This window comes from Loxodonta africana, chromosome 16, assembly GCF_030014295.1.
Source record: "Loxodonta africana isolate mLoxAfr1 chromosome 16, mLoxAfr1.hap2, whole genome shotgun sequence".
Taxonomy (NCBI): Eukaryota; Metazoa; Chordata; class Mammalia; order Proboscidea; family Elephantidae; genus Loxodonta; species Loxodonta africana.
Window position 1 is genome coordinate 20,420,890 of NC_087357.1, and position 283,116 is coordinate 20,704,005.

The 283,116-nt window shown below is 44.9% G+C and overlaps 3 protein-coding genes across 4 annotated transcripts; 1 reads left to right on the forward strand and 2 right to left on the reverse strand.

Annotated features, from left to right (window-relative positions):
* The first annotated feature begins 36,812 nt into the window (after window positions 1-36,812).
* Window positions 36,813-163,421, forward strand: AFAP1L2 (actin filament associated protein 1 like 2). The gene is made up of 18 exons (XM_023546692.2): window positions 36,813-36,921; window positions 116,703-116,831; window positions 123,763-123,837; window positions 125,194-125,288; window positions 137,493-137,583; window positions 143,750-143,955; window positions 145,241-145,420; window positions 149,303-149,392; window positions 150,982-151,066; window positions 151,795-151,899; window positions 153,940-154,151; window positions 155,848-155,993; window positions 156,772-156,883; window positions 157,519-157,942; window positions 158,200-158,355; window positions 160,690-160,883; window positions 161,004-161,126; window positions 162,050-163,421. The coding sequence occupies exons 3-18, from the start codon at window positions 123,786-123,788 to the stop codon at window positions 162,074-162,076; spliced, it is 2,298 nt and encodes a 765-aa protein (XP_023402460.2). The 5' UTR covers window positions 36,813-36,921; window positions 116,703-116,831; window positions 123,763-123,785; the 3' UTR covers window positions 162,077-163,421.
* A 5,094-nt stretch (window positions 163,422-168,515) lies between these two features.
* VWA2 (von Willebrand factor A domain containing 2) lies at window positions 168,516-201,800 on the reverse strand. Its single transcript, XM_003408943.3, has 13 exons — window positions 201,749-201,800; window positions 197,133-197,207; window positions 195,972-196,105; window positions 188,921-189,030; window positions 181,452-181,646; window positions 180,253-180,386; window positions 179,440-179,572; window positions 177,190-177,245; window positions 172,556-172,663; window positions 170,822-171,394; window positions 169,459-170,010; window positions 168,694-168,819; window positions 168,516-168,541 (listed from the first exon to the last, which is right to left on the reverse strand). The coding sequence occupies exons 1-13, from the start codon at window positions 201,798-201,800 to the stop codon at window positions 168,516-168,518; spliced, it is 2,274 nt and encodes a 757-aa protein (XP_003408991.2).
* A 17,823-nt stretch (window positions 201,801-219,623) lies between these two features.
* On the reverse strand, window positions 219,624-270,207 carry TDRD1 (tudor domain containing 1). 2 transcript variants are annotated; one of them, XM_064269280.1, is made up of 24 exons: window positions 268,843-270,207; window positions 264,850-264,908; window positions 260,845-260,989; window positions 259,800-259,905; window positions 258,527-258,590; window positions 257,600-257,704; window positions 257,216-257,395; window positions 256,556-256,699; window positions 255,814-255,985; window positions 254,249-254,320; window positions 239,447-239,614; window positions 239,217-239,324; window positions 237,902-238,072; window positions 236,229-236,471; window positions 235,209-235,346; window positions 232,999-233,109; window positions 231,939-232,109; window positions 229,959-230,234; window positions 229,332-229,451; window positions 227,872-227,988; window positions 224,396-224,563; window positions 222,952-223,179; window positions 222,300-222,346; window positions 219,624-219,894 (listed from the first exon to the last, which is right to left on the reverse strand). In XM_064269280.1, the coding sequence occupies exons 1-24, from the start codon at window positions 269,165-269,167 to the stop codon at window positions 219,835-219,837; spliced, it is 3,498 nt and encodes a 1,165-aa protein (XP_064125350.1). In that variant the 5' UTR covers window positions 269,168-270,207; the 3' UTR covers window positions 219,624-219,834. The 2 variants fall into 2 exon arrangements, with proteins under 2 accessions (XP_064125350.1, XP_064125351.1); XM_064269281.1 differs by lacking the exon at window positions 222,952-223,179.
* Between the last annotated feature and the right edge of the window lie 12,909 nt (window positions 270,208-283,116).

Here is a 283,116-nt window from a genome sequence, read left to right on the forward strand (position 1 = left end):
CTGCTGTCCATCAACTCTTTGGCCTTGTTCACTTGAATTTTCCACGGGCTCCATTTTGCCCTAAATCAAAGAAGGGCCTGAGTTCATGCCCTCTCTCTGAACCTGCCCTGATCTTCCCAACCCGCTCTGCCCTAGCAAATTCTTTGCATAACTATGGTTGAGGCTCATGTTTGGCACTTATTAAGTGCTGCCTAGTTTTTTTTTTTTTAGTAATGTTAGCTCTGTGTGTGTGTGTGTCTGCTCTTAAGTGAAACTGTAGCAAGATTTCTCTGTGCTGAGTGTCAGGCACCTTAGCCTGGCCTTAACCACAGCCCTCATGACAGCCACACAAGGCAGAGCGTTGTAGCTCCACTATGCTGTTAGCTGCTCTCGAGTCGGCCCCCAACTCATGGCGACCCCATGTACAACAGAACGAAACGCTGCCCAGTCCTGTGCCATCCCCATGATCGCTTGGGGATTAGACAGTTCTGCTCCATAAAGTTTTCACTGTCTGATTTTTGAAAGTAGATATCTAGGCCTTTCTTCCTAGTCTGTCTTAAGCTCTACTATACAGGTGAGAAACAGGCTAATTAAACATGCCTCAACCAGTGAGTACCAGAGCTGGGTTGCTCCAGGTTTGTCCCACTTCAAATCCCATGCTGTTTTCCTCCACATCCCACTGCCTGTGAACTCCAGAAGGCAAGGCTTATGTCTCCTACCTTCTAAATCTTCCAGAGTGTACTGCACAGTAGGTTCTTGGTGAGACTGGCCAACTCTCTTCACTCTGGCTATGAACCCCATCACCAGGGACGGATTATGCAAGAAGCAGGGTATGCATGGGCTTACCTTGTGCTTACTTGTGCTTACGCATCTGTAGTGCACAATTCCACCTGTTTTTTTACCACACCAAAGATACGGTAAAAGCCATGTGCAATTGTGCACTACAGATTAGTAAGTAAACACAGGTAAGCCCACGTGTACCTTGTTTACTGGTTAATCCACCCCTGCCCATCACTACCACCAAGACGCAGTTATGAACAACGGTTCTAGAGGTCCTCGCTAGCTTTGTGCCGCGGGGCCAGTTATTTAGCCTCTCTATGCCTCAACTTGTTCATCTGCAGAATGGGCAAAATAATAATACCCAAAAGAAGACCATTGCTAAATAACAATAACACATGGTGAGCACTTAGGCCAGTGCACAGCACACAGTAATTGCTTAAGAAACTTCAGCAATTGTCACTGAATTGTACATGCTAAAAAAAAATGTTGAAATGGCAAATATTTTGTTACATACATATTTACCTCCATTTTTTTTTTTTTTAATTAGCTGCTAATTCACCACTTGGAAGGATTGTTTTCTGAGCCTTGGTTTCCTTCTCTGTGAAGCAGGAATGAATACCTGCCCTGGCTGTGTCGCAGGGTGGTGAAGTCAAACGGAGTGAGGCAGAGCACTGGGACACAGGAAAGCATTGTGTTAACAGCCGGGAGTGGATAATGAGTGCTCCTGGTGCTTGGATGAGGTTCAGTGTTATTTTTAATAGTATAATCATTCAGGAATTTTGGGTTTTGTTCTGGAATTTTTTTTTCTCTAGCCTTCATATCAGTGTTATTGTTAGGTGCTTTCAAGTTGATTTTGACTGATAGCAAGCTCACGTGACAGAGTAGGACTGCCGCAGGGGGTTTTCAAGGATTGTGTCTCCTACCCTCTGATTATTCTGCTGTAATATATTTTTTTTTTTTTAATCTTTAGGGGAGCAGATCGCCAGGCCTTTCTCCCATGGAGCCACTGGGTAGGTTCGAACTGCCAGCTGTTCGGTTCGCAGCCCAGTGCTTAGCCATTGCACCATCAGGGCTCTTTCTTCATATCATATCCAGCATTAAAGCAAGCCCGCTTCTTTTATCTGCGTCAGTAACAGCACTTTCTTTCTCTATCCGATAATTGGCTAAGCCTGAGGTCCCCTGAAGACGTTCTAATTAAAAAAAAAAATCATCATAATGATGATAATGGAAAGTGTTACAGAGCAGTTTAGTGGTGTCAAACCGCCTGGGTTTAAGTCCCAGCTCCACTGATAATTAGCTGTGTAACTAGTGACAGTTTGCTGAACTTCTCTAAGCCTCAATTTCTATTACAATAGGGATAATAACCTCAAAGGGCTACCGTGAAAATTCATGTAGAATGGGACCCAGCATGATACAGAATGAACATTCAAACATTAGCTTTTATTAACTAAGTTGCTACCAGGTAATAAGGCCTTACTATTTGCAAGTCTTGGGCTCAGCCTGTTGCATGGCTTATTTCATATATTTCCTTACATGGCTTCTATTTTAGAGTCTAGGAAACAGACCCAGAGAAACCAAGTGTCTTATACAAGATCTGCCTACCACGTGGTGTGGCTGCAACTCAAACCCTGGTCACCCCGGTCCCAAGCCAAACTCTCCACACATTGCAGTAGGCTGTTCTATCAGCATGTGGACAAGTCTCAGAGAAGGGCCCAGGTGTCCCAGGGCACCGTGGCTGCCAGCATGGCCGGCTGCTCAGAACAGAACGTCTGGAGGTGCTGGTTGGGGCTCACCCTTCGTGAGGGGTTTAGAGCTGTTTGACCAGTGTTTCTGGGTGGGGAGGATTTCCCTAGCCTCGTCGAGGGATGCTTAGAAATACCACCTGGAGAAGAGCTGAAACTTTAGAACTAAAGCTGAAGGCTTTAGTTCTAGAAAGATCTTACCAACTGTACAATGCACTTCAAGCAACCAAAGGCTGAACTATTCATCCTTGCAGTATTTGGGGACATTTCCTCAGCTGGAGAAAGCCATCTGCTCCACTTAGCCCCACCTGCCCTGTGCTGGAAGGGGGTGCCTCTTCCGTCCCAGACCAAGCAGCCTTGCCCGGGTGTGTCGCGGCCCTACCCTGCTGGACGTGGCCCATTGTGAGCCGGAAACCCCTGGGAAGGGAGGGGACTTGGTGCTGGCAGTTCCTGAAAAAGCCCAGTGTGGTCAGGGAACAGTGCCCAAAGGTTCAGGGAATCTGGACCCCAGTCTGGAGGCCTGCTTCCACCCCCTCAATTCCCGTCTCCCCCAGGACTCTGAGAAGTGCCGCCTTGCACCCCTGCAGGGCTCTGGGGTAAGCTGTGGAGGGCTGGGGCTATGAAAAAAAGCAGTGTGTAATAGGTCCACACTTATTTTCCAGTCTCAACTGGCTAAAAATGCTCTCCAGGGCCGACCATTGTACCAAGCACAATAGCAGCCCCTGGAGAGGGCTTTCTGTGTTTACTTGTGCTGTCCCCCACTGCGGCCTCTTAACTCAGCCCTTCCGTCAGATACAAAGACACATTAGCTTGGGGAAAGCTCCCCTCCAAAGCAGAGGCCTTTTCTGCTTTGCCCTCAGCTTGTGAGGCCTCCAGAACATCCTGAAGGGGCCGGGGCGGGGCAGAGCCTCAGGCAGCTTCCAGCCCAGAGCTGGAGATTCAGACCTGAGGGGCCCTGAGTCCAGATGATGTGAAGATGATGTTTTGATGGTGGTGGCAGTGGCCAATATTTTTGGAGGGCCTCCTGAGTTCCAGACACTGGGCTGAGTACTAAGAAGATTATCTCATTCAATCTGAGGAGAGGCTCCAGGACTCGGAGAGGCCCCCAGGCAGGTGGGGTAGGCCAGCAAAGGCAGAACAACACTGTCCAAGTGAAATACAGTGCAGGCCACATAGAAAGCAGGGCTTTGAACCAGTTTTGTCCAGTTCGAACCCCTGCTGAGAATTTGTATTTCTCACAAATTGCCAGGCAATGCTGATTAGGGATGAATTCTGAGACCCACTAGTAAAGCAGTGGGTCTCAAAATTTATTAGATATAAGAATCACCTGGGATCTTGCTAAAATGTAGATTCTGATTTAGTATATCTGGGGTGGAAATACAAATTCTCAGCAGGCATTCAAACCCAAAGGAACGAGTTCAAAGCCCTGCTGTAAAGTCTGCTGAGCACAGGGGTTTTTTGGGAAATGAAGGAAGAGGGAATGGTACCCAGTGTGGGGTGAAGCCAAAGCAAGCAGCACAGTGCTCACAAGTGGAGACCAGTTTGGCTCTGGCAGGAATTTGGAGTGAGAGAGAACCACAAGAGTACAAACCTCTAGGAATCTCTAGAACTGTGTTGTCCAATATGGTCGCCACTAACCACATGTGGCTATTGAGTGCTCCGATGTGGCTAGTCCCAATTGAGATGTGTTAAATGTTAGTACGAAAAAAAGGATGACAAATATCTAATAATTTTATATTAATTGTGTGTCAAAATATTATTTTGGGTGTATTAGGTTAAATAAATATGTTATTAAAATTAATTACACCTATCCCTTTTACCCTTTTTTTTTTAATAATTTTTATTGAACTTTAACTGAACGTTTACAAATCAAGTCAGTCTGTCACATATAAGCTTATATATACCTTACTCCATACTCCCACTTACTACTCTCCCCCTAATGAGTCAGCCCTTCCAGTCTCTCCTTTCATGACAATTTTGCCAGTTTCCAACCCTCTCTACCCTCCCATCCCTTTTACCCTTTTAAGGTAGCTGTTAGAAAATATAGAATTACATATGTGGCTCGCCTTATATTTCTATTGGACAACAGTGCTCTGGAATCTTGGGAAGAGACTTGAACTTCTTACAGCATGAGGTACAAGGAGCTTAAACAACTTTATATTAAAGAAAAAGGTGACCACAGAAAGTTGGGGACAGAAGACATTGGCAGATTCAGTGTGAGAAGATACAACTTTACAAGAGCGGATGACCGATTTATTTAAGGTTTCATTAAAATGGAAAATGATTGCTACAAATAGCAAGTGCTCTTAAAGTATAATTCAATTTATTCAAAAATTCAACTTTCAGGAACACATTTATAAGCACGAAGCCCAGTATATGGTACAACTTTTCAACACAAATAACGTATAGTCGTTCCTTAGATTTAAACTAGAACAAGGGGGGAAAAAAGGCAAGAGAGCTTCTGCCTCACTGGGGACGTGTCTTCTAATAACTTGGTGTGTTGAACAGTTGGCTGCCTCAATCTGAGACTAAGACTTTGAGTTTTCAACTAGAAATGGAAAACACACACAGGGCTACAGTCGCTTCTGGACTGTTTTCATTTCATACCAAATAACCCCTTGAGACATGCTCATAAATCTCCTGATTTATGAGCAAAAAATAAAACAACATATAATGTCCGACTCCAAGTTAGCCAAACTGTACATAACCAGAAAGTATGTCTTCTCCAACAAACTTCCTAAGAAGACCTAATTCAGTGCCTCTGGGCTCTCTTTTATACGCGTAGATGCTTATGTGTATATAGAATTTGCCAACTTCAGAAGCAGGGTGATTTAAAGTATTATGCAGTCTAGTCTCTCAGTTTCATGGACGAGGACATCGAGCCGCAAAGAGACAGGTCACTTTCCTGAGATCACAGGGCTGTTTGACAGCAGTGGCAGGACGCAGCCACACAGCGTGGCAGCAGTCAGCACCCTGGGTGTGACCTCGGGCCCTGATGTTTCCTTGGGGTGCCTGAAGACTGGGGATTTATAGTACTTACTCACAGGAGTTTTCAGAAGGATTAAGTGATCTCTCTATGAAATGTGTATCACAGCATTTTGTAACTACTCAATGAGAGCTAAGCTGGTGCCCTGGCTTCCTCTTCTACCTTCTTACCCACCAAGTGTTTTTTCTCCTGGAAAGTTTACGCTCAGGGGAAACAGCAGCTGTGGACTCCGGAAAAGCCCCTTGTCCCTTCTTTGTTAATGTATTTGGAGGTCATGGTGCAGCCTGGGTCTCTGGGTAATACAAAAGGTTAACACGCCCAGCTGCTAACTGAAAAATCAGAGGTTCAAGTCCACCCAGAGGCACCTTGGAAGAAAGACCTAGTGATCTACTATTTATAAAAAATCAGCCATTGAAAACCCTATCAAGCGTAGTTTTTCTCTGACACACATGGGGTCATCAGCATGAGTCAGGGTCGACTCAATGGCAACTGTTGTTTTAGGCACCCTGGCATCTGCTTGAGAGCCTCTGTTCCTGTGGACAGAAGGCTTAGGATGGTAATGCTGAGTCTTTGTGATCTAAAACATGCAAAATTAAACAGGATTTTCAGGGAAGAGGGTGGTTACCATGTGACATATGCTGGCGTGGACTAAAACTACAAAGTAAGCGCATAGCCTCTTCCCTCTCCATCTCTCTTCCTGCTCCTCAACCCCATCCTGAGCCCTTGGCACATCTCAGTACAGAGCTACCCAGATGTGCCTTCAGCTCAGGTATTCTATTTCTCAAATCAGTACACAAAACCACTCTCTTCTGTCCCTTAGCCCCGCTCAGCCATGCCCTGGCTCGGGAATAACACGTCAGCATATGTCAAACCAAGATGCCAACAATTGTAAACCCAAAACGGGGGGCTTGTTAATGGAAATCAACCTCAAATTGGTAGCTTCTTGGATGGGGGAGGATTCTTCTGCTTGGAAGCTTCCCAAGTGTTCTTAATTCCTACTTCTCAACACACATACACACCCGCCACACATGCACAGAGACACATGCCCCACCACGCACACACACATTCACCATACCCATCACACACACACACATTCACCATACCCATCACACACACACACCACACCACACATACACACACCACAAAGCACCAAACCCGCATACACACAGACACACCCCAGGCTCATACTGCCAAACATACCACACTCCCCGCCCCCACCACCTCACAGGAACCAGTGACTTAGCATCCCAGTCTTACAAGCTTTCCAACCCTCCTGTAACTGGTGGTGGTGGGAAGAGGTTACTTTGTGCTGGGCCCCTCATTCATCGGAGGAAAAGGAATATGACAAAGTGAAAAACATAAACTGCCTTGTACTGCTCTCCCACGGTGTTGGTCCCTCCTCCCAGATCAGGAAGCTCAGGGAACACCCAGGGGCCTGTGCATCACTGAGCTGGGGGACTCCTTCTCCCAGTTTACCCCCTTGAGTCTAATCAAACCCCAAAGTAGAGGTAAATAATCCCAGGGCTCCTGAGCACGTTCACTTATCACCCCATGGCCCAGTGTGGAGTTAAGGGGAAGGAGCAGACCCCAAGGCAAGCACCGATTGTCACATGCCACTAAGCCAGGAGGCGGGGGCACCATACCTTTGCAGGTGAAGCATTTGATGTGGAAATGTCTGGTCTCCACCCGAAGCACTTCACCCTTGCACGGCTCGCCACACTTATGGCAGTGAATGACTGGCTTCTCTGATGGGTGGGGAGGGTCCTGAGGGTGGGGAACGGAAAAAAAAAAACACAAGATTCATGTGAGTAGAAAGTATTCTTACAAAAGGATTATATGGGGGTCGCTATAAATATCACCATAACCTGGTACCAAATGATCCACATATCCACTCAACAAGCACGAGCTGAGCATCGCCCAGGCCATAACCGTGGGGTACTCACACAGGCCCAGGGGGAAAACACTGGGCTTGCTCCTCTGTGAAGTCTTCCATCTCTCCCTCCTCCCAAACTCCTCTAGTACTTCATCAGGGTTCCATGTTGGGGCAATTCAATATATGGTCTTGTTTCATTATTTTTCGCTGTTGTTGTTAAGTGCCAAGGAGTCATTTCCAACTCATAGTGACCCTATGTGCAACAGAACGGAACACTGCCAGGTCCTGTGCCCTCCTCACAATCACTGCTATGTTTGAACCCATTGTTGCAGCCACTGTTGTGTCAACCCATCTTGTCAAGGGTCTTCCTCTTTTTCACTGACCAACTTTCTCAGCTGCTAAACAAAAGGCCAGGGGTTAGTGTCCACCCAGATGTGCTTCAGAAGAGAGATGAATGTTTTTTCTCCCCAGTTATACTTCTCCTTCCTTCCCCTGCTCCTCGGGACATAGCAGAATGCTCATGCACAAAGGACCTCAGTAAATGTTTAACTACTTATTTATTAAGAGTACGTGGTGGCTACTTTCTAGCCTGAATCAACTCAGTGGCAGCTGGGGGTGGTACTTCCTAGCCTTCTCTACCAGAGAGTCATTTCTGATCTTACTTTGGCAACTCCTTTAACCTGTTGGAGGCCAATTAAGATCCTTTACTGCACACGGTTCCTGATACACACTGCAGGCAGTAATTAAAAAAAAAAAAAAATAGTAACCATGTGGCTCTCTCTGAACCTCAGTTTCTTCTTCTATAAAATGAAAAGGATTGGACCAGAATATTTCTAAGGTCTCCTTAGCTGCTCAAATCATATGATTAGGCTTGTAGGACTTTTTCTCTTGGTGTCCTTAGTGTGGTCTTCAGAGAACATAAGTCATTGGGACTGCCCTGCCCTGAAAAAGGAGAGTAAGATTTAGAGCCACCGCTTTGCAAAGAGCCAAAGGAGGAGGCAGTGAAAAGGCATCTGTGGCCTTAAAGTAATCAAGTGTCTTCTTGTAGATTGCAGTTTCCCCAGCCAGAGAGCTCAGACAGGCGTTCTTTGCCATCAATTTCCTCTTCTGCTTTGGGCCCTTCAAAGGAAGAATCATGTGAGATATAAAAATGTATTTCATAAGTACCTACATGAGAGGGATATTGGATAAGAACAGTAAACCTAAAATTAATCAGCCAACACAAAGAACAAAGATAACTTGTTTTTTCTCATATGGTAGAACTGGGATGGATGGGGGAGATATGGGCATGTCTCGCTGAAGTGCGATTTAGAACACACCTTTCAGCAAGGCTCTCTCCGCACCGCAAGTATAATTGTTCGTTGTTTCTCTCAGACCACTGTAATGTTCTCATTTCGCCTGGAAGGAGTTTGAACAAGACAGTCCAAATAATCCATTACTAACTGCATTCTGAGAAAGAAGGCTCTTCTTGTGAGATTTTGACTTGGGGCAGGTGTAGTTTCAGGTTAAACACCTGACCCACATTCTCTGGCTGGACCTGAGAGTGTCCTGCAAAGTACTGACATTGTGGCTCACCTGCAGCTCCTTATCTACCTGCTGACATCTCTCTTGGAAACCTGTATTTACCACAGAGCTCGGTGAGGGAATGCCCATGTTTGGAACATCCTACTGACTGATGATTCGTATTTGCTCTTTACTGTTGTGTAATTTGCCCTCACCTCGAAACGATGGAACCAACCTCTGCCCACTACAAACCCTTCACCACAACCATCTGCACTTGCATGTGCAGCTTTTAAATTATTAAAAGACTTCGAGCCTCTTCTTATACTAAAACCAAACCGATTGCTGTAGAGTTGATTCTGACTCATATCAACACTAAAGTCAGAGTAGTCAGGGCAGAACTGCCCCATAGAGTTTCCAAGGAGCAGCTGGTGGATTCAAACTGCCAACCTTTTGGTTAGCAGCCGAGCTCTGAAACCACTGCACCACCAGTGCTCCCTCTTGCACTGAAGTAAGGCTAAATAAGAACAGTATGCATCTGTTCCGACTTACCTACGAATTCAACTTAAAGACACAGTTAGGAACATTAAAGACACGTGTTCGTAACCCGGGAACTGCCTGTGTTAATCTCACTGCATTAGAGAAGGCGTTACATCAAGATCTCTAAACAACCATTAGCTTTTAAAGTGATGTGTATCAAGGCCAAAAACTATTCACTTGGGCAATTAAAATTTTTTCCCTTGCCTGACAGAGACTGGAGAAACCCTGAGAGTATGGCCCCCGGACACCCATTCAGCTCACTAATGAGGTTACTCATGAGGTTCACCCTTCAGCCAAAGATTGAACAGGCCCATGGAACAAAACAAGACTAAAGGGGCACACCAGCCCTGGGGCAGGGACTGGAAGATAGGAGGGAACAGGAAAGCTGGTAATAGGGAACCCAGAGCTGAGAAGGGAGAGTGTTGACATGTCATGGGGTTGTTAACCAATGTCATAGAACAATGTGTGTACTAACTGATGAGAAACTAGTTTGTTCTGTAAACGTTCATCTAAAGTACAATAAAAACAAAAAAAAAATTTTTTTTTTTTTTTTTACTCAAATATTTGCTTCAACTGTTAGAGGAGAAAACATGAGTTTTTTGTTCTTGTTTTTTCATTTCTTTTTTTTTTTAAAGTTAATTCCTGCTTCCTATAAGAATGAGAGCCCTGGTGGTCCAGTGGTTAAAAGCTCGGCTGCTAACCAAAATGATGGTAGCTTGAATCCACCAGCCACTCCTTGGAAACCCTATGGGGCAGTTCTACTGTGTTCTATAGGGTCCCTGTGAGTCAGAATCAACTTGACGGCAATGGGTTTTTATAAGAATGGAGGAGCCCCTGGTGGTGTAAACAGTTAATGCACTTAGATGCTAACTAAAAGGTTGGAGGTTCAAGTCCACCCAGAAGCACCTCAAGAAAAGCCTTCGATCTATTTCCAAAAAATCAACCATTGAAAACCCTATGGAGCACAGTTCTACACTGACGTGCATTGGGTCACCATGGATTGGAATTAACTCCATGGCAACTGGATCCTGAATAAGGAAGAACAAAACAAAACCATTGCCATTGAGTTGATTCCAACTCATAGCAAACTTCCAGGACAGAGTAGAACTGCCCAACATGGTTTCCAAGGAGCAGCTGGTGGATTGGAACTGCTGACCTTTTGGTTAACAGCCAAGCTCTTAACCATGGCACCACCAGGACTCCAGGATAAGAATAAGAATAGAGGAGAGTAATACAGTAAAACCCGGAAATACAGGGCAGCCCTGTCAAGTTCTGTCTCTCACAGGTTTCACTGTACTTGCCGAGCATCTACTAAATGGCAGGCACTGTGCTAGGTGCTTACATGTAAGTGATTTCATTCCATCCTCACTACCCTTCTCTTTCTGTAAGGTGGGTAATATCATTCCCATTTGACGAATGAGGAAGCAGAGCCTCAGAAAAGTTGAGCCACCTGCCCAAGAAACAGCAAGTGTGAGTTCAAAGATTTGCCCAGGCTTTGCGCACTCCCAAAGCATATGTTCTTCCCATGCTATTTGAATAAATCAGGAAATTGTTTTAAGTCAGGCAATGATTTATATAGTCAGGCTCAGGTGCAGTTCTAAAAGCAGCGGCTGGGACTTGGTTTATAAAAGGAATGCACACAGTGGGTGCGCAGCCCTGGTGGCGCAGTGGTTAAGCGTTTAGCTGCTAACCAAAAGGTTGGCAGTTCGAATCTACCAGCTGCTCCTTGGAGACCCTACGGGGCAGTTCCGTTCTGTACTATAGGGTCGCTATGAGTTGGAATCGACTGGACAGCAATGGGTGGTAAGCAGGCCATGGCACCTGGTGCTAATCCTCAAGGGGGCGCTGCCTGTCACCCAGATCAGAACTGCCTTGCCAGATATGAACAATGCTGATTCCTCAGCCCCACTGAACTGGGCTGGGAGTCAGGGATCCTCAGGGGAGTCTTACGCATATTAAAGTTTAAGAACTATTTTTCTTTGGAATTCCGACAACGCATAAGCAAGCTGCAGAGAAGAGTTAGAGAGAAAAAAATAGCAAGCAAGACCATCCTCTTCAAAGACAATATTAGAATTTAGTGGCTCTCCTGACCATAAGGGAGAATGCACCTTGGGATAAGAAACTCGACCCCAAGGCCTGCAGTTTCTCTTGACGCTGGGATTTTTTATAGCTGAGTGAGCGAGCCATGCTGAGTCATGATGGGGGAAGGGAAATATCATTTCACTTCTTGGCTTTTCCTTTTGTCTCTGAACAAAGATGCCAGTGCAAATGCTGGCTCCAGCCATAAAGGTCAGAATTGGGATCAGCACCTGCACTTTGCAAGCTTTTCCCTTTGGAAATATACATTACACCGCAATGTCCTCCATGCCCAGAGGTGACCTTTTTTTCTTTTTTTCCACTGAGAGGTGAGCAGAGAGTATATCGTGTTTATTTGGCTTTTCATCATAGGAGAGCCTACGTAGACTCATAGCAGAACAATCCATTTGTGAAGGAAGGGCTTTTCTCACTAGAGATTGACAGAATCCAAACACCAACAGAGGTTCACAGCGGGTATTTCATCCCAGCTCAAATCAGTGTGGACAAAAGGATCTCTCCTTTGAAAAGATAAATAAAGAGGCTCTTTTTACCGCCTCGGACAGCTTGGCTATTACCAAATGTATGCTGCTGGCTCAATTCTACATTTTTGAAATATGTTGAATCAGTTGCAATCTAGACATGACATGAACTCTGTCTTCTGTTTGCCAACTGGCTTGGTTGCTAATTTTCACTTGATCGCTCCATCTTCCAGAACCTGGGTGGTCCCTGCTTATTCTAATGATGGGAGACTGAGGAGCAGAGAGCTTAGATTCCTTGCCCAAAATTACGAGCGAGTTATCGGCAGAGGTACACTTAGCACCTGGACTTCCCAGCTCTTCCCACTGCACCAAGTAGTCATCAAGTAGTCAGTGACTGACCTGGTACTAGGGCAGACATGGTTAAAATCTTTCATGGCTCACTGATTTTTTGGCTAAAATAAAAATTAAAAAAAAAAACCAGTGCCGTCGAGTCGATTCCAACTCATAGCGACCCTATATGATAGAGTAGAACTGCCCCATAGAGTTTCCAAGGAGTGCCTGACAGATTTGAACTCCCAACCCTTTGGTTAGCAGCCGTAGCACTTAACGGCTATGCCACCAGGGTTTCCAAAATAAGAATAGTCCAGCGAAAAACCAAAAACATGGTTTCATACTTTCAGTATGCAGAGTCAACAGTATATTTGCCTAGAAAGGTAAAGGTATTCTTCCACACTGCAAAATACTGAGTTAAGAGGGATGCAGGTGACTCAGATAAAGCACCCAAGACTGCCTGAGGGGCTTCACACTGTCTTGCAGAGTTAAGCAAAGTGGATCACCCTCATCTCTGAAACTCCATACACCTTCTTATCTTTCAGCATGGGGAAGGACTCTGTACCGTCCACTTAAATAACCAGGCTACCTGCCTCACAAGGGGCTGCCAGCCTATAGGAGAGGCAGGCCAGGTATTAACCCTGTTGTTACATTGTTACTGAAGTCCCTGAGTGGTGCAAAGGGCACTCAGCTACTAACCAAAAGGTTGGAGTTTCGAATCCACTCAGAGGCTCCTCAGAGAAAGGCTGGTGATCTACTTCAAAAATCAGCCATTGAAAAACATATGGGGCACAGTTCTGCTCTGACACACGTGGGATTGCCATGAGTCACAGTCAACTCAAGTGGCAAATGGTTTTGGTTTTACTGGTCACATTACTACTGTTCCACCTCAACTACAGGAAATTTCCATCAATTCCTTCATTGATCTATTTAACAAATCTTTATCGATACATATACCACTTGCATAGCACCATTTTAGGTGCTGGGGAAATACTGCAGAACAAGACAGACAAGGCTGTGGCCCGGGAGGAGCTTACATTCAGTGGGGCGGAAGAGAATAATTTCTGATGTGATATGTGCTATGAAGGAGAGAAATGGACAGTGTGATATTTAACAGAGTAACTACTCGGGTGAGCGGAAGGGAAGGACTCCATGAGGTGAGACATTTTCTCTGAGAGCTGAAGGAAACCAGGCCTTCCAAAGAGCTAAGAGAAAAGGCTGAGAAAGCAGAAAGTAAAATGGCTGTAAGGCTGGAAAGAGCTTAGTGGGCTCAAGAAACAGAAAGGTAGTGGTGTGGCTGGAGCAGGTGGAAGGGCGTGTGTCCACGTGTGTGCATGGAAATAATGCTGGAGACACGGGAAAGGGCCAGACTCTGTAGGACCTGATGGGCCATTAAAGAAATACTGAGTTTTAGTTCAAGTGCAATGGGTGGAACTGGAAGATCTTGACTAGAGAAAGGACAGGATCTGCTTTATGTTTAAGAAAGAACCAAACAAACTCTATAGAGAGACCAGGAGAAAGCCGGTGTGGCTCACCAAGGGAGGGATTCTCAACCTAGCTAGACACTATTATTATTCTCAACCTAGTTTTTTTTTTAGACGTTATTACTAGATATTATTACACTAAACATTATTATTATTCTCAACCTAGACATTATTATTACTAGGTATCATTACGCTAGACATTATTATGTTATTATTATTCTCAACCTAGACATTTCACACACGCACACACACACATATAAAGGAGCCCTGGTGGCACAGTGGTTAGGAGCTTTGCTGCTAACCAAAAGGTCAGCAGTTCGCACCTTCGAGCTACTCCTTGGAAACCGAATGGGGCAGTTCTACTCTGCCCTATAAGATCACTATGAGTTGGAATCAACTTGATGGCAACAGGTTTTTGGTTTATTTAATTAAAAAAAAATTGGCCATTGATTCCAATTTTCCAATCCATGGTAGCCTGTGTGTGCCAGAGTAGAACCATACTCCATAGGGTTTTCAGTAGCTGGTTTTTCAGAAGTGGATCTGTAGGCCTTTCTTCCAAGGTGCCCCTGGGTAGACTCAAACCTCCACCTTTTTGGTTAGCAGCTGAGTGAGTGTGTTAACAATTTCCACCACCTGGGGCTTCATATCAAGTAATGTTGTTGTGTACCATTGAGTCAGTTCAGACTCATTGCAACCCCATGTGACCGATTAGAACTGCCCACAGGGGCAGTGCAGACAATGACCTGCAGGGGGTAGGACTAGGAGAATGTAGCATGACATATCCGTTGTGGTTGAGTTGATTCTGACTCATAGTGACCCTATAGGATGAAGTAGAACTGCCCCACAGGGTTTCCAAGGCTGTTAGTCTTTATGGAAGCAGACTGCCACATTTTTCTCTCTTGGAGCAGCTGGTGGGTTCAAACTGCCGACCTTTTGGTGGCAGCCAAGCAGTTAACCACTGCTCCACCGGGACTCATTTAACATTATATAGGTAAGAGACAATGGCAGTGGGGCTCTGGGATTAACGTGCCAACCCTAAGTAAGTCCTGTCCTACTAGTACCACCTGCAACATTTTAGGATTCTAGTCCCTTGCATCGAGTCCACATGTGACATATGTTCTAATGCTTTTACAGCTCGATGGTCTCTCCACGTCTTAGTCATCTAGTGCTGCTATAGCAGAAATACCACGAGTGGATGGCTTCAACACACAGAGGTTTATGCTCTCACATTCTAGTAGGCTAGGAGTCCAAATTCAGGGCATCACCTCTAGGGGAAGACTTTCTGTCTGTCGGGTCTGGAGGAAGGTCCTTCTCCTCAATCTTCCCCCGGGAATAGGAGCTTCTCCCTGAAGGAATCCTGGGGCCAAAGGACATGATCTGTTCCTGGCCCTGCTTTCTTGGCAGTTTGAGGCCCCTAACTCTCTGCTTGCTTCTCTTTCCTTTTATCTCTTGTAAGATAAAAGGTGGTGCAGACCACACCCCAGGGAAACTTCCTTTACATTAGATCAGGGATGTGACCTTAGTAAGGGTGTTACAATCCCACCCTAATCCTCTTTAACGTAAAATTACAGTCACAGAATGGAGGCCAACCACACAATGCTGGAAATCATGGCCCAGCCAAATTGATACATACATATTTGGGTGGGAGGGGACACAATTCAATCCAGACAGTCCTTGTCATCAGTCTTCCCCCGGTCTAGGAGCTTCTCCCAGGGCAGGGACCCTCAGTCCAAACGACATGCTCTGGTCCTGGAGCTGCTTTCTTGGTGGTATGAGGTCCCCATGTCTCTCTGCTTACTTCTCTCTTTTATATCTCAAAAGAGATTGGCTCAAGACACAATTCAATCTTGTAGATTGAGTCCTGCCTCATTAACATAACTGCCTCCAATCCCATCTCATTAACATCATAAAGACAGGGTTTACAACACATAGGAAAATCAGGTCAGATGACAAAATGGTATACAATCACATAATGCTGGGAATCATAGCCTAGCCAATTTGATACACATATTTTTGGGGGACACAATTCACTCCATAACACCATGTCTGCTCAAGTTTTCTTTAACCATTTGCCAAAAGGACCATCTTTGTGGACACCAGCCATTCTCAGCAAGATGAGCCTAATCACACATAACAGTGCCAGGTTCTAGACTGGACAGAGGAAGACACAGAAAGAGTAGGTTCTTTTGTTCCTGCTGTTCTCTCAAAACATAAGCTTCTTAATGAAGAAGTTACAGATGTTGAAGTCAGTTTACATCCTTATCTGACAGGAGCAAGCATCAGCTGGCTTCTCCTGTTTTTAAGAAGAAAAAAAAATAGTATTACTCTCCTCCACCACCAAAAACCAAGGTTTTCCGAGAACAGAGGTAAATTGCTTGTATTTATTAATCATTATTTTAATCAAAATAGCTTCCGGGCTATGAGGCACTTTCATGTGCGTGACCTACAATCCTCACGAGCAGCCGAGCTGCTGGGAGAGGGCTGTTGCCCTCAGTGCACAGGTAAGAGGTTGCCTGACTTGTCGAGCTCACATGAGCAGCTGGGAGAGGAGCCAGTATATGGACCCAGGTCTGTCTACCTGCAAGGCCATGCTTCAGTCCCCAAGGAGTTCTGTTATGGATTGAATTGTGTGCACCCAAAATGTGTATCACCTTGACTAGGCCATGATTCCCAGCATTATGGGATTGCCCACCATTTTGTCATCTGATGTGATTTCCCTATGCCTTTTTTTTTTTTTTTATAAATCCTACCTCCATGATACTAATGAGGCAGGATTAGAGGCAGTTATACTAATGAGGCGGGACTCAATCTACAATATTAGATCGTGTCTTGAGCCAGTCTCTTTTGAGATATAAAAGAGAGAAGTGAGCAGAGAGACAGGGGGACCTTATGCCAGCAAGAAAGCAATGCGGGGAGCAGAGCGTATCCTTTGGATCCAGGGTCCCTCTGCTGAGAAGCTCCTAGACCAGGGAAAGGTTGATGGCAGGGACCTTCCTCCAGAGCCGAGGAAGAAAGAGGACTTTCCCCTGGAGCTGACACACTAAGGTTGGACTTCTAGCCTCCTAGACTGTGAGAGAATTAATTTCTCTTTGCTGAAGCCATCTACTTGTGGTATTTCTGTTGTAGCAGCAGTAGATAACTAAGACAAGTTCCCAGGCCCAAGTCCCAGGGCCCACCCTTAGAGATTCTGATCGAGTAGGTCTGGGGCGGGAGCTGAGAAGCTGCACTGTAAACAGAAATTAAAAGTTTCTAGGGAATTCTGATGGTCAATGGTCAACCAAGTTTGGGCACCCCTGCCCCATGCTGCATGGTCTCAGGTCAAGAGCAAAACTGGTCTGTGACTCCCCAAGCATCCATTGCCAGACCTTGTCATTCACTGTCCCACTTATTCGTGGAAGCAGAAGTTGGACCAAAGCCAGTTACCATGGAGCCAACACACCCCACGTGTGTCAGAGCAGAACTATGCTCCGTAGGGTTTTCAATGGTTGATTTTTCAGAAGTGAATCACCAGGCGTTTCTTCCAAGGTGCCCCCAGGTGGACTCCAACCTCCAACCAGCAGCAGAACGAGTTAGCCATTTGTACCATCCAGGGACTCAGAAGTGGGACAAAGCCTATGAAATCTGGCCTTAGCACAGCAGAGTGTCTGGCCCACTGAATACCCCCAGGAGATCAAAAGGGCAGGGAGAACCCAAAGATTCCATCAGGCTGCTGAAATGGCACCTCATTTGCAAGGAAACTAGGGAAATTGTCTTCATTTCAAAGAAAGCAGCACAAGACGACGAGAGAGGTCAGGTACACATTTGCCCAAAGGAACACAATCCGCTGGCATCTCCTCTCCCTTTCTTCACTCACAGCCTTGAGAAACTTCCGGATGTTGAAAAATGGCCTAGAAACCCTGTTATCGTACCAGACTTTTCTTTTTTTGCTCACTGTTTCTTCTGCTCATTTTTGCTGGGAAGGTGGGTGTAAAACACTCTGGTTTGAAGTTTTCTATTGAAACAGCCACTCCGGGGACATTTAATAACTGTCTTATCTGGCCTGGCTGGAGGGAGGATGCAAATACATACCCCAAAAGTTGTGATTACATGAAAGTGGTTGTTTTCATTTTTGAACCTTACATATGAAGCACTGGTGGCGAAAGAGTTTGGCTGTAAAACAAAAGGTCAGCAGTTCGAATCCACCAGCCACTCCTTGGAAACCCTATGGGGCAGTTCTACTCTATCCTATAGGGTCACTATGAGTTGGGATCAGCGCAATGGCAACGGGTTTGGGAATTTTTTGGTTTTACATATGAAAGCATCTGTAGTGAGTTGAGTCATGGCCCCCAAAAGATATGTTCATCCAGAACCTCAGAACATGACCTTATTTGGAGTAAAGGCCTTTGTAGACCTAATGATCTCAAAATGAGATCATCCTGGATTAGGGTGGGCCCTAAATCCAATAATGAGTGTCCTTATAAGAGACAGAATAGGAAAAGACACAGATATACAGGGAAGACGGCCATGTGAAGACGGAGGCAGAGGTTGGAATAATGCCTCCCCAAGCCAAGGAATGCCTGGGCCACCAGAAGCTGGAAGAGGCAAGAGAGAAGTCTCCCCTAGAACCTTCAGAAGGACTATAGCCCTGACGACGCTTTGATTTCAGACTTCTGACCTCCTGAGCTGTGAGAGAATAAATTTCTGTTGTTTTAAGCCACTGGGTTTGTGGTAACTTTTATGGCAGCCCCAGAGAATTAATATATCATCCTTACCAGTAAAAAAGATTTCCAGCTCCTCAGCAAGGCAAAACAGGTGGGAGTCTGAATCAGGTTCCTCCAGGGTGCAGAGCTTAGGGCCCCAGACTACACTAAAATGTCCCTGACCAGGTGTGGGGAAGGCCTACTTACAACATACCAGGCAGTGTCAGATAAGGATCTGGTTTTCTCCTTCTTGAAAAAGGAATGATAGACATTTGCCTGGTTATCAGTTGGCTTGCCTAGGAGGCCTCATAGACCCAATGGAGTTGGGATGTTTTTCAGCAGGTGAGGCCTAAAGCAGACACAGCCCACCTTGGAGAGGGAGCCCTCTGGGCAGATCCATATGGCCAAAGGTTTCCTCCGTCACCGAGGGGCTTTCCCAGCTCACTAGGGTGGAACCTGGTCCTGGGCTTGGTTAGAACTCTGAGCATGTAGCGATACCAATGCCTGCCATCTCCACCAGCACTCAGATGCAAAGGGATCTGCAAGCTCCTGCCCCTTTCTTGGGGTTCACAAGAAGCCCTGTGTGCTGGCTCCCATAAGGCTATAGCCACTAACCAACAGTGTGACCTGGTGTGTTAGCCATCTAAGAAATACAACAAGGGATAGCTTCAACAAAGAGAAATTTATTCTCATAGTCTAGTAGGCTAGAAGTCCAAACACAGGGTGTCAGCTCCAGGGGACGGCTTTCTCTGTAGCTCTGGAGGAGGTTCGTTATCATCAATATTCCCCTGGACTAGGAGCTTCTCTGCGTAGGAACCCTGGGTCCAAAGGGTGCACTCTGCTCCCGGCACTACTTTCTTGGTGGTGTGAGGTCCCCAACTCTCTGCTTGCTTCCCTTTCCTTTTATCTCTTGTAAGATAAAAAGTGGTACAGGTCACACGCCAGCGAAACTGCCTTTACATTGGATAGGGAATGTGACCTTTGCAAGGGTGTTAGAATCCCACCCTAATACTCTTTAACATAAAATTACAATCACAAAATGGAGGACAACAACACAATACTGGGGATCATGGGCTAACCAAGTTGACATATATTTTGGGGAGAAACAATTCAACCCATGACACCTGGGCAACTTACCTGTACCTCAGTTTCCTCATCTTCATAATGAGAATGGTATTACGCTTATGCAATAGAGTTGCTATGAGGATTCAATGAGTTGTCAGTAATACACTTAAAACTGTGTCAGGCATATACCAAAAAAATAAATAATAAAACCAAACCCGTTGAGTCTGACTCTTTGCAACCCTATAGGATAGAGAACTGCCCCGTAGGATTTCCAAGGAGAGGCTGGTGGATTCGAATGGCTGACCTTTTGGTTAGCAGCTGAACTCTTAACCACTGCACCACCAGGGCTCTGCCAGGCACATAGAAACAATAAAAGTCATCAAAATATTATCCTTGTTATTGCTATTAATATTATTATTGGTGTTGGGTGCTGTTGAGTAGATTCCAACTCATAGTGACCCCATGTGACAGATTAGAATTGCCCCATAGAGTTTCCTAGGCTGTAATCTTTTTGGGAGAAGATTGCCAGGTCTTTTCTTCCAAGGAGCCGTTGGTGGGTTCGAAACCACTGACCTTTCAGTTAGCAGCCAAGCACTTAACCACTGCACCACCAGGGCTATTATTATTATTAACCCATAACGATTGTCACTGAGTCGATTACAACTTATAGTGACCCTACAGGACAGAGTAGAACTGCCCCATAGGGTTTTCAAGGAGCACCTGGTGGATTCGAGCTGCTGACCTTTTGGTTAGCAGCTGTGGCTCTTAACCACTACACCACCAGGGTTTCCTTATTATTGTTAGACATTGGTTATTATCACTATGAGGGAAAAAGAGCTCATAACTAGAATCAGCCTATTGCCAGAATTTGATTCAATAGGTTTGGTGTGGGGCCCAGTAATTTCTGAGTGTGTGTGTGTGAGAGAGACAGAGTATGTGTATTTGAACAAAACTCTCAGGCGATTCTGGGACTGATGGCTCACAGGTTACAATTTTTAAAAACACTGCCCATACTAGGCTGTTTCTTAGGAGCATGCAATAAGTTTATTTGAATGATTAAGCATAGGAAGGGAGTATGTTTGCTTTAAAATTAAAAGTGAAATCCTGAAATCTTATTTCCTTTTTTCATAATTGGTAGCTTTTAATTGGCAACAACCCAAAATGCCAGTCATAAAGTTTATTCTGTTGATTCATTTCCTGCCCCCACAAGGTGCTAGGAGCAGTGGTTATAAGCTCAGCTGCTAACAAAAAGGTCAGCAGTTCGAATCCACCAGCCGTTCCTTGGAAACCCTGTGGGGCAGTTCTACTCTGTCCTATAGGGTCACTATGAGTCTGAACTGACTCGATAGCAATGGGTTTTTTGGTTCAGAAGGTACTTAAGTCCAAATCACTGAGCTTTATGTTCACTGATTCTCAATCTGTACAGTTAAGAAAAAAACAAAAACAGTATTTAAATGGATTTTTTTTTCTAGTCTGGGACAAAATGTTTGGTCGAAGCTTTGAGGTTCTTTGAGATCTTCCAGAGGTGAGAAAGGATTTGTCCTCCTTTGTTGACAGACATGTATCCTCACAGGTATGGGAGAGCCTGTCCACACCTAGCACACCTGAGATTTTCCTTCAATAAGTATAGCCCAGAAGCTTCTAGATCTGCAACTTTGTAGTCCACGGGTATTTCTTTTTCTTTGTTACTGACACAGGAGTGCCTCCGGTAAAACATTCTAGTAACAGGTCAGAAAGTCAGCTACCAGACGGACCATGTTTTTCCTTTCATCTTTGAATCTGTGACCCCTACCTATATGGGGAAAGTCCCCTTCCCTACTCCAGACTTAGCCAGAAGTAGATGTTACATGAAAACTTGTTCATGCTGGAGGAAAAAAAGTACAACTAGGGGTATGACTCTTACTTTTTCATATCTGATCTACTGTGGCTCTAGGTAGTTTTTAGGGCTCAGACAGCTTTTTTTTTTTTTTTTTAACTTTTATTGAGCTTCAAGTGAACGTTTACAAATCCAGTCAGTCTGTCACATATAAGTTTACATACATCTTATTCCGTACTCCCACTTGCTCTCCCCCTAATAAGTCAGCCCTTCCAGTCTCTCCTTTCGTGACAATTTTGCCAGCTTCCCACTCTCTCTATCCTCCCATCCCCCCTCCAGACAGGAGATGCCAACACAATCTCAAGATTCAGACAGCTTTTTGGGGTATCTAGATGACCACGTGATTTCTCTAAGCGTCGCCGCCTTCTAATTGAATGTGCCTCCAGATTTTAAAGCATGCTAGAACTTGGAGCCCTGGTGGTACAGTGGTTAAGTGTTCAGCTGCTTAAGTGGTTAAGCTTTTTGTTAAAAGGTTGGCCGTTCGAATCCACCAGCTGCTCCTTGGAAACCCTGTGGGGTAGTTCTACCTGTCCTATAGGGTCGCTATGAGTCAGAATCAACTCAACGGCAACGGTTCTTTTTTTTTTTTTTTTTTGTAACAGAGCACTTTGGTTAGTCTTAAACTCTGCATTCATGATTTCTGGGTGATGTGACAAACAGTGTTACAAGAAAATAGTGGTGATTCCTAGTGACCCCATGTGTGCAGAGTAGAACTGCTCCGTAGGGTTTTCAAGCCTGTGACCTTTCAGAGGCAAAATGCCAGGCCTGTCTTACAAGGCGCCCCTGGGTGGGTTCAAACTGCCAACGTTTTGACCAGTAGTCCAGTACTTCACCGTTTGTTTCACCCAGGAGCTCCTTATAAAAAGGGAAAGTAGGATAAAATAATCTCCTGGAAGTCTAGGCCCAGGGGAGGTGTTTAAGCATCTGGCATATAGTAGGTATACAGTCAGAGCTTTTAGAGTGACTAGAAATGACTTTTCTAGTTTTGTCAATTTTCCTACACTCTCAATGGAATAATCAGCCTGAAAACCATTCTAATGTTTCATTTTTTTTAATTTTAGTAATATCTATTGAGGACCTAAAATGAGAGATACAATGCTTGGTGTTGTGGAAAGATGAACATGGATAAAATACAGAGCTGAGAGCAGGGTGAGGCAAGTGAGGTGCCTACGGCCCCAAATTTAAAGAAGCACTCATTCTCAGGGTAGTGCAAAGGCCTGCTAAAACGCAATCCTTGCCCTCAAAGGGTTTCATGTCTGGAGAGCAAAAGACACAAGTAAAGAGTAGATTAGAATATACAACTATGGGTCTCTACTTGCCTGGAGCAAAAGAGAAAGAAGGAAGCCAAATACACAAGAAGAAACTAGTCTATAGGACCAATAGCCTACCTGAACCATGGCCTCATCATTCCTGAGACCAGAAAAACTAGATGTTGCCCAGCTACCACTACTGACTGTTCTGACCAGCGACACAGTAGATGGTTCAGAATAGAATGGGAGAGAAATATACAACAAACTCAAATTCTTACAAAGAAACCAGACTTACTGGACCAGTAGAGACTAGAGGAACCCTGAGACTTTTACCCTGAGATACCACATACACTTGGAAATGAAGCCACTCCCAGAGGTCATCCTTCAGCTAAATAACAGATTTGCTCATAAAATAAATAATATCACCCGTAAGTCCTGTGCTCCTTTAAAAAATTATCTATATGAGACCAAACAGTCAACATTTGCCCTAAAGCGAAGATGAGAAAGGCAAGCGGGGGGCGGGGGTGGGGGAAGCTAGATTAATGGGAACGGAACAACCAGAACAGAAATAATGAGAATGTTGACACATTGTGAAAAATGTAACCAATGCCACTGAACAGTATGTATATAAATTGCTAAATGGGAACCTAATTTGCTGTGTAAACTTGCACCAAAAACACAATAAAAAAAAAATATATATATATATATATTTGTTATTGTTGTTGTTTTTGTTGTTAGGTGCCACTGAGTCGGTTCTGACTCATAGTGACCCTATAGGACAGAGTAGAACTGCCCCATAGGGTTTCCAAGGAGTGACTGGTGGATTTGAACTGCCCACATTCTGGTTAGCAGCCAAGCTCTTAACCACTACACCACCAGGGCTCCATATATATATATGTAGAGAGAGAGTAAATTTGGGACCTGTTATGGATTGAATTTTGTCCCCCAAAAATACCTGTCAACTTAGCTGGGCCATGAGTCCCAGTATTGTGTGATTGTTCACCATTTTATGTGATTTCCCTATGTGTTGTAAATCCTATCACTATGATGAAATACGATGGATTAGTGGCAGTTATATTGATGAGGTCTATAAGATTAGATAGTGTCTTAAGCCAATCTCTTTGAGATATAAAAGAGAGAGGCAAGCAGAAAGACAGGGGGACCTCCTACCACCAAGAAAGCGGCACCGGGAGCAGAGCACGTCCTTTGGACCTGAGGTTCCTGTGCTAAGATGCTCCCAGACCAAGGGAAGACTGATGACAAGGACCTTCCTTCAGAGCAGACAGAGAGAAAAAGCCTTCCCCTGGAGCTGATGCCCTGAATTTGGACTTTTAGCCTACTGGTCTGTGAGAGAATAAACTTTTCTTTGTTAAAGCCGTCCACTTGTGGTATTTCTGTTATGGCAGCACTAGATGACTAAGACAGGGCCTAAAGCAGATGAAAAAAAATCACAAGATTAAGAAGAAATAAAATGGACCAAAGACCTGAATGTAAAACCTCAATCTATAAAATTTCTAGGAGGAAATATAGAAGAAAATTTTCATGACCTTGGGTTAGGCCAGGAGTTCTTAGATACAATGCCAAAAGCATGATCCACAAAATAAAAATAATTGATAAACTGGTCTTCATTAAAATTAAGAACTTTTGTTCTCTGAAAGACACTGTTAAGAGAATGAAATGACGAGCCACAGATTGGGAAAAAATATTTGCAAACCATTTGATGAAGACTAGAAATGAAAATACCCACGCAAAAACTTGTACAGGAAAGTTCACGCAGCATTAGGTGGAAACAGCCCAAATGTCCAGTTGATGAATGGATAAATGAAACGTGGTATATCCATGCAATGGAATAGAGGAACGAAGTACTGACACAGGCTACAACAATGAACCGTGAAAACAATATGCTAAGTGAAAGAAGCCAGACACAAAAGTCATATATTGTATGATTCCACTCATATGAAATGTCCAGAACAGGCAAGTCTATAGAGAAAATAAAGTAGTGCTTACCTAGGGCTGGGGGGAGGGGCAATAAGGTGGATTGCTAAAAGATACAGGCTTCTTTACAGGGTGATGAAAATGTTCTAAAATTGATTGTAGGTGATGGTTGAACTCTGTAAATATATTAAAGAACATTAAGCTGTATACTTTAAATAGGGAAATTGTATGGTATATGAATTATAGCTCACTAAAGCTGTTTCTTTTTTAAAGGAAGATAATCTGTAGAAAGTGTTCTTCAATGTTCTACTTAAAATATTGAAAACTAGAAATCATTTGAATATCACTCAGCAGAAGCATGGTAATGCAAATTATGATACATCAATAAGCAGAACTCAACACAGCATTTAAAAACATATCCAGGGCCAAAGACGAGCAACTAATTTGGAAAGATGTAAATAAAGTCTTATTTTTGTTAAAAAAAAAAAAAAAAGCAACAAACTATGCAGTGGAGAAAGATAGTTGGTTTGGAGAAGGAGACAGATGCAGCCACGTGCCCCCGGAGATGCAGAAGAATGGGCCAGGTTGGCAAAAGGTGGAGATCAAGGGCAAGGGCATTTCCAGAGTTTTGGTAGGAGAGTACAGAAGTATCTGTGCTGGCTTGTTTCCTGGTGGTGAGTGGGCATGAAGCCTGCGCAGGTGGGATGAGCCTTTATGGGCCAGGGTGACGGCCTTGAATTTGGTTCTGTGTGCCAGAAGGCAGGCATTGGTAGAAGAACAACTTTCCAAGCTCTTGGCTCTTTCCTCCGCTGTCTCCCTCACTGTTGCCGTGACTTGACCAGGCACTGAATACACTTGCTCCCGTTCCTTGAGCATTCACGCTGTGCTGGATATTATGCCAAATTCTTCTTGCGCTTCATCCTGTTGACTGCTTGCGATGTGTTTATGAAGTAGGTAGTGTTATTGTATGCCCATTGCCACACATCACAAAGAGCGGAGCCAAGATTCTAAGCCAGGCACTCTGACTTTACACTCCGAAGAAGACATCTGAATCAAGGCATGACCCAGGCTCAGGAAAACCTGTCTCACAGCTTCCCAAGGATGTTTCACTTTGATAGCCTTCACCCAACCAGAGGAGGCCCACCTGTTGGCTGGACACATGTTAGAGACTCACCACTTTGGTGTTCCCCAGTTGGGGCAGATGATTCTAGTTGTTTGAATTCAGTGACAGTATTTGTGTGAGAAACGAGCCCTGGTGGCACAAGAGTTAAGCACTTAGCTTCTGACTGAAAATTTGGCTGTTGGAACCCACCCAGCTGCTCCACGGGATAAAGACCTGACAATAAGCTTCCGTAAAGATTACTACTTAGAAAACCTTATGGGGCAGTTTTACTCCGTCACATGGGGTCACTATGAGTCAAAAATGATTCGAAGGGAAACACCAACAATAACACAACAGTTGTGTGAGGTAGAGTCTCTAGGTAGTGCAAACAGTTAATGATTTTGGCTGCTAACTGAAAAATTGGAGGTTCGAATCTGCCCAAAGGCACCTCAGAAGAAAGGTTTGGCAATCTACTTCTGAAAAATAAGCCCCTGAAAACCCTATGGAGCACATTTCTACTCTGACACACGTGGGGTCGCCATGAGTCGGATTTGACTCAACAACACCTGGCTTTTTTAAGTTCTGTGAAGTAGAATATGAATCTGCCAAAAGCCCTCAGGTAAATGGGGCATAGCGAACAGCCTGGCAATTTCATTCTTTGAGCAGTCCAAGCAGCAACACCTTTATGTGCCAACAGGTTATCTTTCTTCTGAGGAAGCTGCTCCTCAGACGCATTAATAAAAATAAATTTGTTCCTTGCAGTATAAAACAAGCAAACGAATCCATTGCCGTTAAGTTGATTCTGACTCAGCGACCATATAGGACAGAGTCAAACTGCCCCATAGGGTTTGCAAGGAGTGTTGGTGGGTTTGAACTGCCAACATTTTGGTTGGCAGCCGAATGTTTCACCGCTCCATCACCAGGGCTCCTTGCAGTGTACCAAAACTAAAAACCAAACCTGTTGCCATGGAGTCAATTCCAACTCATAGTGAGCCTATAGGACAGAGTAGAACTGCTCCATAGGGTTTCCAAGGAGCACCTGGTGGATTCAAACTGCCAAGCTTTTGGTTAGTAACTGAGCTCTTAACCACTGGGCTACCAGGGCTCCACTTGCAATATAAAACCTAGTGCCATCGAGTTGATTCCGACTCATAGCAATCCTATAGGACAGAGTAGAACTGCCCCATAGAGTTTCCAAGGAGCGCCTGGTGGATTTGAACTGCCAACCCTTGGGTTAGCAGCTGTAGCACTTAACCACTACGCCACCAGGGTTTCCCACTTGCAGTATAGGACCTGCCTGTTCTTGGCACTGAACCCTACACCTAGAACTCTGCTCTGGGACCTTCCATAAACGTTACTTGAATTACACTAAAAATTCTAATCAAGTGACAGGAGGGGGCCCCCAGACACTGGATGATTATAGTGGCCTGGTTTCAAATGTTCTGCTCTGCGAGAGGTTCCCCTCTAAAAGGATTCCCATTTACATTCTCTCAGTTGTTTCTGCCAGAAGAAACTGCCTACCTGAGGCTGTTTCCAAAAGGAAGTGAGGAAGCTGCATTATGATTTTACTTCTCCTCTCTCCTCTCTCTCTCTTTCCTCCTCCCCCTTCTTAGGTATTTTGATCATGAAAGAAAAACAAGTATAACCCTGTGATCCAGCAGAAGCGTTGAAGCAAGCTCATTGTAACCCCGTGTTCAAAACACTCGGAGATGGGTATGTGAGTCCAGATTGCATTCCTCCCCTTCAAGATTTTTTTTCAGGATTTACCAGTGTGGAATTTTCTAGACACTTTGTTGTGGGCCCTCATAGATGTCAAAATAATGTGCAGGCATCAGCAGAAAAAAGGAAAACACCATCTTCTCAACTTGGCTAGCTATGGGCAAGGGCGCCTTGTTTAATTTGCTCCTCAAAGTGTGGTCCTGGGCCAGCAGTATTGGCCTCACCTGGGAGCTTGTCAGAAATGCAGATGCAAGGGTTCAACCCAGGCCTGTTGAATCAGAATCTCCAGTTTAACAAGATCCCCAGGTGATTGCTATACACGTTAAAGTTTGAATAGCACTAGTTTAGTAGAGGAGTCCTGGTGGTGTAGTGGCGAAGAGCTTGGCTACTAACCAAAATGTCGGCAGTTTGAATCCACCAGCTGCTCCTTGGAAACCCTATGGGTCAGTTATACTCTACCCTATGTGGGTGACAACCTCTGGGGTGAGCATAATTTTTATTCCCATTTTGCTAACAGGGAAACGGAGGTAGAGAAAGGTTAATTGCTCAAGGCCACCCAGTTCAGAAGAAGTGGAGGGAAGATTCTAACCTAGACTCCAGTGTTTCTCAACCTTTTGTGTCATTATTGCCCCTGCCCCAGGAACCTCTTTAGACATTTTTCCCCCTAATTATCCCTCAATTAAATGGCAATATCAGAGATGTGCTTTATATCAGGTTGTGTACTGTATGTATCTCTATGCTTTATCTAAAGGGGCACTTTTAAAGAAAAAGGACATTCTGTGAGTGTCCAGGTCAGCAGATGGTAGGGTGGAAGCCACAAGCATCTCTGGGACAAGGTCACAAAGACACTTCCCCTAGGCCCTGTAGACCCCCTTCCGCTCCACTCTCGTTCCACAGGGTCTGCTTAAGTAGCAGCCCCTCAGTGCCCACCTTCTTTCTTTTAGATACTAATAAAATCTTGTTCTGTAAGATTGGGCCAGTCCCTAAAGTAATTTCTTCCCTCGTTTCCACTTCTCAAAATCAATGATTTTGTGGAAAAAGTGACTTTAAATTCCTCTCCATCTGTCCATCCAACCATTAGAAAAGGGGTCTAGAAAGAGAGTACACTTGGCAAGGAGGAATTAAGGTTGGCAGTGGAATTCAGGTTGCAAACCCAGCTGTCCTTGAGGGGGGAGAGCATCCTGGGTAATCCAGCTGGGCCCCATGTAATCACAAGGGTCTCTATAAGTGGGAGGCAGGAAAGGGAGACTCAGAGTGAGAAAACCTGGGCCAGCCACTACTGGTTTCAAGTTGGAGGAAGGGACCACACTTGCATCAAGTGTGTCTAGAAGCTTGAAAAGGCAAGGCAACATTCTTCCTCTAGGAGAATAGAGCCTCTAGAAGGAACACAGCCCTACCAACACCTAACTTTTAGCACAGCAAGACCCATTTTGGACTCCTGAACTACAGAACTATAAGATAATAAGCTTGTATTGCTTAAGCCAACAACAACGAGAACAGTACGTCAAGGAGATAGAAATAGCAACCAGACATGTAAACCAGTAGAGAGTGGTGTTACTGGAAACCAGTCATGAGAGAGTTAGAAGCAGCTCAACAAGGCTAACTGGAGTAGGGTGAAGAGACTGAGCTGTTCTACAAGTAGTGGCTCCCAAGCAGCCTTAAGAGGTCTTGGGGAGCAGAGCTCGCTGGTAGCTCAGCGCTGGGGGAAGGGCCTACTGCAGAGAAGCAGTGACCCAATGGGAGTGGCCTGCACTGAGCTCCCGCTCACGAGAATCTTAAAACAGCCTGTTTAGAGAAAAAAGACCTAAGACAGACAGCCTTTATTTTTGGCTCTTCAGTGACAAATGAATCATGGGCAAAAAGCGTTACAGGATTTCAAAAAGGTCTGGGCAGCTTTGTGGAGGCAGAGGAGCTCTGGACTGGGTCTGGACAGGACAAGCTGAGACTCTGCACAGAAGAGCATCCCAGAAGGGGAAGAGCCCTGCTCCACTGATAAGCATGAATGAATGATTCTTTTCTGAGGACGCCCTGTCTGGAGCTTCAAAGCAACCTGTGGGGCTGCTAGTTGTGGTTTGGCTGCATTTCTGCCTGAGCCTCGTCTGAGAAATGAAGATCTTAGCAATCGCGGGAAGAGTCAGCAAAAATATCAAGGACATGAATCTAAGATCAAGACCCTGGCTACTGCCCAGGAACCAGAATTCAGGCATATTTCCTTGCAGCTGTATGACTTACTCAGGATGACAGGGGTTAGGACTCCCCAGGGAGAAAGGGCACCCTGGGGTGGAGAAGAAATAAGATGGGGGGAGCAAGTGGAAGAGGGCACATGCAGGATTCTGGGTCTGGACTCAGGTACCCTTGACAGACACTGGCATCCTTCTGAGTTCCTGCATCCTTAACATCAGGCCACGTGGCTGGATTCACTGTTGATTTCAAGTTTCCAAACAGCTCCAAAATGTCGTACATCAATGGGTTGGAAATTGCAGTGGGAAATGGGCAGCACAGGACCTGGAGGTGGACCAGGGAAAGTGCTAGGCAAAGAGAAAAGGGAAATGGTGCAAACCCCCCCCCCCCCAAAAAACAGAAGGATGTATCTCTCTGCTAAACTGTAGATCCTCTGAATTCAGTGGGAAGATTACTAAAGAATTTGTCCTTAAGGTACCCCCTTGTCTTAGTCATCTAGTGCTGCTGAAACAGATATCACAAATGAATGACTTTAACAAAGAAGTTTATTTCCTCAGTAAAGTAGGCTGAAAGTCCAAGTTCAGGGTGTCAGCTCCAGGGGAAGTCTTTCTCTCTCTGTTGGCCTTCTCATCAATCTTCCCCTGGACTAGGTGCTTCTCCGCGCAGGGACCCCAGATCCAAAGGACGTGCTCTGCTCCCAGCACTGCTTTCTTGTTGGTATGAGGTCCCCCTATCTCTCTGCTTGCTTCTTTTATATCTCAAGAGATTGCCTTAAGACACAGTCCACTCTTGTAGGTTGAATCCTGCCTCACCAACACAACTGCCACCATCCTCCCTCATTAATATTATAGAAGCAGGATTTATAACATATAGGAAAATCACACAGTACCAGGAATCATGGCCCAGCCAAATTGATACACATTTGGGGGGGGGGCATAACTCAATTCATGACACCCCTACCCCAACTTACTGAAGTTCTCAAACTCAGTTGAGCGTTTGAGAATTTTACCTGTTAGCTAATAGCGGATGAGTAGGAGTGGATCTGTGAGGTAAGGAGGAAAGAGTGAAAGGTGTGGAGGGAGAGTGAGTCCTTCATCTCTTCTGGCCAGTAGGGGCGGCAGATCAGAACCTGGAGGGTGGGAGTCACTTACAAAAGCACCCAGTGTGTGTTCCTGGGTGGAAGAGGAAAGGGTGGGAGCTCAGCTGGCACCCGGAGAGCCACTAGAAGATGGTGCAACCATTGCTCACAGAGTTAGGAAACCCAGCAGCCCTGCGCATGTCTGGTCTGAGGGACCCAGGAGGGCTCAGGACACACAGGCCCCAGAAAGGGGGTACAGGGGAGTCTTAGGCTCTGGGCCATGTGTCCCCACCCCTCAGGGTGACGTGGGCAAGTACACTTATTCTGAGAATCACAGATTTCTGCTGTGGAATGAGGGGGTCAGAGTAGAAATGCCTGCATTAGTTTCCTCTGGCAACTGTAACAAATTACCACTTAAAAGAGCTTGCAGTTATTATCCTACAGAGCCCTAGGGCAGAAGCAGAGCTTCCAACCAGTTTGTTTCTGTTCGAACCCCTGTTGAGAATTTGCATTTCTAACAAGGTCCCCCTACCTGAAAAAAACGAACAAACAAAACCTACTGCCCTTGAGTAGATTCCAGCTCACAGGGACCCTACAGGACAGAGTAGAATTGCCCCATAGAGTTTCCAAGGAGTACCTGGCAGATTCAAATTGCCGAACTCTATGGTTTATGGTTGAGTCGGAATCAACTCAACGGCAGTGGGTTTGGTTTGGTTTTTTTGATGGTTGGCAGCCACAGCGGCCAGGGTTTCCAACAAGTTCCCAGCCACTGCTAATGCTGGCTAGGGACCAATTGTAAGAACCACTAATAGAGCAGTGGTTCTCAAAATTTATTATACCTAAGAATCACCTGGGGATCTTGTTAAAGTCTAGATTCTGATTCAGTACATCTGGGGTGGAAATGCAAATTCGCAGCAGGAGTTTGAACCAGAATGAATGGGTTCCGAGCCCTGGTCAGAAGTCCAAAATGAGCGTCTCACTAGGCTAAAATCAAGGTGTCAGCTGGCTGTGTTCCTTCTGGAGGCTCTGTTTCCTTGCCATTTCCAGCTTCAAGAGGCCCCTTTCTCCTTAAAAGCCAGGGGCATAGCAAGCATCCTTGAATCTGCTTCCTACTCTGACGCTCCTGTCTCCCTCTTGTAAGAACCTTGTGATTACATTGGGCCCACCTGGATAATCCAGGCTAGTCTCCCCAACCACACCCATGAAGCCTCTTTTTTCATGTGAATTCACATATCCTCAGGTTTTGAAAGATGAGGGCGTGGACATCTTTGAGGAGGCATTATTCTGCCAAGTACAAGGCCTAAATCCAATTCCAAAGCTGACGTTCTGGGCTCTTGGATTTATAATTATGTCTTTAGAGAGTCACCTTTCACTCTCCTTCATAAGAGTATTGCAAAGGAATTTAAAATAAATAAGTAGCCTTTCTACATAGGGCAAATCGTTATAGGGATATTGACCAGAATAGGCTAGGGGTGTTTTTCTAAACTGATAATTTCCTAAAGGTGCAGCTGAAATCAATTCTACTCACTGACGTTGGCCTGTAACACTCCAGGTGCCAGCCGCGCCTGGGAGGGAGCGGGGTGAGCCCACCTCGGGTCCAGAAGGAGTTGCTCATGTTTCTTTCTTTTCCCTGTGAAATCACCTGCTGTAGACACTGGGAGAAGGAGTGCCTCAGTCCTGTCGGGGTGGGACCTGGGCAGCACAGTACAGCAGCCACCGCAGGGCCATATCGTAGGTATCATTTTTATCACTTGCACTTATCCACTGAATACTATTTTCAAAATTCATCTCTACTGACACACTCCTGGTTAATTCACTTTAACTCTTACATAGTATTCTTTTGAACTTATTTTCCCACTTTGGGGCAGTACAATGTACTGGGTAGGGGCACAGACCCTGGAACCAGGCTGCCTGAGTTTGAATCCCAGCTCCACTCCGGGGAAGTACCCTCCTTGTTTTTCTCTCCTTGCCTATAAAATAGAGATAATAGCAATACCTAGGGCTCATGGCTATTGTGAGGATTGAATGAGTTAACACAGTAACCACCGTATTGCCACTGGTAGCCCTGAGTGGTGTAAACCTTAAGTGCCTGGCTGCGAATCAAAAGGTTGGTGGCTGGACTACACCCAGAATGCCTTGGAAGAAAGGCCTGGCGGTCTATTTGTAGAAATCGGCCACTGAAAACACTACGCGGAGCACAGTTCTACTCTGACACACATGGGATCGCGCCATGAGTCAGAATCAACTCAATGACAACTGCTTTGGATTTTTTACATTGCTTCTATTATTAAGGTTGTTTCTGGTCTTTTACTATCCTCTCTGGTGCTGTGGTAAGTCCTCATAGGTGTGTCTTCTTTGCACATGAAGCAGAATTGTTGGGTGTGTGCATCCCCCAACTTTCCCAGATGGCGTCAGCTCTCCAAGGTGGTTCTCCCAATTTATGCTCCCACAAGATTCTGTGAGAGCGTCCCATATCCTCACGATGGGTAGAATTATCAGGTCTTTTAAATTTTGGCCATCAGTTGTGTGTGTATGACACTGTCAGCCTTTTCCATCCCTCTGGCAGAGAAGTGTATTCAGAGTTCCTAGTGTGGTAACTATGAGTCGGAATAGAGAAGTGTATTCAGAGTTCCTAGTGTGGTAGCTATGAGTCAGAATCGACTTGATGGCACTGGGTTTAGTGTGTCCCCAGAAGGAGGGTGAGTGCCTTGCAGATGCTTTAGGAAAGAGCATCTATAAGACAAATCTCTCCTGCCAGAACTGACCTCAGTCACCTTAATTAGTGTCTGGTCTTTATTACGCAACACAATCTTTGTTTCCGGTGTCTTCCCAGAGATTTTCCCCACATGGAGTACAGGAAAGGAGAAGTAAGGGGACCTGCCATGGAGGTGAGTAGCTATGAAATTCGTGCTATTTGACTCACAGGGCAAAAGATACAGCCTTGGCCCCTTTGCCCATGTAGCCTTCCCTGCTGCTCTGCATCTCTGCCTACCGAGACTTACTCAGATCCAGGCCCTTCTTTATGAAACTCTTCCAACCAATTTGTTGTTGTTGAGTCTATTCCCATTCATGCTGACGGCTCCATAGCGTTTTCTTGTCTGTAATCTTAATGGAAGCTGCAATGTCGCTATATTCACAAGTTCTTAGGGAAAGACTATCTGTTGAGCACAGACCAGTCACTTCTAGTGGTGTGATCAACAGGCACTTATTACTCACAGGATAAACAGGGCAGGATGAGTAGAACATACACACCACCATCAGCCCAGGTTCCCCAAAGTCGGGCTCCCGTCCACTGGGTTAGATCACATCCAAGCATGCCCCGGTTCACGCTTTGGGAGGAAAATGCCTAAATTTCCCTCTTCTGGGATTAAATACTAAGTAGACAGCCATGTCTACCTACGTGACAAATAGCACGTACAAAGAACAGGTAGGAGAAAGGGCAATAAAAGGAGAATAATAAACGGTAGCTGTGGTGGCGCAGTGGTTAAACGTTCAGCTGCTAACCAAAAGGCAGGTAGTTCGAATCCACCAGGCGCTCCTTGGAAACCCTATGGGGCAGTTCTACTCTGTACTGTAGGGTCGCTATGAGTCCTCTTCAACTTGACAGCAATAGGTTTTGTTTGTTTGTTTAATAAAGAGTAAAAGGTAGTAAGAAAAGTAGAAGGCCCCCTGTAGGCAATGGACATTATTTACTGCCCCTGTTCAGACTATTCTAGATTTACTGCAGCTTGAGGACAGCCCTCCCTACTTTACTAAGATAGAGTTCTGAGTGTCTTCAGAGGGCAATCGTCTCCCCCTAAAGCACATACGTCATTTGGTGTCACTTGGTGTCACTTGGGGTCTATTATGTCCGTTAGCAGCTAGGGAGACGAGGGGGAGACTATACTATAGCACACGGGCGCATGCAGCAGAAGCAGAACACCAGGACCCTTCTTCCACAGTACTGCTGGGTGGGTTTGAACAGCCAAACTTTAGGTTAGCGGTCCAGCGTAAACCATTTGCACCAGCTAGGGACCGTATCCAACCAATTTAGTGCTTAACTGTCCCTGTGGGTTTTTTAGAGCAGGTTCGGGGGATCTCAACTTTGGCTGCACACGAGCGTCACCTGGGGCGCTTTTAAAACTTCCCAAGCCATAGACTCTGACGTAATTGGCCAGAAACAGGGGCTGGGCCTTGAGTTGTCTAAAAGCTGTCCAGGTGGACTTATTTGCAGCCAAGTGTGAGAACCACCTAGCCAAGTCCAATCTTCTCATAGTTCTACATTTGAGTAAACCAAGGTCCAGGGATCTCGAAACTGAAGTGTTCACTGAACACCCAGGTGAATGAGCCTCTCTATGAGGCCAAAGGATCTTAGTGGAGGCATCCTCTAGGGGTGCAAGAGCTGCATTTGCTAAGAAGGCTTTCCATAGCCACCCAGACAAAGCTAAGTAGTCATAGGAGCAAAGTCCGTCATTGAGAATTCATCCCTTCAAGGCTTGGCTCAAATGCCTTCCCTGAATTCCTTCCTCCTGCTTCATCCCACCCCACACCCAGCCAAACGTGCTATGCCCTTCAGCCATTATCTCTATTTAATCTATCTGAACCAGCAAAGACAAGGCTTGGGTTTTCCTTTTCACAAAACCCCAAGAGGGGAAAAAATGGCACATTCATGTAATCATCCAACAGGCATTATTGAGCACCTACTATGTACCAGGTGCTATATTAAACCATGGGGACAGAGAATTAAGACAATATGATGTAAGAGGTCTGTCATATGAGTGTGATCAGGCTGCCTGGGAGGGTGGGACTAATGCGAGGAGGGGGTGGAGGGTGGTGGGGGTTGGGAGTTTCTCAGAGGGGGTGGCTTTCGAGCTAGCTGTGGAAGAATGTTGTTGTTGTTAGCTCCTGTCCAGTCAGCCCCCGAATCATGGCAACCCTGTGCACAATGAACAAAAATGTGCCCGGTCCCACACCATCCCCATGATTGGATACAATGATTGGACTGTTGTGATCTATAAAGTTTTTGTTGGCTGATTTTTGGGAGTAGGTTGCCAGGCCTTTCTTCCTAGTCTGTCTTAGTCTGGAAGCTCCACTGAAACCCATTCAGCATCATGGCAACTCACAAGCCTCCACTGACAGACGGGTGGTGGCTGCACAAGAGGTACGTTGGCTGGGAATGGAACCTGGGTCTCCCATATGGAAGGTGACACTGAACCACCAGTGCTGAAGTGAAAGTTTACAAATCAAGTCAGTCTCTCATGCAAAAACTTATACACATCTTGCTATGTTCTCCTAGCTGCTCTCCCCCTAATGAGACAGCACACTCCTCCTCTCCACCTGGTATTCCCCGTGTCTATTCAACCAGCCCCTGTCCCCCTCTGCCTTCTCATCTCCCCTCCAGACAGGAGCTGCCCACATAGTCTCACGCGTCTACTTGGGCCAAGAAGCTCACTCCTCACCAGTATCATTTTCTGTCCCATAGTCCAGTCCAATCCCTATCTGAAGAGTTGGCTTCGGGAATGGTTCCAGTCTTGGGCTAACAGAGGGTCTGGGGACCATGACCTCCAGGGTCTCTCCAGTCTCATTCAGACCATTTAGTCTGATCTTTTTATGAGAAATTTGAGATCTGTATCCCACTGTTCTCCTGCTCATTAGGGAGTCACTGTTGTGTTCCCTGTCAGGGCAGTCATCGGTTATAGCCGGGCACCATCTAGCTCTTCGCAGGGATAGCTTTTGACAAAACATGATTTCTCTGGAAAGAGGATCTCTGTGGGAAGTTGGACAGAGATGCTGCTGCTTAAAGGGACTGGCTTGGGCCCTGCCCAGCTGTGACCCTGGGCAAGTTACTTGAAGTTTCCATGTGTGAAATGAGGGAAATATCTGCTGCCCGTGATGATTAACAGGCTAAAGTTTGTACAGCAACTGCCTTCTAGTGGGCACCCCTCTCACATTGCCTCAGCTGGAGAACCCCCCCTTGCAACTGAAGAAACATCTCTGCTGCTGACAGTTTAGGAATCTGTAGAGTGCCTGTCCCACCTTCACCCAGTGCACCTGGAGGGACCACTACGCCGCCCCTCCTCCCCCTCAGCTGAGCTCAGTGGGAAACACCCACTAACCAGGTTTCAGGGTGGGGTTATCCTGTTTGGTTTCAGGACTGTCTGCGACAGAATTTCTGATCCTGTGGCTCTGAGGTGAGGCCAATCTTAGCACCTTGACGTTTGAGAAAGAGCTGGAAACCAGAGCATCTGATCCCCAAAGGCCAGAAACTCAGGGAATTTGAATTTGAATGTGAGTGACCTCATTGTGAAAGCTGGAAAGCAACTAAAGACCAGGGAGGGATTCTAACAGCCAGGTTTGGGAGACAGGGAAAAGTAGGGTTTAGCTTTGGTGAGGCCTGAGATTCCTATTTGTGGTTCTAAATAGCATTGTTTCAGTTTTGTTCTTGGAAAGGATGCTGAATTCTCATTTTAAATTCACTCTGCATACATTGATGATTGATTTTTGTTTGTCTGGAGGCTCTGAGATTTGCTAAGTCTCGGTCGATAAACTAGAGAGATTTAGGGAAGAGGTAATTAAAGCGACTGAGACAGCGGCGGCGGGGGGGGGGGGGAGGACAGGGGGAGGTGGGACAGAGCTATCAAGCAGCCCCCAAGCCTGCAGGGAGGGGCTGCGGTTACTGGAAGAGCTTAAAGAGATGGCTACTGGAGGATTTGCTGGGGAAAAGCCATGCCCGGCTAGAGGCATGGGAAAGCCTGAATTCTTGCTAACTTTTGCTCTTAGCAACACCGGTCTCTGGCCCCACCCTCTTCCTCTTTTTGGCAATGATGGTTCTAGCAACCCCCCTGCAGAGTGGGGGCCGGACCCTGTCATTTCTCCTGCTGGCCCCAGCTGAACGGCAGGGCTGGGAACTAGTCACGGGTGACCAGTGAGCAGAGGCTTGCAGCTTGTTTTAAAACGATGAGCAGAGCAACTGGATTCTTCCTGAGAATTGAAAGGAAACCTGGGACCCACTGGTGCTAGTCTGCAGACACAAGGGGTGGCAGTACAGAATGGAGGGTGGGGGCAGTGCTGGGCCATTTGCAAGGTGAAACAGGGGAAGGAGGCAGAAAAAATGCAGCCCCCATCCATCCATTCTCCATTTCCGGCTTGCATGAGGCCCCCTGAATGCTATTTCCTGTCCTTTGATTACCTAAGATGGTGGCATTCTTGCCACTAAACTAAAAAACAAACCAGTTGCCGTCGAGTTGATTCCATCTCGTGGCAACCCCATGTGTTACAGAGTAGAACTGCGCTCCATAGGGTTTCCTTGGCTGTGATCTTTATGAAAGCAGATGACCAGGCCTTTCCTTCGTGGTGCCACTGGGTGGGTGTGAACCACCAACCGTTATTTAGCTTAGCAGATGAGTGCAAACCATTTGTGCCACCCAGGGACATACTCTTGCTACCACCTCCACTCTTTCTTCCCCAAGTTGGTAGAGTGAGTTTCTACTTCTTGAATCCTCACAAACCCCGCCTACCTAGGGAATGGTTGTGTGGATTAAATGACAATGCACAGGGAAGGGCTGCAGCGCTCAGACCTGGGCTCTAACTCCCTAACCGGCTGCGACTCAGGGGTGCTCATCTTTTTTGTTTATTGTCTGTCCCTGCCTCCCTCACCCAACAGCACCATGCAGGCAGGACCTGCCCCTGCTCTGTATGTAACACCTGGCCCATAACAGGACTTCAGGTAATATTGAAGATTGATTGGATGCATGCGTGGTGACACTGTTCACCTAGTCACCCAAGTTGCCGGAAACCGAGGGGTCATGCCCTGGGCTCTTGCCTCGTCCTCACACCCTGTGCCCTGTGCTCAGGCAGTGAGCCCTGGCATGGAACTTCCTGAACATTTCTGCCAACAGTCCTTTCCTCCCTGCGGTAGTTACCACTGCCCGGTGACCTCTCACCTGGCTGGTACAATGACCTCCTGCAGTCCCCCTTCCCCATCACTTCCAGGGATCCCCATCCACACCCTTCAGTGCCACCCCATCTCCTGCACTCATCTGTCTAGCCTCTTCTCCTTCACTCCCAGCTTCTCCCTTTTGGCTCCAGAAACACTGAACTGCTGGACTCTGAAATGACTCATCTCCCTGTCTTTGTTTCACTCACTCCACTTCTCCTGGCACCTCACCAACCTAACTCATCTTCTGAGACTAAGCTCAGCCACCACCTCTTTTGCAGCTTCTCCGAGCTGGTTCAGTGCACCCCCCGCCCCGGTTCCCAGAATCCTTTGTGCTTTGTCTTATTGGAGCACACCTGGTGGTGGTGTCCACTTGTCCACCTTTTCCACAAGATGGTAACAAACACCCTGGCTCTTCCTATGAGCTCCAAGAACGTTTTGTGAATGAACGTTTAGTAGACCTAGGTCTAATGTCAGCTCTGCTCTTTTCTAGCTTGTGTGACTTTGAGCAAGTTGTTTAACCTCTGAAGCCTCCATTTCTTCTACTGTGCCATAGGGTAATGATAATATCCACATTACAGGTTTACTTGAAAACTAAAAGGCAGTGCCTATCAGCCCTTCACAGGATGCCTGGCTTGTGGGGACAGCTCCATCCATGTTAACTGCTCTTACTACTAAGAAAACTATTTCTAAGCCTGCGGGGGCCTCCAACACCACAGCTAAATCTGTTGTTCCAGGGAAGAATTCAGAAGTCTTTTAGAAAACAACTCTCCTTAAATGTTCCTTCAGGGAACTTAGGGAGATTTGCTGAGAAAGCAGACACCTTGAAGAAGCCAGGACTGAGATTTTAAAGTGAAAACCTAAAAGTTTAAAACATGGATCTCTGGGGGGGGGGGGGGGGGGCAAACGGGGAGGACTTCAGTGTGTTGGGGGGACTTGAGGGACAGGTGGCAAAAGATAAAGGGCAGAAGTGTGGCGGTTGGTAGCCGGGTGGCAGGGCAAAAGTCAGCTAAGACAGCTCCCTCCAGGGCAGACAGGTGCTGGGCTGGCTGGTAGCGGGGTGCTCCCGCCTGGTCGAGGTGGCCCTAGAAATTCCAACCGTCTCGAGAGCCCGGAGCAACAACGTCGTGGAAGATTGGGCGCAGGCGAAGGGCAGCAGGTTGATGTTTGCACGAGAACTGAAGTGTGTGTGATTGGCAGCTGCTGGCCAGAAAGATGCCAAGAGGGTGGAAACCATCCCCAAAGCAGCAGCAGTCGGCACGGGGTGAGGGCTAGGTTGCTCCCCCCGCTTCGCCGCATGTCGCCCCTTGAGGAAGACCGAGGGCCCACGTTTGCAGACCTAGGGGTCACGCGGAAGGCGCTCCAGGCGGCTCTCCTCCTGCTCGGACCTCAGTGGGAACAGCTCCTGGAGGCCTGCTCGAGCCCGCCTCTCCGAGGAGCCTCCCCCAGGATTGGGGAACGTCGCATTCTAGCTCCCTCCCGCCGCCCCGGGGATCGGACGAGAGGAAACCGCCCGGCCGCGACGGCCCGGAGGCGCACGTTTTGGAGCCGACGGCCGGCCTGGCCGACCGCGGAATTCCCCGCGGGGGTGGCGCGCCCAGGCGGGGCCAGGGTCCGAGGGCCGGGGCGCGGCGCTGGGGGCCGGGCGGCCGCGCCAGGAGGTCCGGCCGCGAGCGTGACCTCACGGGGAGGGGCCAGCGCGTCGGGCCCGGGCTCGGAGCCTAGAGCGGGGAGTGCAGCGCGCAGCCGGAGCCCGAGGAACGCACGCCGCGGCCCGATGGAGCGCTACAAAGGTGAGGACGCGCAGTCGGGGCACAGGGTATGGGCGCGGCGCGGGGACTAGGGCTGGGGTGGCACCCGCGGGACTCAGGTGAGCGGAGCCTGCAGTCCCCGCCCAGCCCGGGCGGAACAGGGGCGGCCGCGGACCGGATGGTGGGGTCTTAGGTGCCCACCACGGCTCCTGCCAGCTGATCCTCCCGGGCGCCGCGGGTGGGGCCGTTCACCTGTTGGAGTAGAGAGGGTGCACCTGGAGACCCCCATCCTTGCCCTGGTGCCGGGGACCGAGAAAGCCCCAAGGCAGGAACCGTGCCGCGCCGCTGGGGGTAATGGGCGAGTCGTCGGGTGTTCTAGCACGGGCGTTAGCCGCGGTGGGGAGCTTCCTGGAGACCCCGGGAAGGAGCTCGCGCGGGCGATGAGCTTGGGCGGTGGGGCGGGTGCGCAGTTCTGCTCCGGGCTTGGCGGGGCCGCCCCAATCGTCTGGCGGCTGGGGAGCCGTTTCTCCAAGTCCTAAGAAGGGGAGAGAATGGGGGGTTGGGGGCCGAGCAGGGTGCCCGGCAGGTGGAGCGCGCGGAGGCGTCGCAGCCGCGGGTTTAGCCAGCGCGCAGCTGGGCTAGTTTGGGGTTTGGCTAGGTCCGGGATCGTGGCCAAACCCTGGTGGGCGGGTCGGCCGGCCGCGGATATACCGGGTGCCCAGCTTGCACCCGTGCTCCGAGTCCCGGGTGGAGTCTTGAAGCCTAGGGTTGCACATCCTTTGAAAAAGGTGCCCAGAGAGCTGCCCCTTAAAGGGGACGATGCGGGCGCCCCCACCCCCTTTCTTTTGGGAAAGCCTTTGTATTTCTTTTGCAGGATTTGTCTCTGGTAAACCTGCGAGAGGAAATACTGTTTCTGTACTTGCTTTCCCCTGGGAGACAGTAATAAAGTGGAACGCTCAGATTCCCAAGGAATGTCATTCCCGGTGCTTTCTCGTGTCTGAAACTGACATAAAAGGGACCTGCGGGACCGGCTTTAGCTCCCCTAAATTAGTCGTGTTTTGACTTTTTGAATCACTGCTGTTTCTCTTCTGGGTCACCAGTGGGGACCAAAGATGTAAATGCTAGGTACTGTTCGCATATAAGACAAGGGCCTTTGCCAAAAGCAAGAGAGCCAGCTGTGGGGACAGGGTTAAATTAGCTGGCCACCTTCAACTTCTTTCTGTGAACCCTCCCTGTAGTCTCTGTCACATTTGTAACTGGGTGTTTTTGTTGTCTCAAGTTCTGCTGGGATCACATCGGTTTTGTGCCTGAGCGACTGAATGCGTCCCTTTTGCAGTCTCAACTCTTAAAGAAGCCACAGCCCCTCTCCTTCTAAAATGGCAGCTTGCCACTCCCTCCCCTACCCTGGCCCCTCCGCCCTTTGGGAGGGACCCTCTCGGGAATTCAGGCCTCAAGTTGCATCTGACCGGAAGTGCTGGCCTCTGGGGTCCCAGCTAGCTCTGCCCTGAATTGTGAAGCTGCGGGGGACGTAGCTCAGGGGCTGAGGGTCTTGATCGTAAGCCACTTTCTAAAATCAGCATATTAATCTTTATGAGCTAAGGCAAAGATAACATTTGGGCTCTTCCTTCCAAATGCCCAGTTATTATCAGAAGGTTGTTTTAATAGCTTTTGACTTTGTCTCTTGACTTGAGAAAGTGTTCTTGGTTATCTTTTTCTCTTGGGAGCTTCAAATTCTCCCACCCTCAGAGGATCAGTGAGCTGGCTTTTTGCCAACTGAAGGAGCTGTAGTTTCCAGTTTCGGGTGTTTATGTTTTGGGTAACACATGTATCTGCCTCATCATTTTGCAGTAAATCAGACACCGGGATGAGTGGGTAGACTTGAGAATTATCTAGATTGCAGAGCACTGAGCCAACTCATCAGTGTTTGACTGGAGAGAGAAATCTCCCTTCATCTCAAATCTCCCTGGTGTCATGCTGCTAGTATTTGTATCATATCTTTCAGCCAAGGAGCTTGGAGATTTCACTCTCCCACTCCGCCCACGTAAAATTGGAGGTTCTCTTGAGATGCAGGTAAACAGTGCTTTGAACACTCCTGGAACTGAAGAGTTGGTCTGTGGAAAATTAAAGGCAATTAACTAGTGAAACTCTCCAAGTTAACCCGTGAAACACTGATTAAGTCAAGAGTCTTCCTCTTTTTTTTTTTTTTTAAAGTAAACCTGAATAATTACTCAGTGACTAGGTACTGGTGTTTTCACAACAAAGGTAGATGGAAAAGTAAGGTTTACTTGGGCTCTCAGAACATAGATAAAAGTTGTAAAGAAAAGAATTCTTATTCTTTGGGACACTTTCATTTGTTAAGTACCTTATTCTGTGTCCAAATTCCCAACTTTCAGCTCCCCCTACCAAATAGGTAGAATGCCCCATCAGTCTCCAGATTCTCAAAGGTTTTCTCTCATTTGCAACTCTTATAAAGCAGTTGATATAGGAGAAATTATCTGTTCATGTTCTCAGACCAAAAAAACCAAAACCAAACCCGTTGCCTTCGAGTCAATTCTGACTCATAGCGACCCTATAGGACAGAGGAGAACTGTCCCATAGAGTTTCCAAGGAGTGCCTGGCGGATTTGAACTGTTAACCTTTTGGTTAATAGCCATAGCACTTCGCCACTACTCTACCAGGGTTTCTCAGCCACCTTGTTATTGTACATGCTTCCAAACTAGTTTATCCTTTTTAGGTTTGGGGCTGATCTCCCATTGTACAGTAGGATGAAAAGAGATGTCTGAAGCGAAAGGGTTTTTGGACTATCACCCTGTGTATACGGCAGCCATCTCCAGACATTCTTCCCAGTCCCTTCCAAGCCATTCTGCTAGACAGCCATGGCTCTCTCAAGCAAACATAAGGGACATGTGGGCAGTCTCTTCCCAGAGAAATGGAACTTTTATGAGAGTTGTCCTAAAAAGTTATGGTAAAGTTACTATATCTTGTATGAAGATCTCTTTGGTGTTATCCTTATAAAAAGTCAGACTGCGTGTGTGTATCAAATCCTACAGGGTTTGTAGGCAAGGGTCTTGGAAAGGTTCCATCTTTGGGTGTTCACATTTTTATGACTTGGATAGGGCATCCTTGTATCACTGTGCATGAGCCCATTGGCAGAACTCACACCATGTGGTCCGAATCCTGGTTCCTACAGCTCTTGCGGCTGGTGAGTGTGTCCAGGGCCAAATGTAACTGACCTCCTCTCTGGAACGCACTTGGAATGTCCATGCTGAAGCTTCCTGAAGTTGCATCATATTTGGATCCAAATCACCATGGGTTGAGATACTCAGACTTTAGTTTGGATCACAGTAATTGGTTGCAATTCTTTTCCTGTGTTCTTGTGTGTCTAAGTCTGATTCCCTTTATCCTGAGAGAGGGCACTTAGCTCTCCACCTCCTCCTGTGAAGAGTCAAGCCAGAAAAAAGATTTGAGAGCTGATATGGGAATCCTGAAGTCTGTGGTCAAAGGAAGATCTGAAAAAGAACAACTAATTAAAAAGAGATGGACAAATTGATCATGTTCATTTCACTTTCAGGAATCATCCAGATTTGTCATTTTTCCATCCCTAGGAGTTCAGATTTTTAGGAGCTCAGATTTTTCTATGTTGAGCTTCTACCTAAGGCAGTGGTTCTCAACTTTAGCTGCATCTGGGAGGCATCTGGGACCTTTAAAAAAATATGGACACATAGGCCCCGCCTAAGACATTCTGATTTAGTTGGTATGGAGGTGAGCACTGGCCCTTGTAGTTTTAAGTCTCCAGGTGATTCTAATCTGCCAGAATTGAGACCCATTGACCCAAAGATATTTCCTTAAAAGAATGAAATGACAAAATGGAAAAGAGATGAGCAGTTGTATTACATACCTTCCTCACCTGGGCAGTTAAAGCAAGTGTGGAGTGAAAATGGTACCCACTTCATACGCAAATGATAGGCCTTAACCAAATCTTATAATACCTGCAGAAATCTGGTGTAATTCACCATAAGCGATTATAGGCTTTAAGAGGCTATGGGAACACTGCTTAAAAACATTCTCAAATGTGATGCTTTCGAATCCTAAACTTGGGGTTTATTCACTGCTGCACTTGACCCTGAAGCCCTCCTGACTCTGAAGCTCTTTGTGTGGGAGCCTCAGTGCTTTGGCAATGAAATGGTCTCGGATGAAAATGTTGAGAGGTCACCTTTGGTGCTGAAAGGCCAGGTCAGGGCGGGAGAATGGGAGAATTCTGCTTTGGGCACTTCCCCTCTTCTGAAGGGTGGGCAGTGCTGAGAACTGGGCTGGTTCCAAGCACAATTAAAGGGCCAGGAAGGGGGAAAGGAGCTTCAAAGCTTCGGAAGCTCTGCCGGTTTTCTTCCAAATCTCTTCAGTGATGGGAAATGTTTCTCTAAAGACTTCTGTCATTTAGAGAAGGGAGACTTTTCCCAAACCCAGGGAGGATGGTATCTTTTGTCCAGAGCCCAGGCTGACATGAAGGAGAACAGTCAGGGTGTAATGAAGAAAATAGTGACTCGGGAACCAATCTGCCTGTTCTATTCCCTTGGGTGAGTCACTAACCAGTCCAGGCCTCAGTGTCCCTGTATTAAGGTCCCAAAGCTTCTGTAACAAAGCACCAAAAACTAACTAGGTGACTTAAATCCCAGAAATGTATTCTTTCCCGGTTCTGGAAGCTTGAAGTCCACAATCAAGGTGTTGGCAGGGCCATGCTTTCTCTGAAGGCACTAAGAGGAGAATCCTTCCTTGCCTCTTCAGCTTCTGGTGGCCCCAGGCATTCCTTGGCTTGCAGCTGCATCACTCCAGTCTCTGCTTCTGTCTTCACGTGGTCATGTTCTCCCCGGTGTCTGTGTGTTCACAAGGCCTTTTTGTAAGGACAGTAGTCATTGGATTTAGGGCCCACCCTAATCCGGTAGCAGGGCACAGTTAGTGCACCACAGTAATCTAGAAAACACCCTCCAGGGTTCCTCCGTTGGACCTTCTGAGGACTCCTGAGTGCTAGTTGCTCTGTGGTCACTGAGGACTCTTTGGAGAGAGGATGTGTCTTGGGAGGAGAGGGAAGTGAGGGAGGGAATGTGGGTGGGTAGCCCAACAAAGGTCAGTTTAGGACTGTGATTTTTATAAATAAAACCAATTTCCTGTTGAGAGTTGAAGAGCGGCAGACTTAGTGGGAACGAGAATGCCGTAGGCCATGTGAGGAATTTGATTCTCAAGGACTTTTGTGTGAAAGCAGCTCCAAAGATTGTGAATTAAACCCAGAATGATCCTCTGAACCACAGTGGATTGTTCACTCCCATTCCAGAGGCAGGTCACCTGAGGCTTACAGAGATTAGACAGCGACTCAGAGTCAGAAACAGGATACAGTGTCACTGAGAACTGAGTTTCTAAGGGATCGAATTCTGTTCTCATACCACCAAGGATTTATTTATAAAGAAGTGTTCAGAGCCACTTTCAGACCCATCCGCTTGTCATCAGTATTCCTTTAGCCAGCAACGGCCTGGCCGCTCAGTGAAAATGTTCCTCCTCTTCTGTGAAGCCTTCCCTGACTTCTCCCATATTCCCTCAGTACTTTTTTGTATAGCCCCGTCCATGACTGGCACACAGTGTAGTTCTTGTTAGTTGCTGTTGAGTCGCTTTGATTCATGGTGACTCATGTGGTAGAGTAGAACTGCTCCATAGGGTTTTCTTGGCTGTAATCTTCATAGAAGCAGATCTCCAGGCCTATCTTCTGCAGTACCACTGGATGGGTTTGAACCACCAACCTTTAGGTTCATGCCCAGCCGAGCCCAGTGCCGTCAAGTCGATTCCGACTCATAGCGACCCTAGTCAAGTGCAAATTCATTGTTCCATCTAGGGCACATAGTAGGTACTCAACAAATATTTGTTGAATTAATATCACATTATGATTAAATGCTGAACTTCCCCTTCCAGCAGGGACTTTGTCTTTTTCCTCCAAGTGTCCTTCCCCAGCAACTGGTGACTTGAGACGTGCTTGGGGAGTGAGTGAATGAGTGAATTCCAGGCAAAAGGAGCACATGCTCTGGCCCCCCAGGGGCAGATCTGATTCACAAAAGGACATGCAGCAAAATCTCAAAGCCAAATTCTGGAAGTGGAGATGAAACCCTGCCCTGGCCACCCTGGGTGTCCCCGACTTGAGCCTTGTTTCTGTCTGTTGCAGCACAGAGCTGTTGCTGTCTGGTGGTACAGAGAAGGATCCTGCAGGTTTCTGCTTGTGAGTATGAGCCTGCCTGTGCCCTCTGCAGCAGCTCATCAGCCCCAGTGCTCCCAAGGGCGCAGACCTGGCTCGGCCCATGCTCTGGGTGGATGGGTGAGGAGCTCATGGAGCTGGATGCTGGCCTGGGTGCTCAGGGGCTCAGGGTTCTAATCTGGCCTTTGCCACTAACTTGCTGTGCGACCTTGGGCAAGTCAATTAATGTCTCTGGGCCTTGTTTCCTCATCTGCAAAAGTGAGGATAATGACTACTAACCTGCCTCACAGGCCTGCTGGTGGAATCTGGGCTTCTAACTGGCTCCTTTTTCGTTAGAACCCATGCTGAAAATTTGCATTTCTAACAAGTTCCCAGACAATGCTAATGCTACTGGTTAGGGACCAGTTCTGAGAACTATTAGTAGAGCAGTGGTTCTGAAAATGCATTATACATAAGAACCACCCAGGGATCTTGTTAAAGTGTAGATTCTGATTTGGTATATGTGGGGTGGAAATGTAAATTCTCAGCAGGGGTTCAGACCAGAATGAACTGGTTTGAAGCTCCTGGGTGGACTACCTTGTAAGGGCTACAGGTAAATACTTGGAGAAGGGGAGATGTCGAATTGAGTCAGAAAAGCAGGTGCCCTGAAACCTCTGTGATGTGGTCCTGACTCCACCAGGCCCTGCCTTCTCTGTGGGGGTCCTTGCAGTTGATTTGGGCACCACCTGTGGCCATCACCTGCTTTTTGAAGCTACTGGGAGCTCTAAGTCATGGATTCTCAGCCAATTCCCAGGGATCCAGCTTCTCAGAGACAATATCTATGTATTCACGTCTTATGCCATCTAGAAAGGAAATAGGTGAGCAGTTGGCTCATTCTTCAGCCTTATGTGTGAAGCCACCTCCTGGTCCTACCTGCCTTTTCTTTGATGTCTCAATACGTTTATATAGGCGAAGCCCTTTAAATCTAACAAGAACTTTGAGCTCTTTCCTAATTGTCTTTTTTTTTTTTAATGAACTCATTTCAAAGATTTTATTTAACTCCTTAGTTAAAGAGGGGACCAGCAAGATGCTACAACCAATTCTAAGAAGCATTCAAAGACTAGAGACATACAGGGAATAAGGCTTTCCGAAATGAATTCGCAAATAAATGCAAACAGGGTATATCTACAGGCAGTAATTGCATTCTGTCAAACACAGTCTGCTTTTCCATGGACAGGAATAATTTACATTGTTAATTTTCCACACCTGATGCAAAACAGTCAAAAGCCTGGAAGACAATGAAAGGTAGAGAGAACCTGAATGAATGGAGTTCTTTACTAATTTTATGTGGCTCTCACCTTCTCCCTGGTTAGTCTCAGAACAACAACAACAACAACAAAACCCATTACCATGTTGACTCTGACTCATAGTGACCCTATAGAACAGAGTAGAACTGCCCCATAGGGTTTCCAAGGAGTGGGTGGTGGATTCGAACTGCTGACCTTGTGGTTAGCAGCCGTAACTCTTGACCATGGTGCCATCAGGGCTCCACTCTCCAAATTCCCCTTGATGGGGGAGGAGAAAACAGGAGCTGGCATGACCCTGGAGGGTGTTGCCCTGGACTGGTACAAAATCAGAAGGAGCACGCGGCACGTTCATGTTGCTTCTCCCTGTGGCAGTTGTAAGTGGGAGGAAGGAGTAGGGCGGGAGCTGGCTCCAACAGAAGCCCGGTTCTGCAGTTTCCCTCCAGTGGACTTCAAAGGCCCCTGCAGGCCTGGCGAAGTCTGGGGAGTGGTACAGCCGCCCAGCCCTCACTGATTGCAGCTCAGCTTCCTGCTTCAGATTAAACCAGGGGAGGATGGAGAGTCAGCTGTTAGCTCAGAGCGCAGTGACATGCTGGCACCAGAGTGAAACTGAGCTGGGTGAGGTGCCCTCTTATGTCCCTCTCTCAGGTAGGGTGACCAGCTATCCTGGTTTGCCTGGAACTTTCCTATTATTAGCACTGAAAGTTCTGCCTCCTAAGAAAGCCCCTCATCCTGGGCAAACTGAGATAGAGGGTTACTCAAAGCCCTGAAATCAAGATTTCTTCCTTGTAGAGATGAACTGCTTGTTAGCTTTCGTTGAGTTGACCCCGGACTCACGGAGACCCCATGCATAAGGGTATGAAACACCGCCTGGTCCTGCACCATCCCTGTGATTGGTTGTGGATCAGATCATTGTGATCCATAGGGTTTTCACTGGCTGATTTTCGGAAGTAGATCACCAGGCCTTTCTTCCTAGTCTTAGTCCGGAAGCTCCACTGCAACGTATTCTGCGTCATAGCACATATGGATGGTGGTTGCGCATGAGGTGTAGTGGCCAGAAATCGAAGCCAGATCTCCCACGTAGAAGGCGAGAATTCTACCACTGAACCACCGAAGATGAGCTAGAGCCAGTCGCTTAATGTCTTTGGGAAGAAAGTAAATGTCTAAGTTTTAAAAGCCAGCAATTTATAACTAACTAGCAATACCCACCAGTATGCTACTTGAAGGAACCCAGACTCGAAAGCTATATATTAAGGTTCCTTTTATGTGACTTTCCAGAAGGCAAAACTACAGGGAAAGAAAACTTAGCCATCGTGGCTGAGGGTAGGGGATAGGGGCTGCTTACAGTGGGGTATGAGAGAAATTTTTGGAATGATAGAAATGTTTGATATCTTGATTGTGGTGGGAGTTAACATAGCTATATGTATTTGTCAAAACTCACAGAACTGTGTACTTAGGGCAGCGTTTTGCTGTGTATAAATTATACCACAATGAAGCTGCCAAAAAAAAAAAAAAAACTTAGCAGCTTGTGAGGCTGAGGTACAAGATGAAGAACTCATTAAGCCCGGGGTTGGTCATCATGGGTTATAAATAGAAGCTGAGGCCTTGAGGTGGTTGCTTCTGCAGTGGTGTTGGAGGTAAGTAGAAGCCGTTGTTGTTAGCTGCCATCAAGTCGGCTTGGCTCTGACTCTCGGTGACCCCATGAACAGCAGAATGAAACATTGCCTGGTTGGTCCTGCACCATCTTCACGGTTGTTGGTATGCTGGAGTCCATTGTTGTGGCCACTGTATTTTAAATGTCTTCCAACATAGGAGGCTCATCTTCCAGCACTATGCCAGTGTTTTGTTGTGATTCATAGGGTTTTCTTTGGCTAATTTTTGGAAGTAGATGGCCAGGCCTTTCTTTCTAGTGTTGAAGCTCTGCTGAAACCTGTCCACTATGAGTGACCCTGCTGGTATTTGAAATATCAGTAGCATAGCTTCCAGCCTAATAGCAACATGTAAACCACCATAGTACAGGAGGAGGAAAATAGAAGAGAGTGAAAAATTCTGGGACAAAACAGATCAAAGGCCCACGGCTTGTAATATCCTAAAATCCAGAGACTTTTCCATCAGGCACAAATGATGTGATGTTGGAAGTTCTCCCCCCATTTACTGAAACTGGAAGGCAGCGAAGGAGCAGCTCCCCTAAAGCCCAGGCGCTGGATGAGCCCAGGAGGGCTGTGGAATATCGGAATATTAGCTCTGGGTTTCCATCCTGGGAACTGCTGCTACGCACACATGGATCTAATGTATTGACTTTGGCAGTCTTTCTGCAAGTCTTTTTTTCCCCCTCCAATAAAGTTATTGAATTGGAATTGAGTACTCAAGTCTGCACCGTAATTATTTCCTGGTTGACTTTTTGTTTTTGGCAGTCCTGCTTGTCTATGCTAGCTGGGATTGATTTTGAGGGGGAAAAAAATCCATGATTTATGAAAATAATGCCCCTAGTCCCATGTGATATAAGGGGTCAGTCCTCTTGTTTTCAGGCTGGGAGAAGCCTCAAGTGCAGAATCACTGGCCCTCACTGTACCAGTTCAGGAGATGGGCTTTGGAATCCCACGGGAATGAAGGGCTGATACTCTGGTGACCCTATTGGACTCGTAAGATCTTGGTTGTTTCCATTTTTTAAAAATTCAAAACAGTTGTCATCGAGTTCATTCTGACTCGTGGTGACCTCACGTGTTTTAGAGTAAAACTGTGCTCCAAAGGATATTCAATGGCTATGATCTTTCATAAGCAAATTACCAGGCCTTCCTTCCAAGGCAACTCTGGGTGGATTTGAACTACCAACTTTTGCAGTTAGTAGCTGAATGCTTAAATGTTTGCACTAGCCAGAGACTCTAGACTCCATGCAGATTTAGCCTGTTCTTCAGGTGAACTTTCTTGGGCTTTGTGGCCTGGGGAACTGGGTCTTTGAGTCTTCATTAAGTACAGTGTGTTGGAATGCTGTGGAGCCCCTCTTCCCCTCCCATGAGGACCATATGGGCTGAGGTTGTGTTCAAGGATGATTTACGTGGAAAAGTTTCACCCCTGCAAACCCTCTTAATCACGAACAAATACAAGACACTGGTCACTAAGGCAGGTCTGTTCCACCTCACCTGTTCCAGGATGGTCAGAATAATAACTGGTGCAATGTTTAGTTCTAATTTAGCAGGACACGGCTGGACAGGAATGTTTGAAGTAAAACCACCCTGATGTTGTGTCAGGCCTGGCTTTTGTGGCTGCTTCAAAAAAAAAGTGGGTTTTTTTTTTTTTTACCTAAGAAGAGCCACGTTTGGGGCATCCCAAGGGCCCACTTCTAGAATGACTGCAGAGATAGGAAGGCTGCCTTATGCAAAGGAGAAGCTGGGGGCATGTGGGTGGGGGCACACTGGCATCCTTTTGGGTTGTTGAGACTGTCTTAGCCTTTCTGTCCTTATTAGACCAACAAGTAGAAATCCTGCCATTTCCTTCCATCCTCCCTTTTTTTCTTCCTCAGTTTTTACACAACAGGATTTATTCATGTTCTCTCTAGTCAAGTCCCCAGATGGGGGGAGAAAAAAAGATTGTGTTGAATGAGCTCATTGTTTGGAGGTTTCACTGACTTATTTAATACCCACAGTCTTAGAACATACTGAGATGATCTACTAAAATTCAAATGGGGTCCTTTTAGAAAGGAACCCTGTTAGAGTGCTTGGTGTCCCTGGTATCAGGGCTGGGACCTACTGGGCAGCAAGTTTGTGTGGCACATCTCCTCTTACGGTCCTGAGTCTCCTCAGACAGAAAAGTTTTACAACCTCGGGTACCTTATTAGCCTGAGATGATCACCACTCTACTGCCCGTTGCATTGTCAGACCTGTTTTGTCTTCCCCTTCTGGCACATTCTTTGAAGAAATAAAGACGGATGCCACCATAAGGTATTACAGATAATAGAAGTCCCCTGTAATTTCTGCCTGGCAGTTTTCCTGCTCAAAAAGAAGACAAAGGGTGGTGAAGTAGTAGATCTTGGGCACCATGGGACCTTGCCAGCCATCCCATCTGGCCTAGCAACGAACAGCCTCACCCCTGCTGCTCGAATGCCTAGTTCGTACCTAGTGTGGTGTGGCTGGTCCTGGACAAATACTGGCGGAGGTGGATCGCTTAGCTTCTAGCATGTGTTAGAGATGGGGTTCCTATGATGGATGTTGCTGGAATTGTGGCTGAGGGTCATGGTGCGTGTGATGGTCCTGGGCAGTAAGTATTGCCTCAGTGGCTGTCACACAGTTGTGCTGTGACAGCTGCAGGTGTCTGAAGCTCATGGATATCCTCTGAGAGAGCCACTGCAGGTCCTGGGGCTGGGTGAGGTGCCTGTCTGTAGGGACAGTGGAAGCCTGTCTCTGGCTGTAGTCAGTGACATCCCAGATGCCCCAAAACTTTGCCTGTAGCCAAGCAGGCTGGGTCGATCACAAAACCATCATGCACAACGTGTTAGGTGTTCCAGGGCCCCTCTTGGTGGCCCCTGGGTGCACACCTCCTATACATATGCTCTCTTGGTCTCTTCTTTCAGCTGCTTGGTCCCCGCCCCGCCCCCGCCCGCCACTTGATTTTCTCCTACTTTCTTACACTTTTCTTCCAGTTCTATTCAAGTCTCCTGGGTCTTGAGTCTAGAATAGGGATTCCCACTGAGAATCCAAGGCCAGAAAAGTCTGTGGTGGTCTCTGGCTCTCCTTTCTTGTAGCTGTGGCTTCACAGGAGGAGCTGGTGACCTCAGCGGCAGGTAGGGCCGGTGGGGCTGCTCTGAGCCCACGAGAAACATCTCCTTTCTTCTTGGAAAAGGAAAATCTGGTCTCCAGTGCTTCTGCTGCCTGAGAAGGTGTTGTTTCTCACGGTTGCTGCAAAGAATGCCGCCCTTCTCAACCTGCATGCCCAAACCATTTGCTCACCGTGGGATCTTGCCAGCCACTCCACCTGGCTTAGTACAGAGTAGTGTCACAGTGACTAGGATTCCCTGGAAAGGAGTTGTTTTCCTCTCTTTGAATCCTGAAAGCATTGTGACCTGTTAACCGTCAAGGGGTGGAATAAACAGTCCCAGCCCTTTGTGGGCTCCTCCCACCACCCTCCAAAGCTCGTTGGAAATTAGTATCAGAGGAAGGATTGGCATCCGTACAGGGGAGCATGAGAACGTCGCCATTGTTTGGATTAAAGTTTCAAACATGAAGGCTTAACATTGACGAAAATAATTTTTTCCCATTGACCTCCTGGCTTCTTAGCGGGCAAGTGTCCATCTCCCGCCCAGCTGAAGTTGGTTTGGTGTAAGTAATTGTAAACAGTTCTGGCTGGGAGCAGAGCTCCGAGAGTTATGGGATCCAGGTGCCACTCCCAGGCTCACCATGCACTGGCTCCCTCGAGAGTGGGAAAGGCCATTTGGTTCTCAGGGATAATTTCAGCTGTTGCTTTTTAGATCAAATGCTTCTGAGGCATGGCTTCCTGCCTGCCCCCATCTCCACCCACAGGTCTCTTTTTACAACTGAAAGAGACTTTGGGATTCTAATGTATTAGTATACCAACAGTCGAGAAGATGGTGCAGGACCAGACAACGTTTTGTTCTGTTGTTCATAAGGTCACCACGAATCGAGGGCAACCAACAGCAACAACAATTTATTAGTAAATCTCTTAGTTTGTGGGTTTTGCTTCTCTGACCCCGAGGCAAGGGTGTGGATCCCTGAAAGCCTTCAAGGATGCTGGGAGGCACTCAGCTGTTGGTGGTTGACGATATGAAGGAACCAGCAGCCCACATTCTCTAGGTGAGAACTTGGGGCTCACTGTTGCGGGCAAGAGTGTGGCTTCAGGTCAGGCTCAGCCTCATTTCTCGGCTATATTGGACTTCTACTTGGGACTCCCGTGGTCCTTTGTAGGTGGGAGCCTGTAGTTCTAAGTAGGAGGCCTCAAGACAGTGTAGCTGATTTTGGGCAGTTAACTACCACTCTTGGGAAAACAGCTCCCTTTCTCTAGTGATAGAGTTGGAAGCCGTCTTAGAGCAAAGGTGGTCAGAGATGATGTTGGAAAACACGTCTGGTAGGTGGAGCCCCAGGGTGGCCCAAACAGTTAAGTGCCTCTCTACTGAGTGGAAAGGTTGGTGGTTCTATCCCACCCGGAGGCACCTTGGATGACAGGAAACAGTCTTGAAAATCTTAGGAAGCAGTCTACTTTGACACACATGGGATCTCCATAAGTTGGGATTGACTCAACGGCAATGAACAACAACAGGTAAGAGGGATGTGGGGAGCACCTGTCTCAGGAGCTCGGTTTCATCTCTCCTCTTTGCAGGTCTAAGCATACCCAGCTTGTGGGGCTGCTGTAAAGGGAGGAGAAGTGAAGGGCATTCATTTCACAGACTGAAGGTACGACTGGGACTGTGTGTGTGTTAGGGGAGAGGAGGAGGGCCAGGTGAAGATCAGCCCCAAAGGATAAAAATTGCTGTCCTAAAAAGATTCATTTCCCTGTGAGGGAAGGTGGAGGCAGCTTGGGGGAGAGAAAGCAGGAGTGCCAAGAGACCTGGTTCTCTGGGGTGCGGTGACTTAGATTTCTCTGTAACTTCTTCTAGGCCTTAGTATTTGGCTGCCGTGTGTCTGCATGTGGATTTCTTCTTTGACTGGGAAAAAAAATCAGGACAGTCACGCGGCTGGAAGTGAAATAATTCTCTACAAATAGCTTTTTTTTTCTAAATTGCCATTATTGAGTGTGAAAATGGTTTGGATTCAGGAGGAAACAGCTGGCCAACAGATATCCTGGTGGGGCCTTGGGTAAGATTCTGCTGTGCCACTAATGGCTTTATCTGCACACTTGGCAGTTGAGGAATTTTGTGGCTGAGAACTTTCATCGAGGCAGGAGAAGCAGCAGCCTCCAGCTGAGGCTGGGAAGTTTCACTTCTTTTCAGACAAACCAGGCCTGTTCAATGGATGTCTCCGATCTGCCTTGATAGTTGCACTTGGATGCCATGGGCCCTTTTCTTTATAGAATCTTCTGTCCATAGGCTTCTCTGAGACTTTGGTGCATTGCTGCCATAGCTAAGGTGAGCCCAGATGGTTAGGTCCCTGAACCAAACTCTCTTCCTTGAGTATAGCTGGTGGTATCTAGCACACCTTGCCAGTGGCTATGGGGGAGCAAGGAAGAGTGATGTCCCCTTGTACTACACTGGGGAGAACCTGAGCCCCTTCTGTGTGACCCATTCCAACTTGTCCAGCCTCTGTAGCCAACTCTTACCTCACTCTATGCCCCAGCCATACTGGGCTCCCCAGAGTTCCCCAGATTGGGCTTTTGCACGTGCTGTTCCATTTGCCTGGCCGGAACTTCTCTGTCAGGATTTGGCTCAGCCTGGACACCTTGACCACCACCCCCTTGAAATCTTCTTAACCCCCTTGCTGCACCTTGCACAACTCCCCGGGGCCGTGGTTCCTGTGTCTGTTACAGTTGATGGAAGGTCTGTATTCCTACTAGGCTGTAAGCTGCGTAAGGGTCCAAAGGCATTCTTCTTCCTTGGGTCTACAGCACCTAACTCAATGTGTGGTATATTGTGAGTACTCAAGAAATAGGAATTGAATGATTGTGAAATGGTTGCTGTTCTCAAGTTTTCTTGGATTTCGATTACATCAAAGTTACGGTTTTCTGTTTCCCAGTAGACACCTCAGACAAAGTTAGTAGGCAGCTGTTGTGGAAAGGAGGACAGTAGGAATGGATAGAGGGTATGGAGCCTGTTTACAGTTGAGGACGACTCCAAGCTAACACACATCAGAAGAGATGCTCCAGCCCCTTTGGTCATCAGAGACATGCGAACCAACCAGCTACCCCATGGGCTGGCCGAAGGGAGGAAGACGTTTGCAGGGAGATTGAAACTGACGTGGGGACTGCAGGCTGGTGCAGTCAACTTAGAGAGTTACTGGACTTGTCTAGTCACACTGAGGACATACTTACCAGAAATTCGCAAAGAAATGTTTGCATGGGTCCGTGAGGGGCCAGTTCGAGGATGTTCTCGGCAGCATTATTTGTGGTGGTGGAGAGCTGGAAGCAGTCTAGGTGTCACCTAGGAAAGTGGACAGGTCAACTGGCAGATCACATCCTAGGTCATTGAGCAGCAGTAGAAGCAGTAGGTTAGATGCCCATTCAGAACACAGGTGGATCTTGAAAGCATAGTGCTGACCGGAAGATAAGAAGCAGATGAGGACATTTAGTGATAGTCTTTACAGCCATGAGAAATTCATAAAGCATGGGGGGGGGAGTTTAAGTTAATGGTAATGAAACAACTAGAACAGAAATATATGAGAATGTTGACATAAAGTGTGAAGACTGTAACCAATGTCACTGATCATTATCATTATGGCTTGAAATTTGGAGTGGGCTTTGCTGTGTATAGTTTCGCCAAAAATAAAATATTAATTTAAAAAATGTATAAAGTAGTACCGATCAAACAGGAGCACACCCAAGCATCTTGGTGGGGAGAGGGGCACAGGGTAGAGGAATAAAAGGGAATTTGTAAAAGTTTACCCATAGTCTGTTGTTACAGAACCAAACCGAACCAGTTGGCTGCGGAGTTGACGCTAACTCATGGCGACCCCAGGCACGTGAGAGTAGAGCTGTGCTCTGTAGGGTTTTCAATGACTCATACTTCAGAAGTGGATCACTAGGCCCTTCGGCGACCCCAGGCACGTGAGAGTAGAGCTGTGCTCCGTAGGGTTTTCAGTGACTGATACTTCAGAAGTGGATCACTAGGCCCTTCTTCCGAGTTGCCTCTGGGTGGCCTCAATCCTCCAGCCTTTCAGTTAGCAGCCAAGCACATTAATTATGTACACCGCCCAGGAACTCCTTTGTTGATACCAGAATCCTACAGAGAGTTCTGGCTGGAAGCAGAATTAGTGTAGTGAGGACAACACCAGAAGCTCAAGCAGAGTGCTGTGGAAAGATGGGAGAAGGGGAGAGGCAGTCCCTGTGGTTATTTTCCCGTCATTACCTGTTTCTTTCTCATGGTCCGAATGTCGTTTATTGAAAGCTCTTTCTTCTAGCTGTTCTTCATCCGGCCCATCTTTTTACTGACAATGCTCACTTTCTGCCCCACCCCTCTGGACTGTGTTCCCAACTCCTGGGTCCACTGGATGTGGATACCTCAAGTGCTGGGACAACACAAATCCTTATTTCTGTGTCTTCAAGTTCAAGCGTCAGCCCTAGGGTCCTTCCCACTTCAAAGGATCTGTGATTTTGTAATAAACTTTCTGAAGTCCTTAAATAGCCCCTTTGCAGGTGCACCAGCCCTGAAAAGTAAGAGGGAACAGGAAAGCTGGTAATAGGGAACCCAGGGTTAAGAAGGGAGAGTGTTGATATGTCATGGGGTTGTTAACCAATGTCATACAACAATGTGTGTACTAACCGTTTGATGAGAAACTAGTTAGTTCTGTAAACCTTCATCTAAAGTTCAATAAAAATATGTATATAAAAATAAACAAAAATAATAAATAGCCCCTTTGCATGGGAGAATGTTCGAGTATTCACACAGCAGACGTTTTTTAAGCTTTACTATGTGCTAGGTGTTGTCTAGGTGCTGAGATAAAGCTGGAACAAGGTTGACGAGGCTCCTGTCCTCCTGGAGTTTTCTTTCTAGTAGAGGAAACCAGATAACAAATAAGCAAACACAGTCCAAAGAAAGATAATTTCAGATAAACCAAACGAAACCTATTGCCGTTGAGTCAATTCCGACTCATAGCGACCCCATAGGACACAGTAGAACTGCCCTGTAGAGTTTCCAGGGAGTGGCTGGTGGATTCGAACTGCTGACCTTTTGGTTAGGAGCCAAGCTCTTAACCAATGAGCCACCAGTGCTCATAATTTCAAATAGTGGTAAGTAATATGAGAAAAAGAAAGTAGGACTTTGTGAGTAATGGGGTGTGGTGGGGACCAGCAGTAGCCAGGATGGTCAGGGAGAGTCTCTCCAAGGAGGCGACAGTTGAATTAAGACCTAAATGAAGAGGGGAAGCCAGCCATGTGGAGAACCAGGGGAGAGCGTTCCAGGCAGAGGGAACAGCCTGTGCAAAGGTTGAGGCCATCACGAGCTACAATGTTGTGTGTGTGTTGGGGCGGAACCTAGTTATTAAGAGGGAAGGTAGAGAGAGATGAGATTGGAGAACTGGGCCATACCAGGTAGCTTGGATCCTATTCTGTAAGTACTTCATCACCCTTGAAATTAATCTTCGCAGCTGCCTAGTCCAGTGGTCACTGCCTCTCACAAATGGGTAGGCCGCCACCAGATTGGATACCTTAAATTCCAAATAGTCTTTTTTCCACAGGAAAGATCCAAGCGTATCTTACAAGAATATCCTCCTCCAAACTTTTCTGAAGAGGTCGAGGTGTGACAGGCCTGTTGTAGTTTTCCACATTTTGCTGAAGGGGATTCTGACAGAGAGAGGGCACTGGGCAAGGTCATTGATGGCAGGTGTAGGACAGTTGTCTGAGATTCCAGAGTGCTGGTCCCATGTCCTTCCTACCGGGCAGAGCCAGTGAGTTCTGAACCACCCAATGTCTCCAAATTGCTTCTCCCTTGAAAAGGCATCATATGCTTTTTTCTCCTGTGTTCAGATTGTCTGAGATCTGTGTTTAGCTGTAGGGAATGGAATAATGGCGGAAAGTTGCGGAGTTGGACTTCATGCAAAGCTGGTTCATATGCAACTTACCCAACTTGGACATTTGTGATCTTGGGAAATTACTTAACCTTTCTGAGGCTCAGTTTCTCAGGGCCCGAATGTCATTTATTGAGAGCTCTTTCTTCTAGCTGTTCTTTATCCAGCCCATCCTTTTCCTGACAATGTTCACGTTCTGCTCTGGACTGCGTTTCCAATTCTGGGTCCACGGGATGTGGATACCTCAAGTGGTGAGACAGCACAGGTCTTCATTTCTGTGTCTTCGAGTTCAAGCACCGGCCCTAGAGTCCTTCCTATTTCAAGGGATCTGTGATTTTATAATGAACTTCTTGGAAGTCTTTAAATAGCCCCTTTGCTTGGGGGAATAACACAGCCAGCATTTTTTGAGCTTTATTCTGTCCCTTCCTTGGGGATTTGTAAGGTTGAGTGAAATCTTGTACTTACAGTCTTGGTGGCAGGTTCAGCTTGTGGGCAGAGCCCCAAAATGGTAATTATTGTTGGTGATGCGTGGTGATATGAAACAAGCTGTTGGGCTAAATTTGCTGTGAATCCACCGTGTTTATTTTTCTCACTTAAAACCTTTGCTTTTAGTAATGCTGCCATTTAGGCTGTGCGTGGGGAGGAAGAAAAGCTGCTTCACTGGTAAGAGTTGTTTCCTGCTTATGGACCCTCAGTACCTACACATTGTACTTCAATTAGCCATTTAATCTCCTGAGCCTTGGTTTTCCCCTATATAATAATCACTGCTCTACCCAGGCCACAAGTTTGATGGGAAGATGAATGAAAAACTATGCATAAACGTGTTTGGAAAACTGCAAAGCACTAGGCAAATATGAAATCAACATTAGTTGCCATCAAGTTGATTCCCACTCATGGCGACCCTGTGTGTGTCAGAGTAGAGCTGTGATCCATAGTATTTTCAGTGGCTGAATTTTTGGATCACCAGGCCTTTCTTCCAAGGAACCTCTGGGTGGACTTGAACTGCCAGCCTTTCAGTTAGCAGCCAAGTGGGATTGGGAACAGCAGTTCCAACCAAAGGCAAGGCCATAGTGCCACCAGTCACTTGCTAGCTGGCTCGTGGCTAATTTTTGAACCTTGGAGTGTTTATGGTCAGAAGACAGGCTCTCCTGGTCATGGAGGCCCAGGGCTGGTGGAATCGTGTTTGAGACTGATGAGATGAGCGATTAAATGCCGTATCACCATCCAGAGGGAAGTGAAGGCTCGGTAAGGGATTTGGTCAGGCTGGTGGAGTTCATTTCAGTCCTGCAGACAAAAGATCAGTGGTTACCAGAGACTGGGGGCTGGGAGAGTGGGGAGAAAGAAGGAAAAAAAAAAAAAAAAATTCCAGTACCTTTTTATTTCAAAATACATTTCATTATTTATCCTCAGAAATATCCAGTGAGGGGTGTCAGCAGTCTTTTCATGGCCATGTTCTCCGTGGGATAACTGAGGCTAAAAACCTCTAACCCACTGCCATTGAGTTGATTCCAACTCATAGTGACCCCATAGGACAGTAGAACTGCCTCATAGGGTTTTCAAGGCTGTAAATCTTTATGGACACAAACGGCTACATCTTTTCTGCAGGCCATCTGGTGGGTTCGAACTGCCAACCTTTTGACTAGCAGCTGAAGTATGCTTTAACCACTGTGCCTCCAGGGCTCCTGTGACTGAGGCTAGGAGCCTTTAACTTAATATCACACAACTATTGAGTAGGAAACCCTAGTGTTATAGTGGTTAACTGCTACAGCTGCTAACCAAAAGGTTGGCAGTTCGAATGCAACAGGAGCTCCTTGGAAACTCTATGGGGCAGTTCTGCTGTGTCCTATAGGGTTGCTATGAGTCGGAATCGACTTAATGGCAATGGGTTTTGGTTTTTATTGAGTAGGCTGCTTTTACTTCCAGGAGGCAAGTTTTCAGACTGTTCACCCAGCCTCAGTTTTTCTACCGATATCTGACAGTGACCCTGTTTTCCTGGCTCATGATCACCATCACTCTCCGGGGCATTTTAGTCTCGGCATCTCATTTAACCTCTAGAGACTCTGAGATGGGCTGGTGAAAACTTGAACTACCCTCCTCCCACCTTCTGCCAGGTACTTGTACCCTCCTGGGGGTGGTAGAAGTACCTGGGAGGGATCTGATAGGAAAACCAGTTTCTAACCTTTCCTTGGCATTCTTCTTTTGTCAGTTTGACCAGTGGTTTATCGATTTTGTTGATCTTTTCAAAGAACCAGCTTTTGGTCTTGTTAACTCTTTCAATTGTTCTTCTATTCTCTATTTCATTCAATTCTGCTCTAATTTTTATTATTTGCATTCTTCCGGTGCCTGAGGGCTTCTTTTGCTGCTCTCTTTCTATTTGTTTGAGTTGTAGGGTTAATGTTTTGATTTTGGCTCTTTCTTCTTTCTGGATGTGTGCGTTTATTGCTATCAATTGGCCTCTGAGCACTGCTTTTGCTGTGTCCCAAAGGTTCTGGTAGGATGTGTTTTCATTCTAATGATTCTGTGAATTTCCTTATTCCCTCCTTAATTTCTTCCATAACCCAGTAGTTTTTGAGCAAGGTATTGTTCAGTTTCCATGTGTTTGATTTCTACGTTTATGCCTTTATGGTCAGAAAAGATGCTTTGTAATATTGCGATGCTTTGGATTCCATTAAGGCTTGCTTCATGGCCTAATATGTAGCCCATTCTGGAGAATGTTCCATGTGCGTTGGAAAAGAAAGTATACTTGGCTGCTGTTGGATGGAGCGTTCTGTATATATCCATAAGGTCAAGTTGGTTGATTGTGGTATTTAGATCTTCCATGTCTTTATTGAGCTTCTTTCTGGATGTTCTATCCCTCGCTGAAAGTGGTGTGTTGAAGTCTCCTACTATTATTGTGGAGCTGTCTGTCTCTCTTTTCAGTGGTGTTAGAGTTTGTTGTATGAATTTGGGAACCCTGTCATTGGGTGCATAAATACCTATTATGGTTATGCCCTCCTGGTGTACTGATCCTTTAATCGTCATTTAGTGTCCTTTTATTATCCTTTGTGGTGGATTTTACTTTAAAGTCTATGTTGTCAGAAATTAATATTGCCACTCCTGCTCTTTCTTCATTGTTGTTTGCTTGATATACTTTTTTCCATCCTTTGAGTTTTAGCTTGTGTCTTTAAGGTATATCTCTTGCAGGTAGCATATAGACAGATTGTGTTTTTTTTTTTAAATCCATTCCACCACTCTCTTTATTGGTGCAGTTAGTCTATTTACATTCAGTGTAATTATTGATAGGTATGAGTTTAGTGCTGTCATTTTGATATCTTTGTGTGTGTGTTGTTGACAGTTTCCTTGTTCCACTTAATTATCAGTGCTGAGTCATTTCTCTTGATGTTCATTAACATTCTTGTCTTTGCTTCTTTAGGGGAAAAGTCCCCTGGCATGCAGGGGATCGTTCTGAGAGCTAGGCTGAGCTAAGAATGTTAATAAAAGGTTTCCCAAAGCTCTTCTATCAGATGCTTTCATCTTAATCCAGGCCCTAAGAATCAAGACTGAACATGGGGGTGGAGAGGCTGAATTCCAGCAGAGGATATTGTTACCCTTATTGTGTGGCTGGAGGAAATTGAGACCAGAAGAGCTTAAGCAGAGGCTCACAGCCAACCCTCAGGATCTAAACTCAGAGCACATGCTCCTGCCTGGCCTTGCCTGATCAAGCTAGACATGATCTCCATCCTCAGACGGCTTCAAACCTGGCCTGCAGCCATGTTTGAATCTGATACTGAGTGGGATATTGAGTCCACTGCTGCAGTGCAGCCATCTTGTGTGCCCCTTTGGAATGGAGCTGAGCCATGGGGACCTAGGGGCCATCTCTGAGGAGAGCCTTGGCCGAATTCAATAGGCCTTTCCAAATTAGGCTTCTTGTGTGCTGGGGCTGCATGTATCCTGTGTGTCTGTGGTCCCCAGCTGGTCCCACCAGGCCTTTGTCCGTGCTGTCCTTTTTGGACAAGGATCATGCTCCCATGCTTCCACCCCTCCTGACTGCACTTACCTTCACCCACCAACCCCTTCTCCAGGAAGCCAGCTTTCGTGGCTCTTACCTGGCTTGACCTCAGCTGCTCACATTCCTTGTTCCCAGTCAGCACTTGACTGTGCTGGTGTGTATGGTCTCTGTTCCTCATGTCCCTGTCATATTGCCATGGCTGTTTTTTTTTTGGTAGAATATATTTAAAAAAATTTGCCATTTCTACCATTTTTTACGTGTACAATTCTGTCACATTAATTATGTTTCCCATGTTATGTGTTACTGTCACCACTATCCGTTTCCAATTCTTTTTCATCACCCTTAACAGAAACTTATTGCCATTTAAGCAACAAGTCTCCATTTTCCCCTCTCACCTGCCTCTGATAACCACTCATAAACTTTGATCTCTGTGCATTTGCCTGTTCTAGATGCTTCGTGTAAGTGGGATCATAGAATATATGTCCTTTTGTGTCTGAGTTACTTCACTCAGCATAATGGTTTCAAGGTCTATCCAAGTGGTAGCACGTATCAGAACTTCATTTCTTTCTGTGGCTGAATAATACTGTATTTTTACGCAAGTAATGTGCACCTCTACGTTTGTTTGCCAACTGCGTCCTCCCCCGTGAGGTATTTTTGTAAATGTGCTATGCTGATTTTTTTTTACAGCAACATGTATGTGCCATTGTATGTACGTACCACATTTTGCTTATCCATTCGCCTGTTGATGAACACTGGGTAGTTTTCACCTTTTAGCTATTGTGAATAGTGCTGCAGTGAATACTGGTATGCAAGTATCTATTTGTGACTCTGCTCTCGGGTGTTCGGGACGCACAGCTAGGAGTGGAATTGCTAGGTCATATATATACTTGATGCAATGGGTTAATGGGGTTTTATAGTAAATCTAGGAGCCGTGGTGGCTCAGTGGTTTACTTGGCCACCAACCAAAAGGTCAGCAGTTTGAATCTACCAGCTGCTCCTTGGAAACTCTATGGGGCAGTTCTGCTCTGTCCTATAAGTTCGCTATGAGTTGGAATTGACTCAACGGCAACGTGTTTTTTTTTTGGTTTATAGTCAGTTTGTGTTTGGAGTGCCTGCGTGGTGCAGACAGTTAACGTGCTTGGCTGCTAACTGAAAGGTTGGCGGTTCAAGTCCACCCAGAGGCACCATGGAAGAGAGGCCTGGCGATCTACTTTTGAAAAATTCACCATTTTAAACCCTATGGGGCACGGTTCTACACTGACATGGTTCTACACTGACATGTGTGGGGTTGCCCTGAGTTGGGATTGATTCAGCAGCAACTGGTTGTTATTTTTGAGTGGAAGTCCCTGCTGAGTGTGGGACTGAGCACTGCTGTGGGCGCTCAGAGGGTCGAGACAGGCAAGGCATGGTCCTGGCCACACAGGCACAGCTCACAGCCAGCGATGGGTCAGGGCTGTGGCCTGGGCATCTTTCTCTGTGGGGTCAGCATGGCCTGAGGTAGGTGGTTAACCTGTGTGCAGGAGGGCTGGTTTGCTGACACACCACCATGATACCATCCACCATTTGTGATTAGCGGGGTGATGATTAGCGACTCTGGTTTGGCGGGGGTAGGTGAGAACTTTCCCCATTTCTCACAATTGGGAAAAAAAGATAAGTGAGGATGTCCCACTTGGAAAGTAAATCTCCCCACAGGCACTGTTCAGCCACATACATTTGAGCCCAACAGCTGTCTCTTGTTTGTTGGCAAATGTTCCCGGTGATGAATGTCTCCGTCCATGCTCGCAGCCGTCCCTAAATGGGGGCTTTGGACAAGTGTGGGGGGAACAATGGCCCTTCTGAGAGAGCCTAAACAGACGCGCCGAATGGAGTTGGTTCATCATTTGGGGCTGGGGCAGGACCACAGACAAGATGCCATTGATTCCACAAGGAAGGCCTGAGCAGCCGTGGCGAGAGAGGCTGAGGGCAGCGAGAAGCAGAGAAGGATGGGATTGATGGCTGCTGAGAGAGCCCTGAATAATCAGAGCGAATCACTCCACCTCTTAAATCCTGCCCTGTGCACATTTCCTTACAGGGAGATGTCCCATCGTCTTGACATACTTTCAAGACCCCTCTCCAGTTGTTATAGGATTAGGGTTTTGACAGTGGTAGTGCAGTGGTAGAATTCTCACCTTCCATGTGGAGACCCAATTCGATTCCCAGTCAGTGCACCTCATACGTCGTTACCACCCATCTGTCATTGGAGGTTTGTATGTAGCTATGATGCTGAACAGTTTTCGGTGGCTCTCCAGACTAAGGTGGACTAGGAAGAAAGGTCTGGCTACCTACTTCTGAAAATCAGCCAGCGAAAACCCTATGGGTCACAATAGTTAAGTCCATAACCGATCACGGAGATGGCGTAGGACTGGGCAACGGTTTGTTCTGTTGTGCATGGGGTTGCCATGAATTGGGGGCCCACTTGAGGGTAGCTAATAACAACAAAGTCCTTCTTGAGCAGAGCTTGTTGCTGCATCCATTGCTGTTGAAACAACGAGGGGTCCCTGGCTTCTGGCCTGAATCTGCCTGCTTCACCCTGTAATCAGGTTGGAGAGGGAGGTGATAAGTGAGAACAAGAGAAGAGCCAGGGTGTCAGGTAGGCCAGTGAGGGCGTCCGGCCTCAGCGCTCGCTGTAGCTGGGAGTGCGTGTCTCCGCGCTGTCACCCTTCATACTTAGAGTCAGGGGCTTACAACTCCACCATCTTCTGCTTTGATTTTCCATCTCTGGTTGTGTCTTGGCTTTTCTTTCTCCCTTGCTTTTTGTTTTCTTTTTTCAGATGGAGTTATTTTAGATCATTTAAAATAGCATTAAAAAAAAAAAAAAAAGCTACACATTTCAAATTGCTGTTTCACTCTGTAAGAAGTTCAGTGTAGCAATTCCCCATCTGTATTTTTTATGGCAAAATTCATATGTGCTTATTATAAAATATGCGTATGTAGCAGAAATTTAGAACATGGAATGCAAAAATCCCTAGAATTCCACCCTCGGTCCTGGTATCTGTCAGGGATATATGTATCCGGATAGTCTCTGCAGTAATTCTCTTTTCTCCTTCTCTTCAACCTTCCCTCCTTCTTTCCTTTTTCCTTCTCTCCCTCCCTCCTCTTCCCTTCCATCCTTCTTCCCTCCCCTCCCTTCCTGTTCCTGTCCCATTTCCTTTCCTTCTTTCCAACTCCCATGGAACAAGTTTTTTAAAGAGCAAAAGGTCAGAGTAAAAAGGAAACCTCCTCAGACCCCGTCTCACTTAAATGCCAGAAGAAAGAAGTACTGCCCCGGTTTATTATGTATCCTTCAAATGAGAGATACTCAAAGTGAACAAACAAACCCAAACTCTTTGCTGTTGAGTTGATTCTGACTCAGGGTGACCCTGTGTATTACAGGGTTTTCTTGGCTGTAATCTTTACAGAGGCAGTTCACCAGGACGTTCTTTCATGTCACTGCTGGGTAGTGTCCAACTGCCAGCCAACTGGTTAGCTCTGTGTTATTGTTAATTGTTGTTGAGTCCATTCTGACGCACGGTGACCCCATGTGCACAGAGTACAACTGTCCTGTAGGGTTTTCAAGGCTGTGACCCATCAGAAGCAGAGTGATAGGCCTGTCTTCCAAGGTGCCTCTGGGTGGTTTCGAACTTCCAGCGTTTCAGCTGGCAGTCAAGTGCTTAATGATTGGTACCGCCCAGCCAATTGCAAACCACTTGTACTACCCAGGGACCCAGGGACCAAATAAGGATGAGTATGGTGCAAATGGTTAACATGCTTGGTTGCTAACTGAAAGGTTGGCAGTTTGAACCTACCCAGAGGTACCTTGGAAGAAAGGCCTGGTGACCTACTTTTGCAAAATCAGCCATTGAAAATCCTCTGGAGCACAGTTCTACTCTGACACACATGGGGTGACCATGAGTCGGAGTCGAGTTGACAGCAGTTGATTTTTTGGTTTTTTAATCCCACGTCTAAGCAGCCGTGTGTGTATCATGTTCCCCCTCCCCACCAAATGGAGCATACCCACCGTTCATCTTGTTTCTTAAGTGAACGATGTATCTGTTGCAGAGATCATTCCTCACAGAGCTGCTGCAGCCTTGGCAATGCTGCTTGGTGTTTCCTTTATATGGAGGTTGTACAGTTTATATCATCATTGGGCATTTAAGTTTTCCCCCATTTTTTGCTATAATACAGTGCCACCATGAATTTCCTTGTGTGTAGATCATTTCATACACATGAAAGATATCTGTAGCATAGGATCTCAGAAGTAGAATTGCTGGGTGGAAGGAGATGCATGCTTACAGTTTTTAGAGAAATGGCCAGTCTGTCTTCCTTGGAAGCTGTGCCAGTTGATACTCTCACCAGCATCGTGTCAGTGTGTGTTTCCCCAAACCCGGCTTAGCACAGTAGGTTATTGAGCCTTTTCATTTTTGCCCATTAGAATGGGTGAAAGTATTGCTTTATGGTATCTTGTCATAGTTTAATTTGCATTTCTTTTGTCATGAGTGAAATTGAACATCTTTTCATATGTTTAAGATCCATTTGCGTGTGTGCGTGTGTGTGTGTGTGTGTGTGTGTGGTAGACTGTTCATCTGCATTATCTATTTTTCTATCGGGTTGTTGGTCTTTTTTAAATTAATTTGTAGGAGCTCTTTAATAGGGTAAAGAAATTAACCCTTTGGATATGAGGTGCAAATATTTTCTCTCAGTTTCTTTTGACTGGTTTTTAGGCTTTCTTTTCCTATATAGGAAGTTTTTGTTTTTGTGTGGTCAAGTTTATCTTCTTTTATGGTCTGAGTTTTGTTCATACCCAGAAAGTTTTTCCCCTTAATTATATATTTTTTAAAATTTTCCTATGTTTTCTTCTAGTAGCTTTGTGATCTCATTTTCACGTTTTAAATTTTTGAACCATCTGAAATTCTTCATAAGGTATGACATAGGGGTCTAAGTGTGTATTTTTCCAGATGACTACCCTGTTGTCCCAATGTTTTTTCAGAAATCTTTCTTTCCCAGTGTCTTTATCATAAACCAAATCACTGTATGTATTAAGACTTGTTCCATACACTCTAGTCTTTCCTGTTTGTCCATTCATATGCCAGTGCCATACTGCTTTCATTTCTGTAGCTTTATGATATAGTCCCTCATAATTTTTAAAAACCCATTCATCGTCCCTGAGTGATGCAAACAGTTGATGTGCTTGGCTGCTAACTGGAAGGTTGGAGATTCGAGTCTACCCATAGGTGTGTCGGAAGAAGGGCCCAGTGATCTACTTCCAAGCAAAATCAGCACTGAAAACCCCATGGAGCGTAGTTCTACTCTGACACACATGGGGTTGCCATGAGTTGGAATCGACTCTGTGCGGCTGATGGTGGTGGGATCTGTATATAGTGCAGGATTAGAGATTGAACAAATCAAATCCAGCATTGTTCCTGCCACTTAGAAACTTGGAGTAAGTAGGATTGCTTATTGCCGTGCCTTCTAACAAATGCATGCCATGAATTATCTTATGTACTTCTTACAGTTTTGTGAGGGCAGGTGGAATCTTTTATCCCCATTGTAGACGTGAGGAAACCAAGGCTTTGAGACAGACACACTTGGAGATAGAAAGAAGCCAGATACTCTACAGGGTAGCCTTTCAAAGAGCTCCGGGTCAGGTGCGCTTGGGTGCCCCGTGCAGGGCAGCGTAGTGGGAAATCCCACTTGAGTCCTTCAGGTGCTAGTGTCTTCTCCCTCAGGGTAGAATGACCGAGGTGAGTGAGCTTTGTGAGGACAGCCCCACATCTTGGAATAGAAGCCTCTTGGACTTAAATACAGCCATCACCTAACCCTAAATTGCCATTGAGAACCCGGACACTGGGGCAGTAGGTTTTGACTTTGGCCACATTTTCTTCTCAGACTCTGTGAATCAAGATACCTGGCAAGGATGGCGCTTTTTTGGGTTTTTGTTTTTACTCCCCCTTGCAAAGGTATATCTAAAGTATTTGCCATATAAAACATACAAAGTCCCAACCAGTGAAATCATCATCTCTTTGCAGGCAGTCCCAGTCTTCTGACCTTGGCCGATTTCCACTCCCCAGGGAGCTGTGGGGCAAGAGAACCAGTTTACTCAAGAAAGAGACCCATTTAACTTTCACATGCCCAGACTTCATCAGACCCTTGGGGCTTGGGGGTCATGGGGCTAGGAGACCATCATGTGACTGCCCTGGAAGGGTTCACTTGTAGGAATGTGGGGTAAATCCTTGTGGAACAAGAAACCTCAAAAAAGATTTTGCCTAGAAATGACAATAAAAACACAATCCAAGTTTTCTTGTTATTTTAGAACTTCCTCTAAAGGAGAAAATGTCTCTCCCTCTCTTCTCCCCAAGACCATTTGGTTCAGGCAGGGCTTTGAACCAATTTATTGTAGTTCAAACTCTTCCTGAGAATTTGCATTTCCACCCTAGATATACTGAATCAGTGTCTACATTTTAATAAGATTCCCAGGTGATTCTTACGTATAATAAATTTAGAGAGCCACTGCCCTACTAGTCCCTAACCAGAAGTGTTAGCACGGCCTGGGAACTTGTTAGAAATGCCAATTCTCAGCAGAGGTTTCAACCAGAACAAGCCAGTTTGAAGCCCTGGTTGCATGGGACAGCTTTTTCCAGAGTTTTAATTTTTCAGCTGGGTGGTGGGTGACTTGTTCTTTTATTCTTTATTGTGGGAAAATAGGATATTTAGATCAGGTGAGTGTGACATGGTTTAGTAGGAGACCCCAGTTTTGCTGACTTTGTCTCAAACATCACTGTCCCAGAGGTATTGGCATTTAAGTAAACCCTCTGCCATCTTGTGGGTTGTGGCTCAGACCGTGCCAGAGCCAGGTGCTTCTTCATAGTTGGCAGGCCTGGCAACTTGTTGGTCCCGACGTCCTCAGCGATTCTGAGTGATATGTTCCTGGCTTTCCTTGGTGGTCAGGGCATCTCTGAAGGCCTGGAGATCAAGCTGCTTCCTCCACGGATTTCTGTTTTGGGACTTCAGACTGGAGTGTCTTGGGCAGCTGGAAAATGGGGGTCATTAGTTCAGACACTTAGCTTAGCTTTGTTTGTTTGTGGGGACAGCTAACAAATCAGTCTCTGAAGAAATAGAACCAGAATGCTCCTTAGAAGCGAAAATGGTGAAACTTTAGCTCGCTTACTTTGGGTGGCTACGAGTGAGAATTGACTCGACGGCAGCGGGTTTGGTTTTTGGGCTTTGGGCACATTATCAGGAAAGACCAGTTGCTAGAAAAGGACATCATGTTTGGTAGAGAGTCAGTAAAAATGTGGGAACTCTCAAGGAGATGGATTGACACAATATTTGCAACAGTGGACTCAAACATACCGACAGTCATGAAGATGGCCCAGGACCAGGCAACATTTTGTTTTGTGATATGTGAGGTTGCCATGAGTTGGAGCTGACTTGATGGCAACTAACAATAACAACAAACTTTTATCCCAGGCACCATCATAGAAGTATAGGTCTCTGACAATCTAGAAGGTGGTACATTTGAAGGAAAAATAAGACAACACTCCTTAATGGAGAGAAATTGTTTCTCATGGAAAAGCTGTAAACTATTCTTAGAAAATTTTCACTTAAGTTCTAAATCTCCTGGTCTCTAAGAATGTAATGAAGACAATGGTGACACTTTTAATATTTGTTCATTGAAAGCTTATCAGCTTGTCCTGGAACGGGCTTTGATTTTGGTGTGTGTTCCAGGCTTTTCTGGATACCGTCCAGGTGTCTACAAGGGTGTTGACTGGAGAGATTTAATTAGAGTCATGGTTATAAGCTTCAGCACTGACATGGTTTTGCACCTGACTGAAAATTCCCAGTCGATGTCCTATGTCAATACAAAGCTATTTCTTATTTTAAAAACATGTTTAATATTGAAGCAAGAAAGAATTGTAAGTAGCCATCTTGTAAATTCCATGAAAAATATAAATAAAGAATGCTTCATCTTCTTTGCAAGCAGAGCAAACCATTTGCTCATGGCGGAAGATGTGGTGATTCGTATCCTTTCGAAGGCCTTTTCCCTTGATTTGGGCTCTGCTTTTGCTGTGGCAGCATTTCTTGCCTGAGAGGCTTCCTCAAGAGTGGGGGCCCGGCGTACTGATGTTTCTTTCCTACATATGGCGCGAGTGAAGACTCAGGAAACCGTAGTTCAGTTTCTTGGGAGGCGACTGCTGAGAAATGCTGCAGAAAATACATTTGAGCCTTTTACAGGATCCCTCAGAGTCCCTTTAAAAACCTTGGAATGAAGCCCCCTGTGGTAGCTCAAGAAGGAGCCCTGGTTGTGTAGTGGTTAAGCACTTGGCTACTAACCGCTCTCTGCAGGAGAAAGATGTGGCAGTCTGTTTCTGTAAAGATTATTGCCTTGGAAAGCCTATGGTACGGTTCTCTTTTGTCCTATAGGGTTGCTGTGAGTCAGAATTGACTAAATGGCAATGACATAGGGGTTCAGTGGTAGAATTGTTACTTTTCATGCAAGAGACTGGGATTCAATTCCTGGCCAAGGCATCTCAAGTGTAGCCACCACGCATCTGTCAGCGGAGGTTGGCATATTGCTGTGATGCCAGACAAGTTTTCACTGGAGCTTCCAGGCTAAGACAGACTAAGAAGAAAGGAAATCAGCCATTGACAACGCTATCAATCACACTGGTCTGCTCTGTAATCGATCGTGGGGAATGGCACAGGACTGGGCAGTGTTTATTCCATTGTGCGTGGGGTTGCCATGAGTTGGAGGTTGACTCAATGGCAGCTAATAACAACAAGGCCAAAGGACATATTTATTTGTGTATTACAACCTTGACTTGTGTGCAGTGTCTCCTAGTTATATTTGAAAACGCCCAGTCAAGTGCCCTTGGCCTTCCTTGAGTAGGCAAGTGAAGGACATGGTGCTGAGCCCAGTCCCCTGGGGTCTCTCCGCCATCTCGCTCCCATCCCTCCTGACCTGTGGCTCTGTGGGTGGTGACTTCTAGGGAGGCCTGGAAGCTCCAGTGGTTTCTCAGTGTCTGGCTGATTCTGCCTGGGTGGTCTGTTATTCTTCCCATGTTTCTCAGTTCTTAAAGTCTTCTGTATTACTATCCCTTGGATAGTGTTGAAGTTATTGTGTGTGTTTTTAATTGAGTGTCGACAGTTGTGGATATAACACGTCCACCAACTGAGTTAGCAGGGTCCGAATTTGCAGGGTTGTTTCAGCCCATGTGATGGTTTTAAAATGCTCTTGCTTGTGGTTTTGAGTTAGGTAATTGCTTTAATCCTTTCCCAAGGGAGCAGCGATTACGTAGGTGCTTCAGCTCTGAGTAACAGAAACTGAATATCCCAGGTTTAAAAAAATCTCGTTTATGGGATCCACTGAAGACAGTTTTATGCGGGTCAGATGCTACCGTAGTGTAGCATCACGGACATCAGAGCTTAGGTGGCGTTTGTTCCTTCTCTTCTAAGTTGAAACGAACTTAAGTATAGCTACTATGTCCTGTTTCTTTGTATTGCACTCACCTTCCCCACCCACCACCACCAGACCCTAGCACAAGGCCTGGTTCGTATATATAAACACACACATACATATATGCCTGTATGTATGTATATATATATGTATATATACACATACATATACACATATGTACATACGTGTGTATGTATATATATTTTTTTATTATATGTCTATGTATGTATTATGTATCAATGTACCTATGCATGTGTGTATGTATCTGTATATATTACATGTGTTGTTGTTAGGTGCCGTCGAGCTGATTTTGACTCATAGTGACCCCATGTGACAGAGTAGAACTACTCCAAAGGGTTTCCTAGGCTGTAATCTTTACAGGAGCAGATTGCCAGGTCTTTCTCTTACAGAGCCACTGGGTAGGTTCGAACCTCCAGCCTTTCAGATAACAGCTGAGTGCTTAACTGTCACATCACCAGGGCTCCTGTGTGTGTGTGTGTGTGTGTACACTTCACAAGTCACAGTGCCTATGTAACAGTCAATAAACACAGTCCCTCCCCAGCAGCTCTCCCACAGTGTCTGGAACAAAGCTTGGTGTATGTGGTTCCTTTAAGGAGTTGATTCTTTTGCGGGGAGAGGCGCTATGCAAGTGGCTTTGTGATATCTTGTAGTCCCAAATCCAATTTAAATTTTTTATATTGTTCCCTATTAGACTTTTATGGGACTGAAATATGACATTAGAAAGTCAAAGCTACCTTCTTGGGCAGGGGTTGACAAATTACAACCCACTGGTTAAATTCAGCGCATCACCTGTTTTTGTGGGCCCTTCAAGCTAAGAATGGTTTTTACAGATGAGCATTTGCAATCAATTTGATGACAGGAAACACTAACTTTGAACCCCAATTAAGTGAAATGTTATCCCATACCCCTGAAAAAAAAACTTTATTCTTCTCATTGGTATACTTGCATTACAAAAAAAAAAAAAAAGTATTCAATTATAATTACATTTTGAATTTCATCAATAAATACTTGTTTCCATTTGTGTTCTCTTAAGTACCTACATAATATCCGCCATTTTGCCTCTTGGGCTGCTCAAGAATGGGGGTTGATAGATGGTGCCTGGCTACCACCACTGACTGCTCTGGCAGGGATCACGATAGAGGGTCCTAGACAGAGCTGAAGAAAAATGTAGAACAAAATTCTAACACATAAAAAGACCAGATTTACTGGTTTGATAGAGACTTGAGAAACCCCAGGAGTATGGCCCCCAGACACCCTTTTAGCTCAGTAATGAAGTCACTCCTGAGATTTTATCCGTCACTCAAAGATTAGACAAGTTCGTAAAGCAAAACCAGACCAAAGGGCACACAAGCTCAAGAGCGAGGACTAGAAGGCAGGAGGGGACAGGAAAGCTGGTGATAGGGAACTCAAGGTCCAGAAGGGAGAGTGTTGACATGTTGTGGGGTTGTTAACCAGTGTCATTAAACAATATGTGTAATGTTTAATGAGAAGCTAGTCTGTTCTATAAATCCTTATCTGAAGTACAATAAAAATAAATATAAAAAAAGGAATGGGGGTTGACAATCCCAAAAAACTAACCCAAACCCATTGCCATGGAGTCAATTCCAATTCATAGTGACCCTCTAGGACAGAGTAGAACTGCCCCATAGGGTTTCCAAGGCCGTAATCTTTACAGAAGTAGACCTGGCACATGTTTCTTCCATGGAGCGGCTGGTGGGTTTGAACCGCCGACCTTCTGGTTAGCAGCCAAGCACTTAACCACCGCATCATGAGGGCTCCTCTGGTATTTTAGGATTTGCAGGCTGTGAGGTCTCTGTGGCAGTGACTCCACTCTGCTGTTGTAACATGAAAGCAGCCTGTACAATATGTAAACAAATGGGCGTGGTTGTGTTCCAGTCAAACGTTATGTATGAATACTGAAATTTGAATCTAATATAATTTATGTGTCAGAAATACTTTTGCTTTTACTTTTTCCAACTATTTAAAAATGTAAAAACTATTCTTAGCTCACAGACCATACAAAAACAGGCCATAGGCCATATTTGACCAGAGGACTATAGTTTACCGACCCCTGTTCTGAAGGTTGAGAAAAAACCAGTTGCCATTGAGTTGACTCCAACGTTTGGTGACCCCATGTGTGTCAGAGTAGAACTGTGCTCCGTAGGGGCTTCCATGGCTGATATTTTGGAAGTAGGTTGCCAGGCCTTTCTTCTGAGGCACCTCTAGGTAGATTTGAACCTGCAACCTTTTGGTTAGCAGCCAAGCACATTAACTGCTTGCAGAACCCAGAGACTCCAAGAGGATGAGGCAGCAGCTCCTAAAGAGTGCCATCGATGAATGAGTTAGCTCAGACACTCGGTAAACCTGGACAAGATGCAGATAATGTCTGGTCTAGTGACAGACACCCTTCTCACCACAGCCAAGAGGCATATTCCTGCTCACGTGGGCCCCTCCTTGGCTCTAAGAGACTTAAACACCCACCCACCCCACAGACCTAGTTCCCTAGAGTCTGTCTAGGAAAGAATTTCTTCAGGATACAACCCCAGCCCTGGGCTCCTTCCAAGCTCCTAGTTGGAAGTCTTTTCCAAGAATAGAGAAGCTGAAACAGCTGCATTATTTTTTCCTCTAGAAGCATCCAACTAGGGGGTGAGTTCAGGACTCTGGCAGCTCCCCTGTGAATGCTGAGCAGCTAAAGACTGGAAACAAATTTGGAGCTAACGGGCTGCTCCCTGGCCAGTGAGAATGGCCTCACCTAAGCCAGAGCTTTTGAAGTGTCTGCCTTCTTTTGAGGCCAGGGCCGGGGGAAGGCAGATGCCTTGAGAACCAGGGTCTGTGGAGAGCCAGGGCAGCAGGAGAGCTAAGCTGAGTTTCCTTGAAGATGCCCTGCGAACGAGTACACATCTGTAGCTCCTTAAGTGAGACCCCTGTCCCAGTTGCCAACCCTGTGCCCCAAACATTGGTTTTGTGCCAGAGGTTTAGCCAGCTGTGCTGTGTCTCACAGAGAGTTTCCAGAAACACTTTTTCCCTTTCTGCTTAAATGACCAAGTTTCAGAAAAATCCAGTGATAATGTACAGGCGTTTCCAATATGTCACTTCAGCCGAGATATTTGGGGTCATGCTGGGATGTTTGGGGTTGTGTTGCCTAGGAGATTTAAGGGGTGGGCATGTTAAAAACAAAACAGAGCAGAAAACCCATTGCCATCTAGTTGATTCTGGGCAGCATCAGAGTGGATAGAATCGTTCTATGTGTGTCAGAGTAGAACTGCTCTGTAGGGTTTTTTTTTGCTGTAAGCTTTATGGAAGCAGATGACCAGTTCTTTCTTCCACAGCACCTCTAGTTGGGTTCGAACCGCCAACCTTTAGGTTAGTAGCCGATCACAAACCATTTGTAACACCCAGCGACCTATGGGCCTGTTAAAGCCTGTGAAATACCCAAACAAAATGTTCTTCTAAGCCCAAAATGCTGAAGCAACAGAGAAGGAAGCAAGAGTGGATTTTGAACATTGAGTTGGTACGACGTGGTTTTAATTTAATTTACGGAACTGTGTTGTGTTACTCTTTGACACAGCATGTAAGCTCTGTGAGGACAGGGCCTCCTACCTTTTCTGTCCTCTACAAATGCCAGGAGATGCGGGCTTGGGGACTTCAGTCTCAGCTCAGCATCTTCTCACCATTGGGAACCCTGGCTTGCTGATTTCACCAGGAGAAAAGGGGCAGGATTATCCTACTGCTTGGTGGAGAGTCAGGGGCATGAAGGGATGTGGCAGTGGCAGGTAACCGTGGCGACAAAGGCCTGGAGACTTCCAAGGGAGTGGAGGCAGCTCAGAGGGCGTGGCCTTTCTTCCCAGCCCCTGTCCTCCTTGCTGGCCACTGAGTGAGTGTTCCAGTGTCATCATTTGGGGGCATCCTGGGGGTCAGCCTTGAAGTGCTAGGATTGAAAGTTTGAAAAAAAGGGGGCGGAGAGGACAGATTAATGAGATTTTCCTCAGTAACATGCATTTCCTGTAATGGAGGTTTAGCAAAATAATAATTAAAAAAAAAAAAAGACTATTTTAAAGTAGTTCTAGATTTACAGAAAACTGAGTAGGAAGTACAGAGTATTTCCATATACCCTCTTCCTGCCTCCTAACCCTCAGTTTCCCCTGTTATTAACATGTTGCATTAGTGTGGTCCATCTGTTACAATTGATGAACCAGTATTGCCATGTTATTGTTAACTAGAATCCATAGTTAGGTAGGTTTTGATAGATGCGTTATATCACATAACCACCATTACAGTATCATGCAAAGTAGTTTCATTGCCCAAAAAATGCCCTGTGCTCCACCTATTCACGTCTTCTTCCTCTCCAAATGTGTAATATTTTATAAATAAAAAAAGGAGCCTTGGTGGCACAATGATTAAGCACATGGGTGCTAACTGAAAGGTTGGTGTTGCCAGGCTACCCAGCAGCTCCACAAGACAAAGACCTGGTGACCTGCTCCCATAAGGATTGTTGTTGTTGTAGGTGCCGTCAAGTTGGTCCTGACTCATACCCACCCCACGTACAACAGAACGAAACACTGCCTGGCTCTGTTCATCCTCATGATTGTTATTATGCTTGAGCCCATTGTTGCAGCCACTGTGTCAATCCATCTCGTTGAGGGTCTTCCTCTTTTTTGCTGACCCTCAACTTTACCAAGCATGATGTCCTTCTCCAGGGACTGGTCCCTCCTGATAACATGTCCAAAGTACGTGAGATGAAGTCTTGCTGTCCGTGCTTCTAAGGAGCATTCTGGCTGTACTTCTTCCAAGATAGATTTGTTTGTTCTTCTAGCAGTCCATGGTATATTCAATATTCTTTGCTAGCACCATAATTCGAAGGCATCAATTCTCCTTCAGTCTTTCTTATTCATCGTCCAGCTTTCACATGCATATGAGGCAATTGAAAACACCATGGCTTGGGTCAGGCATACTTTAGTCCTCAAAGTGACACCCTTGCTTTTCAGTACTTTAAAGAGGTCTTTTGCAGCAGATTTGCCTAATGCAATGCATCGCCTGATTTCTTGACTGCTGCTTCCATGGGGATTGATTGTGAACCCAAGTAAAATGAAATCCTTGACAACTTCAGTCTTTTCTCCATCCATCATGATCTTGCTTATTCGTCCAGTTGTGAGGATATTTTGTTTTCTTCATGTTGAGGAACAATCCATACTGAAGGCTGTAGTCTTGGATCTTCACCCATAAGTGCTTCAAGTCCCCTTCGCTTTCAACAGGCAAGGTTGTGTCATCTGTATATTGTAACAAAACCCTGATGCCTTGTTCTTCTTCATAAAGTCCAGTTTTTCAGATTATTTACTTAGCACACAGATTGAATAAGTATGCTGAAAGGATATAGCCCTGAAGCACATCTTTCCTGACTTTAAACCATTCAGTATCCCCTTGTCCTGTTCAAACGACTGCTTCTTGGTCTATGTACAGGTTCCTCACGAGCACAATTAAGTGTACCGGAATTCCCATTCTTTGCAAATTAACCGTAATTTGTTATGATCCACACAGTTGAATGCCCTTACATAGTCAATACAACACAGATAAACATCTTTCTGGTATTCTCTGCTTTCAGCCAAGGTCCATTGACATCAGCAATGATATACTTTGTTCCACGTTCTCTTTTGCATCCAACTTGAACTTCTGACAGTTCCCTGTGAATGTATTGCTGCAACCATAAAGATTACAGCCTAGAAAACCCTAGGGTCAGTTCTACTCTGTCATATGGGCTTTTTATGAGTCAAAATTGACTCAATGGCACTTAACAACAACATTCAATGGAATACCATGCAGCTGCCAAAAAGGATGAGGTACATATGTTTCCAAAAGCGGGCATTGGCAAGTGAAAGTAACTATATATAGTGTGAGCCTATTTGTGTATAGGGCTTTATCTGTATATTTCTCTGTGTCTTTTATATGTAGGATAGTATGTATAGAAAAATCTATTAACAATGGTTGCCAGGAAGGGGGGCTGATGCTGTGCTCCTGAGATGGGAAGGAAACTTCTCATTGTCTGTGTTTGTACTGCTGCTTGATTTTTTTTTAATAATATTACATTTTTCCAATGAAAGTTTAATAATAAGAAAAAAAACAAAAAAACACGAAAGCAGTCATTGAGAAGGCATCTGGCATCCTGAAAGCTTCCGGAGCTGGCCATTCTGGGCCTGTTCTGGACATTGAGATATGGAGAAGAAAGCAAAAGAAATACTGAGTTATTTCACTGGTGGCAACGGCTACTCCACCCACCCCACCCAGCTCTGTGCAGCTTCCCTTATCTGACCCGTAAACCCTGGGACAAACAATGGTGAGTCAGCATGTTTACACAGGGAAAACTGGGAACCCATTGGAAGAACGGTGCTTGAGGCTTCTGGGCTGCCCTGGGCCTGTCCAGGTGGCTGTCCAGGTGGCTGTCCAGGTGGCTGTCCAGGTGGCTGTCCAGGTGGCTGTCCAGGTGGCTGCCCAGGTGACTAAGGGACAAAGCCAGGGTCTCATATGTGTGCCACTGGACATTCTGGGGTCAACCCTCCAGCCACCTTAGGGGTCTCCACAAAACAACTTTTCCAATATCAAGCCTCGAGTCCAAGGAGAAGCTTAAAATTTGGAACAAATTAATGAAGAATTTTGACATTTCATCCAAGTCAAAGGAGGAAACCTTTGTTGTTGCTGTCTTTACAGGATGTGACTTGCTAGGGAGACACTAATGTCGTGGAGACAGGCATTCCATTTTATCTTCTTTTCTTGATAAAATATAGTAGGACTCACCCATGTTACCCACACACTGGAGACCTCTTTAATTTACTAGTTTTGTGAGCTATAAAGAGCCCTTTTTTCCTCCACTAAAAGATATTCTTCCCTCTGCTCTTGTGCTGTTAAAAAGAAAGAAACATAGGGAATTTTCCATGGTCCAAATTCTGACATTGATAAATCATATTTTCTCTGGCCTAAGGAGGGGCCTTGCCCTGCTGTCTGTTTTCTTCAGAGTCAGTATTTACAGCTGTCCACACCAGAAGCTCTTTATTCCATGATTTGCCTCTTCCCAGCTGAGCTGAACTTATTCTTTCCAAGATGGTGGCCAAACCCCAGCCCTTCTCCTCCCATTCCTTTCCTCAGCATGAACCCACCTGGCTTTCTCCTCTGATAACTGAGCTGTCAACAAGCAGACTGAGAAAAGTTCTTGGTGATTTTAACTGTTCTCCCTCCCCAGTAGCTGGTGGAGAGAAATGCCGAAGAAGAAACTTGATCCAGTAAGATGCCCTAGCTTGACCCCACAGACCAATGGTTGATCTTTCCTGAGTGTCCTCTCTATGGGCCTGTAGGGGCCCCACAGACGTCAGTTGGCCGCAGTGAGGGGCTGACAGCATTCCTGCCATCCCAAAATATATCTCGTAGTCATGGGAAATGCAAAGATCCATTCAATATTGCCTTGCTGCTACCTACGTTCCAATAGTAGAACACTTTTTGGAGGAATCAGGACTTGAACTTTGAAGGGTAGATTAGATTTAGGCAGAAAGGGAAAAAAGAAATTCCAGATGGAGAAAAATACTGCTAGTAAAATTGAGAAGTGGGAAGATAACCATAGCGTGGGTGCTTTTGGCAGATAAGGGTGACCTTCAATGCTAAGACAGAGAAGGGCCTATAGGGTCCATCCCCACCATGTCGCTCCCAATGGATTTGTTAAAATGAACTAAAGTCTCAGACTGAATTTAGCTGCCCTCCAAACATCCGTTAGCAATCAGGCACAAGAACAGTCTTAGTTTGTTCCATGAGCCTGAAGGAGTCCCAGCTCTTTGGCATTTATGTGTTGTCACCAATAAGCACCTCACTCAAGGTGAGTGCAAGAAATCCTGGCGGTAGAATTTAGCTAACCTGGGTGGAGCAAATGGCTAATGTGCTTGGCTGCTAACCAGAAGGTTAGAGATTCGAGTCTACCAGGAGCTGGCTTGGAAGAAAAGCCTGGTGATCTACTTTCCCAGAAATCAGCCATTGAAAACCCTATGGAGGGAGGGCAGCTCTACTCTGACACATAGGGGTCGCCATGAGTCGGAACTGATTTGATGGTAACTGGTAGTGGGTTTTTGGGGTAGTGGATCAGGCATCAGAATCTTCCGGTAACATGTGAAGGCTGTACTACATAGTGTCCTGTACCTGGGGTGCAACTCTGAATGGTATAGGCTGCTGGGCTTACCTAGATGCCTCTATCCTGTTTATGCGACGGTGGAGGGGACGGAACAATTTTTCCAGGCCCTGCGTTTAACCTGAACACCACTCATTTCAGCAAGGAAACATTTTTAACATGTATGAAAGTAGAGCCTTGTGGTAGCTGTCTCAAGGGCGGTTTCTCTGACTTCTCTGAGTTCTAAGTGGAGTCTTTTAACTAATCAGCCACCCCTGATGTGTGTAATCCGATTGTGGTGGTCACTTGTCATTGATTCTGCTCTGACCCAGGCAACCCCATGTACTTCAGAAAGAGATATTGCCCGGTCCTGCACCAGCTTCACACTCATTGGTATGCCCGAGTCTGTTGTTTCGGCCACTGTGTCTTTTGAGTACTTTCCAACCTAGGGGGCTTAATCTCCCAGTACTGTATTAGCAGCATCATATACTGAACCCTCAACTCCTTGAGGGCAGGTGCAGTCTTACATGTCTCTTATCTCCTTCTAGACCACTGAGGGCAGTGTTAAATCTCAGGAGAATCTTGATCCTGGTGATGCATGCTTCTGATCTCTGCTAGTAACTTGCCTAATGGCTAATCCAAAACAAAAACCAAGCTCATTGCCTTGGTGTTGATTCTAACTCATAGTGACCCTATAGGACAGAGTAGAACTGCCCCATAGGGTTTCCAAGGCTGTAATCTTTATACGGAAGCAGACTACACATCTTTCTCCCATGGAGCGTCTGGTGGGTTTGAACTGCAGACCTTTCGGTTAGCAGCCGAGACCTTAACCACTCTGCCACCGGGACCCTGGCTAACTTGGCTAGTTGTGCTTAATTACACCGAGTGCATGCTTCGTCCTGACTCCAAGGGTGGGAAGAATAAGTTGACCTTCCATTTCTATTAAAATCTGTACGTTCCCAGAGCCATCAGCTGCTACTGTTGATGTTGCAAAAGATTATTCTACAGAAAAAGGCAGGGAGCAGTCCTTTCTTCCAGCCCACCCCCTATCCACTTCTGCCTCCTTGCCAGTGAGCCTGGGAGGCTTTGGAATAACCTGAAATAAACTTGCAAGTTAGAGCAGGGACTTCATTCTGCTTTCTCTGGCAATTACCAATGATTTACTGGGGGTTGCCTTCTAGCCTGGCCTCTGGCCTTCTGTTATCAGCTGCTTTGAGAACTTGAGAACTGGCCTCATTATTGGTCAGTTTCTTGCTGCTCCCCAAACAGTGCTTTTCACATTGAGCTTCAACCCACAACCACATCCTGTCCCTTTAGCTCTGTACTGTGTTGGGCCGGCCAGGCCGCTGTGGCGGGAAGGAGTGTGCAATGATACAGCTCCCATGGACAGACAGACCATATCACTCATTTTTTCCCTTTCGCATTTTGGGGATGGAATGCACCCCAAGATCTGTTGCCTGTAACATGATCCCAGGGAACATGAGGTGGTCCTGGTATAAGTCTGAGTCCCAGAGTGTCCATCTGCAAACAGCTGACAATGCTTTGCCCTGGCACCGACAGACCGGGTGTTTCCAGAAGGCTGTTTGTCTTCTCGCCTTTTGTCAAGGAGGCCCCTGTTACAGAAAAGAGATGGGAAATCACCCAAAACTCTTATTTTCCTTTTGGCTCAACCAGTAAGGCTTTCACCTCCCACACATTCGGGGCCTGTCCATGGACGTGGCGTGGCCCAGCCATATTAGCTGACCATCTTGGCCTTGACCCTAAGTGCTAAGATGAAAAATATTGGAAGAGCCTTGATCTGTCAAATTGAGGAAGTCCTCTTACAAGTCAGTATCAGGAAAAAGCTCCTCACTCCTGAAGAACTGGTATGTTTCCTTTTATCAGATAAGAATACTTGTCTCCCGCATTTACCTACCTACCTTTGACTACTTTGAAAGGCAGAGCTCAAGTTCACATTCACTGCCCTTTTAGCCTGGGGTTGGGGTATCTTTAGTTTCCCTTTATGGTTTGCATAAAGTTGATGATTTAAACCCACCCCGTAGCACCACAGAAGAAAGGCCTGGCGATCTGCTTCCATAAGGATTACTGCCAAGAAAAAGCCACGGAGAGTTCTACCATGTACCACATGGGGTTGCCATGAGTTAGAATCGACATGATGGCAACAGGTTTGGTTTAGTTTTGTTTTCTGCTTGGGTTTTGGCTTTCTGTTCCATTTTCAGAGTTCTGTAGGAAGTGTACAGGGTAAAAGTAAGTGGCCTATTCAAAGGTTCTGCCCTCCTCTCCCTCCACTGGTCATGGCTTTGCCCTTTGGTTGAGAGGACGCTGCCTTCCCACGGGAGTCCGCTGTGTGCTGCCTCTTGCCCATGCCTGCCTGCCTGCCTCAGTTGTGTGTTTCATGAGTACCCAACTTTTTTGCTGCTACTGCTGCTGTTGTTGGGTTCTGTTGAGTCAATTCTGACTCATAGCGACCCCATGTGTTAGAACCACCCCATAGGTTTTCTTGGGCTGTAATTCTATGGCAGCAGATTGCCAAGTCTTTCTTCCGTGGAGCCACTGGGTGAATTCAAGCCGCCAACCTTTTGGTTAGCAGCCCAGCACTTAACCATTGCACCACCAGGGCTCCTTTATGCTAAGGGGTAGCATTTTGTTCTTGGGAATTGAGGCCCAAGATTCTTCATCTTAATTAATGGATCTGTTCGTTGGACATCCTTGCTGGGAACACCTTTGTCTTGGTAACCAATCTCAACCCCAGAATAGTGATCAGAGGGAGTTACAGATACATCAAGAGTGTCTGGGAAATCAGGAGGGGAGGTCTGAGAAGGGATGCCCCTCAAATGATCGTGGTCACTGGCTTTGCGTGGACTTTGGTGGAAAGGCATTTGTGAGGGTCTTGAGCCTTGTGGGGAGTAGGGTGCTGGGCAGGAACTAGTTCATTAGAGGCTGGTTTTCATTCCATGTAGATGGTTTTCTACATGGAGTGAAAGATTGTTTCTCAATCTCGGCCCCATGACCCCGGGGAGTTTTACAGCTGTATGTATAAGCATTCTTTATGAGGATTTTTAAACTTTGTGTTTCCATTTTATTAGTAACTGAAAAAGTTCATGTAATTCTGGATCATCTTGGATGACCACCTTAAGACTGAGAGTGTTGTGCTTGATTTATGTTTATGACCAAAAATAACGGTATGGACTGGCCTCCCTGGAGAGTCCCCGAGGGTAGGCTTGGGGTTTCCTGGTTCACACTGGAGTGTTTGTTGCTTTGGGGATGAAGGAGAACATGCTTGCCTAGACACTTCTGCCCGGCTTGCTTTCGTGACACTGCATTGTTATGTAACTGAGAGTCAAGCAAGGCTTGGAGAAGTTAATAGCTTTCTCTGCCAAAATGATCACAATGATTTAATAAGTGTATGCGTATACATGGAGAAAGAGGGGCCCCAGGGAGGTGGGAGGGAATTCCTTCCTATAAAAACACCCAGTGGTCAAGTCGTGATTTCAGGCCATTGGCCTTGTGAAATATGTCTTGTTAGGGGGTTCTGCCTAGTATTTAGGGCTCACCAGGCAACCGGATGCCCAGCCTGTCAGAGAGTTGTGAACTTGAATTTGTGACTAGGCTGGAGCAGAGAGAGGCTCCGAATTGCTGGTCTCCCACCTCCTGTTTCATCGCATGCACCATGGCCAGCTCACTTTTCTACGGGTTCTGTTTTCATTGTCACCCTTTTGCTCCAAGCCATCATGACTCCCCGCAGCTAACTGACTGCTGTCCCACACCTTCTCCTGGGTGGCCAAGCCCTCTCCAGTCTGCCTGGCTTACCACTGTTGGGATCACATCTCCCTAACCAACCACTCCTCCCTCTTAGCACCTCCAAAGCTCCTGTCTTCCTCTTCTTACCACCACCCTGAACACCCTGTCTCTGCCCTGTCTCCACTTACTGAATCTCCAAAGCCCGGCCCAGATGCCATTTTGCATTCTGTGATCACTCTGCATTACATGTCACTCTCCTTTCTTCCTCACAGAATAGCAATCATATGAGCTTAACATGTTATTATGTGGGTTTTGGGGTGGCAGGTTGGATGGGTTTGTGTCACCTTTTAGGTTACGGATTCTTGAATAATAGGATTCGACTTACTCAGCTTTGTCTTCTCCTAAAATGCCCTGCACAGTACCTACCTCCGTCTGCTCACCCATTTATTCATTGACTTAACAAACTAGTATTGGGCAGCTGCTGTGCTCGCATCCAAACAGCACTGAGTGAGTGGTGATAAAGGCAGACATACAGGGATGTTTCTCGTGGAGTTTATAGGCTGCGATGGGGGTAGGGGGCCAGAGTGTGGTAGTGGGCAGAACTTCCACAAGCTGTGACTGCTCAGGCGTGTTATGACGGAAGAAGCCAGGGAAGCCCTGAAGATATGTTGCAGGAGAGCGTCAGCTTTGGTTGTATATGACTTAGTGTCACTCTTGAATCAGTGGTTCAGAAACCCTGGACTCAGGTTCTCCACCCGGTCTGCTCATTTGAATAAACTGGGGAGCTTTCAGGTACTTGGACTCCCCAAGAAAGATTCTGATTTATATGGTTTGGGGGATGAATATTAAAACAAAACTCATGGCCCAAGGGGTAGCAGGACAACCCAAAGGAGCTTCCTTTCAACTTGCCCAGCCTAGTAGGTCAACAAAACCACTCAGAGATGACCCAGGGCCTTGTTTGGTGCAGAGGCCACAGGGAGAACCTTCAAAGAAGGGGATTTATTTGTTTGGGGCTCCATGGGTCTCAGCCCATGGAGGGGTGATTGTCAAGCCCCTTCCTCTGACCTAGGCATCAGCAGGAGCCCAGGGACAAATCAGCAGCAGCTGTCACAGCTGTGACTTTACTGAGTTTTTCATAAAGCAGCAGCCAGCACAGGGGAATAATCAGTGGGGAAAAGGGAACTTGAAGAATGAAATGCAAGTGACAGCTTGGTTGTCATCTCCTTAACCTGTAATTAGCCCCCCAGTAACAGCGGTTTGAAGATGGCACGTGAAGTCGATGGCACAGCCATGGTGCTGTTTTGGGACACTGGCTCAAATCCTGCTCTGTGCTGCCTTTGCTACATGGCTTTCGGCAAGACATTCTTTTGGAGACCTCAGTTTCCCTATCTGTAAAGTAGGGCTAATGATACATTTCCCAGGGTCATTGTAAGGATTAAATAAAATAATGTGGGTGCAGTGTCTGGGCCTAGCAGGCCATCACGTGACAGCACTGTCCTTTCGGTGGTATGAACAGAACCAGCTGCGTGTCAGAGGTCAGGAGCCTCCTGGGATGATCAGGGGCAGCCTGTCTGACGTGGGGAACAGGCATTGGCCTCCAGGCCGGAGTTGGGCTTTAATTTAAGCTCTGCCATTTGTTACCTCTGTAACCTTAGGAAAATTACCTAGCTCCATCTCCTCAACTTCAAAATAGGATAATAAAACCTGTCTGACAAAATGGTGGAGGATTCATTTCAATTGTGCCTAGCCCCAGTGTCCTGGTGTTCAGTGATTGCTGGTTGGAGGCTCATATCATGAGGAGTACAGAGCCATGACTGGACTCAAAGGAGCAGAACATGGAACAGGAGCCAGGACCAGAGAGCAAGGCGCTCCTCCTCACTCCTTCTGCTTAGCGCTGGCAGCGCCCGGGGTCACAGATACTCTAGAATGGTACATGGACAGCTGGCCTGATTCTGGGCCAGCAGAACACTGCCCTGTGGTGTGTGTGGCCTGCAGGCTGTGGATACGATGTGATATGGGAAGACCAGTGGACTCAAGACCTTCCAAGAGGCACAACTTAGAATTTGAGTCCTACATTCCAAGAGTTGCCTTTTTCTGACTCCAGAAATTCATATTTTCCAAATTTGCTGCCTACGTGTCCAGGACTGACTCCTACTAAATGACTCTCAGTGTGTGAGAGGCTCCGACCTAAGTGTCACCAGATGAAGGACAGTCTGTATTCACTCTCAGGAGGGCTCCATGCAGCTGTCCTGCCTGCACCTGTCCAGCCCGCACCTGTCCAACCTGCACCTGTCCAGCCCGCACTTGTCGGGCTCGATCCTAAGAAGCCCTGGCCCACCACCCACTCAGATTTTTGTGAAAGTTGTTTGTTTATGACAACATGGAGGGCCCTGAAGCACCAGAATGAAAATCAGAAGTAAATCAAAGTAAATTAAGGCTGCGGTTCTTAAGTCAGTCTTTGATGATGTAGTTCAGTTTTCCACGAATGATTGTGCTACTTGAAAATAGCCAGCATACAGCCCTCATAGTTCATAAATGTGTTCGCAGGTATTATTTAATGCCTTAATGTACGTGATATGCCTAAGCAAAAATGGTCAATTATTTTAATCTAATAGAATATTTAAATTTGATTATTCAGAAATCTAGAAATGAATTGAAAATTTGATAGCAAAATGTTTGTTTTGTTTTTTATATTATCGAGTTTAGAAGATTTTGTTCTGACTGATTTTAAACCTAATGAGATTCTTATAATCAGTGGAAAAATCAGACCTTTTCCAACGAGGTTAATCTTTTACAAGTCTGCTCCTTACACTGCTGTTTGTTCTTAAGGCTGTGTAAGAATATTCCACTCTAGCTCCGTAAGTTGATAAGGAGGTATGTGGTCCGTAGGGCTCCTGTCACAAATTGCCACGAACGCGGTGGCTTGAAACAACAGAAATTTATTCTGTCACAGTTACAGAGACAAGAAGTATGAAAGAAAGGTGCCAGCAGGGCCACACACCCTCCAAAGGCTCCGGGGGAGAATCCTTCCTGGCCTCTTTAAGCTTCTGGTGGTTTCTGATGTTCCTTGACTTTCGGCCTTTGTCTTTGTTCTTTGTCTCATTGCCTTTGTCTTCACATGGCCTTCTTTGTGCCTCTGTGGGTCAGATTTTCTTCTCTCCTTTCTCTTAATGAGAATGCCAATTGTTAGGTTTAGGGCTACCGTAAGTCCAGAGTGATCTCATCTCAGGGTCCTTATTTATACTGCAAAGAGCCTATTTCCAAATAAGATCACATTCATAGACACTGGAGGTTAGGACTGGGGTGTATCTTTTTGTGGGGAGACACAATTCAACCTACTACAGGGGATAATAATAACTTAATATTTATTAAGGTGGTTTTTGCATATGATCTCATTTAATTCCTACACCAACTCTACAAAATAGGTGCGGTTTCCTGCCCCACTTTTATAGGTAGAAAAACTAAGGCTCAGAGAGGTTATAAAACTTGCTGAAGATCCAACAGCTCATTGGTGTAGTTGCTGGATTCCAGCCCAGTGCTTTTGTCTACACTGAATCACCCATGATTGTGAGAAAAAGAATTTAACAACTGTCCTCAGAACATAGCCATAGAACAACCATAGGAATTTCTGCCACCCATTCGTGCATGGAGAATGACATAAAAATTCCGGGACGTTAAGAATATCAGAAATTTTGTATTATCGCAGAAAAGTTAACATCAACTGTAGCAAATTGAAAGTTGAAGTATCTACACTGGGAAATGTTGACATGCACTCTGTGAGGGTGCTATGATACTCATTTTATTTAGTGGCCACATCTAAGTGTCTGATACATAGGTGTCCCATTAATTAATATACATGAATGTCTGAAGAGAAGAAGCTGTGAGAAGCACAATGACATGTTGACTTGAAACAGTGTACCACTGTAGGCTGTGACCTCTTAGTTGCCCTTGGGAAGTCAAGATGGCTCCTTCACTTTGGAAAGGTTTGCAGACCTGGCACCAGAGTTGTCTCTGTTCATGTTTCCCGTGGCAGATGGGCATGCTGCTCTTGAGTGCACTTCTGTTCCTAGTCTTTCAGTTTAATGTTTGGCCGAGTTCCTCTGGGGTAGGAGTCTGTATTAAAAGTGAGGTTCCTGAAGTTTGGGAACAATCTCCAGATTGTCTCATTGATATTTCTGGATTGGGATTAGTTGAGACATCACTGTAACGCTCCAAAATTCCCCACCTTCCCAGACAGAAACTTATCATTTTTAGCCCATGTACATTTATTGCCATTGGCCCTGTGATTTCACTGGACTAGAATATAAGCAGGGAGAACCATTGTACTGGTGCAAGAATTTTGCTTGGAAAAAAAAGATGCGTCCAAAGTTTTGAGAACTTCTGAGCCTCGAGACCCAAGAGATTGTCCAGATCTGTGAGGCTTTAAGGAGCCCTGGTGGTGCAGTGGTTAAGAGCTTGACTGTTAATGGAAAGATCAGTGGTTCAAGCCTACCAGCCACTCTGCGGGGAGAAGGATGTGGCAGTCGGCTTCCGTAATCTTTACGGAAGACAGATAAACATCCAGGAAGCTTTAGGTTTCAGGACAAAAGTGGTAAATGTTTTAATTCCCAATCATGTAAAACTCTTCTTGCTTTTGTTACTGTGGTTATTATTGTGGTAAAAATAATACAAACCAAAGCATTCGCTAACACAACTTCCATATTTACGATTCAGTGACACTGGTTACATTTTCATGTACTCTACCACCATTATTGGATCTTTTTGCAAAATATTCTACCACCATTAACATAAACTCAATGCCCCCCAAACGAAAACTTCCCCCCTCCCCGGTTACCCTTAATAATCTTTGGTTTCTATGTTGTTGTTAGTTGTCATTGAGTCAGTTCTGACTCATAGCGACCCTATATGTACCACAGAATGAAACTGCCCAGTCCTGAGCCATGCTCACAATCGTAATGCTTGAGCCTGTTGTTGGAGCCACTGTGTCAGTCCATCTCATTGAAGGTCTTCCTCTTCTCCGCTGACCCTGTACTTTACCAACCATGATGTCTTTCTCCAGGGACCGATCCCTCCCAACAACATGTCCAAAGTATGTAAGATGCAGTCTTGCCATCCTTGCTTCTAAGGAGCATTCTGGTTGTACTTCTTCCAGGACAGATTTGTTTGTTCTTTTGGCAGTCCATGGTATATTCAATATTCTTTGCCAACACCACAATTCAAAGGCATCAGTTCTTCTTTGTTCTTCCTTATTCATCGTCCAGCTTTCACATGCATATGATGCGATTGAAAACACTATGCCTTGAGTCAGGCACACCCTAGTCTTCATGGTGACATCTTGGCTTTTCAACCCTTAAAAGAGGTCCTTTGTAGCAGATTTGTCCAATGCATCTTTTGATTCCTTGACTGCTGCTTCCATGGGTATTGATTGTGGATCCAAGGAAAGTGAAATCCTTGACTACTTCAATCTTTTCTCCGTTTATCATGATGTTACTTATTGGTCCAGTTGTGAGGATTTTTATTTTATGTTGAGGTGTAATCCATACTGAAGCCTGTGGTCTTCGATCTTCATCAGTAAGTGCTTCAACTCCTCTTCACTTTCAGCAAGCAAGGGCGTGTCATCTGTTAATGAGTCTTCCTCCAATCCTGATGCTCTGTTCTTCTTCATATAGTCCAGTTTCTCAGATTATTTGCTCAGCATACAGATTGAATAGGTATGGTGAACGGATACAACCCTGACCCACAACTTCCATGACTTTAAACCACACAGTATCCCCTTGTTCTGTCCGAACGACTGCCTCTTGATCTATATACAGGTTCCTTATGAGCACAATTAAGTGTTATGGCATTCCCATTCTTCACAATGTTATCCATAATTTGTTATGATCCACACAGTCGAATGCCTTTGCATAGTCAATAAAACACAGGTAAACATCCTTCTGGTATTCTCTGCTTTCAGCCAGGATCCATCTGACATCAGCAATGATATCCCTGGTTCCACGTCCTCTTCTGAAACCAGCCTGAATTTCTGGCAGTTCCCTGTCGATATACTGCTGCAGCCATTTTTGAATGATCTTCAGCAAAATTTTGCTTGTGTGTGATATTAATGATATTGTTCTATAATTTCCACATTCAGTTGGATCACCTTTCTTGGGAATAGGCATAAATATGGATCTCTTCCAGCCAGTTGGGCAGGAAACTGTCTTCCATATTTCTTGGGATAGACAATTGAGCGCCTCCAGCGCTGCATCAGTTTGTTGAAACATCTCAATTGATGTTCCATCAGTTACTGGAGCCTTGTTTTTCGCTAATGCCTTCAGAGCAGCTTGGACTTCTTCCTTCAGTACCATCGGTTCCTCATCATATACTGCCTCTTGAAATGGATGAACGTCGAACAATTCTTTTTGGTATAATGACTCTGTATTCCTTCCATTTTCTTTTGATGCTTCCAGAGTTGTTTAATATTTTCCCCATAGAATCATCCTTCACTATTGCAACTCAAGGCTTGGATTGTTTCTTCAATTCTTTCAGCTTGAGAAATGCTGAGTATGTTCTTCCCTTTTGGTTTTCTGTCACCAGCTCTTTGCACATGTCGTTATAATACTTTGTCTTCTCAAGCCACCCTTTGAAACCTTCTGTTCAGTTCTTTCTACTTCATTTCTTCCTTTTGCTTTACCTGCTTGACATTCAAGAGCAAGTTTCAGAGTCTTTTCTGACATCCATTTTGGGCTTTTCTTTCTCTCCTGTATTTTTAATGATCTCTTGCTTTCTTCATGTATGATGTCCTTGATACCATTCCACAACTCACCAGGCCTTTGATCATCAGTGTTCAGCGCATCAAATCTATTCTTGACATAGTCTCTAAATTCAGGTGGGATATACTTATGGTCATACTTTGGCTCTCGTGGAGTTGTTCTAATTTTCTTCAGTTTCAGCTTGAACTTGCATATGAACAGTTGATGTCTGTTTCGTAGTCAGTCCCTGGCCTTGTTCTGACTGATGATAATTGAAGTTTTCCATCGTCTCTTCCCACAGATGCAGTTGATTTGATTCCTGTGTATTCCATCTCGTGAGGTCCATGTGTATAAGTCGCTGTTTATGTTGTTGATAAAAGGTATTTACAATGGAGAAGTTGTTGGTCTTGCAAAATTCTACCATGCAAGCTCTGGCATCATTTCTGCCACAAAGGCCATATTTTCCAACTGTGGATCCTTCTTCATTTCCAACTTTCACATTCCAATCTCCAGTAATTACATGCATCCCAACTGCATATTTGGTCAGCCTTGGACTGCAAAAGCTGGTAAATATCTTCAGTTTCTTCATCTTCGGCCTTAGTGGCTGGTGCAGAAATTTGAATAATGGTCATATTGACTGGTCTTCCTTGTAGGCATATGGATATTATCCTATTACTGACAGTGTTGTACTTCAGGATGAATCTCAAAATGTTCTTTTTGATGATGAATGCAAAGCCATTCCTCTTCAAGTTGTCATCCCCGGCATAGTAGGCCATATGATTGTCTAATTCAAGATGGCCAACACCAGTCCCTTTCACCTCACTAATGCCTAGGATATCGATGTTTATGCGTTTCATTTCATTTTTGATGATTTCCAATTTTCCTAGATTCGTACTTCATACATTCCAGGTTCCGATTATTGATGGACATTTGCAGCTGTTTCTTCTCATTTTGAGTCGTGCCACATCTGCAAATGAAGGTCTGGAAAGCTCGACTCCATCCATGTCATTAAGGTCGACTCTACTTTGAGGCAGCAGTTCCCCAGTTGTCTTTTATACATACCATGTGTAATACAAAAGTTTTTTACATATACCATGTGTAATATATATGTCTTATATATATACACCATGGAATGTTATGCAGCCATGAAGAGAAATGAAGTTCAGATGCATGCCTCAATATGGATGAACCTTGAAAATACCATGCTGTGTGAGATAAGTCAATCACAAAGGGACAAATAGTGTATGACCTCACTTACAGGAAATAAGCAAATTTATAGAAACCAACCCCCACGTGGCTGTCAGTTTGTCGTACTGTGGGGGCTCAAGTGTTGGCTGTGATTTTGAATATACCATGGACTGCCAAAAGAACAATCAAATCTGTCTTGAAAGAAGTACAACCAGGGTACTCCTTAGAAGCAAGGATGGCGAGACTACGTCTCACACGCTTTGGACATGTCAGGAGGGATCAGTCCTTGGTGGACATCATGTTTGGTAAAATAGAGGGTCAGCAAAAAAGAGGAAGACCCTCCATGAAATGGATTGACACAGTGGCTGCCAACAACAGGCTTAAGTATAACAGAGATTATGAGGATGATGCAGGACCAGGCAGTGTTTTGTTCTGTTGTACATTGGGTGGCTATGAATCGGAACTGACTAGATGGCACCTAACAACAACAGCAACACTTACATACCAGATTTTGTTTATCCATCCATCTGTTGTTGGATGTTTCTGTTGTTTCTACCTTTTGGTTATTGTGAACAGTGCTGCAGTGAATATTGGTGTACAGGTTTCTGTTTGTGTCCATCCCTTCACTTCTTCTAGGTATATACCTAACATTGGAATTGCTAGATCATATCTAATTCTGTGTTCAACTTTTTGAGGAATTGCCAAGCTGTTTTCTGCAGTGGGTGTACCATTTTACGTTCCTACGAGCAATGGATGAAGATTCCAGTTTCTCCACAACTTTGCCAATACTTGTTTTCCATTATTTTTTATCATTGCCATTCTAATTGGGGTGAGGTGTTATCTCATTGTGGTTTTGATTTGTGTCTCCTCAATGGCTAATGGAAGCCTTGGTGGTGTGGTAGTTAAGAGAGAGGCTGCTAACCAGAAGGTTGGCAGTTTTAATCCACCAGCTGTTTGTTCCTTGGAAACCCTGTGGGACAGTTCTACTGTGTCCTTTAGGGTTGGTATGAGTTGAAATCGCCTTGACTGCAATGGACTTAATGGTTAATGGTGCTGAGCGTCTTTTCATATGCTTGTTGGCAATTTGAATATCCTTTTTGGTGAACTGTCCAAGTCCTTTGCTTACTTTTTGATTGGATTGTTTGTGTTTTTGTTGTTAAGTTGTAGAAGTTTTATATATATTTTGGATAGTAGGCCCTTATCCTATATATGGTTCCTGAAAATCTCCTGACCTATAGATGTTGTCTTTTACTTTGTCGATGTAGTCCTTTGATATATCTTCTTGCCTTTGTAAAAATGTCTTCAAACCCTGGTGGCGTAATACTTAAGAGCTACAGCTGGTTACCAAAAGGTACGCAGTTCGAATCTACCAGGGGCTCCTTGGAAACTCTTTCAGGTAGTTCTGCTCTGTCCTGTATGGTTCCTATGAGTCAGAATTGACTCAACGACAACGAGTTTGCATTTTTTTTTTTTGGTTCAACTTGAGCAGAGCATCTCCCTAGTTTGCAAAATCTCTCTGTGGCATTTGTTGGTGCTTAGTTCTGATAGGGTTAATACCCTATATATGACTTTTTTGGTGTCCTTGGCAAAGTTACACTCAGGTGAAACCAAGAGTGGATACTGAACCAGGACAGAAGTCTGAAACGGCGGCTCAGACTTTTCTGGTGACTTCCTCTGCCTCTTGCCCTGGCCATGTCAGTGCCGGTTTTTTTTTTTTTTAAATAATTTTTATTGTGCTTTAAGGGAAAGTTTACAAATCAAGTCAGTCTCTCACACAAAAACCCACATATACCTTGCTACACACTCCCAATTACTCTCCCCCTACAGAGACAGCCTGTTCTCTCCCTCCACTCTCTCTCTTCGTGTCCTTTTTGCCAGCTTCTAACCCCCTCCACCCTTTCGTCTCCCCTCCAGGCAGGAGATGCCAACGTAGTCTCAAGTGTCCACCTGATCCAAGAAGCTCACTCCTCACCAGCATCCCTCTCCAACCCATTGTCCAGTCCAATCCATGTCTGAAGAGTTGGCTTCGGGAATGGTTCCTGTCCTGGGCCAACAGAAGGTCTGGGGGCCATGACCACTGGGATCCTTCCAGTCTCAGTCAGACCATTAAGTATGGTCTTTCTATGAGAATTTGGGGTCTGCATCCCACTGCTCTCCTGCTCCCTCAGGGGCTCTCTATTGCGTTCCCTGTCAGGGCAGTCCTCTGTTGTAGCCAGGCACCATCTAGTTCTTCTGGTCTCAGGCTGATGTAGTCTCCGGTTCATGTGGCCCTTCCTGTCTCTTGGGCTCATAATCACCTTGTCTCCTTGGTGTTCTTCATTCTCTTTGATCCAGGTGGGTTGAGACCAATTGATGCATCTTAGATGGCTGCTTGCCAGCGTTTAAGACCTCAGACACCACTCTTCAAAGTGGGATGCAGAATGTTTTGTTAATAGATTTTATTATGCCAATTGACTTAGATGTCCCCTGAAACCATGGTCCCCAGACCCCTGCCCCTGCTACGCTGGCCTTCGAAGCATTCAGTTTATTCAGGAAACTTCTTTGCTTTTGGTTTAGTCCAATTGTGCTGACCTCCCCTGTATCGTGTGCTGTCTTTCCCTACACCTAAAGTAGTTCTTATTTACTATCTAATTAGTGAATATCCCTCTCCCACCCTCCTTACCTCCCCCGTCTCATAACCACAAAAGAATGTTTTCTTCTCAGTTTAAACTATTTCTCAAGTTCTTATAATAGTGGTCTTATACAATATTTGTCCTTTTGCAACTGACTAATTTCACTCAGCATAATGCCTTCCAGGTTCCTCCATGTTATGAAATGTTTCACAGATTCCTCACTGTTCTTTATCGATCTGTAGTATTCCATTGTGCGAATATACCACAATTTATTTATCCATTCATCCGCTGATGGGCACCGTGGTTGCTTCCATATTTTTGCTATTGTAAACAGTGCTGCAGTAAACATGGGTGTGCATATATCTGTTCGTGTAAAGGCTCTTATTTCTCTAGGATATATTCCAAGGAGTGGGATTGCTGGATCGTATGGTAGTTCTATTTCTAACTTTTTAAGGAAGCACCAAATCAATTTCCAAAGTAGTTGTACCATTTGACATTCCCACCAGCAGTGTATAAGCGTTCCAGTCTCTCCACAGCCTCTCCAACATTTATTATTTTGTGTTTTTTGGATTAATGCCAGCCCTGTTGGAGTGAGGTAAAATCTCATTGAAGTTTTGATCTGCATTTCTTTAATGGCTAATGATCGTGAACATTTCCTCATATATCTGTTAGCTACCTGAATGTCTTCTTTAGTGAAGTGTCTATTCATATCTTTTGCCCATTTTTTAATCGGGTTATTTCTTTTTGCAGTTGAGTTTTTGCAGTATCATGTAGATTTTAGAGATCAGGAGCTGATCGGAAATGTCATAGCTAAAAACTTTTTCCCAGTCTTTAGGTAGTCTTTTTACTCTTTTGGCGAAGTCTTTTGATGAGCATAAGTGTTTGATTTTTGGGAGCTCCCAGTTATCTAGTTTTTCTTCTACGTTCTTTCTAATGTTTTCTATACTGTTTACACCATGTATTAGGGCTCCTAACGTTGTCCCTATTTTTTCTTCCATGGTCTTTATTGTTTTAGATTTTATATTTAGGTCTTTGATCCATTTTGAGTTAGTTTTTGTGCATGGAGTGAGGTATGGGTCTTGTTTCATTTTTTTGCAGATGGATATCCAGTTATGCCAGCACCGTTTGTTAAAAAGACTGTCTTTTCCCCATTTAACTGTTTTGGGGCTTTTGTCAAAATATCAGCTGCTCATATGTGGATGGATTTATGTCTGGATTCTCAATTCTGTTCCATTGGTCCATGTATCTGTTGTTGTACCAGTACCAGGCTGTTTTGACTACTGTGGCAGTATAATAAAAATCTAAAATCAGGTAAAGTGAGGCCTCCCACTTTGTTCTTCTTTTTCAGTAATGCCTTATTTATCTGGGGCCTCTTTCCCTCCCATATGAAATTGGTGATTTGTTTCACCATCTCATTAAAGAATGTCGTTAGAATATGAATCAGAATTGCATTAAATGTATAGATGGCTTTTGGTAGCATAGACATTTTTATAATGTTAAGTTGTCCTGTCCGTGAGCAAGGTATGTTCTTCCCCTTACGCAAGTGTCTTTTGTTTTCTTGCCGAAATGTACCGTAGTTTTCTTTGTATAAGTCTTTTACGTCTCTGGTAAGATTCATTCCTAAGTATTTTATCTTCTTGGGGGCTACTGTAAAGGGCATTGATGTGGTGATTTCCTCTTCGATGTTCTTTTTGTTGGTGCAGAGAAATCCAGCTGATTTTTGTATGTTTATCTTGTATCCGTCAGTGGCGTTTTTTAAATGAATGACAGAAAAGATGTACAAAAGAGCTGTCTGTGTTTCTTTGATCAGGTCTGCACTAAGCTAATAGATCACTTGTTTGAAACCTATTTCTAATAGCCAGAGGAAGGCTTTGATTAAAACATTATTTGCCAGCCAATCTCCTTACTTAACCCTTCCATTAATAGACATAACTCTCCCCATAAGCTGCCTCTGATTAAGTAGGGTACAAGGGAGGTTTACTCACTTCCAGATACTTGAATGAGTACCACTGGCAGCATTGGTCCCCAGCTGCTCATTCAGCCTCCTTCCCACTTTTTGTGTTGAGAAGCGTAAAGCATGTTTACCCAGGGGGCTCATAAAATACGGTCAACAGAGTGGTGGATATTATTTTTTGTATTAACTAACTTTATTGGAAGGCATGTAGTCTTTACAAAACTGAAAGTCATTTATAACCTAATGATAAAGTTGATACATGTTGCAATTTGGCCATCCATGCTTAACACATATTGCGTTAGCCAAATAATTGCTGTGCAAGATTTACTGGCAAACTTGACAAGGGTTTGAACAACTCAACGTCACACGCCGGCGACCTTGATCACAGTGCTCTCAGCGCCTGTTGTAAGTTAAATGTGTTCCCTGAGCCCTTTGCTGGTCTCTTCGACCTTTTTTTGTTCTCAAGAGAGTATGACCTAGTCGCTGGCAACTTGTATGAATAAGCAGGTCAAAGTGGACTAGCAGAGTTCTCTGGATTTATGTATAAATGTAGGCGAAAAATATTCCCTAAAATATGCCTTTCTTGCTAGGCTCTATCTTGAGATGACTGCGGATTTTTTTTTTTTTTTTTTTAAGTTTTACTATGTGTTCTTGAAAGAAGAAATTGTAAGGGAGGCCATCTGAGTTGAGAGTGGGAAGGGTTAGAGTGATTTGAATTCAGATCTGGACTTAACCTGCTGTGCAACCTTGAGTGAGTTACTTAACCTCCCTGAGTCTGTTTCTTCATCTCTAAACAGGGATGATTATATCTGTCCCATAGGTTTATTGAAGGAGCCCTAGCGGCACAGTAGTTAAAGCACTCGGCTGCTAAGCAGAAGGTTGTAGGTTCGAACCCACCAGCCTGCTCCTCAGGAGAAAGATGTGGCAGTGCGTCCGTAAAGATTCCAGCCTTGGCAAAATAATACTATTATGAAAACATTCTGCATCCTACTTTGAGATGTGGCGTCTGGGGTCTTAAATGCTAACAAGCGGCCATCTAAGATGCATCAATTGGTCTCAACCCACCTGGATCAAAGGAGAATGAAGAACACCAAGGTCACAGGACAACTATGAGCCCAAGAGACAGAAAGGGCCACATGAACCAGAGACTTACATCATCCTGAGACCAGAAGAACTAGATGGTGTCCGGCCACAACTGATGACTGCCCTGACAGGGAGCACAACAGAGAACCCCTGAGGGAGCAGGAGATCAGTGGGATGCAGACCCCAAATTCTCATAAAAAGACCAGACTTAATGGTCTGACTGAGACTAGAGGAATCCTGGCGGTCACGGTCCCCTAACCTTCTGTTGGCCCAGGACAGGAACCATTCCCGAAGACAACTCATCAGACATGGAAGGGACTGGGCAATGGGTTGGAGAGAGATGTTGATGAAGAGTGAGCTACTTGTATCAGGTGGACACTTGAGACTGTGTTGGCATCTCCTGTCTGGAGGGGAGATGGGAGGGTAGAGAGGGTTAGAAACGGGCAAAATTGTTACGAAAGGAGAGACCGGAAGGGCTGACTCATTAGGGGGAGAGTAAGTGGGAGTATGGAGTAAGGTGAATATAAGCTTATACGTGACAGACTGACTTGATTTGTAAACGTTCACTTAAAGCTCAATAAAAATTATTAAAAAAAAAAAAAAGATTTCAGCCTTGGGAACGCTGTGGGGCAGTTCTTCTCTGTCCTATAGGGCGGCTATGAATTGAAATTGACTTGAGGTCAATGGATTTTTAGGGGTTTTATGGGTTTATTGTAAGAGCTCAGTAAGATAACCTTTGTCAGTCTTTGGCTGACTTTATTGTTAATAAAAAGGTTTCATTGTTTGGGTTGTACTCTTCTTTCTCTTTTACTGGTTTATTATTAATAGCATCTTGTGCTATTTACTTAACCGTAATTCTAGCTCATAGTTTGTTTCAGTAGAATATGACTCATCATAGTATCTATTAATCTTTGTTGCTGAATTGAGAGTTTGGTGAGTTTTTACTTTACACCAAACTACATTCAGAATAATGGTAAGGCAAAAGAAAGAGTCTTTATTCCCAGAGTTTTAACTAATTCAGTCCCACTTCTAAGGAAGCAGCTTCCGAACCAAGTTTGAGGTTCAGAACTAAGATTGTCTTGGGGGTGCTGCTTGAGGTCCTAAATGTCCAGTTTTGAGTGGAAAGGACAGAGATTTACAGTGCTCTGGGCTGGAAGAGGGTGGAGTCTTCGTCCGCACCCAGTTCACTCAACCCTATGAACTCCTGATGAGGGCAGGTGCCCACCTGGATGCAGGTAGGGAAACACTGAGTGTTTATTCACTTCCAGATGACTTGGATGACTACCACCAGTAGCAATGGTCCGTGAATGAACTTTCCCACTGCTCACGCTGTGGAAACATGGTTGAAGGTTTGAGACAGACACAATTTTAGCATCTAAGGGACTGAAAGTGCTTTGAAAACAGTCTGTTGTTCAGTGAAACTTTCCACAGTGCGGACACCCCCTGATGATGAGGGAATAGACAGTGTTTTTGGTTGGAAGGAGGGGAGCTGATAGAATAGTTGAGTCTAAGATATCAGTGACTATAGGAACCATCCTCTATTTAGTAGTACATTTTTGGTGTGTGTGTTGCGGGGGGGGAATAAAATAAACAAATAGTGTTGTATTATATGCAAACAGAATTGCAACATGTGTTCTGATTTCATTGTTTCAGAAACAGGGAAATGGAAACTGGTTTGTTTGTCTTCCCCATTGCATTGCCTAGCATGGTCCTGGCAGACAGTGGGTGCTCACTACGTCTTTAAATGGATGGCTGATGTACAGTCAAGGTCCCTGGCTGGTACAAACCTAGAGGATGGTGGTTCGAACCCACCCTCTAGCGATTTACTTCCATGAAGGTTACAGCCAAGAAAGCCTTATGGAGCAATTCTACTCTATAGCACATGGGATCACCATGAGTCGGCATCAATTAGAAGGCAACGGGTTTGTTGTTGTAGTTTTTGGTTTGGATGTACAGTGAGCACCTAGGAATACTTGAACAATTGTTATGGTAGATGGGACTGTGGTGAGATTGGGGACGGTGTGTGTTGTTGGGCTGAAATGATGGCCATACCTTGGGGCACTGTTAAAACCTGATTTGAGTGCCAGGAGTGGGGGGTGTGCATCGCTGTTGCGTTAGACACCTTGGTTACACCAGAGAAAAAGTGACTTGAGACAATCTCAGAGTGTCTAAGGCTGGAGGCCACAAGTTGAAGAAACAGAAGAGGCAGTGTAGGAAGATAACGTGCTGGTGGGGCTTACTGAGACAGGACAGGGAGGGAAAGGAAGATTTGAATAAAGAGCCAGATGCAGACTTAGCATGTTCCCCCAAAATGAAATCCACTGGAAGAGTCTGAAGTTGATCATCAGTTTCTACGGAAAATGTTGGCTGAAACATTAAACAAAAACAATGACGCAGCTCAAAATATCTGTGATATCTTCACATTGTTTATATAATTGGGCTTCAGGAGTTTAATTTAGAATATTTCTGTGCTGAATACCTGGCTCTTGTCCATTTAAACAAAGTGCAGCCTGCACCGAGGAACCAAATCTCTTTCAACCAGGTCACGGGTGTTTTCCTGAGGAGAGAATTTTCCTAGCCCCTGTCCTCACCTTGTAATTGTAACCAACACATTCAAAAAAAGCTGCTTCCCAGCCCTTCTCCACTCCTGTGGACTTCTTGGTAAAGAGCGACTGACCCTTCTTCTTCTCTTTGCTCTCTAGGACACAAAACAATTTGAATTAAGGGTATAGAAAGCCTTGGGCAGGGAATTAGGGCATTTAGGTTTTCTACAACCTGAGTAACTTTGGCCAAGTCCTTTCTTTCTCTGAATATTGTTTTGTTTTAATCAAAGGGATCCTTTTTCACACTTTTAAAATGCTCCAAATCTATAACAGTTAGATGCATGCTGTCCAATGGAAATATAATGTGAACCACATATGTGATTTTAAATCACATTAAATTTTTTAAAATTTTATTTTTTGTTGGTGTCGAGAATATACACATCAACACATATACCAATTCAGCGATTTCTACACATACAATTCAGTAACCCTGATTACATTCTTTGAGTTGTGCAGCCACTCTCCCCCTCCTTTTTCCAGATTATTCCTCCTTCATTAACACACTCACTGCCCCTCAAGTTTCCTGTCTACCCTTTTTTGAGTTACTGTTGTCAATTTGATCCCATGTAGATAGTTCTTAAAAGAACACAACGCTCAAGGCAGACATTCTTTACTATTGAAATCACAGTATTTTTTAAAACTTTAAAAAAGTAAAAATAAACAGGTGAAATTAATTGTAATGTATTTTATCTAGCTCAGTGTATCTAAAATATTATCACATCAACATATAATTGTATACAAAATTATTGAGATATTTTGTCTTAGGATTCGTTATATATATACATTATATATGTATAAAAAACCAAAAACCAAACCTGTTGCTGTTGAGTTGATGTTGACTCATAGCAACCCAAGGGACAGAGTGTAACTGCCCCATAGGGTTTCCAAGGAGCAGCTGGTGGATTTGAACTGCTGACCTTTTGGTTAGCAGCCAAGCTTTTAACCACTGCGCCACCAGGGCTCCATATATATTTGCACATTATTTATATATATATACACACACACATATATACATAAACATACACACTTACATATACACATACATATTATATACACACATGCCCATTATGTATAGATATACACACATATTTATATACAAATGCATTATGTATTTATATACACACACATTATATATGGAGCCCCGGTAGCACAGTGGTTGAGAGCTATGGCAAGCTATGGCTGCTAACCAAAAGGTCAGCAGTTCAAATCCACCAGCCGCTCCTTGGAAACCCTATGGGACAGTTCTACTCTGTCCTATAGGGTCACTATGAATTGGAATCGACTTGACAGCAATGGGTTTTTTTTGGTTTATGTATATATACACACATACACACTATATATGTGTGTATATATATACACACAAGTACACATGTATATATACACATACATATATATTTTATATATATATATATACACTGGGTTTTTTAATACACGTTATGAATGTACACACATTATATGTGTGTGTGTATTATGTATATATGCATTATACACACACTTTTTTTCTCCTCTGTGTTGAAGAATTGGAGCCCTGGTGATACAACGGTTAAAAGCCTGGCTTCTAGCCAAAAGGTTGGCAGTTCAAATCCACCAGCCACTCCTTGGAAACCCTATGGAGCAGTTCTACTCTGTCCTACAGGATTGCTATGAGTCGGAATCAACTTGATGGCAATGGAAAGAGCGTAAAGAAGGAAAGAAAAATTTCCCATACCACTACACCTCTGTTAACATTTTCCAGCCTTTTTTTCCCTATCAGACACAGTATTTCCCAAACTTCAAATGTGAAGTTGAGTGACCCCCAACAGCTTCTTCGTCTGAGCCTGAAACTGTTTGTGGCGTTTGTGTGATTTGCCATGCAGAGAGCCATTGGCTGAAACCTCTGTGCCTCCCACCCAAATAACTGGCCTCCCTTTATTCTGAATGAAGCCACTCTTCTGGCAGATTGCATTTAAGGAATGTCCTCACTAGGCCAGGGAAACAAAGGCTGCCTGGGCCTCCAAAGCCTCTTTGTTTGGCCAGGACCCTGGTGGCTGCTGGAACCTGCAGTGTGTGGCTCCAGCCTTTATGCTGCCCCAAACTATGGGACTGCCCTCAGTTGAGCTCCTTCCACCTTGAGTTCCAGGTCCCTAAGGGAGCAGCCGCCATGCCCTGCCCATACCTTGAGAATGTTCCTCGCTGGAGTGCTATCCAGGAGTCACATGTCCTCACCAGCGCCATCAGTTGTCAGCAGCTGCCTCTGGGGGTTATTCTAAAGGTGTTAACTGGCCAAGGTGGGGACTGGAACTGTGATCACGGGCTGGTAAGCGTGGCCCGGATACTTTCAGTATGGTGAACTCTGGAGGAATTTTCCTCAGGCCGTGTGTGTGTTCCTTTTTCTGGAACCCTACGCTCAGCACATGTTTTCCAAGCATTTCCTACTTTGTGCAAAGCACTATGTCGGCACAGTGGGGAAAACCAAACCAGAAGACGTGGTTCCTACCTACCCGTGTTGTCGTTAGCTGCCGTTGAGCCCGCCCTCCGATCCTTGGCGACCATGTGCACAGTGGAACAAGTTGTTCCCTGGTCCTGCGCCATCCCCATGCTGGGCTGCGGCTCAGACAATGGTGATCCATAAGGGTTTTCATTGGCTGGCTTTTGGAAGTAGACTGCCAGGCCTTTCTTTCTGGTCTTAGTCTAGAAGCGCCACTGAAACCTGTTCAGCATCATAGCAACTCACAAGCCTCCACTGACAGATGGGTGGTGGCTGCACGTGAGGTGCATTGGCCAGGAATCGAACCTGGGTCTCCTGTGTGGAAGGTGAGACTTCTACCACTGAAGCCCCTGCCCTTACCTACACAGAACTTTTAATTTCGCTGGGGATAAAGGACATGTATTCGTGGGACAAATAGAGAATATTAAAGATGGGTGAATGGTCAGGTAATAGCCCATTTTCTCCGGGTGGACCAGCAGTGCGCTGGGCAATCAGAGGCAGAGGGGAGGTGGCCCTCTGCAGGCCTGGGCCTTTTCTGCTTAGCTGGGTTTGGTTTGATGTCTTCAGCGGTTGCTGTGTGAATTTCCAGAGGGCCCTATCTGAGGCGTTCCGGTTCCAGCTGGCTACTTAGCTGGGGTTGGAATTCTGTGGTGGAGGAGGTTGGTTCCATTTGGGAGGCCAGCAGTGAGCAGCTGACGCTGGTTTTCCACTAGTGCGCACACATCCGTCCCAGCTTAGCCCCACACCTTAGATCCTAATGCAGCTGGGTGCACTAACCATTTGCAGCAGCCAGGGACTCCAGGTGGAGTGCAGGGGCATGCCTTCCAAAAGCTCTTTCTTGTGAGCTTGAAGGTTCCCTCTGGGGGTGCAGAGGGGCGGCCTGTTCTTGGGAAAACTGCAAGAGATGAGACTCAAAGACAGGTGAGAAAGAGCAGATATTGCCAGAAATGATGGGAAAAGAGCCTTGAAGGGGGCCACGCTTAGCAGGGAGCAGAGAGCATTCTCAGCGCTGGTACATGGAGCACAGCCCTGCTCCCCCTCACTGTTTCTCGGAGATGGAGATAAAGAAAAACTCCGGGAGTATTTATACTGGAGAACATGATTTATATTTCTGGCTCAGTCCCCTGGGGTCCAAGCAGGCATGATCAACTACAGCCTGCAAGGGAAGGCCTGTGACTCTTTTTTGGGTGGTGATTGTCAGCGATAAAGCTTCTGCTTGTTTAAACAGAACAAAGAATTAAGCTCAGTGATGTGTTAACTCCATAGACATCTTGGTCCTTGCCTTTCATACCTTTACTGCCCAGAAGGCAAAGGACTTTAGGAGGAAAAAATATATATATATTTTCAAGCGTATCTGAATTTATGTAACAGGTATGGACCTAGAAAATTCTGTGTGAAATCAGAATTGAGTCATACAGAAGCACTATGGAAGTTTGTTTCTGAAGGACTGTGATAAATAACTTCCAAAGTAAAAAGACTTCATAAAGCAGATTATCACACCTTTATCTTAGTGGTTCTCAACCTGGGCATCACATTAGAATCACCTGGGAAGTTCTTAAAACTCCCAGTGCTCAGATTATAGCCCAAAGCAATTACATAGAATGGGGGGCGACGGGGGGTGTGGACCAAGGTATCAGTGCTTCCTAAGCTCCTGGGTGATTCCAGTCACAGCCTGTGCAGAACCACTGCCTCATCCTTTGTGTGCATGGACCTGAGTAGTCCTACCTAAGGGTTACTTAAAGCAGGGCGTGTCTTTTAAAGCAGGATTTCCAACTGGTTCATTCCAGCTTGATCCCTGGCTGAGAATTTGCATTTCCACCAAAGATGTACTGAATCAGAATCTACAGTTTAACAACAACCCCAGGTGATTCTTATGTGTAATGCAAATTCTCAGCAGGGGTTGGAACCACAGTGAACAGGTTCTAACCCAGCACCCAGTGCCGTGGAGTCGATTCTAAGCCCTGTTTTAAAGTCGGCAGAAAGATGTCTTTGAGAAGAGCATGACCGGAGTCAGGACACAGGAGTCTGCTGTGTCTGTGCTGAAGCCACTCGCAGAAGGGATACAACCATACTGCCTCATCGACAGTGAATGGATCAACAAAATGTGGTGTTTACATTCACTGGAATGTTATTCAGCCATAAAAGGGAATGAAGTTCAGATACGTGCTATAACATGGACGAACCTTGAAAGCATTATGCGAAGTGAAAGAAACCAGACACAAAAGGCCACCTATTGTATGATTCCATTCATATGAGAGTCCAGAAGAGGCAAATCCATAGAGACAGGAAGCAAATTAGTGGTTGCCAGAGGCTGGGGAGGCGGGGGTGTGGGGAGTAACTGCTTAATGGGTTTCCGTTTGGGGTGATGAAAAAGTGGTGGAGTGAGAGGGTGGTGATAATTGCACAAGGTTGTGAATGTAATCAGTGTCATTGAATTGTGTACTTTAAAAAATGGTTAAGATTATGTATATTAAAAAAAATTTTTTTTTAAAAATTTTACTACACACAAAATATGAAACAACCCCTTCCTGTTAACATGCCAAGCACACAGTAGGTACATAGTAAAGGCAAGTCCAGCATTTCCATTTGACTCTTTTGAAGAAAGGGGGTGTTTGGCCCAGTGTCTCCCTTCTTGGGTAGAGGGACCTGTTGCTATCGAGCCAAATCCAATTCACAGCGACCCTGTGTGTCAGAGTAGAACTGTGCTCCATAGAGTTTTCAGTGGCTGATTTTTTGAAAGTAGATTGCCTAGTCTTTCTTCCGAGGTGCCACTGGGTGGACTCAAACCATCAGCCTTTCAATTAGCAGCTGAGTGTGTTAACCATTTGCACCAGCCAGGGACTCCAGGTGGAGTGAAGGGGCATGCCTTCCAAAAGCTCTTTCTTGCGAACTTGAGGGCTCCTTCTGATAAGGAGAAATCTGCTGGGCCTGTTTCTCACCTCCATTGCATCCATTTGGTCCTGTTGCTTCCCCCACAAACTTTAACCAGGCTCGTGATCTTTGGTTTTCAACAAATTCTAATAATGTAAGTCTTACTCTCAAGCAGTTAGGTTCATAAAAACAATATGCCTAGTGGCTTGGTCTTGGGAACTTTGGGCAGCCAGCAGGGAGGGAGGTGCATGTCCTTAGACATAAAGAAGAGGTCTGCTCAGATGTTTGGAAGGAACGTTCTGCTCAGTCATGGGCCTTCAACAAATGCAGCTGAGTAAATAAAAACGTGTGCATGAAACAGCAGGGGGCCAGTGAGGAGCAGGTTTTCGGTATGTCGGGAAGACATTTATGGTTGAGAGCTTAGTGACCAAAAAAGCAAGACTGCCTCAAGATGAGAAAAACCGGGGGAGGAGGTCATCTGGAGGCAGAGCGTTGCCATGGCCAAGGGCAATGAATGGTGCAGTTGAACCTCCCCGCTCTGCGTGGGCCCTGGAAATCTGAAACAAGAATCTTATTGATGATTTGTGAGACCCTAAGCAGAGAACTCTGAACTCGAACAGAGCCAGGATGGAAAGCCCGCACAAGGGCCTACAGTTTCCAGAATGAACAGCACGCTTATTTTTCCCTCCCTCCCCTGGAGGATGAGGAAGAGACCAAAATGAAAAATGTGGCGGAGGAGCGAAATGTGGTGCGTGTGTTCCAGACCCTGGATGGAATAGCCACATTCCTCCAGGGACTGTCCGGCCCTCTGAGCTCCGAGGGTTGAAAAATGTCACTGGGGTTGGCGCAATTGGGCGCCTTGCCTTTGTTGATTATTATTTCCAAGAGCCTGTAGCTGGCTCCATAAAGAACGAGTCTGCAGGAGAATCGACGAGGGTCTCCCATGGGCCTAGCACCTCGTCAGAGGCCAAAACCTACAAAACCTGACCTTGATCAGAAAGAGCTTATGCCTGCCCAGGAGAGAGACTCGATACAGATGACAGCAAACAGTGGCTTTGACAGCAGGAGTCCAGGGAGGCAGGAGAGGCAAGAAAGCTGAGTGCTGCTGTCATGGGTGGCTTCGTGGAGAAGGGGCGGGAACGGATCTTGAAGGATGACTTAGATCCAGTTGTTAGTTGCCACTGAATTGGCTCTGACTCGTGGTGACCTTATATATAACAGAACAAAACGTTGCCCGGTCATGCGCCATCTTCATTGTCGCTGGTATGGTTGAGTCCACTGTTGAAGCTATTGTGTCAATCCGTCTCACCAAGGGTTTCCCTCTTTTTTGCTGACCCTCTCTTTAGGAAACATCAGAGAGGAAAGAAGATGATTCCCGGGCTTTCTGACCCTCTCTGGCTCTCAGTCCTATATTTCTTCAACCAGGGGCTTACATTTCACTTAGCACAGCTGTTTTAGGGGAGAAAGGAGGGTATTAGTGTTGCCTTCAGCAGAGAGCACCTGGAGTACCTCTCTCCCCACCCACCCACCTGCCTGGGTCATCACCTCCCCAGGGACAGGGATCATGGCAGTTTTCCCAGGACTTAGTCTGCAAGTGGCATGGAGTGGGGTGCACCGAGCAATTTGTTTAAAGAAATGTTCCGCTAGGACTCTCTTAGCTGCTGCTTACATTTTTTCTTGCGTAGTCTCCTGATGGCTGCTGCTTTTCTTTTTTTACCCCTTCCCTTTAAACAGAAAAACACCCTGAGAGATCTTGGCTTATTGTGCAGCCATCACCACCGTCTAATTTCAGAACATTTCCATCACCCCGAGAAAGAATCTCCGTACCTATTAAGAGTCATTCCCAGTTTCCCTTCCCTTGGCACCTGGCAACCACTCATCTAATTTCTGTCTCTATGAATTAATTGCCTATTCTGGCCGTTTCATGTAAATGGAATCTTCCTTTGGTGTCTGACTTCTTTTGCTTGGCACAGTGTTTTCAAGGTGCATCCGTGTTGTAGTATGTATCAATACTTCAGCCTTTTTTATTGCCCAATAATATCCCATTGTATGGATATACCGTATTTTTTATCCATTCATCAGTTTTTTCTACTATTATGAATAATGCTGCAATAAACACCCTTGTACAAGTTTTTTGTATGTGTATTCACTTCTCTTGGGTATACCTAGGAATAAAAAGGCTGAGTCATATGGTAACTCTCTAATTATTTGAGGAACTGCCAAACTCTTTTCCATAGTGACTGTACCGTTTTATATTCTCACCTGCTTACATTTTTCGGATTTGATTTTGTTTCATAAAGGCAAGCCTGCCTCATCTGTGGTTTTTATCGTAGGTTTGATGTGAATCAGAACTCGCTCTTAAAACTGAGATGCAAATGTTGACGGAGGAAGACTAGGCAGTTTCTGCCCAGCTTCTGAACACTGTTCAAGGTGAACCACTATTAAAGATCGGTCAGCATGGAAGGGCGGGAGGGTCTCTATCTCTGCTCATTCCCAGTCAGCCAAAAACCAAACCAAACCAAACCAAACCTGTTGCCATCAAGTCAATTCTGACTCATAGCAACCCTATACAACAGAGTAGAGCTGCCTCATAGGGTTTCCAAGTAGCAGATGGTAGATTGGAACTGCCTACCTTTTCATTAGCAGCAGAGCTCTTAACAACTGTGCTACCAGGGCTCCTTCACAGTCAAGGCAGGAATAAAACAGGATAGGGCTGTTCAGCTGTTGCTGAGTTTGCTGAAACCCCATAGCGGGGTATATGGTAGGTGATTGTTTCTGGGGGATCTTGGAAACAGGATTTTGGGAATCCCTGTGAGGATTGATTCCTTCAGACTCCAACCCCTTCTACCCCCCATCGTGTAGCCTGAAGCCATGTCTCTGGAAATCTCCCTTTCTCCTCTGTGGATCTTATCTGAGAATGGTATCAAGGGAAGGCCTAGGAGCTAGGAAGAGCCCAGGAAGACATGACCGCCCTTGCAAGAGGTCCCTGTGGGCCGCAGTATCCCTTGGAGGGGGTGGAATAGTGGCCTGGTGCCTTCTGGGTCCCAGGTATCCACATCAGAAGCCTTTCCATCCCCAGGCCTCTGTGTCTGATGGGTTGCCATATGGCTCAGCCACTCCAGGGACATCCTAAGTCCCTAGCACATATCTCAGTCCACTCCCTCTTCCCTATTCCCACCCCACCACCTTATGGAATATGGTTGAATGGGAAGCAGAGGTCATGATCCAGATAAACCCCCTGGCTTCCTGGGAATGGCTACGACCAATGGACAGCAGACAGCAGGTACTTTGGACTTGGACATACTTGAGTTTGAACCCCAGTGCCATCACTACCTGGGGATGTGACTGAGTTAGGCTGTAATGCAGCGTTGCTAGCCTGTCTCCAGTAGAGGGTCAGCAAAAAGGAGGAAGACCCTCAGTGAGATGAAGTGACATAGTGGCTGCAACAGTGGGCTGAAACATAGCAACAATTGTGTGGATGGTGCAGAACCAAGCAACGTTTTGTTCTGTTGTACATAGGATTGCTATGAGTCGGCACCAACTTGACAGCACCTGACAACAGCCTGTCTCCACTGCTGTGCACTGGCAGGGGGTTGTGAGGACCAGAAGTGGTGAGGACAGTGCCCTGCATGGCACCAGTCACAGTGATTAGGTCACACCCATGTCATTCTCAGCTGCACTCCTGCAGTTATCGCCTACCTGGCCTCCCTGCCTCCCCTCCAGACCCTCTTCATCCATTGTCCCTGCTTTTTTCAGTTGCATTCTCTTCTAGGTCACCTGCCCAGTCCTATATCTAACCTTCTTCGAGGACAGCCTTGCCAACCACCCCTACCCCCCTCCCCCGGATTGCCTAGAGGCCCTACAAGATAAGTACCCACTCCTTGTTGTGTTGTTTGCTAGCTTTCATCAGGTTGGCCCAATTCATGGCGACCCCATGCACAGTAGAACAGAATGCTGCCCGGTCCTGAGCCATCCCCATGACTGGTTCCAAATTGGGCAGTGTTCCATTGTGATCCATAGAGCTTTCATTGGCTGGTTTTGGGAAGCAGATCACCAGGCCTTTCTTCTTAGTCCATCTTATCCTGGAAGCTGCACTGAAACCTGTTCAGCATCATGGTGACAGATGATGGTGGCTGTGCAGGAGGTGTGCTGGCCAGGAATCTAACCCAGGCCTCCCGCATGGAAGGCAAGAATTCTACCATTGAACCAAAGTGCCTCATACTAGCAAAGCATATAATTACCTCGTCCACCACGAATTCCACACTTCTGCTCCCAGAGCCCACCTCCTCCACTGTGAGGCCTACCCTGACGTGGCCCCGGCTCTGCGAGCCTCCAGCATCCAGAGCTCCTTGTGGCTTCTCCAGTACATCAGGTGCTTGCAGTGCGTGAGTCTTCTGAGCATCTCATTCCTTCTTTCGTGGAATCTTACTCTTCATTCCTCAGTGGTCAGATACCCCAGAGTTTGTATGTCTTCCCTCTGTATATTCCTGATGCTCGATGACGCTTCTGTCACTTCTGCTGTCACCAGATATCAGCCCCTGGAAGGATTGGGGACCCCATGTGGGTCACCTTTGTCTCCCCAGAGCCAGGCATCGCACATCCCCCCTTTGGCTTAATACATATTTGCTCAAGTGAAAATAAACTAAGGCTGTCTTCCAGGAATCTGGCAGCTTTTGGGAATAGCTGAGGGTGTGGAAATGAAGAGGCACGTTTGCTTTTCATGCTTAATATTTCTCTCTCTCTCTCTTTTTTTTTAATATTCAAAAGCAGCAGCAGCAGCGTTTGCAAGTAGCAGTCTTTTGTGCCCCAGTTGCCTTTCCAGGGTCCTTTCACTTGTCCTCACCCATTGCAGCTGAGTGCAAGCCTTGGTGCTGTTTTCCCACATTTAGCCGAGGTTTTTCCCTGGTTTGACTTTCATAAGCTCACTGCCTTTCAGCCTGTTGAGCTCCTGCAGCCAACAGGAAACTCATGAATGCCATAAGAAAATAAATAAAACAAAACAGATATACGCCTAAGGTTTTGCCCTACTGCGCGTCTTCTCTGAAGCCTGCCAGGCCTGGGACTGTGTACTCTTCTCTGACCTCCGGCCACACCTGAAGTTGGTACCACACCACTGGACTTGAATTTTGGTGGTGTGCCTCACTCTGTAATTGCTTCATGGGTGCTGGTCTTGTCTTGCCAGTGAGCTTGCAAAGAGCAGAGACACCCCACCCTGTCTCCTTTCTCCTTTCCCAGTAAGTTTAGGCTGTGGGCCCAGTAGATTACTGGGAGTGGGGTCTCCCCTCATACTTAGGGGTGGACTCTGGGAGTCCTTGCTGGTGCCCTCTTGAAAGTAACTCAGTTAAGCATCTCGTCCATTTTAAGTAAACCGGACGAGTACTTGGCTTCTAGGAGACTCCAGAGTGTTCTTCCTGATACCCCAGAACAGAGCCAGAGACTTTGCTGTTGGTCCTGACTCCTTTCCAAGCAGAACCACACAAACATGGCTGCTTTTTTGTCTTGTCTTTGCTGTTGCTTAACATCCTCCTTTCTGTCCCCTGCCGAGTCGAGTGCCACATTCCACCCTACCTCCATGCCTGGGGGCCAGCATTCATCACATGCAGACTTTGGGCAGCTGGCTGCATTGTACCCTTTGCTTGGCTTTCAACACGCCAGAGAAGCACCTGGAGAACCTGCTGGTTGAATTCACCCAGGAAAGTGACAGGGAGAGAGAAAGGTTCTCTGCTGCTTCCCCAACTTTGGCACATTCCACAGGAAAGATCATGTGAAAGACAGTACCTGTCCCTTGAGCAAGCTGGATCCCCAGTATTTGATTTGGTGATCGTATCTGCTGGTACCCTTCTCACTGCTTTCCCCTGAAATGGACATAGTCCCCACCTTTCATTCCAGGGAGTTTTTTTTTGCAGGTGTGGATTTCAGAGGCCACTGCCCCACCAAGGGTCATGGGGTGTTTGAGCAGAAACTGGGCCACTGAGTGCACCCTTAGGATCAGGAGAGGATGGGGTTTCTTTCTCTAACAAGAGGGGCTAAAACAGAATCTGAGGCTCTGGTTTTATACTGGGGAGGAGGCCTTTGGGGGATGCTGCACAGAAGCATTGGGTCAGGGGGTGTTACAAGCTCAGCCTTGGGGTCTCTACCATGGAGCATGTGGGACGTTGCGGGAGTTCTCTGAGTCCTCAGATCTTCATCTAAAAAACGGGGACAAAGATGCCTACCTCTTAGAGTTGTTGTGAGCGAGTTGGTGCCCAGTCAATTCATTTACTTACTCATTCATTCCACAAATATTCATTCAATACCTATTAGACTAGGCTAGCATGAGAAAGACAAAAATAAAATTTAAAAATGAGTAAAATAAAGAATATTTATTATTTGGTTTATTTTAAAATATTTTGTATTTGCATTCATGATAAATTGTGATAAGAATTATGAAGACGTAGATGCTGTTAGAGAATAACAGAAATGTCTACTTTGGATAAGGGTGGTCAGGGAAGGCTTCTCAGAGGAGGTGCCCTTCCTTCCCTCCTTCCCCTTACGCAGTACAGCAGGGAATGTCTCCTTGCGGGTTTCCATTTTTTCTGTAATAAGAAAGCTTAGAGATGAATGCTACTGATGGAGAGTCAGAAATAACTAATGATGTCACCGCAGTTGAGAAGAAATATCAAGATGAGAAGAAAAAAAAAACACTTTTTCTGTGGTTGGTATAACATTTCATGAGCACAGTTTGTGAAGAGCTGCATGGACTTTATATCGTTTACAATAACCCGGTGAGATGGACAAGGCCCGGGTGGTTTTCTCCACTTCATAGGTGAGGAAGCAGAGCCTTGGAAGCATTGTGTACTACCCAGAGTTCCTGAAGCAGCTCATACAGGACTTGCTCCTGGACTCTGGCTTCTCAATAGGTGTCTTTGGGAGCAGGGCCTTCAGATAATGGTCTCAGGTAACGGTCTGTGATGCCAGGTCTGGACTGGTAGTTGGTTCTCAACCTTGGCTACATGTTGGAATCACCTGAAGAGGTTTGGAATCACTGACTCCTGGGTTCCACCCTCGGAGCTTCTGACCTTGTCAGTCTTGTGTGTGGCCTGGGCCTCTGGAGCTGTCAAAGCTCTCCAGATGATTCCAGTGTGCAGCCAGGGTGGGAAAACACTGTTTAGAGCAGGACTTCGAAGCAGCTGGGGATCTTGTTAAAACATGGATTCTGATTCAGTATATCTGAGGTAGAAAGGCAAATTCTCAGTAAGGGGTCAAACAACCAATTGGAAGCCCTGGTTTAGAGCCTCAGGGAGCTGGGTGCTATTAATGAGCATGTTCTAGAGAGCCATCTGGGCAGGGAGATGCCAAGGTGAGAACTCATTGGCACATGTGGTGTTCTGTTCTTAATAGAGATTTGAGCCGTTAACAATAACAGCATTGACTATGTCCTGAAGCCTAGGCCGCAGCCTTCTGAACTGTCTTTTCTGCAGGGTGGTTCCAGATAGAAATTACCCAATGCCTCTTCACTTGGTGGTCCTTGAGAGTCCATATTTGACACCTGAATCCATTGAACCAGAGCCCTTACCCATCTTGGGAATGATGCTAGACATGGTGGCCATTGGGATGGTTCAGTTACTAAAGAAACTCGGGGAGGTTTTGTTTGCCAAAGTGTGGATTTTAATGGGTTGTCCATATTTCTGTGGGGACAGAATAGTCATGAAGGCAGAGTGCCATCTGCAGTATGTCCCTAGTAAGTCTATCTGTCAGAGCAGTCCACTGGGCTGAGCTTTCAGCTCCAGCAGAGAAGCTCCATTGGGTCAGGTGGTAGGAGCTCACTGCCCCTTAAGGCTGACAAGGGCACCTCTCCCTTGGTGCAGCCCCTAGCCCGTGCTGATTCTGCCTGATGCTTCTTGGCCTGCTCAGAAAGTTCCTGTGGTCAGTCCTCTTCAGGTAAACATTTGAACATCTAGAAGACCAACCTTATTCTCTGCCCTGTACTCTGGGGGTATACTGTACCCCCTTCACCCCTGTCTTAGTCATCTAGTGCCGCTAAAACAGAAATACCATAAGTGGATGGCTTTAACAAAGAGAATTTTATTCTTTAACAGTCCAGTAGGCTAAAAGTCTGAAATCACGGTGCCTGTTCCAGAGGAAGGCTTTCTGTGTGCTCCGGAGAAAGGTCCTTGTGATGCATTGGTCTTCCCTTGGTCTGGGACCTTGTCAGCACAGGAACCTCAGGTCCAAAAGACATGCTTTGCTCCTGGCACTGCCTTCTTGGTGGTATGAGGCTACCGTGTCTCTCTGCTCACGTCTCTCTTTTATATCTCAAAAGAGATTGTCTTAAAACAGCATCTAATCTTGTAGATTTCATCAGTATAACTGCCGGTAATCCATCTTACTATATCATAGTAGTCACATCAGATGATAAAATGGTAGACAATCATACAAGGGAATCATGACCTAGCCAAGTTGACAGACATTTTTGGGGGACACAATTCAGTCCATGACAACACCCCACTTCCGATTTACCAGTTGGCCCAGGGTGATTGATACGGTTTGATCCGTGGTGCCGGGGAGACAAGGGGGGTGAAGATGGGGTAGTGAATGAATACAGACTTCCAGAAAATGCCCGCTTCTCCCTAGCCACTGATGTTCTCAGGGGATGACACAGATGGAGGGTCACCCATGACGAAGGAGCTCAGGCCGGCCTGAAGCAGAGCAGTCGCTAGTAAAGCAGGAGCCTGCAAGGGTTCCAGAAGTCGATCGAGTCATTGGGTTCCAAGTTCGGGAATAGCTAGCGCATCCATATGGTACACTTAGGAGCTGGCTTCCTTTCTGACCATTCAGGGGAAGAATTGTTTGAGTTCCCAGTGTTGATGCTGTATTATGTAAACTATAAAAGCGGGGAAGGATCCAGTTTAAAAAAAAAAAACTGATACTGTTTTAGCTAGATAGGACCTCCAGACCACCTGGGCTTTTTTAATTGGCTTCTCTTCAGCCCTGATTCAGAGCAGCAATTTATTCTTCTTGTAAACTGGCTGTGATGTGCCTTGGTGCGCAGCAAGAATGAGTGGATTTGCTTTGCTTTCATTTATTAACTTAGTTAATGAATATTTACTGGACATCGTGCTAGGCCCTGGAAATGTGAGATAGACATAGAGCCTGTCCTCTTGGCACTTAAAAATCAAATAGCAGAGACAGACAGCTTACAGTATAGTGCAGTCAGGCCTTGAAGGGAGTGTATTCGTTTCCTGTTGCTGCTGTAGCGTAATTGCCCCAAACGTAGTGGCCTATAGCAACACAAATTTATTCTCTTACGGTTCTGGAGGTTAGAAGTCTAGAGTGGGTCTGCAGGGCTATGTTCTTTTTGGAGGCTCTTGGAGTGAATCAATTTCCTTGTCTTTTTCAGCTCCTGGAGTCTGTCAGCATTCCTTGGCTTGTGGTCCCTTCCTCCATCTTCAAAGCCATCAACATAGCACCTTCTCTCCTCTCTGACCTCTGCTTCCATCTTTACATCCCCTCTCTAACTCTAACTTTATTACCTCTCTTTTATGAGGACCCTTGTGATTACATTGAGTCCGTGTTAGATAATCCAGGATAATATCCCCACCTCAAGATGCTTCACTTAATCATATCTGCAAAACCCCTTTTGCCATGTAAGGAAACATATTCACAGGCTCTGCGAAGTAGAATGTGGACATCTTTGGGACCTTATTCGGCTTACCACAGGGGGAGTGCTTGTGACATGGGACCACCTATTAAAGGAGGCTTTACTGTTCTAAAGGCTTAGAAAAGGCATCCCTAAAGGAATGTTGTCTAGAACAGGACCTGTGATGAGTAGGTCTTAGCCAGCAGAGAGAAGACCACTGGGTATGAAGGCCAGAGAAGTGAGAGAGGTGCAGTAGCTGGGCTGTAGAGTGTGAAGATGAATGCCAGTAGGTGACGATCCAGCAGATTGCAGGGCCTTGGAGACCAGGTAGGGAGTCTGGGGAACCAAGAGTGGCTTCTTCTTTCTTTTTTTTTAAATTGACTTATTGTAATGAAAATATATTTAACAAAACATTTGTGATTCTGCATTTTTTACATGTACAATTCGGTGACTTTGATTACATTCATCATGTTGTATAACTATCACCACTATTCTTTTCCAGATTATCCCAGGACCATTAACAGAAACTCAGTAGCCCCCAAGCATTGACTTCTCCTTTTCCCCTACCTCCCGTCTACCCACTCCTCATAACCACTAGTAGACCTTCATCTCCATACACTTGCCTATTCTAGATATTTCATGAGTGAGATTTCAGTCTTGGTCCTTTTGTGCCTGACTAGTCTCATTCAGCATGTTCTCAAGGTTCATCCATGCTGTGCCAGGTATCAGAACTTCATTCTCTTTGTTGTTGCTAGTTGCCATTGAGTCAATTCCAACTCAAGGTGAGCCTCTGTGTGCAGAGTAGGGCAGCTGTATAGGGTTTTCAAGGCTGTGACCTCTCAGAAGTAGTAGATCACCAAGCCTATCTTACAAGGTACCTCTGGGTGGGTTCAAACCACCAACCTTTAGGCTAGTAGTCCAGTGCTTAACCGTTTGAGCCACCCAGTGACTCTTCATTCCTCTTTATGGCTGAACGACACGTACACCACATTTTGCTTATCCATGTACCTGTTGATGGACATTTCAGTTGTTTTTACCTTTTGGCTCTGTGAATAGTGCTGCAGTGAGCAAGTATACAAATCTCTGTTTGCATTCCTGCTTTCAATTCTTTTGGGTACCTACCTAGGGTTGGGATTGCTGGGTCATATGGTAGTTCCATGTGTGGCTTTTAATCATGGGTGACCCATGTGTTTTAGAAAGTCGTGCGGCCAGACGACGATCAGGCTAAGAATTGTAGCATTTCAGAGATGGAAGAGCTTTCTAAACTTTTAGCTCTAAACCTATATTTTTACAGATGAGGGAACTGAGAGGTTAAGTAACAGGCCCAACATCACCAGAGAGAATCAGGACAAGAACAGTGCCTAGCATGACCCCAGCTCCAGGAGCAGTGCTCAGCAGCCCACAATGCACTTTGAAGGTTGTATTTGCTTCTTAGTTTTCCCATGAGAATCCTGGGAAGGCAGGTATTTGCAAGGGTGGAGATACACTCGGAAGGCTGGGCCGTTTGGCTGCTGACACTCCTCCAGCAGATGCTAGGCTTGCACCTTGGGCTGATGACATCCATCTCAAAGCTGGGAACTGGTGCTCTGACCTCCTGGCTGGGCCCCTCCATGTGCTGCCAGACCCCTGCCAGCTCCACTGTGGGTGCTGCAGGGTCCAAGCTGGGCCTTTGGAGAGAAGGCAGCCACTGTAATGGCTTCGTCTGTTTTCTGTCTCTAGCCCTGGAGCAGCTGCTGACAGAGCTGGAGGACTTCCTCAAGATTCTTGATCAGGAGAACCTGAGCAGCACTGCGGTGGTGAAGAAGAGTTGCCTGGCTGAGCTCCTCCGTCTTTACACCAAAAGCAGCAGTAAGTGTGGCTCAGGGCCTTTGAACTGTCCCCATGGAAATGGAAAGACAGCACAAGGAGGCCTTTCCTTAAGGCGGGGAGCCCCTGGACTCTGAACACCCAGCACTGCAGCCCACGAGCAAGGTTTTAAGACAGTTTTCAAAGCACTATTCTTTACTGATTGGAAGTAGAGATGGGATAATAAACTACTATAATAGTAACTAGCACCTCACGGAGCATTTCCCACGCGCACAGGTGTTAACTTGTATCTTCAAGAATTCCCTGCGAGGGTGGTGCTGTTATAACAGATGTGGAAACTGAGGTGCAGAGAGCTAAAATAACTTACCCAGTTATACAGCCCAGGGGAAACAGCAAAACATAGCTTTAAGACTTTGTAAATCACAGAACCCTGAGCTCCTAATTTCTGCTACGTTTTTGGTTGATGTCGAGTTTGCATACAACAAAGTGCACAGACCTTTAGTGTTCAGTTCAGTGAGTTTTGACAATTGTGTACACCTATGTAATTGCCACCCAGACAAAATATAAAATATTTCTATCATCCCAGAAAGTTTTCTCTTACCTCTACCTGGTTAATGCCCTCCCCACCCCACCCCGAGGTAACCGCTGTTGTGATTTCTTTCACCATAGATTAGTGTTGCCCGTCCTAGAGTGCGAGATAAATGTAATCATATGGTGTCTACTTCGTCAGCTTCTTTTGCTCAGAAATTTTGTGCTTGCCGTTAGGTGTGTCAATAGTTTGTTCCTTTTTATTGCTGAGTCGTCTTCCATTTTATGAATCTACCACATTTTGTTCATCCATTCACTCGTTGGTGGATATGTAGATACTATGAATAAGGTCTTGGCAATCATGAATAAGGCTGCTGTGAACATTCTGGGGCAAGTCTTCTTGTGGACGTATGTTTTCATTTCTAGCAAATAATGGAGTTTTTTCAAAAACGTCTTGTGAAGTCAAAACAGCTTAGTTCCGTTTATTTTTACATCAGATGCTTTAGAATGAGAAGCAATGTCTGAGGACGGTCAGGGACAACAAACAGAGGACACTGAGTCCACCTGCCACCCTGCAGGAGCAGCTGAAGTCCATGCCAGAGCAGGAGCCACTCCCAGGGAAGCGTCCCATCTGCCACAGCCACCACAGTCAGGAAGTGCTTCCTCGCGGCCAACCTAAATTGGCCAAGCTGCCTTTCCAGCTCACTCTTCTCTTCTTTGTTCTGGTGGAATTAGCGTCTGGTCTGAGTAACAGAGCGGTTGTAGAACTGAAGCATGTTGCTATATGCCCATAGGCCTTTTCTTCTGGCACATAGTCCGAGTTGTCCTAGCCTTTCACCAGAGGTGTTTCTTTCATGCCCTCTGTCGCCTTTGCACCTCCTCAGGCTGCCCGTGGTTCCCAGGCTCCTCCAGGCTTTGTAGTGGGTGTCTGCAGGCTTGTGATGAGTGCTGTCAGCATGCCTTCAAAGAAAACCCTCGGCGGGCGGAGTAGGTGGGAAATCCCCATTACAAAGTAGGTGAGTTAGGGGTGATTCACCACAGAATTTAAAGCTCACTGCCCAGGCCATTTCCCTGTGCTCTGAGAACATTCAGTTACAGAGAGCGCCTCTTTGGGGAATTGAACAGCACCTCCATGTGATGAAGGCTGACCCATGGTTCTCAGGCTAACCAATCTATCGGGGCCATCCATGTTGGGTCCCTCTTTGGTTTAATGTGCCATGTGGCTTCCTGTAGAGAGATCTTTGTTCTACCCCCTATCTTTATATGTCCTGCTCCTATAAAGCCAGGCTACCCCCATCCTCTATCTCTGCAGCTTGTAGGGCTGCCGGGGGCTTCTGAGAACTGGTCCAGGGGCTCTCCAGTGTGAGTTGCCTCTAGAGCACTGTCCAGACCACCAGTAAGTGTATGTGGCCATAGTGAGGACTCTGGCTGTCACCTTCTATTCTCAGAAGTGATGTCCACTTATTAATAGCCACCGTTTGGCAGCAAAGCTTCTGGCCCTTAATCTACCCATGTTGACTGTAGAGTGTTTATCACAGCAGCTAACATTTATTGTGAGAGCCATGGTGGTTCAGTGGTAGGATTCTCGCCTTCCATGGGAGAGACCTGGGTTCAATTCCCAGCCAATGCAGATAGGCACCACCTGTCTGTCACTGGAGGCCTGTGTGTTGCTATGATGCTGACCAGGTTTTAGTAGAGCATCTAGACTAACACAGACTAGGAAAAAAGGTCTGGTGATCTACTTCCAAAACATCAGCCAACGAAAACCTTATGAATTACAGCAGTCCAGTCTCATTGAATGTGGTGTTGCTGTGAGTCAGGGCCAATTCCATGGCAGCGAACGGCAACGACATTGACTGCATACTTAAACTGTGTCCCAGGACTGTGCTTAAAGTATTAAATGGCATGGGTTACGTCATTTAATCCTCATCACGAGCCTATGAGGGAGTTGTTGTCATCCCATTTCACCAAGAAGGGAACCACGGCTTGGGAAGTAAGTGGCAGAGCCAGGGCTGCACCTGGGCAGGTGGACTTAACCATTCCTCTCACCTCACTTCCCCATATTCCATTGCCCAGACTGTGTTGCAAGGATAGAGCCCCAAGCCTCCCCGAAATTGTAGCATTCGTCCTTGTCCCTCAGCCTCCCAAGCCCCCTCATTGTTTTCCAGAACATCTCCTAGGCCTGATGGGACTTTCAGGTACAGGCAGACTGATGGCTCCATGCCAGCCTTTGGTCCTCTTGCTCTGAGCTGTTGTTCATGCCCACATGTTGGGGTGGAGAGTACAGCAGAGTGTATTCATGGTTTCCTCATCTTTTCATTTTCTTGCCATGAACGCAGGTTTTCTACTCTCTTTGCTCTGCTTTTGTCTGGTTGGCAAGGTTAAGGCACAGACTGAGACCTGTTCTTTGGGGGCTTGGCTGCCTGCTGTGTGTCTGTACCCTGATCAGTGTGAGCAGTGGCACCCAATCCCCTGCTCAGCGGTTCTGGGGACATTTGGGGGGCTGCCATCTGATAGGAAGAGCTTCAGATGCTACACTGTTTTGATCCAATGGTAGCTGTTTCAAAGAGGGTCCATGGCTTTCCTTTCCATCCCTAGCCCAGTTCTCTGGGAAGGACCCCCCTGGCTGCAGGTAAGGTCAGGTCTGCCAGAAATTACACACTCCCTCAGAGCGCTACAAGCTCTCCTTTCCAACAACACCTGTGGCCACTGTCTTTTCACACGTGGCTTCTGTAACTACCTGATTCAGGCCTGTCTTCCCACAAAAAAAAAAAAAAAAAAAAAAATGCTGCCGAGTGGATTCTGACTCGTGCTGACCCCCCTGTATTGCAGAGTAGGACTGCTCCTTGACTGCTCCTTAGGGTTGGTTACAGAAGCAGATCACCAAGCCATTCTTCCGCAACGCTGCTGGATGGGTTTGAACTAGCAACCTCTCAATGAGTAGCTGAGCACAAAGCGTTTTTACCACCCAAGGACCTGTCTCCCCCACCAGATGGTTGGTTTTCTGAAGGCAGAGATGGTGTCTGTTTTGTTTGCCGCTGCATCCCGGTGCCTGGCATAAGAGACGATGATGCTCAGTGCACTTTTGAAAATGAACGAGTGAAAGTTCTCTGGCCCAGGCTTGCTGCCTCCTAGACATGGGACTGCTCAGCAGCCTCCCCTTACAGTTGCAGTAGGTCCTACCGCAGTTGCAGTAGGTCCTGGGAGCCTCCCCTTAGCAACCTTGACTAGTGCTGAATTAGCAACACTACTGGGCTGCTAACGGAAAGGTTGGCGGTTCGAACCCACCCAGATGGCGGCTCTGTGGAAGAAAGACCTATCAATCTGCTCCTGTAAAAATCACAGCCAAGAAAACCCTATGGGGCTGTTCTACTCTGTCACGTGGGTTCACACTTGACAACACCTAACAACGAATCGAAACCATTTAGAAACCAAGTCAGTCACAGCCTGCAGAGTGCCCCAGGCAGGCAGACACTGTCTGGTGAGGTGGCCATTACAAGTTTTCTCTGTAACTTCTACGTTGACGTCTTGTGAAGGAAGTACCTGCTCACAATCTCACAGTTAAAACAATAACAGCAATATCTTTCCATTTTCGTGTGTGTGTGTGTGTGTGTGCAGGGAAATGAACTTAGCCAATAATATGGAAAAATAATCATAAAACAAACATTAAACACTGTGTTCCTCCACTTCCCTTTCTGATTTCTATCAGGGTCATCTGAATATTTTCATGTACTTGTGCTTCATCTGTGTGTATTCAGCTTTACATTTTGTTCTGTGTTTAGAACTGCTGCATGTATACATTTCCATGCGTTGACAGTTCACATACTTTTCCTTTTTTCGCTTTTCTGAAACTGTACGTCTTGGATACCCTTGTAAATCAGTGGACATGAAGCTGTCTTGTTACTTTTCACAGTTGGGTGGTATCCACCGATAGATATACCAGAATAGTTAACCAGTCCCCTGTGGGCAGGCATTTAAGTTGTGTTCTTTTTAAAAAAATTTATTTCATATAATATTGCAACTAATATCCGCAAATAAAATTTTGTCTACATGCTGCAGTTTATCTGCAGGATAAAGTTGGGTCAAAGAATTATGAATGCTTAAATTATGCTCCAGAAGCACTTCGAAAATGGTTGTGCCAGTTTACACATTCTCCGGTAAGTCATTTATTTTATTTTTTTTAAAGGTGATTTGGTGTTATATATGGCAGCGTGTCGCAGTTTCTTTCGCATTTTCCTATTTTTGAGCCTTTGAGTTACTGCCTAAGTTTGGGGCTGTCATTTAAAAATCTTTGTTAGTTATGACATGACCTGACTTTTTCAAATTCCCTAACATTTGAGTTTTGTACTCTTGAAAACCTAAGAGTTAGGTATAAACAGGCAGTAGTTCATCATAATTGTTTTCCATATTGTATAGACAAGAAAACCGAGGTCCAGAGTTTAGCTGTTTTGCTAAACAAAACAGAATTACACCGTTCACGGCAGAGTTTAATCGAGACCCCTGTCTTCCACCTCAGCCCCCAAGAACATTTTCTCCTGTGCCACACTCAGAGAAAGAACTGACCCAGCCCTCTGTGGGTCTTGGTCATTGGAAGTATAAATGTTGTGGCCGTGTCCCCAGACCTTCTGTTAGCCCAAGACAGGAACTATTCCCAAAGCCAACTCTTCAGACAGGGATTGACTGGACTATGGGATAGAAAACGATATGGGTGAGGAGTGAGCTTCTTGGATCAAGTAGACACATGAGACTATGTGGGCAGCTCCTGTCTGGAGGGGAGAGGAGAGGGCAGAGGGGGTCAGAAGCTGGCCAAATGGACACAAAAGGAGAGAGTGGAGGGAAGGAGTATGCTTGTCTCTTTAGGGGGAGAGCAACTAGGAGTATATAGCAAGGTGTATATAAATTTTTGCATGAGAGGCTGACTTGGTTTGTAAACTTTCACTTAAAGCACAGTAAAAATTTTAAAAATTTGGCTGTGTTTGAGCCCCATGGTTCTCTCCTGCAAACTATTTCAGCTCTTGGTATAGGACTGATGCTGCTGACTGGTCCTGGCAGGGCTGTACGCTGAGTTGGTGGTCCCACAAGCTGATGACTAAGACTGATTTAGCCATATTCTCCTCCTGTCGAAGGGCTGGCAGTTTGAACCCACACAGTAGTGCCATAGAAGAAAGGCCTGGTAATCTGTTCCCATAAAGATTACAGTCAAGAAAACCCTATGGAGCTCAGTTCTACTCTGTAACACATGGGGTCGCCATGAGTTGTGATAGACTTGATGGTGATGGGTTTGGGTTTGTTTTTTTGGTTCCTCTTGGTACTCAGGGCTCCATTTTTGGCCTGTTAGCTGGAGTCTGGGCGGTCTGTGGCTGTGGAACAGACTGACGCTGAACTGCCTCTTTCGTCAGGGGTTTGAATCAGGTCCCTTGGCTCAGGAGCAAGGTCTCCAACCACTGGAATGTATCAGCCACAAGTTTCTAGGAAGTGCAAGTTCAGGGCCGAGAAAGAAATATGGGAGGATTTCTAAAAGGAGAAATGCTAAGATGAGCTTCCTCTGAAGGCTTCAGAAGAAAGGCTCCTTGGAGGATTAAAATCAGAGCAAGTGTCTGGAGACCAGCTTTTCTCCACCCTGATAGACACTGGGAAGATGTCTAACCTGCACAGAAATGATGTTGAAGCGGGGGAGGGCTGTGTTGCTGTAGAGTATAGTTGTAGAGAAGGTGGCTGGTGGCTCCCAATTCCAATGCCCATTATACTCACCCCTCCAAACCCAGAGCTGATAGCATTTGGCTCTCTCAGGCCCCCACAGTGGCACCCCACATAGAGGCCTGTGAGCTAACCTTCCAGGTCCTCACTGAGACCTCTCTTTTCTAGACATCAGAACCAAACCCAAACCCAAACCCATTGCTGTCGAGTCGATTCTGACTCATAGCAACAGAGTAGAACTGTAATTGTAATTGCCAACCTTTTCATTAGCAGAAGTAGCTCTGAACCACTACGCCATCAGGGTTTCCTTCTAGACATCACTCAGATTTAATTAGCTCCCTTAAGTAATTCAGACTAGGATGAGAATGACTGATAGGGAATATTTGCAATTTAAATGAAATGCTAGGAAACCCGGAGAAATCTCTGCTTGGTAGACGATGAGGCAGAATTTTATTTTGAGGTAGGATGACTTTTCACTTAAGATTTTTATACCTAAAGCTATCCTTTCTGTACCGCACCCTTTTCCCCTGGGCTAGAAAACTAGCCGTCAGCAACTTGTCATTTCTTTTTTTGAAATCCTTCAACTCTCTCTGTGATAGACTCTTTCAATCAGCTCAGATGTTGCGTGCTCTTACTGGAACTTAAGCAGATGAAAAGGTTTGGCTAAAGGGGGACATGGTGTCTCCCTGGGAGCCCTTTCTCTTCATGAAGTCACATGAAGCCCATGTCTTTGGTCTTCGTCTTGCAGGTTCTGATGAGGAGTACATTTATATGAACAAAGTGACGGTCAACAAGCCACAGAATGCTGATTCTCAAGACAAAGGTATGGTGCTGGGACCACTGATAGAATGGCTGGCTCCCAGGATGGGGCAGGGACAAGGCTCGGTCCCACCCCACCCTCCTCCCTTCCAGCCAGGACACAGACAGGCATGGCCCGGTGGAGTTGTTTTTGGAAGCCACGTTTTGGTGGATGGTATTTTGGGATGATGTATTTCGGGAAGTTTCAACGGGCCACCTCCCATCCCTTTCATGGATAAGGAATCTGTCCCTAAGCTCTCTAAGCTTCTCCCAGCACCATCCCCAGAATAGGAAGTCATGATTTTATTTATTTATTTATTTATTTAAATCAAGCTGCTGTGTCTGGTGCTGATCCCACGGTTCTAGCGTATGTCTTCTTATAGAAGTCTGGGTTTTTTTCTTTTTCTTTTTTTTTTTTTTTTGGTATAGAGAGGAGAAGTGGTGGTATCAGTGACTGCCTTGATATTCAAAGATTATGTTCAAAGGTGGCCTCTTTGGCAGAACATCTTGACTCCCATTGGAAGGACGGTGTGTCTTCCATGGCACCTCACCCTCTGCTCTGCCCTGCTCCCTGCTTTCTCAGTTACAACCTCCTGCTGTGGGTCCAGAGAGTCCCAGGGAGGCACAGAGGCTCGCAGAGCTGCTAGTTGTGGAGGAGGATGGATGAGAGTCCCTGTCTCCCAACTCCCAGACCTGCAAGTCAAAGGCCAAGGCTTAGTGAGTGATGGGAACACAACACCCCAGACACTCAGTCCTAAGGAGATGGGTAGGTGCTTTGTCCCTTTTAGAGGCTTGGCTTCAGGATCTCAGCCCCCAAAGCCAAAGAGCAGTCCTGCCTGAGCCTCTCTGTCCCAGCCTCAGAAGAGCCTCTGGTGCCTTTTCCTTACAAGCACACACATAGTGGGTGCTCTGACTCCCCCAGTGTGGTTTCTCCACAACCTGCCCCACTGCCAACCTGAGGCTCAACAGGACTCGTCCATATGAGGGACAGGCTCTCTGCCGGTGACATTTGCCTTCTGGGTAAACTACGGGCTAGAAAGAGCCATAATAACAGGGTCGGTGCTGAAAGTGTCTCGATATACTGGCCACTGTGTAGCTCCTCTGAAGATGAAAGCTCTGTGGCTGGGCCATTTTTGACGAGGGCTGGATGGGTGAGAGGAAGCATGCCAGAAACCCCAAGCAGGCTCCTTCCAAGGCAAAGGCATTGGTGTACCCTATTCTCGGAGGAAAACACCACTGTCTCCAGGGACCGCCTGCCTAGGCAATTAACACCTGCTCAGGTTGAAGTTACTGTACATGTGATCCGACGATCTCGGATAGTGAGACCCCACGTGAGGCACGGCACTCTTCACGAAGCCCTTCTCCTGCTTCCTGCCCACAGTGCCCCAGGAGCAGAGCCTGCTGACCAATGGGGAGCCCGGCCAGCATTCCTCAGCCCCCCAGAAGAGCCTGCCTGATCTCCCACCACCCAAGATCGTAAGTGTTGGCCCGGAAGTCCTGTTTCCCAGACTCAGGCTCTTAGAACTTCCTTTCAGTTGTCCTCACAGGTTTTGATCCATCGAGCATCTGGCATGTTCTGAGCACCTTCTGTGTGTAGGGCATTGGGCAAGGCCCTGGGGAGAGAGAGCAAAAGTGGGTCTGCCCCCTGCCTGCAGTCATGTGTCATTTGCTCAGGGCCCCAGCACTCAAGATGCTAAGGGTGGTGGGTGTGGGCAGTGGAGGGAGATCCCCTTTGTCCAGTGCCACCACGTGCAGTGACGCTCTGCTCTGCAGAGCCATGGTCACCAGCTCAGGCTGTGAGGCTGTGAGGCTGTGAGGCTGTGAGGCTGTGAGGCTGTGAGGCTGTGAGGCTGTGAGGCTGTGAGGCTGTGAGGCTGTGAGGCTGTGAGGCTGTGAGGCTGTGAGGCTGTGAGGCTGTGAGGCTGTGAGGCTGTGGTGATACCTAGAACAGAAATAATGAGAATGTCGACACAACGTGAAGAATGTAACCAATTTCACCGATCATTATGCCTAGAAACTGTGGAATGGAAACAGATTATGTGTGTATTATTTTCACCAAAAATAAAATATTAATCTCATGTATATGTATATATGTCATATCATACTCCACTCCCTGCCTGAAACCTGTCAGTGGCTCCCACTGCATTTAGGGAAAAATGTCCATGTTCCTTAGCTCCAGCCCATCACATTCCTCTCTGAATCCAGGATCAGATTCTGACCCTGGTGCCCTCATCTACCATGCCCCCAGGCAGCTGCTAACAGGCCTACACCTGGGGTGGGCATTCACCAACCAGGTCCTCTGGCACTGCAAGGTGCCAGCTTGGTTCTAGGAGTCTGTGGTTACAAATATGATGGTGAACTGATAGGCCTAGGATGGGGGACCGGGGCTGTGGGAACAAACATACTCAGGTCACATGGTGGGGGATGTCACTTCTTGTCCATGAGTGGGGACAGCCCCAGATTCTGGCCTTGGGGTTGACAGCCCATTTGTTAGTCCCCTGCTCCTTGACACCAAGGGTGGGGCCCAAGGGCTCTGGGTGTGAATTGAGAGCCTCTGAGCAAGGTGGGGGTGGGGTGGGGGGTGGGGCGAGGGAAAGAGGAAGGGCAAATAAATGGCCTTCCTCTAGTCTAGAGCAGGCTTCCTTTGTTGTCTGTGACTGGGGACTGCTTGGGGCCAGGAGAGTCAGCGTCAATGTCAGAGAGAAGCTTGGTGCTGGAGTTGGGAGAGCATCACCACCCAAGCATAACATGACTCTGCGGTGGCCTTTCTGACACGTGGTAACTTCTCCTTTGGACAGACTCTGGGCCCTGGGGAGATGCGCAGCAATGGACCTGACTTTATGGTTTAAGCCAGTTCCCTCCCTGTGAAATCTCACTGAGAAGGATGAGTAGTGCTGGCTGCCCTTCTAGGTCCTTCCTAGTTCTGTCTCTGGCATCCACCCCTTGCCTCCGGGGCCCTCAGATGCAGAGTGAGGACAGAGGGTAGTACAAGCCAGGGATACCCTCCCCCTGTCCATGTGCGCACACACACGCGCACGTCTTCTCTCTCTCAGGCCTCTTCCTCTCTGGTCAAGTCTGGACTGAAGCGGCCGTAACCCTCAGTTCAAGGCCCTCAGGGGGGTGGCCAGGGTGAGGCAAACAGCTGTGTGCTTGGTCTGAGGGAGGAGGAAAAGCAGGCAGCAGCAGGAGCTTCTGAGGGAGTGTGGCAGCTCAGCCCAGCCAGGCCTGGCCTTGGGGTGATCCTGTGGCCTCTCTTCCTCAAGACGGAGAAGGCCTGTCCCTTCCTGCCCTCACCCAGAGCTTCAGGGCTCTGTGGTGCTCCCCAACCTGGATGTCCAGCCTACCCCGCTGCCTGGCCCAGGGCTCGCCTGCCCAGGGCACCTCCGCCCCTGCTCAGGATGCTGGCAGGTGCCACCCTGAGTTGTCATTACTGTATCTTGGGTCCCAGCTCCATCCCCACAGAGTCAGTGGGGAGCAGGCCTGTCCAGCAAGGGAAGGGGCAGCCAGAGGTCTGAGCAACCTCGAGGGTGTGGGCAGTGACTCAGGCAGCTGTGGTGTCTCCAGGCCGCTGCATGCACTGCCAGGTGCTGTGTTCACTGCAGGAGAAACAGATGTCTGCTGGCCATTGTTGATCTTCCTGGCTAGCATGGCCATCTGTATCCCACCCTCCCTTTGAGGCCTGCACACACATTGGTGTGGGCCTTAAATGAGCTGTTCCGTGAGAGAACCAGCTGACTCCACAAAAGGAAATTGCCTTGACCAGCCTGGGAAGCTAGGGCTAGCTTTCCCCACTAGCCCACCATCCGGGAAACATCCACAGTGCACTATGGGGCAGTGAATGCCTCAGATCATCTTGGCCACCCCTCATCTTCAGCTCTTATGTCTAAATCAAGGGTCAGCAAACTATAGCCCAAGAGCCAAGACCAGCCCACTGGCCGATTTTGTAAATAAAGCTTTATTGGAACACAGCCACACTTACTTGTTTGTGTATTGTCTGTGGCTGCTTTTGTGCCACAGCAGAGTTGGATAGCTGTGACAGAGACCACGTGGCCTGCAAAGCCCTAAAATAGTTAGTATCTGGCCCTTTACAAAAAAAAATCTTTCCCATTTCTCCTGATTATTTCTGAGCAACGAGACCATGTGGCTTTTGCCCCTTGTCTTTTCCTGAGAACCATCAGAAAATTCTTCTATGTTTCGAAGTCAAATCTCTTTTGGATCTTCATTTAATGTTTACAACCATGATGATGAAGATATTGATAATTAAAGTGAAAAAACCCACTGCCATCCAGTCAATTCCCACTCATAGTGACTCTGTAGGACAGAGTAGAACTACCCCATAGAATTTCCAAGGCTGCAAATCTTTACAGAAGCTGACTGTCACATCTTTCTCCCAAAGAGCAGCTGGTGGTCGAACTACTGACCTTTCGGTTAGCAGCTGAGTGCTTAACCACTGCGCCACCAGGGCTCCTTGTTGTTGTTATGTGCTGTCAAGTCCATTCCGGCTCATAGCAACCCTATGTGTAACAGAGTGACGAAACACTGCCAAGTCCTGTGCCACCCTCACAGTCGTTGCTACGTTTCAGCCCATTGTTGAAGCCATTGTATCAGTCCATCTTGATGAGGGTCTTCCTCTTTTTTGCTGACCCTCTACCTTACCAAGCATGGTGTCCTTCTCCAGACACTGGTCCCCCTGCTAACATGTGCAACGTACATGAGACGAAGTATTGCCATTCTCGCTTCCATGGAGCACTCTGGCTGTACTTCTTCCAAGACAGACTTGTTTGTTCTTCTGAAGTCCATGGTATATTCACTATTCTTTTCCAACACCATAATTCAAAGACATCTCTCTTCTCTGGTCTTCCTTATTCATTGTCCAGCTTTTACATGCATATGAAGCAATTGAAAATATCATGGCTTGATTAGAAATGGGGGAATTCAGCGTCAAGAAGGGGAGAGTGTCGATATATTGCAAGGTTGGCAACCAGTGTCACAAAACAACTTGTACATTAATTGTTTAATGAGAAACTAATTTGCTCTGTAAACTTTCACCTAAAAAAAAATTTTTTTTTAGCACAATAAAAATAAATGAAGTGAAAAGTAAAATAAATGTGTGTGTGTGTATATATATATATATATATATACACACACACACACACGCACACATATCATGGCTTGGGTCAGGTGCACCTTAGTCCTCAAAGTGACATCTTTGCTTTTCAACACTTTAAAGAGGTCTTTTGCAGCAGATTTGCCCAATGCAATATGTTGTCTGATTTCTTGGCTACTGCTTCCATGGGCATTGATTGTGGATCCCAGTAAAAATGAAATCCTTGACAACTTCAATATTTTCTGTTTATCATGATGTTGCTTATTAGTCCAGTTGTGAGGATTTTTGTTTTCTTTATGTTGAGGGGTAATCCATACTGAAGGCTGTGATCTTTGATCTTCATTAGTAAGTGCTTCAAGTCCTCTTCACTTAAAACAGGCAAGGTTGTGTCATCTGCATATCACAGGTTCTTAATGAGTCTTCCACCAATCTTGATGCCACTTTCTTCATATAGTCTAGCTTCTTGGATTGTTTGCTCAGCATACAGATCAAATAAGTATGGTGAAAGGATACAGTCCTGATGCACACCTTTCCTAATTTTAAACCACACGGTATCCCCTTGTTCTGTTTGAACAACTGCCTCCTGATCCATGTACAGGTTCCCCATGAGCACAATTAAGTGTTCTGGAATTCCCTTTCTTTGCAGCGTTATCCATAATTTGTTATGATCCAGGCAGTAGAATGCCTTTGCATAGTCAATAAAATGCAGGTAAATACCTTTCTGGTATTCTCTGCTTCCAGCCAAGATACATCTGACATCAGCAATGGTATCCCTTGTTTCACATCCTGTTCTGAATCTGGCTTGAATTTCTGGCAGTTCCCTGTTGATGTAATGCTGGAACCATTTTTTAATTATCTTCAGCAAAATTTTACCTGCATGTTATGTTAATGATATCGTTTGAGAATTTCAACGTTCTGTTTGATCATCTTTCGAATGGGCACAAATATGGATCTCTTCTCAGTCAGTTGGCCAGGAAGCTGTCTTCCAAATTTCTTGGCGTAGACGAGTGAGCACCTCCAGTGCTGCATCAGTTTGTTGGAACATGTCAGTTGGTATTCCATCAATTCCTGGAGCCTTGTTTTTGGCCAGTCCCTTCAGTGCAGCTTGGACTTCTTCCTTCAGTACCATCGATTCTTGATCATATGCTACCTCCTGAAGTGGGTGAACATCTACCAGTTCTTTTTGGCACAGTGACTCTGTGTTTTCCTTCCATATTCTTTGATGCTTCCTGCATCATTCAATATTTTGTTCATAGTATCCTTCAAAATTACAACTCGAGGCTTGAATTTTTTCAGTTCTTTCAGCTTGAGAAATGCTGGGCTGCTTCTTCCCTTTTGGTTTTCTTAGCCTAGGTCTTTCTTTGCACATTTTACTGTAATACTTTGTCCTCTCAAACCACCCTTTGAAATCTTCTGTTCAGCTTTTACGTCATTTCTTCCATTTGCTTTAGCTGCTCTGTGTTCAAGAGTAAGTTTCAGAGTCTCTTCTGACATCCATCTTGGTCTTTTCTTCATTTCCTGTCTTTTTAATGACCTCTTTCTTCCTGTATGATGTCCTTGATGTCATTCTACAACTTGTCTCGTCTTTGGTCATTAGTGTTCAGTGCATCAAATCTGTTCTTGAGATGGTCTCCAAATTCAGGTGGGATATACTCAAGGTTGTCTTTTGGTTGTTGTGGACTTGCTTTAATTTTCTTCAGTTTCACCTTAAGCTTGCATATGAGCAATTGATAGTCTGTTCCACAGTCATCCTCTGGGCTTGCTCTGACTGACGATATTGAGCTTTTCCATTGTCTCTTCCCACAGATGCAGTCGATTTGATTCTCGTGTATTCCATCTGATGAGGTCCATGTGTATAGTTGCTTGTTTATGTTGTTGAAAAAAGTTATTTGCATTTCAGCTAACTATTCCTAGGATATTGATCTTTATGTATTTAAAAAAAATTGTTTTATTGTGCTTTAAGTAAAAGTTTATAAATCAAGTCAGTCTCTCATACGAGAATTTATATACACCTTGCTATATACTCCTAGTTGCTCTCCCCCTAATGAGACAGCACACTCCTTCTCTCCACCCTGTATTTCCGTGTCCATTCAGTCCATTTCATTTTTGATGACGTCCAGCTTTCCTAGATTCATACTTTGTACAGTTTACGTTCTGATTATTAATGGATGTTTGCAGCTGATCTCATTTTGAGTTGTGCCACGTCAGCTGGTGCACGTTCTGCAAGCTTTACTCCATCCGTGTCATTAAAGCCAACTCTACTTTGAGGAGGCAGCTATTCCTCAGTTGTGTTTTAAGTGCCGTTCCACATGAGGGGCTCATCTTCTGGCACTATATCAGTGTTCTTCTGCTATTCATAAGGTTTTCACTGGCCAATTTTTTCAGAAGTAAATTACCAGATCCTTCTTCCTAGTCTGTCTTAGTCTGGAAGCTCCACTGAATCCTGTCCACCATGGGTGACCCTGCTGGTATTTGAAATACCAGTGGCATAGTTTCTAGCATCACAGCAATACTCGAGCCACCACAGTAGGACAAACTGACAGACACATGGTGGCCAGGGCTCCTGGTAGTCCTTTATCCGTAACCCTGGGAGATTAGGATCTCTTTCTCCTTTGAACTCTGATAATAGGGCCATTGTGTCTGTGTAATTATGTGACTCCCTTCTGGGTAGTTATGAAGTCATTTTATCATTGAAGTTGTCCCAGGCTCGTGGCTTTTGCCCTAGCAGCCCTGTAGACAGGGACTCTGTCCTGCTTCTCTGTATTAAGGCAGAACATGGTATAAACGAGGTCAGACCCAAATGTCTCCCGAGTTTCTCCACAGTGCATCTCTTCTTCCTCCACCAAACGCGTAGACACGCAACTTTTCTCCTTTCGATTGATACTTTTACAGGATAGAGCTGTGCAGAGTTTAATCCTTAACAACAATCCCATGTGGTAGGTATTTCTACTCTCCCCATTTTACAGCTGAGAAACTGAGGCAGAGAGAGGCTAAAGAACTTTCCCAGAGTCCGCACAGCTGGAACGTGCCAGGATTCCAACCTTGACCCTGGAGGTTGGATTCCTCATCACTGCCCTGCCTCTGGGAGAGGTGTAAACTTTTATAGTTTTTAAAATAATTTTTTATTGTGTGTAAGGTAGAAGTTTACACAGCAAGTTAGGGTCTCATTTAATAATTTCTGCACAAATTATTCAGTGATATTGGCTACATTTTTCACAATGTGTCGTCATTCTCATTCATTCCGTTCTGGTTGTACCATTTCCAGTACTCTGGTTTCCCTACCCCCTTACCTTCTCACCTCTGCTTTAGAGTCATTTTTGAGCATTTGGTCTCATATAGATGATTTTTTTAAAGGAGCTCAGTACTCACAAGTGACATTTTTTTAAGAACCAGTCTGTCATGTAGCTAAAAGGTAACCTCAAGGGATGATTTCAGTTGAAGGTTTAAAGAGTATCTCAGGGTGATAGTCCCAGGAAGTCTTCTAGTCTTAATCAGTCCAGTAAGCCTGGAGTTTTTAAGAATATTTATCTTCCATTCTATCAGGATCCATCTACTGTGGCCCTGATCAGAATGGTCGGTGGTGGTAGCCTGGCACCATCTAGTTCTTCTGGTCTCAGGGTAGATGAGGCTGTGGTTCGTGTAGACTGTTAGTCCTATAGACCACTTTCTTCCCTGAGTTTTTGGTTTCTTTCTTTCCCTTTTGTTCCAAATGAATAGAGACCAATAGTTGTATCTTAGATGGCCACTCTGAAGCTTTTAACACCCCTGACACTACTGAGCTCATTGGGGTGTAGAAAATATACTTTGTGAACTATATCATGCCAATTAACTGACTTGTCCCATGAGACTATGGTTCTAAGCCTTTAAACCCAGAAAACCAATCTCACGAGGTATTTGGTTACATCTAAAAGGTGCCTGTAACTGTGTCCCCTGTGTGGTTTATTATGTACATGAGTATACATCCATACACATGTACCTATATGTACGTATGCCTATAGATACATCTGTGTGTGCACACATATGTATCTACATACTCATACCCAACCATACACGTATTTTTTTCCTTTTTTAATATTCTTTTTCTTTTAATTTTATTGTGTTTTAGGTAAAAGTTTACAGCACAAAATAGTTTCTCATTTAAAAATTTATACATAAATTGTTTTGTGACATTGGTTGCAATCCCCACAGAGTGTGACCAGTCTTCCCCTTTCCACCCTGGGTTCTCCGTGTCTATTCGTCTAGACCTTTCTGCCTTCTCATCTTTGCTTTTGGGTAGGTGTTGCCCATTCGGTCTCATATATTTGACTGAACTAAGAAGCACATTCCTCATGTGTGTTATTGTTTGTTTCATAGGCCTGTCTAATCTTTGGCTGAAAGGTGGACTTTGGGAGCGGCTTTAGTTCTGACTTAGCATGATGTCCAGGGGCCATAGTCTCAGGGGCTCCTCCAGTCTCTGTCAGACCAGGAAGTCTGGTCTTCTTTTGGTGAATTTTAGTTTTGTTCTACATTTTTCTCCCACCCTGGGAGCATCTATTGTGGCCCCTGTCAGAGTGGTTGGTGGTAGTAGCCGGGCACCATCTAGTTCTTCTGGGCCCAGGCTGGTGGAGGCTCTGGTTCATGTGGTGCGTTAGTCCTTTGGACTAATATTTTCCTGTGTCTTTGGTTTGTTTAATTCTCCTTTGTTCCAGACGGGATGGGACCAATAGATGTATCTTAGATGTCCACTCACAAGCTTTTAAGACCACAGACACTACCCACCAAAGTAGGATGTAGAACATTTTCTTTATGAACTGTTATGCCAGTTGACCTAGATGTCCCCTGAGACCATAGTTCTCAGCCCTCAGCCCCAGTTACTCAGTTCCTCAAGGTGTTTGAATGTGTCTGGAAAGCTTCTACAACTGCCTTGCCCAAGTTGTGCTGATTTCCCCTGTATTGTGTGTTGTCTTTCCCTTCACCAAAGTTAATACTTGTCTACTATCTAGTTAGTGATTTCCCCCATATACACATTTTTTGGTTGTTGTTGGACATTTACATTTAAAAAAAAATTCCTTGTAAGTGTACAATTCACTGGCATTAATTATAATCACAGTATTGTATAACCACTACCGCTGTTTATTTCCCAAACTTTCTCATCATACGTTGGATTTCAGTGGCTTGGGAAACTCTCACAAAACATTCCCTAATCCTCAACCCGTAGACAGAGTGGCCTCCCGCGACACACCCTTTGGTGTTAATGACTCATGAGGAGCTCCCGAAGAAGGGTTTGTTCCCTCTGTCCTTTTCTAATTGTGGGAATCTTGGAGCCCCTGGGTGGTGCAAACTGTTAATGAGCTTGGATGCTAACTGAAAGGCTGGTGGTTTGAGTCTACCCCAGAGGCACCTCAGAAGAAAGGCCTGGTGATCTATGGAAAAATTAGCCCTTGAAAACACTGTGGAGCACAGCTCTACTCTGACACAGCTGTGGACTGAGTGTGGCTCTGAGGTCCTTAGTTTTGGTGAATAGCCCCAGGAGCAGTGTTCTTCCCTGGGAGAAGCTGGGAATGGACACTGTTGCAGTCCGTGTTGAGCTCATACCCACAAGGGGCTGAGCCCAGGCTGGCCAGCCTCCCACTGTGTCCTTGGTCAGGACGAGGGGAGCTCTCTCAGCCATTCATTGTTTGGTGGTGTCGAATTGATTTTCACTCACTGCGGCCCTGTATGACAGAGTAGAACTGCCCTATAGGGTTTTCTAGGCTGTAATCTTTATGGAGGAGCCCTGATCTTTCTCCTCCAGAGCTGCTGGGTGGGTTCGAACTGCCAGCCTTTCGGTTGTTATTTGATTGAACTAAGAAACACATTCCTCATTGGTGTTATTGTGCTTAAGCAGTGCGCCACCAGGGCTCCTCCCTCAGTCATAGATCCCAAAATAAGCCCATTGTCCAAGGCAGAGCCTTCTGGATCAGCACTCCATGCCAGCAGAACAGAGAACCCTGGAGGTCCAGGAATCCACCTGAGCTCAGAGCCCTGTGGGCGCCTTCTCTTGGCTGCGACCTCCATGACCTTCCTCCACCCCCCTACCATGAAGAGCCTCTCGCTGCTCTTACCTGGAGTTCCCTGGGGCCCCAGGCCTGCCCCTCCTGTGGAACACCCAGCGCAAGGACTTCTTAAATCCAAGAGTGGGAGTGCATTTCAGGCTTTGTCACTTCCGTTGCCTACTCATTTTGAAGTTCCCTGGGCCCTCCTCAGGGGCTTTGGGATTCAGAAAGATGCTGGAGACTCATGTGCGTGGATATTTACACATATGTGACCTACCAGGTAATAATGATAGAATAATATAAAAATATCCATGCAACAGTGGATATCTTTTTCCTCCCCTGCTAATGCTTATAACTACCACCCGCCTGTCAGTTTGTCATACCATAGTGGCTTGTGTGTTGCTGCGTTGCTGGAAGCTGTGCCATCCGAATTTCAAATACCAGCAGGGTTACCCATGGTGGATAGGTTTCAGCAGAGCTTTCAGACTAAGACAGACTAGGAAGAAAGGCTTGGTGACCTACTTATGAAAACAAGCCAGTGAAAACCTTGTGGATCACAATAGAACATTGTCTGACTTGCTGCATATGTATCAGGAGGGATCAATGGCTAGAGTAGTATATCATGTTTGGTAAAGTAAAAGGCCAGCAAGGGTGAGGGAAACCCTTAGTGAGATGGATTGACACAGTGGGTGAAACGATGCTCTCAGACACGCCAGTGATGGTGAAGAAGATGAGGACCAAGCAGGGTTTCGTTCTCTTGTACGTGGGGTCACCATGAGTCAGAGTCACCTTGACATAGCTAGCTAGCTATTGCTTATGAGGTTTTTTTTCATAGTCTAGTGTCCATTTTACAGGTGGAATAATGGAGGAACAGAGAACAAGTTCATGCTCTATGCTTCTACACAGTTGCGTGTATTCTTTTTTTACCTTTTAAAAAATTATTTTGTTATTGAGAATATACCCAGCAAAACATACACCAATTCAACAGTTTTAAATGTACCATTTGGTGACAGTGATTACATTTTTCAAGTTGTGCCACCATTCCCACCCTCTTTTTCTGAGTTGTTCCTCCCGTATTAACATAAATTCATTGCCGCCCAAGGTTCCTCTCTAATCTTCTGAGTTGCTGTTATCAGTTTGATCCTGCGTAGGTAGTTCTTAAAAGAGCACAATGCTCAAGGCAGACATTGTTTCCTAATTAAGCTAAATTATTATTTGGTTTGGAAAAGACTTCAAGGGATGTTTCTGGTTTAAGGTTTAAAGATTATCTCAGGGCAATAGTTTTGGGGATTCATCTACCTTTATGGTTCCAGAAAGTCTAGAGTCCATGAGAATTTGAAATTCTGTTCTGCATTTTCCTCCTTTTGACTAGGATTCTTCTGTAGAATCTTTGATGAAAATGTTCAGTATTGGTAGTAGGGCACCATCTAGTTCTTCTAGTCTCATGGCAAAAAAAGCAGCTGTTCATGAGGCAATTAGCCTCCCATTCCATATCCCCCTCCTATTCCTGGCTCTCCTTCTTCCTCTGTTTCTCCGCACAAATAGAAACCAATTGTGCCTTGGACACATATGTTCTTTATTCTACTCAAATTGTGCTTGCTTAATTCCCCTGTAAACTTGGGGGTTGTCTTCAAGACTCAGCCCCAAGGTCATCTCCTCTGTGCCTCCTGCCTTGGTCCTAAATGTTCCTCATGCCCTCTGGTTCCCACGTGAGTTTGACCTTGTCTCTATTACTGCAGTACTCACAATGCTCTTGATTCTTAGCTGCTGAACACTTACCGGCTAGTGCAATCTTCCTTATTACTGACTTGTGAATGTCTGGATGTGTCCCTCGCATGCAGTACACAGGAGCCATCCAGTACTTGCTGAATGAATGATTGAACTGTATGATGGTAGAAGCTTGGGATTTAGAAACCTGGTCATCTTCTTGATGTGCCATTGGTTAGGCCTCATCTTTCTAGAAAATAGATTGTACTTGAAAGCCACAGTAGCTTACGTAACAACCTGACAGTATCTGGACCTTTACGTGGACTATGTATTACATGCATGACGATTTTGTGTGTCGAGGGGAGAGTGCAGATGGTTAAGCACTTGACTGCTAACCAAAAGGTTGACGATTCAAACTCACGCAGAGGCACCTCAGAAGATAGGCCTGGCGATCTTCTGAAAGATCACAGTCTGGAAAACCCTAGTGAGCACAGTTGTACTCTGACATACGTGGGGTGCCATGAGTTGGGGCCGACTCGATGGAAACTGATTTTTTTTTCTTTTTTTTTTTTGTGGTAGGATCTTTTTTTCTCTCCCTTTCGATGAAGGAGAAACCTGAGGCTTGGTGTGGTCAGGCAGCATGCCCACAGCCTCTCGGCTGGCTGCAGACCAGACACTGACCTGGGTGACGGTGAATTGGGGTGCTCCCCCTTCTCCTTCCCCACTTATTTGAATTCCAGTCAAGCATTTTTTCTTATGCACTTCCTCCTCTTCCTGCCATCTAAAGGGTTGATTCCAAGTTATTCCCTGTGTATTGCATCTGAAAATGTTTTTTTTTTGTTTGTGCTGCAGATTCCAGACCGGAAACAGCTCCCCGTCCCAAAGATCGAGTCTCCAGAGGGCTACTATGAAGAGGCTGAGCCCTATGACACGTCCCTAAATGGTACAGCCAGCAGCCTGGGCTTGGAGAGGGGCTCGATGGTGCCAACTGATCCCATAGACCGATGTGCTCATCCCAGGCCGGAAGGCAGAGGGCAACCTGGGCTGCTCTTAGTGGCATTGAGAACAGGCCTCTGGTCTACATGGGAAGCCAAGACCCATGGCAGACCTGCTTGCTTGGACAGAGGGGCTAGGGGCGGTGCCAGGCCATGAGCTGGTTTTCTGTGTTTCTACCTGGGTGTTGCTAGATTCAGCATAGAAGTGCGATGGAGTGGGGGCGTTGGGAGGTGCACAAAGGAAATGGTGGTCAGGCTAGTCTGAGCTCAGCTTCTGTGTTCTTTCATACATTCATTCAGGAGATACTGTTTCCCTGCTCTGTGCTGGGTGTTTTCCCAGGAGTCTGGGGTGCAACAGTGCCCAGGATGAGAGCCGTGCCATCACAGCACTTATGGTCCCCGTGAGCGGAACCACACAACAGATACATATACAGTGTGCCGGGTGATTAAGTGTTAGGATGGCAGGGGGAGTGGGGGCTGGGCTGGGGCAGCAGAGGGGTGTTGTTTAGATAGGAAAGGCCTCTCTGATAGTGTGGCCATGAGCAGAGTCCTGAGTGCAGTGGGGGTGGCGCATGCAGGTCCCTGCAGGAAGGACTTTCCAGACAGAGAGGGCAGCACACACTGAGGCCCTGAGCTCCTGGTATGTATGAGGTACAGCAAGGAGACCAGCGTGGCTGGAGCGGAAGACACCACTTAGTTCTAACTCACTGACAGGAGATGGGATGCACAGGAGGCCTGCGGGCCATAGGGAGGACTTGGCTTTCTCTAAATGAGGCTGCAAACCCTAGAGGGTCACTTAGTAACCAGCCTAACTTAGGCGTTACAGAGGTGGCCCTGGACGCTAGGTGGAGAACAGACTGTGGGGCAGGACTCAGGCTGAAGTCCCCTTTTCTTGGCCAGAGGCTCTCAGCCTGAGGAAACCCAATCAGAAGTGCTCTTGGCGCAGGGGTTCTTTTACACAGGGAGGTCCAGAAGGTTCTGGAAGAGGTGGTGTGGTGCTATCTTCAGGGCGGCTGGACTCTGGTGCGCTTGTTTTTCCCTTAACATCTCCTTCTCTTTCCCTCCTTTGTAAATGAAAAGGCTTTGAAAGCATAAAGCAACTGGCAAATGTCAGAGATGAGTGTCCCTGGCACTGGGAATGAACTTGGCTGAAGGGGGACCTTGTTAGTTCCATAAAAAAAGGGCCAGGGATGAGACAGGACCAGTGACTGGGGGCTGTTCTTTCTGGGTTCTCTTTTTTCACGTTTTACCTACTGCCCCTGGTTTTGGGAACTGTGTGGGAGGCCAGGGCCTGTTTTGACTGATGTTATGGTAAGAGGCTGGCTGTATGGGCAGACGTCATTTAGTTTTAACCCATTGAGCGTGTGAGGTGTTGCCGAGTCACCGGTCTGGGCTAGGATTTCAGACCAGCGCCAAGGGTGTGGTGCTGACGTTGGGGTGCATCTTGAAGGTGGAGGCAGTGACTCACCTCGGTGAGTATCACCTGTACCTTCAGTTGAGTCTCTCCAGGTGTGGGCTGGGCCAGCTGGGGCCTGCCTCCCAGACGTTCCTGGGGGGGGGCCAGGTTGTGGGGCAGAGACTAAAGTCTGGGCTTTGTGTAAGAGAGACACAAACAAGCTGTCAGAAATACCCAGGCTTCTTGGCATTTGTCCCTCAGCTGTGAATTCAAATTGGTTGTGGCTATGATGGAGTCCATGGATGTTGTGTACAAACAGTTAATGTGCTCAGCTGCTAACGAAAAGGTTGGTGGTTCAAGTGTACCCAGAAGTACCGTGAAAGAAAGACCTGGTGATCTACTTCTGAAAAATCAGCCATTGAAAACCCTGTGGAAGACAGCTCTACCCTAACATACATGTAGTCACAGCGAGTTGGAGTTGACTTAATGGCAACTGGTTTGGTTTGATTTTTGGTAGTCAGGAATGGGGTCGGCTTGAACTCACCGTGGGAGTAGGTCAGCAGAGCTCAGAGATGGAGGGAATCTCACAGTAGGTTCAATAGGCAGGTGGGAGGGAGCACGCCACTGCCTTGCTTCCCCCTGGAGGATGAGGACTGAAGAAGACTTAGGGAGATGTGGTCATGCTTGTCAGAAAGAGAGGGCTTCACCTGGGCTATCAACTGGCCTGTTTTCAAGTCCCTGCCTGTCATCCTCACACCTGATGGAGCAGTGGGCTTGCAGGTTGCAACAGGAGGAGCAGCTGTTGGGCCCCAGCCCCTTGCTCTGGTTGGTTGGCCAACCACAAGTCTTCTGACTTCTGCCGAGGACCAGTTGCTTGGATTCCTGTCCTGCTCTGTCAGCAGTGACTCCACACAGCTCACTGGGTCATACTACTCTCTCTGAGTAAAGGCTACTAAGTGCCCTGATGGCCTGTGCTGGAGATATTAGGCTCTGTCCTGCTGGCCTGAGGCATCAGGTACTTCATGTAGGGGGTAACGCTAGCTGCTGTAACAAATAACCACCCCCCCCCCCCCCCCGCCCCAACTGCAGCTTATAGTAACATGATAAAAGCCTGTTTCTCATTCACATAGCAGCTCCGTTTGGGTATAATTGGTCAGGAGGTAGTTTAGGGAAGGAGCCTTTGCTGGTTCAGTGGTGGAATTCTCTCCTCCTGTGCAGGTTCTATTTCCATTTCTAGCCAATGAACCTTATGTGCAGCTACCACCCGTCTGTCAGTGGAGACTTGCGTGTTACTATGATGCTGAGAGGTTTCAGCAGAGCTTCCAGGCTAAGATGGACTAGGAAGAGAGGCCTGGTGATCTCCTTTCAAAAATCAGCCAATGAAAACCTTATGGATTACAATGGTCCAACCTGTTCTGTTCCGTTGTGCATGCGGTTGTCATGAGTCGGGGGCCGACTTAATGGTAGCAACAACAATAGATAATTTAGGTGCCCAAGCTCCTTCCAAAGAGAGAACAGAGAACCCCTCTCCGTTTCTTAAAAGTGCCAGGCACATATCACTTCTGCCCATATTCCACAGTTGACATGCAGTCACAGGGTCATCTCTGGATGTAATGGGAGCTAGGAAATGAGGCCCTGGGCTGGGCTGTGGCCTCTTCTGACAGGCCCACAGCTCCAATGGGAAAGTACTCATTCCTGGTGGACGGGCAGCCAGGTCACTGCCTCTGCGTCTCTCTCTTTGTGTCTCTGCACTAGTTCTGTTGTCTCTTCATCTTGTCTCTCTCCATCTCGCCTCTGGATGTCATACAGGTCATTCTGGCAGAGTTCTCCCTACTGGAGTCCCCAGATGGGTAGAGGTACCTGAAGGAGTCGTTTACGCCACCATCACCCTGGGTACTGCTTGTGCGCACACCCGAATGCCTGCTGCTTGGTGGGGTGCATGCTCCAGGGGTGGCCACTGCCCTCTCCCTGTCCTCATGCCTGGGTCCTCCATGTCCGTGCCTGCGTGCCATCCTTCCAGGAGGAGTGACTTAGCGTCCTCCCTTGCACAGACCCCTGCCCATAGCATCCCAACTCATGGCTACTCTGCTGTCTGTTCCCAAGGGCTTCCAGTAGGACACAGTGGGGTGCCGTCCACCTGGGGACAGCAAAAATGGGGATGGCGACATCTGAGCCCCCTGCCTTCCACTCCTGTTTCCCAGTGACCCTGGAAGCCAACTCTGTTTTAAGAATATCCTGCATTTCGGGACATAGGAGTCCGGGTGGTGGAAACGGTTAAGTGGTCAGCTACCAACTGAAAGGTTGGGGATTCAGATCTATCCAGAGTTACCTTGGAAGAAAGGCCCAGTGATCTGCTTCCAAAAGACCACAGCCTTGAAAACCCTATTGAGCACAGTTCTGCTTTGACACCCATGGGGCTGCCATGGGTCAGAGCCAACTTGATGCCAGCTGGATTTATGATTACTCTTAGGGCTAAATAAAAGTGTTAATACACTTGCCCTAAATTTCCTCCAGGCTACTCCAGGTACCACGATCTGCTGTTTCTTCTCATTTAGCTTCCTGATCCGCCCGTGGAGCAGAACGGGCAGGTATTAGAATTCCCCATGAAACGTGGGAAAAACACAGAAGTACAAAGAAGCCAGGGGATTTACCCAGCTTCTTCACACTGAACTCTGTGGCCTCCCTGCGTTCATTTTTTTATTACTGAATGACGTCGCCCAGTGACACTGCATCGTTCTTATTTCATGTGTTGTACAGATAACACAGAACTGACAATGGGCAAATTTTTAAAATCACCCAGGTCCTCCCGCCCTATCCCTCATTTTGATTTCTCCATGCTGGGTCTATCCGCAGATGTAATTGTGTTTTTTTCCCTACCAGTCTGTCTTCAGGAGTTTGTGGAGTTGCAGACTAGTCCTCAGAGTTTTAGTTGATGACGGTTGCATGGTGTGCTCCTGACTGGACAAAGCCTTGCTTTACTTACCCAGTTCCCTTCTGCTGACTGTTGAATAGCATTTGAATGCATGTAACCTTCCCTCTCTTGCTTTTTTTTTTTTTACAAACTAGTTGCCTAGGAAAAACTCCCAGGACAGGGACTACTGGGTCAAAGGGCACGAGTGTTTTTATGGCTCTTGAAACAACAGGCTACCCGACTGCTTTCTGAGAGGCTCCTGTTAATTTATGTTGCCACCAGCAACAGGGGAATTCAGGGTCCCCCACTGGGTAGCATTTTAAAATCGTTGCTTAGTTAATAGGTATAAAATTATCAACTGTGCGGCTTTTTTTTTAAGCCATGAATGGGAGTTGCACCCCAACACTTTTAAAGAAACCTGGTGTTAAAATATTTAAAGTGTTATTTTTAGAAATCCTACAACACATTTTTATCAGCACTGGAGCTAGAAGAACTACTGCAGTGGTCTCATTCGGTTTCCCTATATTCTAATTCACATGCGGTTCTGTTTGCTTAGTACGCAGGAACCTAGCTGTGCAGGTGGAAGGGGCTCTCAGAAGGGAAGATTAGGGGGATCTATGAGGCTGTCTCTTTTCTGAAGGGGGTCATGTGGAGGAAAGGAGAGTATCATTCCCCCTTATTTGGGGGACCCCTGTGTAGAAGTCACAGGGTGGGAGCTTGTGGGCCCATTTTGTTAGGACTGCCCAGTAATGAAATGTCCAGCATTCGAGAGGTAGTGAGCTCCCCATCCACGGGGAATTCAAGCAGAGGCTGGAGCAGCATTAAGATTGCTATAGACTGGATCCCTGGTCTGTAGGGATCCCTGAGGTCCTCTTCTTCAGGTCCTGCTTTTCAGTGTTGTTGGATTTTTCCCCCTCAGGTAGGTAGTTTTGTTGGCCTTGAATAAACAGAGCAGCGAGGCCTGCAGCACAGAGTTTTGGAGTTCTTTCAAAACAAAACAAAAATGTGAGGTCGGCTTACTGCCACAGGTAAGGGTGTAAGGAGAAACAGGGCAAAAGGAGCTAAGTTTGTGTTGGGAGGGGTTGAGCAGGGAGGGGCAGATTCTATGGAGGATGAAAGACTGGATTTTAAAAAAGGGATATGACTACAAGGGGAGTACTTAGGGGCTGGAAGGTGGCCTCCTTCCTGAGAACGCTGTTTCCTGCTGTGGTTTACTTAGCCTTGTATTTCTGAGGGGTCACAGTCCTGTCTCCCCTCTGTCTGAGAGAACCAGGCCCTGCTGGCTGGGAGGCTGTTGGAGGAGTGCCATGTGTGCAGCTCAAGGCTCTGGTGGTGTTCTCTTTCTCCTGGTCCCTCAGAATAACAGAATTGCACAGAATAATCTAGAAAGATTCCCCACCCAAACCGCTTCATCCCTCAGTCGAGGAAACGGAGGCCCCAAGTAGAATTGGCCTTCTTAAGAGCAAACAGCCTTTGTGGCATGCCTTGTCAGGGGTTTCTGTGAAGTCTACGATGACAGGATTTGAGGAGGAAGAGGGAAAAGTCTTGGTTTTCGGTTATTTGTGTGTGTGATCAGAGGTCGCTTCTGAGAGGCTTCTCTGAGGGTGTTGGAGCAGGAAGACCTGCTGGGGTCTGTGGTTGGTGGCCGAGAGGCTGGTTCAAGGGCACAAGAGGCAAGTGAGTTGAGGCCTGAGACCTGCTGCCTACTGCCTGCTGCCCTCCTGAATGAAGCTCATTGAGGAACATTCTCCCTGGCGGGGCTGTGACCGAGCTGGCGGGGCTGTGACCGAGCTGGTCTTCCTTACAGAGGACGGAGAGGCCGTGAGCAGCTCCTACGAGTCCTACGATGAAGAGGAAAGCAGTAAGGGCAAGTCAGCCCCCTACCAGTGGCCCTCCCCCGAGGCCAGCATCGAGCTGATGCGTGACGCCCGCATCTGTGCCTTCCTGTGGCGCAAGAAGTGGCTGGGGCAGTGGGCCAAGCAGCTCTGTGTCATCAAGGACACCAGACTCCTGGTCAGTCAGCCTCATGTTGTGTTCTGTCTTCTCTCCTTGGAGGGGGGCAGTAGTGGAGGGGCCATGGGTGGGAAGGGAGGGTCCCAAATGACAGCAATTTGGAACCTTTTTATATCAGGATGTCTTAATGTCTCCTTAACTGGAAATTATTTGCAGGATTTTGTAGGTATAGGTGAATGTGCTCTTTCATAATTAGAAATTTCTAGTAGTTTTTATTCAGACTCTCAAAGGAAGCTGTGATTCCTCCTCCATCCCATCCACATTAAAAAAATTTTTTTTATTGCGATAAATATATGTGATACAAAAAAAAAAAATCGCCATTTCAACATTTTTACATGACAATTTGATGACATTAACTGCATTTATCATATTGTTCAACCATCACCCGTATCTGTTTGCTGGATTTTCCCATCGCCCTTAGCAGAAGTTCAGTGCCCCCTAAGCCATGAGGCTGCTGCTTTCCCAGGCCAGCTCCCAGCCCCGATTCTGGCTTTTGGTTTCATCTGTGCTATATGAAAATCATATGCATTTTTTCAGAAGTTGCGATATTTTTAATTACTGATATAAGATAAAACCCAAAAAGAAATCAGAAGATAGCACTCTGAGCACAGTCCTATTTCAGGTTATATTAAGATTTGGTTTTATGTCCTCATTTAAAGTTGAATATGGAATTGTTATAAACTCCTTTTTTTCACTGGTTACAGTGTGCCCTGCTCAGGCCAAATGCTGTAAGGGTCCTTGGTTTACAAATGAGAAACTCAGGTGCAAAGAAAGTACTTTCTTTGGTTGAGAGGAGAGGCCCTTCCTTTCTGTCCTAACACACCATCTTCTAACTAAGCAAATAATAAGCTTAGTTTTCACTCCTTATGGATCCCTTACTGGGGAAGCTCAGCAAGAAATGAATGCCCAGAGGTGGAAAAATGTTACAAGTTAGGTCCACCTCTGGTAAGTGACAGCTGCTTACAGAGGGCACATTTGAGGAACCACCCCAGGCCTGGAGCGAGGTTTGAGTGGTTTAAATAAGCAAAGGCCTGAAGCATCCCTGGCTGAGGCTGGTGAGAAGGAGGCTTCGGGGAGAGGCCACCATCTGCTTCATCCCTCTGGTGTTGAAAATAAGAGTTGCTGATGTTTGAAGTTAAACCTCTGGGCTTGCTGTCGAGTGTCCAGCCTTTTGGCTTCGTTGGGTAAAGCTGGACTCTTGGTGAGTCCTGCAGTGCCCAGAGGCCTCTCCTTTGCAGACCCTGGTTAGACCTGGCAACCGGGTGTCTCTTCGCTTTTCTTCCAGTGCTACAAATCTTCCAAGGACCACAGCCCACAGCTGGACGTGAACTTGCTGGGCAGCAGCGTTGTCCACAAGGAGAAGCAAGTGCGGAAGAAGGAGCACAAGCTGAAGATCACGCCGATGAACGCCGACGTGATCGTGCTGGGCCTGCAGAGCAAAGACCAGGCTGAGCAGTGGCTCCGGGTGAGGGGCACGCCATGCCACGGGGGTGGTGGGACTTGTTCCCCCCTGGGATTCTGAGTTCTGGCCCCCAGCTCTCCTATACCCTGTTACTGTTGATTCTGACTCACGGCGACCCCACGTGCGTAGGGTAGAGCTCTGTACCATAGACTTTGCGATGGCTGGTTTTGCAGATGTAGATTGCCAGGCTTGTCTTCTGAGGCATGTCTCGGTGGATTTGAACCACCAACCTTTTGGTTAGCAGCCAAGTGCACTAACCATTTGTACTACCTGCCAGCTATCATAAATCTAGCTTTTTCAAAAGGGACGGATGGTGTTGCCAAAGGTAAAGTGTCTATGATCCTTCAAATTCTGGGGGCTTCCTGTACTAAGTGGTAGCAATCTGCTTTATGGAAATCAGGGACAGCACTCTGCTGCTGGGTCTGACTCCTTCTCAGTCACTAGGACTTGGACTCTCGGTGAAAAAATCCATTTGCCTTCCTAGCCTCTACTGAGGTGTCGTCATTCTCCTTATTAGGAGGAGAGTGGACAACATTACTTCTACTTGTTAAGTACTTGCCATGGGCTTTTAGCAAATTTAATCCACCTTGTCACACTAGAAACCCTGGTGACGTGGTTAAGAGCTACGGATGCTAACCAAAAAGGTGGGCAGTTCGAATCTACCAGGTGCTCCTTGGAAACCCTATGGGGCAGTTTTACTCTGTCCTGCAGGGTCACAATGAGTTGGAATCGACTCAACGGCAACCGGTTTGGTTTTTTGGTTTAATCACACTAGGGGTTGATGCCAGTGTCCCCGTCTTACAGGAGTGGAGGGTAAGGCTCAGAGGGAGGAGGTGACTTGCTCAAGGTCACCTGGCAAGTGAGTTGAGTTTCAAACCCAGCACTGTCTGACCACAAGTCCTGTGCTTTGAACCACAAGTGCACAGGGTGATGATGAAGCGTCTGGGGAGGGAGCTTGCAGGCCACATATTAGAGATGAGCTTGATAATTCAAGAAGGTATGAGGTTTGCACCAAGATGGTTCCAGAGGAGCCTCCATATCCACCATGGGGAGGCCACCGAGGGCCAGAGGAGCCTTTTCCCTCCTTCCCACTGCCCCCTCCACCATCACCACCACATTGATGCCTTTCCAGTGTAGGAGCCTTGTACCTACTGTCTTAGTCATCTAGTGCTGCCAGAACAGAGATACCACAAGCGGATGGCTTTAACAAAGAGAAATTTATTTTCTCAGTCTAGTAGGTTACAAGTCCAAATTCAGGGCGTCAGCTTCAGGGGAAGGCTTTCTTTTTCTGTCAGCTCTGGAGAAAGGTACTTGTCCTCAATCTTCCCCTGGTCAAGGAGCTTCTCAGGCACAGGGACCCTGTGTCCAAAGGATGCACTCTGCTCCTGGTGCTGCTTTCGTCGTGGTATGAGGTCCCCAACTCTCTGCTTGCTTCCCTTTTATCTCTTTTGAGATAAAAGGTGGTGCAGGCCACACCCCAGGGAAACTCCCTTTACACTGGATCAGGGAGGTGACCTGAGTAAGGGTGGTGTTACAATCCCACCCTAATCCTCTCAACATAAAATTACAATCACAAAATGGAGGACAACCACACAATACTGGGAACCATGGCCTAACCAAGTTGACCATATTTTTGGATTGTACGCAATTCAACCCATGACACCTACCCTCACCCCCATCCATTGCCTCGGCTAAACATAGCCACCTTGGTGAGCCCATCAGCCCTGGAATTGTAACACACCTGCACTGCCTGATTAAAGCATGACTGAAGATGGACCTGCTGAGGAGCTAGCTCCTTCTGAAGGTTAAGCCCCTCAGTTTGGGGGCTGGGAGTGGCTTCTGTGAACCTACTAAATGTTCTGAGAATACCTGGCCCAGGTTGTCTCAGCGCCAAGCTTCTGGTAGGAGTAGGACAGGCATTTCAGTTCTTACTGCAAATTTCCCAGGTGACTGAGGACAAGAAAACTTACCACACTACATATTTGTGGTCCACAGATCTCTGTGGGGGAGGTCCTGAGAGAATATTGGCTCTGGAAGGCCTGTTGTTGTTGTTGGATGCTGTTGATTTTTTGCTTCCAACTCTTAGCAAGCCCATGTGACAGAGTAGAACTGCCCCGCAGGGTTTTCTAACCTATAATTTTTATGGAAGCAGATCGCCAGATCTTGCTCCTGCAGAGCTACAGGGTAATTTCGAACCACCAGCCTTCCAGTTAGCAGCCAAGCAGTTAACCATTGTGCCACCAGGGCTCCTTTTCTGGAAGGCCTAACCTGGGCATTTAAGAGCATGAGCTTTAGGTTCGAATCCTGACTCCACCCCTTTTTAGCTGAGTGGCCTTAGGTTGGTTACTGTTAAAGAATGGTGTGAGGGCAGTGTCTGAGCTCCTCCAACCCTGCAAGTGGGGAGGAGAAGCAGGATCAGCAGCCTAAGGCTGATTCCTATGAGGCAGAGGTCAGACATGCCTTCTCTCTCCACGCCTTCTCTCTCCGCCATCTTTACCAACTCTGACATCAACCATCCCTCCCATGGCACTCCACTTCTCTGCTGGGTTCGATAATTCATTGCAATGGCCACACAGAACTCAAAGACCAGGTTGACAATTAGGGGTTTATTAGGGAAGTAACAGTTAAAATGCAGGCTCAGGAACACTCAGGATACAGTTCTTCCATCGGGACAGCCTTTCCCTGGCTGTGTTCACAGGCATGCCTCTCCCTGGCCCTCAGTCTCTGCCCAAAGGTACCCAGCTTTCTCTCTCAGTGGGCTGGGAAGCCTACTGTGCCATCTTCTCCTGGCAGGTGTCTGCTGCTGGGTCTCTCCTTCCTTAGCGGTGGGCTCTTTGCTCTGGAATCGGTTCTCTTTTAAGGCAAAACTGACCAATCCCCTTAGTAGGCCACAATTACCCTATCACAGAGTCCTGCCCAGCCACCTGGGTGGGAGTTATAAGACCATGCCTAGAACGGCCACACATAAAACTAATTAATCACACTGCAGTCACTTAACACGTATGTAGTGCTTAGCACTGTACTTGGCCTGTGGTGGGTGCTGCATGAAATTTGGCTAGTGCTGATGAGGGCATGGAGGCCCAGGGAAAGCTAGGGGTTTGCCCTGAGCTGCAGAGCTAATGAGAACCCAGGGCTCTGGGCTGCTGGTTTGGTTTTTAATTCCTGTCTCTTGCCGAGGTCCTGTCCTGGCTGGCCTGGTCTCCCCCCATCCCTCCTCTCTCACGCCCCTTGTTTCCAGTGCTGTTCCTCTGACTGCTCAGACGCCCATCCTACCCGTGACCCCAGTTTCCCTCCCCAAACTCCCACGCCCTCTTCCGGAGACCCCTGCCCCCACAGGCCCTACCGGTGGTTTCAGACAAGCAAGCTTTCTTTTAGCAGGCCCAGCCTCTGTGCCGGCTGCACAGAGAGACCCTGTTCCTCCCCGCTCTGGTGAACTGCAGAGGTGGCTTGACTGTGCGTGCCTAAGTGCCAGAAGCTGCACACTCTTGCAGTTGGTGGGCTGGTTGGCCTGTTAGGTGGACACTCACCACACCAGTTGTACCAAACCCACCTCCCTTCACAACCCTCAAACAAGTGTAATCGCAGTTGCTGGAACTGAGGGCCAGTTGCTCTGGCCAGCTCTGAGCTTGCTGCACAGGCCCCACCCCCTGAGTATGTGCGGCCTGCAGGAGCCAAGCCCAAAGCCACCGCCCTCCCCACCACAGCGGCCCTGCTGGGCTCCAAGGCCATAGGTAGACCAGGAGGTGGCGGGTGGTTCTCTGTTCCCTGGAAATTGGGCATCTTCTCTCTCCACCCACTCTCCCTGACCTTGGGTCTGGCTCTGCATGCAGGCTAGAAGGGCCCCTCGGGCCTTCGCCTCCCCTGACCCCTCTCCTCTTCCATCAGGTCATCCAGGAGGTGAGCGGCCTGCCTTCGGAGGGCGTGTCTGAGGGAAGCCAGTGTGTCCCAGATACCCAGCGCCTCAGCTGTCAGAAAGTAAGCCTCTCCCCCTCCCGGGAAGAGACTGCAATTCCATTTTTTCTCTGTGAAAAATTCTAAGTGTAAAATTGGGTGCTCTGTTTTTGCATTTCAGCCCAATGAACAAGAAACATGGAATGCTTGGATTAAGGATGTTAGCTTGGCAGGAAAATGGGTAAAACAGATACAGACCTAAATTGTTTTCTTGCCGGGGGCTGGGGAGAGCTTCATGGGAACAAAAGTGGCTTTGGCCCACATGCCAAAGCAGGAAGATTTACTTTATGAAGCTGTTCTTCCCACTTACTCCCCAGTCAAGTGTCCAGGGGAACTGTCTCAGTGTTGATCCTAGTCAAAGGGCTCTAATGCTCATTGGCCTGGAGCTTTGGAGAACTCAGCATAAGGGACAAGGTGGAAGAAGTTGGGTTGGATGCTGGCCGAAGGACCCATCACTCATGGGGTCACATTCCACATTCCGGGTCCCTGCAGGTCAGTATCCGGAAGCCTGGGCTTACACAGAGCAGCCAGAGAGTCGCTGGGCTTCATCTTGGGGTCCCCAACCCTGGCAAGGAGGAAAGCAAGAGGGTATGGAGAGGGCTTGGGCTGAGTGCCGGCCCTTTGTTCTTGGAAAGCACAGGCCATCCCTCGTGGAGAAACGCCATGGCCCTTCCGGAGGGACTTCAGCTGATGTTTTAGTTGTCTTGTTCATTCCTTGATAACTGACAAGAAACCTAAAGTCAGAATGAAATTGGGGCTCTTTCATGTGGGGGTGGGAAACAAGGTCCCTTCCTAAGGACTTGGTGAGCAGGACTCCCTGGCTGGGCGACTTTAGCCCCTCGACCCTGCCCATAGCTTGTCCCATGGGTTGGGATCCCATCAGCTGGTTTTCCCAGAGGACTGGGGCAGGTGGTGCTCTAGAAGAAGCTTCACTGGAAGATTCCAGATGCTTCAAGTTCTAACAGCAGCAGCTCCTCTTTTCTAGGGGCTCTCTGTAGTCCCCATAGGAACCCTGGGAATGCATACTGGGATGTTATCTCTAGTTTACACGCATTGTGGAGTGGGGCTCTGAGAGGCTCCTAACCTGTGCACCTGCAGGCTGGAGAATGCTTGAGCATTCAAGGTCTGACCCGGTGCAGCACAGTCAGCTCTCAGCAGACTCCTTGTCCCCCATCTCAGGATGCTGGTTCCCAGCTTGACTATGGGAACCACTTCAGTTGGGATGCAGACTTGAATGCACCCTGGGGCTGCCCACCTGCCCATCCCACTGCCACATCGAGGGCCAACTGCCTCATCAGGTTGAGCCGCCATTTTGAGACCTGTAAATGAGGATGGGTGGTAGCTTGAAGAGGGGATGGTGCTCTGGGATAGAGCAGGGAGCTTCAGGAGGGGGTGGGAAAAGCAGGTGGAGATGCTGCTCTCAGGTCCTGTGGGAAGCTTAGCCAATGACAAGCTTCCAGTAACCTGGACTTTTGCTTTCCAGGTGGCAGGCACAGGGGGTGGTCACGTTGACTCTGGCCTCCACCAAGAGCCATCTACTATTTTTTCCCAAATCAGAGTCTCCAAGGTAACCATTTCCAGCCAGTGATCACTCCACTGTTTTTCTTCCACAGCTGGAGATCGCTGAGAAGTACCTGCCAGCCTCTGAGTATGGAGGCTGCATAGATGGACACCCTGAGGTCCCAGAGACCAAAGATGGTAACAATACTTCTGTCCGAGTCTCATGGTCAGGGAAGAGTGTGATATCCCTGGGTGTGAAACTGATCTGTTCAGCTCAACTACAGCAAGTTTCAGCACCTGACTCTAACCTAGCCTCCAATTATAAGCTATAGGTAATCCACCACTGCCAGTTGCCATCAAGGCGACTCTGACTCACGGAGACCTCATGCGTGTCAGAGTAGAACTGTGCTCTGTAGGGTTTTCAGTGGCTGATTTTTTGGAAGTAGATCATCAGGCCTTTCCTCTGAGGTATCTCTGGGGGGACTCAAACCTCCAATCTTTTGGTTAGCAGCCGAGTACATTAACTGTCTGCACCATCTTGGATTCCTCTCAAGCTAATGGAACCAAGAAAAAGAAGTGACCAAATTGAAATTACATGTCACAAAATGTTGGGGATAGAATATTCTTTTATTTCTTTTTACTAATCCCCTTTGAAATCTTTTAACCACAACAGTTCATAAAGATTCTCAAGTGCTTCCATATTCTGTGTCTGTGTATGTCTTGTGAGTGTGTTAGTGACACACTTTAGAGAGATACCTGACTGGCCTGTGGAACCTAGATTGAGGAGCAAAAGACATGTGTGAACATGCATGTGTGTGTGCAGGGGCAGGTATAGTGGGAACGAGTCTGCTATTTTTTTCACCTTCCGGAAAGGGCATGTTGGTGGGCTGTGGGCAATGATGACTGATCCTCCCTCTTCTTGACAGTCAAGAAGAAATGTTCTGCTGGTCTCAAGCTGAGCAATCTAATGAACCTGGGCAGGAAGAAGTCCACAACGCTGGAGCCTCCAGAGAGGTCCCTCGAGACATCCAGTAAGAATCACAGCCACCTCCAGGCAAGCGAGCTCAGATGGCCAGGGCAGAGGGTTAGGTGTAGTTTTAAACCTCTCCAGGAACAGAAAGCCTGTGGCCCTCAGGTGTCTGTTTCTCTTCACTGCAGGTGGTTCTCTATGCCTAGTCAGACTCTCTCTTGCTGCAACGCTTGATCCTTTGTGGAGGTGAAGGGTAACTGGTATCCTCCTAATGTGTTTTTGAAAATTGTGTTCATTTGATCAGTGCTTATGGAGCATGGCGGGTACAGGGTCAGGCACCATGGAAAAGGGGACCTAGCAGATGGAGGACATAGTCCCGAGAGCTTACACCCCAGGAGAAATGATGGCTTCATACCATAACTACACCCTGTGCCATCTTAGGAGTTATAAAAACTCAGGGACAGAAAGAACCTTTCCTGCTTTGTGGTCAGACGTGGCTTTGTGGGGAGGGATGGCTTCATGCACGCAAGCCTTGAAGGGTAGGTGGGAGCTCAATGAGTTGGGATGATGCTGTGGGCAGGAGCAAAGATTCTGCGATGGGGACAGGTGAAACTCATTATGGTCCACCCTGAAGCCTTCTCCTCTTCCTCATGGAACTCATGTCTTATCCTTGGGCTTGTTCCTGAGTTGCAGTTAAGTTCTGTTTTGTGAGGCTGGTGGGGTAGTAGGGCAGCAGATGGGGCCTTACCTTTAGTGCCTCCTGCTCCTCCAGCCCAACTCTGCCAGCCCATGCAGCCTCAGAGGGCACCATGCTTGGCATCAGGGCCTGGTCCCAGTGAGTCATTGTTTGGGAGCTGTGGCTGGGCTATTGCTGGAAGTCTACTCAGCAGCTAAGCATGCCCCTGTCCCCTGTGGCAGTGGGGAGGGTGGGAGAATGTTCTCCTTCCCAGGACCCAGTACTTTGATCTGAGTACCCAGCCTCTCTTGACCCAGAGTTGCCCATGGTCCTGAGAATGGTGATGGCATGTAGCCTGGAAGAGCCAGCATCGCTAGGACCTGGTCCCTAACTTCTTCCGCTTTGCAATGGCGATGTGATGTGAATGGGGCTCTGAGAAGTTTGCGGTCCCTACTGTGTCCTCTGTGAGGCTGGGTGGGAAGGTGGCTGAGCATTTTCACCCTGCAGCACGGGTCTGTTAATCTGGGCTGAGAGTCAGAGCCACTGCCAGTCCCTCAGGATGGAGAATGTTTCCACTTTCTAAGAACTAGTGCCCATGAGAAGGTGAGGAGCCTGGGCAATCTCAACCCACTGCACACTCTTCTCATCTTTGTGCCCTGGGCACCTGGTGTCAGCTCTGTAATGTCCAACAGATGGGGGAGAGGACTTGTCTTCTCCTGGCAGCTGAGCCTGACATAAAACCACTTGAGAGCAGTACAGGATTGCCTGAGGGTGTACCCGGGTGCTGGCAGCCTCTGAGCAGAGAAGGGGGCCCTGAGGAAGTGGCGATACTCTGGCAGAGGGCCTGCCCTTGAGGAGCTCTTGTGTCCTTTGGGGAGAAAGACATGGAGACAGGAACCAAGTGTACTAAAGACAGGCTGAACAAGGAACGCAGGAGGGAGGGCCCTAGGCTAGCAGAAGCTGGGAGGAGAATGAAGAGTTTGCCATGGGGAGAACCCTGCAGGCTGAGACTGAGGAGCCCAGGAATGGAAAGGCTTTTAGGGATGAGGAAACTATGTGTGGAGGCAACAGGATCAAGTCTGCAGCAAGGAGCCTCAGGCCAGGGTGAGCTTCCTGCCATGGCGGTCTTAGGGACAAGAGATACGGGGGGCTGCTGTAGGGCTGTGGCAGTTAGAGCCGTGAAGATGAGGTCTAGAGTCGGAGGAGCCCCTGGCCTGTACACCCGTGGGGTCCGGTCTAAATGGAGACCACACTCACTTCTCTCTGGAGACCCCTTGTCCTAAAGCCAGCACAGCTCTGTGCTGCCACCTTCCAGGGGTCCAGCTGCTTCACAAAGACGTGCCCTGAGATTCCTAGGGGGTCCTCAGGAGGCACAACAGTGGCACCAGCCTGGATACCCTCCTGCAGCTGAGTCTCCACCTGCAGGTTACCTGAATGTCCTCGTGAACAGCCAGTGGAAATCACGCTGGTGCGCCGTCAAGGACAGTCACCTGCACTTTTACCAGGACAGGAACCGGAGCAAGGCTGCCCAGCAGCCCCTCAGCCTGGTGGGCTGCGAGGTGGTCCCAGACCCAAGCCCGGACCACCTCTATTCCTTCCGCATCCTCCACAATGGGGAGGAGCTGGCCAAACTCGAGGTACTGGCAGCCTGTGGGGCAGACGGGCGGGACTGCCAGAGCACTGGGGGGGCGGGGCATGGCTGTTCGCTGCAAGCCCAGAGGACTGCATCCTACAAGGGGTGACGGGCATTGCTGCATGCTATTTTTACTTGCTGTTGCCTGAGATTGTTTGCATTTTTTACATTTTCCATTCCCTTTCTGACCTCAGGGTGGTTGTGTTTTAGGCGAGGGACAATGAGCTACTTCCTGCACTTGGGGCGGGAGGAATATTTATAACTCACTGAGCTGCCTGGAAAAGGCTGCTGGGGAGTCAGAGAGGGCCTCATTTTGTGCATCAGCAGGCGGGAGCCTCAATGCCCTGGTGATAAAGATGATGCCTGTTAGCACTTATCTGGGGAGGAATTACGTTTGTGATACAATGATACTTCTCCCACTCCCCACCCTCTGTTTGATGTGATGTTACATTTCCGGAAATAAGAAATGACACTGCTTTGCATGGAGCTGGGGCAGGCCGGATCCTTGAGCTACACTGGCATAAACACATGCTCGGTTTCACTCCCGTTCCCCTCTTCATCCAAATTGTGCTCCGGTGCTGCCCTCTGGTGGTTAAAAGAGCTGCATTACAATTGTTTCAGGCCCTCAGCAAGCTTGTATTCGGTGTCTACATGAATATGATATGATGAACAAGACAGATATGGTCCCTGCCCTCAGGGAACTTGCATTCTAGTGTGAACGTGAGATGTTATTCAACTCAATTACTTACTTAAATGCAGTTGCTGGAGAGGGTGCTGTGAATTTGTGTAGAAGTCTACACCCTGGAGGGAGGGAAAGCTAAGGTCCAATCCTAAAAGCAGAAGGAATGAAGTGTTTCACAGGAAAGCAGCAGGCTCACGTTTGGATTTTGAGATGCTTCCTGCAGCTGGATAGATGGGAGGGAAACAAAAAGGGACCATGAGACCCAGTAGGAAGCTGCTGGGGTTAGTCAGGCCAGAGATGGTAGTAGTTGGAACTAGGGGGTGCCCATGAGCGCTGTATTGAGAAACCCAGTTGAAAATAACAGAAAAGGAAGCTAGCTACATGTCAGACTCTTAACCTGTTGCTGCCGCTGTGGCTGAGAGAATGTAGCACAGAGGACTCAAACGATGTTGGCATTTTGGTAGAAGTACCCAATGCATGTATTTGACTAGAATTCGTCGTTCCCTTCGGGAGAAGAACAAGCACCAAATTCCCTGGGATTTAGTTCTTGGTTTGTCAGCTGGCTGACCTGATATTTAAGACATCTTGGCTTTATATCAAAACCACAGACAAAAAATACATTTGAATTTTGTTATTCCTTAGCAGGGGTCCAGGCAGCCTTGTATTCATGGATTAGGGTGATAAGCTGACATGTCATAGTTCATAAGATAGAGGTGCTGACCTAAAAATATATGCAGTTTTAACAGTTCTCCCCAGCCCATTAGTCTTCTAGAAATTAGGTGTATATAAACCACCTGTGACACTTTGGACTAATGTCCACGGTGTCACTGGGGTGAAACCAAGGTATCACTGGTGGCAGGAAGTGTTAATTTGGAGTCACTATAATTTTTTTTATAGGGGATGGAATAGGCTGGTAAAATGAGGGTGCATGGGCCCTCTCAACTGCCTTGCTCGGGGTGGGCCTGGACAGCAGGCAGGGACACCTTGCCCTGCTCATCTCTCTCGATCTCCTTCCCAGGCCAAGTCTTCCGAGGAGATGGGCCACTGGCTGGGCCTCCTGCTGTCTGAGTCAGGCTCTAAGACGGACCCGGAAGAATTCACCTATGACTATGTGGATGCTGACAGGGTTTCCTGTATTGTGACTGCAGCCAAAAACTCACTGCTGTGAGTACTGATGGGCCTTGTGCTTTGCATCCTCATTCCCAGCCATGCTTCCAGACCCAGCACACAGACTGGCCTCTGGCTGTCGCCCACAGCAGGATGGCAGCTGAGACAAGGTTCAGCCCTGTTCAGCAGGAAGGGTCCAAGGCCAAGGACTAGCCCTCAGGGAAACTCAGCTACATCCTTGGCTCTCGTTAGATGCTCTCCAGCTCCTTCTGACATCGTCCTTTAACTGACCTCCCACGTGTCCTTCCTACTGATTCAGCACTTTCCTGTGGGTCCCTCCCTCCATCCCCACCATACCCTGGAGTGAGCAGGGCTGGTATCTCTGCTTTCCAAGGGAGCAGCCTGGGGCTCCCAGAGAACTGTTCCAGGTCAGGGTGGTGGAGCTGGTAGAAGCTGGCTGAGCCGCTGAGGCAGAACCTGCTTTCTTACATACAAAATGCAGAGGGTCTTACATCCCGAGCTACTGCGAGGCTGAAATGAGGATTCTGTTGTTGAGAGGAGATCCTGACAAGGATCAGGGATAAAAAGTGGCAGAAGGACCCTGAGGGGGGAGGGCAGGGGAGACTTGTTTTTTTATTCTGGGAGAGAAATCTGGAACCAAGAGTTCTAATAAGAAGGCGGCATTAGAGGGAGGAGATCCCCCAGATAAATGAGGTAGGCGTTAGTTCCCAGGTCTCACGTAGCCTCCAGCTTTCATGGTACTCTCGTTCTGAATCCTTTGGGATGTGGCTTTCCCCACCCTGTCTTGAATCCTTCCCCTTGCTGTGTCTTGCAGACTGATGCAGAGAAAGTTCTCAGAGCCCAACGCGTACATTGACGGCCTGCCCCGCCAGGACCGGCAGGAGGAGCTGTACGATGACGTGGAGATGTCGGAGCTGACTCCAGCGGTAAGGGGGCTGGCCTGCCCTGGCCTGGGGCCAGTGCATCCTCTTCCTGCCAAACCTGCCTCAACGCCAGACACCGTTAGATTGTTCCTGAGCTGCATGGGTTCTGAGCACACCTTCAAGGCCATCTGTGCAGAACCTAGATGAAACAGGCCCTCTTTAAGAGGCTGGGGCTGTGCTATCTGCCTGGCTGGACTTGCGTAGATAAAACAGCTGGTTAACCACCCTGGTCAGTGCTGGGGGTGTGATGTTAGAATTGGGAGCAGTGACACCAATAGTCTTTGAGCCCAAGTTGATAGCTGAGGTGGAATCATTGTACTGATGGCTGCCTCCACTAACTGGGTATTTAACTGCGGTGCTAGGGGCTTCATGCGGATTACCTCTTTTAATCTGAACCCCTTTATGGGGAAGTATTACTCTTTACAGATGAAAATATTTATAAGGAAGTATTACTTTTCTCTTTATAGATAAAAATATAAGGTTCAAGAAAGTGAAGTAAGGTATTTTGGGTCTCCTACCTCCTAGTCGCAAATCTAGGACTTGAACCCCGGCCTTCGGACTCCAGCTCAGCATGGTGGCCCATCCATAGCCATGAGAACAGAGGAGTAGGGAAAGTTCTGACTCTCTCCCCTCTGCAGGTGGACCCTGCTGAGGAAGACACCCAGGGGACAGATGATCCATGCCCAAACGAGCCTGACCGAGTATACCTGGACCTCACACCCGTCAAGTCGTTCCTCCACAGCTCTGGCAGCGTGCAAGCCCGGGCCTCCTCTCCATCCTTGCCCCACCTGGATGACCTGGCTGAGGCCTTCCCTGTGGACCCAGGCCCCACCCCAGACGAGCCCTGTGTAAAGGCTGCAGAGACCCCTGAGGAGCAGGTACAGGCCGTCCCCCAGTGGAGTCCAGAGCCTGAGGAGCCTTGCCTGAGAATCACCACCGTCAAAATCCAGACCGAACAGCAGAAAATCTCCTTCCCCCAGAGCTGCCCTGACACAGTGACCCTGACTCCTGCTGCCGGGGCCAGCCCACCCGGGAAGGACAGGCTTCGGGCCACCAGTGCAGGTGCTTGTCCTAAACAAAAAGAGCCTCACAGATGAGGAGAGGGAGCTCAGAGAGTTGAAGGGACTCACCCAAGGTCATTCAGCAAAAGTGTGGGGCCCTGCTTCCTTTCCTGCCTGTGGGCTGGCCTGGCCTCCCAGCTCTGACCTTCTCAGGGACAGGCCATCCCTAAGGCCAGGGCTGAGCCTGACAACTGGGTTGGGGACAGCCCTTGCGTACCAGCTTAGCTGACTGGGGGAACCTTTACTCTGGGTCTACAGAGATCAAACTGGGCAAGAACAGGACAGAAGCTGAGGTGAAGCGATACACAGAGGAAAAGGAGAGGCTGGAGAAGAAGAAGGAAGAAATCCGGGGACACCTGGCTCAGCTTCGGAAAGAGAAACGGGAGCTGAAAGAGGCCCTGTTAAAGTGTACAGGTAAGGGGCCTCCCAGGCTGCAGGGACCTGGACTTTCTGGAGGAATGATGTACATCTGGGCACCTGTGTTCCACACTGTGAGGCGTAGCCCCTTTAATCTCTGACAGAGGTGGACAGTCCCCTCTACTGCTCTTTATCCCTGCTAATCCTGTTTGCGGGGTTGCTATCCTGTATAGAGAACCCCTATGACCTGATGTTAACAGCGTCAGGAAGCAGCAACAAAAGCCGGTAAAAGAATAAATTTTTGAAAATTACACTTAGACGTATTATACATTTGGCACAAATTAAAACATTAGCTCACTTTTTGATGTAGTGCCAAGGCCTTCTCCTGAGTTCTGGGTCGTCTTTCTTGCATAAAAAACATCATCCTTAGAGTGAACAAAAACTTAGCCACTTGCAAAGATTTCTGAATCCTTCTAGATTATTTTCCAGATCACCCCCCCCCCCCCCCCCCGTCATGCAGTAGCTGCTTTCTAGTAACTTGTCTCTTATGGAGAACCTTTCTGGAGCATTTACCTCGGTTTTTATAGAGCAGTTTTTCATACTTAGTTAATATATAAATTGCAGAGTTGCAGTAACAAGTACAATGGGGCATAGGAAGCCAAACCCGGCTGATGCCTTAAAACGTGGAAGAAGCTTAAAATGTACAAAAAGTCTGAGGGGTGCACACCTTTTTCTTCTTATATAACAGCATTATCGGAACATAATCCACATACCTTGCAATTGACCCATTTAAAATATATAAATCGAATATAGTTTTTAGGTCATTCAATTGTAGAACAGTTTCATCACCCCAAAATGAAACTCTCCTATCCCTAGGCAACCACTTATCTATTTTTCTGTCTCCATGAATTTGTGTGCCCTGGTAGTGCAGTGGTTAAAGTGCTCAACTGCCAACCAAAAGGTCAACAGTCTGAACCTATCAGCTACTCCTTGAGAGAAAGATGTGCCATCTGCTTCCGTAAGGGTTTACAGCCCTGGAAACCCTATAGGGTATCTCTCCTGTGACTTAGGGGGTCACTCTGAGTCAGAATGGACTTGATGGCCGCAGGTTTGGTTTTGAGGGTTCCGTGATCTTGGACGTTACTAGTCATTGCGCAGAGGCAAAGAGGTAGTAGTAGCTGCACTTCTTTCTACTCAGGCAGGACTAAACCCAAAACCCACTGCCGTTGATTCTGACTCATAGTGACCCTATAGGACAGAATAGAGCTGCCCCACAGAGTTTCCAAAGAGTGCCTGGTGGATTCAAACTGCTGACCTTCTGGTTGGTGGCTGTAGCTCTTAATCACTACACCACCAGGGTTTCCCAGCCAGGACTAGAGAGCTGCAAAGCATGCTAATGAGTCTGATCGGAGGGTTCATCGAGAGAGCACTGACCTGGGGCTGCAAGGAAGCAGCCCAGGGTTCCCAACCCGCTCTCTCCTCTGTGGCTGTCCTAGGTAGGAGAAGAGAGAATTTTCAGTATAGCTTGTTCTCCTGGCCAATAAGCCCTCCAGAATCCTAAGCTAATAAGATCATAAGAAAATAATTCTCAAAATACTGATACTGACCGCTAAATTTTTTTTTTAACTCCAACTCCCAAAACCAACAGTAACACATTTTTTCAGCTTTTTCTCCATAAATTTTCCTTAACTGTTGGCCCCATGATATTACTTGTCCTTTGACAAGAACTGATGATTAAATAACATTCCAGAAAATGTGGAAACAGCTCCTGAGGTTTCTGCTTGCGGTTGACTCATGCTCAGGACTGTGTACTAAGCACATGTGGTAGCATCCTTTCCTCTAGCACTAAGCTCCTATGGTGGAATCCCACAGGTCATATTTCTTGGTGCTACAGTACTAACCTGAGAACCTCATGGCTAAGAGGAGAAGCATAATACAGGACTGAGAAGATGGCCACTGCTCCGGTAGGCCTTGGGAAGCCCCAGAGGCACGAGGGTTCTGGGCCTGAAGTGCGGAGGGCAGGTTAGAACAGCCTAGCATCCTCCAAGGATCATTAATAAAGCTTCTTTCATCCTTCCGGTTCTCTCTAAAAATAGCAGATACCAAAACACTTGACAGCCTCTGCGAACCCATCAGAACAAGTATCCTCAGACTCATGCCTTCCTGTGAAGGCAAACTTCTCTTTTCCCAGTCTTCCCCAGCCTTTGTAGAATGCTAATGCAGGACTCGGGATTCGAGGCTGCCCACTGCACCTGGAGAGGTCCATTCCAGCTCTGAGTGTTGGAGCCCGACCTGGGGTCCATACCCACCTGGAGTTTTGCTCCTGGCCAGTAGGGCCTCCTGGCTGTGGCTGAGATGGCATTCTCTGCAGTAGCTTAATTCTCTCCACAGACAAGGGAGCCCTGGCCAGCCTGGAGCAGAAGCTGAAGGGAATTGATGAGGAGTGCAGGACTGAAGAGAGCAGGCGCGTGGACCTGGAGCTGAACATCGTGGAGGTGAAGGACAACCTCAAGAAGGCCGAGGCAGGGCCTGTGACACTGGGTACCACTGTGGATACCACTCACCTGGAGAGTGTGAGCCCCCGAGTGAGTGCGGGAACCGTGGCTCCTCTGGGCAACTTGGAGGACCCTCCTGGATGGGTTGGGGGAGGTGAATCATGTCCTCTTCCCTTTGACTCAGCCCTTGCTCTCCTCCTGTGACCACAGCCCAAAGCTGCCACCCCTATCCCCGTCCCAGACTGTACCCCAGTCAACTCGGCAACAGCGCTCAAGAACAGGCCTCTTTCAGTCATGGTCACAGGCAAAGGCACCGTCCTCCAGAAAGCCAAGGTAAGCTGTCACTCCTGGCCTCCTTCAGGGCCACCAGAATTGTCACCAAGGTAAGGGTCCTTCTTCTGACTTGGGTGGTACCTTGCTGCTTTGGCACCTGCCCTGAGGGCTCCACTCGCAGAAGAACAGTCAGTGGCCTTAGCTTCAGGTGCCTCTGGCTCAGTCTTCAGCACCTGGTTCAGGTGTTCTTAGCAAGAGAACATGTCAGTCCCTAACTACCCACCACTCTGTTAGCAGTAGACTCCAGGGGGGCAGCTGCAATTCAGGGACCAATTATGACTGAATAGTTTTCAAATCAAAAGGTCAGTGATTCCGAAGGACTTCTGCCACTGGCACTAAAATTCAGACAGATGACATGACTTGTCCGAGGCTGCACAGCCAGCTAGGAGTTAAACTAGGAATTAAGGCTATTACTGGGTTTTCCTGTAACGTGAAAGTGTTTAGTCCTTTACTCATTTGTACAATAAAGAACATGCCTGGAGCTGCATCTGTTTTTGGCAAACTCTGCTCCTTCATTTCCATCATGTTTACCTGCTGGAGATGTTTTGAGGCACCTACACTGATGACTGTTAAATCCACAATGGCAATACTTGGCATACGAGCCTCACTGCCATGGCAGACATCACTAGTTGTTTGCAGCACTCTGTGCTACAGCCTCAAAGTCGCCTAATAGGTGCTCTATGCAGCGATGAAAACTTGAATAGAGGTGGCACAGGGATTGAAATATATATGCCATCTCTATTCCTAGCTGCTTCTATGCTTAAAATATATGTGTGTATATATATGTGTCCAAAATATATGTGTGTATATATATGTGTGCATGTTTATATATTTTTTACATTTTTAAATGCATATAAGGGTTGCTACAGAGGAATAACTTTATTTTTCTTTTGCGGGGTGCTGGTATTTAAATGGTACTTTAGGAATGGGAGAAGAAAGGAACGAGTTAGGAAATAAGCTTCATCTGAGGACTATCACATCACTATGGACCTTGGTGACAATCCTGCTTCATTAAAGTCTACGTTAAAGCAGCAACTCTGTGAAAGGGTGCGTCTGTTTAGAAGAAAAAGCAAGGACTGGGGTACTCAGAGGAGGCTTGGTCTTTTCCCAGAGCCAAGGGAAATGATATGACTAAGAGAAAAAGCTTCTTTGGAGACTTAAGTCTATTGGATGGACACGAGAACACTGTTGTGGTTAGGAACGTTCTGGTTCTTCTTTGAAGTTTTCATCAAGTGATTTATCAAGAAGTGAAAAAAGCTTCTGATGTTGAGACTTTGATGGATGAGAAATCAAGGTAGCAGGTCCTTGTCCACTGGTAAGTGGGTCTGCTAACTGAGAACACCTAAACTCCTGACCATCATCTCTTCCCCAATACTTCAGCAGTGTTGAGGGGGAAACTGCCCTTGCTTTCCAGTTTGTTCTCTCCAATATTTGCAGGCCCAACAGCGAGCATCTACAACATGCTTTCTGAGAAACTGTAACCAGGGAAGATATTTGGGACCACACTGAGGCACTGTCCCCACTGGGTCAAGGACTTTTTTTTGTTCCTAGGACAGGACTGAATCAACTAGATAAAATTTTAAGTGATGCTGTATTATATAGAAAAATGTTTAAAATTCTGTAACTTAGAAAAGTGAAAAAATGTCTTTTGAGATTTAACTGACTTTTTCTATCACCATAGAAAAACTTATCCTTTGTTTACCGATTCAGTCCTGTGGCCAGGTCATTTTTCAGGGGAGAGTTACTTTAATGTTCTCCTAGTCCCTGTTTTTCAAGTTGTATTTAATATCTAGGCCCCTCCTAAGAAAAAAGTGGTGAATTTTGGTTAAGATGATCTCATTCTTCTCTTAAAATTGGTAATGCTGGTCTTTGGGCTACCCCTGTCTTTTCCTTGGATGGCATTTTTTTTTTTTAACACAGGTTGAAACATTTCATCTATCATCTCTGCCTCATTTCTGGGAGTTTCGAATCAGAGTTTTCTGAGAACTAAAGGTCTTCTGAGTCTTTCTAATCCCAGGGCATTTACTTCTTTTGTCATAAACACTTGGTGACCCTTTAGCAAGTGGTGAGTTAGATTTTTATAAATAAAATTTTAATTGTATTTTGGGGTTTCCTTGTATTTCATGGAATGGCTTGGCCATTTACACACTGAACTTCAAAATATGCAAAACTACAATGTGGAATCCTAGGAGACTTTAAACCTCCTTAAGTGATGGGTAAGTAGCACAAGCCAAACCCATTGCCACATCGAGTCAACTCTGACTCATAGCGACCCTATAGGACAGAGCAGAACTTCCTCATAGGGTTTCCAAGGCTGTGATCTTTCTCCCATGGAGTGGCTGGTGGGTTCAAACCACTGACCTTTCTGTTAGTAGCCGAGTGCTTAACCAATGAGCCACCAGGGCTCCTTGGTAAGTAGCATAAAAAAAAGAAAAAAAATTTTTTTTTTTTTAAGGCTAAAAGAGGATTTTGGTAGGCTAATTAACACTGTACCTGATACACAGGAAACATCTGCAGAAACTGATCGTATATTAGACTATTGAAAAGTCAGTACTCATGGAAATTAAACACACCCCTAAATAATTCTTGGGGAAAAGAAAATCATCAAATAGTTTGGAGGTTGCCTCTGTGGTAATTAAGGAAGTTCACAGCATGACTGATTTAAAAAAAAGTGACAACTAAAAATTGGCTCACTTTTCAGACAAATGCAATAAAAAGACAGCTTAAGGCAATTGTAAATAAATCAAAAGGAAGACTTCAGTACAGATACCGACAAGATTTTTTAAATTACAAGAAAATACTATGAATACAGCAAGCAGTTTGAGGGCTTATATACCTTCCACTTCATAAAGCTATCATGGCTCTGACACTTTGCTGTAAACACTGCAAAAGAAAAGCCAAGTGTCATTTTTAGACATAGATGAAAAAAGATCTTAAAATGTTGCTAAATGAAACTCATCAGTGTATCTAAAAGATAATGCATCATGACCAAACAGTTTACCTAAGGAGTGCAAAGTTGGTTCAACAACTGAAAATATATTAATGGTAATTTATCATGTTAACAGATTAAATGTGAAAAATCATCACCTACAATGTAGAAAAGGCACAAAAAATCTCAACTCTCATAATAAACAGTAATCTAGGTAGAGAACTAAACATTCTTGACCCAACGAGATAATCTATAGAAAACAACATCTAATGGTGGAAAAAGTACCTTAAAGTAAAGAAGCAGATATGGATAGCTGCTATCACCACTACTTTTAAGAACATTATTCTGAAGGCCCTAAACAATACAAAATGACAAGGAAACAAAGTAGTATAAAATTTCAAAAAAGAGACAAAACTCAGTATTTGTAAATGTTCTCTTTACAAGGGGAATACCTTATTACTGGTATAATTAAAGGAAAAAGGTGAAGACCTTTAAGACATAAGCCCAAGGACCCATAGTTTCTTAAGTCCAAGCAGCTCAAATGGAGCATCCGATTATCAGCACATTCCAGATGGCACAAAGCACGTGCACTATGAAATGACTAAAGGTCATTTATTTAAAGACAGTGGATTCATGTGCTTTCTACACCACCACTGATCAGCATCTGCTAGGCGGCTACATGATCCTGGCCCTGATGTTATCTTCTGCAAAAGACAGTGTAATAACAAATCAAAATACCCCTTGAACACAAATGTTTATCATGACTCAGCACTTGGTATTCCAGACCTTCCCCCGACCCCTTCAACAATTACATGGTGGTACCTCTTTAAGCACTTTTCTTGCAGCAGCCATCCTGAAAGCTCTTAAAGCTATGTGGTAACCTTGAACTTTTGTATAAAATATTACATTAATGTATTTATGTTAATAAAAATTATGATAAAGCCTCTGATTTTATGTCAGAGCTCTACAACGGTTTCTACTGAAAAACCAACTCTAAATACCACAACCAGGGGAAAGAACTGATTCCTAAATCCTGCAGAGGTGACCAAGTACCTTGTTTGCCAGGAAGTATTTCAGATAAGCCTCTTTCTCATATAAGTATACATATTCCCATTCAATAACCAACAGCACGTCTTAAAATGTTCCTTTTAAAACTAGACAAAAAACAAAACAACTTGGACAGCATAAGATAGAGCTATGCTTAAAAAAGCAAAACCCCTATAGGTTTCTTTGTCCCATTTTTTTTTTTTTAATTTTTATTGTGCTTTAAGTGGAAGTTTACAAATCAAGTCAGTCTCTCACATAAAAACCTATATACACCTTGCTACATACTCCCAATTACGCTCCCCCTAATGAGACAGCCCGCTCCCTCCCTCCACTCTCTCTTTTTGTGTCCATTTTGCCAGCTTCTAACCCCCTCTACCCTCTCATCTCCCCCCTGCCCCAGGCAGGAAATGCCAACATAGTTTCAAGTGTCCACCTGATCCAAGAAGCTCACTCCTCACCAGCATCCCTCTCCAACCCATTGTCCAGTCCAATCCATGTCTGAAGAGTTGGCTTTAGGAATGGTTCCTGTCCTGGGCCAACAGAAGGTCTGGGGGCCATGACCACTGGGGTCCTTCTAGTCTCAGTCAGACCATTAAGTCTGGTCTTTTTATGAGAATTTGGGGTCTGCATCCCACTGCTCTCCTGTTCCCTCAGGGGTTCTCTGTTGTGTTCCCTGTCAGGGCAGTCATCTGTTGTAGCCGGGCACCATCTAGTTCTTCTGGTCTCAGGCTGATGTAGTCTCTGGTTCATGTGGCCCTTTCTGTCTCTTGGGCTCGTAATTACCTTGTGTCCTTGGTGTTCTTCATTCTCCTTTGATCCAGGTGGATTGGGACCAATTGATGCATCTCAGATGGCTGCTTGCTGCTAGCGTTTAAGACCCCAGATGCCACTCTTCAAAGTGGGATGCGTAATATTTTCTTAATAGATTTTATTATGCCAGTTGACTTAGATGTCCCCTGAAATCATGGTCCCCAAATCCCTGCCCCTGCTACACTGGCCTTCGAAGCATTTAGTTTATTCACGAAACTTCTTTGCTTTTGTTTAGTCCAGTCGTGCTGACCTCTCCTGTATTGTGTGTGGTCTTTCCCTTCACCTAAAGTAGTTCTTTCTTTGTCCCATTTTTGTCACGTTTAAGAATTCTACTCCTTGCCTCAGTAACAGGAGAGTAAAGGAAAGCATTGACCAAATACCCTGCGATTGACCATTCCTAAGTAAATGCTAAAAGAAGACCCTCCAAGGCAATACTGGATTCCTGACTAATTTTGCATGCCCCTCCTGCCCTTCTCCACATAGTCAAACAAAAAACAGAGTAGAACTGCCCCATAGAGTTTCCAAGGAGTGCCTGGTGGATTCAAACTGCCGACCTTTTGGTTAGCAGCTGTAGCTCTTAACCACTACGTCACCAGTGTTTCCATAGTCAAACAAGCACTGGTTAACTGGTCAACATCCAGTCTGAGGCCTCACCAAGTCTCTTCCACACAGATTAAGTCACCAGAATGTCACAAACGCCATTAAATCCCCCTTTTCAACTAAAAATACATCTAGTTTAAAAAAAAAAATAAAAGGCCTCCAATTTCTGCCTTAAAATGCCATTGCTCCAGTGGCCACATTACACAGTAGTAAATACCATCTGTTAGGCCTGACTGTCCCTACCACATTCTATTTAGTGTTTCTTTTGTAAACAAAGTGAGCCTCAAACAGGCCATCAAATTTCTCTGGCATCTCCAGGTTCTTTTGTTTCTCCTCAGAGGAAAGGTGGCAGATGACACAAGCTTGGTGAAGTGCAAACTAGGTATAGAAAATACGTATAAAAAGAGTTTCAACATCGTCGTTGGTGGGTGACATCAGCTGATGCCACTGTCCGTAAGCAGCAGTGTCCATGGTTGGGACGTCTCCTCTCCCTGGAGAAGCAGCAGGCATGAGCATTCTGGACAGAGTTGGAGGTGGACAAAGAACCCCCACAAGACAGAATGCTCCGCCGAGGGCCGGTGGCTTCAGCGCCCGGGGTACCCAGATTGCAGGAAGGGGTGTAGCTTCGGCCTTTCTACAAGTTCCTGGATGAGCCACGCGTCTTGGGGGCATCTCCTCTCAGGAGCCCTGGGAAAGAAGTGACCTTTGAGGACACAAGTGCCTAAGCCCTTTCCTCAACCAATAAGCCGTCCCTGTCTGCTCGAGGCCCCTGGGTGGCACACACAGTTAGGTGCTTGGCTACTAACCAAAAGATTGGTGGTTTGAATCCACCCAGAGGTGCCTCGGAACAAAGGACCTAGTAATCTGCTTCCAAAGTCACAGCCTTGAAAACCCTATGGAGCACAATTCTACTCTGCACACACACAACTGCCATGACTCAGAGTCAACTCGATGGCAACGGTGGTTTTTTTTTTTTTTTTTTTGGTCCTGCTCTTACCCCACAACCCAATCCCCCCCGCCCCGCCAGGGGAAGAAGCCTGATCACAGACCCTATCTGACTGCCATTCAGATCCATGCTCTGGCCTTAGGAAGCTAGCCTCTGCCCAAGGCTCCAGCTGGAATCGCCATCTGGTTGCTGGCTATTCTTGAACACTCAGCAAGGTCTCTCCCTGAACTCCAGATTTGTGCATTCAACTACCCGCCTCTCCACTTGGACATCCAATGGGTACCTAACCTCCAAAGCTGTGCCTCTGTCTCCGCCCCCCCACATTCCTCCACGCTTCCCCAGCTCAGTGAACAGTGACTTCATTTTGCCAGGTGCTCGGACCAAAATCCTTCTAGCCATGCTGGTGTCTCTCCTTCCCGCACTCCCCATCTGCTCTGTCGGCAAATTCTTTCAGCTTTCCCTTAAGAACAAAAGCTGCTCCAGCCAGCTTTCACCACCTGACCCAAGCCGCTATCACTTCTCACCTGGATGGCTGCAACTGTCATCTTGCCTTTGCCCCCCTGGACTATATTCCCAACATGGTGATCCCGTGAAGGGTAAGTCCATTCATGCCACTCCTCTGTGACAGCTCTCCAGTGGCTCCCATTTGGCTCTGTGCAAACACTGGCCTGTTACCTTTCTGCTTTCATCTCCTGCTCTCTGCAGCTCACTCCACTCCGGCCACACACACAGGCAGCCTCTGCGTGGGGCCCTGGTGCCTGCTTTTCCCTGTTTGCAGTACGCTTCCTCCAGGTACCTTTATGGCTCGTTCCCTGACTACCTTCAGGCCCTCAGTCAAGTTCAGCTCACCACCTACTCACCTCCACATATATCCTTCCCCAGCCAGCCTATCTGAAACTAACTCCCACCCCACACACACCAGCACCTGCTAGTTGCTGGTATTTCTCAAGAGCACTTAGCACCACCTGATCAACATGTCATACTTGCTTTGTTTATTGTCTGTCTCCCCTGCTAGAATGGAAGCTCCGTGATGGCAGAGCTTTTCACTGGTTTATTGCTACATCCCAGCACCCAGACCGATGCCTGGAACGTAGGAGGCACTCAGTGTTTTATGAGTGAATGAATAAATGATACATTGAACGGAATGTTGAGTACCTGGGACTTGGTAGGACTCAGACTACCTCCCCCCCACCCCGCCCCCCAGCTCATACATGCAGAGCAAGAGTCCCACTCACGGTTCCCACAGTGGGGGCCCTCCCAGCCATCGCGGCATGTGCAGCGGTAGCTCCCGTTCTGCAGGACACAGGTGCCCTCGTTCATGCATGGGCTGGGTTTGCAGAGGTTGACTGGCCGCTTGGTTTCTACAACAAAGAATATGGCCACGAGGCCCTGCTCTAAGTAAGATGCAAGGCCACTAGATTAAGTAGCTTGCATGCCTTAGAGTCTCCCGTGGCTCTTTGCAACAGCTTGGCACATGGTTGGTACTACATATTACTAGGCTAGGCTACAAAGATGCAGCTTCCACCAGGCTTCCTTCTCTGCTACCTGCATATGGAGGCTCTGTCTCAGATGTACTGTGGACAGGGTGGTGGTTAGCATTGTTATTTTTGTCGCATGGTTTTTTAAAGGCAAAAAGGAGGTCACTGGCAGAAGGAAGTCTTGGAGTCAGGCTGGCCTGGCAACACTTGCACCCCTATCTGCCATCACCCCCTAGGCCAGCAGCTTAGACCCTAAGGGTATCTGTGGCTACCCCAAGGATGTCTTCCACTTAAGTGGAGCCCATGAATTCTCAAGTTTGGGAAGGAGGCATCTGTGCTACTTAAATTCTCTGCACCTTAAAAGTCAAATGGAAATGGCTACGCCTACCATAGGAGATCATGGGAGTATAGGATTTAGCAGAGAACCTGACACATGGAAGGTTCTCAATAGACATGAGGAGCCGCACTCCTTGTCAGGGTATACATGGAAGCAGCCCTGAAGGGTGTGGATCCCCCACTCACCTCCACATATCCAGTCAATGAGCGTGTCCTGGTGGTACTTCAGGTCTCCGTAAGCCGCCACATGGATCAGGGAGTCCCGGGGACCTGCCAGCCTCCGCAATGCTTCCCTCAGGACAGGCCCCACGCCCACAACCAACACGGAGATGCCATTGTTTCTCAGCTTCTGGGCAGGGACAGCCGCGTCCTCTGCCCCCTGCCCACCGGTGAGCACCACCACGGCCTTGGGGACCCCAGGCCGGGCACCTCTCTGGATGGTCATCACCTTGTCGTGGATGTGCAGGAAGGCCGTGCCGGCTGAGCCCATCCCACCCAGGTAGGGGGCCTGGCTCATGGCCCGCAGCACAGCAGCCCGGGTGGTATGTGTGTCCAACCCGAAGGCTGTCTGCACCTGGCTGCCATACACCACCAGGCCGACCTGTGTCACGTCAGGATTCACGTCAAACTGGAGGGTGCAGCTTCTCATGAAGCTCTGCATGTGAGCAAAGTTCTCTGGCCCCACGGAGGCTGAGGCATCTAGCATGAAGACCAGATCCAGCGACTGGGCCTGACAGCCTATGGGGCAAGCAGAGAGTAAACCTCCAATGGCCAGGGTATGCACAGTAGTCTGCGAGGTAGGACCCCTCATCTGGGCCCAGCCAGCAAAGTGGGGGCTGCTCTGGGTTGGGTAGAGCCCAGGTCACCCAATCGCCATCTGTCCAGTGCAGGAGCCATCCTGCCCATCTTCCCTTAGTCACAGAATACTGCTCTCCTAAATGCTAGCAGGACATAATAATGCCCAGCTAGACTACATTTCTCAGCCTCCCTTGCAGCTAGTTGTAGCCACGTGTCTAAGGTCTGTCCAATGGAATGTTATCAGAAGTAACCAGAACTTCCAAGTTGTCTTCAAAAAGGAAGCTGTGGTTCCTCAAAAAGTTTAACTTAGAATTACCACATGACCCAGCAATTCCGCTCCTACATATGTACCCAAAAGAACTGAAAGCAAGGATTCAAACATTCCTGTACACCAATGTTCATTGCAGCATTATTCACAATAGCCAATTAGTAGAGAGAAACAGCTAAAATTTACCGAGCACTTAATATGTGTGTACCATGTACTAAGACTGTATATTGCTTATCTTAATCTTCACAAAGAACCCTTCAGTAGGTGCTACTATTCATCTCGTTTTGCAGACAGGTAAACTGAAAAGTTACTTGTTATGTGGCTAGTACATAAGACTGGGACTGTGGTTTCAGCCCCTGGCCCAGACCCTGGGAGGGAAGAACGGTTAAGTACTTACCAAAGAAGGCACAACCCACCCACTGAAAGCCAGCCCCTGGGTTAGGCTGGCGCTGGTCCACAGCCAGCACCTGTGTGGGACCTTACCTGGACCCCGCTGGCTGCACAGCTTCCTCTGCAGCTCAGAGATTTGTCGGAAGAGGTCCTGTGTGTCAGCATAGACCATCACGTGTTTTGGGCTGCCTGTGATCTCCTCCAGCTCTGCTCGCACAGCCTCGCTGCCCACACCCAGCAGGAGCAGCTCTTGAGCCCACGCACGGCGTGCTAGGCCAGCCACCTTGTCCTGGGACCTTGCATCAGTGAGCAGGACCACCGCTTTGCGTGGACGGTCCTGGCCTGTCCTGGCGGCGCTTCCAAAGCCTCGCTCTGCCACCTGTCGCAAGGCGCGGCCCGTCAGGGTGGCACCACCGCTAAAGGGGATGCTGTCGAGGCTCTGCAACAGGCCCGGCACGTCCTGGTATTCCCCCACAGGCACCGCCACCACCAGCTCCTGGCTGTAGTGGGCCACACCCACGCGGGCCCGGGAGTCCTCGTCCAGCACGGACTGCACAAACCGCTTCACGAAGGCTTTAGCCTGCAGGAAGCGCTCCAGCGTAGTGCCCGCCGAGCTGTCCAGCAGAAAGAGGATGTCCACTCTGCACTCCAGGCTCAGCTTCGGGGCTGCCAGGGTCACAGCAACAGCCACCGTCATGCATGGCACTTGGAGCACTAGAGGTGCCCGACCCCACAGAAAGCAGGAGACTCCTCCCTCAGGAGGGGACAGGACAGAGAAACTGATGCTCCGGGGGCAGAGTAAGTGACAGAACCAAACATGGAGTCTCTCTCTGGTGTCTCACTAAGGTCTCCATCTAACCACCTTTTGTTTTTTTAATGTATTTTATAACTCTTTTCCCTTCATGGTTAGTGTTTTTTCTGTTCTGTTTGAGAAACCTGTCTACCTTAAGATCTTGAAGCTGTTCTCCTGTGTTGTCTTCTAGAAGCTTCACTGCTTTGCCTTCAGGGCTATATTCCATCTGGAATGGATTTCTGTGTAGGTTGTGAGGTAGGAATTGTTGTTTTTGGTTGCTTCAGAGTCTATTTCAACTCATCGCAACCCCATATGACAAAGTAGAGTCATCCCATAGGGTTTTCTTGGCTGTAATCTTTACAGGAGCAGATTGCCAGGTCTTTCTTCCCTGGAACCACTGGGTGGGTTCGAACCACCAACCTTTTGGTTAACAGTCAAGCACTTACCTGTTGTACCACCAGGGCTCCTTGAGGGTAGGGGTCAAGATTTATTTTTTCCATTTGGATCAACAATTGACCCCACCCCACATAAGTTACAATTTAGTAAGTCCCTACTATGTGTCAAGAATTGTGCTAAGCATTTCAGATACATAATCTTATTTAAAAAGTCCAACAGCCCTATGGGTAAAAAACCTATTGTAATCTTCATTTCAGACCTTTAGAACCAAAAGACGATTTGGGACTCCTCATTTCTCTTCCATAGAAGAGAGGAGGAAGGATTCTGCCAGGACCAGGACCCAGAGCTGGGCTTCCAGCTGGGTTCTGTGATGCTCAGGCACCAAGCAATGACCAGTCTAAAGCTGATAAGCAAGGAGCCACTGTCCTACTTGGAGCTCCACTTGCTGAATGATTTATTCGTGAGGCACTTAAGAGACTGTACCGCATGAAAAGCCAGATCAGTGGTGTATTTGGGAAAGTGGCTCTAAAACTCAATGGCTGCTTTCTACCCAGTAGCTACGAGAGTGGGAGGTCAGAAGGGGGGCCCATGCTCAACCCGCTCCCCAAAGGTCTCTCAGAAGCCCCATGCGTACATACCGCAGTTAGCGTCCCCTCCAAAGGCCAGTGGGCAGATGCAGTGGTAGTCGTCCAGACCTTTCGGAATACACGTGCCTCCATTCTGGCAGGGCTGCGAGTCACAAGCACCTACCAGAGAGATGCTCACTAATAGCCAACCACGTTAGTACAGAGGAGAGAAGGGACTGGCAGCCCGCCCCACCAGCCCCTTCCTTCTCCCTCAGTCCCCTAGGAAACACCACAACACCTGTAGCAGGAAGGGGAAAGAAGTGACAGGTCCATAAAGGAGAGACTGGGGGTGGCTCTGCTAAATGACACTGTTAGGGATTGAATTGCGCCACCGCCTCCCCCACCCCCGCCCCACCAAAATCTGTTGGAATCCTAACCCCTATACCTATGGACATAACCTAACATCATGCAATCCTCTTCTATAAGGTAATCTCTGATGATACGTACTCAATCAGTTGAGGACGTGCTAGTGTAGGGTGGATCCTAGACCTAATCACTTCTGAGTTATAAAGAGCAGAATTGACATAGAGACACACAGATGCAGGCAGAAGACAGATGCTATATGATGATGGGGACGGATGATTCTACAAGCTCAGGAACTCCAGGGATCGCTGGCTACTAGAAGCTGAAAAGGTGCCCTGGCAGCACAGTGGTTAAAGAGCTTGGCTGCTAGCTGAAAGGTCCGTGGTTCGAACCCACCAGCCATTCTGCAGGAGAAAAATGTGGCAGTCTGTTTCTGTAAAGATTTATAGCCTTGGAAACCCTATGAGGGCAATTCTATCCTTTCCTACTGGGTCACTATGAGTCGGAATTTATTTTTTTGGAGCTTAAACAGACAAAGACCCCTCCTCCTAGAGCCATGCCCTGAATTCTGACTTCTAGCCTTCTGAACTGTGGGAAAATAAATGTTCTCTAAAGCCTCCCACTTGAGGTATTTGTTACAGCAGCATGAGGTAACTCAGACACTCATTGGTGGCCTGGTGAGGCCCTGAGTTTGAATTCCAAGGCTCAGCCCAGGATGTGCCAACCGAGCCTGGCTCCTGGCTCATACTGGTAGCAAACGCCTTTACTAACCCATGGCTGCAGAGAAGCCTTAGGGAACTCAGGGTGCCTGTGATAGTGAGCTGGTGTGGGGCCTGGGCCTTGGTAAGGATGAAGACCTCAGATGCCTCAGGGTCACTGCCTGGGAGTCCTAAGACTCAGGGACAGCCAGCCATGGTGCTGATGGGGCCATTTCTTCATTAAGTTTGACATGTGTTGTTGTCATTATGTGCCATCGAGTCAGTTCTGACCTATAGCGACCCTATGTACAATAGAAGGGAACACTGCCCAGTCCTGCACCATCCTCACAATTGTTATGTTTGAGCCTACTGTTGCAGCCACTATATCAATCCATCTTGGTGAGAGTTTTCCTCTTCTTTGCTGACTCTCTACTTTACCAAGCGTGATGTCCTTCTCCAGGGACTGATCCCTCCTGACTACACGTACAAAGTACAGGCAACGTAGTCTTACCATCCCTGCTTCTAAGGAGCATTCTGGCTGTACTTCTTCCAAGACAGATTTGTTCGTTCTTTTGGCAGTCCATAGTATATTCAATATTCTTTGCCAACGCCACGATTCAAAGGTGTCAACTCTTCTTCCATCTTTCTTAGTCATTGTCCAGGTTTCACATGCCTATGAGGCGATTGAAAATACCATGGCTTGGGTCAGGCACGCCTTAATCTTCAAGGTGACATCTTTGTCTTTAAACACTTTAAAGAGGTCTTTTGCAGCAGATTTGCCCAATACAATGCATCTCTTTTTTTTCTTGACTGCTGCATCCATGGGTGTTCATTGTGGATCCAAGTAAAATGAAATCCTTGATAACTTCAATCTCTTCTTTGTTTACCATGATGTTGCTTATTGGTCCAGCTGTGAGAATTTTTGTTTTCTTTATATTGAGGTATAATCCGTACTTAAGGCTTTGGTCTTTTGATCTTCATTAGTGAGTGCTTCCAGTCCTCTTCACTTTCAGCAAGCAAGGTTGTGTCATCTGCATAACGCAGGTTGTTAATGAGTCTTCCTCCAATCCCGATGCCCCGTTGTTCTTCATACAGTCCAGCTTCTTGGATTATTTGCTCAGCATACAGATTGAATAGATATGGTGAAAGGATACAACCCGGACTTTAAACTATGCAGTCTCCCCTTTTTCTGTTAAAGTGACTGCCTCTTGATCTATGTACAGGTACAGGTTCCTCATGAGCGCAGTTAAGTGTTCTGGAATTCCCATTCTTCACAATGATATCCATCATTTGTTATGATCCACACAGTCGAATGCCTTCGCATAGTCAATAAGACACAGGTAAACATCTTTCTGGTATTCTCTGCTTTCAGCCAGGATCCATCTGACATCAGCAATGATATCTTTGGTTCCACGTCCTCTTCTAAAAATCTGGCTTGAATTTCTGGCAGTTCCCTGTCAATGTACTGCTGCAGCCAACATGTGGATGTTCTCAGTAGCCTCTGCAGCTGTGCGGCAGTGCAGTGAGGCTTCCAGCCCTGGGGTCAGGCTGCTCAGCCGTGAGCCTGCTCCTTCTCCACTGACTTGGCCGTGTTAACTAACCTCTTCAAGTTTGGGTTTTATCTTAAAAAGGGTGATCACTGAGCTTACTCCAGTGTTACGAGAATTAAGTGAATTAATCCATGTAATGTGCTCAACACAAAGCAAGCATTCTGTCTTAGTTATCTAGTGCTGCTATAACAGAAATACCACAAGCGGATGGTGTCTTAGTCACCTAGTGCTGCTATAACAGAAATACCACAAGTCGCTGGCTTTAACGAACAGCAGTTTATTTTCTAATAGTTTAGGAGTCTAAATATCCGAATTCAGGGTGCCGGCTCTAGGGGAAGACTCTCTCTGTCTGCACTGGGGGAAGGTCCTTGTCTCTTTTCAATATCTATTCCTAGGTTCCTTGGTGATCATGTGGCATAGCTTCCCCTGTGTTCGTGCTTGCTTGCTTGCTTAATCTGCTCTTTTGCATCTCAAAAGAGATTGATTTAAGATACACTCTACACTAATACTGCCTCATTAACATAAAGAAAACCTATTCCCAAATGGGATTATAACAGAGGTAGCTGCAACATATATTTTTGAGGGACACAATTCAACCCATAAGACATTCCATAAGAGGTGACACGGTATTTGCTTTTGGATGCAAAGTGCAAACTATGGGTAATGCCTACTCAAAGCTGCTATTTTATACAGGAAGCCACAGCCATTCCGAACTGTTCGCCCTGACAGCCTGCAGCCAATATCTGAGGTCTTTGTCCATATTCTCATCTGCAAAATGCAGTCATTACCCTATGGTCTCCTCCCAAGGCTGTAGACATCAAACAGGATCTTTGGGTGCTCATGTGTCATGTATTCAAGGGGTCTGATAGGCTGCCAGGTGTGGTTATTACTGGGATTGGCAGTTTCTGTCCTTTTGGCTTAAAAAATACTAATATAATGCTTGGTTGTGACTAAAGTGTACACTTTTCAAAGGCAGACATTATTGAGGCTGGCTCTGGGCCCCTAGCCTGCTGTCCCTCAGCTGGAGTACCATGGAAACCAGCCAGGGGGCTCATTAGTGGCAGCAGCGGCCTTTAATTGGGCATCTACTATGTGCCAGGCAATGTGCAGAGGACTTTACGTGCACAGTCTCATTTCATTGTCACAACAGCCCTATGAGGTGGGTACTGTAAAAACCTCATTTTACAAATGAGGAAGCTGAAGTTCAATGAAAGACGTCACGTGACAAAGGTCAGATAGTTGACAAGGGGCAGAACCAGGACTCAGACCCAGACCACTCTGGTTCCCAAACTGTAAGTCCTCATACTGAGCAGGAACCACCCTGCTTTCAGTTTCTAGCACATTTCAGAGGCCAGTGATGTTGAAACTTTAAAACTCTTGAAGGAGATGCCAAGAGGTCACCTGGCCTTGGGTAGGTGCCTCCACCCTGGCTGTGTGGGAAGCCCGTTGGCTCTGCTTCTGGGCTCCACACCTGCATCACCAGTAGCACGTCCGCACAGGACTGATGGCAACACACTCAGAGCAGAGTCTGTGCCCCCAGGTTGGTGGGTGCACTAGATCCCAGGAGTGGAGTGGGGAGGGCGCACTGTTGCATAATGACGTAAAGTCGCCTGTTTGGAGTGCTAAGGCTGACAAGGCACTTCCATGGGCATTTGCTTACTGAATCCTCACTACGCTTCCATGTAGGATACCCCCTAAGATCAAGAACAGGAAACTGGGAATTCCAGATATAGGGCAAGCATTGTGCCCATTTCACGGAGGAGGACACTGAGGCTCAGGTAGCTTGCCCTGAGTTCAACACTGGATTGAGACCTTCTGTCTGCAAAGCTGGTGCTCAGTCTACAGCCCTTGCTGCCTCTCATCAGTGCAAGGGGCACGGGCGGGGGTGTCACTCTGTGCTCAGTGAGAAAATATCAGTGAGTGAGTGAGGCGCGAATTCGCATGCGCACGCTTCGCTGCCTCGGAAGTGGAGTTAAATGCCCGCCCCTCTCTCCCGGCTCCTCATCTCTGCCCCAGGACTATCAACGCCCCTTTAAAAACCCAGACTGGTCCCAGGACCCAGAGAGAGCAAGCTAATCCAAGAGGCAGACCATACCTGGGCAGGTGGTCCTGTAGCAGGTGGCGGGCTGGCTTAGGAACACTCTCCTCCAGCTACAAAGGACAGAAAATGGTGGAAGAGGTCAAAGGCTTAAGAGGAGGTCAAAAACATAGAAGAGCTTTAAAAAGCACTAAAATCTGATACAAGATTCCAACGTAGGAGGAGGCCAAGGGAAGTTCCTTCAGAGTTATTTTCTTTCTTAATTCTACTCCAACTTTTATCTGTACCTAGAGTAGGGAATGTTTCAAACTACCTAGAGACAAAAAAAAAAAAAAGGTAACATGAGCCAGCTATCATAATATGAAGAAGACCCAGTGGTTACACGCTCGGCTGCTAACCGAAGGGTCAGTGGTTAGAACTCATCTGCCGCTCCGTGTAAGAAAAGGCCTGGCAATCTGCTCCAATAAAGACTGACAGCCTTGGAAACCCTATGGGGCAGTTCTACTTCGTCCTATAGGGTCACTATGAGTTGGAATCAACTTGGCAGCAACGAGTTTATCATAATAGTGAAGTCTGTGGTCAAAACTCCAAACTGTGGGAACAGTTTTCTGTTATGAGTTACTTTCTGGGAACAACATGATGCAGTAGAGGGAAAAATACTGGAAATAAGGCAACAGGATTCTGGCTGTGTGACTCCGGGCAAGTTATTTTCCTTCTCTGGTCTTCAAGTCCCTCTTCTATATAATACATCTATCTGTAGTTTTCAACTGCACTCCTTGGAGCTTTGGACTGAGGGGACAGGGACCGAGTGGCTAGGGCCCAGGCCTCCTCATCGCCATAGCGCCCCTCATCCCAAATGCACTGCTTCTATCTGATCTGCACAAGGGGCCTGTGGGGCTCCATTGCACAAAATGATTTATGAACCACCTGATTCACCTTCTAAGGTCTATCTGAGCCCTAATGTCCTGTGATAACACAGCAGCCACTACTCCTGGGTGGCCTGCATGTGCCAGGCATCCTCGTTGTTACCTCGTCTATCAGATGGGAAACGGGTTCAGATGGCTGAATTAGGTCGCTCAAAGTCACACTGTTACTAGAAGGCAGCAGAGCTGGGATCCAGATGCTGACTCCAAAGCCCGAGCCCTCTGCCCTCTGGGTTAGCCTCTGTGACAGGCCCTGCTGCAGCAGGGAGGTCCCTCGTCCCACGGACAGGAAGCCCGCCTCTTGGCTGGCAGCAGCCCCAGGGATGGCATCACCTAAGCAGACTCTGGGCTTTGGCCAACAAAGGTCTCCAAAGAGGGCTTCTTCCAACAAGATCCCACCGCGGGCTGCTCCTCCAGGGGCAGGTGAACTGGACTCACCTCTAGGGCAGGGTTTTTTGGGGTAAAATGTCCACTTGGGATAAATCCAGGTCAATTAAGAACTCAAGGAGTTGCTGGAACAAAAAGTTTGCTAAGCTGCCAGCTCATTAAGGAGATCTTCTTCCCCTCTAGCTTTGAATGCTAATGGCCTCATAAAACTACAAGTCCTAACAGAAAGCTCCGTGGGAACTGCCCCCTTCCCCACCCCACCATGCACCTGGAATCAGCATTCTGGGTAGGTGCTGTTGACAGCCTCCACCTGGATCTGCACACAGCTCGCTCCCTTACCTCCCCCAGGTGTGGACTCAGCCGCCACATCCTCTGCGAGGCCTTCCCTGGCCTCTTTATGCAAGATGGCAATCCGGCTCCAACCACTCACCTCCGCCACCCTGTCCCCAACCCCGCATTACTTTTCTCCACAGCACTTACCACCACCGAGAGTGGATGTTATGTATCATGTTCGCTGCCTGCCCCCTTGCAATGTCAGCCCAGTGAGGGCAGGTTTGGTGCTGAGATGTTTGCTCTGAACCTCCAGATCCTGGGACAGTGCCGGAGGGATAGGAGTTCCTTGGTGAGTATTTCTTGAGTGAGCGAGTTGACTAAGAGTGTCTGATATGCAGGTTTATCTTTCTAGAAGCTTACAGGATTAATGCACTGTATGTATGAACTCACTCGATGCTCAAGCATCCCTAACAAGGTAGGTACTGGTATCATCTCCCTAGGCACCCAGGCTGGCTGCTGCTGAGACATTGACACTGAGGTGCTCTCTAACCCTCCCTGTTCCCCAGAGCACTGTCCCTGGCTTCCTCCCAGGTCTCTTCTCGCCCCCGACACATGCTCTGTGGCACAACCTTGAAGAGCTGTTGTCCCTGCAGCTCATCAGTGTGTGGCAGTGGGTGGGGGGCTCTCATCTCCCATCCCCCAAGCCATGGCCTTGCAGACACACCTGTAGAAGGGACAGCGAGAGGCCAGCACGGCGTTAGTCCCCGGTGATCCTCTCCAGCATGGGGTACTGCCGTCATGCTCCCTGACCGTCTCCAGCATCTTGCGCTCACAGGGGTGGGGCTCCACTCTGCAGGCTTTGTGCACACACATCCAAGAAGACTGGGTCATGCCTCTGGCCTCCAACCCTGCTCCCCTGAGCAGCAGCTCCTGGGGGCACACCTCCACCCTCAGCCCTGGCTACTGCTGCTTCTCTAGAGACAAGGGTGTATGTGTGTGTGTGTGTTCCTGCTCTGCCCGTTTGGCTGGGCCCCCAGGCTCTGGACACCTGCTCTGCTCAGGCCTCACTCCTTACAACCCCTCCCCAACCACTTTTTCTATCATGTGCACATGTGTACGTTTTATATAGTGGACATCACTCTAGCTCCTGGGGGACCCTGACGAAGCCCCTAAGAATACAAGACCTCACCCTAGACCCCAAGCCTCCTCCCCACTCCCCTTGCATCTTGGCCCCTTTCCTCTAGCAGGGACAGGCACAGGGCACACACAGAGCCCTGCCAGATGCTGGGTCCCAAGCCCTGGGCCACGCTACTCCCACGGACACATACGCTCAGGGCTCCCAGCTAAGAAACCCACAGGGCCCAATATGGGAAGGCGAAAAACTAGCAAATAGAAACAAAAAAGAAGTCCCACCAGCTTCCACCACTGTTTCTCTCACCCTTCCTCCCTGAGGGGGCTCCTGGGTCCTGACCTCTTGCTTCGGTGACCCCTGCTCCCCAACACCCCATTTCCCTCCCCCCAGCCCGAAGGGTCTTACCTGGCGGGGCAACGGTGCAGATGGCTGTGCTGCCGAGGGTGCTGAAGAGGCCATTGGTGGCGTCCTCCACCTGCTCAGCAAACAGCACGTGCTGCTCCCTGGGCTCACTGGCCAGCACCTGCAGCTCCTCCCACCTGTCCCAGCACCACCAAGAAGTTACAAAGGCTCATGGTCACCCTCTTCCTGGCCGCCCTGCCTCCCAGACCACAGGCTCCTAGTGCATGACAACCTACCCCCTGGTCCAGAGGCCACTTAGCTACAGTGTGTCCATTTAAGACACAGGTAAGGACCCAGATGTGAGCCCCCAAAGGACCTCAAGGCAGCCCAGAAGTAGGTCACATTGTGTGTATGCTGAAACGTGTGAACCTCCCTCAGAGAGCCTTCTGTTCTTCCCTCAGACCCATCCCTAGCACATTCATTTGTCTGGCTTTGTAGCCCATGGCTGATGAGAAAAAACATTAGTCAGAAAGGACATGAAGGGAAGTGGCTCCAGTTGGTAGCAAGACAAGAGCAACTCATCACAGAAAGAAAGGTGGCCTGCTTTTGGCACCCTCCTCGATTCTTCTCTCACACGCCCTGCATGCAATTCACTAGCCGCCCCGTTGCTCTGTCCTCACAGCGTATCCTGAGCCCAACCTCTCCTCACCCTCACCGGCCACAGCTGCTTCCCTGCTATAAGCCGCCATTTTCCTTCACGGGAGCCGCTCCAAAGGCCTCCCACCTGGTCTTCTCACTTCCCTTCTTGTCTCCCCACCAGTCTGTTCTCCACACAAAAGCCAGTGTGATTTTCTAAAAATATAAGTCAATTCATGGCATCCCCTGGCTCAAAACCCTCCAAAGTCTTCCCACCCAACTCCCATGAGCTCCAATGTCTTTATCATCACCCACAGGATCTCCAGGATCAGGCTCCTGCCCGTCCCAGTGAAGCTACACAAGTTCATGAGTTTCTATATTTGCCCAAATAGATTGGAACTGGCTTTCTAACATTTGCACCCGAGTGTTCAGACCAAACCAAAGACAACACACACTCTCAGACAGTGCACTAGTGCCAAAACGGCAAAGTAAGGAAAAGAGAAATCCATGAAGGACCAGGGTGTCTTGTCCAGCTCGCCTGTCTTCCCATGCTATGGTCTCTCTCAGCTGTGTCACGGTCCCCAGGTTGATGCACAGGGCTGGCCCAGAATGGCTAAGCCTCTTACCTGGGAAACTGGACCCCCACAGCAAACACGGTGATGCCACTCTCCTTCAGCTGCTTGGCTGGCAGAGCAACCTGCCCTTGGGACTTCCCATCTGTGACCACGATGAGGATCTGGGGCACAGAGGCATTCCTGCCCCCTGGGAACCCTTTGCACAGAAGGTATTTCAAAGCCAGGCCTGTCTCTGTGCTCCCTCCTCTGAGGGCACCAAAAAGAAAAAGGAAGAAAAAACAGTGGTCAGAGCAGAGGGCTGCGGCGTAGAGGGGAGCTGCGATTTGGAGCGCCAAGGGAGCAGAAAACAGTGATTCATCACAATGGCTTTTAGGTTACTGACTTGTGACAGCCAGTCCCTGCCGCTGCCGAATCTTTCAACGGATGATGACACGTCCAAGCCTGAGCAACATCATGGAGGCTGGCAGAATCGCTACAGTTATTAACTGTGTGCACAGAGAAAGCCCTGCTAGGTCGTCATTCTGAAACATTGACTGCGGTCGGGGGGCACATCTATACTCAGACTGTCCACCATTACAGCAATTCCTGCCTGTAACTCCACCACACAGAGGCGTGGATGGCCGTTCTTTTAACATGGAAACATTCAACTAACAAAAGGCACGGGCATTCTTGTGTGTATGTGTGAGTGAACGCATGTGTATGTGTAAATGTGTGTATGTATATGAACATGCAGATAGCGTATTAATATGTATACGTGTCTGTGAACATGTGTACTATGTGAACGCATGTGCACGTGTGAACTGTGTATATGTATGAAGGTCTGTATACGTGTGAATGTCTATGTGATGCATGTGTATGTGTGTATGTATTTTTAACCTAACACGAAAAAATTTTTATTTCTCATGCAAGTCTAATATGGGTCTTCCTGTCCAGGCATTTCTCCTGGGTGGCTCACCTCTAAGCAGCTACGCAGGGATCCAGGTTCCTTCCCTTTTGTGATTCCACCTTCCTCTAATTCCTCTCCATTCAGCAGAGAGAGAGGAAAAAGAGCCTGTAAGATCGTGCTTGGGAAGAATTTATGGACAAGTCCTAGAATGTTCTTAACTTTTATTGCTTTCTTTCTTAAATGAACTCTTAAAAGGTAACTCTCTTTGTGGAGCTTCACTAAGTTAAGAAATGCAACAAGAGTTGACAACTTCTAGAATTAAGACTCAAAACCTGTAAATTTATATAGGTATCTACATCAATTAATAACTTTTATCAATCCATTACTGTTTATTGTGAATCCACTATAATAAAAGACAGTGAAAGGGAGACCAGAAAGTATAACATGAACCCACCCTCAAAGAACTCCTGGTCTAGTTAAATACAACCCCCAAGGGAGAAGGTAACAGACAAGGCAGCAAATGATAAATACCCACCAGAGGACATCAATAATAAGGGTGCTGCAGAGGGAGTTCGTGGTGGGTGCAGCTGCCTGGGACAGGCTCCTGAGGGGAAGGATGTATGAACAGGGTCTTGGTGAATCAGCTGACCAAGAAAAGAGGAGGTCATGTGAATCAGGGGAAGGGTGTGAGCAAACACGAGCTGAGCTCTGAGGCTAGCAAGCAGAGCTTGACTTGGGCAATAGGTTTGCCAAAGAGGGGCATGCGATGTCGTTGGATCTCAAATGCACCGTCAGCGGTCTCACAGGCTGTGCTGGCCCTCATGTTAGACACCAAAGACAACCAAGAAGATTCCGATTCCTGCGAATACTCCTACCTTCACCGATCCTTCTGTGTCTGCAAAGACTCCTGGGCGGGCAGACTGTCTTCCCATGTCTAAGGGATAGCCTTAGTGCTCAACGTCTGCTATGTGCCAGACACTTCACGTGCCGAATCGATTGCTGTTGATTTCAACTCATGGTGACCCCGTGTGTGTCACAGTAGACCTGAGCTCCATAGGTCTTCCAGTGGCTGGTTTTTCAGAAGTAAATCACCAGGCATTTCTTTCAAGACACTTCCAAGTGGACTCGAACTGCCAACCTTTCAGTCAGCAGTGAGTATGTTAACTGTTTGCTCCACCCCAGGGACTCCATGGACACATTACTAAATGTAATCCTCACATCTATGCTAAAAGGTACCATTACTGTTACCCTCATTTCACACATGAGAAAACCGCCAGAGAAGAGTACTAATAACTGCTGATATTTATTAAGCACTTACCATATACCAAGCACTATATGTACATATCATATAATTCTCACCTGAGATAGGGGAGTTCAGAGAAGGGGCTTATCTAAGGTCACAGGGATTGTGAGTGCTGGATGCAGAACTTGAACCCTGTGCCCTGCACCTCCAGAGCCCAAGTTCTTAAGCACGCCCTACACAGCCAGTCGAGTCACATGCCTCTTATCCAGTTAGCGGAGGTCAGAACCGGAGTTGAAACCCAGTCAGGCTGATTCTGAAGCCACAGCTATTTACTCTTCAGGGGTCAGCGAGCTAAAGCCCATTGGCCAAATCTGGCCTGCTCTCTGTTTTTGTAAATAAAGTTTTATTGGAACATAGGCATGCCCATTTACTTATGTATTGTTTATGCAGAGACCATATGATCCTCAGGGCCTAAACTGTTCGCTATCTGATCTTTTGCAGAAAACGTTTGCCAATACCTGCTTATACTGTTCTGCCTAAGTGCTCAAGAAACTCTCTTCTCCCCAAAGCCAGGGTGCCCCAGGCCCAGCACGGCCCCGAACTCCCTTACCATCACCCACCTGAGCCGTGGGACGGAGAGCCTCAAGTACAAGCACCTGCTCTCTTGATTGCTGTTGGTTTTTTGTTTGTTTAACAATAGAAAAAAAAATCTGCAATCAACCGTAATGTTTCCTTTTAGGGGAATGATTAAATACATCATGATATCTCAATCCACAGATCATTATATAACCATTAAAAAGGATCAACATGAAAAATAATGCCACTTTATGCAAGTCCAAAAACCAAATTAAGTGAAAAAAAGAACAAAGTGCTTTGTAACTATAATTATTCTAGAAGCTGTGTTTAAATGTTAATGTGGTTTGAAAGAGGCCAGAGAAGGCTATAAAGACTTTGTGCTAAAGTGAAGTGATGAGTATGTGGTATTTCTGGTGTGTTCTCTAAATACAGTAAAACCCCAAAAAAGCTACAGACGGAGCCCAATAAATAAAACCACACAAAACTCAGGGTTGTGTTATTAAGAGATTAATGAAATGACTGGAAAGCCTGCACAGCCAGCTGGCCAAAAGTCCCAGGCATTCAAGGGCCAATCACCAGCCACGTTTTATCTGATTTTATGTTATTATGGGGTGCATTAAAAGGACCAGTCCCTGGAGAAAGACATCATGCTTGGTAAGAGTGGAGGGTTAGGGGAAAAGAGGAAGCCCCTCAACAAGATGGACTGACACAGTGGCTACAACATAGCAATGATTGTGAGGATGAAGGACCGGGCAGCCTTCCATTCTGTTATCCATAGGGTGCCTATGTATTGGAACCAACTTGACGACACCAAACAACAATTATAACAATTTTAAAACTTCTTATTGCAAAGCAGCCCTGTCAGAGTAGGTTCTTCACCATCACAAAACAGGCTTCTGTGGGGTGGCGGAGGGTGTGGCTTTTGTCTGGAAAGACAAGGACTCTGGGATTTGGCTAGAGCTGCCTTAATCAGTTCATCATGTCAAACTTCACAGCAAAAGGAGAACGAGCCCATGGAGGTCAGTGCGTCCACACGGCCAACATTCCCCTGCTCTGATAAATGGCGTGTCGTTTTCAGTATCCTCAGTTACCCCACAACCATCGCCAAAAATCAATTACTGTTTCCTTAGCTTGTTTGTTGTCTCTCACAGTCGTCCTAGGACACATTAGTGCTAACCACACACATGCCCCAAACGACAGCTGGACTTGTTCAGACGCATCAAGAGGCTTCTTCCTCTACCCGAGCGTCCTCACTAGGGCACGTTCTTAACGCATCTCTGGATTTCATATTGTGAATATTGCTCTCAGGCCCTTGTGTATGACTTTCAACAGAGCTGAGAAGAGGCTCAGCTGAAACGATCTGGAGGGCTGGAGGCTGGGAAAGGTGGTCAGAAACAGCCAGGTGGGGCCTATGGTCGACAGCACCAGCCTGGGAAGGAGGGCTAGTGTGACCCTGTGCCCCTGGAGGTGGGTCAGTGGATACTCTCAGCCTCGGTATCCTCCTCTGTAAAATAAGGGGCTTGGAATGGGCACTAGATGATCTCTAAACAACTTTTGTACTAACTCTCTGCAACTTGCTCATTCTTTCAGCGACAGCAGAGCAAAGACATTTGAGTCAAAGTCACCCAAACAGTCCCCGACTTCCATTCCTAAACTGAAACCAACAGGCTACTTTTTCTTCTGCATAAGTTAATATGCATATAATGGGTACAATGTTTCTTTTTTTACGACAACTTTGCTGAGATATAATTCATATGCCATAAAATTCATCCTTTTAAAGTACAGAGTTCTTTGGGTTTCAGTAGATTCATAGTTGTACAACAATCACCACTATTTAATTTTTAGAACCCTTTCATCAGTCCCCAAAAGAAACCCTGTATCTATTGGCAGTCACTCCCCTCTTCCCCATAGCCCCTGACAACTACTTCTCTGCTTTGTCTCTTAGAATTTGCCTATTCAGGACCTTTCATGTAAGTGGGATCACACGATCCGTGGCCTTTTGTGTCTGGGTTCTTTCACCCAACATAATGTTTTCAAAGTTTATCCATGTCGTACACAGCACATATCAGTACTTCATCCCTTTTCACGGCCAAATAATCTTCCATGGATGGATATACCACATTGTCCTTATCCATTCCACAGCTGATGAACGTTTGAGTTTCCACTTTGGGGCTAATATGAATAATGTTGCTAGGAACATCCATGTACAAGTTTTTGTGTGGGCACATGTCTTCCTTTCTCGAGTACACACCTAGGAGTGGAATGGCTGCGTCACACGGTAACTCTACGTTTAACGTTTTGAGGTACTGTCAAACTGCTGTCTAAAGCAGCTGTATCACTTTACCTTCTCGCCGGCAGTGTATGAGGGTTACAATCTCTCCACACGCTCACCAACACTTGCTATTGTTTTGTCTTTTTGATGCTAGCCATCCTGAGTGGTTGTGACGTAGTATCTCACTGTGGTATTCATTTGCATTTCCCTAATGAGGGAAACCCTGGTGGCGTAGTGGTTAAGTGCTACAGCTGCTAAGCAAAGGGTCAGCAGTTCAAATCCACCAGACGCTCCTTGGAAACTCTATGGGGCAGTTCTACTCTGTCCTATTGGGTCACTATGAGTCGGACTCGACGGCATTGGGTTTGGTTTTTTTTTTTCCCCCTAATGAGCCCTGGTGGCCCAGTAGTTAAGAGCTACAGTGAGCTATGGCTACTAACCAAAAGGTCGCCAGCCACTCCTTGGAAACCCTATGAGGCAGCTCTACTCTGTCCTACAGGGTCACTTTGAGTCAGAATCAACTCAATGGCAATGGTTTTTTTTTGTTGCTGTTGTTTTAATGACTAATGAAGCTGAGCATCTTTTCATGTGTTTGTTGGCCATATGTATATCCTCTTTGGGGAAATGTCCGTTCATAGGGTTTCTATTTAGGATGAGGAAATGTTCAAAAATTAGATTACTTATAGAGTTGTATAACTCTGTGAATATACTCAAGACTGTTAAATTGTACACTTTAAATGAGTGAATTTTGTGATATGTTAAATTATATCTCAGTAAAGCTGTTTTTTCTAAAAAAGGTTAGTGTGCACAATAGTCATGGGTGGGCGGGAGGGCAGAGGCCTGAGCAGAGTGCAGATTCCTAGGTATCGCTGCCCAGAAACTGATTCAGTAAGTCTGGGCCGGGGCCCAGGCATCTGCATTTTTACACACTCTTCCCACAGTTCTGACCCAGGTGGCTTTAGGACTTCACTTTGACAAGTGCTGCTCTTGTAGTCTGGGCCCAGGGTTGGGGGCAGGCTGCAATGGCTCTCTATGGGAGACCAGTTCTTGGAGGCCCCAAGGATAGAAGGGAAAAGAAGAAATGTATATTTTTTGAAACATACTACTATACTTTCTCTTTTGCATTTTCTTGTATTTAACTTGCCCCTCATTCTGCCCAGAGCACCCATGGGCATAGGAAAACCAAAACCCACTGCCGTTGAGTCAATTCCAACTCATAGCAGCCCTGCAGTGGTCAAGAGCTACAGCCGCTAACCAAAAGATCAGCAGTTCAAATCCACCAGCCACTCCTTGGAAACCCTATGGGGGAGCTCTGCTCTGTCCTATAGAGTCACCATGAGTTGCTGTGAGTGGGCAGACTAAATGGCTGGGATAAACAGCCTGAGATGAAGTCACTGGGCTTCCCTGTGCCTCCCAGGCCTCCAGAGGTCCCAGTGTGCCCAGTGTGGGGACTCAGCTTGCTGATGGCACCAGTGGGCCTACAGAGGCCTGCACCTGGGAGAAGGACCTCAGAGCTCAGGGCCTTTGCCAGTGGAGGCGATGGCAGTAAATAGGTGGGACCATTGACTTCTATGGGACTCTAGAGAATAGCAGAGCAAGTGGTAACAGAGACTAAGAGGATCTAGACATCAGAGCGTCAAGTGGCAAGTCAAAGTCATTCTGTGAGAGCTTGTGACAAACACTGTATCAGTTCTATATACATACAGATATACATATGTACAAAACATATACACAAAAATATGTGTATTTTGGACATGTTATCAGGAGAGACCAGTCTCTGGAAAAGGACATCATGCTTGGTAAAGTAGATGGTCAGTGATAAAGAGGAAGACCCTCAACAAGATGGACTAACACAGTGGCTGCAACAATGGCCTCAAACATAGCAATGATTGTGAGGGTGGCGCGGACAAGGCAGTGTTTCGTTCTGCTGTATATAGGGTCGCTATGAACCAGAGCCGACTCAATGGCACCTAACAACAGCTCGCAATTATAATATACATGTATACATATTTATATATGCATACATGGGATGACTTGAAATGTGAGTAAAGTTACAGCCCTACTAAACATATTTATAAGGTACATGTACACATAAACAGCTATTCATAATTTTTAAAGCACTCTCAGTAATAGAAGAGCACTTAGCCTTTTTATATATATACCTGAAAAAAAAAGTGGCTTAAAGAATGTATAAACCATCCAAGCTGCAGTGGCCACCAGGGACGAACTGAGACTAGAACCCAGTGTACTTCCCACCACTCCACATCTTAACCCCAGTCTCAACCTTCCACAGCCCATTCTTCCAAGTAACTGACAGCTACACACAAGGGCAGCAAATACTTTTTTTTACCTGCTTTGGCATTCCCTTGAGGAGGGAGTCCTGTGTGTACAGCTGGGGTTCAGGAAGCCCGCCACCCACTTTCAGCTCCTACCTTCCCCCTCAGCAAGCTGTAAGGCTGAGAGCCAAGGCCTCATCCGTCAAGGGTGCCATTATAACAGCAGCTGGTGTCTTCCTAAACATGGCATTATCTGATCACACATACTTGAAAACCATCGTCTTGATTTTCGCCTTCACTTCCTGTCGGGTTGAAAACAAATCCAAGGGGAATTCCAGCTGAGGGGCGGAACTGAACTGGAACGCTCCCACTCTGACCTGCAGTAGGAGACAGGGGGCCCAAGACTGGGGTCAAGTCATAGACATTTGTAGGAGGGCTCAAGGGACAAGAAAGGTTAACGATCCTGCCTCCTGTCCACTCAACAAATACCAGTGCTGGCGCTATCTCCAATCTCCAAAAAGAAGTTTCCAAAAATCAGGAGGAAAACCTGGAAGCAAATAGTTGCCATCTGCCTGTGTCCTACACTGACAACCCCTAATTTAATCTTCTCAGCCCACATCCTCCAACCAGTTGCCGTCAATTCTGACTCATGGTAGTGCCACGTGTGTCAGAGTAGAACTTCTCTCCATAGGGTTTTCACAGCTGCGACTTTTTGGAAACAGATTGCCAGGCCTTTCTTCCCAGGCACTTCTGGATGGGTTCAAATCTCCAACCTTTCAGTTAGCAGCTGAGTGCTTAACTGTTTGTGTCACCCAGTGACTCCCTATATTTTCCCTCCCCCGGCAGCTCAACATTCTGGCACCTCTCCTGGCTGGGCCATGAGCCTGGAGGATAGGCTCCCAGCTGCAATTTTCAGCTGTCTCCTGGGCACAGGCACTGTTTTCAGCAAGCTCATACATGATTTCATTGAATCCACACCCATTCAGTACTCACATGCCTGCTGGGGAAACTAAAATTTAGAAGAGGATGCAGATCTTGCCCAAGGCCACACAGCTAGTAAGAAAGGGAAAACAAAAAAAAAAAAAAAAACACCTGTTGCCGTCGAGTAGATTCCAACTCATAGTGACCCTACAGGACAGAGTAGAACTGCCCTGTAGGGTTTCCAAGGCTACAATCTTTATGGTAGCAGACTGCCAAATCTTTCTCCTGTGGAGTGGCTGATGGGTTTGAACTACCAACCTTTTGCTTAGCGCTTTAACCACTGTACCGCCAGTGCTCCTTGTAAGAAAGGGAGCCAGGACTCAAATCCAGACCATTGGACTTCAGTGCCTATGATCTCCACTGAGGTTCAGTTATGCTCTCCCCTCCTCAGCAGCCAGCACAGGCCTTCAGTAAAATGCACACTGATCCAGCCGGGGGTACTACAGAAGCCAACCACGGCCACCACCAGTCAATTCCTTTGCTGGGTAGTTGGCCCTTCCAGGTGTGCTCTAAGTTAGAGAAAGGCCAAGTCTCCCAACCAGAGGTAGACTGGAGGCCAAGCAGCACCCTAAACTGAGACAAGCAACACTGGAGTTAAAGGTGTCTATGTAATGGAGGGAGCAAGACCCGCTGATGATGCCAAATAGACGTGCGCATCCTCACTGAAAAGGCAGCCCTAGGCAGAAAGTCCAATGTCTTGCAAAACAGAAGGAGGGAAACTGAGGAAAGCCAATATCTGGACTCTTGAAGCACTAGGGTGTTTGAGCAAAGAAGGTTACAAGTATTCAGGTTTCTTCTTGAGAGTCCCAGCCCTGTACCTAATCACTGGCTTTCAAAAACCCCTGGAGAAGCTACACTCCAGCTGCTATTCCCATAACTGGACCCCAATTCTGGTCACCATTTCAAATAGGCCAACTGAGTCACATTTAAGCAATGCCTTAAGTGACTGGCTACTGCCACTACTTGAATTCCTCTACTACATGCCTGGGGTTTGAGAGATGACCAAAGCACTCTGCCACACCAAGCCGGCTGTATCTCCTCCCAGTGAGCTCGGCTCTTTAGCCATTCCTTCCAGATGAAGGAACCATTCAGCATTTTAAGTAGAAAGAAATTTAAGTCTCAGGTGGGCGTGCAGGGGAGATGGACACTGACAGAGCTGCAGACAAGCTCAGGCAGAAGCTTCTGAGAAGAAAACCTTTCAAGATCTCCCTTGAATTTAAGGTATGATAAAGGGGGCATCACAAACTAGTGGGGAAAAGATGGTCTAGTCAGTGAATGACACTGGGGCAAGTGAATAGTAATCTGTAAAAAATAAATGATAAATTGTAAAGGATTCAAGATTTAAATGTGAAAAATGAAACCATGAAAGTTCTAAAGGAAAACTTGAGAGAATTCCTTTATAACACCAAACTGAAAAGATCTTCCTATGACTTAAAATCCAGAAACCATAAAAGAAAAGACTGATAAATCTAACTACATTAAAAAAGAAAAACAACTTCTGCATGACAAAACATACCTTAATGCAATAAAAAAGCTAAAAAAAAAAACAGGAAAAATATTTACAACTCATATCCGAGACAAAGGGCTAGTTTTCCAAAATACATAAAGAGTTTCTAGGAATCAATATGTAAAATAATCCAACAGAAAAATGAGCGAAGGATATGAACAGAGACCACAGAACAGCAAATACAAATGGCTCTCCCGTATCAGTTTAGCAAAAAGCCAAACACAATGTTTATATGGTTGTGGCCAAATCAGACTTGCAAACATTGCTGGTAGGAACGTACGTTGGTGCAACCTCCATGGAGGGTAATTTGTCAATATTTATAAAAAGTTATAAATGCATATGGTACTAGGAGCTGACTCAATGGCAACTAACAAGAACAACCTGGAAATTTATCCTACAGATTTATTTCCGCACATGTGAAATGGCCTATTTATAAGATTATTTATCACAGTATATTTGTAAAAGCGAATGTCCATCAATAGATGATTAGTTAATCAAACCTTGGTAAATTCTTACAATGGAACATAAATCAGTTCCAAAAAAATAAAGCAACAACAATAAAAAACAAATATATACCCATATACTGATGTAAAAAGATTTCCAAGATAAAATGGGGAGGATAAAAAGCAAGGAATAGACAAGTTTGTAGACAGTATGTTTCCCTTGGTGTAAAAAGAGGAGAAATAGCATAATTCACATTTGCTTAGATTTGCATGAAGCAATTCTAGAAGGAGATTCAAGAAAGCTGGGAGGGGGACTGGAAAATGGAAAATGAGTGGGTGTGAGGGAGACTTCTCCCTGAATACCTTTTTATGGAACCATGTGACTGAATTACTCAGTTAAAAAGGTGGGGGAACTCTCTGGAGACCAACAGCTGGGTGTATTTACTTGGGTTAAACAGGAAGGATACAACTTCAAAACAAGACAAGATGGAAACAGCTTAAGTCAGTAGTTAAGGCATTTAATTTAATTGGTGGTCTGGGAGCAAAACAGCTGCCTTTCATCTGCTTCAGTTTGCTGTGTGCCTCTGAAGGCAGCCTGCCCAGCCCTCCCTCCAGCTGTAATCACACCACGGCAATCCTTCCATTACGGCCAGCAAGTTAGCTTCTCAGCTTTTACGTGTTGAGTGGAAGGCTTCAAACACCTAAAAATCCACCTTGACAGCAGAGCACCCACAAAAAGCCTTAATTTATAGCTACTTGAAAATTTCTTCCGTCAAACTAAGGTTACAGGAAGAAAAACAAGGGGCGAAATCAGCTGCCTTGTATATGCAGATAAGAAGAAGAAAACACAAAAATGCAGCAGCAAAAATATAAAACCTGAAGCCACAAATCAGACTGAACACCTGAAATCACTGTTAGCAAAAAGCCCTTCTAAAGCATCGGAACAAGTCCGCTGGCACACGTTGGAGGTCAGGGTGCTTGCTCGCTCGCTCGCTCACACAAATACTGGAAAAGACCAGTTGCTGTCTAGTGGGCTCCGACTCATGGAGACCGCATGTGCTCCATAGGATTTTCAATGGCTGGTTTTTTGGAAGCAGATCACCAGGCTTTTCTTCCGGGGTGCTTCTAGGTGGACTCAAACCTCCAAGCTTCCACTTAGCAGCTGAGCACATTAACCGTTTCTACCACCCAAGGACCCCTCACTCAAATAGACACCCAATTCTTTTGTGAAACAAACCTTGCTGTGAGGAAGTTTTTCTCAAGTTAAGCCCAAATCTAACTCCCTCAACAACCAGAGTTATAGTTCTGCCCTCTTAATAATACAGCCACTCCGCGCCTTCTTTCACATGAAAATGGTAAGCATGTTCCCTCATCTGTGAGTTTCCTGGCTTCCTGTTCTGGGCACTGACTAGTTTCCAAACACCTAGCCTAAAAATCAGCTCCCAGAATTTAGCACCACTTTCTGGACGCAGGCGGTTAAATTTCCTGCCCTCTGGGGGCCTGTGGGCGGGGCAGCTGCTCCAACAGCACCAACCACAGCTGTGGTTTTCTTACCTGGCCACCCTCTCCCTGAGGACATGCAATTCCATCAGCGCACTGTCCCCCCCCCCACCACCCCGTGGCACACTGCCCACTGTCCACCTGCCCTGTGAATTCTGAGTGTCGTTACCTCATCCTAGCCCAGGGGCCACACTGGGAGAGAGACACGGTATAATGGAGCAAGTCCTGGGCTGAAAGTCAAGAGCCCCAGCTCTTCCACATTTAGCTCTGTCCTGAGCTTGCTGTGTGACCCTAGGCAGCCACTCAGTCTCTCTGAGCCTCAATTTCCTAATCTGTGTCCATACCAATCTTCCCTCCCAACCTGACATCCTCAGCCATCTCCAGGTCACCCATTCATTTCAGAACACACTACATCAATGTCAAGGTCAACAAAGTTTGATCTGTGTGCCATCTCGTCCATGAATATCTAGTGAAGCTTCACAGGGAATCATTTCCCTTTAAAAGCAGGGCCCTTTGTGAAGGAGGAAACACTGGTGGTGTAGTGGTTAACAGCTACAGCTGCAAACCAAAAGGTCGGCAGTTCGAATCCTCCAGGCACTCCCTGGAAGCTCTATGGGGCAGTTCTACTCTGTCCCATAGGGTTGCTATGAGTTGTAATCCACTGGACAGCAATGGGTTTGGTGTGAAGGAGGGTGGAGTTTTAGCGGTCCTTGGCCGCTGACCCTTTTAAGGACAGAGTGCTGGGTTGACATCACAGTTGGAACTTCTGGTCTGGTCATGCCTAGATTGACCGATGTCTCTTATGGTGTGTTTTTTGGGGGGCTGGGCAGTGTTTCCTTCTGTTGTACACAGGATTGCTGTGCATTGGAACCGACTGGACAGCACCTAGCAACAACGGTGTTTTTACATGGTGGTGCAAGGATGCTTTTTGTTCAGTTACGTGCTCACTCTCCCAAAGTGGCATGCATTTCTGGGGAAAATCTGGCTCTAATTAAAAGCCATGTTTGCTCCTAAATTCTACAGGTTTTACAAGGATTAATCCAGGAATGTCATTTCGGAAAACCACTTCCTTCCTCAATCTGCATGTGAACAGTCTCCAAGTAATTTTGGCTTTCCAGACCAACTGCCCCTTCTTCATTTTTTATTTGACTTTTGAGTAGGTAACAATCCACAAGGGTTAACATCCAGAAAGTACTACAATGTCCTTATTAATGTACTTGTGCCCAATCTGACCAGTTCCCAACCTCCTCCACTGTTTGTAGCCCCTTAAAAATGCCACCAGAGTTTTCTTTATGCATATACAAGGCAAATACAAGCATAGGTTCTCTTATTCATCCCCCTTCATTTTTCACATAAGAAGTAACATACCATTTTCACCTTATTCACTTTACACTGAATTTGTTTTGGAGTCTTTCCAAAGCAGGGCCTAGAAGAGTGTCCTCATTCACTTTCTGCAGCTGCCGCTGTCCCATTAAATGGGCACACTGGAACCCATTTAACCTGTCCCCTGGGAATGGGCAGATCGTCTGACATATTTTGCTATTACAAACAAGGCCGCAGTGAATAATCGGTACGTGCCTTATTTTGCACCCGCAGGGTATCCGCAGAATAAATTCCTAGACATGGAACTGCTGGGTCAAAGGGTCCAAGCCTTTGTAATTTTGATTAATACGGTTGGATTCCTCCTACAGAGGTTGTACAGTTTGTACTCCCACTAGCCGTGTATGGGAACGCCAGTTCCCTAGAGACTTGCCAAATGAATGTGTCACCAAACTTTGGATTTTTGTTAATCTAGTAAGTGAAAAATGATACGTCAGCTGGAGATTTGCTATTACATTAAGTGAGGTTGGGCATCTTTTCATGTATCTAAAGGCCATCTGTCTTTCGTTTTCTGGGAACCATCTGTGTTTGTTGCCCATTTTTCTACTGAGTTGTTAAAAAATGCCCTTTTTACAAACAAAAGCCACAGCTACCATATTCGGCTGATATTTAGGAACTGCTGTCTGGAGCCAGGAGTAACAAGAATTGAAGATGCTGCGTAGATTCATTTAAAAAAAGGCCAGAGTAATTCCTTCCTAAGGTCCCTGAGTTGCGTGAACAGTTTGTGCTTGTCTATTAATCAAAGGGTTGGTGGTTCAAATCCACCCAGCAGTGCCAGGGAAGAAAGTCTTGGCAATCTACTTCAGTAAGATTACAGCCATTGAAAATCCTGCAGAGTACAGTTCCACTCTGAAACACATGGGGTCACCATGAGTTGGAGTCGACTTGATAGCAACGGGTTTGGCTTTATTTTTTTGTCTAGTTCCTTCCAAGTCAACAGAGGAGGGAGGAACTGTGCTTCATACTGAGACTCTGGTGTTCGGAGGCAGCTACAGTTTTCGTCTGCTTAGCATTTTTTCCCCCCTTTTCCCATTTTTCTGCAAACACAACCCCTCTTCCTAGTGGGCAATCAAATCCATGTGTTTCCCCCACCCACAACCTCCAGTGTGAGCACTTGACTCAGGTCTGGGCTGGGAATCTTTCTCGGGGCTCCTGTGATTGGTCAAGGGACTGTCATGTGACTTAGGCTTGACCAATCAGAGCCCTCCCTGAGACTACTGACGGATCTACAGAGAAAGAGGTATACCTTCTTTTTACTAGGGTCACTAGCCTGAAGGACAATTTTGCTATGTCAGGGAAACTTGTCTGCAAATGAAACCAACACGGGAAAGCAGAATTGAGAAGAAGAAAAAAAGAGGGATGCCTGATAGCCTTGCTTGAGCCCTTGGATCCCACCCTACCTGGAACCAGGATTCACAAGCTGATAAGTGCCCTCTTCGTATGACTGGATTTCTGCCACTTGCAACCAGGGAGGCCCTAATAAAAGGCCCACAAACCTTGTACTCACTCTCTCAGGGCTGACGTCCAGAGCATCACAGACTGTGATGGCAAAGTGCTTGGACCTCTCGAAGCTCCTTTTCCCAATGCTGTGAGAGCCATCCAGCAGAAACAGGATGTCCACCGCAGCTGAGCATTGCATCACTAGGAGAGAGAGGGGCAGACGCATGACGTCGGCTTCCCTGCAGTCTGGGCTGCCGGCAGAAATGACCTTGTGGTGGGTGGAGCTGCAGCTCCTCTCAGCACAACAGGGGGATAACACAGCAGAAGGCCCTGGCCAGAGCTGGCCCTCCTCTGAGGTGGGAAACACACACCCACCACAGACATGCCCCTACATAAAAGTCTTTGGAATAATGGACAAATCCAATTCAGCAACACTATTGAGCTCAACAAGAGGATGGGTCTCCCGGGCTAGAGAGGGACACTGAAGAGCCTTGGTCTCAGCTCTTGGGGGGTCACAGTCTAGTCAGGGATGCAGTCAGGCATCCTGTTATACAAGCCGGTATTACCCAAGAATTAAAGTAGCAATAACAATAGCCAGCAGTTATTGCACGGAACGAACATATTAATTTATTTAACTCTGGCAACCACACTATGAGATGTTACTATTTTTATTTCCAGTGGACAGGTGAGGAAAGCAGGGCACATAGCAATTAAGTAACATTCCTAAGGCCCAAGTACCAGGAAGAGGGAGAGCCAGGAATCAACCTAGGCTGTCTGGCTCCAGAGGAGGCAAGGAGGAGGAGACAGAGAAAGGCCTCCTGCATAGGCACATGGAACTGAGGAAAGATGAGGGAGTTTCACCAAAGAGGGAAGAAAGGATGTCCTGGCTAAGGAAGGGGCATGCAGGGCTTGTCCTGGGAATGGGCTGCAAGAGGGAATACTGATTATCATGGAAGAGGAAGGAACATGGCGGGAGATGGAACTGGTAGAGTAGATGGTGATCATGTAACTGACCTCGAAGCACAGACCAAGAATCTGGCACTGGGAATTACTGAGGGTTTTCACCCAGGAGAGTGACTCAACTGGCCCCTGTTTGGGGAAACAACTTTGGCCCCAGTGAAAGGAAATGGGAGTAGAGCAAAAAGTATCTGGAGTAATAGTTTCCCTCGAGTCTGTCACACAGAAGTTGAAATGGGTATTTGGAGGACTAGGTAAAACACGTACTTACTTTTGCTGGCAGCTGAAATCTTCCCAATGGTCTCCCTGCTTACATGGACTTCCTGAAGAGGGACTGATGGGGGCACTAGGAGAGACAATACTAGAAGCAGTCATTCCAGGGCGGAGGGGGAAGGAGTCTTACTCTCCACATTATGTGAGTACCATGAACACATAATAGGAGAGAAAATGGGCACATGGAAGAATTTAAAGATATTTGTATGTCAAAATGTAACACAGGGATAACATAAAGAAATGCCCCCAATACCCCACCTCTATCAAGTACATTTGTATTGAAATTTGAGTATTTTGAAGAGAAAAATAAGAAATACACAGAGTAGCTATAGAAAGACTGGGATTCTAACCAGACTTTTGGCCCTGGTTAAACATAAAAACTGGGTCCCTCTCTAGGGTGCAGCTGCCTGTACTATCTATAGGTATGCCCTTAGAAGCCTCCCCCTGACTCCCTCAGACAAAACATCTCACCACCATAAAAACTAACCTTGGATGTGAACAGCCAATGCAGAGAACAGGTTTCACAGAAAAGCACAAGAGTAAATGCTCTGACAAGCGACAAAATGCTGTACCTCAAACAACGAGAGCCGTTTTATTTATTTATTGTGCTTTAGGTGAAAGTTTATAAATCAAGTCAGTCTCTCTTACAAAAAGTCATATACACCTTGCTATGCACTCCCAGCTGCTCTCCTTCTAGTGAGACAGCACATTCCTCCTCTCCACCCTGTATTCCCAGTGTCCATTCAACCAGCTCCTGATCCCCTGCTGTCTTCTCATCTCATCACCAGTCAGGAGTCGCCCACATAGACTCAAATGTCCACTTGAGCCAAGTAGCTCACCCCTGACCAGTATCATTGTCTATCTTATACTCCAGTCCAATCCGCGGTCTGTAGAGTTGGCTTCAGGACTGGTTCCAATCTTGGGCTAATAAAGGGTATGGGGACCATGGCCATCAGGGTCCCTCCCAGTCTCAGTCAGACCATTAAGCTGGTCTTTTTAAAGAATTTGAGATCTGCATCCCACTGTTTTCCTGCTCCATCAGGGATTCTCTGTTGTGTTCCCTGTCAGGGCAGTGATCGGTGGTAGCCAGGCACCTTCTAGTTCTTCCGGTATCAGGCTGATGGAGTCTCTGGTTTATATGGCCCTTTCTGTCTCCTGGGTTCATCTTTATCATATGTCTTTGGTGTTCTTTATTCTCCTTTACTCCAGCTAGGTTGAGACCAACTGATGCATCTTAGATGGCCGCTTACTAGTGTTTAAGACTTCAGATGCCTCTCACCAAAGTGGGATGCAGAACATTTTCTTATCCCAGTTGACATAAATGTCCCCTGAAACCATGGTCCCCAGACCCCCGTCCTTGCTACTCTGGCCTTCAAAGCCTTTGGTTGTATTCAGGAAACTTCTTTGCTTTTGGTTTAGTTCAGTTGTACTGACTTCCCCTGTGTTGTGTGTTGCCCTTCCCTTTACCTAAAATAATTTTTGTCTACTATCTAGTGAATATCCCTCTCCCTCTCTCCCCACCTTCGTAACCATCAAAGAATATTTTCTTCTGTGTTTAAGACTTTATCTAGAGTTCTTATAATAGTGGTCTCATACAATATTTGTCCTTTTGCAACTGATCAATTTCACTCAGCATAATGTCTTCCAGATTCCTCCACGTTATGAAATGTTTCACAGATTCATCATTGTTCTTAATCGTTATGTAGTATTCCACTGTGTGAATATACCATAATTTATTTATCCGTTCATCCGTTGATGGGCACGTTGGTTGCTTCCAACTTTTTGCTATTGTAAACAGTGCTGCAATGAACATGAGTGTGCATATATCTGTTCGTGTGAAGGCTGTTATTTCTTTAGGGTATATTCCAAGGAGTGGAACTGCTAGCTCGTATGGTAGTTCTATTTCTAGCTTTTTAAGGAAGTAGCAAATTGATTTCCAAAGTGGTTGTACCATTTTACATTCCCACCAGCAGTGTATAAGTGTTCCAAGTCCAATGAGAGAGCATTTTTAAAGGTGAAAATTAAATCAGCAAATTTTAAACTCAAATGAGATTGAGGAAAGATTAAGTTAAAAAAATTATTTTCCAGGAGGGGCACTGTAAACTGGTATAACCTTTTTGGAAAGGAAGTTGGACAAACGAATTAAGAGTCATAAAAATGCTCACACTCTTTAACACTACAGTACTACATCTGGGAATGGATCCTAGGAAAAAACAAGTTTAGAGAAAGAAAAGAATGTGCATTGGAACACTCTCTTCAATGCTATTTGTAAGAGAGAAATGATAGAAACAGTAAATACCTAAAGAGACTGGGGCATGAGTAAATACTGATATATTCGTTCTAGGCAATTGATATGAACAAGGGCTAAAAAGTATTGAGGTAGGCAGTTTCTGGGTAAATTTTCCTTTCTTTTTGATACCCAGTAAAATTGCAATCATGGTCTACGAGCAATCAGTAAAACAAATTTTAAAAAATATACTTTGAGGGCAGGGCATGCCAAAGAAGTCACAGGAGTTCAGAATGGTGAGAAAACCACAAGAAGTCCTGACGACAATGAGGGTTTCATCTAGAGGACATATTTTTGAAAAGCCAACACCCATCTGCAACTGCACTTGGTAGATTCCAGTGTTGGAAGAGATGTACATGCAGATGCTTTATAAAGGTAGAGAAACAGCTGGGTTGGGCAAAGCCAGGAACAGGGAAGGCCACAGGAAGAGGGCAGATGAATGAATGTGACCATGATAGGTTGCTGGGGAAAGAGGGAAAGAAGAAGGAGCTGGGGAAAAGCAGGAATCATGCAGTACGGTGAGGTCAGGTTCACAGGGTTTGCAGCTGTCAGGAAGGTGACTGCAGGGGGCACCAAAAAATCTCAGGTACTGGTGGGGAATGCCTCTTGCCTGCAGCACCCCCTAGAGTTTGCTGTTGGTCAACTGGTTAACTCAGGACCCTTGGGTTGGCTCCAAACTCTTTCCCAGCTCTACCTTCCAGGCTCCCCCTCAATTCCTCCCCCAGAGCAACCTGAATTCATTTCAAGCTTCCCCACTACTTTGATCAGGCAGCTTCGGCTCACCTGATATGCCCTCCCTACAATCTCTACTCACAGAGGACCTGGTTCTAGTCAATATGCTGAACCACCAATTAGCTCCACAGTCAAAAGCTGTCAGACAATTATCTTTCATTAGGACAGTCCACCACTGCCACGGCTGTTTTGCCACCAGAGGCAGAAACAAGACAAACTACAAAACAAAGACAGTAGACTAATTAAAAGAAAAGATCTTCCACGTACATAAAGAATGGCAGATGTTAAAACAAAGGCAGGGGCAACACTTAAAAAACAAATAAACGAACCAATTACCTAATAATTCAGATTGGTCTTCTAGAAAACAGAAGCTTCCTGCATCACTGCATTCAGAGATCATGAAGCTCTTGCCCATAACTCTTGCAGCCCCGCTGTAGCCCATGTTATATACCATCCCACAATGCAGTGCTGTTCCCATGGGCCCCTCTTCCCTGTCCCCCTGGAACATTCCCACCTCGTCCTCCACAGAGCCTAGCCCGGCTTTCTGCATACAGCATGTAAGCACTAAAGTTTGCCAAATAGAGTCCATGAATTATTGGCAAAGAGCCTAGTACCTAAGGAAACCCCCACTCCAAAAAAAAAAACCCAAATCCATTGCTGTTGATTCCAACTCATAGGGACCCTATAGGACAGAGTAGAACTGCCCCATAGTATTCCCAAAGCTGTAATCTTTACAGAGGCAGACTGCCACATCTTTCTTCCATGGAGTGGCTGGTGGGTTCTAACTGCCAACTTTTCAGTTAGCAGCCAAGTGCTTAACCACTGTGCTACCAAGGTTCCCACAAGGAATGCCCAAGGCTCTGTAAAGAGCAGAAAAGCACTCTTCCTTTTTAAATGTCATACCAGCTGGAGAAAGGCCAGCCATCTCCCAGAGATGAGCAGGAGGGGGAGCTCTGTAGCCACAGGTCACTCACTAAAGATGTCACTCAGCTATCTGTGCCTCTCTGTAGCATGTGCTCAGCTGCTGTGGTGAGCACACCTGGGTAACATCACCATCACTCCCCTGGGAGGTTACCTCAGGACTCTGCAGAGGTTCCCTGGAACAGAGGGTTGGCTAACGTGTGATGGTGGCTACCGCTACTAACCAATTTGCCAGACTCCTTTAAAGACATCTACAGGGCTTAGGGACTTCCAGCTGGGGTTGATGCTAATGAGTAGGCCGGGCTAAGAATGAATCAAACCTGCTCACTTTACAGATCAGAAAACTAAGGCTTCTTTTTCTCCTCATAGGGGCCTGGAGTGGGGGTGCCAGCCTAGAAGTCAGAAGACAGACATAGGTTTCAGTCCCAGCTCTGCTACCAATAGCTGTGTGTGAGCTGGGGGAGAACTAGGTGGACCCAGGGAGACTGGTCAGAAGGCTACTGTAGAGGTTCCTGCAGGAGATCATGGGGCTTAGGTTAGGCAGGCAGCAATGCAATGGAGAGAAAGGGATGGATTTGAGAGACCCTTACAAGTATTTTAACTTGATTTTACAACAAAATTGGAAGCAAATCAACCCCCGCAGGCCCTTACCCCCCACCATATAACCATCTTACCTGTGAGAAACAGGAAAACACAGGTGGCTTCCAGCAACAGGAGGAACGACATGATGATCTAGCTCTAGGGCTAGGAAAATAAAAGCAGAACAATTGGCTGTGTGAACTCCCCAAGTCACACCACCACCAAGGTGACAACTGCTCAGCTTTTCCCAGGACACAAATATGGTCCTGGAGGCCTCCCCTCACCATAATTATCTACGTAATAGCTGTGACCCAAGTATTCCACAGGATGTTTTCTCCTGTTTTTAAAACAGGCAATTGAGAGCTTGAAATAACTAACACCTGGAGGAACCTATCTGTTTTTTTTTTTTTTTTCTTCTTTTTTTTTTCTCCTGCCTGCCTTCTTTCTGCATACCATTGGTAATGACTTTGTTTTGTTCTGACCAGCCACTTGTGACTTGCAACCCCCCACATGGAGAGCAGGGCCCAGATGTCTGGCATGTATATCTTTAGCCTGATAAGATGTCCAGCATGTATCTCTTTGGTCTGATAAAGAGGCTCTTGTAATTATCTCATAATGAATAACTAACTCATCCAGCCATACCATCTGTGGGCTACAAAGACATTTCTAACCCTTGTAAGAATCATATATAAGCTTTAATGTAAAACTGCCTTTCGGGACTCCACAAGACAGCCTGTGTCGCTATCAGACTTTCCATTGGTGCCGCCCCCCTAAATAAACTTTCTCTCTTTCTGACTTGAAGTACATTTCATTGGCTCAACTGCTCCAGGGCATGGACCCTAACTGGCCAACAACAGCTACAAAAACCCATGAAGACTTTACTCCAACTACTTTGATGTTAGACAACAATCTAACATCTTCCCCAGAATACCAGCCCTCATCCCTGAACCTACCCCTGTTCCTCAAGATTCTGGAAAGGTATACTCAGCCCCAAGTTAGGGGTCCTGGGTTCTAGCCCTGCCTGGCTCCTGATTGGCAACATGATCTTGGGTAAAGTTACTCCACTCTCTGGGTCTCTACTTCTTCATGAAGGAGTTAGAGTCTGATAGATCGAAGATTTGATTTTCAATGTCCTGATTTTCTGAAACCTTCTAGCAAGGTTTTCCTTCCCCTAGCTAGGAGAACACATGCCAAGAAAGCCTGTGCTTTCTAAACTATAAGCAGTAACATGGCTTATGAAAAAGACAATGTATTTTTTTCAAAAGTTTTTTATTGCCTCAGAACGCTTCTAACAACAACAACAAAAAAAACGAAACCCGTAGCTGGCGAGTTGATTCCGACACAGTGACTCTATAGGACAAACTAGAATGGCCCCAAAAGGTTTCCAAGGAGGATATGAACTGCAGACCTTTTGGTGAGCAGCCACAGCTCTTAACCACTGTGCCACCAGGGCTTCTAGCATGGGTAAAACTCAGTGCCATGGGGCCTGAATCAATTTTTGAGCATGTTACTAAGGGGAGAAAGTGGGTACTTTTAATAAGAAGCTATAGACCTTAATTTTGATTCCATCAAAGGGCACTGTTATGGATAGAATTGTGTTTGCCCAAAATATGTGTTGGAATCCTAACCCCTATACCTGAGGATGTAATCCTGTTTAGGAATTGTTTTTTTTTTTTATTATTATTAACTTTTATTGAGCTTCAAGTGAACGTTTACAAATCAAGTCAGACTGTCACATATAAGTTTATATACACCTTACTCCGTACTCCCACTTGCTCTCCCCCTAATGAGTCGGCCCTTCCAGTCTCTCCTTTTGTGACAATTTTGCCAGCTTCCAACTCTCTCTATCCTCCCACCCCCCTCCAGACAGGAGATGCCAACACAGTCTCAAGTGTCCACCTGATATAATTAGCTCACTCTTCATCAGCATCTCTCTCCTACCCACTGTCCAGTCCCTTTCATGTCTGATGAGTTGTCTTCGGGAATGGTTCCTGTCCTGGGCCAACAGGAGGTTTGGGGACCATGACCGCCGGGATTCCTCTAGACTCAGTCAGACCATTAAGTACGGTCTTTTTATGAGAATTTGGGGTCTGCATCCCGCTGTTCTCCTGCTCCCTCAGGGGTTCTCTGCTGTGCTCCCTGTCAGGGCAGTCATCGATTGTGGCCGGGCACCAACTAGTTCTTCTGGTCTCAGGATGATGTAGGTCTCTGGTTCATGTGGCCCTTTCTGTCTCTTGGGCTCTTAGTTATTGTGTGACCTTGGTGTTCTTCATTCTCCTTTGCTCCAGGTGGGTTGAGACCAATTGATGCATCTTAGATGGTCACTTGTTAGCATTTAAGACCCCAGACGCCACATTTCAAAGTGGGATGCAGAATGTTTTCATAATAGAATTATTTTGCCAATTGACTTAGAAGTCCCCTTAAACCATGGTCCCCAAACCCCTGCCCTTGCTCTGCTGACCTTTGAAGCATTGTTTATCCTGGAAACTTCTTTGCTTTTGGTCCAGTCCAGTTGAGCTGACCTTCCATGTATTGAGTATTGTCCTTGGGAATTGGGTTTTATTATGTTCATGAAGCTGTATCAGTGTAGGGTATGTCCTAAACCTAATCACTTCTAGTTATAAAAAGAAGGATTAAACACAGGAGTAAGCAGAAATGCGAAAAGATAGATGCCACGTGGAGCTCTCCAAGGAACCCAGGACTCGAAGGCTAGAGAAGCTGAGACAAGGATCTTCCCCTAGAGCTGTCAGAGAGAGAGCCTTCCTCTATATCAAGTGGCCTGAATTTGCACTTCCAGCCACTGAACTGTGAGAAAATAAATTTCTACTCTTTAGTGTCAACCACTTGTGTTTGTTATAGCAGCACTAGGGAGCTGAGCCAGGCACATACCTGAGACTTCTAATTTTAGCTGTGAAGCCCAGAAACTGCATCATTATCATTTTAATCACAAACACATGATACATGATTCAGATAACCTTACTTTAAGCAAGTGCCTGTGGAGTTTAAGCACAGAAAGGGCTCACGCAGAAGGAAAATTCAGGCTTTTTTCTCAGTATAATTTAGCAAGGAAAAATAAAAAAACACCTTAATAATGATGTTGTTAGGTGCCGTCAAGTCGGTTCCGACTCATAGCGACCCTATGCACAACAGAATGAAACACTGGCTGGTCCTGCGCCATCCTTACAATCGTTGTTATGCTTGAGCTCATTGTTGCAGCCACTGTGTCAATCCACCTCGTTGAGGGTCTTCCTCTTTTCCACTGACCCTGTACTCTGCCAAGCATGATGTCCTTCTCCAGGGATTTATCCCTCCTGACAACACGTCCAAAGTATGTAAGACGCAGTCTCGCCATCTTTGCTTCTAAGGAGCACTCTGGTTGTACTTCTTCCAAGACAGATTTATTTCTTCATTCTTTTGGCAGTCCATGGTATATTCAATATTCTTCGCCAACACCACAATTCAAAGGCATCAATTCTTCTTCAGTCTTCCTTAGTCACTGTCCAGCTTTCACATGCATATGATGTGATTGAAAATACCATGGCTTGGGTCAGGCACACCTTAGTCTTCAAGGTGACATCTTTGCTTTTCAACACTTTAAAGAGGTCCTTTGCAGTAGATTTACCCAATGCAATGCGTCTTTTGATTTCTTGACTGCTGCTTCCATGGCTGTTGATTGTGGATCCAAGTAAAATGAAATCCTTGACAACTTCAATCTTTTCTCCATTCATCATGATGTGCTCGTTGGTCCAGTTGTGAGGGTTTTTGTTTTCTTTATGTTGAGGTGTAATCCATACTGAAGGCTGTGGTATGGATTGCACCTCAACATAAAGAAAACAAAACCTCAATAATAGGTTGTAGAAAATCTATTTTTTTGCCCTTTGGGATTCAATACATTCAAATTCACCCCACAGTTTCTCCGCATTAAACTAGCTCACACAAAAAAAGTCTAGGGAAGACCAAGACAAGTCAACACGCAGGTCTTACTAAGTTCTCCCTCCGTTAAAAAGACAACACTGACACTCATTCAGGAACTAATTCCAGAGAAAACACCCAAGGCAGAGATAGGGAAAGGGAACAGTACAGGATTCTAGGAGAATCCCAAGTTCTAGAGACAATAGCAGAGAGGAGGTGGTGAGTCAACGTGTTTGGTCTCACAAGGGTGCAATAGCCTCTGGGGGAATTCCCTCCAACCTGAGGCACTTGAATCTGAGAAGTCCCTTAACATCTTAAATAAAGGCCCTCTCTTCCGTCTAGAACATGGATAGCGAGGCAGGAATGTCAACTTTTCATTTATGTATCTTGGGGCCATCGGCTTCCCTACCTCCACTAACCAAAAACACTTGCCATTGTGTTGACGCTGACTCACGGGGACCCATGCATGTCCGAGTACAACTGTACTCCAACGGATTGTCCATGAATGATTTTTTGGCAGCAGACACCAGGCCTTTCTCCTGAGGTGACTCTGGGTGCACCTGAACCTCCAGCCTTTTGATTAGCAACTGAGTCTCTAGCCATTTGCACCACCCAAGGACTCCTCCACCTCCACTGGGGACGTGAGCTCTCCAAAACACACAGAAGACATTTCCTAACCATCTTTTGCAGCTCACCAAAGAGTGTTATCCCAACCTACGCTGAAAGTGATTTCTGGCACACGTCTGAGGCTGCCACCAACACCCTAAGCTGCTGAGGGGATGAAGCAGAAGTACAGAAAGTTTCTGCTGCTGTAAAGCACTCAGTGAACATGAGCTCCCTCCCACCACGCTATGAGACAAACCTAACCAACTTCATCTTGCTCTGCTATGTGCCTCTGCTTGCCCAGTTCAATGTTTTTCTAGAGTCTCCAAAGCGTCTGCTCATTAAACAAAAATTACCTTGGCAGTTTGCAAATGGATACAAGCAGCATCAAGTTTAGGGATCACATGATTCTGGCTCTGGGCTGCTCCTTGGAAACCCTACTGGGCAGTCCCACAGAGTTGCTAGGAGTTGGAATCACTTAGATGGCAAGGGGTTTGGTTTTGGGTTTTTTATACCTGTGGATGTAGTTCCACTTGGGAACAGTGTTTTCTTTATTATGTTAATGAGGCCTATCAGTGTGTGTTCTAAACCTAATCACTGAGTTATAAGGAACAGCATACACACAGAGCAGAGCGAGACAAACGGGGAAGATCTGTGCCACATGAAGACTCATCAAGAAACTGAAGCTAAAAGAGACAAGGATCTTCCCCCCAGAGCTGGCAAGAGAGAGAGAGCCTTCGCCTACAGCTGGGGCCCTCAGTTCAGACTTCTAGCCTCACAATACTCATTTTAAGAAGATGAATTCCACAAAAAAAATCCAACAGCTGCTACCCTCCAGTGAGCATTTGTTGCGTGCCAGGCACCAGCTCCAAACTTAGTGTCTGTCTTCTCTCTGCTAATCTTCACAACCAGCCAGTGAGAGTATATTATCCCCATTTTACAGATGAGAACACTGAGGCTCAGAGAAGTTACATGTTTTACCTCAGGCTACCCAGCTAATGGGACCCTGGCGCAGTGGTTAAGTGTTTGGCTGCTAATCAAAAGGCTGGCAGTTAGAATCCACCAACTGCTCCTTGGAAACCCCATGGGGCAGTTCTACTCTATCCTATCGGGTCACTATGAGTTGGAATCCACTTGACGGCAATGGATTTTGGTTTTTACCCAGTTAATAAGTAGATCCAACTCCATTCTGGTGTCCCAGTGATCTGTTCAATCTGTCACCTTCCTGGTTTGGAGGAAAGACTCAAAAAGACGCCTCAGAATGGGTAACAAGAGAGTGATGATGGGGCTGGGAGGAAAGGAGGGACACTCTGCTAGAAGTCCAGGCTCTAGAAAAAAGGCTAAGGGCTATGAGCAGTAACAGATGAACTGAAACCCACTGCCATTGAGTCAATTCCGACTCACAGTGATCCTACAGGACAAAGCAGAACTGCCCCATAGGGTTTCCAAGGCTGTAAATTCTTATGGAAGCAGATGCCTCATCTTTCTCCTGAAGAGCAGCTGGTGGGTTCCAACTGCTGACCTTTTGGTGAACGGCCAAGCACTTTAACCAGTGTACCACTAGGGCTCCTTAGATGAACAGACACATAATTTAAAAACTCTGCCACCCTGAATTCTGCCCTTTGGAGGTTTTCCACCAGCTAATACCTGCCAGCAACTCCCACACTCCAGCTCTCTGCAGGGCTCTCTGCATTCTTGTACAAAGCTTCCTGAGCAATCTGTAACCCAAGGGCAGGAACAGGTCATTTGTTCCCAGCTGCACCTGGTCAAGCCTTTTCCATTCCAAAACACCTCGCTCATCCCATTTGTTTCATGACTCACGCTAATCCCATGCATGATTCTTGGCTTCTGGGGCTCTCGCAACTGGATTTACATGTCTCCCCCGCTCCCGTCTTCAGATCCAGAGCCCACACAAGGCCAGCAACAGTTGGGACAGGTGAGTGAGGTCTGCAGCAGGACACAGAGACAATGTTCCATGCTGCACCGCCAGGGATCACATTCCCCATGCCACAGGAAGAAACAAAGGCTAAAAAAGGGCAACTTTTGAAAAGAAGGGCCTGAGTGGAGATAGCTGAAGGCAGTTTTGCAGGACAATGCCCCCCTTCTCTTCTCTAATTGGAAATGAAGTGAGGGCACAGTGAATTTCCACCTCCTTACGAAATGACTTGACAGCACTGGGTTTTTTGGGTTACAAAATGCAATCCTAGCCCCAAATATTAGATTAGCCCTTGGCGGCCGCATCTGAATCCTGGGGATGGAAATCTGAGCCCATCATAAGAACAGCACCTGAATAGAAAAAAAAAATAGGAAGACTAAAATCAGAGATAACGTCTCCTGCCAGGAAGTTCTCGCTGGCTTTCTCTGGAACAATCCTCTTCCTTGTCTACTTGGCACAATACTTGGCTCAGGTCCAGACAATCAAGGAAGTGGGCGACAAGTTTCTAGTTTGATACGTCAGGGAGAATAGTTTAAACGCTACTCTGGAAGGTCATGCTCCCCTTAGCACTGAACCAGCAAAGTTTTAACATCCGACAGTCTTGACAACTGGAAGTCGGCACCTAGGGCTGAATGATGGGCCGTTCTGGATTCCCTAAGGGCTGCGGGGAGAAAGCTGGGCAGACAGAATAGATCACAGGCGCCCCCACCTTCACTGCAGCCTGCTAAGAGACATTTGCAGCCAGAAGAGCTTTCGATGTTTGCTTTGATGACGTTTGACAATCGTTTAGGTTGTGCAGGACACAAATTCACTGCAGAGGGGGTCTGGGAAGCACCAAAGTATGGGAGCAACCACACAGGACCGGAAGTTAGGAGATAGGATCCTAGCCTAGCTCTGCTTCTAACCAGCTAAGTGACTCTGCAGGCAACAAGCTCCCCTGTCTCAGTTCATTCATCTGTCTAATGGTGAGAATCTTAGTTTAACAATCTCAATTATGAAACACACACACACACAAACCCGACCAGTTGCTGCGGAGTTGATTCCGACTCATGGTGATCCCATGTGTGATCAGAGTAGCCCTGTAATCCACAGGGCTTTCAATGGCTGGTATTGCAGAAGCAGATCACCAGGCCTTTCTTCTGGGGCACATCTGGCTAGCCTCAAATTGCTAACCTTCTGGTTAGCAGCTGAGAGCTTAAGGGTTTATGCCACCCAGGGACTCAATTGTTGTAAAGATCCAGTGAAACTGTATGAGAAAAAAAGTATGAAAAAGTCCCTGCTAAATTGTAAAACACTTTGTAAACACACAACCCACCACCCATCTGTCAGTTTGTCATATTGTGGTGGCTTGTGTGTTGCTATCCTGCTGGAAGCTATGCCGCCGGTATTTCAAACACCAGCAGGCTCACCCATGGTGGACAGGTTTCAGCAGGGCTTCCAGATTAAAACAGACTAGGAAGAAAGGCCTATTGATCTACTTCCAAAAATCAGCTAATATTAGTAAAACTTTGTCCGATACGGTGCTGGAAGATGAGCTGCCTAGGCTGGGAAGGCACTCAAAATATACAGTAGCCACAGCAATGGACCTGAGCATGCCAAGGATCATGAAGATGGTGCAGGACTGGGTAACATTTTGTTCTTTTGTACATAGGGTTGTCATGAGTCAAACCTGACTCAACAACAACATACGATGTTAAAAGTGTTATCATTATATTAATTTCATTTAACAGACTCATAACATCATAGGGTACACATTATTCCCATTTTTATAGATGAGGAAACAGTCTTGGAGGAGTTGACTTAAGGCCAAGGTCGCAGAGCTAGCAAACAGCAAGGTTAGAGTCAAGCGCAGGTCTTCTAACAAGGGTAGCTCCGCTGTGACAAAGGTGTGTGCAGTACCAAGATGGAGTGGAAAGGGCACAGGTGGGACTTGGAGAGATCTGACCATGAGCCTCTTGGGTAAATTCCTTAGGTTCAATCTCTCAATTTCCTTCTCTCTAAAATGAGGCTGACACCATCCCCATCCTATTACTTGGAAAGGTTGTTGCCAGGATCACAGGAGACCACAGGGCAAATGCCCCCCAGGCAAGGGCAAAGTGTCCCAAATTGAAATCAGGCAAATACAGTTCAACACAAGGGACTCAGGAATAGGAAAGGAAGTGGGGGAGGGGATCGAGGGTGGCAATCACATTCAGGGAAACACAGCAGATGATTTTATGGGAGAAAGAGGAAGGGTGAGCAGTCTGGAGATTCAGAAGATGAAAGGGTAAAGAAAAGGAGGGACTTCGGATGTATTCAGCTGTCCCAGGGCTGGCTTCAGCATGAGGCTGAAGCAGAAGCGTGGCATGGAATAGATCTGCCCCCCTAACGAGGTCCCCAGGAGACCTCCAATAGCCTCGTAGATGATGGAAGAGGTTTATTTAAAGATATATTTATTGGATAAAATAAAAAATTAGCAATTCTGTTACAATCTTCCCAATTAAAGCTTTTTTTTTTTTTTTTTTACTGGTATGAAGTACAGAAGTTTGAGGACCACTGTTCTAAAATGCCTCACAGGGCTGCTGATCTTTCCTTGTTATAATTACATAACACTTCATTCATTTAATAAAAATATTAAGCATCTGCTCTGCGCTAGGCACCCTCCCAGGTGCAGGCGATATACTGAAAATGATTTGCAACTGAAAGATACACACAGGCTACAGAGACATTATTAACAAAGGCTTCCCCATTTTCCCCAGTAGGTTATCCCCACCATCACCACTGCCAATTAACAATTGTGCCCTTTATAAGGCTTATTAAAGAGCTGGGAGTCCAGATTCCTGGCAGGCTCTGGAACTTTCCCTGGAGTAGTCCCCTCTCTGGGGGTCTCAGTTTCCTTCTCTGTAAAAAACAGGGGTCTCTGACTATGATTCACTCCAGAGACCTCAGCCTATAAAAGAGAGGAAAAACAGCCACTCTAAGCTCTGGATAAGGAACCCTGGTGGCGCAAGAGTTTAAGCACTCGGCTGTTAACCTAAAGGTTGGCAGTTCAAATCCTAGCAACTGCTCCATTGTCAGGAGAAAGCCTGACAATCTGTGTCTGTAAAGACTACAGCCAAGGAAACTCTATGGGCCAGTTAGTTCTACTCTGTTACATGGGGTCCATTATGAGTCAAAATTGACTTAACGGTACCTGACAAGTGCTGAATGGCAGAACAAAAATCAAAGTTAAATATATCACTGGTGGCTTTCAATCAAGCAGACAGAGACGATGAAGGAAGGAGTCCAACCCCATCCTTGGGCTTTATGTGGGGACCCAGTCGTGGAAATCCTTACATCACGCAGAGCTGGCTCTGAGCTGGATTTCTACAACTGAAGAGTAAGGGGCTATCCCACATGAAGAATCAGCTCAGTGGAGCTCTGAACCCCACCATTCACAGAATGGCTCAGGCTGCGGAGAGCCGAGAGTGTTTACCAGTTTGCTCCTGTGGTCTTTGCCAACTGCCGCACTACCTCCAGTCTCTGGCTCTGTTCTCAATAAATGCACAGCTATTAATACAATGCCACAAAACCGACATCAAATTTTTAGAGGTGAACTTATACAACACAGCAGTTCTATTCTAGGGTTTTTGTTTTTAATTAAAGGAGCTGTAATTTGAAAAAGGTACAGATTCTAATTTATTCAGGTCTCCAAGGCACCAAGCACATGGATGGCATCCCTGCCGCCCTCTGGGTTGGAGGTCCATTGAATCCACAAGGAAATGGCTGCAAGGGTGCCCTCCTCCTTTCTCTTCCGCCCAGGTGCCTGGTGGTGGTGCCTAGAATATTTTAAATAGATGCACCTGTCCAGATTGGAAGGTGCAATCCTGAGACCCTCCCATTCAGGGTCCCAGCAGGTGGCTGAAGGACGGGTACTGGGTGGGCGGCAGGAGGAGGAAAGGTTGGGCCAGGCGGGCCCTGGGTGGGGGTGGGGGAAAAGGAGAGAGGTGCCAGCACGTGCACCCACCACAGAGCACAAGTCCCCTGGACTTCCCTCATGGGCGAGTCTCTCAAGGCCCTGGGCCTCGCTTGCAGAGGCTTTGCTGAGGGCACTCGACTGCCCGGGGAAACTGAACGGAGATCATCTTAACACCTGCATTAAGTTTTGTTAAAGGGAAGGGGGAATGGGCAGGTCCCCAAAGCCTTTATCTTCTCCTGTGGTCGCCAGGGAAGGGACTCGAGACCGTGCCAGGCAGCTCGGGTTTAGTACGCGATTCTCGCCTCCACCCGCAGACACTGCGCCCGGTGCTCTTACCTGCGGTCCGACCCCTCGGCTAGGCGCGCCTTTGGGAACCAGGAAAGGGTCAGCTCCGTGCCCGCCCGCCCCTTCCACGAGCTCGGTTGCTAGCCCGGGCCGGCTGCGGGGAGCTGGCGGGGGGCGCGCGCCAGGTGCGCTCTCCTCCGGACGCCGGCTTCTCGGAACAGCACCCTCTCCGGCCGCTCAGGTGGGACGCAGACAAGGCTAAACAAAGCTCGCACGGCCACTCCGCCGAGCCACCCTTGTCCACGGGGCCCTCAGGCTCGCACGCTGGCAGGGAGCGTCTGCAGGAGAGCGCTTTGCGCGCTAGGACAGTGAGTGGAGCCCAGCCGCCCTCCCGAGGCCGACAGCTGGCTCACGACGCACGGGTCCAGCGCGTGAAGGCTGCTTTCGGCCGTAACTTAGCAGGCGGGGCGCGGGCGGGCTCGCGCAGGGGGCGCTGCAGGCGTGCACGAGGGCGCCCCGGGATTCGGGAGCCACGTGGGACACCTGTAGTTCTCACCGAGGGGCGGCAGGGGGCCAGGGCCCGTGGCGCCCTCCCGAGGGACTGGGAGCCGAACCCGGCCGGCAGCGCTCCCCGCGTCTTTTAACCAGGCGATGGCCAAGGTCGGCGCGTAAACAAAGGTACTTATCCTGGCGCAGGTCTCCCAGACTCGAGAAGTTGCAACAATGAGTGCTTTGCCATCTGCTGACTGCTACTCAGGATTTATTGCTCTGACCCATGCGAAAATGTTGACTTTGGCTTCGTTTCTGTTTGTCATGGCAATTGCCTTTTGTTTACCTGTCTTATTATTGCAGTTGGGCAGTGATAACGGGATCTTTTGGCCAGCATCCTCATTGAAGTCTAGAGGTACCTGATTTTTTTAAAAAAACCAAACAGCACAAAGCAAATAGCGCAATGTTAGGAACGATGCCTCTGTACATAGTAAGGGCTCAATAAACGTTGGCTATTATTGCATTATCTGTAGTTTTAATGTTTCATCAAAAATGTCATTGCATGCTGCATGTTCATTGCAAAACCAAACAAAAATACCAGTAAAGTTGAGAAACCACTTATGATCCCACCACCCAGACACGCATTCTGGTGTAACTGCGTCCAGTGCCGTTCATCCTACATACAAAATTTATATTTTTCAGCTGGTTTCCATACATACTGTATTGTGACCAGCTTTTCCATTTCCCGTCTTGAACATCTTTGTTATTAGCTACTACATAATGTTCTAATGTACTTAACCTATCTGTTATTGTTGAACATTAACTTTCAAATTTAATAATGCAATCAGGTATCTGTTTACTTTTGCCCAATGACTTCCTTAGATTAAACCGCACAAAGGAAAATGCCTTGGCTACAGGGCATATGCCTTTGGAGGCTCTTGATACATACGATGAAATTGCCCTCCAGGAAGTTTCGTCCATTTCCTCTTTCCCACGCACCTCCCCTCGTTATTTTTTCAATCTGACAATCCAGTTGGTAAATAATTTTCTTGGTTTGACACCTTTCCTTTAAAAAAAAACAAAAAAAGTTCTAAAAATGTTACATTCCAGCCAGTGGTTCTCAGTTGGTTTCCAACCCTTCCCCCAACACTGAGGGCGTCCGGGGAAAGTTGCCACACTAACTTACTTGGAGACCTCAGTGAAGAGGAAAAAAGGGGGCCCTTTTTTTCACTTTATTCCTTGCAATGACACTTACTGAGCCCCAGAAGTAGAAGCAGAGCCACGGCAGAGCAGCATAAGTAACTTAACAAGGAAGCCACCTGGGCAGGGAGCCTTGCCTAGAGGTCTCCACCTAGGGGAGCGGTGATCTCTACCTCTACATCAGCGCTGTCCCATAGAAATTTAATGCAAGCCACGTGGGTTAAATGTTCTAGTAGCCACATAAAAAAGTAAAAAGAAACAGGTGGACTTAATTTGAATGTCATTTAACCCAATATATCCAAAATATCATTTCCACGTCATGAGTACAGAAGATTTTCCACTTCTTTTTGTACTAAGTATCTTACACTTAGGTGTATCTTACACTTACAGCACGCCTCAGTTTGGACTAGCCACAGTTTAAGTGCTCAGTAGAGCTGAGGGCCTATTAAGGGCATATGCCCTGGATCTCGGCAAAGGGGAAATTCCACAGCTGACAGACGGCCCTTTGCCCTCTCCTTCTCTCCTCACCCCTCCATGCAGATTGTTAAACATTTACCACCACACCTTTGCCTAATCCAGGTTTACCCTCGGAGAAAAGCCAGATTTCAATTCTGAATGTTCCTGACAGTTTGCTGTCTTTAACTGGGAATATTTCACATTTTCCTTCCATGGTTAGGAAGTGAAGGGCCACGGAAGGAGGGTGAGAATGGCCGCACAACGAAGGGTGTAATCAGTTTCACTGAGTTGTACACTTAAGAAACTGTTGAATTGGTGTATGTTCTGCTGGGTGGGTTTTCAACAACAATATTTTTTTAAAAAGGACTAAAAGTGAAAGTACTGGAGATACCAGTTGGTTCAAACTCTTTTACATCAAAGTAAAATCAGCCAGTCGGACCAGGTGCCTCTCAGATGTGGATGTGGGATGTGGGAAGAAGGAAAGGCAGGTGGCCTAGTGTCTGGAGGGTGGTGAGCAGGAGCCTAGAAGGGGTAGAGGTTTTACCCAGAAAGAAGCTGGGTAGTTATTATTTTTGATTCATGACAACCCTTCCTTTGGGAAGTTTTATGGGAATTTAAAAAAGTCATCATGGAGGACCAACATCCAAGGACTTTGCTTTATTCATCTTTATGGCCCTAATGCTTGGTAACTGTACATAATAAAAGCCCTTTTGAGATGTGCTGAATTAATTCAAGGATCATTCTGTACAGTGTGTCTTTGGTTGTAAACACACAAGGCAGAGAGACGCTCTGAATTCCGTGGAGAGAAAACGGAGACTGCCATGCTCGGTGATGTGCAGTGAGAGGCACCTGGTACATACAGCACAATCATCATGGCTTTGGAGATGAGGTGGCCTGGGGCTTCCCATCCAACTTTCCTGCCTATTGCTTTTGAGATCAAGAAAAGATGCTGAGCTTTATCTTCTTAATTGTGCTTTAAGTGAAGGTTTACAATCCAATTAGTCTCAGTCTCTCATACAAGAATTATACACACCTTGCTGTGTACTTCTAGCTGCTCTCCCTCTAATGAGACAGCACATTCCTCCTCTCCCCCTTGTATTCCCTGTGTCCATTCAACCAGCTCCCATCCCCCTCTTCCTTCTCATCTCGCCTCGAGACAGGAGTTGCCCACATAGTCTCATGTGTCTACTTGAGCCAAGAAGCTCACTCCTCACCAGTATCATTATCTTATAGTCCACTCCAATCCCTGTCTGAAGAGTTGGCTTTGGGAATGGTTCCAGTCCTGGGCTAACAAAGGGTCCGGGGAAGACACTTAACTTTTGACAGCTCCGTTTCCTGCTCTGTAAAGCTAAGGGTTGACGGCTACAGTGGATCCCAACCCTCTGAAGTTCCAACACAAATTCTTTGCTTTAGACCCCCAAATGATGAAGGCAAGGTGACCCACGTATGACAGACCCAAAGGAGGGTGGACAAGAGATGCAAAAATTGTAGATGTTCCCAGAACTTGAGCACCCACAACTTTTTTTTTTAATAAATGGAAGAACAGGAAACAATGAATATGAAATGGTAAAGAAACCATCCTGGAGGAGACAACAAACGGCCTGGTTTTGAAAAGCTCCACAGGCAGGTGATTAAGCCAGAGCAAGAACCCCAGTTCTCGGGGCAACAAGAGAGAGCACAGTCATCCCAAAGCTAACAGCGCTTTCCTTCCATGTGGAGCAGGGACCAACTGTTCTGAGGGTTCAAACATACATTCCCAGCTCCTTAAAACGTAATTATGTACAAAGTTTTACTGGGTTTGCTTTTGGAGAGTGTGATGCTTTCTGGCCAAATCAAGTAAACGTGGAACATCTAGAAAGGCAAAGGCTTGGGTAATGCGAACACACGTTAACCATTCAGCCAACATCCAAAATTATATAAGCTCTCTCTGCATCAAAGTGCCCGTACTTCTCTGCTGTTTCCTTCTCCCCTCCAAATGACCCGTATCATGAATTTTGTGTTTTTATGTATGCCTTCGACGGCACTGGGTTCTGGGTTTTGTACGCCTTAGTGTAAGTAGTCACAGAATGCATTTAGAGAGGACTCTCGGTGTACCCTGGGAGGAGGCACTGCAGAGACTCCTGCCTGCCTGACTAGCATCAGAGTCCATCTCAATTCCTGGAAGGCTCATATAGCAGGAGGTGGGTACTTCCTCATTAAAGGTTATCACACAAGGGCTTAACAATGACATCACCTCAGGGTCCCTAATGGGCATTTCAGATGATGGTTATGGTAAAAGCAGGGTTTTGAATTGGTTCATTCCGGTTTGACACCCCCCCCATAATTTGCATTTCTACCTCAGATATTCTTAATCAGAATATACATTTTAACAAGATCCCCAAGTGACTCATATATACATAATAATTTAAAGAAGATCCCCAGATGATTTTACATATTATGTTACCTTATGGATTATGTATACATAAGAATCACCCTGGTGGCGTAATGGTTAAGAGCTACGGCTGCTAACCAAAGGGTCCGCAGTTCGAATCCGCCAGGCGCTCCTTGGAAACTCTATGGGGCAGTTCTACCCTGTCCTCTAGGGTCGCTAATAGTCAGAATCAACTCAACAGCACTGGGTTTGGTTTTTTTTTTTTGGTTAAGAATTGCCTGGGGATCTTGTTAAAATGTAGACTGATTCAGTACACTGGGGGCAGAAATGTAAATTATCAGCAGGGGGTTCAACTGGAATGAACTGGTATGAAGCCACTGGGTAAAAGGAAAGCAAAAGAAAATGGCTAAGGCTGGGATTCCGTACCTTTAAGTATCCAGTTTTAGGTTATCTGAAAGCTACTGCTGAGATGCCAGAACTGCTCTAGGGAAGTTAAGACTTCAGTGTCTAAAGGGTTCCTTGAACAATGTTCAGGGCAACAGAAAACATGCTAACAGTCCTCTGGGTAAGCCTTCAACTCTCACCTTGTTCAGAGAGTGCTAATCTTATTGAACCTCACTTTCATCCCAGCAAGCGAAACCATTCTACCACTTCCTTAACGGCCATGTTTGCAAACACAGGCTGCCCTCCAATCCTTTTATTCTGGAATAAATAACAACTCTGACAATCTTCCGTATGTGTTAATGAGTAAGCCCTGCCTGGCTGCCGAACTGCCTAGGCTGGTGAGTAGCCCAGAAGGCCTCTTTGGCCAATTCCAGAAGAGCTCCAGTTGCCAAATTCAGGCAGTAGTCACACTGGTGACAAGATCACTAGTAGTACTAATGGTTTGTTGCTTTTGGCTGCCAGCCTCCCGGTGCCCCTCATAACAACTTAATTCTCTCCTGGAATTCAGCAGTTTAGGGGCCTGCTGGTTAAAGGAGCCTCACGTACTGGTTTTCTGGAGAGTTTATTATATAGTCAGAGAGCTCAATTTCAGAACATTAGCCACCCTCCTTCACAGTTTTGAGCCTTTTATATTTCTGGCTGCCAGAGCAAAATAAGTCTAGCAGAAGTACAGGCATATTGAATGTGCTTGTCCTGCCCCCACTCCTGGAGTTCACTGTTAGTCCCTATGATAGAAATGGGAAACTGGATAGGGCCTATCTCAATATTTATGTGCCCTCCACCAAGAAATAAACTATGTATTTGGATGGATGAGCTTGGCTCTCGTCTACTTATCTATGACAGAACGCGGTATCTGGAGGGGACCTGAAGATGGGATTGGAGGTGAGATGGGGCCCTGCATGGCACTACTGAACAAGTCCAACACCTACTACAATGCCAGGCACGTGGTTGAGCTCAGTATTTGTTAAATCAATGAAGCCTGCAGCTGACATATGAAAATAAGAAACATCTTAAACCTATTCAGAAATACGAGCTGGTAGTACTGTATGGTAACACGTAGGCTGGATCCAGAAGACATTTAATCCATGAGGCTAGTGCAACAGATTATATCAGTGTCCTTTTGGGAACAAGGCAAACAGCTAAACAACCAAATATTAATTAAACTCCATTAAGTAAAAGGGTTTCTATTAAAAAATGCCAGTACCATGTGATAAAACATTGGGGAATTTGAAGTAATGAACTTTGACTTACATTTTTTATGTCCTTTGACTTGCCTCCCTAATTTTCCTTAATAAAAAGGTTAATTTTGTGATTCCATAGTTTTCATTTGCTTTTTCACTGTGGTTGGAACGGAACAGACTGTATGCACATTATCTATGGCTCCCAGTATGCACAAGTAAGAAAGGGAGTGGCAAAATACTGGCAATAAGAACACAAGGGAAACCTGGTTGAGAAGTGAAAGGATTTTATTGAGCAAACTCTTATATACTACAAGCACATCGATGCTAGATGACTTTTTACACGAGGAAAAATTCCACTTAATCTAACAGGTCTGCCAACACATATCACCAGTAAAAGCAAAAAAAAAAAAAAAGTCTAAGTATCTGCTTTGAGTTGGTGACAAAACCTTCTTAAATTGTCACAGTATGATACTACTTAAATCATGAAAATTTTTTTCAAATAGAGACTTTGGAGCTGGCAGGAAAGTCAGCTGCCCGGAATTCTGCACATGTGAGCTTAGCAAAATTTAAGATTACTTTATGTGCTTCAAGAAAAGTATATTCTAACTTGAGATTTTTATCTTAAATTGATTTAACTGCATTTGTGTTTCAGACAACAGTAAATTCTATCTACAATTAAAAAACTAAATAATAACCATTTTGTGAAGTGGCTACAGATGTGGAAGAGGAAGGATGGCAGGAGCAGAAAGAGGACGTTCCTTCAGTAGTTGGAACGGTCACGAGCTCTAGGACATACTCCTCTCCGTGCCCAAAGACCAAAGGAAAAATGATCCCATTAAGGATGGACGGTAAGGAACTGATGATTCTGGAGCAGGCAGGAAAGGAAGAGTAGATACCAAAGGGAACAATAAACCACAGAACATTAGTATTTGAAGAGGCAAAGAGAGAATGCAAGAGCAAGGTATATTTTATTATGAAATATTTCAAACATACATAAAAGTCTAGAAAACAGTAAAACTTGCATCGGCATGAGTTGGAGGTGACTCAACGGCAGCTGGTGGTGGCGGTGTCCACCAACTAGGTTTCCCAGCATGAACAGGGAGCCAGGCTGTCTTCAGAACTTTTAGAAATAAAAAGTGATATACACACTGAAAGCCCCTGCGTAGTCGTCCTGGTATTCCCACAAAGTTGGTATGAATCTTTTACGGAAGACTTGGTTATTTTAGGGGAGGAACTTGGGGAGGGGGGGAACAACTAACCTAATGGAAGAGTGGTAGGCAAGGAAAATGGAGGCATAAAGGGAATTAATTGAAATAAAAACCAGACAAAAGGCTCCAACAAACAAAAACACAAGATGCTATACTTTCCTAAGTCTGGCCTTTGCTGCTTCCTTTCTCATAAGCGTTTATCTTCAAGAGAGACTGTTTCTGAAAGAGAAAAATCAACTATCATTATGCCTTATATAAAAACTCAATCAGCATGGTCCTTAATCTACGTTAAGTATGAGCAAACCAAATATTCACTTGTAACTGAAATTACACATTTAAGTCGGACCTGTGAGTGAATGAAATAAAGTATCACCATTAACAGTGCTATATGTTATAGCTATTTGCATTCCCCTTCAATATAAAAATATATTTGATATTAACTTGTGTGTTGATATGCACTTATCACTTTTGAGCAGCAGATTCCAAAAGGGCTGTATGTTCTCATCAAAACACCCCTATTTCAGCAATTTTACAATTAAATTATGAACAAAAATGAGAACAAATTTCTCTAGCAATGGCTAAACATTTAGGTTAATTTTAAATATGCCGCTTCTATCTCTAGGAAGAATAATTGAAAGAGTAAATATTCAACTGTATTTTCACCACAATAAGCAAGTATGCTTAGGCAACCATGTTTGTGCCTTTTTCCAGCAATACAGCCCCTTAGTTTCCTGCTTTATAGAATTAGCTCATCTTAAAAAGATACCACAGCACTGCATGCCGGCGAGGGGCAGTACAGAGGACTCAGTTTTGAGTCCTAAGACCTCGTTTCCAGTTTGTGTGTATGATTTGGGGCAGGTATTTAACCTCTGAGCTTCAGCTTCTTCATCTATAAAATGGGTCTACTTATATTTCAAGGGATTTATGAAGATTAACTATGTGATTAGATGTGAAAGTGCTCTTTGTAAACAAGGCACTGCCCTAACATAAGGTAATCAACTTGCTGGCAGTGGGACTGATTTTTTTTTTGTTTCTATTGTAGTCAAATGTAGATGAAATATGTATTCTCATAGTAGGGGAAGCCAATTGAACTATTATGCTTCAAATCAAGTTTTGTTTTGTTTCTTAAAGCTACTGAGCCCTGTCTTTCAATCTACCTAGAAATAATAAAAAATATAGGTCTCATCTGAAGTTGTATGTAAGCAACTTCAATATCAATACCCTTAGACTAAGGCATATTACACAGAGAAAAGATAAAAGCACATACAGCTTAACACACTGGATGAAAAATGTACGGTAATGTGGTACTAGGACTAAATTTCAGAAATTCGTGTCATTCATTGCATGTTTCTTCATCTATGCAATTAAAATTTCCAACAATTTTAAGATTTTAAACTCAAATACACAAAACAGCAGTCAATATTAAAATGTAACATATTAATGTTCCAAACAACTGATGGACTGAAAATTCTAACTGCAACTGTGAATCAGGATTCATTCAAAATAAGCCAAATGTTGTAAAGGAAATAAATCAGGAGAATCAAAACTGCTGATCTTGTATTAATGATATTTAGCTTAGAACTCATCTGTACTTTCATACAAAGACAAAACAACAATACAGTACCACATGGAGTATGTGTTTTAACACAGGAGGTCCGTACTTGAGTTACTATACCCCTAGAGACCCACAAAGACAGCAATACAACTTCTTAATTTCCAAATGGTCTAATATAGATAAATTACACTTTAGCCAACAAGGGTTCACATATTAAGTCAAAGTTCTTTGCTTTTGGTAAAATCATATTAACTCCAAGTGCTAAGAAGGGTAACTTCATTTTGACCAGAAAAGTTCTAAATGGCTTTGATTACAAAGTAATTTCTGAGGGCCATCTTAAACAAAGGGTCCCAGACAGTAAATAAGTGGGGAACTAACTACTGGCTTAAGGCTCACCATAACGTTCTTTAGACACTAGAATGTCCACAGCCAAAAGCAGGGAGTGTGTTTTGCTTTGAAATTAAAGATACCGTCAGTGCAGCCCACTTTCTTTTCTTTGCCCCATTTATAACCTCTTCACAAACAGTGCTAAACATTTTTATAGAGTTATGAGAGTTAATTTCAAACCTGGACACACAGAATTGAGAGAAGGCTCTACCTCACAACCATTTTTACAAGTCCCTCAATGTATCAACATGAGCATTCTAAAAGCAAACAACAAGTAAAAGCTGTTGCAACCTGAAGACCCTGGGGCTCAGTTCCATGAGCAGTGATCAATAAAACCTAGGAAAACGGCAACATTACAACCGAACCCCAGACCACCAGACCACCAGACCACAAAATAAGGTACAACACTCCTGCGTGCTTCACTCAGTTAGGTCTATCCTGACAGTATAACTGGATATGGTCCTGCCCATGGTTACGGAGGGGGCAAAAACATCAAAATGGAACTTACTTAACTTTTTAACAGTTTTTCATTTCGACAAATTTATTTTGATTGGTTGGGTTTTTTAACAGGAAGCGGAGAATCTGTTCATGCTTTTCAACCTATGGGTGAAAAAGAAACGGCACTTATTTAATTTCGAAAGCTGTCAGGAGTACAGTTTCACTGGAAGGAAACTTTACTCACTTGTTTCTGTAACTCTGCGCAGCAGCAGTTCACCCTGCCCAGCTTCTCTGAAAACAACACACAAAGCCATTAGGTGACAGAATACAAGTAACTAAGAAACTCGGGACTCTGGACAGATAGAGATTTGGCCCTCGGGCACGAGTTCCAGTTACAAAGGACTATTCCTTTGGGCTTTGAAGTTATCTACCTGCGGTGACCTGGATTTTACAAAATTAATGCCCTCATACCCATGGTTTAGGTGTTTTGCCTAACGTATATGGGAAATTTCTTTTTGGTTGAGGGCATGTCTGCCAAAAAAAGAAAAAAAAAAAAATCTTATGAAATACCAGTAAGATCCAATCTCAAAAATATGATTTCTCCTCACTCTGACGAGGATCAAAAATAAGCTGGAAGGCACATGCAGAATGCCTGACGTTCTTAAAGCGTTCGGTATCAGTCACAACAACGATACTGCTCCCGCCTGACCTAGGGAAAGTCCGGACAAGGAGGGCCGCTCCACCCAGGCAGCTCCTCTGAGTGGGCAACAGGAATCAGAGGCTGCCTCTCCCTTTCTAGAGGAGCAGGAAGAGCGGAATGTGGTCGCAGGAGTAAGGAAAGACCAGGTCAACTAAGGTGAATTACATCTGTCATCAATTCAAGCTGAAGAAAATACCTTTATTAAAAACACCTTGCTTCGTAGATGGGCTGCTGTGGGCCAGACCATACGTCACCAGCTTATCAGCTGGGTTAACAGGGCCGTTCTCTGAACACTTCTCAACTGACACGGTATGGACATTCTCCTTAACTCCTTTGACAGAAATCATTACTTTTTGATTCAACATGAAATTCTTCAATAGCTCTATTATTAATTGAGAACAGCTTCCATTCAATTCCATTAGTCCTAGAAGAAATTAAATATTACAGTTAATCTTCAAGTCTCTTTAAATAAAATGGTATTTAGATAAATTATCTAATTTTAGGATAACAGACTATTTACTGATTTTTATCTGAGTGTAGGTATGCTTTGAAGTACTACTGCTGTTGCATTTGGAAAAATTAAATTTATTCAGTAAGTATTTATTGGTCATCTACTATGTGTCTAGAGGGCACCAAACAGAAAACTTCTGTCCTAATGGACATATACTCTGAGGAGAGAGGCAAACAATAAATACAATTTTCCACCTCACTCTCTGACTCAAAACCAAGGCAGACTATGAAGCAACCAGTGTGCTAGGACTTTGGGGAAGGGACTCAGGAGTAACAGTGAAAAACCATTTTAGCATTTGGTTTACTTCATTCAAATTCCAACTGAAAAGACAAACAGATGCAGATTTAGTATGTATAGTAAGGTAGCCAAAAGACCTGTCATTTGAATGTTATCTAGTCTCTTAAAGGAGTCTTGGATAACGCAAACTGAAAGGCTGGTGGTTCGAGTTCACCCAGGGGTGCCTTGGAAGAAAGGCCTGGTGATCTATCTCTGAAAAACCAGCCACTGAAAACACTATGGAACACAGTTCTACTCTGATACACGTGGGGTTGCCATGAGTCAGCGTCAGCTCAACAGCAAATGGTGGTTGTTTTTAGTCTATAAAGGGAGAACTGTGACAGAGCAGAATCCGCCCCCAAATCAGAGGTCAGATGACATGGTTCATAGCCTGTCCCTGCCACTTACTAGCTTTACAACCCAGGGCAGAACAGAATCTCTGAACCGTGATGTTTCTGTGAAACTAATCTGTAAAACAAAGATGCTGTTAGGTTATTAGGTGCTGCAAGTATGTTCTGACTCATAGCAACCTTATGTACAAAAGAACAAAACGCTGCCTAGTCCGACACCACCCTCACAATCGTTGCTATGTTTGAGGCCATCGTTGCAGCTACTGTGTCAATTCATCTCATTGAGGGTCTTCCTCTTTTCGCTGACCAAAGATAGACTAGTTGAAAGTAATTCTTGTGAGAATTAAATAAAGATAAAAAATACAAAATTTCTGTTGACCCTGACTAATGTTTAGAAATACGAGCAGTTGCTTGAAATACCCATTTGATTCAGATTTATAGCTGTAAATCAGAGGAAAAAAATCCCACAGACACTCAAATTAGAGACTGACTTCACTGTCTACCTTCGAGTGAACATTTAATAATATGGAAAGGAAGCTCCAGGTGGCTGGCGGTGATGGGCTGCACTCTGGAAAGAGGCAGAGTTTCAATGTTTCCATAGTCCGCATACAGCACTTTCACATGAGTGTCTGATGTCCCCAGAACAATGGCACGGTACCAGAGATCATCACCTGAAAATATGATGGCACTCAGGTAAGAAGGTACATTCAGTGACCTCTCTTCCCTTAAGATGATCATTCACAGTTACATTTACATCACTTAAAAATTCCTGACGAGATTTCTCGTCAAAGAGTCTAGATTAAACATAAGTATTCACCTCTACTCCCTCCCAAATCCTAGAAGAAACCAATCAACCAAACAAAAAACAATAACGGGATTAAGAAGAAAAAAGGCATAAAACCACAAGGGAAGATAATCTAATTTTGGAAGCTAGAAAGCAGATGCATGGAAATGACTTAGCAGAACCCAGGTGACTGCACAATGCCTGTAGAGGGGAAGCCCAGAACCATTCAAGCTTGCATCTCAAAACTCTCTAACTCCCAAGGCTCAATAATTGATGCCATGCATTCAAAAGCAGGAGTAGAGGTGGAGCTGAAAATGAGGACTGGGTAAAGGATGCAGAGTTATTTCCCAAGACATCTACATAGACTTTTTGTTTATGAACACATTTATTATACATGATAACCATTTTTAAGTTGCTAAAGAGCATGACCAGCCAGGAGACAACCATTCCAACTGAAAGCACCTCAAGATACCAACATCAGGAGCCCCAAAGAGATGGCAGAGGCAGATCACTCTACAGTGAGGGCCACCAGTGGACAAGCCCTACCCAAGCACAAAGAAACTTTTTAGTGCCCATCTTAAATAAGCAAGCAGCAACGGATAGCCAGATATTTGAAGAAAACCTCTAACATGAAAGAAGAGATCAAAACAAACAAAATAGGAACTCAAGGAAACTGAGACAAAGGAAGGAGGAGACAATGAAAATGAAAAGAACGATACAAAATCCTTGGAGAAACGGCATTTCATCCTTGAAACAAGAACAAGATGGTATTTTTTTTTTTCCAGTGATCTTTAAAAAAAATTTTTTTTAATTTATTGTGCTTTAAGTGTAAGTTTACACTCGAGGACATATACTCTGAGGAGGGAAGCAAACAATAAATACAATTTTCCACCTCACTCTCTGACTCAAAGCCAAAGCAGACTATGAAGCAACCAGTGTGCTTCACACACAAAACCTTACACACACCTTGCTGTGTACTCCTAGCTGCTCTCCTCCTAAAGAGACAGCACATTCCTCCTCTCCACCCGGTATTCCCCTTGTCCATTCAACCAGCTCTTGTCCCCCTCTGCTTTCTCATCTCCCCTCCAGACATGAGCTGACCACACAGTCTTACGTGTCTACCTGAGCCAAGAAGCTCACTCCGCACCAGTATCATTTTCTGTCTTATCGTCCAGTCCAATCCCTGTCTGAAGAGTTGGCTTCAGGAATAGTTCCAGTCTTGGGCTAACAGAAGGTCCAGGAACCATGACCTCTGGGGTCCCTCTAGTCTCAGACCAACCATTAAGTCTGGACTTTTTTACGAATTTGGGGTCTGCATCCCTCTGCTCTCCTGCTCCATCAGGGATTCTCTGTTGTGTAAACAAGATGGTATTTGAAAAAAAAAAAAAAACTTCAAAAAACAAAAAAAGCTCTTGAAACTGTAAGTGTGATATCAGCAATTAAAAACTCTGTTAAAAAAAAAAAAAGCTGGAAGAGAAAACTGAGGAAATTTTCTTAAAAGTAGAACAAAAGAGAAAGCAAAAAAGGGAAATTTAACAGAAGAGTTCAAGTCCAACATTACAATAGTTGGAGTTTCTGAAAAAGAACAGAAACTGAAAGAAGGGAATAAAAGAATTAATTCAGAAGAATTCTCAGAACTGAATGAAGCCCATGAAATTCTAGACAGAAATATTCACCCACTGAGTGCCCAGCACAAAGCCAACAAGTAAGTCACATCATATGTTTAAAAAGACAGGGGATGAAGACAATACTAAAATTTCCGGATATGAAAAAAAAAAAAAATCTGTACAAAGATTGGAGAATTTGAATGACACCTATCTTTTGACATGCAATACCAAGAGCTAAATGACAATCAAGCAATGCCTTCAAAAATTTAAAGAGAAGATGAGCTCCACCCTGCATTTTTATATCCAGCCCAACTATTAACTACTAGGACAGAACAAAGACTTTTCAAACATGGGAGGTAACAGGAAATTTATCTTAACATGCAACTCTTCTCAGGAAGCTTCTGGAGGATGGGCTCCACCCAGATATTGGAGTGAATCAAAAAAGAGGCAGGGGATCCAGAAAACAAGGGGAGGGAGGGAGAAGTCTAGCCTTCAAGGTGGGGTAGGAAAGAAATCCAAGAAACAAGGATAGCCCAGGTTTGGAGGACAAATCTACACAGGAGCAGGTGAAAAGGCTTGAAGATGCTTCCAAAATGATAAAAATTGTTATAGTACATGATGTGTTTAGATATACTGAGAGAATTTACAGAAATGTAGAGAACTAGGGATAATCAGTGGAAACATATAGAATATTAACTAAAAAACATGTAAAAGAGAAATATAATCATAGTATAATACCTGGCTCAGCTGGGAAGTGTTTAAGTAATCCTAATACAGAATGCTTATCTTATAAAAATTAGAACATATTTCTATTGGGAAGAAGGGGAGAGAAAATGTAGATCTAGTTGTCATATAAAAGAAAAATAAAACTAAACAAACAATTTTGATTGTAAATCTAAACTTATAAATACAGACTGAAAGCATTTTAACATCCATTGTTGGCAAGTGAATGATGAAAACTAGACTGCTCACCAGCTCCCAGCACATATGGACATTTATTTAAGATGCCCAGAGAGCAATATGCTTCCAGAACTTATAAAACAATATATATCCTTTGACTTAGGAATTCCATTCCTGAAAATTCATCCTAATACATTTCAGTCAGTGACCAAAATTTCTGCCCAAGGATATTCACTGCAAATGTTATTTATACTAGCAAAGTTTGTCAACATGAAATATTAAATAACAGGAGAATGGCTGAAGTCTACCCACTTCAACAAGTCTGACTCCCTGAGACATTTCTTTCTTCTTTTAGTACATGCACACAGAGAGCTCTAGAAATACTTGCAATTTAAATATAACGTCACTGATCCACCGTAATAGAATATAGTTGTTCAGAGTTGGTTACCTAGAAATCCTGGCAGATTTCCTAGTACAACAATCTACCTATATCCTTGCCTAAACCTAACCTACAGCTAAGTGACAGAGAAAAGCCAAAAGATCCCAACACAGGAATTACAAGCACAACCTTACGTTTCTTAATTTTCTCCATCTAATCAAACGAAACTTGCATCTACAAGAAAGGCTACATAAGCTCATGTGAGAGAGGACAGGAAAACATGTTACCTCTAACAGAAAAGAACCTTACTTGTGTATTTGGCACAGCACGCATCTCCAACTCTGGGACTGCAGGATGGCGGGCTTTTCTGAGCACTGCAATATTCTAACAATTCGACCGTCAACGTACAGAGTTTTTCCTGATCTTCTAAAATACACAAAAGCAACCGTTTTCGAAGAACTTTCCAATGTTATTTTATTTACAACAGTATACAAAAGAATGTCTAGTCCACTCAATCAAAACACACTTTGTATATTAAAATATACATTTGTTAAAAAAATATATATATATACACCACTATCAGCTATCTTTTGTGGAAAGGATGCAATACTGAGAGGGGCATGAGGGAAGCCTCTGGTGTGTTCATTTCCTGATCTGGGGGGATATAAAGTATGTTCACTTTGTGGAAGCTCATTAAGCCGTATTCTTGCAATAGTTTGTGTACTTTTCAGTAACTGCATTATATTTAATGGAATAAAGCAAAGTTATCCTCAACAGAACTTCCAGTTCATCATCCCACATGTTACTGTCAGGACCAAACAATCCTAAATGCTTTCTACTATACAAATTAATGATAACTATTTGTAATATTGGAGATAAATCTCTGAGTGGCTGCTGGTATCACCATTAATTCTAGGTTTGATCATTTGAAAAAAAAAATGTTCATTTTCAGCCTTGAAGTGCCTACAACTTACTTTAAAATAGATACCACCCAATTTGCATTAACTCTCCTTGTGATTCTACAAGAATAAAGTCAAATACATTCAAGTTTTCCATGAAGCAAAAAAAAAGGGAAAACTAAAAGTCATTTTTTGGAGGCTATTTTTCTTCATGATTAGGCCTAAGGTAAAACATTTCTTTCTAAGTCTCTAAACCCAAGAAACAAAAAAAAAACCCAAACCCACTGCCGTCAACTCAATTCCGACTCATAGAGACCCTTAGGACAGAGTAGAACAGCCCCACTGACTTTCCAAGGAGCGCCTGGTAGATTCGAACTGCTGACCATTTGGTTAGCACCTGTAGCACTTAACCACTACACCACCAGGGTTTCCTCCTAAGTCTCTAAGACATAGAAAAGCTATGATTATGCTCTGATTACAAAAGCAGTCTTTCAATATGTCTGAAGTAGTTTTAGTTCAAATTCTCTTAAATGGTTGTAGGGGATTAACTTATAAATACATTTCGATGTAGACAAATACGTCCTTGTTTTTAAAAGAGACATTGTACAGTAATTAAGAACACTTTTTTTTGTTGTAAAAAGACCAGGCTGAGCAAGTGCTGATTACAAGGTGTCCCCTGCCATTCATGTTTTGTGTTTTTACAACTAAATTTGCTTTAAGTGTTATGATGATCAATTCTTCCTTAAAATGATGAGTAAACAAACACCATCACTCTCCCCATCCCCACCTTCCTAAGGAGTTCACAGTAAGTGCTTCTGCTATACAGTTAAACAGACAAACATAAATATGTCTCGAACTTTTGTTTCTTACCTGGCATCTCACTTGGTAAAGCATAAAACAAGTTTGGGTTTATGATTTCTAAGATGTTTGCTTGAACAGTTTTATTAACTGGAAATTCTATCGTCTTCCATTGCTCAGCTGAAGAGACGGCTGAGAAGACACAAAACACAAGTTTCCCATGAAAGCGGATAAAATTTAGCATTCTCTCCCAGCTGTACATTTACTCAATCAATAATCTGTTCACCAGCTACTGATCACTGACATGTAGTGATTCCCCAAATCAAAGCCTGTATTTTCGGAAGATAATCTATTCTACCTGAGGGATTTCTGGGGAGTTACAAGGAAAGTTCCATCTATAACGAGGATCCTTGAATGATCCCACTCTTCTAGTATAAAAATAGTCCATACTATATTTAGTATAGTTCTTAAATTTTATTCAGACTTCAAGGAATGTATATCTATATGATAAGATTTACCTGGTAAGTACATTAAAAACGAGTGTTTGCTTTAATAATAAATTAGTACTAAATTAGCTTTAATAATCTATTAATCTATTTCTGCAGGAAAATTGTGTCATTTAGGATAGAAAATTTTTCACAGCCTATAAAAAGAAAGGATAACATAAGTTTAAATAAATAAAAGGTTAAGAAACATTACCTTGAGGTCCCTGGGCATCAATTTGAAGATCACATTTACTAACAGGTCTGTTACTTGGCAAGTCTTTAGGTGGTGAACCAGCTGTTAAAGCCAGATCTTCACCAATGAGAACATCACTAATTATTCTGGGATAAGAAGTGGAAAGATCAGTGAGTTCAATTCCCACCCCATCTTCGGTGATTTCAACCACTCTGGCGTGGAGTTTTATCCCTGCGACACACGTCTGAAATCCTGCTATGGCTTCTTTAGTCCAGTGTTTGTTTTTAGGCTGTATATCTGGAAAGTAAAAAAGGCATTAAAAATAATTCTCTACACGAGCTGTATTTTTGCTTCAATAGTAGCCAGGACTAGGTCCCTGCAAGTTTACCATTCAGGTCAGCAATTCTGAGTAACTCTTTTCAATATTAAATTATTTATCTACATACGCTATGCCTGAGCTACAGATAATGCATTTGCAAACATACCAATAGGGTTTTAGGAAGCTCAGGATCTTCCTTTACTTTCCCCACTAACATAATTTCACCTGGAACTTCTCCAATAGGCAAAAATAGGGTTATTCTTTCTTTCACAATCCACCATTCTGTTGTTACATACACAAGGATGAACTACCAATTATGCTGCTAACAGATGTCAACTGTCAACTCTTTCACTTTTGTGGACAGTTTTCTAATGAGAATTTGTACATATTTATTTGTGTAAAATGGTGATTCTCAAACTTTGACTTGTGTATGAATCACCTAAAGTCTTGTTAAAACACAGATTGTGGGGTCCCATTCCAGAGTTTCTAATTTAGTGGGTCTGGTATTCAGATTGAGGATCTGCATTTTTTAATAAGCCACCAAGTTAATCCTGCTGGTTTGGGGACTACATTTTAAGAAACACTGACATAAACAATGGTAACTTAAAAAAAAAAAAAAAAAGCCAAAGCGTATTTACTGTAGAATAAGTAAAAAGAAAGCAGATAAGCAAAATACAAAATAGAACAATTTATGCTTCTAGATATGACCACAATTAACATTCTGGTATCCAACCTTCCACAATTTTTATGTGCAGATGGAGATACACCTGTGCACATACACACATTTCATTTATAAAGGGAAATTTATATCAAAATATATAATTTAAATAATTATAATTTTATTATAATTTCATAATAACTATTGTAAGTATAATGACAAGCACTGTTTCACTGCTTTATTATTATTTTTTTTATCTCTTTTATTCTTAATGACTCCTTCAGGAAAAGTCCTAACATTCTCCAGCTTAAATAATTTGCCTGAAGTCTTAAAGTTAGTAGGTAGCAAAGCTGGTTCCAGAGTCTGTGGTCTAATCACGATGCTAGCCTTCATCTTTGTGACTTACTTTCTTTACTTAAATCATGAACAATTCTTTGTATCAGTAACATATATTTAATGCCATTTTAATGACCATACAGTAACAGCAAACACTTAAACAGAACTTTCTGAGTTCTAGGCCCTGTTCTAAACATTCATTTAATCCTCAAAACAACTCTACGAGAAAGGTACTATTATTATTTATTACATGGATCATCATTTAGCCAATCTTCTATTATTGGCCATTTAGGTTGTTTTGCTATTATTAACAATACAATGAATTTTCTTGTAGCTGAACTTTGTGCAAGTCCATGATGACTTCTTTGGGATAAATTACTAGTGGTAAAACTGCTCAATCAAAAGGCATGAATCTCTGAGGCTCTTAAGGAATCCTGACTAATGCCTTCAAGAAAGTTATTCCTATTTTCACCCCATCAGTTGTACAGAAAAGCAGCTGCTTGCCTCCTCTGTCATCAACACTGGGCATTTGGGTATCTTTAAAAAATACATTTCTAAATTTTTTAATATGAAGCAGGATCATCTAATTTATGCAAAACCTTAAAATTATAGATCTTAATACTTAGAAGTTTATAGACCCTAAAGGCATTAGAAGACAATTGAGAAAATCTCTTATTCTGCACCATACCTACTAACCAACACCGTATTCCTTGGAATGGAAGTTTTAAAAATTTCAATGAGATTGTTCGAAGCTCATCCGCAGTAACTTCTTCAATGTTTCCATAATCCACGAAATGTACTTTAACATTCCCATTTGGTAAGATTTCCTTGACTAAAGCGCGATACCAATTACCATCACCTGGATTTAACACAAAGGTTTTAACACTGAATATTTCCTTTCTATTAACATTTGAAATTTTCACCCTGAAGAAGACATCCTTTGCCTAGTAGCTAATAAACTTGCTCTCTTCCTCAAATGATGCCTTTACATTTCATTCAGAAATTCCTATAAGAATTCTCCAAAGTTGTTTTTAGACTATCTCCAAAAAATTTCATAGTGCCAAATTTTTACATCTGATATAAAGATTTCATTCATAACATATCCAATAAACAGAATGTGAAAGTAAGATTTAATAAACTTTGATCTATTTGTCAGTGTGCGAAGATTTGTAATACTCTTATCACTAATAGAAACCCTGGTGGTTAAGTGCTACGGCTGCTAACCTAAAGGTCTGCAGTTCAAATCCGCCAGGTGCTCCTTGGAAACTCTAGCAGTTCTACTCTGTCCTAAAGGGTCGCTATGAGTCGGAACCGACTCGACGGCAACCGGTTTTTTGGTTTTTGATATCACTAATGGCTTAACTTGTTTTACTTGTTATTTGGTAAAATAATATAAATAGAAATTTTTGCAATGAAATGAAGGTATTTCATCAAATATATTTTCAAGACAACGTGCAGAAGTGACCAAAAGAAATATTGAACCTGCAGAGAACAGCCCTTCCATTATTTATCTTATTTTATTACCAGAAATTCTGGAAAGAAAAGCATTAAAATAATGTTTAACACAGTTTAGGTGAGAAAGTATCATTTATGGGTTCCTTGTTACAACGAGAGGAAAATACAACACATGACATCTTAAGCATTCATTTAATCTTAGTTGTGAAAAATAATTGTTTGAACTTCAGGAAGACAGTATACACTAAAAATAAGGTTCTAATAAAGTCAAGATTACACCAACTGAAACTTACCTGCAAAAAAAGCACAACAAGGCTGCCCTATTTCTGCCTTAAAACCATCAGGCAACTTCTGCTGGCAATACTCTGCTAGTGATTTGTTCAAATCATTGAGTTTATTTAAAGCTGAAACACAATATACAAACTGCATTTAATGTTAAAAAACAAACATGTGGAACACAGAATTTCCTTTAAAGTAAGAACATGTTTTAATCATAAAATCTAAAAGTGCTTTTCCCTTTTCCTTATTAAAAAATTTAAAATGCCAAATACAGGTAGTTCCCAACTTACAATGTATTTGAGTTACCATAAACCGCTCCTACGACTCTTCTTTTGGCATATCCTATCATTTTTTTTATCATCAGTAATATGTACTACATACAATGTCACAGTGCGTCATTTGCTGATGTTATTCTCAGATGTTTGCACATAGATGTTCAAAGACAAAGATTAGATTTACAAAGATACAGATAATAAAAGGCAATGATAATGAAAATTTTTTAAAAAAGGTATTTACATCAAAATTGAATTACAACAGAGTTGTCAGAGGCAAAAAAAAAAAAAAAAGCATTTGACTTATGTCAGAACCAACTCACAACAGGGTTGTCAGAACGGAACCCCATCGTAAGATGGGGACTACCGGTAAAGAAATTTGAACCACTACACAAGAAGAAAGATAAATCCTTTTAAACATGTGACAAGGGCCCATTCACAGAAATGAAAATTAAACTACAAGGAAAGTATTTTCACCTTTCAAATCTGCCAAAATAAAAAGTTTAAGGACAATTTCTACATGTACAATTCAATGACACGGACTTCAGTGGTGTCCCTAGGGTTGCTGTCACCTACCCCATGGATCTCCTCCCATACCAGACCAAACAGAATCCTTAGTAATATTTTTTGTACTAATGTTACTCGTAAATTGTAATTCCTGTATATCACTCCTTCTTCTCGTTTAATTACTACTTCATTTTCAAAAAAGTTATTGATACAGGTTTACGAATACCAATTACAATATTGTTGCTAAAACGCGAGAAAATTTGACAAAATCAGCCAACTATAAAAACATTGGCAGCAACGAAAACAACAGTGTGTGCTTGTAGCACGTGCAGACAAAACTGCGTGATGCAGAGCTTCATTGTAATTAGGTAATAATGACAGCTCTGACCAGAGTGCACTAGAAGGTTCAAAAGGTAAATTAGCATCGAATTTTAGTCTTATAGGTATACTGATATGTGTAAGCTGGGCTTACAAAAAGTGTTTCTGTTGCTATAACTAAATACAGGAATATTTTTATAGAAAATAATAAATTTCTGTTGAAACAGCACACAAAAATTTTATAGACAGTCATTTCTGTATCACCCTCTCTGACAGTGCCACCTTATGTGGTCCGCATCCCAGCACCTACCTAGTGATGTCACCGGCTGATTACATTCAAGTTATGCAATCATTCTCACCCTCCCTTCCCAAGTTGTTCCTTCCCCAATAACATAAACTCACTGCTCCCTGAATGTCTATCTAATCTTCTGAGTTGCTTTTGTCAACACTACCCTTAATCTTAAAAGAGCACAATGCTCAAAGAAGACATTCTTTATTAGTTAAGCCAAACAACTGTTTGGTTTTAAGAAGACTTCGGGGGACATTCTTGGTTTACAAGGACTGTTTTAATAACAAATGTTTGGAAACCTCTTATTCATCCACAACTAAGTTAATTAAAAAACAGCAAGGCACAGAAGAGTACGTATTATATGGCCCTACTCACATAAAGTTCAAGAACAGTAAAAATTAATTTGTTCGATTAGAACGCAGGATCGCAAAAAAAAAAGACAGTGTTTATATTTTTGAAAGAAAAAGGGGTAGAGATCAGATGAGACATGAGTAAACTTCCTGGATACTGCTAGTTCTTTATTTCCTGACCTAGATGCTGGTTATACCTGTGTGCTGACGCTGTGACAATTCCTCACGCTGCACTCTTACTTGCATACATACCTCTATGTGTGTTATACTTCAATCAAATTAATAATTTTAAAAAACAAATTTAGGAGACATTTTGTGAGATTGACGAAAGCAGAAATAATGACTTGAAACAGAATAAAATCTTCTATATCCGTTTAGGTCTTCTTGAAGAGAGAGCTTTTATCAGTCGGTAATAAACTCATCTAAATCAAGGTATTATTTACACCAATGCATTTATAAAAAGAAATAAAGGCAAAGGGTCAACTTACCATCCTCTTTGAGTGCGTGGCAATAAAACTCTCCAGGGCTATATACCATACAGACAACAACATCTACTGTTTGGTCAACAGCAAGTTCAACCCATGTCCACTCCGACGGATTTGTTTTTGTTTCCACACCCAAAGAAACTGTGAAAATAAACGGACACTTTGCAAAACAAATGCCCAGAGTGGCAGTGGGAGGTGGGAGGCGGGCACTGAAGAATCTGCTTTTGAAGAACTGAATTTCCATTGACTTTCTGAGTAGCTTTAACAGAAAATTAACCAGTCTTAAAATTAACAGTTATTGAACCCCTGAGGGAGCAGGAGATCAGTGTGATGCAGACCCCAAATTCTCATAAAAAGACCAGACTTAATGGTCTGACTGAGACTAGAGGAATCCCGGCAGTCATGGTCCCCAAACCTTCTGTTGGCCCAGGACAGGAACCATTCCCGAAGACAACTCATCAGACATGGAAGGGACTGGACAATGGGTAGGAGAGAGATGATGATGAAGAGTGAGCTACTTGTATCAGGTGGACACTTGAGACTGTGTTGGCATCTCCTGTCTGGAGGGGAGATGGGAGGGTAGAGAGAGTTAGAAACTGGCAAAATGGTCACGAAAGGAGAGACTGGAAAGAGGGAGCGGGCTGATTCATTAGGCGGAGAGTAAGTGGGAGTATGGAGTAAGGTGTATATAAGCTTATATGTGACAGACTGACTTGATTTGTAAACGTTCACTTAAAGCTCAATAAAAATTATTATTAAAAAAATCAATTATAAAAAAAAATTAACGGTTATTACCTCACTGAATTTCAAATTCCCATTTCTGATGATTCTTCAGATGCCAGTGACCCAGAAAACTTTCAAAAAATTTCCAGTTCTCTAACGACTCTTAAGTTTATTTGGAACAATGCTTGATTTAAAAAGAAGGCACTCAACATCAATTCTTCTCAAAGGTATGCGAACCGACACATTTACAGGGCCATCTAAATTCCAGTATAGGCATTAGCTGGTATACATCTTACTTACCACTGGCTTCTTTCATGTCGCTGGCTTTATTTGTCACTCTTTCGTTTTCTCCCATGGCAAAGCCTGCCTCTATTAGAACTTTAGAAACACTGACGTTAGGCTTCACAGACTTATCCATAAGCTCCACCAGAGAACTATTTTCCAACTTGTCCACCACTTTCACTGTGATCATTTTGTTCTGTACAATTTTTCTCATCAGACAAATGGCTTCTGGAGTCCAAATTCCTAATGATGGCTTTACTCCTAACAAAGAGTTTTTTAAAGAATGGTGAAGTCTGTCTTACACGCAAACACTTAGAAATTTAGGTCCTAATTTCCACAAAGTTAAAGTACTCTATAACAAACATTAGAATCAAAATACCGCACCTGAAGAGTAGTTTCAACACATGAAAATGGTTACAAAAAAAAAAAAAAAACCCAACTGTAAAAAGCTTATATATCTGTATGTAAAAAGGCATCCTAATTCCACTGACATGAAATGTTCGGAAAAGGCAAATCTATAGACTGAAAGTAGATTAGTGGTTGCCTGGGGAGTGAAGATAGACTGTAAACAGGCGCAAGGGATCTCACTAGAGTGATAGAAATATTCTAAAACTGGATTACGGTGATGGCTGCACACCTTGCTAAAAATCATTTACTAAAAACTACTCAATTTAAAAACAGTGAATCTATGGTAGATCAACTATACTTCGACAAAGTTCTTTAAAAATAAAAAACAACAGTATAAAACAATTCAGGAAGATATATTAGTCCCTGATATTAACATATGAATCATTTGTAACACAAACCAATGCTGAAAGGGCACTCACAAATCAACAACTAAAAAATGGGCAAAGGGTTTGCTTAGTTGATTCATAAAATATAAGAGCCAAGTAATTTATGAAAAAATGTTCAGCCTCACTGGTAATAAAGCTCACTGAAGTGATTTAGTGCTTAGCTTATCAAAACTGGCCAAGGTGAAATAATACAGAAATAAATAATATTTATTCAAATAATCCATGTGTGAAGGAATCGACTCTCTCACACATTTCTGGTGGGTATGTAAACTAGTACAACCCCCTCGGCTGGACATTCACAATATATACTACAAACATCAAAAGGGCATACCACTGGTACCACCATTCCACCTGTGAAAATGTGTTCTATGGAGTATTCTGCAATATAACTACATCCTGCGACATCTTTTTGGAAATGATTTTTGGTGTACTGCAAAATCTTTGACAATGGCAAAAACTTGGAAATACCCTTCAGATATTAGACAGTAGTTAAATTATAGTACCTCTGAATGAAGGCTGGAGAAGTCAATTGATTGACATGGAAAGGAGCCCCTGATGTTAGTGGGGCAAGGTACATATACAATAATTTCTAAGCATATGATCAGATTGTATTTTATAATTGTTTTTATAAGCAGGGTTTCCCCTCCTTCATGTATCCTTTCATGTCAGTTAGTAGGCTTCTATGATACAGCTAACGCAGTCTCTATAAAGAACACTCAGTTTTTTAACTACAGACACACTAAATTTTATTTTACTACAGATAGAAAATTAGCATTCTGCATTTCCTAAATGTTTTATTAAGGAGTATTTCTGCAGTGAGATAAATTATGTCTAGATACATCTCTTTACCTTCTGAGTAAATATTTTAAGAATAAGAGGACCATAAAAATTTCATACCTGCCAGCACACACTTGATAGCTTGCATTGGTAGTTCCAACAACTTTGGAATTATGGGACAAAGTCTTGTCAAACTGAGAATTTCGAAGTTTCCATAATCTACATATCCAACCAATACAGAGTCTTCAGAAGCATAACCCAAAACAGAGGCACGGTACCACTGATCATCCTCTGGAGAAAGGAAGACTCAATCTCAAATGCTTTTCCAATGTAAATATAAACAAAAACTCTTCCTCCCTAAATCAGGGATGCTCATTTGTAGATTTTAATAGCAAACTTTACTGAACAACACATGCTTACTCGACACTGCTGTTTTTGTTCACCAGAAGCTTTCAACTCCCAAAATGTAACCTTTATGCATACTTACTATTATACTACTTGTATCACATGCTGTCATTACTTATTTACAGGTCTTGGCTCCCTCTTAGACAGTTAGCTCATTAGGATAGAGACCATGTTATGATCTTGTGAATCCCCAAGGTCTTGATCAATAAATGAACCATTCGCTAAAGCATCAAGCAGGGCTAATGTAGAATACCTGGCAGATGAATCAATCAGACTCCACCAACCAAGCAATCAATTTACTGAAGGCTTACTTGCAACTTGTTATCTCCCCTTCTGAGAGGGCACTGGACCTCCTTCAGCAAAGACTAACAGAATCCAGTTCTCACAAGGCAAGACCTGATCAAATATAGAGGCCATGACAGCTCTGTGTGTCCAGACTCTCTTGTTCCAAAGAAAAGAGCTGAAGACACGAGCCTAGGAGGTTCCACATCCACATAATTACGTACACAGGATTATCTGTGTCAATCCCCCACAACTAAACCCCCCCCAAAAAAACCAAACCCACTGCTATTGTGTTGATTTCAACTCATGGTGATCCTATGGGACAGACTAGAACCGTCCCATAGGGCTTCCAAGGAGTGGTGGGTGGATTTGAACTATAGACTTTTTGGTTAGCAGCCAAGCTCTTAACCACTGCACCATCAGGTCTCCCCGAAAACTAAAGGATTTATAAAATTTAAAAAATTCCTTGAATATCCCTCTTGACACTCACAGCCCTCTGGCCTTACACACATCACATTACTCCTTTGATCCAGTTTAGCTGGGCATATTTCAAAACATAATTGCTGCACTTTAATATTTAAGCTTCAAATGTAGCCATTTGATGTAAACTGAGGTTCTATTTATTTTTACTAAATTCTAAGTAATAAATTAAACACAAGAATAACAAATGATAAATGCAGAGATTCCTATATATCTAATTTTCAGCTGGGTAATGAATAAGTGACCCAATAATGTGCTCCTTCCTTACCTGAGAACTGAGCACAACAGATATCGCCAATGGTTGGAAAAAAATCAGAGCGCGGAGACAATCGACCACAGTATTCACTAAGCAATGTCTGAAGTTCAGCAAGCTTATCTGTAGATATAGATCACATCTTAATCAGAATAAATACGTATTGATATATCATCTTTATTTTTGCATGTTGACTCTCTGGAAGTATGTTGTCTTGATAGAATAAATCAAGAAAATTTACTTACGGCCACTTTGTAGTTGTTGACAAAAGAAGTCTTCTGGAGTTTGAATGTGGGCAACCACACCACAAAACTCATCCCCTACATTCAAAGTTAACACTTTTGGGATTAAGTCACTTCTGTCTACAACAATTTTGTCTTCGGCTATTATTTTTCCAGCATCTTCAGAATCATCTTCTCAGAAAACAGAAAAATAAGTCATCATTTCACGGAAGTAAAAATAAATAAGTAAATCATGCATACATCAATCATTTTGAAAAAGAGAACATGACCAGGCAAGATTCCTGGAATAGAGTCTATGGTGTTTCCTCCCACAAATAATAAATGTCTATAATAAACGCAGACTTCTTTATCACCAAAAGCTAGGCTAGTCCCAAGAAACAAAACCAATGACATAAACAATAAATTCAGATCTAATTAAAAAGTTCACCACCCATCTGTCTGTTGTACTGTGGTGGCTTACGTGTTGCTGTGATGTTGGAAGCTATGCCATCAGTATTTCAAATACCAGCAGGGTTACCTTCGCTGGCCAGGTTTCAGCGGAGCTTCCGGACTAAGACAGACTAGGAAGAAGGACCTGGCAGTCTACTTCTGAAAACACTGGCCAGTGAAAACCTTATGAATAGCTGCAGAACATTGTCTAACATAGTGCTGGAAGATGAGTCTCTCAGATTGAAAAGTGCTCAAAATACAACTGAGGAAGAGCTGCCTCCTCAAAGTTGACCTTAATGACGTGGATGGAGTCAAGCTTTCGGAACCTTCATTTGCTGATGGTGCACGACTCTAAATGAGAAGAAACAGCTGCAAACATCCATTACTAATCAGAACATAGAATGCACGAAGTATGAATCTAGGAAAATTGGAAGTGGTCAACAATGAAATGGAACGTATAGAGACTGATATTCAGGTGTTAGTGAGATCAAATGGACTGGTATTGGACATTTGTAACCAGAGAATCACATGTTCTACCATGCCAGGAGGGACAAATTAAAGAAGAAGAGCATTGCATTCACCGTCAAAAAGAACACTTCAAGATCTATCCCGAAGTACAACACTGTCAGTGATAGGACAGTATCCATACTCCTACAAGGAAAAGCAGTTAATGTGACTATTATTCAAATTTACACACCAATCACTAATGCCAAAAGAGGAAATTGGAGATTTTTACCAGCTTCTGCAGTCTGAAATTTATCAAACATGCAATCAAAATACACTGATAATTACTGATGATTGGAATGCGAAAGCTGGAAACAAAGAAAATGGATGGGTAGTTTGAAAATATGGCCTTGGTGACAGAAACCACAGCAGAGATCATATGGTTGGACTCTGCAACTTATTCACTGCAAATACATTTTTTCAACAACATAAATGGCGACTATACACATGGACCTCACCGGATGGAATACACAGAAATCAAATCTACTACATCTGTGAAAAGAGACAATGGAGAAGCTCAGTATCCTCAGTCAGAACAATGCCAGGGGCCAACTGCAGAACAGATCATCAATTGCTCATATGCAAGTTTAAGCTGAAACTGAAGAAAATTAACACAAGCCCATACCTGTTGCCATCAAGTAGATTTCGACCCACAGCGACCTTATGGGACAGAGCAGAACTGCTCCATAGGGTTTCCAAGGAGCAGCTGGTGGATTTGAACCGCTAATCTTTTGGTTAGCAGCCATACCACTTAATCGCTGTGTCAACAGGGCTCCGAAAACAAGTCCACAAGAACCAAAACATGAGCTTGAGTATATGTATACCATCTGAATTTGGGGACCATCTCAAGAATAGATTTGACACATTCAATGCTAATGACTGAAAACCAGAGGAGTTGCGGCGTAACATCAAGGATATCATACATAAAGAAAACCAAAGGTCATAGAAAAGAGAGGAAAAGAAAGAAAAGACTAAAACGGATATCAGAAGAGACTCTGAAACTTGCTCTTGAACGTAAAGTAGCTAAAACGAATGGAAGAAATGATGAAAAGAACTGAACAGAAGATTTCAAAGGGTGGCTTAAAAAGGCAAAGTATTACAATGAAATGTGCAAAGATCTGGAGTTAGAAAAACAAAAGGGAAGAACACGCTCAGCATTTCTCAAGCTGAAAGAACTAAAAAAAAAATTTCAAGCCTTGAGTTGCAAATTTTGAAGGAATTCTATGGGCAAAATAGCGAGTGACACAGGAAGCATCAAAATAAGATGGAAGGAATATACTGACTCACTGTACCAAAAAGAACTGGTTGACGTTCAACTATTTCAGGAGACAGAATATGATCAAGAACCAAAAGTAATGAAGGAAGGAGTCCAAACTGCACTGAAGGCATTGCAAAAAACAAGGCTCCAGGAAATGACAGAACACCAATCGAGATGTTTCAACAAACAAATGCAACACTGGAAGACCTCACTCATCTATGCCAACAAACTTGGAAGACAGCTACTGGGGCAACTGACTGGAAGAGATTCATATCTGTGCCCTGTCTTAGTCATCCAGTTTTACTGTAACAGAAATACCACAAGTGGATGGCTTTAACAAACAGAAATTTACTCTCTCACAGTCTAGAAGGCTAGAAGTCCAAATTATGGGCACCAGCTCTCTGTTAGGTCTATAGGAAGGTCCCTGTCATCAATCTTTCCTTGGTCTAGGAGCTTCTCAGTCCAGGGACTCTGGGTCCACAGGACGCACTCTGCTCCTGGCTCTGCTTTCTTGGTGGTAGGCGATCCTTCTCTTCTCTGCTCAATTCATTTATATTTCAAAAGATACCACCTAACCCTTTAGACTGAATCCTGCTACGTTAACGTAACTGCCTCTAATCCTCTGCCTCATTAACATGATGGAAGTAGGACTTACAACACACAGAAAAATCATCTCAGATCACAAAATGTTGGACAACCACAAAATATGGGGAACCACAGACTAGCCATATTGACACACATTTTGGGGGGACACAATTTAATCCATAACATGCCCATTCCAAAGAAAGTTGATCCCAAAGAATTTGGAAATTACTGAACAATATCATTAGTATCATAAAAAATACCAAACCCATTGCCATTGAGTCAATTCCAACTCAATTTTTAATTTTTATTGTGCTTTAAATGAAAATTTACAAACCAAGTCAGTCTCATACAAAAACTTACATACACCTTGCTATATACTCCTAGTTGCTCTCCCTCTAATGAGACAGCACACTCCTTCCCTCCACTCTATTTTCGTGTCCATTCAGCCAGCTTCTGACCCCCTCTGCCCTCTCATTTCATCTCCAGACAGGAGCTGCCCACACAGTCTCATGTGTCTACTTGATCTGAGGAGCTCACTGTTCACAGTATCATTTTGTATCCCATAGTCCAGTCCAATCCCGGTCTGAAGAGTTGGCTTTGGGAATGGTTCCTGTCTTGGGCTAACAGAAGGTCTGGGGACCATGACCTCTGGGGTCCTTCTAGTCTCAGTCAGACCATTAAGTCTCGCCTTTTTACAAGAATTTGGGGTCTGCATCCCACTGATCTCCTGCTCCCTCAGGGGTTTCTCTGTTGTGTTCCCTGTCAGGGCAGCCATTGGTCGTAGCCAGGCACCATCTAGTTCTTCTGGTCTCAGGCTGATGTAGTCTCTGGTTTATATGGCCCTTTCTGTCTCTTGGGCTCATAATTGCCTTGTCTTTGGTGTTCTTCATTCTCCTTTGATCCAGGTGCGTTGAGACCAATTGATGCATCTTACATGGCCACCTGCTAGCATTTAAGACCCCAGATGCCACTCTCCAAAGTGGGATGCAGACTTATTTCATAATAGAATTTATTATGCCAATTGACTTAGATGTCCCCTGAAACCATGGTCCCCAAACCTCCATCCCTGCTACGCTGGCCTTCGAGGCATTCAGTAAACCTCCTTTGCTTTTTGTTTAGCCCAGTTGTGCTGACCTCTTCTGTATTGTATGTTGTTTTTCCCTTCACCTAAAATAGTTCTTATCTACTACCTAATTAGTGAAAACCCCTCTCCCTCCCTCCCCCTTCTCGTAACCATCAAAGAATATCTTCTTCTCTGTTTAAACTATTTCTCGAGTTTTTATAACAGTGGTCTTATACAACATTTGTCCTTTTGCAACTGATTAATTTCACTCAGCATAATGCCTTCCAGATTCCTCCACATTATGACACGATTCACTGTTTCATCATCGTTCTCTATTGATGTGTAGTATTCCGTTGTGTGACTATACCATAATTTATTTATCCATTCATCCACTGATGGGCACGTTGGTTGCTTCCATCTTTTTGTTATTGTAAACAGTGCTGCAATGAACGTGGGTGTGCATGTATCTGTTCGTGTAAAGGCTCTTATTTCTGTAGGATATATTCCAAGGAGTGGGATTGCTAAATCGTACAGGAGTTCTATTTCTAGCTTTTTAAGGAAGCACCAAATCGATTTCCAAAGTGTTTGTACCATATTACATTCCCACCAGCAGTGTATAAGCGTTCCAGTCTCTCCACAAACTCTCCAACATTCATTATTTTGTGTTTTTTTGGTTAATGCCAGCCTTGTCGGGGTGAGACGGAATCTCATTGTAGTTTTGATGTTCATTTTTCTAATAGCTAATGATCGTGAGCAGCTCCTCATGTTTCTGTTAGCTACCTGAATTCCTACTCAATTTTGAGAAAGGTAATTAAAAAATGGTGGCAGTAGTACACTGACAGGGAACTGCCTGAAATTCAAGCCGATTCAGAAGAGGACGTGAAACAAGGGGTATCACTGCTGATGTCAGACTCATTAACAGACTTTGTTATGCAGATGACACACCCTTGCTTGCTGAAAGTGAAGAGGACTTGAAGCACTTACGGATGGTTATCAAAGACCACAGCCTTCAGTATGGATTACACCTCAACATAAAGAAAACAAAAATCCTCACAACTGGACCAATAAGCAACATCATGATAAACAGAGAAAAGACTGAAGTTGTCAAGGACTTCATTTTACTTGGATCCACAATCAACACCCATGGAAGCGGCAGTCAAGAAATCAAACGACGTATTGCATTGGGCAAATCTGCTGCAAAGGACCTCTTTCAAGTGTTAAAAAGCAAAGACATCATGTTGAGTACCTGATCCAGGCCATGCTATTTTCAATCGCCTCATATGCATAGGAAAGCTGGACAATGAATAAGGAAGAACGAAGAATTGATATATTTGAATTACAGTTTTGAAGCATACTGAATATACCATGGACTGCAGAAGAATGAACAAGTGTGTCTTAGAAGGAGTACAGCCAGTGCTTTTTGGATGCGAGGCTTGGACTCACGTATTTCGGACATGTTATCAGGAAGGACCAGTCCCTGGAGGTGGTCATCACGCTTGGTAAAGTAGAAATCAGTGAAAAAGAGGAAGACTCTCAATGAGATGGACTGACACAGTGGCTCCAACAATGGGCTGAAACACAGCAATGACTGTGTGAAAAAGAGTGAGACCCTCAACAAGATGGACTGGCACAGTGGCTGCAACAATGGGCTCAAATATAACAATTGTGAGGATGGCGCAGCAGGGACAGTGTTTCTTTTCATTGTACATAGGGTCACTGAGTCAGAACTGACTTCACAGCACTTACAACAAAGACTTAATAGAATCATTAAGAGCCTCTAAAAAATTCAAGAAAATATAAGTTGGAATGGATATCCTCTGAAGATACTGAAGTATAAACACATCAGATTAGAATTTAATTCTACAGTGAATTGATAAATTCAGTAAGAAGCAATTTATTGCTAAAAGTAACAAAGAATAAAATAATTACGATTAAAGAGTAAGTTAAACTAGAAATCAATTTTTTTAAAGTGCATTAAGCAGTTCAAAAAAAGACAGGTAATAAGTCAAGAGAAAAAATTTATGGCTAACAGAAGAGTCTGCAGAAAGGCGCTTCGAACACACAGAAAAAGTCAGAACATAAACTCTCAGAAATAAAAAAATACATAGTCTATAAAATTCTAAAGTTCTCAAGAAATATGTTTTTAGGATTAAGATTTAGAGAAAGACACCATGACAACAGTTTATCCAATTCCAGAAAGACCAAAAAAAAAAAAAAAACAACCACTTTAAGGACCTAAGGGTAAGATGCTATTCAGATATAATTAAGGTCAGCTTCGTTGTTTTAACACAGACATAAAAGAAAATTGATTATCTAGAATATTACAGAATTATTAAAGAAAATAATTCTCATCAGATAGTCTCATTCTTTGAAAACCAAAGGGCAAGTCTGGTAGACCACAAAACTGCAGGGGATTTGCTACCTGGGATCAACCTCTTCTAATCCTCTCAGAGTGGATTAGAAGAGATTCCTGAAGTTATGTTAGAAATCCCACTGAAACAGATAAATTAGTCCCAAACACTAGTCAAGGTTAGCTCAAATATATCAAGTATAAAATGGGAAAGTAAGAGATTTTTTAAAGTGTTTTAGAAAAATCAAAATATAAGTCGGCAATATCAAGAAAAATTAACCATTACCCTGTCATTTCATAGTAAAGGATGCATGCTACGGTGGAAACAATACTAAACACAGTGAGCTGGCTTATGTCCTCGTGATGGTTGATGTTATGTGTCAACTTGGCTAGGCGATGATTCACAGCAGTTTGGCAGACACTGGACTGACTGCTACTCTATAATGAGATCTGATATAATATAATCACCTCACTGATGAGATCTGCTATGAGCAGCCAAACATTTAAAAGGGGAGAGATGAGGCTCAGGATGATTACATATTCGATACTTTCCTACAATTCTGTCAGAATAAGAAGTGTAAGGAAGCTGATTGGTTGGTCCTACTTTCACTAGACCAAGTGGTAAAAGAAAGAGATGAGCTCAGGGCTTCAGAGTCACAGCTCAAGCGCCACATAAGCGACCTCAAAGTTGCCACTTGTGCCTGAAACCTTATTTCTTGTAGTAACAGAGCTGGTACTGCCAAAAACCAAACCCAGTGTCTTATCGTAAGAACGGCTGAATTACAATGCCATTGAATTCCCAACTTCAAATGGTGCCTGAAGTTAAAGTTAGGGCACTGATTGAGAAGAAACGGGATCCTGAAACTTGGGATAGGGACATATGGGCAGATAATCAGGAATCTGGGGACACTGGCCCTAAATTCCATCGAATCATTCCTGCCAACAGAACCAGCCCTCTTACTCCCATCTAAAGAGATTATTCCATCTTCGTGGTCTGCTAGGTTACCCACCCCAACAAAACCATTATTCCTTTCGACCCCCATTTGATGAGATTAATCCCGTTGTGCCTGAACCGTCTTTCTCTGAGATACCAACTGCGACAGCACCTGGGGCACTGCCTGAGGACAAGACCTTACGAGACATTACCGAATGTCCCCAGGACCTCCTCCCATCATCCATTTTTGCTTCTAGACTTATAACTAGACTTAAGTACCAGAGAGCTCAGAAGGTGAAGTACAATCTGTGATCCAGGAGGTACACTACACTCTGAAAGAACGGCTTGATTTTTCTAATACAAACAGGGAATATGTGTGGGAATGCCTCTAAAGGTGTGGGATAATGGCACAAGGAACATAAAGTTGGATTACTCTGAGCCTATTGATATGGCCCCACTAAGCACAGATTCTTCATCCAATGTTTTAGCGCTAAAGGTTAGAAAAGGATCTAATAGTTTATTTGGCTGGTTCACTAGAAGCATTAGCCAGTGGCCTACCCTAAATCATGTTGAAATGACAAGCCAGCCTGGGTATACTATAGAAGAAGGTATACAAAGGCTTAGGGAAATTGGCATTTTAAAGACTGTATTTATTAGGCTGGATTCACAGACCCACACATGGAGTACCAAGAGGATACATCTTTTACTACAACTGTGAGGATCAAATTTGTGAAGGGGGCCCAGCATCCTTGAAGACTGCTGTGATTGCTATCTTATGTAAGTCATATTTGACAGTGGGATCTGCCCTAAATGAACTAAGACACCTAACTACAATGTGGCTGGCTGGACCCTGTGGTGGTAGGGGCCAAGTGGCCGCACGGAATCAACAAAGACAACGTGGGCATGGTTATTGTAATGGACAGCAGAGCCAAAACAATAATCAGAATAGTCTGACTCGTATGGACTTATGGCATTGGACACTTAGCTGTGGTGTCCCTAGGACTGAAATAATTGGGAAACCTACTAAATACTTACTTGATCTGTACAAATGCGTGAATTCTAGGTCAGGTCAACGGCAGTCTAACTCAAATTGCCAGAATCGAGAGTCATGGCTCCTCAATCAATTCCCAGACTCGAGCCAGTCTATAGACCCAAAACCCCCTGAACGAAGGGGAGGCTGGGTTCCCTTGAGGAAGGACTTGCCTCCACTGCCAAAAAGGTATACTGTGACTCTTGCTCCCAACCATCCCCAAAGGGATCTGTGACCCTTTACATGGGTAACTGTCCATTGGGGAAAAGGAAATAATCAGACTTTGGGGGGATTACTGGGCACTGGCTCTGGAATGACACTAATTCCAGGAGACCCAAGATGTCACTATGGACCACCTGTCAGAGTAGTGGTATAAAGAGGTCAGGTTATTAATGTGATCTGTTATGGACTGAATTATGTCCCCCCCAAAATGTGTGTATTAACTTAATTAGGTCATAATTTGCAGTATTCTGTGGTTGTCCTCCATTTTGTGATTGTAATTTTATGTTAAAGAGGATTAGGGTGGGATTATAACACCCTTACCAGGTCACATCCCTGATCCAATGTAAAGGGAGTTCCCTGGAGCGTGGCCTGCACCGCCTTTTATGTCCCAAGAGATAAAAGGAAAGGGAAATAAGCAGAGAGTTGGGGACCTCATACCACCAAGAAAGCAGCACCAGGAGCAGAGCGTGTCTTTTGGACCTGAGGTTCCTGTGTTGAGATACTCCTAGACCAAGGGAAGACTGATAACAAGGGCCTTCCTCCAGAGCCAACACAGAGAGAAAGCCTTCCCCTGGAGCTGATGCCCTGAATTTGAACTTCTAGCCTGCCAGACTGTGAGAAAATAAAATTCTCTTTGTTAAAGACATCCACTTGTGGCACTTCTGTTTTAGCAGCACTACATGACTAAGACAGGGTCTTAGCTCAGGTCTGTCTCACAGTGGGTCCAGTGGGTCCCCAAGCCCATCCTGTAGTGATTGCCCCAGTTCCAGAATGCATAATTGGAATAGATATGCTCAGGAACTGGCAGAACCCCCACACTGGATTTCTGACAAACAGGAATAAGAGCTATTATGGCAGGGAAAGCCAAGTGGAAGCCATTAAAACTACCTTACTTAGGAAAATAGTAAAACAAAAGCAACACCATATTCCTGGAGAAATTGCAGGGATCACTGCTACCATCAAGGACTTGAAGGATACAGAGATGGTAACTTCCACAATATCCCCATTCAACTCGCCTATCTGGCCTGTGCAAAAAACTGATGAATCTTGGAGAATGACAGTAGATTATCAAAAACTTAACCAGCCAGTGACTCCAATTGCAGCTGCTGTTCCAGATGTGGTTTCATTGCTTGAGAAAATTAATACATCTCCTGGTACCTGGTATGCACCTATTGATCTGGCTAATGCCTTTTTCTCTGTACCTGTTTCAAAGGACCACTAGAAGCAGTTTGCTTTCAACTGGCAAGGCCAGCAATATACCTTCACTGTCCTACCTCAAGGTTTACATCAACTCTCCAGCCCTATGTAATAATTTAGTCCTCAAGGACCTTCACTGCCGTCCCCTTCCACAAGACGTCACACTGGTCTATTACATTGAGAACATTATGCTGACTGGACCTAGTAAGAAGTATCGACGACTCTAGACTTTTATCATGCAATAAGACGTTTACATGCTAGAGGGTAAGAAATTAACAGAATAAAAATTCAGGTGCCTTCTACCTCAGTAGAAGTGATCCACTGGTGTGGGGCATGTCAAGATAGTCTCACTAAAGTGATGGGTAAGTTATTGCACCTAGCCCCTTCCACAACTAAAAGGGATGCAGATGCCTAGTGGGCCTCTTTGGATTTTGGAGGCAACAAATCCCTCACTTGGGTGTGCTACTCCAGCCTATTTATCATGTGACTCGAAACGCTGCTAGGTCTGAGTGGGGCCCAGAACAAGAGAAGGCTCTACAACAGGTTCGGGCTGCTGTGCCAGCCACTCTGCCACTTGGGCCATACGATCAAGCTGATCCAACGGTGCCTGAAGTGTCCGTGGCTGATAGAGATGCTGTTGGGAGTCTCTGGCAGGCCCCTATCGGTGAACCACAGCACAGACCCTTTGAATTTGGAAGCAAAGCCCTGCCATCCTCTCAGATAACTATTCTCCTTTCAAGAAACAGCTTTTGCTTATCACTGGGCCTTGGTAGAGACTGAATGCCTAACTATGGGCAACCAATTCACTATGCAACCTGAACTGCCCATTATGAACTGCGTGTTATTTGACCCATGGAGTCATAACATTGGACAAGCACACCAATATTCCATCATTAAATAGACATGGTACATATGAGACTGGGCTCAAGCAAGACTTGAAGGCACAAGTAAGTTACATGAGGAAGTTGCCCAAATGCCTGTGACTTCCATTCCTGTTGCATTACCTGCCCTCTCCCAGTCTGTTTCTATTGCTTCATGGGCCGTTCCTTATGATCAGTTGACTGAGGAAAAGAAAACTCGTGCCTGGTTTACAGATGGCTGTGTGTGATATGCAGGCACCTCTCGGAAGTGGACAGCAGCAGCACTACAACCTCTTTCTGGGACCTCCCTGAAGGGGAGTGGTGAAAGGAAATTTTCCCCATGGGCAGAACTTCGAGCACTGCACTTGGCTGTTCACTTCGCTTGGTAGAAGAAATGGCCAGATGTGCAATTAAACACTGATTAATGGGCTGTGGCCAATGGTTTGGCCAGATAGTCAGGGACTTGGAAGGAACATGATGGGAAAAGTGGTGACAAGCAGGTATGGGGAAGAGGTATGTGGATAGACCTTTCTGAATGTGCCAAAGAAGTGAAGATATTTGTGTCTCATGTGAGTGCTCACCAAAAGGTGACCTCATTGGAGCAGAATTTTAACAATCAAGTGGATAGTATGCTGTGTTCTGTGGAAGCCAGTCACCCTCTTTCTCCAGCCACTCCTGTAATTGTCCCGTGGGCTCATGAACAATGTGGCCATGGTGGCAAGGATGGAGGTTATGCATGAGTTCAGCATCATGGATTTCCACTCACCAAAGTGGACTTGTCTTCAGCCGCTAAGTGCCCAACCTGCCAGCAGCAGAGACCAACACTGAGTCCCCGACATGGCACCATTTTTTGGGGTGATCAGCCAGCAACCTGATGGCAGGTTGATTACACCGGACCACTTTCATCATGGGAAGGGCAGTATTTTGTTCTCACCGGGGTAGACACTTTCTCTGGATATGGATTTGCCTTCCCTGCATGCAATGCTTCTGCCAAAACTACCATCCATGGACTTACAGAAAGCCTCATTCCCCATCATGGTATCCTACACAGCGTTGCCTCCTATCAACGGACTCATTTCAGAGGAAATGAAGCGTTCTAATAGGCTCGTGTTCATGAAATTTACTGTTCTTACCATGTTCCCCATCATCCTGAAGCTGCTGGTTTTACAGAACAATGGAATGGACTTCGAAACACACATTTATGACACCATCTAGGTGGGTGGCAATACTTTGCAGGATTGGGACAATACTCTCCAGGAAGCTGTAAATGCTCTAATAAAACAGCGTCCAATATATGGTGCTGTTTCTTCCATAGCCAGAATTCATGGGTCCAGGAATCAAGGGGCAGAAATGGGAGGCACCACTCACTATCACCCTTAGTGACCCAATCACAAAATTTTTGCTTCCGTTCCCTGTAATCCTATGCTCTGAGGGTCTAAAGGTCTTAGTTCCAAAGGGAGCAATGCTCCCACCTGGAGACACAACACTGATTCCACTGAACTGAAAGTTAAGAAGGCCACCCGGCCACTGTGGGGTCAAGTCTCTGGGTCAACAGATAAAGGGAGTTACTATATTGTCTGATCCTGATTACCAAGGAAAAACTGAACTGATTACATAATGGAGGTAAGGAAACCCTGGTAGCATAGTGGTTAAGAGCTACAGCGGCTAACCAAAAGGTCGACAGTTCAAATCTACCAGGTCCTCCTTGGAAACTCTATGGGTCAGTTCTACTCTGTCCTATAGGGTCGCTATGAGTCAGAATCGACTCAACAGCAACAGATTGGGTTTTTGTTTTTGGTAATGGAGGTAAAGAAGAGTATGTCTGGAATACAGGAGACCCCTCAGGGCATCTTAGTACTACCATGCCCTGTGATTAAAGTAAATGAAAAACTACAGCAACCTAATTTCAACATGACTACTTATGGATCATCTTAGTACTACCACACCCTGTGATTAAAGTAAATGAAAAACTACAGCAACCTAATTTCAACATGACTACTTATGGATCAGACCCTTCAAGAATAAAGATCTGGGTCACCTCACCAGGTAAAGAACCACAACCAGTTACAAAAACGAGTACTCTTATTGTTATGAGTATTTCTTCCCTGTTTTATTATGTGTCTATGTGTCTATGTGTGCGTATGTATAAATATATGTATACATATATATGGCACAGATATCTTTCTTCCCTCCCTTATTCTATCAGTTATAAAACATAAAAACGTAAATGGGGCTAGTACATTTTCGGTTATACCCATGTTAGTAGTACGACTTTATAACTGTCTTTCTTTAAAGATTTTGTACATTTTAAGATATGTACAGGTGCCAAGTTGACAAGGGGTGGGCTGTGATGGTTTCTGTGTTTCAACTTGGCTAGGTGAGGATTCTCAGTGGTTTGGCATACCACTGGACTGACTGCTCTTCCATAACGTAGTATGATGTAACAACTTCCATCATGAGATCTGGTATAATGTAATCACCCCACCGATGAAATCTCCTATTAACAGCCAATCGTTTGTAGGCGTAGTTTCCTTGGGGGTGTGGCCTGGCTCCAATATATAAATGGATGTTCCAGCAAGGCTCAGTCTCACTCTGGATCCTGCATCAGACTTATCTGACCTCTGGTTCTTGATACATGAGCCAGCTGCCTGCCACCTGACCTGCAGAATTTGGGATTCACCAGCTTTCACAACCCTGTGAGCCAGCAAACTGCCATCTAACCTGTCGGTTTTGGGTTCATCAGCCCCTGAAATCACATGAGTCTGGAGAAGTCTTCAGCCTCAAGCCTGATCCATGGATTTGGGACTTGTCAGCCTCCGCAACTGTGTGAGCCATTTCCTTGAATTAAATCTCTCTGCACTGGGTTGGTTTTTTTGGTCTACATGTTTGTTTATATATACGGTTCACTGGTTTTGCTCATCTAGAGAATCCAGGCTAAGACAGTCCCCCACTAAGTCTTAAGGTACCCCACTGTACCTCTCAGCTTCTGTTGTTTCATGTGTGAAATAAGTGGAGTGGACGGATCCTGACAGTCCCTTTCAGCTGTACAAGTCCATGAGAAGATCCTCCCAAGAATTCTTCTTGTCTTTTATTATGTATTGAACATCTATTGTATGTTGGACACCACACTAGGCAATGGGGAGATGAAGGCAAGTAAAACGTCATGGTCCTTGCTCCTAGCAGTTCTAAATCTTGCAGGAAACAGAAGACGCTCAAATGAGGAGCTACAATTTGTCCCATGTCCAAGAGAAAGGAGACCTATAGAGCTGGTGTGTAACTATGACCACACAGGTGGGCCTCAGTGAGTACAGCTGGGGGATGAAAGATGAGGGTGAAGGGTGTGGCCATGTGATCCCCAAATTTATCTCCCTTATTATTTGTCCTCATTCCATTCTTCCTAAAACTCCAACAACATTTATGGTTTTAACTGTACTGCCATTCGATAATTAAGAGTTTAATTTTATCCTCTAGTTTCACACTAAGATGTATGTTTCAGAGATATCACAGAAGCAGTGCTATAGGATACAGACAAGAGACAAAAGATAACATCAGGTTATTGCAACTGCCCATGAATAATGAGGATTCCTGAACTAAGGAAATGACAGTAAGGAAAAGTAGGAAAAAAGACATACAAAGGATATTGAGAAAAAGAATCAATGATGGCTTGGCAACCAATTAGATCAGGCAAGGGACGGGAGGTGAGGGAGAAGTAATTTATGTGACAGGATGTATTGTCCAACCATGGCACTCTTCATCAGGCAATCATCTCACGGTGAATGATCAACAGATAATGAATTATGTCTACTCTTAAAGTAGTTGGGAAAGGAGAAAAGTAAAGGAGAAAGCAGACTACAAAGAACAGCACGTAAGATTAGGCAAAGAGAAAAATCAAAAGCTGACATCAGAACTCCTCGGTTCTCTTGTATCAACACTGACTGAAAAACCACAAACACAATTAAAACAAGAAAAAAGAAGAAACGCTATCTTACCACAACAGACTTTTATTACCCTATTTATTTTTGCTTCCTATTTCTGGATTACCCAAGTAAGAAAAACAAATTAAACCTAGGAAATGTTGGCTGAGAGGCCCTCAACCTAAAGTGTCACGATACTTAGTACTTCATAATCTCTTATAATTATCACACCAAAGATTAGTTTACGTGGAAAAGAGCCAGAGAAAGTTAAGATTAGAAATAATGTATTACTAAAAAAAAAATCATCTTTCTTATATAAAGTTTACCAAATACTCATCATTACCATCAAGTCCGAGAGTTAGATGGTTCTGCTCTTTTTGTTTCTTCTTCCGTCAGTAAGGAGGATATTCTTCAATAGCTAATGTCACTATACTGTTAAATATTAATCTGTATACTCACTTTGATCTGTACCTTGCTTCTTGGGTTCCAAGCCATATCCCATTTCTACAAGCACACGGTCTAAAGGTTTTCCTAGAAAATGATTAAGAAAATGTATCTCTGTTGAGATATTATACACAAATGATTACAGGAAAAGCATAAACAGAACAAATGAGTCATAATTACATGATCCAGCAATTACAGCTGTTAATACCACTGGCATACTTCTTACCAGTTCAGTTTCTATGCATAAGTTTAATAATGCCCAGTTTTACAAAACAAAGCAAGTTTTCCATCATCACTTGACAGAAATTTTAATGAAAAGACTTTACTTCAAAAATCTGAATATACGAGAGCTTCAGTTACCACCTCACAGGCATACTTGGAATGACTGCCATTTACAAGAAGTAATAAAATTAAGATACAAGACTACTTTTTCTCAGGCCTAAAAGCATGGCTGAAGCAAGGGCCAGCACTGACAGGAAATTCAAGTTTTCTGAAAAAATATCCAAAATCTGAAGTCCTATCATGAAACATACATAGTAAAGAAACAAAGCAAATAGATCTTATACTTAAATTCACAACAGGATCAGCTTTATCCACCAAGTCACTCCAGACACCAGGCCTCTAAAAGCAGAAGGGTAATAACACCTTGGAAAGGGAGAGGTATTTATAAGCAAACCCTGAGAAGCCACTTTTCAAATGGGAATGAAGCCAGAACAAAGGAATGGGATTCCAAAGTGTTTCAACTTATAGGACTTAAATATGATGTACTGGTGGTGTAGTGGTCAAGAGCCTGGCTGCTAACCAAAAGGCTGGCAGTTCGAATTCACCAGCCACTCCTTGGGAACTCTATGCGACAGCCGCACTCTGTCCCGCAGGGTTGCTATGAGTTGGAATCGACTTGATGGCAACAGGTTTTTAAGCATCAATACTAATAACCAAAAGCAATTTCGTGAGGTTGCTCAAAGACAAAGCGATAATGATAAAAAAGGAATCGATACAGAAATTCTTGAATTTCTCTCAATAAAGGATAGAAAACAGTAATAGATATTATAATGGCTACACCAAAAACAGTTTAAATAAAAACTCCACAAACAAGCTAGTTGCCATCAAGTCAATTCCAACTCCTGGCAACCCCGTGTGGCAGAGGAGAACTACGCTCCATAAGGTTTTCAAGCCTGGGACCCTTTCAGAAGCAGATCACCAGGCCTTTCTTCCTAGGCACCTCGGGGTGGATTTAAACTACCAACCTTTCAGTTAGTAATCGAGCGCTTAACTGTTTGCACCACCCAGGAACTCCCATAATAGCTATATTAAAAGGACAATATAGTTAACCCCATCCCGAGTCTAGGTCTAGTCTTTTAGCCACTCGGGTCTACGAATCTGTGGCACATCTTTGAAAAACTGCGAAGTTCAAGAGAAGGGCTAGAACCACACCTTCAGCCACACTCTGAGTGACTCCAGAGAGGATCTTACTTGGCCTCACTTCATGTTTCTATTTCTTCTCCGAAGAACAGGTAAAGAGCGACTAGGTAACAAATTAAATGCTCAATTTAAAAAGAAAGAATCAGATCAGCTCTTACCTGAACTTGACAGCTTAACGTCTACGCCAAAGGTAAGCACGTCCTCTTGTAAGATGTTGACAATCTTTACAGAGCAGTACTGCTCCATCAACAGTGGTTTGATAGTTTTGATACAATCGTTGCTCCAGTTCCCCTCTGCTGGGATCACATTGGCCACAAAGCACTTTATGGCCTGAAAGATTTTGCACAGGTTACTTACAAAAATTATTATTTATAAAATGACTCATTCTAATTAATTATTTCAAGAATTTTAAAGACAATATATTTCATATTAAAAATCTATGAAAAATCTTCAAGTACTAAAACTATTAAACAATTTTTCACGTAATTGGCACGCTCTTGGCAGTCTATTCACAACGCTTACTCTTGGGGCTTGAAACTTGAGGAATTCATGAAAAGAAAAGAACTAACCTTCAATATTGCATAAATTCAGGCCATTTCTGAATAATGTAATAAAGGCAGAAATGGTGGTTTTCTCAAGAGGAGTTTGATCAGAGGTGCCTAGAAATGTTAACAGTTTCCACCTGAGACAGCACTTAACTGAATACAGCAAGATGAAAATGGAGCCCAGGTGGCCACTGAGTGTTCATGTATATAGTAAAAGCTAAAACTACAGCAATAATAGGTACTGTTTAATAATAACCGTGGCAAAACAGAACAAGCAAATACTGTGTCCATAAAAACATTGTAAAAACGCTCCTCTGGTGGCATCTGTAGGAATTTAGAAGTAAGAGAGACTCACACAAGGAGGAAACAAGTCAATGTTTCTGCTTAGTTGGTGAATTCTGTTGACAGGGATTATTTCTTCATTGCCGTAATCGATATATAGGACGTGTGCCTTCTTCTGCAGCACATCAACATCTTGTACTATTACTCTGTTCCAGGTCTAAAGGTGAGACAGAATGGTACTCTGCTTCACAACACCATTTCACAACCTTAAGTTTAGAAAATACCCTCAACCAACCTACGGAACATGCAAAAAGGCTACTGTGTTGTTCTAAGGCACTCAACTAAAAGCCCAACTCAGTTTACTAAGAACCTAGCTAAGAAATCCCTCAAGCTGTCTAATTAGGACACCTTAAAATGCATAACTACGCCAAAGCTGTTCTACACCAGTAGATTCTATCACACACTAATGCCTCAGCTACACCAACAAACACACACTCTAAGACTCGCAATCATTTACAACCTGCCATTGAGGAACCCATAAACAGTGCTGGAGAGGGCCAGAGGGCTAGGGGTGAGGTACCCAAACAGAGCATGGAATATTGTGGATTAGAAACAGGAGTGTGACCAGTCTGGCTTTAAACCATCTAAGACATCATTAAAAGCACCGGTGTTGATGAGCTAACATGACTAAATTAAAACACGTTATTAAATAACTCATTTCATTATGGGTTACCTGATCAACAGTGTACTTGGCGACACAAACTTCCCCCTTAACAGGAATATAATCTTCTTCAAGCAGATCTGCGTATGTTTCTTTTAGGCTGGTGGAAAGTTGGTTCATGTATTCTAAAACTTCTGAAGAATATAACTGCACATAAAAGTCACTTGGGTGTTTGAATTCAGTAACTGTGCCCTTTCAAAGATAGAAAAGATGTAATAATTCACTGGGAACATAGAGCAAATGTGATTTTTCTTAAAGCTTTACAACTAAGACACAATAAGTGTTGCAGACATTTGGATATATATGGCAGCTAATTTATAAACTCATGTTAAAACTGGGAAATAGGAAAACAAAAATCTATAGTTCTTTGGATTTCTGTGGAGATTAAACAAATACCTTTATTTCCATAGTTTTCCTGAGCTGTAGACTTCTCAACTCAGAAGACATTATTTTCTCAGCACAAAGGGCTATTTCTTTAGCAACTCCAAGTGGATAGTCACTCTGGTTTGAAAAAATATATAAGCGAATTACTTATCAGCACATGTTTCAATGATACTGTGGCCCCTATTGCTGGAACTGAGGCCAAAATCACTTGGCTTCAAGAAGAGAGCACGTGAACAGTGAGGGCCTCCAAGAGCCAGTAAAATCCACTGTTCATGGGCAGTGGACACACCATGACAGTTCACCCCAACAATCAGGCTAGGATGGTGGCGCTAATGTTGAGTTTACACAAAAAAAGGGGACAATTTTTTAAATATGCACTTGTTGAACTCTTCTTCAGAGTGAATATTTGAGGAACGTGGATTTTTTTTGGGGTGGGGGGAGTAGAGGCTAGGAGCAGCTAGAGAAGGCTTACAACAATCTATAAAAATGAGTTGGACAGATTATAAAGTCCAACAGATATTTTCAGATTATAAATGATTTAGCCCATATAATTATCTAATTGGAGAAGGCAATAGATATTAACAGAAAAATCCCTCCTTAGACAGACATCTAGGCCCTACTAGAATCCAGTACACAGAACTAGAGAACTTGTGACGCAGACTGCGAAGGGACTATTTAAGCAGTCCAGATGGTTTTTATATTGCCTCACAGCCACCTCAAATCTTTTTTAGAAAAACACTGGAAATAAAACAATTCTGAAGGACACCAACAATCACTAAATATGATCACTAGGGTATACAGATTTATTCAACAAGCACCTTTTGTTTTTAGGTAAACACTGGTAAAATGTAGAAATTAGTCTTAAATATTTTATTTAGCTTAACTAGTCTTAAATGAACAAAGAAGAGTCATTAAAGACAACGAGTAAGCATACCATACCTCATTTTTCACTTCCATGTTCCTTGTTTCAAAAGGTGATTTACTGTCTTCAGGTTTGTGGAAACTAGAAAAAAAAAAACAACTGATTATAATATTTATACTATATAGCCAATTATATCTAAAAAAAATTATATCTAGGGACCATAAATCACAATTATATTAAATTCTCGATGAACAAAATTCAGAAAGAGCAAAACCACTTCTTCCTAAGAGAATCATAGTTATGTTAAACACTTGAATGCTGGCTATCTAATGGCAGACCCTGTGCAAATGTGTCCTTCTTCCAAAAGTCGCCTAATGACAGGGAGACAGGCACAATTATTAAGTCTCAGTTTTCTAATAAGTACAATGGAGATAATCACTATGTTACCTAGACAGAGTTCTGAGGATCAACTGAGGTTTACACATCAAACTGTTTTGTAAATTGGTAAAAGCCACACCTGTTAGACTTAAAAATATTTTAAAACTCCAACTCATTCCCTGACTTTAGAGATACACTCTGAGAGTCCTACCTTATTACAATTCAAGAAATTATACATGTTTAAAAGTAAGGCATTCTATGGCCTGACTGCAACTGGGGGGATCCTGGTGGTCATGGCCCCCAGACCTTCTGTTGGCCCAGGACAGGAACCATTCCTGAAGCCAACTCTTCAGACATGGATTGGACTGGACAATGGGTTGGAGAGGGACGTTGGTAAGGAGTGAGCTTCTTGGATCAGGTGGACATTTGAGACTATGTTGGCATCTCCTGCCTGGGAGGGAGATGGGAGGGAGATGGGAGGGTGGAGGGGTTAGAAGCTGGCGAAATGGACATGACAATAGAGAGTGGAGGGAGAGAGCAGGCTGTCTCGGTAGGGGGAGAGTAATTGGGAGTGTGTAGCAAGGAGTATATGGGTTTTTGTGTGAGAAACTGACGATTTATAAACTTTCACTTAAAGCACAATAAAAATTATATATATATAAAAGAAGTAAGGCATTCTAAAGCTTGAACCATTAAAAAAGCAAACTTGAGGTTCTAAATTTTAATATGTTCTATCTAGTTGGTTTTTGGTATCTAGTTAATTTATGTTCAAAACAACTCCTAAATTTGTAGAGCTGTTTGCTTTAGATTTGTACACCTTATCTATGCCTCAATAAATAAGTAAAAAAAGTGACAACTTTAAGACCACTTAAAACAGATTTAATCCTTAATGTAACAGAAAAAAACTTTTTAACATTCTCTAATGATTAAAAAAAAATCACAAACACTTTTGTTCTTCTAGTAAACACTTACTTTTGCTGCACAGGTTTGCACACGATGCTGTGTGCTGACCAGTCCCTCCTCTGACATGCTATGGAGCAATAGTATGTCTGTTTGCACTGTGAGCACCTCAGTGATCCTGCAGAACATAACCCACAGCATCATCAGTGTATTAGGCCAATATCTGCTGTCAGGCGCAAAAGATTTTCAGTGATCAGCTACATCAAACACCACTCTACTACTCACATTCAAAAAGACTATGTGAAGAGAACTGTGATTTACCATTAGGTGCTTTCCTAAGACCTTGGAAGAAAACAGCAATCAGTATTATGATTAAACTTTTAAAGCTCTCTCAAAACTGCCAATGGGAATACGAAATGGGACAATTACTTCGGAAAATGGTTTGGCAGTTTCTTATGAAGTTAAACACGCACCCACCCTGTGACTCAGTAATTTTATGCCCAAGATAAATGAAAACGTATGTTCACACAATGACTTGTACAAAAATGTTTAGTGAGCTCTATTCATGACAGCCAAAAGCTGGACACATCCCAAATGCTCATGAACCAGAGAACAAGTAAATTGTGATATAATGTAAAAGTATTCAGCAAAAAAAAAAAAAAAAGACACACACAACATGCTGTTTGAGTCTATTTATATGAAATTCTATGTCAGGCAAAATTAATTCATGGTGAAAAAATGAGAACAGTGGTTGCCTCTGGGGGCACGAGAGAGTACAGTGACTGGGAAGCAGCATGAGGGAACTTTCTGAGAAGACGGAAATGTTCTTTATCTTGGTAGGGGTGTGACTTTGTGCATTTCAATGTATGTTAAGTTCTTTTTTTTTTAAGTTCTACTTCAAAAAAAGGACCTGCAAAAATCATGATCAAGTGGGGAAGCGGGGCGAGTCAGAAGGGGTGGATGAACAAGAATGGTGGGATGTGGACAGCTGCTGAAGCTGGGATATGGGAGTATAATGTACACACTCTATCCTGTTTACACTTCATATGTTTAAAATTTCCCATAATAAAAAGATTTTTAAGATGTGTACAGAAATCATCCAACACAACACACTTACCAAACAGGCCACAGCGATGGCAAGTTGTGGACCGAAGAGGAGGTCCTAAGGAGCTGAAGAGTGCTGGATTGTTTATGGACAAGGAATTCTCAACCAGCTTGTGCATTTTTTTTGACTTTGCAGGAGGCACATTATTGCTAGGCTTCTATTAAGAAAAGAGAACAGCAATATTAACACTTAGTAATAACTTTAAAAAATACTACTACTGTATTTGGAACTTCTGCTTCTGGGAAGATGAAGTAAATACACATTTCCCTGTTCCTCCCACTAAGTACAATGAAAACCCTGGGCTTATATATAAAATAAATTTCAGGGGAGGAAGGGAGAGAAAGGAAGGCAGGCTCACTACAGACATCTCAGGACCCAAAAAACAACATGGCGGTGAGTCCTCTGAGTTTTCTTTTTGTTCCAGACTGGGTGCTGGGGAAGAAGGCAACCTGGAAACAAACGCAATGAAATCCCCAACAAAAAGCCTACTCTTCCTAGCCAAAGGACCAGGAAAGGGACAGCCTAGCAAGACAGAAAACTCTTATACAATAACTGCCTTGTTCCTGCCAAACACTACAGAAAAAAAGACATAGGCCGACCCCCACCAGCAAAGGCAGCATGGTGAGCCTAGACTTGCATTCCCACTAGGCTACAACAAAGTACCTCAACCTTCCCACTGGTATGGTATCAGAGAAGTTGGGCTGAGGAAGGAGCCAGGGCCCCATCCTTAGGGTAATTAAGCCTTCTCTCCTCCAGGAAAGACCTTGTTAAGAGGATGAAAAGACAAAATACACAAAGGGAGAAAATATTTGCAAACCACATATTTGACAAAGGACTAGTATCTAGAATAAATGAAGAATCTTCAAAACTCAACAATTAAAAAAAATTAGAAAATGAGCAAAATACATAAAGAAATATTTCACCAGAGAGAATACACAGATGACAAATAAAAACATTAAAGATGTTTAACATCAGTAGCCATTATGGATATGCAAATTAAAACCACAGTGAAATATCACTACACATCTATGAGAATTAGGTAAAATAAAAACCACCACCAAATGCTGGCAAGGATGCAAAGAAATTGATCACCCGTGATTAATGATGGGAATGCAAAATGGTACCACCATTCTGGCAGTTTCTTAAAAAAATTAAACATGAACTGTTACGTGACTCAGCAAGCACATTCCTGGACATTTATCCTAGGGCAATAAAAACTTTGTTGTTGTTGTCAGGTGCCACTGAGTTCGCTTCAACTTAGAGCAACCCTATGTACAACAGAACGAAACACTGTCCGGACCTGAGCCATCCTCAAGATTGCCATAATGCTTGAGTCCACTGTTGCAGCCACTGCATCAATCCATCTCGTTAAGGGTCTTCCTCTTTTTTGATGACCTTTTCTAGGGCCTGGTCCCTCCTGATAACATGTCCAAATTTATGTTAGACAAAATCTCATATTCTCGCTTGTAAGGAGCATTCTGGCTGCACTTCTAAGACGGATTTGTTCATTCTTTTGGCAGTCCATGGTATATTCAATATTCTTCACCAACGACATAATTTAAAGGCATTAATCATTCTTCAGTCTTTCTTATTCATTGCCTAATTTCATAGCATAGAAGGTGTCTGAAAACACAATGACCCAAGCCAATCACCAGTAATTATCAGCTATCTTGACTGCAAGTTTGATCAATGTCAGACTGCAGAAGTTGGTAAAAATCTCCAATTTCTTCATCTTTGGCCTTAGTGGTGGGTATATAAATTTTGAATAATAGTTGTATTAACTGGTCTTCCTTGCTGTTGTGTGCCATTGAGTCTGACTTATAGTATCATAGTGGCCCTACAGGACAGAGTAGAACTGCTCCACAGGGTTTCCAAGGAGTGGCTAGTGGACTCGAACTGCCAACCTTTTGGTTAGCAGCCTGAGCTCTTATCCACTTCACCACCAGGGCTCAGGTCTTCCTTATAGGCATATGGATACTATCCTATCACTGACAGCACTGTACTTCATGCTAGATCTTGAAATGTTCTTTCTGATGACAAATGCAAAGCCACCCGTCTTCGATCTGTCATTACTGGCATAGTAGGCCATACGACTGTCTGATTCAAAATGGCCAATCCCAGTCCATTTCAGCTCACTAAGGCCTAGGATATCAGTGTTTATGCATTCCATTTCATTTTTGATGATTTCCAATTTTTCTAGATTCATACTTCATACATTCCACGTTCTGATTATTAATGGATGTTTACAGCTGTTTCTTCTCATTGAGTTGTGCCACATCAGCAAATGAAGGTCCCAAAAGCTTGACTCTATCCACGTTATTAAGGTCAACTCTATTTTGAGGAGGCAGCTCTTCCCTAGTTGTCTTTTGAGCACCTTCCAACCTGAGGGGCTCATCTTCTGGCACGATATCAGACAATGTTCCACTGTTATTCACAGGGTTTTCACCGCCTAATTTTTTTCAGAAGTAGACTGGCAGGTCCTTCTCAGTCTGTCTTAGTCTGCAAGCTCAGCTGAGACCTATCCACCATGGGTGACTGCTAGTATTTGAATACCAGTGGCTTTCAGCATCACAGCAACATGCAAGCCACCACAGTACAACAAACTGATATACACATGGGGAATAAAAACTTATTTTCTCACGAAAACCTTAACATGAATATTTATAACAGTTTTATTCATACGAGTCAAAAACTGGAAACAACCCAGGTGTACTTCAACGGGTGAATGGTTAAACAAACTGTGGTACATCCATATCATGGAGTACTACACAGCCATCAAAAAGGATCAAAAAGGATCAAAGCATCGATACACTCAACAAACGAGGTAAATCTCTAGAGATTATACTGAGTCAAAAACGCCTATCTCAAGAGGCAACTTTCTTGAAATGATAAAATTAACTAGTGATTACCAGGGGTTGAGGAGGAAGTAAGGGCAGAAAGCAAGGGGTGTGGGCATAAAAAGGCAACATAAGGGATCCTTGCAGGACAGAAATGTTCTCTATCTTCACTGTGTGACTATCCTTGTTATACTGAACTGTAGTTCTTCAGGATGTTACTATTAGCGGAAAGTGGGTGAAGGGTACAAGGGATCTCTCTGTAGTATTTCCCATGACTGCGTGTGAATCTACAAAAAGAAAAAGTGTAATTTAAAAAAAAAAGGTACTAGATCAAGAACGAGGAAATTTAACCTTGACTGATAGCAGCAAAGTTAGTAATTCTCTATTAAAGCAATACAAAAATATGCTTGAAACACTGACATCACTAGGGTTGGTGTCACCCATCCCCACAGACCTCCTCCCACACCAGACCATACAGAATCCTCAGTAAAGTTTTTTGTACTGTTACCCGTAAATTGTAATTCTTGCATATCACTCCTTTTCCTTTAATTACTACTTTGTTCTCAAAAAAGTTACTGACATAGGTTCACAAATACTAATTACCACAGTATTGTAGCTAAAACACCAGAAAATTTGACAAAATCAGCAACGAAAACAACAGTGCATGTTTGTAGCGAGTGCAGAGGAAACCACAATTCGAAGCACCACTGTCATTGGGTTATAATGACAGCTCTGACTGGAGTGCATCAGAAGGCTTGAAAAGTAAACTAGCATAGAGTTTTAGCCTTCTAAGTATACTGATACACGTAAGGTGGGCTTGCAAAAAATATTTTTGTTGACATAATTAACTACAAAAAAAAAAAAACCCCGTGGCCATCGAGTTGATTTCAACTCACAGAGACCCTGCAGGACAGAGTAGAACCACCCCATATGGTTTCCAAGGAATGGCTGTTAGATTCGAACTGCCGATCTTTTGGTGAGCTGCCGTAACTCTTAACCATTACGTCTCCAAGGTTTCCATTATTTACTACAGGGATATTTTTATAGACCGTCATTTTGCTATCACCCCCTCTGACAGTGTCGCCCAGTGCGGTCCACACCCCCACCACTCCCTTGTGACGCCGGTGGCTTGAAATCTTTTAACCAAACAGACACACATGCACACACACAGGTAACTTACAGCATTAACGTCTTTGGGTGGTGAATTATTTCCGACAGTTAATGGTGATACTGAATTCCCTATGGAAGAAAAACATAACTTTTAATAAAAGTCAAATATTTCTTTGTATTCCTAAAAACATGAAGTACCATAACTGATGTTCAAATTATAGGGCTATACCATAATAGCCCTGTATCTATGCCACTTAATAAGCAGTGTTCTACTTTTCCTATATGGAAAATATGGGCTTGTGCTAAGATTTCAGCCTTGACTGCTGCTCCTCACATTATGAACTTTTCTCCATTCGCTAAGGCAGCAATTATCCAACTTTTTGTTTAGACTCAGGACCTCTTGACACTTAAAATTATTGAGGATCCCGAAGACCTTTTGCTTATATGGCTTAAATCTATCAACATTTATCATATTAGAAATTAAAATGAAACATTAAAAAGTATTTACTTAAAGGAGCCCTGGTAGCACAGTGGTTAAGTGTTCAGCTGCTAACCAAAAGGTCGGCAGTTTGAATTCACCAGCTGCTCCTTGGAAACCCTACAGGGCAGTTCTACTCTGTCCTATAGGGTTGCTATGCGTCGGAATTGACTTGACAGCAATGGGTTTGGTCTTGGGTTTATTCATCTAAAAATAATAATAAAACCATTTCATGTTGATGTAACTTTTTAAATGAAAAATGTAACTATATTTTCTAGAATGAAAAATAGTAAGAAGAGTGGCACTGTTTTGCATTTCTGCTCTCTCTTTACCAGTCTGGCTGAACAGAAGGCACCTGGGTTCATGTATCTGCTTTTGCAGTCAGTCTGTCGCAGTAAGTTGTTCTGGCAGAAGCATCTAAAGACAATTAGGCCTCCCACGAATATGTAGTTGCAAAAAGGAAAAGGATTAAATGGCCTCAGATAATGGCAGATATTCTCTTTTGGTATCACACTGAAACTCAACAAGTGGTAACTTCTTAAGGGTTAGTGCATTGTGGAATCTAAAACCTGATCCATGAATTTTTCACACTGTTACATTAAATCCATTGGTTTCCCTGCACTTTTAATGGATTTTTACCCATGTATGGTTGTGCAACATGTTGTACTGATCACTTGGAAAGCGTATCGGTCACTGAGTTGTGCAAAGCTTCCAAATGTCAACACATTTCTTTACAGAATATCAAAAATTCTATTTGTTAGTTACTACCTTTCACCCTGAAAAGTTCTAAGTATTGGGAAGCTAAACTGTCAAGCTCAGGGTGGATACGAATTTTCTGAAAATCCAATTTTTGTTCGAAAGCTCGCATTTTATACCGTTGGCTGCTTTCCTTGAAGTGACAGGTTCGCTTTGTACGTCTCCAAGAAAATGCCTACTGATTATGCCGAATGAAATTAGTCATTCACAAAAGGAGAAATATTGTATGGGATCACTATTATAAGAACTCAAGAAAAGGTTTAAACACAGAAGAAAACATTTTTAATGGTTATGAGGTTGGGGAGGGAGAGGAAGGGGTAGTCACTAATTAGATAGTAGACAGGAATTAGTTTTAGGTGAAGGGAAGGACAACATACAATACAGGGGAAGTCAGCACAACCAGACTAAACCAAAAGCTAAGAGGTTTCCTGAATACAACCAAACATTTCAAGCCACAGAGTAGCAGGGGCGGGAGTCTGGGGACCATGGTTTCAGGGGACACCTAGGTCAACTGGCAAGACAAATTTTAATGAGAAAATGTTCTGTATTCCACTTTGGTGAGTGGCATCCGGGGTCTTAAAAGCTAACAAGTGGCCACCTAAGATGCATCAATTGCTCCCAACCCACGTGGAACAAAGGAGAATGAAGAATACCAAAGATGCAAGGAAAATAGGAGCCCAGGAGACAGAAAAGGCCGCATAAACCAGAGACTCCTCAGCCTGAGACTGGAAGAACTAGATGGTGCCCAGTTACCACCAATGACCACCTTGACAGGGAACAAAACAGAGAGTCCCTGACGGAGCAGGAGAAAAGTGGGGTGCAGAACTCAAATTCTAGTAAAAAGACCAGATTTAATGGTCTCAGACTGGGGAAGCCCCAGAAGACATGGCCCCCTGGACTCTTTGTTAACCCAAAACTAAATCCATTCCTAAAGCCAACTCTTTAGACAAAGATTAGACTGGACTGTAAGACATAAAATGATACTCGTGAAGAGCGTGCTTCTTAGTGCAAGTAGATACATGAAGCTAAAAGGGCAGCTCCCGTCCAGAGGCGAGATGAGAAGGCAGAAAGGGTCAGGAGCTGGTTGAATGGACATGGGAAATCCAGGGTGGAAAGGAGGAGGGTGCTGACATATAGAGAGCAACTAGGGTCACAGAACAATGTGTGTATATATTTTTGTATGAGAAACTAACCTGAGCTGTAAACTTTCACTTAAAGTACAATAAAAAAAGAAAGAAATGATGTTCCATGAAAAGCATTTCTGTTCGGCTCACAACTCAAACACATGCTCTTCCGCAAGCTAACAGTCACGCATCCAGAAGTAGCAGAATAATTCCCATCTCGTCACACACAATACTGAAAACATACGCACACAAGGGCTGACATTTAACAAAATTAATAACTTTTACTGCTTGATCAAGAGCATTCTTCAGTAAAACTGGCATTTTGGCTTTTGTTTTGTTTTTACTGCAAGTATGTGAAAAATTCAGCAACTGCTGGCTTGGCTGGCGCCCCCGCCCTGTGTCGAGCTGGGGCACTAGCCATTTACCCACCCTTGCTTTGGCACCAGCAGTGTAAAGTCAACACAGCAAAACAGGCAAATAATGTCTTAATAGCTTATTTCAGATACATTGACAGGGGCTAAATTCTACCAGGTTCTAGGGTTCTTACAGCAAGTCTTTAGAATTAGGACTAACCAAAAAAAAAAAAACCAAACCCAATGCTGTCGAGTCAATTCCGAGTCATAGCAACCCTACAGGACAGAGCAGAGCTGCCCCAAAGAGTTTCCAAGAAGCGCCTGGAGGATTTGAACCGCCGACCTTTTGGTTAGCAGCCGTAGCACTTAACCACTATGCCACCAGGGTTTCCAGAATTAGGACTAAAGGAATGATTAAAAAAAAACAGGTTAATGTCTTAGATATAAATACTACTACATGCATAAGGAGCCCTGGTGGTGTAGTGGTTAAGAGTTCGGCTGCTAACCAAAAGGTTAGCAATGTGAATCCACCAGCTGCTCCTTGGAAACCCTGTGGGGCAGTTCTACTCTATCCTACAGGGTTGCTATGAGTCGGAACTGACTCAATGACAATGGGTTTGTGCTTTTTTTTTTTTTTTTTGGTATATGCATAAAGGAGCCCTGGTGGCACAGTGGTTAAGAGCTCAGCTGTTGAAATGTCCAAATCCAACAGCTGCTCCTTGGAAACCCTATGGTTCTACTCTGTCCTACAGAGTCACAATGAGTTGGAATTGATTCGACAGCAACAGGTTTGGTTTGGTTTTATATGCATAAAGGAGCCCTGGTGCTGCAGTGTTTAGGCACTCTGCTGCTAACCCATCAGGCACTCTGTGGGAGAAAGATGCAGCAGTCTGCTTCCTTAAAGAATACAGCCTTGGAAACCCTATGGGGCAGTTCTACTCTGTCTTGAGTAATAAAATTTGCATGTTTTTTTTTTTTTTAAATGGCCAATCTTCAGAAAACCCATGAAAAACCAGAGTTTTTCCATTCTACAATTTTACATTCCTAGTCTTACAGTATGACTGTGGAAAAACAGTTCATGTGAAGCTAATTCTCTCCTCAGGCATTTTCTTGAAGATGAAAAGTGAGCCTGTCATTTCAAGGAAAAAAGACTTTCTCTCCCCCAGGAACCCTTTCTGTAGCTACTTGATAGAAGGCTTTCCCTTTTAAATTAATATTCAAACAACAAATGCTCTTAGGTGGTCATTTGGCTGTTCTGTTACTAGTCCATTGCTGTGTACTTATATTTAAGTTTGACAAGCCACCAAAACCATCAGAACCAAGAAGTAGAAAGGTCTGCAGTTTTCACTCACCTGTTGGGAAAGTCTTCCTGTCTCCTTTGGATCCAATCACTTCTCCGCTGATGCCCTTAGAGTCTGAAGATACTGAATTATCTTCCTGACTAGCCAAGTACTGTTTGGTTTGCTCACAAAGCAAAAAATTGTTCTTTTTATTTCCATTCTCTGGGCTTTTCAACCTGAAATTAGGATGATTAGGATGTCCTCCAGGACTTCTTAGAGAATCATGTAGTGGAAGCTTGCTTTCATTTTTCTCAAAATTAAATGGCTCTGCCATTTTACATGTAGATGCTTCTGGATTATTTCTTGACATCACAGTAACTGGTGATTTAACACTCATGGAAGTCTAAGGAAAGAAATGTATTTAAAAGGCAACTTTTAATTACAAAAATAGAAGACCAGCAGGTCCACGTGACCTCTTTCAAATATTTCTGTAACAGGTAATTCCTAAAAACTATTCCAAAGCAAGCATTCCATGATATCAAAACCTGGCCTGCATGGCACAAGAAATGGTAAAAAGAAAATTTCTCAATCGATAAGCACAAAGTCCAAGTTCAACAGAATTTAACACCAGACCAACTCAACAGAATCGAAAGAGTAATCTCAGAGTTCAACACCATTCCTTCCTTTAAAAGCTTTTGAAACAGTAAGAGTAAAATACTAGCATGTTTTTAATGACTTATTTCCAACTGAAAGCCTAGGACTTAGTGCTGAAATGCTTCAGAGGTTATTATTTAAAACTGGCCATCCCCTAGCTCTGTCCTCACACCACGGAACCCCTCCACCCTCTCCAACTGTATGCCACTGTCCTTGAATATGATGACCTCACTACCCGGGATGCCCTCTCCTCCTCTGCCCAGTAAATGCTCTCCTTCCTGGTCACCCTTCACCATTCTTCCCAGCTGACCCATATTCTGTCTGGTTTCCCCAAATCCTATGCTTTGATAGTCTCCGGCGAAACTTCCGTAAATTATTACTTGTACCTACTACTGCTTTTAAGACAAGCAGTACCTATCTGTGTGCACATTTCTCAGAAAATTTAAGTTAGACATATTGTAAACTTCCCATGTTCAATTTGTTGCAAAGTGCCTCTGGCAAACGTCTATTCAGAAGTTACACTGGCTTCTGGTTTTCCTCTTGCTTTCTTAGTGTCTTGCCCTAGGGGAAGTAATAAAAGTGGACAAGCAATTCTTTTTTTAGTAACTCTTCGCCTGTAGGCTGCGGGTGAAACTTCCGGTATCCCCAAAGGAAGACACCAAAACTACCCAGAAGAAAAAGAGGTCATAGAGAGCTGAGACTAGCGTGAGTAATACCTAAATGTTGTTTAACATGTTTTTAACAGGAAATAACGAATTATCAAAATCCTGTCTCTTGGTGTCCTAAAACTACCATTTCACTGCTCATTTTACATTAGGCCCAGCCTGATCCAATGACTACAGAAAAGATAATGAAACGAAAGGAATACACAGGCTCACTCAAAGGAAGGGAACTCTCAGTGGGCCGGATCCTGGGAAGATCTCCAATAGCAGGACCACATACGGGAAGCTACGGTGGGAGACCCTGGGCTGCTGGAGAGAGTACGCTCGCACCAGTAAGCAAGCCCAAGTTTGAGGATCAGACTGACAGCTACAATAGTGGATGCACAAAGAACAATGTTGTCAAATTACAAAAGGAAAAGAACTGAACCTCCAGGGGATACTGGGTGGAAGTAGGGATACACATGCTAAGTAATTCTAGACTCTATATAAGAAATATAAAGAATGCACATTAACATATTAGGGTAACAACCAGAAGAAAAGAAATAAATTGCGTAACTTTAAAATGACAGAAGTCAAAAACCTTCGGCAATCCAACAGGAAACAAAAAATATTCAAGCATGGTAAATAGAAAGCATCAAATAAAATGACATAACCGAGCCCAAGTAATCGGAGTATGGACGGGTTAGTCTATTAAAAGAGAGACGGACTTAGACTAGAGAAAAACATACAGCTAAATGGAATGAACAAAAAAGGCATATGTAAAACAAAAGGCATATGTAAAACAAAAGGCATATGTAAAACAAAAGGCGTATGTAAGACAAAATATGTTAAGGCTGAAAAATAAAAGAACTAAAACAGGTGCTATGCAAACAACCAAAACAAGGGTGAACTGTTAGCATTACTAGCAGCCAAAATAGAGCTCTAGGGAGAAAATACTGAAGACCAGGAAAGACATTTTAACTGATGAAAGAAACACCCCAAGGAGACAGAGCAGGCAGCAATCTGAGCCATAATAATGTAGATTTGAAATGTGTAAAGCAAAAACTGTTGAATGAGAAGAAATTAAATCCACAATGATAAGGACACACCTGCCTTGGACGCCTATCAATCAAACAGAAAACAAGCAGTGGTAAGGGTTATTTTAGTAACACGATGAACTTGATCTTACAGTGACCAACACAATCGAGAGTATCCATTTTTCCAATGTTGAGCATAAAATGGACCACAAACACTACCTCAACTAATTCTAAACCACACCAAAACCTAGTATCATGCAGGTTGCATTTGCTCAACACAAATTGTTTGTCTCAGATTTTACTTCCCAGAGAATCAGCCTACAGCAACCACATGAGGGTGAAGGTTTATTTTCCCTTTTTTTCAAGATTTCATATTGCTAAAAACATTACTAAGGAAATGGCAGTAAACACTAACAATTAGAAACTTACAAAAAACAGCAAATAAGCCAGGAAATAAATGTTGCCACAAAGATAACAAATTTGGCATCTTTTAAAAAGTGGGATAAATAATGAACACCCAGATACTGTAGCAGGTAATACAGTGGACTGACCCAAACACCATCTTCAACCTCTGATCTGCCAGCTGGCGCTGCTGACACAGCAGGGTTCTCCTGAGTGGGGCTCTGAGAAAGCTTTGGCTGGCAGGGCCCTTCACCCCTCTCTTCCTGCAAGGTGAGCCTGAACCCTAAAGGCAGATTACCCATCTTGCAGCTAGGAAGCAGTAAATATAAGGAAGAAAGTGTTCACTAAGGATGGCGGAGCAGAAAATGCAAAGAGCCTGATGTCTTGGCAGTATCCTTGGGTTGCCACACAATAAAATAAAGGAACCAGAGGCATGACCAGAATTCAGAAAGAGTGAAGATTAGCTGATAAACACAGGCAGAAAACAATCAACCTCATTTGGAATAAAAAAAAAAATTAAACATAAATAATTATGTCTTATTTTCTGCCTGGAGCCCTGTTTGGCGCAGTGGTTAAGAGCTTGGCTGCTTGCTAACCAAAAGGTCAGCCGTTTGAATCTACCACCCACTCCTTGGGAACCCTATGGGGCAGTTCTACTCTGTCCTAAAGGGTTGCTATGAGTCAGAAATGACTTGATGGCAACGTGTTTGCTTTGTTTTTGTTTCCATTTAAAAAGGACATTGATTACTGATGGGAGTGTAAATGAATGTGCTCTTTCTGGAAGGCAATTTGGCAGTATCTATTTTATCTAAGAAAAAAAATTTTTTTTTTTTTTAATCTAAGGAGTGTTGCTGCCTTGATGGTGCAGTAGTTAAGAGCTACAGCTGCTAACCGAAAGGCTGTCAGTTCTAATCCACCAGCCGGTCCTTAGAACTCTATGAAGCAGTTCTACTCTGTCCTATAGGGTTGATATGAGTCTAAATTGACTTGACGGCAATGGATTTTTTTTTAATCTAAGGAGTATTAAAAATGTTCCCAGGGACTCACCTGGTAACACTACTTCTAGAAATCATCCCATTAAAATAATCCAGTACCTATAAATGTACATTTAAAATGATAAAGAAAAAAGGTAAGTCGTTAAGTCCGATGCTGCTATTCAATAGAAGGTTACATTATCATTGAGAATCGTATTTCTCAAAAACATTTGAAAATGTCTGTTAGAATGGCAAATGAGAAACCAGAACAAAACTAGATTAAATTTGACTAAAAAAAATTCACGTAAAAGAAATGGATGAAATACATTAAACTTTAAATAACAGTGACTGTTCTGGAGTAGGTAGGTTGGTGAGAGAATCTTCTCGATGTCTTTTTCATTTGCTAAATTATATTTAAGAATGAATTATTTTAATAGCAAATTTTACAGCAAAATCATTTTAAAAATTCATCATTTAATATTAAGTTAAACCTTTTTTTTTAAAGTATGGCTATTAAATTCTAGACCAAGTAAAAGATCACGGTGATATTTAAACTATAAAATTAGGATACAGTCACCTTCTCTCAAGATATCCTAGTGGGACCCTTACTATGCAACATATAACCCCTTACAGCCTTTTATAACACTGTCTCTTAGCAATTTAAGGTTGACAATCCATCCATACTCAGCAACTTGCTGCCTTGTATTATAGTTACCCATGGACAGCTATGCCTTTCTCCTAGGTTATTTTAAGTTGCTTGAGAGCAGGAACTATATCCTATTAAAATAATAATAATAATTAATAAAAAAAACAGCACTTCACATGGTAGTCTGCATAATGAAACATTCAAAAGAAAAACTATTTTCAAGAACACCAGAGCCGCAAAAGACAGGGTAGATAAATTGGTGTCATGGTTTAAATTGTGTCCCCCAAAAATATATGTATCAATTTGGCTAGGCGATGATTCCCAATATTGTGTGGTTGTTCTCCATTTTGTGATTGATATAATTTTCCTATGTATTGTAAATCCTAATCTCTGCCTGTGGTTAACAAGGCAAGATTGGATAACATTAAAGAGGATTAGGGTGGGATGTAACACCCTTGGCTCGGGTCACATCTCTCATCCAATGTAAAGGGAGTTTCCCTGTGGTGTGGCCCGCACCACATTTTATCTTACAGGAGATGAAAGGAAAGGGAAGCTAGCAGAAAGGGGGGACCTCACACCACCAAGAAAGCAGCTGCAGGGAGCACAGCGTGTTCTTCAGACCCAAGTTTCCCGCATGGAGAAGCTACTAGACCAAGGGAAGACTGATGACAAGGACCTTCCTCTGGAGCTGACAGAGAAGGTCTTTGACTGGAGCTGACACCCTGAATTTGCGCTTCTAGCCTACTAGGACTGTGAGAAAATAAATTACTCTTTGTTAAAGCCATCCACTTGTGGTATTTCTGTTATGGCCGTACTAGATGCCTGAGACAGGTGGACCTCATCAAAATTAAAATTTTCTGTGCATCAAAGGATTTTATCAACAAAGAGACAACCTACAAACTGGGAGAAAATTTTGGGGAACCATATATCCGATAAGGGTGTAATATCCAGATAAAGAACTCCTGGAATTAACAAGAAAAAGACAACCCAATCAAAAAATGGACAAAAGGCCTGAATAGATATTTCACCAAATAAGATACACGAATGACCAACAAGCACATGAAAAAATCCTCAACTTCATTAGTCCTTCCAACCCGTTGTCACTGAGTTGATTCCAACTCAGAGCGACCCTATAGGACAGAGTACAACTGCCTCATAGGATTTCTTAGGCTGTAAATTTTTACTGAAGCAGGCCGTCACATTTTTCTCCCATGGAGCGGTGGTGGGTTTGAGCCACTAAAAAAAAAAAAAGAGCCACTAGGGCTCCTTTATTAGTCCTTAAAAAAAGAAACCAAACCAAACCTGTTGACTTCAAGTTGACTCTGACTCATAGTGACCCTACAGGGCAGAATACAACTGTCTTGTTCCACAGGGTTTCTAAGCAGCAGGTAGTCGATTCAAACTGTGGTTAGTGGCTAAGCTCTTAACCACCAGCCACCAGGGCTTCATTAGTCCTTAAGAAACCAAAAACCAAACCCCGTTGCTGTCGAGTTGATTCTGACTCATAGGGAGGTACAAATCAAAACCACAATGATATACCACTGGACCCTCACTAGGACGGTTATGATTAAAAAAAAAAAAGGCAAATAACAAATGTTGTCAGGGGTGTGGATCAATGGAACCCTCATTCATTGCTGATGGAAATGCAAAATGGTACAGCCACTGTGGAGAGCAGTTCGGAGGTTCCTCAGAAAGTTAAACAGAGAAGTACCATGTGACCCAGTAATTACAGTCCTAGGTGAGCCAGTACTAGTTGTCACCGAGTGTGGATTCTGATTCACAGTGACCTCATGTGCACCAGATAGTTTTCAATGGCTGATTTTTTGGAAGCAGATCACCAGGCCATGAGGCACCTCTTGGGGGACACGAACCGCCAACCTTTCAGTCGGCAGATGAATGTGTTAACCATTTGTACCACCCAGGGACTGCGATCCTAGGTTAAACCTAAAGGAACTCAAAGCAGGGATGCACAGAGAATCTTGTACACCAGTGTTCACTGCAGCACCTCTTACGATAGCCAAAGGTAGAAACAACCTAAATGTCTATCAGCAGAGAAATAGATAAACAAAATGTGGTGCATACATACATACAATGGAATGTTACTCAACCATAAAGAGAAATGAAATCCTGATACATGCTTCAACATGGATGAACCTTCAAAATACTATGCTGAGTGAAACGTCAGTCATGAAATGACAAATATTTTACGATCTCATTTACATGAAATAGGCAAATGCAGAGAGACCAAAGCTTATCAGTTGTTACCAAGGAGAGGAGGGAGGAGAAGAGGGGTTGTCATTGCTTATGGGCTGCTGAGTAGCTGTTAATGATGGTGGAATAATTTCGAAAAGGACAGTGATGATGGTGGTATAATACGATGAACATAATCAACGTCACTGAATTGTACATGTAAATATTGCTGAATTGGCAAAATTTTTGTTATATATATTTTTACCACAATAAAAAAAAAAAGAGGGAAAAAAACCCCTTTTTACGTTACACTACAACACTGTTTTCACAACAACCTGGAAAGGAAAAATGAAATTCACTGTTTCAAATTGTATCTGGTAATCTTACACGGAGTACTGCGTCATGTTATAAGGTAATAGCAAAAACTCATGTCTTACATCAAACCTTCACAAACTCAAAAATTACTAAATATGTCTGACGTTGGGAATAACAGAAACAACAAAATCAGCCTTAGATCCAAAATAAAGTCTAAGGAGCACATAAAAAGGATTTAAACTTAAAAGCTCCACCTGTGTTAGATGACAGATGACCGCATTAATACAATGAATACTTAGGTTATAAGGGCAATTCGCCTGCCTCACCCTATTCAGGAATTTTCATTACAACACTCAGGGCAAGTAGACATCTAGACCTGTTTTATGACTAGAAACTTCCTACTTCCTTTCCACTTCAGGATAGCCTATTAAACTGCATTCTTTGTAAAGTGGCTTTTTGCCCAGCAGACTCACTCCTGGTGCTGCCCTATGACCACAGCCTTTCAAACATCTCTGATGACCGTCAGGTCCTCTTTCAGTCCAGGCCTTTCACCTGATGATGTAATGCCTGCCCAGCTCCTCACAATTCTGGACTTTCTCTCGTTTATCAGAGACCCTCATATCTACATGGCTCTCAAAAGAGAGCACAGAATTCCAGATGTGCACTGGCAACCTGTCAACAGGAGAATCACCATGCTTCTGACTTTGGACGTGTTTCCATTTATGCATCACGTTTTGGAGCAGGGAGACAGGTCTACTGTGAATTTACATAAACCTTTCAGCCATCTAAAAACCTCTGGATTTTTAAATTTAAAATTATCATGCTGTAAAAATGATTTTTTTTTCTTTTGGTGTACAGTTCTATGAATTTTAACGCATGTATATATTTGTGTGGGGGCAGTCGCGTAGTTCAGTGATAGAATTCTTGCCTCCACGCGGGAGCCCTGGGTTGGATTCCCAGTCAACGCACCTCAAGTGTGTCTGTTAGTGGGGGCTCGCGTGTTGCTATGATGCTGAACAGGTTTCAGCAGAGATTCCAGACTAAGACGGACTAGGAGCAAAGGCCTGGTGATCTAACCTCTGAAAAATCAGCCAGTGAAAACCCTATGGATCCTAACAGTCCAACCCCATTGTGCGTAAGGTTGCAATGAGTCGAAGGCCAACTGGAGAGCAGGTAACAATAACAACATACTGTATAATTACCACCACAATCAAGGATACAGACCAAGCTAAAGCCTGTTTGGGCTGAATTTTAATACTGCAAAAATACTTGTAAGACTCCGGATCTCTCTCTATTTGACTTTATCCTGTATCAACCACTGAGCTTATTTTGAATTTTGAGGGGGGGTGCCCTATGCCATAATGCCACAATTCCCAACCTGGGACTGTGGACATCTGATACACGGGTACAGAGGCATGATGGTTGTCACTGCAAGGTCATGATACCTCATGGGCTAACTACGCCCAGTTTTAAAACAAGCAATTTCCCCCACATGAGCTCCACATGCTACTGGTGATGAATAAAAATGTATTTATAATCATCCCTGAATCCCCGGTAATTAGTTATGCATTTTCTTAGCTAATGCAACATGTTAACTAGAAAGGTCCCCACATTTCTTTACGTTAAAGAGATTCTTACATTTTTAGAATTAGAGTTACTGATGTAACAAAAAAGCAGTGGACTGGAAGCAGCAAATTTATATAGTTCTACAGGCAAAAACGAGGCTTTGGCTTTGCAGTCTTTTTGTTCCATGCTTAATGCTTTGACCCCGATGAGGCTGGAAGCTTCCTAAGGACAGGCATCTCTCTTCCACTCGCTTTGAGTCCTACTCTACCCTCCCTCGCCGTTCCCCCCCCAGTGCTAGGAGCATCTCGGGATACACTGCAAACCATCAAATAACCCTTCTCCATTTCTTCCAGGAGAACTGACTCTAAAGTAAACTCAAACCAAACCAGCTATGGTTGAGTCGATACTGACTCACCGCGACCCATGTGCGTCAAGGTAGAACTGTGCTCCAAACGGTTTGCAATGGCTGATTTTTCAGAAGCAGAGCACCAGGCCTTTCTTCTGAGGTGCCTCTGTGTGGCCTTAAACCACCAACCTTACAGTTAACCATTTGCACACCTATGGGCTCCAGAGTAAATCCACAATGAGTTAATTCTTTGCATGTCAAAAGCTTGTGCAGCAGTTACTTACCTGTAACATTTTTCCTTCTCTAACTTTGGCTTTTGTCTTCCCAGTAACCCCATGCACTCAGCCAAGTGCTGTTCTACTCAAAGGAAACATTGTTTTAAAGCAATAACACTCAATAGTTCAGCAGAGCATAAGCTCTGAAGTCAGAGCCAAGTCAGAGACCCATCTTGTCATTTTCTAGCTATACTACCTTGAACAAATCACTTCATTTTTCTGGGATTCAGTGGCTGTAAAATGCAGATAGCAGTAGTACCTGCCTCATAATTAGTCACGGGTATTAAATGTGAGACTATCTGGAAACTACTTAGCACAATAAAAAAAATAGCTGGTGTTTATTAAGCACATACTTTAAAGGCAGCTATTATTTCTACTTTACTTTTATGCCACTCCTCCCACACACATTTTCTCCCATTTATGTAGAACAAGACTGCAGATTTAAGGTTGAAATAATTTGAGTACTAATGTATCCAAATGTCTTCATTCCTGCAGATGAGGAAAGGGGGCCTAGAGAAGTGAAATAACTTGACAACATTCATGCTCTCCTCCCCCTCCAGCAATGCTTTAGGCAGCTGGGATAAAAATCCAGGTCAGACTCCTACGCCATGCAATTTTGTTGCTTCAATACTCTGCTGCCTCAATAAAGGAACTAGAAACAACCCACCCTAACACAAGAGGGCCCCCCCCCAACCAAAAAAAACTGCGGTCAATTCCGACTCATAGTGATCCTACATAGGACAGAGTAGAACTGCTCCATAGGGTTTTCTAGGCTGTAATGAGCTCAAGCATAACAACGATTTGTAAGAATGGGGCAGAACCGGGCACTGTTTCCTTCTGTTGTGCATGGGGTCGCTATGGGTCGGAACCGACTCCACGGGACCTAACAACAACAATCTTTACTGCAGCAGACAGCTAGGTCTTTATCCCCTGGAGATGCTGGGTGTGTTCCAATCACTGATCTTTCAGCCAAAGGCTCAATCACTGCAGCACCAGGGCTTCTTAAGAGACCCCAAACGGAAAACACTCATAGCAGAGGCCCTAGAGCAAGAAAATCAATCTGCACTTAGCAAATGCTCTGTAAACACTTGTTAAATGAACCAATGGTTCTCTACATCTAGGCGAAAGCCAGGGTACTCTTCCTTTCCTATAGGAAGTAGGAGACGTTAGAAAAACTTCTCCTAAGTACTAATACTCTTTACACTACAGCTCTGAGTTAAATAAAAGCAACGAACCCACAAATTAGCTCCTTGCAGAGAGAAGGGGAAAGAAATCTACGAATGGGGCAAGGTCACATTTTGGAGAGTCATGCCAAGCCCACTGCTGGGCCCGCCGGGTCACCCCTCAATGCCTGCTCTCTCGCCCCTCCCCCCCATACAGAACCTGCCTACACCAAAAGCCACATCCCTAGACCACCCCTTCCCAACCAAGGCTCTATCCAAGGTTTTCTCCAGCTTTCCTCCTCTCTCCACTTCCAGGCCCCCAGGACCCGCTCAACGCCTGACCTCAACGCCCGACCTCAACGTCCAGCGCCCAACGTCCGGCCCCCAACGACCAAAGCCCCTCAGCTCTCACCCACCCCTCGCTCCCCCACCCGCCTGGGGACTCTGACCTGGAAAGCAGGGAAAGGGCAGTGGACCCCAACCGGTCTCTGAAGTCTGGCCGTGGTGACGCCTGCCAGGTGGCCGGAAGACCGCGGCCGAGATGCACCCACTGAGCTCTGCTCGCTGCTCAGTCACCTCGAATGCCCGGGTGCCGTCCCTCCCTGCGCCCCGGACGCATGCGCAGTCCTCACCCACGTGCTCTCTCCGTGCTCACGTGCGCCCCTCTCAGAGCTTGGAAACCTCCCAGCTGGGCGTTCTTGATTGCTGGTGCCCCAGGGCTGGAATAGAGGCTGGCAACTCAGAAAGTTCCTTTGCGGAAACTTAATGTAGTTGGTTTTCTAGCTTCTTTTGGAGAGGTGTTCTGGAAAAACTCCATGTGCAAATTTTGAGCACAAAGATGAAGGTTTTGTCTCCGGGGAAGTCGCATTAACCACTTTTGAGTTTTCCAAATTAATCGATTCACTGCCTCTGCCTGGCCTTGGATGCTAAACATGTGTGATAATTCTTTTTTTGTTGCTGTTTGTTTTAATTTAGGACACGTGATTATTTCTGTTACTCAAAAAAAGGTTTTAAAGCTTTTTTTTTCAAATTATTATCGACCTTTTCAAACATATTCAGAACAATGCTATAATACTCCCACGTACCCATCACTTAGTTTCAACATTATCAATTCATGATCAATCTTGTCTACATCTGTATCCCACGCATTCTTTTTCCCCACCCCCATTGAAGGAAATCCCATATTTGTATCTTTGTTTTTTTTAATGGATTTTATTTTTCAGAACAGTTTTATATTTACAGAAAAATCGAGATGGCACAGAGTTCCCAAATAAACTACATTCAGCTTTCCCCCACTGGTATGTTACTTTAGTATGATACATATGTTACAACTAATGAACCAATACACTTAACTAAAGTCCAGAGCTCATTTATTTAGTTCTTACCTGATGCACTTTTTCTGTTCCAGGATACATTACATTTAGTCGTCATGTCTCCTTAGGCTCCTCTTGGCTATGATAGTTTTCCAGACGTTCCTTGTACTTAATGACTGACGGTTTGGAGGAGCACTGGTCAGGCATTTTGTAGAATGCTTCACTCTTGGAATTTGTCTGAAGTTTTTTTCCTAAGCCTGAAGTAATGGGTAACTATGTGATCTTCCTCCCAATAACCCATAGCCCTAGTCTTATAATCAGAAAAACATCAGACAAGACCACGGAGATAAAGTGCCATTTTCATCACGACATATCAAACACACATACTATGAACATGATTTAAGACTGTTGGTGTGAGTCTTGATCATCTGGCTAAGGTAGTGTCCGTCAGGTTTCTCTACCATAAAGTTACTCTTTTTTTCTCTTCCTTTCCATACTGTATACTTTGGAAGGACGTCATTGTATGTAGCCCACATATAAGGAATGGAGAGTTATGTTCCCTGTCCTTGAGGGTGGAGTATTTATGAAAACTATTTGGAATTCTTCTGTATGGGAAATTTCTCTCTTTTTCATATTCATTAATTTATTCAATCATTTATTTATATCAGTATGACTCACGGATAGTTATTTTCTACTTTGGATTATAATCCAATACTACTTTATTTATTTTGTTGCCCAAATTGTTCTGGCTTTGGCCATTGAGATCTCTTTGACTTGGCTGCAAAAAAATGCGTCATGAGTTCATACTGATGTTTCTAAATTCAAGTTTAGGATGGCAGAGTTTCTATTCCATTTCTTTTATTTTATTTTTTCTTTTATGCTGAAAATCTTGGTTCCTAAAGGCATCATTATTTATATGCTTTATACTAATATGTTGCATATGTGTGCGTGTCAGGGTTGTATCCTTTCAGCATACTTATTTAATCTGTATGCTGAGCAAATAATCGAAGAAGATGGACTATATGAAGAAGAATGCAGCATCAGGATTGGAGGAAGACTCATTAACAACCTGGGGACATGCAGATGATGCAACTTTGCTTGCTGAAAATGAAGAGGACTTGAAGCACTTATTGATGAAGATCAAAGACTATAGCCTTCAATACGGATTACATCTTAACATAAAGAAAACAAAAATCCTCACAACTGGTCCAATAAGCAACACCATGATAAGTGGAGAAAAGATTGAAGTTGTCAAGAGTTTCATTTTATTTGGATCCTCAATCAACACCCATGGAAGCAGCAGTCAAGAAAAGATGCACTGCATTGGGCAAATCTGCTGCAAAAGATCTCTTTAAAGTGTTGAAAAGCAAAGGTGTCACTTTAAGGACTAAAGTGGGCCTGACCCAAGCCATGGTGTTTTCAATTGCTCCTATGTATGCAAAAGCTGGACAATGAATAAAGAAGACTGAAGAAGAATTGATGCCTTTGAATTATGGTGTTGACAAACGATATTGAATATAACATTGACTACCAGAAGAAAGAACAAATCTGCCTTGGAAGAAGTACTGCCAGAATGCTCCTGAGAAGCAAGATTGGCGAGACTTTCATCTCTCATACTTTGGACATACTATCAGGAGGGACCTTCCCTGGAGAAGGATATAATGCTTAGTAAAGTAAAGGGTCAGCAAAAAAGAGGAAACCCTCAAACAGACAGACTGACACATGGCTGCAACAATGAGCTCAAGCATAAATAACAATTGTGAGGATGGTGAAGGACCGAGTAGTGTTTCATTGTGTTGTACATAGGGACACTATGAGTCGGATCCATCTCCACAGCACCTAACAACATACGTATGTGTACACATATACATATATTAGTTTCAAAATAACAATGCCAATGTTATTACTAACCATATGATTACTGCAACAGCTTAAGGCTTCTTGGCTTTTTTCCCACTTAGAATAATATATCTCACTAGGATGTTTGGTCAAATGATTGTTTTAAAGTCAAATCATTTCTTTGCTGTCACAGACACTTTAATAACAAAGTGTTTTAATGCAGTGCCTTCATTTACGGAGGGAGATGCCATTTCCTACTGAAAAGGAAAGAGGAACAGAGCTACACAGCATTGTATTTTTTAAACTGATTTTTTTTTTTTTTTTGCCAGCAGTCAGTAGGAAAGAAGCTTAACAGAATCGTAGGAAGTTTTGCTTTACAAACTCTTGCATTGAAGACTCCTCTGAATTAACTGTTTTCACTCAGGAATTCCTAAACAAAAGAACATCATTTCATTGGACAGGGGAGGTTTGCAAAACCTCCACAGACTGAAACTGCTCACCTGACTTCTCCAGCCCAGGTTGGGCAACTGTACTCAACACACTTTCTGTTGCTAATTATTGAGCACTTCCTGCCATGTAAAGGCCCATGCTGCGAGCTGGGATACCCAGTCGGGAGAGGGCACTCCCTGTCTCTAAGGAGCTCAAAGTCCCGAGCAGAGCCAAACACACCAACAATTCATTGTGAAACAATGGCAGTAGGTGCCACGCTGTAGACAGGAACCGGGTGTTAGGGAAGCCCCCGAAAGAGCACTCCTAGGGATGAATTGTCAGACGGGCAGGTAGGCTGCTGACTCCGCCCACATGAGGTGCCAAGTTTGCGCGTCAGAGCTGGGAAGTCACAATTTCTAATTATCTTTTATTGCTTTACGCCCCTGACGGATACGAGGAAGGGCTAAAGGATGAGGAGGAATAATATCGAAAGACCGCTTCATTCAGAAAGAAATAACCGGCATGGGTTGGCGGGGCAGGGGTGAAAGTCAAGCAA

Excerpts from the sequence above, each read along its gene's own strand:
- AFAP1L2 (XM_023546692.2), top strand. The coding sequence starts at position 123,786 with ATGAACAAAGTGACGGTCAACAAGCCACAGAATGCTGATTCTCAAGAC. Across the intron at positions 145,421-149,302 it reads AGGCTGAGCAGTGGCTCCGG|GTCATCCAGGAGGTGAGCGG; the intron begins GTGAGGGGCACG and ends CTCTTCCATCAG. Across the intron at positions 158,356-160,689 it reads GGCCCTGTTAAAGTGTACAG|ACAAGGGAGCCCTGGCCAGC; the intron begins GTAAGGGGCCTC and ends TTCTCTCCACAG.
- TDRD1 (XM_064269280.1), bottom strand. The coding sequence starts at position 269,167 with ATGAGTGTTAAATCACCAGTTACTGTGATGTCAAGAAATAATCCAGAA. Across the intron at positions 258,591-259,799 it reads TGCAAACCTGTGCAGCAAAA|TTTCCACAAACCTGAAGACA; the intron begins GTAAGTGTTTAC and ends TTTTTTTTCTAG. Across the intron at positions 219,895-222,299 it reads GCGCAGAGTTACAGAAACAA|AAACAGTCTCTCTTGAAGAT; the intron begins GTGAGTAAAGTT and ends TTTCTCTTTCAG.
- VWA2 (XM_003408943.3), bottom strand. The coding sequence starts at position 201,800 with ATGTCGTTCCTCCTGTTGCTGGAAGCCACCTGTGTTTTCCTGTTTCTC. Across the intron at positions 197,208-201,748 it reads TGTTTTCCTGTTTCTCACAG|TGCCCCCATCAGTCCCTCTT; the intron begins GTAAGATGGTTA and ends TGTCTCTCCTAG. Across the intron at positions 168,542-168,693 it reads GGGCCCCCACTGTGGGAACC|GCATCGGTCTGGGTGCTGGG; the intron begins GTGAGTGGGACT and ends CCTACGTTCCAG.